Source organism: Pelodiscus sinensis, chromosome 3 (genome assembly GCF_049634645.1).
Source record: "Pelodiscus sinensis isolate JC-2024 chromosome 3, ASM4963464v1, whole genome shotgun sequence".
Taxonomy (NCBI): Eukaryota; Metazoa; Chordata; order Testudines; family Trionychidae; genus Pelodiscus; species Pelodiscus sinensis.
This window is the reverse complement of record NC_134713.1, coordinates 37,107,482-37,351,511: the sequence shown is the minus strand read 5'-3', so window position 1 is coordinate 37,351,511 and position 244,030 is coordinate 37,107,482. Positions and strand designations below refer to the sequence as shown.

The following is a 244,030-nucleotide window of genomic DNA, read 5'->3' as shown; positions in this document are numbered from 1 at the left end:
GACTAACAGATTTATTGGAGCATAAGCTTTCATGGGCAAAGACACACTCTGTCACATGCAGCTGACAAAGTGGGTCTTTGCCCACGAAAGCTTATGCTTCAATAAATCTGTTAGTCTATAAGGTGCCACAGGACTCCTCCTTGCTCTCTGAGAATGGTTATCCTGCCAGTTATGCACCCACTTTATAGTAGCCCCATCTAGGTTATATTTCCCTAATTTTTTGATAAGAAGATCATGCAAGATCATACCAAATGCCTTACTAAAGTCTAAATATACCACGTCCACTGCTTCTCCGTTATCCTTATCTCTCTTCTCCTTAGCTTTCCTTGATAGGATATCAATCAGACTGGTTTGACATGATTTGTTCTTTACAAATCCAGGCTGGTTGTTACTTATCACTTTATTATCTTCTAGATGTTTGCAGGTGAATTTCTTAATTACTAGCTCCATTATCTTCCCTGGCACACAAATTAAACTGACTGGTCTGTAGTTTCCTAGGGTGGTGTTATATCCCTTTTTATAGATAGGAACTGTATTTGCCCTTTTCCACTCTTCTGGAATCTCTCCTGTCTTCCATGATTTTTCAAAGATGATAACTAGAGTCAGATACCTTCTCTATCAGCTCCTTGAATATTCTAGGATGCATTTCATCAGGTGCAGGTGACTTGCAGACATCTAATTTTTCTAAGCGATTTTTAACTTTTAAACCTACTCCATTTCCACTAGCATTCACTATGTTACGCATCCCGTCACCATCAACCTTCTTGGTGAAAACTAAAACAAAGAAGTCATTAAGTACCTCTGCCATTTCCAAATTTCCTGTAATTGTTTCTCCCTCTTCACTGAGCAATGGACCAACCTGTCTTTGGTCTTCCTCTGGCTTCTAATATATTTGTAGAACGTCTTGTTACCCTTTAGGTCTCTAGCTAGACTGAGCTTATTTTGTGCTTTTGCCTTTCTAATCTTGCCCCTGCATACCTGTGTTGTTTGCTTATATTCATCCTTTGTAATTTGACTTAATTTCCACTTTTTATATGACTTTATTTTTAGGTCATATAAGCTCTCCTGGTTGATCCAAGGTAGTCTTCTGCCATATTTTCTATCTTTCCTATGCAGTGGAATAGTTTGCTTTTGGGCCCTTAATAATGTCCCTTTAAAAAACTGCCAACTCTCTTCAGTTGTTTCTCCTTTTAGTCTTGCTTCGGATGGGACCTTACCTACTACCTCTCTGAATTTACTAAAGTTTGCCTTCCTGAAATCCATTGACTCTATTTTGCTGTTCTCCCTTCTACAATTCCTTAGAATCATTAACTCTATGATTTCATGATCACTTTCACCCAAGCTGCCTTTCACTTCCAAATTTTCAACCAGTTCCTCCCTATTTGTTAAAATCAAATCAAGAACGGTTTCTCCCCAGTAGCTTTCTCAACCTTCTAAAATAAAAAAAAATTCTTCAATGAAGTCCAAGAACTTATTGGATAATCTGTGCCCTGGTGTGTTAGTTTCCCAATATATATCTGGATAGTTGAAATCCCCCATCACCACCTGTGCTTTGAATGATTTTGTTAGTTGTTTAAAAAAAAACCTCATCCACCTCTTCTCCCTGAGTAGGTGGTCTGTAGTAGATCACGAGCATGACATCACCCTTGCTTTTTACCCCTTTTAATCTAACCCAGAGACTCTCAGCTCATCTGTTTTCTACCTCCATTTCCTCCTCAGTCCAAATATATTCATTTTTAATATATAAGGCAACACCTCCTCCCTCTTTTCCCCGCCTATCGTTCCTGAGCATGTTATACCCTTCTACACCAATATTCCAATCATGAGTATTTTCCCACGAAGTCTCTCTGATACCAACTATGTCATGGTTGTGTGTATTTATTAGCAGGGCTCGCTGAACCGTGGCGAGCCCCGCTCGCCAGCCACACTGTCTGGCGATCTGCACATGCGCAGATCGTTCTGCGCATGCATAGATCACCCGAACCCAGTTCTTCTGGGTTGCAATCTACTCACCATGAGCCCTGTTTATTAATACTTCAAGTTCTTCCTGCTTATTCCCCATTCTTCTTGCATGTATATAGGCATCTAAGATACTGATTTGATTTTGCCCCCCAGTTCTGCCTTGTCTCTCCTTTATCTTTGCTATTATAACCCATGCTCCCACCCATTTCTGAGCTATCTCCCAGGTCTCCATGTTTTTCACTTACCTGCCCCCATCAAACCTATTTTAAAGCCCACCTCACAAGATTGCCCCCCCAATGGATCACTACCATGTCGCAGTTGAGGGGGCTTGTGTGTCTCAGTGACCCCTAGAGCTATGGCGGCAGGAGCCTAATGCTCCCGGCAGGATCATCCATGCCGGACTGGTCGAAAGGTAGAGACCAGACTAAGCGTAATTCACAGGTCCTCCAGGTTGGGGGTTCAGTTCAGGGCTAACAACCCTGACCTAGAAAAAAAATTGTTACGGAAACAGCAACGAAGAATTCTCCTACAGCTTTATGCGATGGCCTTCCTAAGTCTTCTCTGGGGACCTGTATGACCAACAGTAGTGAAAGTCATGAGGAAGCTACTGCCACAATGATGGACACCAAGACAAAGATCAGAATTAGATTCTGGAATGTACAAATCATGTGCGGTATTGGCAAGTTAGCACAAATAGTCCCCAAAATGAGACAATGCAATCTACACATCCTTGGTGTTAGTGAGAGTAGATGGACAGGATCGGGCAGACTGAAGATTTCTGCAGGAGAAACAGGGCTTTACTCCGGAAAATATGATGACCAGCATCATGAGGGAGTGGCCATCATCCTTAAGAGGGGATTGAGAAATTTTTGCTAGAGTGGAAACCAGTCAATAGCAGATTGATGAGGGTCAGATTGAAAGGAAGACAAGTGAACATCACCTTGATCGAGGTTTATGCTCCAATCAATGACAGTGGTGAAGAAATTAAAGACATCTTCTATGAGCAGCTTCAGGCAGAAGTGGAGTATACACCATACCATGATCTTACCATCATCATAGATAATCTGAATGCCAAAGTGGGAAATGACAACACACACTATGACAGGGCCATAGGCAGACATGGGTGTGGCACCATGAATGATAATGGGGAGAGACTAGTAGGGTTTTGTTCCATCAACAATCTGGTCATTGGAGGGACTCTCTTCCCACACCTCAATATTCACAAGCTGACTTGGTTCTCACCAAAAGGCAGAGACAAGAACCAGATCAACCATCTGATGATCAATGGTACATGGAGGTGCTGCTTGCAAGATGTGAAAGTGAGGAGAGGAGCAGACGTTGGTAGTGATCACCATTTAGTGATGGCACTTCTGAAACTTAAGCTGCGAAGAACAGGTATTAAGACATCCATACAAAGATGCTTCAATGTTGAAAAGCTATGAGATGTCACCAGAAAGACTGCCTTCACCATTCAACTGAGGAACAGATTCCAAGCTTTGCAAGTGTAACCCCCTTTTTCCTCCCCAGGTTACTCAGGAGCAGGTCACACTCACAGGTGTGCCTGGGGGCCTGATGATTTTAACATAAAAGGAGAACCTGAGTACCCCAGTGGTGGTGGTGTTTATCTGGGGAAAACCCTATTCACACCCTTGCTGTTGTCCCTTGCTCAAAAAGAACATACAATGGTGGTGCCTCCACCTGGCTGGCCCTGTACACACTTAATAGTGTGCCTTGGGAGCTTTCAGGAATAAAATTATTCCAGCAATAATCTGGATCTAACTCCAGAACAACAACTACAAATCATATACATCTAACAGATTACATTAGAATGAACAACCTTTGCTTAACAATTTAAAGAAACAGGATTTAACAGATTAACAGTGAATAACATTAACAAAGTACACAAAAATAATAGGAAACTTATCTATCTGGCATATGCACTGCCATCATTTATTCCACTCAGAACTCTCAGTACCATACACTTGCTTGTGTGGGTGCACTTGAAGATTTTGCAGCTGGAGTAGATGATTCTAGTCTCCTTCTATGTGCTGGATGCAGAGTAGCTTCTAGCCACAGGTAAACCCAAAGGGCAATCAGAAGTAGCCTGCTAGATTCCAGTCCCAAAGGCTCTTAGTCCAAGTCTGTAGCTGCAACTTACCAGCTCCTGGACTGGATCAAACTCATTCACAGCAGCCTGGCTCCTTTTTTCCCCAAAAACAAAGGGAAAAGTCCACAGACTGGTGAGCCTTTACACACACATAGAGAGACTCAGATCCCAAAAAACAAAAGTAAGTCCCTTCCTGGTTTCCTTAACGGCTCATGGGAATTGTAATCTCTGAGGCTAGATGGCAGCACACAGGATCTTCCCAGGAAATAAGCAGAGGCACCTTTAGTAAGGGGACTACACAAGATTTAAGGGATAACGTATCTACCAGCATCACAGATAAAATCAACATGGCATGGGAACAGATTGCATCAGTCTCCACAAAGAGCAGCGAGGCCTGTCTGGGTTTCAAGGATAGGAAGAAGAGGAAGGAGTGGATTAGAAAGCCATCAAAGAGAGACAGGACATAAAGAAGAGACTGGTAGACACCAAATCAGCCAGAATTCAAGAAAGATACAAGCAGAATTACAGAGGCAAATCAAAAAGTAAAGAGGTTAGTGAGGGGAGACAAACAAGCTTTCATGGAAAACCTTGCAACAAAAGATGCAGCTAATAGAGGGCAGCAAGGAAACATGTACAGAATCACCAAGCTTGTTTGAGGCAAGTATTGTGGCAGGACAAGTGCCCCCATTAAGGACAAAAAAGGGCAGTTTAACAAAGTGCCGAGTCGGCAAAACGTGGTAGCCATTTTTATGCAAATTAGGCATGGGATATTTAAATCCCTGCCTCATTTGCAGTGTTGACCTGCCTAATCTGCATCCCTCTGCCAACAGAGGGATACAGTCTAGACATACCCTTAAGAGTTTTTACACCAAATTCACATGTAGCGTGAGATACTGTGATCTGTCTTTTGAAGTCAAGACTGGGGTCAGACAGGGATGCATCATGTCTTCAACATGGTGATCAACTGGGTGATGTGGAGAACAATAGCAGATGCGTCAAGGGGTATCAGATGGACATCTTTTTCCACACTGGAAGACCTTGACTTTGTGGACAACCTTGCGTTGCTTTCCCATACCCATCAACACATGCAGGAAAAGACACAATGCCTATGCACTTTGGATGCCAGGTTGGACTAAGAATTAGCCAGAAGAAAACAGAGATTATGATTCTCAATGTAGATTCACCAGCACCAATCAAGATAGATGATGCAGACTTACCCAGCACGGACAGTTTTATGTACTTAGGCAGCAGCATCCACCATGATGGAGGCACCAAGAACGACAACCAGAGCAGACTAAGTAAGGCCAGAAATGTCCTCAGGAGTATGAACAATGTATGGAGATCTACACAGTACAGTGTCCACATCAAGATTAAGCTGTACCAGATCTGTGTCATATCAACACTACTATATGGTTCAGAGTCCTGCCTGCTGCCAGAAGTGACCGGCTGCCAGTGTCATCCCTGAGACAGAACCATCTCCTCCTCCACCAGTGATGTGTCTACAGTCTTTTGTAATGGGATAACTTCCTCAGCCTCCTTGTGGATTTCGATGCTCCGCAGCCTAGCAACCTGCTCCTGGAGCTCTCCTACCTGCTTCCTGAGAGATTCCACCAGCAAGCACCTTTCATGTTGTATGGTTTCCTCGGGCTGGATTCCAGTAAGTGGGAATTGCAAGCCACAATTCCTGCAAAACCACTTCAGGATCTGGGTAGAAGCATACCGTGGAATGAGGAGTAACGGTAGTTCGAACTAGGAAGCCTAGTTCGAACTACCTAGTTCGTGCCCCGTGTAGCCGCGCTGCACGGGGTTCGAACCAGCGGGGTTTTAAAAATGGCGGCTCCCCGCTTATGCAAATGAAGCCCGGGAAATTCAAATCCCGGGCTTCATTTGCAAGTGCGGTATGCCTACATTACCCTCCTAGTTCGAACTAGGAGGGTAGTGTAGAAATACCCCAGTAGTTCTTTATAACAGCCAGAACCCTCATATAGCCAAGAGTTGTCTTCCTAGAGCTGTCACCAACCAAGCCTCCCCCCAGACACATTCTCTTTCATATCTGATTCTTTCAAACAAGATCCACTCTGCAACCCAGCAACTGTAGGCAAAGAGGGACCCATTACATCTTCCTGTATTTGCGTAGCTTTTCTTCACTGCCTCCTACACTTCATCTGCCAATGTTTTCATCTACCCACTCTTCTAATTTCAATTCATTTTCTTTTCAACTGATTTCCTTTATCCCTGGAGGACTTTTCAGCAGATTTTTCCCTCAACACCCAACTGCTTTGCTTTCCCACAACATCCGCCGGTCACTTTCTCACACTTCACATAAAACTGTTCCTTTTTAGTCCCCCTCCCATATATACACTTCAGTTATATGTTTATATATATCTTCTCTAACCAAGCCTTCTCAGTAACTTGACCCATTATTTTCCCCACACAATAGTCTTTTAGTTGTTTTCTTCTTTAAGGGCTTGTGATTCTTCAAGGAAAAATATTTTTAATAAATTAATCTATAGTGCCCCTAAATATCCAAAGTAGTATATGGAAATTAAGCAGAAAGGCTTCTAGGCCCGAATGAGTGCGACAGCAGGTTCTGGCACTGGCACTCTCAAAACAGCCTCTGGGTATTCATGTTGTGTAAATGAACTGACCAGCTATCTATTTGTTTATCCTGCTCCTGAGTTTGAAAATACCAATGCCTGTTAGCATGCAGAAATATAAGAGCTAGAAAGGACAACAGATGTGCATATTTCATAGGCGAGCCATTATGCCTATAGCTGAAAGTTAAATTCCTGTTACTGACAGCCTCATGGCTAAACCACCTCTGCAAAACTGAAAATGTCAGGGTCCATTGGTCAACTTGTCCTTTTGAAGTATTACAGCAGCACTTTGTATTTGTCCATTAGGGACTGAAAGGACCAATTATTTTCAGATGTCTCTGTAGTTTATGGTGTTCAGAATATTATCCCCTGTGCACCCTCTACCTATCGCCGGTGTACTAGAAATATCAGAAATCCAACTTTAAATAACCCAGGAACAATTTGCACAAGGGCGAGCCCGAGTTGATCTGTAAATGTGTAACCCATCTGCCAGGATCTCAGCAACAAGAAGGGCTGAGACCACTATTCCCTGTAAGCTGTGTGCTTGGGTGGCCATGCAGGAGAGATTCAGGTGCCACACAGCTGATTAGCAGAGTGCCCACAGCGACGCACAGCTAGCAGCATGTATTTCTATTGATGGTGCACATCTGCACATGAAATGCATATAACAAAATTTATTTTGTACATAGATGGAAAAAAAATTAGAGGGAATGCTGGCATCCTCAGTATGATTGCTGGTCACAATTCCTTTAACACCTGGGTTTTATACATCAACAGATACCTGGAACTCCACTTGGAAGCCCACAGGCAGCCTAGGCAGCTTATCACAAAGCACTAATGCTACATGCGTTCAGGGTGAAATTCCACTGAACAAGTGGGAAGCTGCCTTCTGAATCAGCTTCAGCTCCCTGGTGGTCTCTAAGTGGAGGAGCTTGTGGAAAAGGAATAACAATCACCCCATGAATGAAATATGGACTTAAAGAGTTAATGTATTTTATGTAAGCTGCAATGACTTCTTTGAACAGCAGAGGACTCTTAGTTATCCCAATTTGTTCCTTGAAAGGCATCCAGAGAGAAGAACACTGGGCACAGTGAGGAAATTCAGCTTCAAGGCCTATCAAAGAGAAAGAGCCTTTTGTCAAGCTGAATAGCCGGAATACCACACACTCACTTTGACACACACAAAGACGGAAAAGGAGCACTTATCGCTTCTGTTTTTCACTTTTTTCATGGTCTTCAGCACAAAAATCTCTCACAAGCAAGTTGTCAGCAAGGAGAAAGCATTTGGTGTGTGGAATCTCAGTGAGAGGTTAGGGATATTATTCACAATTATAACACTGACATAAGAGAAATGCCTCTGAGAAAGACACAATAGAAGCGGGGGGAGGGAGAGATGCGAATAGAACAAGCAAATACTAAAGGAGCTAATTCATGTATTTATTACTAGAGACCTGCTTCCAGACCATTAATCCAGACAAAAAACAGTGTAACTCCTTTACAGTCATGGGGAAGCAATGGTGCAAATTTGGTATAACAAAATCAAATATGGGGCTGAGTCTTCTTTCACTTCCTCTCCTTTTACTCTGATTTGACCCTAGATTTCACTGGCATTACTCTGGATTTACACTCATTAAGTAAAGATATGTCTTCACTGAACATTTAATGCAGATAATTGGTACTTGGGTCTGAGAATCCTCATAGGAAAGTCCTACCACTTACTGTATCCTCACTGTTTCTGCACTTGCCTATGAGTTTCTGGGAGTTTGTGCTGAGTTGGTCTAGATTTCTTTACCAGTTAGTTACATCAGTTATAGCAAAATGTGCCTATCCTTTGTGGAGGTTGTAGGAAAGGCATTGACAAACTGTCAACATACAAGTAAGTTATGATTAGTATGGAGGGAGTGGCCACCAGGGCACCTTTGTTATTTCCTGGAAGCCTCTTCTTTCAAAAGAATACCCTCTTCTGCATCCACACACGTGTTTTTCCAAAAAAACTTTTTCCAAAAAAGGCTTCTTCCTCGTAAAAAGAGGTTTACCAATTTCAGAAAAATCCCTTTGTTCTTTCAACTTTCTGTTGAAAGAACACAATAGCAGTGTGGACATAAGTATAGTTTTTCCGGAAAAACGCTGCTGTGTAGACATAGCCTGAGTTCCCTGGAAGGGGTGGAGCCTCAGGTGGAAGGGGTTGGACTAAAGCAGCCAGCCCTCAGTGCCACTCAGACCATGTCACATGGATCTCTGGTGGTGATTTAAAGAGCCCAGGGCTGCAGGTCGCTGCCGCCCCTACAGTAGCAGCAGTGGCCTGGAGCCCCAGGCCCTTTTAAATTGCTGGGTCTTGGGAATGCCTCCTTAGCACTGTCAGCAGCTTTGTCGATAGGCTGAATGGACGTGGAATATGAAATAACCTCTCGCCCTTTGAGAAGAGCCCTCTAGAAGGTCAAGGATGAAGCAGATTGGTGGCATAGAGAGGTGCAGTCCATGTGGGTGCTGTCTGTGTTATTCCTGTTTTAGGGACAAATAAAGGACAGCAGCCTCTGGGTTGTCATTCGGACACCCAAGCTTCAGCTTCTAATCTAAATGTTGGGCTGCTCACACACAGGTATTGGGCAGATAGGACTGGTGGCTAGATCCAATGGTTGATCTTTATCTTAACTCAACACCATAGGGCTAAGCTTACAATTAGAGCCTTGTGTTTATACAAAAATGAGCCATGGATATCTGCATCCACAGATGTGGATACTTGTGGACATAAACTGGATATCTGCAGATCCACAGGGATGCCTGGTAGTGCACATCCACACATGCCTCAGAGTACATAACATTTCTTCTGCATATGGAAGAAAAAATTAAGGAAACATTTTTTACCAATGTGTACCAGCACCAGAAACCCTTCTAGTGGAGATTTAGCTTACACCAATAAGAATTCTTTTACGTGAATCCCAGTTCCCTGAACAAAATAAGCTATATCAGCAAAAAGACGCTTTGACCATAATAACTATATCCACACTAGGGCTTTTCTGGGCATAGCTCTGCTGGTAAGGGGAGTGATTTTTTTTCACACTGTGAATTGTCATAGCTATGCTGGCAAAACTGATTAACTGTATATAAGGCATCAGACTTTCCAGAATTGAAGATAAAAGAAAACTTTAGAGGAAAAAAAACATTTTGAAAAGATTTTACTTAATGCATTTCAGTGATTTTTTTTTTCCAGATCTGAAACCACAGAAGAAAAATGTTTTCCCTTGTTTTGATGTCACAAAACATTTTAAGAGAACAGTGCCAGGGATAGCTAACCAACATATGACCCACAAGCTGTTTGTTTTCAGACATGACTGCTGAATGCAGCTTTCAAGTACAACATGCAATGACCCTAAGGCATTCATCTAGTCTGCCAAGTCATTTCATTTCTCTATTTTACTTACTTTGTAAGAATTAGCCAATCAATATAGCAGCTAGAAGTACTGAAGGAGGAAACTGAACATCAAGAATGGGAACAGTCCTCTCTAAGACAACGCCTACACTGCAGGCTTCTTGTGCAAGAAGCTTTTTGCAGAAGAGATCTTCCCCAAAAACGTCTTGCGCAATAGTGTCCCATCTACAAAAGCGCATTGCAAAAGCGATACGCTTTCACACAAGAGAGCGTCCAGACTGCATGGATGCTCTCTTGGAAGAAAGCTCTGATTGTGGTTTACAGAATAGCCACCAGAGCACCTGTGCTTTTGTGGATTGACTCTTTTTGAGCAAAAACCCCGTTGCCCGTCCACATACACCTTTTTGCACAAGAACTCTTGTGCAAAAAGGAATTATTCCTCATAGAAAGAGTAATACCTACATCACAAAAACTCCTCCATTCTTTTGATTTACTGTAAATTTACTTGCGCTAAAACGCACTTGATGTGTGGACGCACCACGGTTTTTGGGCAAAACAGCCGTTTTTGCACAAAAACCCCGTAGTGTAGACGTAGCCTAAAGGTGTTCCCTTTGATGTTTATGTTCCACTACTGTTTCAACTACTGCAGTAGCAGATTCAGCTATTCCCCTCCCAGCACTCAAATACATGTAAATACTGACAGCATCACTTCATTTCTTCAGTCATCTAATTTATAGGCTGATAAGTTTATGTACATCTCTATTGCCTTTTCATAAAAAGTGTTTTGTTATTGCTTGCTTGGATGATAGAGATTTACAGCCCAAGAGGTATCAGTATGGCAATACCAACATTGATATCTGCTTTAATAATTAATTTAGCTTTTGAAATAAGAGACTGCAGGACAGGAATTCTAATTCTCTTATCAGTGATGGGATCATCTGCCAGAAGACCCATGGTTCTGTTGTTTTTTTCTGTTCTGGGAAATATTTGCTATTGTCCATCCTGCTCAATCAGTGCTGGTGTAGAGAAAGGACCCGCAACAACATACATATTAGGCACTGTTGTCTTGAGGAACTTTTCTGAGCCTGGTTAGAGAACCAGGCCTGTTGATGGGGGTGAGAAGAGGGCAAAGAGGGTAACTGCCCCAGGGTCTACTGATACCAAAGGGCTCAGAGCTCCCTGCAGCTAAAAGCCTGGGACCCTTCAAATTGTTGCTGGTGCACCATGTGGTACGTCTTGGGCAGTGCTGAGGGTTTCCCGAAGGAGGCATGGTGCTCTCCAGGAGGCGATGAGGGTTACCTTGCTCCAGCCGGAGCAGGACCCCCCTCATCTAGCTAGACTGGTGGCTCCACTGTAGAGAACACACTGCATAAAATGCCAGCAGCAGCTTGTAGGCCTACCTAACCACCAGTGTTGCCACAACTGGTTTAGCAGCAATAAAACAGACATTTTAGGAACAAAAATCTGACTATAGATGCAGCTTTTGTTTCCTGGGAGATCTGGAGTGTGTGTGGGTGGAGCAGTTTAATTTTTTGACACGTCATATTTTGCAGCATGACTCCACAAAAGAGTGAGAGGAGCTTCCTTGTTAGTGCACTTTTTGAAATAATTGAACATTAGTAATATATTTCTTCTTAAAAAATGCTGGTTTAGGAATACTCATCTTTATGAAGCTTGTGCTTTATAAATAATCAGAAGTGATGGGGACATTTTGAAAGTGAGGGGAAATTCAGAAGTTCTGTAGAAAATTAGTAGGTATCACACCTGCCTAACCTCAGACTTGGGGCTGGAGACTCAAAAAGGAGACAAGAAGGGAAACAAATATATAACAGAGAGGGTGAGGGGAAAATAAGGTTCTGTTTCCTCAATAGAATACACTTGGAAAACCACAATCAGGACTAGAGGCTTTTTTCTATTTTCAAGTTCAGAGTCTGATTCAAAACTGAAGATACTGCACCAATTCTATCCACAGTTCCCTGATTTTGTATCATTATGTAAGTGTAAATGAGAATAGCTCAATGGAAAGCTTAATAAGTCTATGATAAACACGGATTATAATCATATAATAAAACTGAGGTGTGGACTATTTGACATCTTTAAATAATCTTTTGCAGGCATATAGTTTGTTAATACATTTGGCTGAATGAGTTATATGGAAGTATAGGTACCTCTACAGTTGTGTCAAACTGGGTGTTGCAAAAGACTCAAAAAGGTAGACAATGAACATTCATACTAAGTAGTGAAATGCCATTTCTTCTTCTCCTAGGCTACGTCTAGACTGGCATGATTTTCCGCAAATGCTTTTAAAGGAAAAGTTTTCTGTTAAAAGCATTTACAGAAAAGAGCGTCTAGATTGGCATAGATGCTTTTCCACAAAAGCACTTTTTGCAGAAAAGCGTCCGTGCCAATCTAGACGCGCTTTTCTGCAAAAAAGCCCAGATCGCCATTTTCGCGATCGGGGCTTTTTTGCCCAAAACAAATCTGAGCTGTCAACACTGGCCTTTTTGCGCAAAAGCTTTGCGCAAAAGGACTTTTGCCCAAATGAGAGCAGCAGAGTATTTCCGCAAGAAGCACTGATTTCAGACATTAGGAAGTCAGTGTTCTTGAGGAAATTCAAGCAGCCAGTGTAGACAGCTTGCAAATTTTTCCGCAAAAGCAGTTGCTTTTGCGGAAAAACTTGCCAGTCTAGACACAGCCCAAGAGTATCCAGCATAACCCAGCCCAAGGAAAGAGAGAGGGTGCCAACTCACCATCATGACTCAGCTTTTTCCCCAAACCCTTATAAGCCCCTCTCTGAGTACAGGCTGAATGGTTGGAGGAGGCAAAACCATGGACACTCACTATACCCCCAGAAATTCCTGAGTTGTATGTGTTTGATAACTTACCTGATTCCCTCTCCACAGAAGTTGCATTGTGAAGAAGCTGGAGGGGAAGGGGGAGGTAGTGGAAGCTGAGAGTCCATATGGAGGCTTAAAGAATCCTCTGCCTCTTTAGAGCTCAGGTTTGAGGGTCAAATGCTGCCAAGAGAACAGATTTGCCACTTTCCAACATTGGTAATGCCAATAAAGGGAATTATATAGCTTTATATATTTTAGATCTGTGATAAGGGAAGCTGCTGTTGATTTGGCGTAAACTCTGACCAATGTAACAGTGAAGTGGATTTTTGGGGGGAAGAGGCAGGGGGTTGAAGGGGGGTATGGGGGAGAGGATTGGGTCTTTTACTAACTGAAATTGCTCTATCCCAATATACATTGCTATTTGAGTACCATTTTATTTGACATATTGTACAGTATCTTCTGTCCAATGATCCCACAGTATTGTACTAATGAGAGGACAAATTCATTAATAATACCTTTGTGAAACAGAGAAGTATTATCATCCAATTTTACAAAGGAATTGAGGCACAATGAAGTTAAGTGATCTGTCCCTCTCACATAGGAAATCTGTTCCTGGTTCTGCAACAGAACACACATTTCTTAAGCCACACAACCAACCTTTCTTTTTTAAAGTATTTCATATAGGAAAATATTGCTTATTTTGCTCAATAATTTCCATTATTTACCTATAGGTTTTAGATCTGGCAAATGTGTGTGTGGGAACAATAAAAATTGAAATAGCTATAGAGTATAAGGAAAACAGTTTGCAAACATTTCCCTTCAATAAAGCTCACTTTCAGTTTTTCTAAATTCTTCTGTTCCCTTTTTACCCCTATTACTCTTTGTTCCCCATTAACATCAGCCAAAACATGTGAAATATGTGCTCTGTGGTCTCTGTGCATCTGGATCTCTGTACACCAATCTGTGCAAGATAAACTAGCTCTGAGACTCTGGAGCAAGTTTTCAAAGAAAAACAACAAAGACTGGGCATAACTAGTCAAAGATCTTCTGAGCTGAATAGAAAGACCTGTCAAGACAACAATATATGAACTCAAGCAAACCTTCTCAGGTGGGGAGAATTTTCCACTTGCACATTTTCCGCTTACTTTTCACATGTGCAGATGACTGCAGCAATGAATCAAATCCAGAGTATATTATCGGCTGCTACTGACTAAGCTCCTGACCAGTGAGATAATGCTTCCTATAGTGTGTGGGAAAGAATCTAATACTATGACAGCATGTGTTCTTCCTTCCTTCCTTCCTTCCTTCCCTCCCTCCCTCCCCAGTAGCTTCCTGCATAGTCACTGCAGCCATCCTGTGGTCACCTTGCCTCTCTCGGCGAAGCCCCAGTGACCAAACTTTTTCATTAATAAAGGTATAGGTTCACTAAACGGCTTAATCAAAAAAAGATGTCAGTTGGCATTACTGTGAATCTGCATTATGACTATTCTGATTTCATTTCATGCTTTTTTCTAACAAGCACAGTAAACAGCTCGGCTGTGTCTACACTGCACCCCTTTTCCGGAAAACGGATGCAGATTAGACACATCTGAATAGCAAAATCCACGGGGTATTTAAATATCCCCCACGGCATTTGCATTTACATGGCTGCTGCTTTTTTCCGGCTTGGGGATAAGCTGGAGAAAAGCGCCAGTCTAGACGTGATTCTCTGGAAAATACGCCCTTTTCCGGAGGACCTCTTATTCCTACTTTCCAGTAGGAATAAGAGATCCTCCGGAAAAGTCCTTATTTTCCAGAGAATCAGTTCTAGACTGGCGCTTTTCTCCGGCTTATCCCCAAGCCGGAAAAAAGCGGCAGCCATGTAAATGCAAATGCCGCGGGGGATATTTAAATCCTCCACGGATTTTGCTATTCAGATGTGTCTAATCTGCATCCCTTTTCCGGAAAAGGGGTGCAGTGTAGATACAGCCCCTCTGTTTTTATTTAGCATACCCGTTGGCTGGAGGATAAGATATACCAATGCGCTTCTTCATCTCACCTAGAAAGTAAACTTTGTTTCTGTGTCTAGGTTAGCAGGATGCATATGTTCCTTTTCTTTCTTTTCTGCAAAGCAAAAAAGGACATGTGGACAAGGGGAAGAGAAAGTTCCCGGCCGAAAAGGAAAGTCACTGGATACTTATGTCACTGAGTCAGCAGAATCCCCTTCACCTTCTCAGTGACCTACTGGAAGAACTGTGCAGAAACAGAAATACAATCTTAATTTGTAAAGGAAAAGACAAACATCTTAAAAACACCTCTGAGGATGCCAGCCCATTGGATGACTTCATTGTAGCTGTTGGGCACTCAAAGGGCAAAGTTTTCATGGGGTGAGGGTGGATATAAAAATATACATATATAGTTCCCTCCTCCTTTCCATGGCCTTTTTGTCACGGTCAGGACTGTTCCCCACTCTGGCACTCCAAGTGCAGAAGATGGGGGCTCGCAGGAGACCTTAAATACCTTTCTTCTAGGCTTTGCTTACAAAAACTCCCCAGAGTCACAGATGCCCTGGCTCTGAGAAAAAAACAAAAGCTGCCACCATCAAGTGATTTAACCCTGAAAAAAAACAGGACAGAACACTTGAATTCCTTCCCTGGGTTACCCTAAGCTCTTTTGTCCCAAGAGAGCTTGAAAAAAAGAAAAGAGAAAACAAGTTGCAGTCTGGTAGCTGACTGCTCAGTCTTAGGCAGGCAGACACACACACAGACAGACCTCCTGTTGCTTTCCAGGACACAAGAATCAAAACATCGCCTTAAAAAAAAGTGATTTTATTAACAAAACAAAAAGACATACTTGAGAAAGCATACTTGATTGCTAGATGTTACAGAGCAACTGAGTAAAACAAATTAAACCACAGAGAACATCTCTTAGATAGTGAATGTGGGAGGGAAGGCATAGGTTCACACAGAGTTTAACCAAACAAACAAAACAAAGAAAAATACCCTGATCACGATTAAATACACTTTCTTCTTTTACTCACAATCCATGCTGATCTGTACTTCAAGGCCGAGTTCACTCCCATGTCCAATATTTCCTATAAGCATGGTAATTCTGAGTACTGCAGCTGCTCTCTCCAGCCCTTAATTTAGAATCACACAAAGAGAAACTGCTGTCGGTATATATTTACAATTTAAATTTCAGCACTGTATCCCACTGGTTCTTCTGGCTCCTTTCCAACAACACCTTTAGCTACCTGAGTTTAACTGTTTAGAAGGCTAACACACCTCCTATCCATCACAGTCACCAAAACCATTTCAAAGAACTTAAACTCAGTATATTTCATAGATAGTAATCCCACTCCAAATTGGCAAGCAGGTGACATTGTTGATCCACACCTCCCCTGAAAAGCTAAGAACAGTAATAACTGCAGCTTGTAGTCATCCATAATGTGCTAGAGTCTGTACAAGCCCTTTGGGCTATCATGATGAATATAAGAAACCTGGAAACCAACATGGTCATGTTTACAGTCCAATATGGCTATCATTGTCACATCCTATTTATAATATGCATTTGTAAACACAACAGTTTAACCTAGATGGTAAGCTCCATGGGGATAAGGGCCATCTTTTACTTCTTTGACTGTAGAGCACCCAGCATACTGGGGTCTTTGTAGACCCAGCCATAATGCAAAATAAATAATCAAGAATATATGTTGCTCCCTTGCTCCCCCTTGGGCTTTTTGTTTGTCTCTCTTTAGATAATAAACTCCTCAGGGAAAGGATTGTGCCTTCTTATATGCTTGAAATACACTCAACAGAGCACTAAAGCTGTCAGAAGTAAGTAATAATTTATTTCACTTGTAGCAAAGAAGCTGATCAATATTCCTCTTATTTGGGTTTTCAGCAAAGCTTCTCTCTCTTGAAGTGACTACAGCAGTGGTCCCCAACGCGGCGCCCACCGGGGCATTTGTGTGCGCCCGCCGACAACCTGGGCCGGCCCCGCCCACCCCGCCCCCGGCCCGCAGTGCACTGGAGGCGCCGGCCCCAGGCGCGCGACACACACCGGCGCCTGGTGCACGGCGCTCAGGCAGCCCCAGCCCCGGGACACATGCGGGCGCGTGGCACCGGTGCTGGTCCCAGGCGTGCGGCTCGGGCGGCGGCGCCGGCCCTGGGCCCATGGCATAAGGTGCTCAGGCGGCCCCGGCCCTGGGGCACATGCCGGTGCCGGGTGCAAGGGCATCCCCGCCCCTGGCGTGCCCCAGGACGCGCGGCCCCGCCCCCGGGTGCCCGGTGCGTGAGTGGTCCCACCCCCCAGGCGCCCGGCGCGTGAGTGGCCCCGCCCCTGGGAGCCTGGGAGCCTCTAAAGGTTGGGGACCACTGGACTACAGCGAAGTACACACTATGGCTACGTCTAGACTGGCATGATTTTCCGCAAATGCTTTTAATGGAAAAGTTTTTCTGTTAAAAGCATTTGCGGAAAAGAGTGTCTAGATTGGCATGGGCACTTTTCCGCAAAAGCACTTTTTGTGGAAAAGCGTCTGTGCCAAGCTAGACGCGTTTTTGCGCAAGAAAGCCCCAATCGCCATTTTCGCGATGGAGAGACTCATGGTCATGGCAAACAGTGAAAGCATGGGGGACAAACATTTGAGGGGGACTAAAAATGTATACTGTGCTTGGTACTACAGAGAACATACCTCTACATCAGGATCACACTGAAAGGGTGCATCTACACTGCACCATTATTTTGAAAAAACAATGAGAGTGCATACACAGCCATTCCATTATTTTGAAAAAAATTTGAAATAACGTACAGCTTATTTAGAAATCTGTAAGCCTCATTCTACAAGGAATAACACCTATTCCAAAATAGCTATTTTCAAATATGGCATATGTGGATGCCCCACTTCTGTTATTTCCAAATAGGGTTGCCAGATGGTTGAAACAAAAATACCGAACGCCACCTCCCCCCTCCAAAAAAAAACACCAGGAAAAAATTCTGTTGAAGGGGGAAAAAAAGGGGGAGAGGGGGAGACCAAAATTGTTCAGAAAGAAAAAGACTCCAAGACTTATTAAGCAAAAAAATTTTTAAAAATAAAACAGCATTAAAACAGCATGTCCCCTTTAAGAGTGAGTGCAGGGATAGGAACAGGGGTGCAGTTGAGCACTAAGCATTGCTTCCCCTTGATTGGCAGCCATTTTGTGCCGGCAGCCTTGCGGAACCAGGTAAGCATGGGGGTTGGGGTCGGCGGGCTGGGGGTGTTGGGAGCGGGGGGGGCCCTCAGGGTCGAGGGGGAGGCTGGGCACTGAGTGTTTGTAGGGTTGCATTTTCGTCTCTGGCCGGGAAAAAAATCAGAAAATACCAGACATTTTAGGTGTCCTGTATTCTCTGATTTTTTTTACCAGACAGGAGGCAAAAATACTGGACTGTCCGGGTGAATACCGGACACCTGGCAACCCTATTTCTAAATAGCCCCTCACCAGGGCCATTCTAAGTTATTCCTCTCCAGGGCCTCCTGGGGCTCTACATTGAGATAGCACATCTACATTAGGGAAGCCTGCCTTGGACTAATTTTGAGGCTTCCCTGCAATGCAGACATGCTATTTCTAAATAAGCTATTTTGGATTAACTATTCAGGAATAGCTTATTTCGAAATACGCGTGTAATGTAGACACACCTAAACACAATCTATGTGGCCTATGTGATAAGTACCTTCAGTACTTTTGGCTTTTTTCATCTGAGAATTAGCCATATTGTCTGTGGCTACAAACTACATTTGGAGCTAGTCATCACTAATTGGCTACAGACCCAGCTAAAATTTGACCCTATGAGCCTAATCAACCAGGGAAATGGGTGTACCCAATTTCCACTAAACTCAATGTGAGTCATATGCACACATCTCCTAGTATATATTCTTACCAATCCAGTTAGGTCCTTTTCTTTCTACATGTTTCTCTTCCAGCCTGAGAGTTACACCCAACTAAACATAGCTGTAAACAGTGGGCCCAATTCAGTGGTGAGGTGTCAGGAGTAAGGGAAAGGGCAAACTGCTTAATGCTAAGGTAGGTGTGAGGTCCATTAAGTATTTCAGATTTACACCAGAGAAAATGACAGCAGAATAAATGTAAGGGAATATAAACTGGTATAAGCTATCCTAATGGACAGATGAGGAAAAAGTTAGATGTACACCAAATTTGAGTCCATCTCATCTTGCCTATGAGTTTAGCTCCCTACATTTCTTTCACTCTGGCTGGCTTAGATTCAAATGAAGTGGACTCCCAATTTATTCATAAGAAAACCAGTAGCTGGAGGCCATGTAGTACATTTGTACTATGGGCTTGATTGGTTCTACATTGGTGCTAATCAGTGACTCCACTGAAGTCAAGCTGGTGTAAGTGGAGAATTAGGCCCCCTGTCACCCTTAGATTTGCCAAGTATCATGAGTCTGACATATCCAGAATATGCTCAGACAACCTTACCTGTAACCTTAGATACATTAATGTTACTTTCTTTATGGAAGCTTCCGGAAGTGGGAATTAACCACAATTTGTCTCCAGGTTTGGGGATAATATCACCTTTCTAAGCTAGCACCATTGCACCATACACAGCAGCCAATTAACAGGCCTTTTTAGAAGTAAAGTGGATTTCGGTCTTGTCATGCTACAAATTACAAAAAGGTAATGTCATCTTTCAGATGGACTGGCAACTGTTTTCAAAGCACAGTGAATTTTTTTCAGATTTTTTATAACACAATCATGAATGCCATTAAAATATATGCACAGACTACTTCTAATGTTAAGAATGCTGTATGTTAAGAATGCTGCCAACTCTGTTTACTGATTGTAAACAATATAGATTATTGTTTATAAAATAAATAAATTTAATAAAGAATAAATAAAGGACACAGACTACTCGCACTGCCCTGAAGGGAGCTTTTGCATGTATTTATTCCATTACAGCTTAAGTTGGAGAACATAAAAAGCTTTACAGTGATTTTGCCTAGATATTTAAAATTGAACTGTTAATAAATACATCAGTTACAAATGTAATCCACCTGAATTGTGCACAGTGTCTGAAGCATCTGCACTAGTTAGTCTGTGATAAATTACAGTATCAATGTGGTCAGTTTATAGTTTCACAAATTTGTCAAGGGTTTATTCACCACTAACAAACACTTAAAGAGCAAAGCATGAGGTTGCTGCAATAAATTAGCTCACCAAAAAATACTGCATTTGTTTGAAATGTGCTCCAGTTATGGAAAAATAGAAGTAGGAGAATGTATTTACTAAAATATTTTAAGAAGATTGGCCATGTATTCCGCAATGGCTAAAATACTACTTTTGGTTCCCCCATTATCCTTCCCCCCTCATTATTTTGTTTGCTTTGGCTAAATAAATGGTAGTTAAAATGAAATAGGAGAAAATGTGCATTTGTCTCTGCCTCTACTTGCTGTATAAATGCTGGTAACTTATGAAGCTGAGCGCACCTCTAAAATACAAAACAAAATACTGATTCCCGAGTCTGATCGATTTACTCTAGCAGCTCTTAGTAAGATACGTTCCTTAAGCCAGAAGGAATGATGTGACATCAGTGGGACTGAGATGTTTTCTGAGTGCAGAATATGACCCAAAAAGTCTGTGGGCTAAATTTTGTTCTTAGTCATACTGGTATAAATTTGTGGAATTATTCTACATGTACACTGATTTGACTGAAAGCAGAATTTGGTCCCTCTAGACGTACGTGCTATCCTAGCCTCCTGCCTTTGGTTATAATGCAACAGGATCTGCACACCCTTAAATTTAAAAAATTATGTTCTTAGAAATTTAGGGCTACATTTTGCTATCATACCACACATAAATGACCTTTCAATGTACTGTGAGTTCAGTGCACAGATAAAAGGCAGGATATTACCCCTTAAAGACAGATTAATTAAGGGACTCATATAGTTACTTTCATGGTACCATTAGAATAGAATATAAGTAAGAATTTCTCCTCTTTTCTTATGCTTTTATAACTGTACCAAAATCATGTCATTGAGAGAATCTCAACCTAAGAAAGAAATAACTCGCTATCCAACTTCTGGTGTTCATTCAAGTAACAAATGCTAGGTGTCACTATACAGACACAAAGCAAATCAACCCAGTGCCCAGTTTAAGCTCTATGCTTGTAAACTGCAAAGAATCTGTGGAGCAGTCACTGCTATCAATGTTGTAAAGAATGAAAGGCAATAAGCTACTGATGAACAACGGATATCCAAAGGTACTGAGAGCAACTACTTTGATACCTAACCAAACAGCACAGGAGATGTACAGCTTTCATGTGTATCATTTATTCTTTTAGCAGTTGAAATCCCATCAGCTATTTATTTACAAAGAATTTCACTGTGTATGGAATTCACATTAGCTTACTGCACAACAGTTTTTATTCATTGAACAGGTATGATGAGCGATGTTTCAGTATTGTTTAGCTTTAGCAGTTCATATGTTGAGCAAACAGGGTTATTCTTTTGACAATTATTCCTTTGAGTTGGTTTCAAGATATAAAGAGTTTTATAAACTGTGCTGTAGGATTTAAGGTTCTTTCTCATGTCATTATTTAGTAGATTTCCATCTGTTGATAACTTTGCGAGTAAGGCTTGTATTTTCATTTAATTTGGTACATTCATAATAATTTAGTTCTGAAGATATATTGGAAGGAAAACATCACAGCATGCTTCCTTAGGAAACAAGGGACAGAGAACCGGAAACCAGACAGAAATGTCTTTGTTACAAAAAAAAAAAAAAATCAATCATCTGGCTGTGATTATGCAAATAAGGTATAAAAGAAATTCTACTCATTAAGACCAGATTCTGCTCTCATTTTGCCAGGGTAAATGGTGAATGCACACTTTGGCCTAATACTATCATTCCCTGTTTGAATGAAATAGTAAAAATGTCTTCATGGTGTCTGTAGCACTATTGATTTGTGTGTGTGTGTGTGTGTGTGCGCGCGCGCACGTGCTATGATATAAGGTACATTTCAAACCTTGGTTGGATGTTTGTGGAATATTTTCATAAATTTAAGGTCACAGTAATTACCCAAAACTAACCAGGCAGCATTTTCATGAAATATCACTAAATTAAAATGCAAAAGGGAAAAAATTACACACCTTATTAGCTTCCTCACTAGAAATGTAGTATAAATACTGTCCTAGATAAGGTATTCAAATGCATAAACAATTGTATAATTGTAGTATGAGATAAAATGAACATTTCAATATGTGCATCTGGTTCTTGTACTGGTTCAGGCCCTATCTAGCATATACTTGCACCCTACTTAGCGTTAAGCATGTGCAGAAGTGTTTGCATTTACAGGAACTGAAGCATTACCTGTGCATATGAAAAATAATTCTAATGTACATAAATCATTTTTTCTTTAACCTCAAAGCTTTTCTTATAATTAGACGGCAGTATATATTTAGGAGCAAAATGCAAAATCTTATTTGTTGAGCTGAAGAATTAACCAATCTTTAAGTGTATCAGCAAGTAAAAGATCAATATCTAATATCTGCATGTATACACAACACAAATTCTAATCCATTCAACCAACTAGCATTCTGGTCAAGCTAAAATGTAAATAGTCCAGTCCTACAATCCTTGTTCACTCAAAACATCCACTGAATTCACTGGGGAAGAGATTATTTGACTAAAAATTCATGATTGCATCACTAGTTTCTAAATAGTGTGGAATCAGATCAACTGTGTAAAACATCAAACAAACCATGAACTCCCTGGATTCTGTCTGCCAAAATTATGTCTTATAGTAGAATCTACTACTTTTTTTAGAAGTAGCAATAAGATATAAGAATTTTACTGTTAGGACCCTGCTCAATAAGGTATTTTAATAAAACATAAAGATTCTTCTACTGCAGTTCTTTGATGTGATGTCTTTCTAGAATGAATACTTATAAACAATTCTTTTCCATAATCAAGTGACAATTCCAGACTGAATTAGCAATAGCAAAAACACCGCATTTATTTTTAGAAAATGGTTTCTTATTAATTTAAACAAATTTTCTGTATCCTTTTGTTGGATGTCTACATATAAAATATATGAAATAAATGCAAGTGCACTTTTTTAATACAACATGCTTGTCCAGAAGGTTTGCTCTTTTTTTCTGAATAACATGACAAAAAGTCTGCTTCAGCATCCCATGATATCAATTTTCTCCTCTTTATATGCTGCTCCATAAACAATTGTTCTCTAAAGATTCAGAATCCAAACAAAAGTATGTGGCATCAGTATGAACTATAATTCATCAGTAAGTTATTAATTATGACATTCATCTACCTGAAATAAATAGATCATTCTCTCAATTAAAAGATAAGGAAATGTCACCATCATTCTAATACATGAGTATAATCAGCCTGTGTAGCAAACTCTTTTTCTTGTTCTCCTGTGAGAGCCTTTTCTATGCTGGAATAGTCCCTTACCACAAGCTACTGGACATAAAATGAAATATGTAAACGGAATGAAGCCAGTTTCAAAGAATTCACATTTGGTTTAGGTTCACTGATTTTCATTGATTTGCACTTAAAGAACAGTAAACTACAAAATGTTTTCCCTAAAACTTAGTGGTACCCACAGTCATGTCAATCTGTCATGAACTGAACAGTTTTGCTTCCTGTTTAGTATAATTTAAAACTTCTCATAAAAAAGTAGAGCATTGTCTTTTCCACAAAGTTTCACTTCTTTCAGCCATGGAGTGTATGAAAACTTCAATTCTGCTGTACTATGGTAAATTGACTTTCCCCCTGTGTTCCAAATATGAACATGTGGCAGGCATTTAAAATTTAAATGCTTAAATACTTTAAAGCTGGTCTCTGTTAAATCATTCGTTGTGGTTGCAAATTCTTGGGGCAGCAGTGCTATGTCTTCTTTAAAGAGTCTATTGAACCAAAACCGAAAGGATGAAATTCAGATGATCTCCTTACACTTTTCTAACATATGAACTGTTAAGTTTAGCATCAAAAGTAAACTGAATTCTTTTAAATTATGTAGCCAGCAGCATTCACAACCGATATCCAGAAGAGAGAAGAAAATGAATGGCAGAAGCAGCAGCTCCTCGTGTATATGTACAAGAGCAACACTATTAAATATTCCATTACAAACCTCTGTTATCAGGGATTTATATAACTCCAGGGCAAAAGTTCTTTTCCAGATTGGGAACTGGCTCACATTATCCCAAAGATTATCCTATTTTAGCAGCTTTTCTTTAATTTGCTTGGCTGCTAACCAGTGCCAAGGAGTGAATTCTTCCCACATGAAGCACAGTAAAGATTAGAGTGGTTATAACCAGCAGTGGCTCTATATCAACATTTCAAGAGGGGCACCTCAGCTGGCTAATGCATGCATACCTTTTGAAGGTGCCCCTAGTCTGGGGCTGTAACTGTGGAGCAGGCTGCTCAGATAAAAGCAGGCCCAGCTCCCACCTATGGAGTGGTGTAGGCCTCTGGCTGGATGTGTGCCATGCAATGATGAAGGGGCCCTAGACCAGCTGATGGAGATGCCCCACTGGAACTGAACACAGCCCCTACCCACAGTTGAGCTGGCTGCCCCCCACACCAAGTCCACTCACAGCACAAGGGGGCTGTCTGGCTCTCCAGCTTTGTCAGGCTTCTCTGGTAGAGTGAGCACAAAAGGCAGGAGGACACCTTTGGCCTCAAAGGGGGCCTTGAGCAGCTCTGCATCGAAGCTACCTGGCAGTCCTCCATCAGCTTCCACCTCGCCATCCTGGGCTAGGTTGAAGCGCAAAGAGCCAGCCCGGTTAACACAGTAGATAGTGCTGCCCAGTGCGGCGCAGCGGAAGGGCTGCAGGGGGTTGCCGCTGGGCCGCAAAGAGGCACACTGGCTCCAGCGCTTGGCCACAGTGTTGTAGCGGAAGACCTCGACCCCACCAGCCTGGCCCTGCTCGCCACGTCCACTGTTCAGGTCAAAGCGGTAGATGAAGCTCTTGAAGGCCACCATGTCGGCAGAGCGGCGACGGCTGCTGTTGTAGGGGCATTCTTGCCACTCGTCCCGCCGAGGGTCGTACTTGAGCAGGCGGTAGAAGAGGGAGCCACCCGACACATAGATCTCCCCATTGCAGGTAGTGGCTTCATGTGCCACAGCGAAGGCACCCTTGGGCAGTGGGGCCACTGAGCTCCAGCGGTCAGCCCGCGGGTCGTACCTCTCCACCGTGAAGAGGCACTCGCCCCCGACAGCATAAAGGTAGCCGTCCAGGGCCAGCAGCTTGAGCTGTGAGCGGGGCTGGCCCAATGGCCGCACCTGGCTCCATGTGTCAGTGAGCGGGTTGTAGCAGAACACCTTGTCGGAGAGACGGGCGCGCTGCTCCCCCGATGATGACGTGATGCCTCCAGCCAAGAAGAGATAGTTGTAGAGGACGCACATGGCACAGCCCTTGGCATTGGCCTCTTCCGGCAGACGGGTCAGCACCCTCCACTCCTTGGCCGCCTCTTGGTAGCAGTAGATCAGGTAGCTGCTCTCCTCCAGCGACACCACGGAGGAGGGGCTCTGCGGCCGGCTGCTCTCCCGGCTCTGCGGCCGGCTGCTGCCCGCGCTCAGCCTCTCGAAGGCGTCGCTGACCTCGGCCACCAGCAGGCAGCGCTTGCCGGCCTCCAGGCGGCGCTGCAGGATGAGGTCCCGCTCGGCGCCGCTCAGGCGGCCGTAGACCGCGGGCTCCCGCAGCACCTGCAGGTAGTGGTCGCTCATGAAGCGGTAGGCGGCCTCCCGCAGCTCCGCCAGCCGCTGCTTCTTGGCCAGGCACAGCAGCTGGTAGCAGTTGTCGAGGCGCAGCTGGGCGCGCATGGCCTCGGCCGCGCAGTGCAGGGCGCAGGGCATCTGCAGCACGCGGGCGCCGCTCACCACCTCGGCCAGGTTGTCGTGGCGCACCTCGCCCATGCGGGCCGTGTAGACGTAGTCGATGAGCAGGCGCAGCGCCCCGTAGCTCACCCCCTTCACCCGCAGGATATCTCGCGACGAGCGCGCGCGGAAATAGTCGCTCTTGGCCGCCAGCACCGACTTGTGGGCGCGGATGTGCCGGCCGGACACTTCGATCACCAGGTCCGGCTCCTCCGAGAGCGGCGGCGGGCTCCTGGGCTGCGCTCCAGCCTGGGGGCAGTAAGTGCCAGGCGGCGGCCGGGCGATGTCGCCGCCTCCTCCCGCCTCCCCCTCCTCGGCCGTCGCGTTGTTAATCTCCCACTGGCTCTGCACTACCCGGCTGCAGGGGGAGGCGGCTCCGGGATCCTGCTGCGGGGCTTTGTCCCCCCCGGGCGAGCTGAAGCACAAGGAGGAGCTGAAACCGCAGGGAGCTTGCAACTGCAGCGCGGCGCTTTCCCCACCCCCGTTTTCCTCTTCCTCCGCTGCCGCGCTCCCTTCCCCGGAGCCGGGGGGCTGCTGGCTGCCGTTGCTGCTCTCCGCTTCCCCCGGAGCTTTTCCAGGGACCCCCGGCTGCTGCTCCGCCTCTCCGCAGAGCCGCGTGGGGCAGGTCTTTTTTGCCTCACCCATATTCCCATCACCTGGGTAAATGACACAGGATAGGACCGGGCTCTCCATGGCTCTAGTAGAGGTTGGACCTGGCTGATCTCCCCCCCACCCCAATAAAAAAACCACTCCCAGCTCCGCGGCACAGTCAGCCTCCTCTTCACCCCCCCCCCCTCTCCCTTTTTACTTTTTTTTTCTTAGTGGTTTAAGGTTGAACGTTACTGTGAATTTTTCTTGCTCAACTCTCCTTCTTGGCACATGGTCAATTTCCGCCTTATTTCCAACCGTGGACTCTTCTCACATGCTGACAGCAGAAAGGGGTGTGGCGGCAGCCCGTCCTTGCAGCTACTCGCTGCTGAACTTTTGAACTTGTCCAATTTCAACATTGTATAGATATCTATAACCATACTGTGTTTGCTACAGCTTGATTGCTCAGATTTTCGCTGGGTGGCATTGACCGATTAATTAATGAAGTATACAGCGTGGAATTGGGGGGTGGAGAGTCCTAGAACAATTTAATTTTTTATGAGCCATTTCTAGTTTTTTTCAGTGACATATGTTCCTTGACAAGTTACAAATCACTCAGTTGTTTGTAACAGTTTTGATTTACCTCAATGGTTGGTTTGCCTGCATGCTTCTCCCAAAATTATTTACACAGGTCAGTTTAACTAATTGCACTGATTTATTTCAGAGAAAAGATTATTTTTCTGGGACTTTCAGCTCTGAAATTGGCAACAAAAGGGTCAACTAAATATGCTGGTGTAAATACAACTATTGCCCCACATCTGAAGCTGTTGTGCTGGATGGCATCCGTTTGTGTTGTTTGTTCAACAGACTATGCTGAGGAAATGTGATCCTTTAAGATTAAAGTCTGAAATATAATGCTGGTAATAATGTATTCACTTTCAACAACTATTTTAGGGGAAGATACTAATTGCAGTTCTGAACATTTTAAAAACCAGTCAAGATTTCCTTGGAAATGATAGGCTCCTTGAGCTTCAGGAAAGTTTCTTCAGTTCACTGTTTCTCACAGGATCCTATGTATTTCCCATTCCTGTTTAAAAGAAAATGTAAAGAGTTGATCAGTTTTAAACAAAATAATTTTAAGTTTGTGGTTTTTATAAGAGTTTATTCCAGAGGAGTTTTGTACTAGTATAATCAAGATTCCTTTAATGATGGATACTGCATCCTGAAATTTAATTATGAAATTGACTAAAATGATGTTAATGCAAACCACAACCCTTACAAAATAAATACTGAAGAATGTTTGATACAGTTATGAAAACAAACAAAAAAACCCCAGTAAACTGGCAAATGTGTCACTGAGGGCACATCTACACAGCAGGGTTAAATTCGAAATAAGCTATGCAACTTGAGCTATGTCAATTGCGTGGCTTAAGTCAAAATAGCTTATTTCAACTTTGGGCACATCTACACAGCACTTACTTTGAAACAGAGCACTCTTCCCCCAACTTCCCTTACTCTTCATACAATGAGGATTATAGAAGTCAGAGTAAGAAGCCCATTATTTTGATTTTTTTTTTAAAATAACGGGCTTGCTGTGTAGATGCGCATTACATTATTTCGGAATAACTGACATTATTCCAAAATAACGCTGCTGTGTAGACATACCCTGACTGATGTGGTTTGCTGTATAGTCCCATACATGGGATGTAATACATGACATGATACAGTCTGGAAATGTTTAGGCCTCTTGCTCATAAGAAGTGATTACGGTCACAGTAAATAGGTCAGTACATGAAGTTTACAATAGGAAACTGGAGGTCTACAGGCTATGGTTGAAAGATTAGATTTCTGAAATAACCACCAAGATTTTTTAAAATCTTTCTGTTATATAAATGTATGATTTTAATAGCAGCTTGAGTTTTTTTAAAAGGACTTTCCTAGGTTTTATATTCCAATTACTAATAATTATCACATTCTCAATAAGCTGCCTGTATATAATATTATATGGAACTGCATAGTTTATAACCAACTATTCATTATAATTTCAATTTAACCACTTTCTGATTTCTGTATATATGCTCATTTCTGCCCAAAATGTTCCACATGGTTTCCTGACAGCAGATTATTTATTTATGGATTTGGTAAATTTTGAGGTAACTCAAAAAAGGCATTTTGGAAACAGGAGTTTGAAAACTATTTTAATGTTAGACAAATCTAACTTACTTTGACTTTCTTGAAAATGTCATAATTCAAATACCACTTTGCCCAGATACTCCAAGTATGAGGTTTATATCTGGCAAACCCAAACTGGGCTGGATAATGCTTGTTTACATGACTAGATTCATTCATTTTAATAAGACTATTTGTGTGAATAAAGACTATCATGATTAGAAGAGTTTGTAGCACTGGGCTTTCATTTTATTCCGGAAAATTAATATTGGGATTATTAAAAATGGGAAATTAATATTGTAATTATTTGCTGTGAATATTTGAACTTCTCAGAAGTCCATAAGGCTTTAATGTAACTTGTATGTTTTAATAAAATTTATAGCTTTCTAGTATGGATATTTTGAAGTCTGGTGTTGAACTGGCTAAGCTCATGGAATTTATGAATATAGACTGCACAGATTTCTTGAAGTTCAGAGTTCAACCAGATAGACTGGACTTTATTGCCTTCTGAAGCTCATCTAGGCAACTTGTCTCTGTAATTTCAATTAAAGAAGAGGATAAACAGTTGGCCAGCTTCTGCTGATCCTTAAGTCCCTGGGAATTGGAATTAAGTGGGTCTTTTCTTCTTCTCTCTCTACTCAGAAACACACTAGATGCTTCCCTTCTCTTCCCTTTAGAAGCAACAGATCCAATATATGTCTCGTCAATCTGGAGTGTAGTCCCAGATTTGCTCTAATACTCTTCACCCATTGAGAAATCTGGGGAGCAGCAGCCAATCTCAGCTGATCTGGACTGCTGCTGTTTCTCCTCAGCTGTCCCTTCACTGGAGAAGTGACATTGGTGAATAAATGTAAGACATGATGACACATTTGTAATTCATTGTGAGCAGGGCATTTGATAATATGCTTCTATATATTCTTCAATCTTCACAATATGAAATTCATTAAGTAGTTCTGCTTTCTAACCTGTCCCAGCATAGCCATGATACTAAATCATATTTCTGTTCTATACCTTTCACAAAGTCCTTACAACTGGCTTCATTCAAACAGTTTCTGTAACTGACACCTCCCAAATAGGCAAAGATCATATAGTGATTATACAGTTAAAAAACTCTGGAAAATATACTCTTGAAAAGTAAGGCAGTTTTGAGAGGCGGGGGAGCTCTGACAACAACATAACTGTCAATGGAGTACAATGAGTGATGTAAATACAGTAAAACTCCAATTGTCCGGCATCCAGTGGTCCAGCACTCCTGATAGTCCAGCACCAACTGGAACCCGGAAGTGCTCCAGCCAGCCGGACAATTGGAGCTCCTGTGAGCCCCATGTGCGCTCACTGGCTGGGAAAGAGAAGGGGAGGACAGGGGATTATACCCCTGTGACAGGTCTGCTAGGACCCGCACTGCGTCTAGCCGGGGGGTGGTCAGCGGGGAACAGAGCAGCAAGGGGTAAACCCGCCACTGTTTTGCAGGGAGGTGGGGGAAGCTCCGCACAGCCGCCTGCTACAGGCCACCTGGAGCTGCAAGCGACGGCGGAGGAGAGGGGGAAGAGGCGAGGCGAGGGGTGGCGCTGCAGGACCAACCCAGCAGCACCCCAGCTGCTCTGCCCCGCCGCTTCCCCAAGTCCGCCGCCGCCGCTTGCAGCTCCAGCTGGGCTGTCACTGGTGGCTGCGCGGGGCTTCCCCCGCCTCCTTGCAAAATGGCGGCAGGTTCACCCAGTGCGGGTCCCGGCAGACCTGTCACAGCCCTCCAGCCGGAGTACCTCCTGATGCTCCAGCATACCCAGTAATCCGGCACCCCCTGGATCCCAAAGGTGCCGGATTTTTGGAAGTCTACTGTACACGAGTAGAGTATTTTCCCCTGGATATGCCCTCCAAATACTGCCCCTTTATAGGTTCCTGCAGAGATCTGGGACACCAGCCCTTGTCTTGACAAGTCCGAGTGCACCATGGCGTAGGCAAGTACTATCGTCTCTTGAGCTGTTAAGGGTGAAATGGCCTTAACACCTTGCTGGGTCCTAGTACTGACTATGCCAATTGCCTTCAATCCCACAAACCACTTAGGACCCCAGACACTCTGTGCCTTTGTCACCCACTTCTCCTAACTTCCCATCCTTTACCTACATCCACCCTCAGCGGACAAACAGCTAAAGCTTGACCCTTAGCAGTGTCCTCATACTACTACTGCTTAGCAGATTCAATGCAACAGATCCCTTCCCACAGATTTACAGTCACAAGGTCTACTACTAGACATTGCAAGTAAAGAGAGGAAAAGTTAAAAGGCAGAACTAAAAGAATTAACATTGACTTCAAAGCAAGATTATGGGATGAATTTGAAACGTGACCCGATAATGGTTACAAACATCTATATATGGAAAAAATGTGTTTGTTTCATAATAATTCTAGTCCAGCCAGAAAAAATTATGACAGAGGTCTAATGCCACTTGCTGAGACAATTAAAAAGATGAAGAACCTTCAACCTTAAGGGTGCATCTACACTGCACTCTTATTTTGAGATAACTAATATTATTTCAAAATAACAATGCGAGCATCTAAACAGTCATTCTATTATTTCAAAATAATTTTGAAACAACAGATGGCTTATTCCAAAATCTGCAAACCTCATTCTATGAGGAATAACTCCTATTCTGAAATAGCTATTTTGAAATAAGGCGTATATGGATGCCCCACATCTGCTATTTCCAAATAGCCCCTCACCAGGGCCAATCTAAGTTATTCCTCCCCAGTACCTCCTGGGTCTCTAAATCGAGATAGCACATCTACATTAGGGAAGCCTGCCTCAGACTAATTTTGATGCTTCCCTGCAGTATAGACGTGCTATTTCGAAATAAGCTATTTTGGAATAACTATTCTAGAACAGCTTATTTTGAAATAAGTGTGCAGTATAGATGTACCCTAAGATGAACCCTAAATCTTTCACACAGATGCACATGTTTACCTGAAATATTCAGTTCACTGTTGAAACCTTGTTAAAGAAGCAGCACCTACAAAAGTGTTAGCAACCACTGTGGGAGTTTAAAAAACAAAAAAAAATCTTCACTCACCAAACTAAAAGGACTGGCATTTCCAACTTTTGGGAAAATACTATCTCTAGATGCATGTTATTGAACAAATATTAGTATATTAAAATTTGTACTGATTATGAGAAGGCTATAATGGATAATAATACGTTTTACATAATAGAGAAACTAAAATATTAATAGATTTTAGAGGGACTAGACAGATTAGTCTGATGACTGCTGTTGCGGTGGAAATCTGGCCTACTTAACAACAAAAATGGAATCACAGACAGGTAACAATGAAAAACAATTCAAAAAAGCTACAGGACCTTTCCCTTACTTAGTCAGCATGACTGATTTCAAAATCACAGGGGGCATCTCTACACTGGGAGTTATTTTGAAATAATATTTCAAAACAACAAGGTGAGTATCCACACTGCCAAGACTGTTATTTCGAAATAACGGGCTTGTTATTTCAAAATAATAATTCCTGCTTGTGAAGAGGAATAAGCTTATTTTGAAAGTTATTTTGGGAGTTATTTCAAAAAAACTTATTTTGAAATAACCTGGTAGTGCAGACATAGTCAGGCTGAGCATAGAACAGGAAGCTGAAAAGTGGCTGACAATGCAAAATTGTATTCCACCCTTGTCTTCTAGCATGTAAACTTGAAATCCAAATTTGTGTGTCAAATTGGAACTGATGAAGGAGGAATTTTCACAACAAAATTGTCAAGAATTATGGAAATAACAGAAGACAGCCGAGTTTGTAATTTTGTCAACTTTTAAAAGATCACCAAAGGGTCTCCTTCACAACCCCACTGTTCCCATGGCAGCAGAACCGCAGAGCAAAAGCAAAACCTCTCCTCCTACCCATGGGGAGAGCAAAGCCTGGGGCAGCCAAGGAGGAAAAGTAGAGCTCCTGGTGCACTGACCTTCCCAGTCAGGTCCCAAGGGTGCCAGCCCAGGTGGTTCAACCTGTAATAGGCTATAGAGACTAATCTAGAAATTACATTAAATGGACTCAAACAGTGTTTACTAGCTTAGATTTGGCCTAAGGTGATGTAATGCATGTTAATGGACACTGGAACTTGCCAAGAGCCATGAACTATAGACACATGTTTGGCAGTGACATACTTGTAACATCCTGGACATGCAGACTCACTAACAAACAGAGACAGCTTGATTAAAGAAACACTTGGACTACAAGAGGCAATTTTTAGATGGAAGGAGAGGTCTTGTTCCAAATAAGAGGGAAATGATAATATAGGTAATATTCCTAAACTATAAGAACATATTATATAGGTAATAACTGGTTTTTCATAGCATTCAACTAGATGCATGTTTCCAATTACCTTTTACTTTGTTTTCTCTATTTTTTGTGCAGTGCCAATAAACTTTGATTCGGATGATCTCTTACCTCAATATCCACTCTATGTGGGGATATATGGGCAGTGCGGAGGGAAAGAGGCCATCAGCTAGGGAGCTGGTTACATTTTTGTTTCACAAGCTGAATCAGCTTCAACCCATTCTCCAGAATAAATTAGAGCTGCCCTTGGGCTTCTTAAAATGCTCTATTTTACACGTGGCTTTCAACGGACCACACAGAGACCTGGCAGTGCATATATACTATCTTCCACACTCCAACAGCTCTTTAATGCCAGGGTGGTTGGCATAAGAGCTGACTAGGCCAGCTTTATATCATTAACAATCATCACTGGAGATACTTAAGAGCAGGGTATATAGGCATCTATTAGGAATGATCTGATGGTGCCTGGTCCTGCCATGAGGGCAGGGGATTCGACTTGATCACCTCTCAAGGTCCCTTCCAGTTCTAGCATTCTATGATGCTATGACTGCTGTCCTGTCCTGGTGGAATTCTCAGATTAGGACTGATTCTGGTCTCCTGAGCAACACAAAGATTTCTGAAAGGGATACAGCAGTTTGGAAAGTTTGAAAGTCACTGGTCTAGGGGAAAGAAGTTTGCAGATCTTTTTCTCTGAGGTGTTTTGCAGGAAAGCTAATGAAAGCCAACGTGGCCATAGAGAGAACAAAAGCATGCAGCTGTCCAGTCTTCCACAGAACTTGTGAGCTACGCTGACAACATCAATCAGGCATATAAATTCTGTGATCAACGTCTCACAAAAGTAATGGTCTCTGCAAATATGCTCCATGTTACTCCTAACTAGGAATGTGAATGACTAGTTGAGTAGTCGACTAGTCATTTCTGCCCTCTTCCCCTTCCCCCCACTCGCTGTCTCTATCAGAAAGAGGCAGCAAGGGGTGGGGGGGGGGGGAGGGACCAGAAATGACTAGTCAACTGGGGCAAATTGCATCGACCATTCAATTAATAAAAATGTAACATCCCTACTCCTAACCTCTCAGAGAAATTATAGTATTTGCAAACCTTTGTGTTTAGTCTAATTTATAAACCTCTAATTTATAACCCCTGAATTTTCCATTAAGACTTACTTTGCTGAATATTAAGGGGTGGCTTATAATGGAAATTCATTGCTTCACCATTACTTCAGAATCTGTTTAGTAGAGTTCATAGCATTGACTATCCTCTCAAATTGCTTATAAACCTTCTTTGTCATCTCTCCCAGAATTATATTTTCAGAGCTTTTCATATAAATGCATTCTTTCATTCAGTAACTTTTCCATACAATCTTAATAAAGAAAATAAACTGACATGAAAAAGTCTCCTCTGAGCAAAGACCATGTTTACCAATCGAAGCGCTTCCTCAGCAATTCAAGAGGAAAGGAAAGGGGTTATAGCAAAAACCTGCTCTTCTAACAGGAACATTATCAGAAACATGAACTATGGAATCACTAATAGGGCTTCATTATGAAAGGAAAAAAAGTACTGACTAGACATAATGGCCACGGAAAACACAGGCTTTCTTATGTACCGTGTTAATAGGGATGAAAATTCTTACAAGGAAGATATTTTATTGAGCTCTTTTTCATATACACTCTTCAAAAAATATGTAGGAAGAGCCCGCATCTTCTAAGAGCTCTCACACGATACAAGGAAATAATACACCCACACAACTGAAAAGCTAACAATTTTAAATGCAAATACTGTCTTAATATAATTTAAAAGAAAGAATGTCTAACACAAAGCATATGCAGAAACAGGATTTTATAAAAGACTACAGCCTCTGATGGGAAAGCCCTGGAAAGCCATTTGTGTCACAAGAGTAATATAGAGCAGGGCAAAAAGGCCGAACAATAGAACTGTGAATCTGTTATAGAGCCTTTTATTTGAAATGACCGTAAGCTCCAGAAGTAACTGTCTTGCAGTTGTAGATTTATGATAAGGTCACGATTACTTTTAACCATGTTTACACATGATTACTAAACATGATATGAAGCTGGATGTACTACAGTGAAGTTATAGGGTCACGGTGGATAACAGGGTGGGCAATAAGCAGCCCACAGGCTGGACACAGTTTGCCAGCATTAGCCTGTAGCGAGCCGCCATACACTTTATTTACCTGAGCATTCGCAGGTGCGGCCACTCCCAGCTCCCACTGGCCACACATCGCCACTCCCAGCCAATGGGAGCTGTGGGAATGATGCAGATTCTCAGGTAAATAAGGCATGTGATGTCCCAACGGGGATTAACCCTGCGGCTGACCCATGGGCCACTTATTGCCCACTCCTGCTGGATAAGCAACTCAACATGAGCACTCACTGCAATGCTGTGGCAAAAAGGGTTCATGTGACCCATGGATGTATAAACAGAATAGCAAGTATGAGTATGGAGATGATTTTACTTTTGCTCACAGCACTGGTGAGACAGATAATGGGCTATTGGAGATGGTGTAGAAAAGACACACAAAAATCATTTACGGTGCTGGAGAAATGCTTTATAGTGATAGATGTAAAGAGATCAATCTGTTAGGTTTATCAGAAAGCACACAGGTGACTTGATTACCTTGTACAAATAACTTCATGGGGAGAAAATACTAGGCATGAAGGCGCTCTTTAAGCAGCCTTACATAAACCAATGGCAGAAAGCTGAAGTCAGAACAAATTCAAATCAGAAACTAGGCACAAAGTTTTAACCACAAGGGAACAAATTACCAAGGGAAGTGGTGACTTCTCTATCTCTTGATGTCTTCAAATCAAAACTGGTCCTTTCTTGGAAAGTATGATTAGTGAGATATAAGCTATGAGGCTCATTCCAGGGGTAGTGGTGAGATTAAATGGCCTGTACTATCTAACTAGATGAGCTAATGGTCCCATCTAGTCTTAACCTCTATGAACCTACATAGATCAGACCAGTTTATGTTCAGCGTACATCAGTATGCTAGCTATGCTGTGTCATAGAATCATAGAATACTAGGACTGGAAGGGACATCAAGAGGTCATCAAGTCCAGACCCCTGCCCTCATGGCAGGACCAAATACTGTCTAGACCATCCCTTATAGACATTTATCTAACCTACTCTTAAATATCTCCAGAGATGGAGATTCCATAACCTCCCTGGACAATTTATTCCAGTGTTTAACTACCTTGACAGTTAGGAACTTTTTCCTAATGTCCAACCTAAACCTCCCTTGCTGCAGTTTAAGCCCATTGCTTCTTGTTCTATCCCCAGAGGCCAAGATGAACAAGTTTTCTCCCTCCTCCTTATGACACCCTTTTAGATACCTGAAAACCGCTATCATGTCCCCCCTCAATCTTCTCTTTTCTAAACTAAATAAACCCAATTCTTTCAGCCTTCCTTCATAGGTCATGTTCTCTAGACCTTTAATCATTCTTGTTGCTCTTCTCTGGACCCTCTTCAATTTCTCCATATCTTTCTTGAAATGTGGTGCTCAGAACTGGACACAGTATTCCAACTGAGGCCTAACTAGCGCAGAGTAAAGTGGAAGGATGTCTTCTCGTGTCTTGCTCACAACACACCTGCTAATGCATCCCAGAATCATGTTTGCTTTCTTTGCAACAGCATCACACTGCTGACTCATATTCAGCTTGTGGTCCACTATAACCCCTAGATTCCTTTCCACTGTACTCCTTTCTAGACAGTCGCTTCCCATTCTGTATGTGTCAGTACGTTAACTGACAGAACATTCAATGTTGGAGTTTTAAAGGTGAACACATAAAGGTGTGCACATAAAATCCTGGGTGGCACTATCCATTAATCAGCGTTAACACCTAACACAATTCCTTGCAACAGTATGAAGGTAAAACTTCACAGTTTAGACATGGTCTACGAGAGTCACTTTAATAAAGCTAAGATCACAATATAGCAAGAGCAGAATATTTCACTAAAACATGTGAAAGAGAAATCAAGAAAAATCAGCAGATTTCTTACAGCCTTCAAAAAAGAAAATTAATAGAGGTTCTGGAAAATCAAGTAAGAGCCAGAACTGGTTAAGCTACCTAAGTCTGTAGGAGGGACCACCCTTATTGTATTCTTCAAAAAGTAGGCTCCCTACATCCTTATTTAGCAGATGAGCCAGTGATATAAAAGAAATGATATGGCTGTATAGTTGGATTAAGGCAAGATTTTGCCTTTGGCATACCTAGAAAGAGTACAGATTGAAAAGGCGAGCAGAATCTAAGAACTCTGACAAAGCATAGGAAGAACTACGCTGTATATTTGTGTGACAGTAAATATCAAAGAGACAATCTGGGCAGTTGCTCAGAAAATAAGATATTCCCCAAGAAAATCTACAATATCTGATATCTACAATATCTTTCCTTTTAGTTTAAGAAACTTAAACAAAAAGGAAAGATTTTGTTCCTAGGATGAAAGACTATGAATGTGTAGTAAAGCAGTAAAGTAAAGAGTAAAATAAATACTCTTCCTAGCCAAACTCTGTGACTCAGAAAAAATAAATGACGCCAAACCAAGACAGAAATACAGAGACCTAGGGACTTGTATCTCTCTCTTTCTCTGAGATCATGAGTTCCTTCTCTATTTTTACATATATATTTTTGAAACACGAGGTTTCCAAGCTATCTTAACTGCAGTTAAAATGGTCTGTGGGTTCTAATTCCAGAATCCTACTGATATATCTCCTCCAAAGATGTTACTTCTGAAAAAAATTGTACTGAGTTAGATGGACACCTGAAAAACAAAGGTGTTTGTTAAATACGGTTGAGGGAAGGCTGAAAAGTAGGTTACAGGGGTGGGATATGAAAATGTCTGGTTTGGGTTTTTTATTTTTTGATTTAATGGCTAAGTTAAATTGTTACCTGTATAAGAAGGCTTTTTTCTGCTTGGTGGATTTTTTTAAGTAGTTATAAGTCTAATTCTTAGGATGTGTAGCTTGAATTGCATAGCTTATTTTGAGCTATGTGGCGCTGTATAGACGTACCCTAAGGAACCAACCTCACATTTGGAAAATTAAAGGGTCTTCTTACTATGTGTAGAAAAAAATTAGAGCCCCAGAGTTTTACGCATCCTGAGCTTTAGATATGCTAGCTCTGTATTTTAAATCTTGCTATGGGAAGGTATAGCCTCCCATCATGCACTGCATTTTGCACTACTATTGGCTTCATAGGTAGGCCAGGTACCATGGCATCTTATCTGTTTGTTCAGTACCTAACATACTAGTGTTTCTCAGTCCTAATTGGGTCCTATATGTGAAATATACCCAGCAAGAAAAAAAGTATAAAAATAAAAATTAAGAAATTTACCAATATGAAATGCTTGCTACAACCAGTCCATTTTTCTTGCCTTCTGAGCATAGGGCATTGCACTTTGTTTAGTTATGAATATATTAAACCAGTGATACTCAGACAGACTCATGTGCTACCAGTGCCTTTTCACGGGTCTTCTGTGGCTCTTTGCAGCACATGACAATAAAACAATTATTAATCGGAAGAAGCTATTAACTAAGCACGGTGCTTTTATTAACAACCAATTGTAATAGATAAAACAATATTTGGTCAGTCATTTTGCTGTGAGAATATTATAGGAGAGAGAGAGTAAATGATACAATGAATTTACACTCCTGTGTGATTCTTTGGGGGTACTCTTTGATTGACTCCTGAACCACTGAGGCCTATCACTGTATTCAACAAATTTTTAATTTTTTTTGAAAAGTTCACATTTTTTAAAGACATAAATGGGAAATACTGTATTTCTTAATGTACAAATGAAAATCAAACTGATAATTTGTTTCTGACATAGCACTTCCGTTACATTTTCTCAACAAACATAAGTGTCTTACTGAGCAGCAGGTGGTGATGGAGTCTGGATTTTTTTTTATTAATATTCTTTAATGTCTGAGACACTATTGGGTCATTTGTTTTGCTTGGATTTCTCTTTATGCTGACTTTGCAGCACTGTGTTTTTCTAAAGTGCTCTTCACTTTCTTTTGGCTGAACCTACAGGTGGTAAAAACAACAACTTGCCTAATGTGTACGCAACTTTTAAGAAAAATTAGTGCCAGAGCAGTATAACAGTTTATTGTTCTTGTCCACTACACTCCCCAGCTGCAGCGAGTATGTTCTGAAGACACTGGGCCAGATCCAAAGCTGCAGTAAAATGGCAATGCTCCATTGACTTCAGTGGAGTTATGCTGATTTACACCAGCTGAGGGTCAGGCCCATCACATCTTGTGCTAAGATGAGGACAAAAATCACATTTATTGACCTCAGAACAGCAACACATGGTAAAGTCAAAGATAGTGGCCAAATTCAATGGTGTCAGAGAAACCTGCAGACTGTTATCTCTGCTCTCAACAAGAGATGGGACTGTATTCAACAGCAACCATATAAGTGAAATTTAACAAAAATATGAGCTGAGTCCAACTGGCCAACACAACTGTAGGAGAGGGGGGAAAACATCACAAACATTATACTGAAAACTATGTTGTTCACATTACAGTGAAAGTTTAACACATATTAACACAACAATTGTAGGCAAGGTGAAGTGGTAAATAGAGTCTTCCATTAAAATGATATTTACAGGGCATGATTTTGTGAGTACTTGGGCCCAAATCCTCAAAGGTATTTCGGTGCTTAGAGTTACTTGCAGAAATATCTTGGAGGATCTGGACCTTGATGAGTATCATTCCCATGGACTTTAATAGACATTTTGTATGCTGGATATGGTTGTTCCAAAAAAGAGGAATTTTTGTCTGTAGTACTTCTTATTTTTCTTTTTAAATGCTTTTAATACCTGTTTAAATTTTGATTTACTGCTACTTATTTAACTGCTTACTTGATTTAAAAAAGTAACCCTCAGTTTTCATGCAAGGAGCCAGACTGACAGCACTGAAGACTCATGGATACAATTTAAAGGTCAGAAGAGATCAGTGTGATCATCTAATCCAGTAGTCACCAACCCATTGATCGTGATCGACTGGTCAATCCTGGAGCCTCATCCAGTCGATCACCATCTCTGGATCTCTAAAAGTCCAGCAGTGCAGCAGGGCTCAGATAGGCTGCCTATGTGATGTGGCCCCACAATGCTCCACAAGCAGATGGCTGCTGGCACATGTCTCCACACTCCTTAGGGGGCAGGAGACAGTGTCTCTGCAAGCTGCCCATCCCCACAAGCACTGCCCTCACAGCTGTGAAGACAGTGCTAGGGACTGGTGCAGGCAGTGGATGAAAATACCTTTCATCTGCCCCCGTTCACTCACCAATCCCCGTCTCTGGGAGTGGGTGTATGGATGTGGAGAGGAGGCATGAGCAGGCTTGGGGTGTGGGGTCCCAGTAGAAGGTGTGAGTGAAGGATCTGGAGGTGCAGGGTTTTGGCAGGACGGTGAGGGGACTGGGGCTGCAGGGTCTCAGGGTGGGGGATATGAATGAGCTGGCTGGAGGTACAGAGTCTTGGGCAAAGGCTATGCATCTTCAGGGGTCTGGGGTCTAGGCCGAGGCTGTGTATGACAGGGCTGGTGGTGAGGAGAGGGGGAGTGCATGCGGCTCCCACCCCCAGTGTACCAGGGAGGGGGGAGGCCAAGTGGCACACGGCTGCCAGCCTCCCTGCCCCATTCTCTCCTGCAAGGGAGGAGGCACATCGCTCCCAGCCCCCCCATGATGGGGGAAGATGCATAGCTCCCGCCCCGCAGTACCAGGAAGGGGGGGAGGGAGAGAGGAGGCAGAGTGGCTGAAGGTAGAGGGGGCAGCGGGACACAGCATGACATGATGACGTCACTCTGTCGTCCCACTGGAAAAAAAAACCATTATTTATAGCGAGAGATGTTTAACCAGTTAACATATTAAATGGAGGCAGGCACATTGGAGTGACCAGGCTGGGCACGCCGTGGATAGGGGCTGCTCCAGTAGGTCTGGAGTTCTGCCTGCCCACGGCAGGCTCCACAGGGCTGGAGCAGCCCCCGCCCACAGCAGGCTGCTCCAACCCACCAGTAAACTGTAACTGGTAAGCATCACCTAGTAAGGATCATCTGTACCAGATGATGCTTACCAGTTAACTTATTAAATGATTATTAACCATTCACATCCCTAATCAGAGCTATCCTGGTTTGGATCCAATCACACATAAAACCTATGGGCATATCTTCGCTATCCACTGGATTGATCACTGAATGCTCTCTCATCAACTCCGCTACTCCACCAAAATGAGACAAGTACAGGCAGTCCCCGGGTTACATGGATCCGACTTACATCGGATCCCTACTTACAAACAGGGTGAGGCAACCCCGCACTAGCTGCTTCCCCCCAGCAGACCAGGGAGACACAAAGCTAGCGCCCCCCCTCCCCCCCAGCAGACCAGGGAGACGCGGAGCGGCTTTTCTCAGCAGACACCTCAGCTTGAGAATAAAGGACTGAGGGAAGTGAGGTGTGGGAGAATAAAACTGAGCTCTGGAGAAATGTTTGGCTAGAGTTTCCCCTACAATATGTACCAGTTCCGACTTACATACAAATTCAACTTAAGAACAAACCTACAGTCCCTATCTTGTACGTAACCCGGGGACTGCCTGTATGTGGAGTCAATGGGAGAGTGTCAGCTGTCATTGTACTGCAGTGAAGATACCACCATAAGAAGATCTAAGTATGTCGACTTCAGCTATATTATTCATCTAGCTAAAGTTGTGTAACTTATGTTGATGACCCATGGTAATATAAACAAGGCCTATACACAAACTGTGGATACACAGCAATCACTCCCCTTTCTCACTCTATCACTTCTTTAAAGCAAAGGAAGTTATGGCTTTCAGACATTGCCCTATGAGAGACTTTGGCTAAATATCCCAAACGAACTCATGTACCTAGTGAATTTTGTAACACCCTAAGTAGAGAAGTCTATCCAGGCTGTAGGACTAAGACAGTGGTTCTTAGCAAGAGGGACATGTACCCTGAAGGATATGCAGAGTTCTTCCAGAGGGTACATGATCTCATCTATCTATTTGTCTACTTTTACAATCGGATACCTAAACAGCACTCTCAAAACTGGCACAAACCAAAATTTCATAAAGACAATTGTTTTATATTGCTCTATATATTATTTGCTGAAATGAAAGTAAAAGATTTCTATTCCAGTTGATTTATTTTATAATTATAGGACAAAAATAAGAAAGTCAGTCATTTACCAGTAACAGGGTGCTATGATGCTTTTGTATTTGTGTTTCTGATTTTATATGCAAGTTGTTTTTAAGTGAGATGACTTACATGAAAATCAAATCAGACTCCTAAAAGGGTTACAGTAGCCTGGAAAGGTTGAGAACCACTGGGCCAAAGTGTGAATATTCTGGTAGGTTCGGAACCAATTATGACTTTGAGCGACAAGAGTTATTGTTCAAAATAATTGTACTGCTTCATTCTCTTTTAATGCCAAAGGGTTGGTCCTCAGTTTTTAGTATCCTCCATATTAATACATATCACAAAAAGAGGAATTGTTTTGTTTTTTGTTGTGGGCAATGGGAGGAAAGCAATTGTCAATGCAATTTATTGAGCAACTTTATTTCAGACCTTTGCTAGAATTGCTTGTTTGAGAAGGCTGATATCCTGAAATGGTTCATAAGCCCCAAAGGTTCCAGAAGTCTTACCTATTTCAGCAAAATCATGTATCCAAATGCAAGATCTAGCAGTCAGCTACGTGGTGTGGATTTGAGACACTCTCTGGAGAATTTGGTGACCAGAAACTTAAAAACTAATCTGAAAATACATAGATTTGTATTTGTAAAAATAATATTATTTTCTCTGCCGCTAATCATCATGTTTGAATCAACATAAAAGAATAGAAGTGGTTTGCACAAAGTATGTGTGTATGTATGAGGGGAAGCTGCAGTAAATGGCATGTCACTTTGTTAAATGCTTGATAGATGCTCTCCCTTGGGCTAAAACTTCTAGCTTGTTTGGAATGTCACATCCAAAAAAACTAACATGTGACTGCCTTGTGTTTCTGACAGTGGCAAAATCTGTAATTCTACTGCAGGTTTTTTTTGCAGTTTGTGCAGTATTGATTATTTGCTTTGTACTATGTTACAAGCTTAACTGTGATCATTAGAATACAGGCAGTCCCCGGGTTACGTTCAAGATAGGGACTGTAGGTTTGTTCTTAAGTTGAATCTGTATGTAAGTCAGAACTGGCGTCCAGATTCAGCCGCTGCTGAAACTGACCGCCAGTTCTGACTTACATACAGATTCAACTTAAGAACCCCAAGCTTCCCCAAGTCAGCTGCTGCTGAAACTGATCAGCGCTGATTCCAGAAAGCCTGGGGCAGAGAAACTCTGCCTCGGGCTTCCTGTAGTCAGCGCTGGTCAGTTTCAGCAGCGGCTGACTTGGGGATGCCTGGGGCAGAGCAGCTGGGGTGCTGCTGGGTTGCTCCAGTAGCACCGCTCCTCGGCGCTACTGGAGCAACCCAGCAGCACCCCAGCTGCTCTGCCCCAGGCGTCCTGATTCAGCCACTGCTGAAACTGACCAGCAGTGGCTGAATCAGGACGCCTGGGGCAGAACAGCTGGGGTGCTGCCGGGTTGGTCCAGTAGTGCCCAGAGCGGCGCTGTAGGACCAATCGGCAGCGCCCCAGCTGCTCTGCTCCAGGGTCCAAAACAAAAGCCTGGTCTGCTGGGGGGGGGGCACACTAGCCGCCCACCCCCGCCCAGCAGACCAGGGACACCGGGAGCAGAGCCGCAGCAGGGTGCCGCGCCTCTGAGGCTTTGCTCTGGCAAAGTCTCAGAGGCGCGGGACCCCCCGTGGCTGCGGCTTCAGTCCCGGTGCCTGTGGTCTGCTGGGGACGGTCCCCAGCAGACCACAGGCACCGGGACTGAAGCGGCAGCAGCGGCGGGTTCCCGCGCTTCTGAGGCTTTGCTCTGGCAAAGCCTCAGAAGCGCGGGAACCCGCCCGGTGCCCCTGGTCTGCTGGAGACGGTCTCCAGCAGACCAGGGGCACCAGAGCAGCTTACGAACGCGGCTTTCTCGCCCCGGAGCTCGCAGGTAGCAATCCGCTACCTCGACCTCCGGGGCGAGAAAGCCCCGTTTGTAAGTGCGGATCTGACATAAGTCGGATCCGCATAAGTCGGGGACTGCTTGTATGATGATTTGGAATATATAATGTATAAAGAAGTGTGTATGTTGTGTAAGCTATTTGGACAAACACTTTTCTCCAATAGTTGTTTGGTTATTACCACATTACATAGACCCTATCCTGTATTCTTTACATAAGGAAAACTACCCGTAATATCCAAGGATCATTCCTGAGTAAAGTCTGAGAAAGGACTGTGCAGGATCATCCATTATGTCTACAAAAAATTGCTAAGATAACACATTCATAATTTTGCACACATGCATAGCCCCATTAATTTCAATAGGACTGAATTACTCACGTGTGTAAAGTTACACATTTGCTTATGTCTTTGTAGGAATAAAAAGTCTATTCTGAATTTGTCAGTCACAATAAGACATCTGTTAGATAAGAAAAGGTCTGCCCATAGACCAGTGATTCTCAAACTTTTTGGCCCGTGGTCCACCCAGCACAATGCAGACCTTTATGCGGATCACCAGTTGCTAATGAAAACTCACCATTAATTTTATAATTACACCCAAGCCATTTTGCTAGTGCTGCAGCTAGGGAGAAGGGTTTGATTTAACCAGTAAGAAAGGAAATATTAATTTAAATTATTAAACAGATTAAGCACTTTAACTTTCTTATCTTAGTTTACCAAACTTCATTTTAAATAAATGTAACCCCCAAGGAGATTACCTCGATTCCTGGAGTTCTGTCTGCTGGCAGCTCAGGGAGAGGCACACTGTCCCTGGTAAGGTTGGGGAGCCAAGGGAAACTCAGAGTCTGCCCGGCAACAAATAGGGAGTGAGATGCCCCTCCCAGGGAGTTCAGGGAAGGGGAGAAGCCATTGTTTTTTATGAATCAGTCTGGAGCCAGCCAGGGCAAGGGCAGGACTGGTTGTGTGGGGAGCTGGTAAGCCCCAGGCCTGAATATAGGGTTCCCCCTGAGAACTGGCTTCTAGGGACCTGAAAGCAAGATCCCTCAGCTGGGTTTTCCTTCTCCACTGATGATTCCCAGTTTGTAGAATTTGCTGGGAAACTTCCCCAGCCAGGCTGAGTTAGCCTTCCAGCTCCCTAGGTGAGACCAGTCATCACACGGGCAGCTCTGCTCTGCCTGCTAGTTCAGGGCTGCTGCCTTCTGTGTGTGTCTGGGCGCTGGGCTAGGAGACTACAGTTTGGATTTTAGTACAGTTGTGTAATCTGCACCTTGAGCCCTGCACCCCTTTGTGGTGAGGGGAAATCCTGGGACTGAAGCAGCCTAATTCCTGCTTGAAGAGGTTCCCTGCCAGCAGAAATCAGCACCTCTGCAGTGACTGAGGAGAGTCCAGAGTCATCTCTGAACCGGAGGATCATTCATGGAGTTTGTGAGTGCACCATCTTTTAGTTAGTCAGCGCGTTTGTTTTGGGGACCCTGTACTTCCTGAACTGTGTCCTCAAACCAGGGAGTAAGTGTTTAGGGATTTTATAACCTGCTGCATATTAAACCTGTGGAGGGATTTACCACCTTCTCCTGCTTGTGAGTCCTTTGGGCTGTACTGAACCCAGTCAGCCACACTGCTAAACCACTGCAGAGAAGAATTTTGTGGTCATTGGTCGTCAAGGGCCTCAACAAAGTACGCGTACCAACAGGACACTAATCTTACATTTGCTATATCAAGTCACGTGACTGGGGCAAGTCACAGGTATTAGCAGCATGGGCACCAGTGAACCTAAAAATAGTGTTTTATCCTGTTGTTATAATTGTTTCCTGTTTAATATAATTATTGTGTTGAATATATTGTGTGTGTTTGTGTTATTTTTTGAAGTCTCCAACTATCTGGCAAGTAAGTGGGGATTACCCTGTGGTTAGAATTTTCCTCCCAAACTGCCCTGGTGACTCCGCCAGGAAGGAGTGAGGGGGGGGAGGTGGCACCGCCAAATAAATTCATAGGAAAAAATAAAGAGGATACACCCTGCTGAGTGGGTGGCAGGATCCAGAAGAACCCAGACCTGTCCATCTAAACCTGTAGGCAGATTGGCATTAAAGAAGGTAATCAGGTGGAGAGGGGCGCTACATAAAGTAAAATATTAATTGATGTCCAACACAAAAGGTTTCAGCATTGTCTTTATTTATGGCAAGAATAGGGAATCTTTTTGTGGATCAGGGGCCAGTGACCCACAGAAAAATCAGTCAGGAATCACACAAGTGAGAAGCAAAAAACTCCTCCAAAACCCCCATTTTCCTTTCTTCTCCCTCTTTTCTCCCCCACCACTTGCTTCAACCTTGCAGGGGGGGGCAGTGCCAACTGTCTACTGCGGGGAGAAGGAGGAAGGGGGCTGAGCTTGTGCTGCAGACCACATTGCAAGGCATCCAGGGACCACTAGTGGTCTTCAGACCCCAGTTTGAGAACCACTGCCGTAGACCCATATAAAGGAAATATAGTTTTATATACATGTTAAATAAAGACCAGAGAACACAACTAGGCCAATAGTGAAAATCTGTCTCTTGCCATTGCCTCTTTAAATTAAGCACCAGAGCCAAATTCTGCTATCAGGTATGCACATGTCAGTGGGAGTTGTGCAAGGGCAGACGTTGCCTTGTAAGCAGCAGATTTTATTCAATTTTAATGATTATAGACATTTTCACATCTTTTTCATGCATCTGAAGCTGAAGGAAAGCAGTGTTTTCATTTCTAATGCTGGACTCTTCCGCACACCTGTTGTTCTGCTTGTGCCAAAGTTAAACACAGATCTTGTCATTACACTTGTTTGCAAATCATTTTAGAATTGACATTTTGATTTTCTGTTTCTAACTATCAGAGCTCAGAAAAATTGTACCACGGACTGTGAAAATAATTAGTTTTTCCAAAAAGAGAACTAAGGATGTTTGCTCTCTGATGAAGACAAATTATGATTAAAAAAAAATGATGCGGGGGACCCTAAAAATGGATGTTGAAGGTACTACAAGTTGAACCTCTTTGATCTGGGACTCTCTGGTCAGCCACATCCATGGTCCAGAAGGATGATGGATGTTGCCAGACCAGAGAATCCCTAGACCAGAAAGCTGGCAGCTGCAGCTGGCCAGGGAGCCAGGAGCCTTGTGCAACTTGAGGGAGGCAGAGCCTGGAGCTAGCCAGCAGCGGGACGCAGCTCCACAGGAAGCCCTGGCCCTGGGGCAGCAGAGATTGGTGGTAGTGGTGGTCCTGGGGCAGCAGAGCCCAGCATCCCAGGGCTGGCCATGGAGCCTGGCAGAGGGGAACCTGGAACCTGGCAGCAGTCCCAGGGAAGTGGAGGTTGGCGAAGGCAGCCTCAGAGCTAGCCACAGAGCACAGTGGCTGCTCCAGGACTGGCTGCAGGGCTTGGCAGTGGCAGCAGTCCAGGGCTGGCAATGGAGCCCAGTGCTGGCTGCAAAGCCTGGCAGCATCTGGCGGAGGTAAAGGAGCAGGAGGCCCAGTGGACCAAGGGCTTGGAGGCCAGGGGGCCAGGTGGGGAACATGGCTGGGTCCCCAGGAGAGGCCAGAGCCCATCAGCAGAGGGGCCATAATTGAATTCCTGTGGCTAGTTAAACTCCCTCCTTTGGGACCAGTCAGATCCCAAGAGTGCCATCCAGCCTGTATTTTTAAGAAAAAGACATGTGATGTTCTGTATGAGTAATGAAACTAAATAAAATGAAAAAGTGAGCTGATATTTTTAAATGAAACTTACCATGGAGTTAAGCATCATTTATAAATGATAAAAACTTCTGTTCATCGAAAAGAAATAATTTCCGTGACTACATTGCTGAAGAATCTCCATAGGCAAGGTTCAATTTTTTTATTTGATATAAGAAAAAAAACTAATTTGATGGTGCTTGCCTTGAAAAAAAAAAAACCTACTGCTTTCTATGGGAGTAGAACTGGCCCCAGTGATGGCTTCTTATCCGAATTCTTAAGAGCCAGCTACCGCTAATGAAATGCCTTCTTGTAAAAGACAAGCCTGGGTGCTTAAATTCACAACTTCGTTAGACACTAAAAATCATGGACTCAAACACACTGGGTTTAAGGTTCATTAAAATGACCTATAACCCACTAACCATCCTTTGTCCTGTGACTTCAGAGGTGTTAACTGCCCTCTTCAGCTTGAATGGTCTCTTAGGACATGTTAACTCCTTATGTCAGGAATAGGAAATTTATAGCCGCCTTGATTTGGCCTGTCAGGCTCAGGGCTCTCCCCCATGCAGCAGAGTGAGGAAGCACTGATGCTACAGCCCCACAGTGAGTCTCCAAGCCTCGGTGCCTCCCAGCATGACTGGAGCACAAACACTGGCTCCCCGCTGCAGAGGAAAGCAGCAGGGGCTGGAACTAAAGCCCCTGTATGACCGGCTCTGCCTAGAGTGGGAAGGAAGTGGCTCTGCATGCTGCCATCCCTCTTTCCCCTGGCTGGGGAAATGGCAACGCAGGGAACCTAACACTGGGGCCTGCAGGCTCCATTCCTGTCACTCCCATTATTCAGGAATCACGGCAAATGGGAACGGCAGGGGATGGTGCCTGCAAATGCAGAGCAATGCAAAGCCATCTGTGTCCCCCTCCCCTCCAGAAGCTGTCTCAGGTAAACACCCCAATCTCCTGCCTCCTTCGGCACTATCCTTCCCTCCCTCCCAGTCCCACACCCTACCTCCACCCAGACACCATACCCTCAGCTCCAATCCACTCCTGCATCCAGCTCCGACCCAGACCCTGCACCCACTGACCGTTCCTGCACCCTACCTCCCATCTAGACCCCCCCCCGTACCTACAGCCCCTTCTTGCATCTTACCTCCTGCCCAGACCCCGCACCCCTCCACCCATATCCAGCCTCCTGCCAAGACCCTGCCTACCACCCCAATCTCTGGCAGCCCCCTCTCACGCAATGGACCCCTCATTTTTTGCTTCACAAGGAGGGCCCCACAAAATCTACTAGAGTTAATCCAACACTGGGGGAAGCCATGAGCCTTGGCACCCCCCAGGGAAACTTGACACCCCAAGTTGCATGAGTGAGGTGAGTGTCTCTTTTTTTCTGTTTCTCTGAATTGTGGGTGACATCAGTGAGGGTTGTTGGGGGGGGGTTGCTTCTCACTTGTGTGGCCCCGAACTGATTTTCTGTTGGCCAATGACCCCCCCAACCTAAAAAAGGTTCCTCATACCTGTCTTATGCTAAACAATCTCTCAGACCTGAAGAAGAGTTCTGTGTAAGTCTGAAATCTTGTCTTTCTGACTCTTTCACTAACAAAAGTTGATCCAATAAAAGACGTTGCCTCACCTACCTTGTTCCTCCATTGCAACAGGACCGTTTAGCATGCTAGGGTACGTCTACACTTGCTCCCTAGTTCGAACTAGGGATGCAAATGTAGGCGACCGAAATTGCTAATGAAGCGGGGATTTAAATATCCTGTGCTTCATTAGTATCATCTCACCAGCACGTTACTCCTCTCAACAACTTTTTCGAAAATGAAAGTGAAAGTGCGTGCCGGGACGCATTAATTCGAACCAAACCCCTTGGTTCAAACTAACATTACTCTGAGTAAGGTTACTCCAAGTAATGTTAGTTCCAAACCCCTTGGTTCAAACTAACATTACTTGGAGTAACCTTACTCGGAGTAACGTTAGTTCGAACCAAGGGGTTTGGTTCGAACTAACACGTCCCGGCGCGCACTTTCACTTTCAAAACAGCTGTTGAGCAGAGTAACGTGCTGGTGAGATCATGCTAATGAAGCGTGGGATATTTAAATCCCTGCTTCATTTGCAATTTCGGTCGCCTATATTTGCATCCCTAGTTCAAACTCGGGAGCAAGTGTAAACATACCCCTACATACTCCACTGAGCATGCTTAGCAGCTTTAACGGATTTGGACTCTCTACTTTAACTGGATTCTTTTCTTTGAGGTAACCCTAGGACAGTTTCAAACACTATAATCTTACTTTATAATAGGGATTGCTAATGGCTTTCATTAAATAAGCCTGACAAATACTTATGACCTAATGTTTATGCAAGTTTTAAATCCATCTACATTAAAAGCTTTAAAGCTTTGGGGTTGTAGAAAAATGGTTATTTTAATTGTTTTTTTTATATGGGAAAGTCATGAGAAAAATGCACTGTCAGAAGAAAAGAGGTTGTTAAAGGAACCTATCTTTTTTCACAGTGCCAAGACCCAGTTTCACCAACTGAACTCATTAACTCACATGAGTGGAATCACTGCCTTCAGAGCCACTACTCAAAGAAGGAACATTTACTTACATAAGAGAGGGCTTACAAGATGGGATCCCACTATCCATGGTCTTATGAGAGCTTCCCATCCTTGGACATCACTAGTATTGGATAGCTGGAGATCCACATTGACAGTCGTTAGGATTTCTTAATTTAAGAATGAATAAATGCCCTCTGAGGCACACAGAGAAGGCAAAGGAAGAACTGGAAGAATCTTACTGTCAGGAAGAGGGATATGCTAGCCACCTAAACCATGTAATAAATGTCTTAATGTATAAATATCAATGTGAAGATTTGGTTACAGTACATTTCACATTTCTTTTGGGACATTGTCAATTAGTGAAACAGTAAGAGTACTTTAGTTCTGCAGGCAGATGAGACAGAGAAAAGAATACATTATACCAGTGGTGGGCAACCTGTTGCCCAATGGGGCTCCACCTGCAGCCACGGAGCCCTTGTCTGCCCCTTTTTCCCCCATGCACTTCTCACTCATCTGGGTCCTGGAGCCATCCACTTCCTACTCCTCGTACTCTCCCCCCCCCCCCCCCCGCGCACATTTTAGAAGGAGCCACTAATGTCCTTATTCTCATTAGGGATGTCAACAAGTAGTCGACTAGATGATTAACCAATAAGCTTATAGGTTTTTGCTTATCGGTTAATCTGCTTTTGCTTATCGGTTAATCTGCTTGACTATTCACATTTCCCTCTCCCCTTGCTGCCTCTGCATCAAGGGCAACAAGGGGAAGGAGAGCTTAAATACTGGTTCTCCCCCTCCCCTCCCAGCACAGAATCTGCAGTGCAGCCTGCCCCACACACATGCGCTGCTGTTGCTCTGGGGGATAGCTTGGACTTCCACAGACAGGGGCTGCTGCCACCCCGCACTGCTGCCTCTGGTTTTTACACTGGCTCTCCTTGTGGACCAGCTCCCGCCTGGCACCCTGCGCTGCTGCCTCTGATATAGAAGCAGCGTGGCAGTGGGCTCTTCGGGAATGAGCCACAGGCACACTGGCTGCCGTCCCTGTCCCCAGGGACTTTAGAATAGTGAACTAACCACTAAGAATTCATGCGCTTAGTTGACTATTCTGTTACCTGCTATCTAAGATCCCTAATTCTTATTCTGTCCCCACTCCTCCTCCCTCCCACAGCTGAAGCACCACAAATCAGCTGTTTGCAGCATTCCCACTCTGGAAGGGAGAGAAAGGAGCACGTAAATGAGGGGCTCTGATTCCCCAGGGCATGAGAGGTGGGGGGAAGAGGAGTAGACGGGGGAACACAGAGGTCACAGGTGGGACCACACTGGACCACAAGCTGCTGTGGCCCACTGAGGTGAAGGAGGGCCACTCATGCGGCCCATTCCTTATTCTTGTTTATACAATACAATGCACATTGATCTATATTATTGTTTTTGCATGCCACTGTGGGAAAGCTCTAGCAAATTAAGTTAAAATCATAACCCTTCCTATAATTTTAAAAACTCCTGATATTAATTTATAAGTTGGTAATGTTTATTGCTTTTTGTTCTGTTCTATAGGCTTCTAGGGTAAGATTTATAAAACACTATTGGTTTCACATTCATTAGGATTCTTGCCTTCCATGATGTTAAGTATCCGGTGTATGCATATGGAAGGCTTGTACCATTCATGCAATTTTAGTAGGTTGGTAAGTGTTTTATATAAAAAAAAATGAATGGTGGAATCTACTATTATGCTTCTGTTAAACAGCCTTAAACATGACTGAAAAGGTGTTGAGTCATTCAGGTTTCTAATAGGTCAGCACGACAAAAGGCAAAAAGGAAAAGTATGGAGGGGGGCATCTTACTGTATCTTACTATGTGAGAGCAGGAAAAGAGACAAGAAAATATGCCTGTGCATATGGGAGCATGCTCAGTGCTGCTGCGCCGTACTATACAGGGTAGGCAGTGAACTGGATTAATCAGGATTGACGGAAGAGAAAAGCATGATTAAAACTGACAAGAGTTCCAAATCTCCACTAATAAACCCCAGTTAGTTTGTTGTCGGGTGCTTAAAAAATCCCCACAAATGCAGGAACAAATTCACAAGGCTGTTTCTTAATGAAGTGTTGCGTTGTATTGGATTTTTTGGGCAAACTGTCCCAGGGGATCCTACACAGCAGATGTAGAGGACACTCAGTAGACAATTTGCTCCTACTTAGGAGCATTACAGCAAGGGCATCATTAGCACTTCGGGGGGGGGGGGGGAATGAAGTTTTCAAGCCTGAAGAAATCTGCTGGGGGGGGGGGATGAGAGAGAGGGGGAGACAGAGGTAGGGAGAGAAAACGGGCCCGGGGAGCCGCCAAACCCAACCGCACGGGGATCGATTTTCCTTCCTCGTTACAACCACCATTGGCTTTGCCGCGCCAGGAAGAGCCGCCAGGGCTCTGCACCTGACCGGGCCCGCTGCCACGGCCTGGGAGCGGGCTACCTTGGCATGGCGGGGCTAGCCCAGCGCTTACCTGGGGAGAGCGTCGCGTTAGCACCTCCAAGGTTGGCTCCGCGTGTCCAGCTGCAGCGGGGGCTCTGGTCGGGCTCAGCCCTGGCGGAGCGGCGGGACACGGCGCTTCCCGAGGCCCTTCGCGATGCGGGAAGACGCAGCCCCAAGCGCACCGCCGCCTCTCGTGGCTTTAGCGATCCGAGCCAGCCGGGGGCCAGGCCGTGGCCAGGGGCATCCCTTCCCCTCCCTGCGGTGTCACGCTCCGGCCGCGGCAGCAGGAGGGGGGCCGAATTTGCAAGCGCTGGGGCGGGGGGGAGCCTACAGACCGCTCTCGCCGGCGGTTCCTTAGCTCCGGTCCTAGCCGCTGGCAGGGCCGGGAGCGAAGCTGTGGCGGTGCCGCTCAGTCCCCGTGTGCACACGGGGGCTAGGCACGTACCCGCCCGGCTGGGGCTGCCTGCGCGCGCGGCACTGCCCGAGTGTGTGTGCGGGGCGGGAGCGCCGGGGTGCGATGCGCGCCATGCAAATGGCTGACCGGCCACCAGCCGGCATGATCGCTCCGCTCGCGGGAGGGCCAGATGTTTGGATGAGCGGGGCTGGGAATTCCTTTGTCTGCGCCCACCTACGCTCCCTGCGCTGCACACAAAGCGCAGCGCTGCTGCTGCCCCCGGCTTCGGGGCTCCGCTTCGGCGGATTTATCTTCTTTGGGCGCCTTTGTTCAGCTGCCTCGCTGGACAGGTCTGTCTTCCCCTGGAGCAATTAGGCTTTTGCTGACATTTTAGGGTCCCTCCTGCTAAATCATGGCTCATTCATCTTTCCTGGCCTCTAACCCCGGCATTGTCACCAATTTACATTTAAACCCTGATGGTTACCAGAGACTTCTGCCCTGCACGTATTTGTGCTCATTAGTGGTCAGAAAACAGGCTAACCTGTTGCTGCAGAGCGGGATGATTCACTGTCAACCTCTCTTTTGGAATCTAATCTTAATTGGTACTACTCAGTAAGACCACGTTGGAAAGGCACAGCTGCAATGCAGTAGCGTCTGAAACCGCTGGCCACCCTCATGCATCTAGCAAACCATTGTATTATCCCTTGATTTCCTTCTGGAGCAAGGATGCTGATCCTGAAAGTGCTGAGTGACCTTGCTTCATACATGGCTAAGTGTGCTTCCAGTAAGTTTGAACTGCTCTGCATTCATCCCAAAATACTTAATCCAGGTCTACTACACTACAGATAGGTTGACAAAAGACAGCTTAAGTCAACCTAACTCTGCTAGCATCTGCATTTAAAAGCAGCCCAAGAAACTCGCCCACTACACCAGCTTAATAACTCCACTTCCATGAGACATAGTGCTGAGATGGATATAATTAGCTCAACACTTTGTCAGTGTAGACTGTGTTGTTTACATAGATTCAGACTGTTGCTGCTTTTAAGTGGACTACAAGGCCCTCACTGACCATTCAATCTGTGCAAGTGCTCCCGGTGAGGATGCACTCTGTTAACACATGTAGCGTTTTGTGGACATGGTGTGTTACTATTTTAGGTCACATTACCATGGAGTCTGCACCACAGAGGGTTGACAGGAGAAACTCTCCCATCATCTTCCATTATTCATCTCATCTGGGGGAGGGTATAGAGGGGTCAACTGCAGAGCAATCTGCCATTGATTTGGCAGGTCTTAACTATGATTTAACAATATGGACTGTAGTGTAGAAATAGGCTTGGGTTGCCTTACTTTTGTAGTATAGACTTACCCGTAAGGATCCTCCAATATTCAAACAAATAAGTTACTATGGATCCTCAAATTTCCTCAATTATATTACCTTGAAGTATAAAAAATATTTTCATACAGGGCACCAATCTTGAAAACTTCCCTTAAAATTAGATTAGATATTCAGTACACGGGTGTACTCCTTGCAAAACTGCTTCTGAAAGAAAATGAAACATCTCCCATTTATCCAAAAGTAACAAGAGTCAAAGAGAGAGTGATGAGGGAATTAACAAAGGGCCTAATCCATTTACATTGTATCATCCAACAGAGCTGGATGCTATCTATGAAAGGTGTTTCTGAGATTACATGATGCAAACAGACACCTTTGTAGACAAAATATGGAATTTAGCTCTCTGCAGCTATACCAATGGGGAGTGAAAATGGCTTTCTGAAATCAAATGTGCCCCAGTTTAGACATCTCCATTTTTCATTTATTTTGATGTCAATACTTCTTCTATATCCTGACATGTATTTTATGTAAAAATAAGAAGAAACAACCTTTGGGTGGGTAGGTTGTGTCTGTGAACCCAAGCTGTCTACAGCATTGGAGAAATGTCTTAAAATCTGTGCCAAATATTGTCCGTAGATCTACCCTCTCCCAGGTAACATCCTCTCTTTTCTACAAAAGAAATAAATAGGAAAGTCTTCACGCTTCAAGATTTTTTGGGCTACTCCAACTTATGCCAGTTGAGAATGTATTTACTTAAGGATTCTGCAAAAATCTGTTGTTTTGGATTTTGCTTTGATTTAGATCTGGGACCGATTTTACACACTTCTCCAAAGTTAAAACTAGTAATCAGGGCTTCAGATCTGGCTCATCTTTAACTTTTTTCTGTTTCCTGCTAAAACCCACACAGAAGTACATAGCCGCAGCCTCCTCCTAATGAAGTTAATAATACTTACATAGATGGCACCCTACTGAAAGAGCTATCAAAATAGTGCACAGTGCTACAGTCAAGACTACAATTATTCTTTGTTTTCAGAAACCTTCTGCTCCTTTCATGATTTTAGAATAATACCATTATGTATCCTCCACAAGTGAAACTATCCTTTTCTGATTGCTTTCCCCACAACTGCCTAGGATACTTCTCCTTTCCCTGAATAGACCTTTCTGAGCTGAATTTAAAAGTTACTACATTCCCTTCACTTAAATCCTTCCTAAAGAGTCACTTCTTCTACAATGGCTACTTACTTATTCTATCTGTTGATATACTTGTTTTTAGCTCCATCACACTGCGCCATACGGTAGGTCAGGAGCAATATCCTCTTAGTTGTGTTGCCCAATCTTCCTTACCTCTCTACTCCCTGCTGTCTTTTACAACCTTTATTGTGCCATGTCTGATATTAGGCCCTAACCCAGAAAAGCACTCACATATGTGCATGCCTTTAAGCCCTTGAAATCAATGGCATGGCTTTTGTCCATGTTTAAAGCTATGCACATACTAAGTGCTTTGCTGGACTGGAACATTAGTTGTAGGCAGGGATCTTACTTTTCATTGGTGGTGGGGGACACCAAGCACACTTTTCAATGCTATTAAAATAAATAATTATATGTCACTAAAAATCTCCTGCAGTAACTTAACATTATAAACTATCATACGGTTACAGTTTTGTGCCAAATTCTGAATTTCCTGGGTTTTGCCTAATCCACATCCTTTACATTATTTAAGTGCAGGTACTCTGTTGTAATTTATTCCCAACTCACTAAAAGATGCTTCCATCTAACGTAAGCAGATGCATACACACTTGCCAAAAATAACTTGTCACTTGACATCATGTAGTAATCTCCTTCCTGATATTGTTCAATGGTATATATCTTACATTCAGACAGAAATCCAATAACTAATGCAAAAACTCGGACATTTGGAAGTTATTTTCTTTTTTATTAACCGTACCACACTTTTCCTGGGGTGTGGTCTCCCCTTCATATGCAACTCCCCTTCCCAGTAAGAGAGCTGTGTGACTGCACCAACCAGATCATATAAGATCCCGTTGGATCATTCTTTTCATGTAATTTTAAGTAATGCTTTGTTTACTGAGCTTCACTTCAGGTACAACAGTTATACCATGTCACTCTGCATATAGGTCTGAGCTACAATTCTCATAGACTTAAAGAAGCACATAGACTTTGTGCTGCTCCTCTGAACAGGGGAAAATGACACCCTAAATAAATTAGGTAATGGGCCCCAGTTCTGTTTTGTGAAAATCTACTCAGAGGGAGAGGCTGGCCCATTAACCAATCTATTTTTAATAGAACTGGGGGTGATGTTAAATATCTTGGGCAACCAGTGTATTGACACACTTCCAGGATCAGCATCCTTGCACCAGAAGGAAAATGAGGATGACACAGTTAGATTGATACATGCACTGGAAACTTCTCTCTGGGCCCATGAGGTACACAATTGCAGTTGCACTTTCCAAAAATGATTTTAGCACCAATTAAGGTTACCTAATCAAAAAGCAGTTGATGCCCCTTTTTAATTTTTGACCACTATACTCCAAGTGACAGTTGCCGAGTATCGCAAAGTTCATATGAAACACATGCATGTGATAGCTCTGTCATGTATTTATTTCCAGCCCTGCTCGGTCAAGTATTCAGACTTGAAACTGTGAGCCACCTTAAACTATTTTTGTGACTGCTCCCTTCTGAGTCTGTGTAGGAAAGGAGCAATCAGACAAGCAGCTGTAAAGGCAAGCAGAAGAGGAGGCAACAGTGATAATGGAGACGGTAGGTTAAGGACAAACTACTAGCTTTTGTCTCCACCAGACACCCAGTATTCCCACACTCCAGCACCCATTGATCCCAGACACACGACCACCTTCCAAACATTCATCCATCTACTTTGACCCCCTCCAGCATGCATCTAGCCATAGCTGCCAAGTTTTGTACAGTCTCATATCTAGACCCACCACTGACACCATTGACCACAAACTGACATTTATGCTCATGCAAATTAACTCATTACATAATTTGTATAATACGTCACACATGAAACACTGCAAAACTTGGCATCTGTGCCTGAGGACAATATGAAAGAGAACCAACTAACGTTGTACCCAGTTCTGCAAGTTACTAGCTGAGTGTCCTACACTCCCATGTAGCATCTCCCAGCAGCACCCATGCCCAGATCCTCACAAATATTTAAGCCACATAACTCTTATTGACATTAGTGCAAGTTAGGCACCTAAATACTTGGATCCTGTACATAGCCATATCATTCCCTGAAGAAATGAATGAGAGAATACAATGGGCTACAGGAAACCCTTATTGTCAGACATGTCCGATATAAAGACATATATCAGGTGAGAAATGGGAGAAAATGTGTTTGTCTCAGGGTGCTTTCTCAGGGAATCCAGAACTGTGAGTAATCTTGTCACTCCTCTGCCTCAGTGACAGAGAGATTGGCTGCTGCTAAATGGTGTGTCAGACAGTGCACACACTAGCCTTTTAGCTCAGCAGAGGATGCACACTTTATTCTGTAGCACTGCAAGGAACTCCTAGTAACTCCATGAATTAGCTTATTAATAAAGAACAGAGATTCAAGTGATATGAAGCAGGGATAATAGAAACGGAAATAAAATAAAATACAACAGTTCCTAGTGACTAAAACTTACAGGCTACAAATCTGGTCTAAAACAGTTTCTCGCCAAAACTCCTCTTAGCCTCAGAAGCCCCCAGGGTTAGGATCCAGATTAACAAGTACTGTTAACAAGTACACCTCTGTCTATTTGTGAAGTAAAACCTCAGACTTGTATTTCCTGGGATTCACTTGTGTAACAAATGACCAAAAGAATTCATACAAAAGTGCTACTAAGCAGAATACTTATAAGTTGTAACTGAATATTAGACATTTACCACTTATCAGACAGACTTACAGCAGTTGCAGGCTGTTGTTTTGTATGTCATGTACCTACAAGTACAACCTAAGTGAGCATGACAGCATTTGGTCCCTGTTCATACTTCATAATTCCGGAACTGACATATCTGAATCTAACACATTTTCCTTGAGTCAGAAATCAAAATAAAAGTTAAACTAAACAATCCTTCTCTTCATCCAATTTGAAATCTGTTGGCCCTTATCTGAAAAGCTCATAGTTGCTCTAACACAACACCATCCACAGTTTGATACTTTTCTCCATTACTGACCATCACAAGTGTAGTGTTGCCATGCATCAAGAATCAGTTTATTATATTTCTGTTGCACAGTTAACAATGCTAATCTAAATTAAAATCTTAAAGCTCTTTGCAAAACGCAGACACCCTCTACACAAATCATAGAGGTATGTGACATGGTTATGTTTCCAGGACTCTACATTTCATACCCACCTCAGTTGATCTGCTCTTTAGCTTTCTGTGTTGACTGATTTTCATGCAGTCATGTGACAGACCTAAATTATCAGAATGAAAAGAGAAGGGCTAGTGTTGTTTGAACTAGTGTTAGCATCTTGTGACAAATCTAACTATAGCATCTGGAAGAGAAATGTAACTGAAGAAAGATTTTTTCCAGTGTTCGGTTTCATATATTTTGTGAAGTAGATACCATGGAATGCTACAGACATGGCCATTAATATTCTTTAAGAAAATCATGCATGACATGAAACTTGATTGGCAGGGAGAATGATATAATTACCATATCTCATTGTAAAACACATGTAGAACATATTTTAATTAATAAAATTAAAATCTTTGAGGTATAAATTGCTAGATGAAAGATAAGTGGAGGATATTATTTCCAATTATTTCCAGCAGCACACAGTTCATCAAGGTTAGCCACTGGCAGGCCATGAGATCCTTAGTTTACCAAAGTATCCACAGGCGTGAAATCTTGCAGCTCTCAGTGCCAAAGACTCACCATTCCCAGCCAATGGGTGCTGCAGGAAGTGGCATGGGCCAGGCCATTACTTCCCACAGCTCCCATTGTCTGGGAATGCTGAACCACAACCACTGTGAGCTGTTGGGCTCTGTGCCTGTGGACACTCTGGTAAAAAACTGTCTGATGATCTACCAGCATCTAACCCTGATGCACCATGTGTGGTCCACAGGCAAAGGTTCCACACCCTGCTGTAGTAGTTGAATCAGGTAAAATAAATCTCTCAAATTAATCCAAACTTTATTTAAAAATTAAAAACAACCACCTGCCTGCCTTTCTTCCACATTTCAATATGAAATTATCCTTCCAGGATTCTTCCTAGATCATTCCTGGAATCCTTTTTCTAATTATTTCTCCTACAAACATTCCTAAGTATAATTTCCTTCTCCAAGAAAATCAAACTGCTTCTCTTAACAAGTTCAGAAACTGCCCCCTACAGTTAATGGTGAAGTTGTCAGACTTACCAGTCATGGTCAACACATGATGAAGAATCATGCTCACTGGTACACATCTTCCTGTGCCACAATCTAGAAACAAAAGTATTTAAAAAAAAAAAAATGAAAAAAATCACATTAGAACACATGATCGATCCCATCCATAGTCGGCCTTTCTCTTCTTTCCTCCCCCTCCCCCCCACCTCGGCGTAATGCTGCAAGCAACAAGGACACTGAGGGTACGTCTACACAGCAACATTATTAAGAAATATTTAGCATTATTTTGAAATAACTTAGTCCGCATCTACACAGCAGGCAGTTATTTAAAAATAATGTCAAAATGCTGTCAAGCTGGAGGACTTCTTACTCCGACTCCTATAACCCTCATTGTATAAGGAGTAAGGAAAGTCAGAGGAAGAGTGGTCTATTTAGAAATAAGTGCTGTGTAGACTAAGGATGTTAAGAACTAGTCGACTATCTGATAAGCAAATGCTTATTGAATAGGCAGTCAGCTAGTCGACCCCCCGCTTGCTGTCGCTATCAGATAGAGGCAGCAAAGGGAGGGAAAGACGGGATACTCCAAAGTGGCAGCCACTTTGAAATGCCAAGGTGGCATTCAAATGGGCAGCACCACACAGCTGATTCCCAGCTCAGCTGTGCAGTGCTGCTCCTTTGAAACACTGGAGTTTCAAAGTGGCAGTGCCGTGCAGAGCCCAAGGTCAGCTGGGGTCTCCCCAGCTGATCCTGTGCTCCACACGGCATTTCCATAGAACCTGGATCAACTGGGAAATACCCAGTTGACCCTGGGTTCTGGGGAAATGCCACACAGAATCCACGGTCAGCCGGGAAGTCCCCAGATAACCCTAGGCTCTGCATGGCATTTCAAATCGGCAGCATAGCATGGAGCCCGGGGTCAGCAGAGATCAGCTCAATTTGCATAGATTATTTTGAGTTAAGCCCTGCTGTGTAGACGCACCCTGAGAAGACAGAAGACTCCAATAGGGGAGACTTCCCCAAGTTTCAAAGGTGAAACTCGTGTAAATTACGGTATCCAATGGGGGTGAGAAAAACTGCTTAATCTAGACAAGGGGACTCAAGTCCCTGTCTGGAATGATCCATGGAAAGCAGAGTGAGTGAATTCACCCAGTGCGCTCTGTTCCTGCTACCATAGGGAGTGGCAGAGGGGAGGGGACATGACTTCTGCTGCTATGTCGTGCCAGCCTTCCCCTGTGATCCCTGAAGCCGCATCCTCAGGGACAAGGTGCCATGGATCCTGATTTAGATGTTACCCAGCCTAATAGAATTGGGAGTTTAGACTGTAAATAACACTGACTTTTTGTCTCGCTTATAATCACTTAAAATTTATCTTTTGCAGTTAGTAAACTTGTTTTATTGTTTGTCTTTACCAACGAGTTTCCCTGATGAATCTTCTCAGGGTTACACAGGTTGGCGTAAATCCATTTTCCACTGAAGAAGTGGTGAACCAATAAATAAAATTGCACTGCTCATCTGGAGTAGTGCAAGATGGTATGTTCCTCAGGCACCGTGCTGGGGAGGATTTGGCTGGTTCCTAGCTCTGTGATTCATGAGTGGCTCTGGGAGCATTCATGCAATCTAGCAAGTGTGATGTCCACATGCTTTTGTGCTGAGTGATAACAGCAGCTGAAGGGGTTTGCTGACTGCCACTAACAAAGCACTGTGAGAGACAGCACAGACTGGAGCCCTAAGGAGGCACAGTGGTTCCACAGTCCCAGGATGCACCCTGGAGATCCCACTACCGGGGGCATGTGGTATTGCATTCCAACCACCATATGTTACCTCTGGAAGATGGTGCACCAGGTAGCAGAAGAGGTATATCTGTCCTGGGGGCCCAGCCAGGCATGGAGAGCACCAGGCAGGAATGGTCAGGTTGGTTGGTCGATCAACAACCCCTCCATGTGAGAGAGCATCGACTCTCCCTCTGTGTGCGCGCGCACGCTCATTTTACAAGGAGTAAGGGAAGTCAGAGGAAGAGTGCTCTTTCTGGGACCTCCTGCTGTGCAGACAATGCCAAAAGCTGAAATAAGCTATTGGGACTTAAGCTACACAGTTGACATAATTCAAGTTGTGTAGCTTATTTCGGCTGTAGCATGGAGATATACCTATCTCATAGAACTGGAAGGGATCTTGAGAGGTCATCCAGTCCAGTCCTCTGTCCTCCCACCAGGACTAAGTACCATCTCTGACAGATTTTCCCCAGATCCCTAAACGGCTCCTTCAAGGATTGAGCTCTCAACCCTACATGTAGCAGGCCAATGCTCAAACCACTAAGATGTACCCTAATGCTTTACTTATACTACTGGGGTAAGTCAGCCTAAGTTGTTTTATTCCAGCTTTTACCTTTTCTGGATTTACTACTGGTATTTCTACAATTTTTATTTAGTAATGGACTAATACCATTGTTAGGATTGTTCCTAATATATTAAAAATGCTTACTTATTGTCCTTAACTATGCTGGCCATAGAAATTTTGCATATATTCCTTTGCTTCCCTTCTTGCTTCTACAATTCTTTGTAGAAGAACTTCTGATTTGTATGCATAATTATAAAATTCTCATTTCTGCCATTAATTGACTTCTGATTTGTATGCATAATTATAAAATTCTCATTTCTGCCATTAATTTTGAGTGTTTTATTTTACAGATGCCTACACTTCTTTTCTAAACAAGGTTCGTATTAAAAGCATTATGGTCTTCTTTTGGGTTTGTGGCTTTTAGGGCTTTTAGTCTGTATCCAACACCTGCATCTTTTCCGTCTCAAACCTTTCAGACATCTTGTATAAATTATTGATAATGTTCTTGTAGGGCTGCAGAATGAAAGCACCCTTTAAATGAATTATATCTACATAATATCTATATAATATCTATCTATCTATATATATCTATATCTATATATAAATATAAACATATCTATATAATTATGTAACCTCATGAATTGTGAACCATTTTTTTAGTAATGGAATTTTATGAATAAATAGTGTTAAACACTGCTGGATGAATGTGTGAGAAACCTGTTAATAATTGCCTTTGAAGAATCTGTTATTGTAACTTTTTTATATATTGTAACTAAAATCCCATTTTAAACTTTGTACTGCCTTAACTCTGTTTAAAGTTAGGTGTGAGTGTGTATAATATTTAAAAATGTGAATGTGGGTGGGTGTGCAATGGGATCAGTCCCCAATGCCAGCCTGTCTCAGGCTGTGTCTACACTGCAGTGCTATTTCAGGATATCAGAGGTATCCCAAAATAGCTATTCCGCATCTTCTGAGTGTGCCTGTTATTTCAAAATATAACGGGCTCGCTAGTCCGACATCCCTGTAAATCTCATGCCAGGAGGAGTAAAGGATTTTTCAGAATAGTGATTTATTTCAAAATAAGTACTGTGTAGACAATGCAACTTTTGAAATAAGCTATTTCAAAATTAACTCGAAATAAGCTACACAATTTGCATAGCTCACGTTGTGTACTTATTTCGAGCTCTGGGTGCAGTGTAGATGTACCCTACGTGACCAGCTGCCAGCACTACCTTAAGTGAGCCCTGCATTGTAAGCCACCCAAGAAAGAGAGACAAAAGCCCCATCAAGAAAAGAAGATTGAATTTGCTTCTGCCCTTAACTCATGGTCATACTGTGGCCTGGAGCAGTGGGACAAAACATGATCAATGGACTAAAACATGTAAAAAGATGGGTGCAATTGGGTCTTTCAGTTCTATTAGGAACTTCGGTGTGCACCAACACGATTCAGTGTGCACTGACATGACTCGGTTCCTCTCCTCATGTCTAAAACACCAGGCCCGTGCACTAGCATGAGTAACAGAGGCTAGTAATTATATCCCATCTGTAGAGCTGTGTGTATGAGCATGTGAGCATGTGTATGCGGGGTGAATAATTTTAGTAGCTAGGGCCAGTAATGGCATGTCTATACTGTACACTTATTTCGAAATAAGCGGTTTCAGAATAGAAATCCAAAATAGCTTATTTTGAAATAGTGTTTCTACGCAGCAAATGCCCATTGAAATACTACTGAGCTATTTTGAAATAGAGTGTCCATACTGACTTCAGCCAAAATTGCATTTAAAGCCTCCTGGAAGCATTTCAGGCAGGACATCAGGACAACACTCACTTCCAGGAGCTGCTTCCTCAGGCTATCTAAGGCTCATGCATAAAGGGACCCCCTGTACTGTCGTGTCTCAGGCTCCTCTCTTTTGCCTACCTCCTTGAGGGACAGCAGACCCATTTTTCTGCCTGCTCTGATTGTCCTTGCAGACACTACAGCACTCCAGCCATGGAGCCGGACCTGCCTCCAAACAGTCAATGGCTCTTAGACCCTCATGTCGCACCTCCTGCTACAGTTACTGCAGGCTTCCCTCACAGCAGGAGTGGCCACTGGGTAGTCCACAGCAGCGGTGTAAGCCATGCATGTGGTCCGTGTCTTCTGCAAGAGCTCCTGCCAGGTGGTGAAGTGGAGCTCCATGTCTGCCTTCAGAGACTGTGGCAGGGCACACAGGCAGGTGATGTGCTGAGCTCCCGATGAAGGTCTTCTTGGGATTGCCTTCACCTTCAGGTCACATGGGGTCTGGAGGCTGGCACAGGAATTCCTCACTCACAGCTGGTTCAGCTATAAAGAAAAGTGAGAACAGCAGTCATCCCAGGAGATAGGGTGATTGAAGCCCAGCTCTCATCTCTCAGTCAACATGGAAAGGTCTCGGTTCAGATGATTGTGATGTGCTTCGAGCAAGACCATCTGTGGTCTTTAGACAGTGGGCCCTTTCCTGCAGAAGCATGGATGTCCTGCGGGGATCCTCTGGGGGACACGCAGGCATGGGAAGGTGCAGGCCAGGCCAGGAGCCTGTGGGCAGGAGAGGGGCGACAGGATGGCTACGCTGGGTCTGGCAGAGGTGCTGTCAGGGAGAGGACTTGTACCCCTGCCCACTGGAGGGGGAGGGGTATGTGAGCAGCAGACACCACTTGCCAGGGAGAGTGTTGCTGGGGTCCCCTCCAACTTTCTCCCTCCCTCCTCCCCGTCCCAGCAAGCTCCCCTGGAAGGGGACTGGTGTCCTCCACCTCACCATGCTTGCCTGTGAGTGCATGCTTCCCTGGGAATGTGGGCATGCCCATGTGCCATGTGTGGCACTGCTGTGTGTGTGTCTGTGATCCCCATCCTTCCTAGTGGCTTGTGGTGGGAATGTGTCCCACTACAGGGCTGGGAGTAAGCAGGCCTCTCCAGAACCCCTGTGAGCAGGAGAGCAAGGTTCCTGAGTGGCTACCTCAGTACAGCTGTCTGCTCCAGACTGATGCTTCATGTGTAGCCACCTGCACAGGCTGCTGTGTGATTCCCAAGCTGGGTGAGGAGTGCGCTGCCCCTTGCCTCCCACCTCTTTCCCATGTGCGTGTCCAGGGAAAATAATGCATCTCACCAGATGGTCCTTCCCCAGCTTCGTCTGAGCCATGGGTGCCATCCTGGGATGGGCATACCAGCTCCAGGGACAGGGTGAGGTCCTGGTTAGCAGGCATGGTGTGTGCGCTGGCCACCTCCTCCTCATCGTCGTCCTCATCCTCCTCCTCCACAGCCACGCCCTCCGGAAGGCTGACAACAGGCATCTCCAGGCTGGATCCAATGATGAGGGGAGGGGAGACAACCTGTCCCCTTCCCATGATGCCATTCAGTTGGGTGAAGAAGCAGCAGGTCTGGGGTGCTGCTCCTGACCAGGAACTCCTTTCCCTGGTCTTGGAATAGGCCTGATGGAGCATCTTCACCTTCATTCTGACCTGGTCCAGAGTGCACTTGTGCTCTCTCTGGACCAGGCTGGCCATACACATGGGCATTTTGCTGTCTGACATGGAGATTGTGGATGGTGAACTGCTCCCCCCAGATCTTAGAGAGATCCAGGATCTCTGAGTTGGTCCATGAAGTTGCCCTACTATTTCGGCCCTGGCTTGGAATCTGGCTAAAGCTCGGTTGGCAGCCATGGGGGCATCAGATGGTGTGCTGGGGTCTTCCATGGCAGAGGTAGGGCAGAGCAGGGCACTACTTGTGTGCCACAGGAATAGCTGTGTACCACAAGCCCTTTCCCCTATGGCTGCAGCTTTAAGGGCTGCAGAGGAAGAGGAACGATAGAGTTCTAATGAGTGTGGACAGAGTGGCCACCAGGGCACCTGTGGAAAGCCCTGGAGGTCACTTATTTTGAAATCACTACAACGGTGCCTATTTCAAAACTGGTGTTATTTCGAAACAAGTGCTATTCCTCATAAAATGAGGGTTTCAGAAGTTGGAATAAGAAGTCCATTATTTTGAAATAACTCGCTTGCTGTGTAGACACTAACTTTGTTATTTCGAAATAACACTAGTTATTCCGAAATAATGCTTCTGTGTAGATGTGCCCTAAATGAATTCTGTATTCACAATAAATGTGGCATATTGTTTTACCTCCCAAACAAGAGTCTGCTAATTCTATTTCTCCAAGGCCATGTCTACACTACGGAGAAGATTGAAGTTCCCACAGTCGATCTTCTAGGGTACGATTTACCTAGTGAATACCCACTAATTTGAACTGAGAGGGTGCCCCATGGGCACTGGTATTTCTGCTCCTCGTGAAAAATAAGGGAAGCCAACCAGAGTGTTTGGTAGTTGGGAAGCTTCTGTCGACCTTCTGCTGTGTGGACAGTAATTTAAGATACATCTACTTCAGCTACATAATTAACATAGCTGAAGTTGCGTATCTTAAGTTGACCTTCCCCTTTAGTATAGACGTGCCCTTGAATGTAACATTCTCTCCACTGTTTATACAATCTTGTGCTGCTCAGTGTTTTTGTAATAGAATACTAGCATCTTAGCTCACTCTGCCAAGGAGATGGGAGACAGCTCATATCTCCTCCTTGGGAGATCTCTCCTGGATCTGACTCACAAAAGCATTCCTTCCCCAAGCATTTGCTTCCTGGACCCTTTCTAATTTCTAGGGTAATGTAGTAATTAGCCTTGTAGCTCTTTTCAACCTAACCCAAATTCGGCACAGCTTTGCTCTTGGGCTGATTTTATTGGTGATCTAGTGATCGGAGTGCTGGTACAGCAGCTGTTGCCCAGCACTCTGTCGCAGCATCTAATAAAATATTCTTAACCAATTCCCAATTATTACTCACATTTTTCTGATTAAATTCTTCCTCTCAGGTGTTTTGGCTCATAACTGTTGTCAGCTTTATAAAACTGGCCTTTTTAAAGCATCAGGTCTATTGATTACGGGTCTGGATTTGATTGTGTTTTCATATTATAAATGTGATTAAGCTTGTGATTATCACTTGTACCTAAATGATTATTCACTTTTAGTTCTGTGTTCATTTCCTCTTATCTGTCAAGACAAGAGCTAATATTGAATTTCTCTACGTTGGATACAACACTTTTTGAACTAGGAATAGGATTGCCAGATACTTTCACAAAAAATACCGAACATGGCAGAAAAAAAATTGATTGAGCAAAAAAGTCCCCTGTGATTATAAAGCTTACACACTTTATAGATAGGTCACCCTGTTTCTTAGTATGCTTTGGCGGTCTGCAGTAGATATCAACACCCCTCTCTCGTGCTTTATCTTTTAGGATATTGCCCACTAGCCATTCAAGATCATGAATTATCACTGACTCAGACACAAATAATGCCATTTTTTACATGGAGAGAACCACTCCTTTTCCAGGTTGGGAATTATCCCCCCAGGTTTCAGTTAGATTGAATATATGCTCATAAATGAGGAAGTCTAGTCCCACTCATTTGTTTTTGTGTCCACATTGTTGATTTCAAAATGGAGCCAGTTATTAACTTTAGATGCCTAGCCAGTACTGAGATGCCTTAATCTGAAACCTGAGTTTCATTACTGCCATTACAATATTTTGTATTTCTTCACCTGTTGGGTACCAACACACACACTAACTAGCTTCCAAATGACAAGACAGGAAGCGACAGGAAGATCTTGCTGGTGGCATAGATAGTTGTCTGGTTTCTAACCATCCCATTTAGAAAAATGTTATGTTCAGCAAACCTAAGTTAAAAGGGAACAGAAAAAAAATGAAGCTCCTGAATATCTTGCACTAGCTCTCTCACACCAAATAGCAAACAAACTGATCACAGATACACATTTCACTTTTGAAGGAGGCAGGATTAATCAATACAGCTGCTGAAAACTCCTAAATCTGGATGATGAAGTAATTTAATGCTAGCATTTTGTGCTATGGCATTAAGGTGCCCAGGTTTCTGACCAACCTCAGACCCTAGGCGATGTGCACTATCGAGTATTTGTAAGGTCCTGCTACTGTTTTGGAAACAGAATCTACGCAAACCTGGGAAGAAGAGGCACTTTTACAGCTGTTGAGGCAACTTGGTCTAGAGGACTAAGTGTGGGACTGGGAACAAGGCCTGAGTTTTAATATTCATTCACTGTTTGTGCAAGTTTTGGCCAAGAAATTTAAGCTCCTGGCAACTCAGGTTTTTCATCTATACAACAAGAATAATATTCACATACCTTCTTCACTGGGTATTACTACACAAATGCACTGAAGATGTAAAGCTCCATATAAACACTGAATAAATTCCACAAAGTCGCATACTGTGCTGCGGTACAAGATAATTCCTGTACAGCATTTGCATTAGCTATTTGTTTCAAATGTATGCATACTTCACAAACGGCCAAGTGCATTGCTCACAGTCAGGGCCAGATTTACATATCCATAGGGACAGCATCTTCAGAGACACCCTGCCTAAAGCCAACCACCCTCTCAATGCCCCTCCTCCATCTCAGAGCAGTTGGGCTCCAGGGAGGCAGGCACCAGAAGTGGATTAGTGGGAAAAACAGCCACCTTTTGCTCCCCAGAAGAGATGGGAGATGGAGAAAAACAGGAAAAGAAGTCTGCCCCCACCAACGATTGCTCCCCCACCTGCCAGGGCAGCTTTCTTAGGGAAATCTGCAGCTACCCCCCCAAGCAAGCTCCATGGGGACATCCTCCCATCTCCAGTTACAGGGAGGAGAGCCCCCCACCTCCCTCTGTCCCCATTGCTTGCTAAGCCATCCCAGGCTTTGCAGTCCTGTCAGCAGGCAGAGTTGGTACCTGGAACATGGAGCAGGGGTAAGCTGCCCTGGTAAGACTTCGGGGCTATGTCTAGACTGCAGGCTTCTTTCGAAAGAGGCTCTTTCGAAAGCATCTTTCGAAAGAGCCTCTTTCAAAAGATCGCGTCTAGACTGCAGGCGGATCTTTCGAAAGAGAAATCCGCTTTTTCGAAAGAGAGCACCCAGCGAGTCTGGATGCTCTCTTTCGAAGACGGCCTCTTTACATTGAAGAATGCCTTCTTTCGAAAGAGGAGCTTTCGAAAGAAGGCGTTCTTCCTCGTGAAATGAGGTTTACCGCCATCGAAAGAAAAGCCGCGTTCTTTCGAAATAATTTCAAAAGAACGCGGCTTGAGTCTGGACGCAGGGGAAGTTTTTTCGGGAAAAGGCTACTTTTCCCGAAAAAACTCCTGAGTCTGGACACGGCCCGGGTGATGCTGGCTCTGGCAAGTCTGGCTTCAATGCCCGCTGCAGCGACAGAAATTCCCCAGCCCCCCTCCCTTTCCAGCAGCTCCAAGTGGTTTAAGGCAGAAGGTCAGAGCCTGACAAAACAGAACAGACTGGGGAAACTTTTCCCCCCCCCACTCGATGGATTCAGAGCAGCTCCTGTTCCCAAAGCTCTTTGTAATCCAACTCCCATCCCCATTCTAAGAGGTGTCAAGACAAACAGAACTCAGCATCTGGCTTAGCAGTGTATGATAGGAGCTCTGGCGGGGTGCCCCTGTGCACACCTAGCTCTGAGAGGAGATGCCACTCTCTAGCATGCATGGCTACCAGTCCAGCACTCACTCTCACATGAGGGCTTCTACCTTATTGATCTCCCAGAGGCGAGACAGAAGGCCTTGGCCAGCTGTAGACTGAGAGGAGAGAGCATTGGGTGGGGGATTGGCTAGAGGGGTGGAGAGGAGCCAACGGGCAGTTGGGAGCTTCCCCCCTTTTTTTAATTTTACTTCCCCACCACACTACTGATTCATTGGTGCCCCTAAAATTCTGGCACTCATACACATATGCCTACTAGATCTAACTGGAAATCTGGCCCTGCTCATGGTAATATGCTCCTTTAGGAAGAGAAAAACAGATTGAACAGGAAGAAAGGAACAAAGACTTGTAAATAGGGCTCAGAAGATGTAGTTCCATTCTATGCTCTGCCACAAACTCCATGTGTGACCTTGGGCAAGTCATTTATTCTATCTCACAGTGTCACATCTATAAATTGCCTACCGTTGTAAACTCTTAGGGGCAGAGTCTGTCTTTTGCTATGAGTATCTATGATGTCTAGCACTACTGGGCCCTGATTTGTTTGGGGTGTCTGTTGTTCCTACTGTAACAATAGCAATGACAGAAAAATGTACCGCAAACTATCCATGGTACCCTACTTCCCTTGGAGAGTAAGGAAGGAAAAGAAAGGTTTTTTTTTAAAAAAAAGGCTCAGCAGTAATCACAGCTGCAAAGAGAGCAGCATAATAGTAATAAAAAGACAAGTTTTCATTGTACCAAAGAATCAATGGCTGATCGTATTATTTGCTTATGGTAAGTCAGACACAGCCAAAAGTCCTGGGTAGCACAAAGTTATGTATTCTAGATGCAAGCCTCATGACTGAATTGACTGAATCTAAGTATTATAAGCATAGATGCCTGTATTTATCCTTTAAGGCTGATTAACTGCAATAGAATTATCAGGCAACTGCTGAAAACTCATTTCCTGTGTTAATTTGAATTGACTTCCTTGCTGTGCTCATTTCCCTTATTAATGGATTTCACTTTTTATACATTGTCATGAATACTCTGCAGACTTGGACATTTTATTCCATGGGAATAGTGTGGTAGAAATTTCACTGTGGATCAGCACTAGGGTCCAGAGGCTCTATGCTAAGTTTTGAGAGCCCATGGCACCTGCAACAAATGGCACTCACAGAAAATGTATGTGGTAATGATTAGATCCCTAAAACTGGAGTAAATTCAAAAACATTCCTTTTTGGTCTTTTAGATATATGTCCTACTTTCCCCTCCATATAACCATTTGAAAAAATGTTCATTCTTCTTGATATATATTGCTGTATTCCACAAATTATAGCCATTAGTAGATCCATTGGTAGAATGATTAATAAAAAATATATTTTTGAAGCTTAATTTTTTATTCACAGTTTTTTAATTAAACATTTTGCTGAATTTACTCTGCACATAAATACAGTTATGGCTCATGTTATAACATAGATATTATTTGTTAGAAAACATAATATGAGATGTATGGTAGTGGTTACACTATTTCCCTTTTCCCTCTTACATTTTTTTTATATCAAAGTGACATTAAAACCAAATCTGACCAACCTCGTGATACGATCAAATGTATCTATCAAGTTTTTTTATTGACTGTAAAAGTACCTTTGGTTTGCATTTGATGTTAATGACATATCAGTTGGCAATATTATTACAAAGCAAATATTGGAAACAGGTTTTTTTTACTCACTAGAGCTTTGACTTATAGTTTTATAAAATGCTGTAAAATTTCTCTTAGCCTCATAGCTTCATAATACAATGTATAGTGCTTAGTTGACTTTCATAGGAGCAGGACTGTGCTGTGTTTGTACTGTTTATAAATGAAAGTACAATTTGGCTACAATATTGTCTTCTAAAACTTGAAGATATATAGTTGTGTAGTTCTACTAGCAGATCATGCAAATCTTTTGGAATTCCATTTCAACCTGTGGTGGACTAGTGGACTCAGCCCATTGTTGCTAACAATAAAGAGATGCATAAGAGTGGGTACAATCCTTCATGCATGCATGGCAATGGAATTCCAAATAGGGGAACCATGCAGAATTAGAACTGTCTTCTTCCCTTTGCAGAAAATTAGAACTTGCCTCTGCATTCAGTTCAGCACAAGTAGTCTTTTATGCCTGTGGACAATTCCACAGAAGTCAGTGGAGTTCTGTACTGGCATAAGGGTCTGCCTACAGACCTGACTGCTTGGTTAGATTAAGCACTTTATATCAGAGGTGATGGACTTCATTTGAAACATGTGAAAACCATTTTCCCCCCAAGGAGGAATAAAAATAGTCCAAAAGTATATGTTGTTTACTTGATTCTAGCCAATGCAAACATTTGGCATTTATTCTGGGTTTGAAAATGTTTTGCTCATATTTTGTGCTCTTACATGGTGTTGATGATTATGCACTGTAGAGTTTACCAAAACCAAATGAAGTTTGATAGTCAAATATTTACCTGGCCTCTTTTATGTTTTCTAGTATTCGAGCTATCCCCTAGCTAGTTAGAACTCAGTTCAGGAAAGAATTCATAATCAAGACACATATGCTTCAGTACAGTCCTTTTCTGAATTGGAGGCTTTGTTTCATTGTCACACATTATGGGAGGAAATAGCTACCCCTTTAAGTAATTTGACCTATAACACCCTAAAAGCTAATAAAATTCCCATTGCACTCTAACTTAATCAGGCAACATGCAATTTTACTTGTTAAATGAGCATATATGGCCAGATTCTCTCTTGTAATTTGGCACTTTAGCAATACCGGAGTGGCATAAATTGACTGGATCACTCCAGTTGAGAATTCCCATAGAATTGTTCTCTTCCACACTGGCTCTGGATGTGAAAAGGAGATGGACCAGGAGGGTCTTCCAGAAGGATGGATGGGCAGGTGGCCAAAGATCCAGACATTCTCAGTTGGTGGACAGTCCCTTGGGGTTAGTTACCAGCTGATGTAGTCTAGAGAAGCCACCAACTAGTATCTTTGAACCCTCCCTGCCCTGTCACCATCAGTAAAGATTGGGTGCAGCAGAGTCTCTGGCTCCATCTTTACGGTATTCATTTTAGAAAAGAAGCTATTCATCTGTCATTCTGGCAGGCTGAAAAGGGTGACTACTGCTGAGAAATGGTCCCTGCTGCTTGCAAATGGCCACTACAGCACACTTCTATCTACCAACATTACGTAGTAGATTTTAGCCTGTAGTCATGCGTAAAGCACACATTAATTGATTTCAGATGAATGCCTGCCTTAATATGTGCACTTCCTGTAGATATAGATATATCCAGAAGGTCTTATGCTCAGTATTGACTCCCTGCATTACTCATTGAATCACTATGTACTTCTCCACGTTAACTGCTTCCCTGCCAACACAAAATGCAAATTTTATGTATTGTTAAAAATGGCATGTAGATGTTCTACATATCCTTGGTACTAGAAGCACATCCCATTGCCAGCAACAGAATGCACTGCAAGCACTGGCACCAATAAGTTCATGAGAAAGCACATCTGTTTTGTATCTCCAACTTGTGTTTTCTGTTTGTTCCAAATGATCATGTGCAAGAGCCTCCACTATAGAGTAAAAGTAAGCAACATATATCTCACATCTTCCAATGCTCTTAACACACTGGTGTTTCCTGTAGCATTACTTTTAAATAACACTAAGGATTAGAAATTAACTGTGTGTTTTTGCTTTGAAAGATTAAAATAAACAGTCTATCTGACTGAGGGGTTTTATGTAAAAACTCACACTGTCTTGTGGAATTATATTATATAGTAATTGCTTAATTAACCTATTACCCTTTATTAGTACCTTTATTGCTCAAAATATTTTCTGCTTTGTTAAAATGTACAGTACATGCAAGTATCACTTTGGAAAAAGAGGTGACTAAAGGAAACAAAACAAAATAAACCAAAATACCAGCATGTGAAATGTTACGTCTTCCCTGCCTCTCCTAAGTGCTACAAATCATAATAATGACAGATATAAACTTGAATATAAATAGAGTTTCTAAAACCATTTAAAAGGGTCTGATATATCCCCAATATTTTAAGTAGCAGAGCCCTCAGAAGCAGCTCAGTATTTTCAATATCGTAATAGGATAGATTCCTTAACCTATTTAGAACATCCTATTGTGTAGCCCGTACCCAGGTGATCAATCCAACTGACTTAAACAGGACTGTTCACATGAGTAATGGCTGCAGTGCTGGGTCCTTAGAATTCACTGTAGTAAGATAACAACCCTTTAAAAGACAAAGCATAACAACAAATGTAGAGTTTAGGAATGAAATTCAATGACTTTGAAAAAGTCACCATTTAGCATGGTTTTAGTCACTTAGATGTTTAATAGTGGAATCTGCCAAACCATCACAGAAGACACCAGTTCATCCTGTCGCTGCTGCTTGGTCTTCTTGTTCACCCTTCTATGTCCTTGTCCTCCAGAGATGACTAATACTGAACTTGCTTTCATTTTCTTGGATCGCTGCTTTTTACTTTTAAGTGAGATGTTTTGATCCTTCAAAAGCTCATAAATGGAGCTGTCCTCTGGCCTACGTTCTAAGGAATTTGATCCATGAGACAGCGTCAGAGACCCAGATGAAGACGACATGTCACTTCTTTGTGCAATGGATCCTACTGAACTGCCTAGCCATACTGCAGTGTCGTGCATGTTATTTAGGGAACAGCTTGGTCCATCATTTTGCAGGGCATTTTTTTGGTCATCTTCTTTCAATTCAGAGTTAGAAGGGAGGCTGCTTCTGGATTTGCTTTTGTTTTTCTTGTTTACAGCTGTAGCTGTTACAAGGAATTTGACTGGGCCATTATGTGCATGATAGGATACCATTCCCCTTCCTGAAGCCAAAGGAAAAAAAATATTATGTAATATTAATCTCATTCATTTTGGGTCACTGCTTTACACCATAACTAGTTTAATCTCAGAACAAATTTCAATTAGACTTGCATAACCCTGTCAAAAGAAACACATCAGGTAACAACATATTTACTGAACTGAAACATGGAATAACGTACAAAAAAATTTACAGTACATCAAAGATGCATTAAGTCTGGATCAGAAATCTGCTAAAAGAAGGACAGAAAGAATAAGTTGACATTTCATTCATACTTTTTGTTCTCTGTTTTCACAACAGCAAAAGTAAAGAACTCTTCAGCTGACTTGTTTTAACTGGCAATGTCATAACCTTAACATTACACGCTTTCTCCAGAACTCCATAACAAAATAAAAGGTTTTCAGTTAATCCTACTGCACCCCTCTTGAATAGTATTAACACATCAATTCCAGTGCTCTCCACACTCACAGAGGAGGAGGTAGGACTTGCTCTTAAGCATTCATCTCTAGTTGCAGTGATGCATTCATAGGTACCAAAGATGTTATCAAAAGGAAATCACTAGGGTCAAATTCAGAAGATATTTAATAATGTGAAAATCTAAGGATCTTTCAATAGCACAGAGAGTGAAGAAGAGATGTAACAACATTCTGCCATACATACACCTAGGTGTAGGGATGTGGTTGTCAGATATGCCTGCATCTCAGACAAGATTACTGGCCTCAGAAAGAATCAGGCATGATTTGGAATGAGAGAATGTTGTGAAATACCCAAAGACAGATTCATATATAGTAAATCAAGGTTCCAAATATGCACAATTGGATGTACCTCATATCAGTAAACTGAAAGAGAAACAGCATATCTACACACATCATCTAATGGCTTGTCTGGACAAGGCACTTCAAGCAGATCAAACCAAGCTGATCCAGTTTGAAAATGGTTGTATGTACCTGATGCAGTCCATCACGATGCACTAACTCCAAATTTGCTGCAGATTGCATTTGTGTGGTCTATATTGTTCATGCAGGTGCAATTGCTGCACACCACTTTCTCCATGCTGCCAATGGCTATCCCATTGTGCTTTGTGGGTCAACATTTACTGACCTAGCTGTTCACTGATGTGCCTTGCCTATGTGTCATGGTCCCAGGACATTTCTTCTTTAAAAGCTCATGCAGAGCCAGGATTTGCCAATGTGCTCTGGCATATCCATTCCACCTATCCCCGTTATTAAGCAAATTAATATTCTTGCAATATAACTGTGATAGCTCTCCAGAAGCCAAAAATGCCTTGCACAGTTGCTTGGAGATTTGCTGAGACCCTGGATCTCATCACATTCTGGAGAGAAGCAACAGTGTGTGCAGCTTTTGTGGCCAGCCAGAAGAATAAAGATCTTTTAGTGGCACTTGCCAAGCAGATGTCAACAAGGTGTCATGACAGAGATGCCGATCAGTGCTAGATAAAGAGCAAGCTGCTCAGGAGTAAATACACTGTAAATTGGGACAAAAGGAGGCAATCTGGCCTGTTCATTTTATGATGAACTGGACAAAATCCTACATATAGTACAACCCTTTCAAGAAACCATGTGGCACCCAGGGGCACAATCTCCCCCACCTCAAGTATCACTAGAAAGGTCAATTAGAAGTTGAATGGGAAGATGCTGGAGAGGAGCTGTCTGCTGAGAACTAGGGTCTTTTTTAGATCCAGGGACTCTGATGCGGACTGACTGGAAAGCCAGCTGCAGTCATGCCCTGCTGAAGTGTACCCTGATGACTGCCATGCATAAACTGAGTTTGAATCTCAGCCAGAAACACAAGGCTAGAACTGAAGAGGCAGATCTGCTGGAGGAAACTTCAGCATGTAAGTACCTGTCTTTACATTTTATACTATTATTATTATAATGGTGCTAAGCTTCTGTACATTCTACCTTCTGTTCTGGATGCTCCATGGCTGCAATCATTGGAGTGGATGTGAGTTAGTGGCCCTTCTAGGTATCTAGCCATTAATCCCACCCTCTTTCCATTTGTCCATGCTGCCCATTTGCACCCCCCCGTACAAGTTTATAAAATGGTGTCTGCTCCAACCAGGCAATCAGCCTTTGTCTCATGCTAAAGCCACAGCTATAAACTATTTTCAGACCATGGCAGAGAGGGCACTTGCCCATTTGCCTGTTTACCTTTCCTCTTCCCTTCTCTGGCCTGCCTGGCAAATTCTCCGTCTCATTTCTGCCAGCCCAAAATGGTGCTGGCAGCATGCTGCAGAACCCACCTCATGCTCACTCCAAGCCTGTGGTACATTTACATGATAACATTCACTTGTTCAAAAAAGACAGTTACCTGTTCTGTAACTGGTGTTCTTCAAGATGTGTTGCTCATGTCCATTCAACATAGGTTTGTGTGCGTGACACATGCACCAGTGCTGGAAGTTTTCCCCTAAGCAGTAACCATAGGGGCCAGTGACCCAGAACCCCCAGGAGTGGTGTACATATACCATACAATATAGGACACTCCCCAGCCCCTCCCTCCTCAGTTCCTTCTTGCCAGAACTCTGACAGAGGGGAGGAAGGTGGGAAGTTAATGGACATAAGCAATACATCTCAAAGAACGGGAGTGAATGAAGTGAACTGGAGCCAATGGGAACCGTGAAGTGCCGTGGCTACAGAGCCTTTAGATAAACAAAGAGGAGAGGCCCGTTAACAGCCTTCTCAAAGTGGGCTGCAGGCCACTTTGAGAAACACTGACTTAGGGCTTGGCTACACAATAGGGTAATACATTCCACAGGATTATGATTTCTAGAGTGCACTAATGTGTTAGGTATTAATTAGCCCATGTAGAGCCTTCTGATCGTAGGTGCTGAGGTGTTGTTGCACCTGACTTAGTGTAGTTTCTACTATGTACAGGGTTTATAGCTTAGTTCAATGGCTCTCCGCATTCCTACTATACCAATTGTTCCAGCACCTTTGCTAGTAACAGCACTACGTTAAGGTATATTGAGGAACTCTTGAGTGTGCAATAGCACATGAATTAATGAATGAGAAATCACACTCCGTAAAGCACACTTCCACACAGACAAGCCCCCTTATCCAGTAAATGCAAAGGTGTAATGATGAATTATCACAATTGCTATTAGAGTCACACATATGAAATGATCCTATTATAAAAATCAGTGTTCTGAGATTCACATTCCCAATACCTAACTTGCAAACTATAAAAGTACGTCTTCTTCAAATTTAAAATATCTGGAGCTTCGGATTTTTTAAGGCCTGAAGAAAAAGTCTAAATCCAAAAAATAAATTTAAGAGTGTATAGCTCAGACAAAGTAACCAAAGTAGAAATGGAAGGCTAAGAGTTATTTTTTGTGGGTTTTTTTGGATTACATTAACTATGATCTCTATACAATCCATCTATTTTAAAGTTCCTTCTAAGCATCTTTTTGGATTTTTATTAAAATACTATTTTCTCTTGAATTATTGATACATAATTATTTTTCTGAATAGCAGTAAATCTTGTATTTATTTTGGTAAAGTTACAGAAGTTTTGATTAATGCAAAGTTTATTATGGAAACTAGAGAGAAGTTGCTTGGCTCATAACGTCGGCCTGTTTCCCTCTACAACTCAGAAATTCTGGTGGAGTTCTGAAATCAAAGTGTAGCTTCACACATTCCACATCCAACACTCTTTTTTGCTTTATTCTAATAGTTAAGAGCAGAACTAAAATGTTTGCAAAACGTTGGCAGAGTTCTGATGTTCCTATTTCAGAAATGAATAACTATCAAAATAAGGTCTGTTGTGTCTGCATCAGGCCCCCAAATGCTCTAGTTGTCAAAAGCTACCAATAAGTCACATTTTACATTTCAAAGCCTCAATATCATGAAGCGATCATGTCACAAAAATAACCAATCAGGGAAAACACTGAACGTTCAAAATCTCTTCCCCCCCCATTTAGAAATATCGCTTCTGACTCTCCTCCCCTACCCACATGCCAATTTATATTCTGATATAACATTTCCAAAAAACTATAGAGTACAGCAACATTTCTCTTTGCAGTATTGCAAGTCTTAGACAGAGAGGGATTTTGTCCCTCCATAATATATGACTTGAAGAGCTAACTTCCATGCCACTTTTTGCCTGGAAAGAACATGGATGCTGATTTAATAAAGCAAAAATAAGAGAAGATAATAGAAACAAATTATAGATACACTATAAACTAATTAGAACAACAAATTCTCAGAAAAAAGCTCACTCCATGTCTATACAATACACAAAATTTAAATATTACTTGATTTACAGAATAAATAATGCACTGAAGAGTCAGTCTTCAACACACCATCATACAAAATGTATAAAAAATTGTACTCACCAGTTACTTTTGGAATTCCTTGCAAACGAGGCACAGGTAGTGCTACTATAATACCCAGATTTGTTCCAACCAACAATAAACCATGGCATACCAGCAGACTGGTCACAGAAACACGTTGTTGTCCTGTGAAGTTCAGAGATCGCTGCATTATTTAACATACATAACCTTTGATGTGGAAAAGGAAATCAGCAGTAAACTGCATATAATAACATCGTTGTAGGTGCTGATTTGGCAAAAAGTTTAAGCAGAGGCTTAAATATTTTACTGAAGCAAGGCCTTGAAACTTTACCTGGATGCTATTTAACTTGTATGAAACAAAACTGTTTCTGAAATGCTATAATTCAACTTGTGTTTTCTCATAAAAGCTTACATTACAGGGGAATTAAAGTGATTATATATTCCTTTACAAACAGGTTATTTTTACACATTCTTCATAGCAATATTACAATACATAATACTATATAATACACAATAGAATTCTATAAAACTACAGTGTGACATTTTGTTCAAGCCTCAACACTGTCCATATTTAATGATCATAATTGCATTTTTTTCTACTTTTCTGTAACAGCTTGGTGAAGGGGGCAATTGCTCAAAAATCATCTTGGCCCTGGAGTGAGAGAAAAGGTAACTGAATGCACATGGACTTCAAAAAGTCTTTAACAACCTTCCTCATAAATGGAAACTAAGTGCTGTGACAAGAGGTGAAGTTCTGCCCTGAATGAGGAACTAGCTAAGAGACAGAAACAAAAAGTCAGACTAAACTATCGGCCTGGGTCAATTATTAGCTTGAGTAGTGATTTATATATTCAGTGAGATTCTGGAATAGTGGTGAAAAGGTGACAGCAAAATCTGCAGAGGACATGACATTTTTTTAGTAGTGTCCATTACATAAGAAGATTACGGACAACTCCAAAGACATCTAACAACATTAGGTGAATGGACAGCATGATAGCTGATGAAATTCAGTATTGACATGCATAAAATAATACACATGGAAAGAAATAATGTGAACTAATTATACACAATGCTGGGTACCATATTCTGTAACCACTTCACTGTGGCTAGTTACACAATGAAAACGGCTGCTCATTGTGGAGTCATGGTTAAAATAACAAAACTAGGTTACATATACAAAGGGATAGAACATAATTAGAATAGCAGGATAGCATTACATTACCTAATTTTACAGATAACAATGTAAAGCCTTTCTTCTATGGTGTCATTTTTTCAGTGTGCCCTTCCTTGCTGGCCCTCATAATTTGTATCTCTTTTGTAAAGTAACAATATAGATTTTTCAACAATCTAAAGTAAGAATGTGTGCCAGAAGAAAATGGCTTCAGATTTACTCATTACGGAATAAACAGGAAACAGAAGATTTTGATTAATTAACTGAAAGACTGGAGAATAAAACCCAAAGCACTGGAAAGAAAAAGACATGTTAGAATGTGTAAGGATGAAAGAGACAAAACAGTCACCAAGAAGCATGAGAGAAACAATAGGGTCTTATAAGATAACATCTAGCATCTCTAGTCAAACTACTTACCAATATAAATCAAGCATAATGAAAAAAAATCCATATTAGTTTCTCTCTTCCCCCCTCTCTCTCTGCTATAACAAACAATAAGTGATCTTAACATATAATTAAAATTCTATGTGTACAAGTAAATTATCATGTGTCTTGTGAAAACTTAATATTTTCTGCGGAAATATTAATGAGGAGATGTGTTAAGTTTCCAGAGGGGAGTATGCAAGTGTAATCCCTTCATAGCTTGATCAGAGGGAAAACATTGAAGAATTACCCTTAGAATCATAGGGTAGATAGCATTAAAATGATTGCAGCTGGATGAAATGGAGAATGGAAGAAGAAAAATCAATATATCCCAAAATGATGCCATAGGCTATAACTTTGATCTATTTGTGAAAGTGAACGCAAATAAAAATATATTAATAAACCATCACCTTTCCTTTTTTAAAGAAAACCTAATAAACGAAGAAAAGCAAGTGTTATACAGGGTGCCCATCAAACCAAACTCACATCTGCTAATTTCAGGTTGGTTTTGGTACTCAGATATTATGCAGATATTACTGTATACTAATTAAGATTTTCACAACTGCACAATTTCATCAGGCTCAGCTTGGGATGGGCACAAACAAAAATCTTTTCTAATTATCTCTGAACTTGAGAACATCTAAAAATTCACATCTGATTTCTGATTTCCAAATGTGGCAATTAGAATGACTAAAATTAACCAAATCCTTGATTCCAAACACTTCTCAATGTGGGTCTTTCTCAAGAACAGAAACTGAATTTTATGGCTTAGCTTATCTGTAATGCAATGAAACCAATGTTCTTCAATATATAACAATTTGGAGGCCAAGCCTACTGTTCCTAAGCACGTAAAACTTCAGTTTTAGCTATCTAAGCCCTGAAGCAATGGGGTCATCATATATCTAATACCTTACAGTACCTTTAGGATGTTCAACACTAGAAAAAAATATCAATGCCTTTCTTCACACTTTAGCTTTGAAGTAAATTCCAAATGGTAACTCACACCTGTGAAGTAACATTATTTCCATATGTGAAAATAGTATGTCACTTGGAAGCAACCTAAAGTCCTAAATATAGAGCAAACTTTATGCATGAACCACTAAAAGTGAGGTCAAAGGAAAAGTGCTTGCTTTGAAATCTTGGGAAAGCAGGAAACATCTGCATGTGAACACATATTTTTGACATAACTTATAGTAACATGTGATGATAAATAAAAGCCACTCATAAAAAGATGTTTGTAATCTTGCAATAGTGTGCAAATTTGTGACTTTTAAATGTAAACAAGCAATGGCTCCTGATCATTTGAATGTGTTCTATCAAAAAACAACTACAACAGCACCGACAACAAGATAGTCACCATGACAATCTTGGGGAGAAGTTGATAAATATAAAAGCTAAATATTATTATTACTGTTTTAAAAGAAATCAGATGAAATTGTTCTAATTTCAAATAACACTTGTACTAATTGTTAAAAGAGTTAATTTAAGCTCCTGATCCTGCAAAAATTTATGGACATGCTTAATTTTACACACTCTGAGCTGGCTCATTTATTCTTTTTTTTTTTTTTTCCCAGGATTCAAGCTTCAGTCTGGATCTTCGTCAAGTCTCAGTCTTTGACCCTGGTCCTGCAACTGCATATATGAAAGTGAAATTTTTGCCCCCTGAACAGAACCTTCTGCAGTCAGTTTTGTGCAAGGGTGTTCAGATTTTGCTGCAGGATCTGGCTCAATCTGCAAATTAATCTGGTTAAAACCCTACAGTGCATCTTATTTTACCAAGCTACCCTAACATCTCTCCCTCTTTCTACTCTTTTATAGGATGGCAACTTGATAAAAAACCTTTAACAATGGTGGGGGGCTATCGACCACAAATGAGTGTACTTTATTTTTAATATAGAGGAAATGAGAAAATCGGGGGTTTTTGGTCTCTCTTTCCCATCAGTTTCCAGGAAACACACTTGTAATGTTACAGCATAAAGAACGGAAATTACCCCTTTGTTAAATAGGTAACCTGTCATCATCCAGAAGTACAATGAAATCACATAGAATTTGCTGAGACCCTGAACTCACTCAAGGGGGGCAGACTATTGAACATTCTAAAAACACCTGAGAAACTGTTTTGTTTGAGAATATTTAAGCATCAATGTTCATAGCATCATAGACTCAGAGCTGGAAGAGACCTCAGGAGGTCATCAAGTCCAGTTCCCTGCCCAAGGCAGGACCAATCCCAACTATTTTCTTTACTGAAAAATAAAATGTGGGACCATGAAAAATACAAGCTATTTAATAAAAATGTAGCACAGTGGTTCCCAACATGGCGCCCGTGGGGCCATTTTTGTGCGCCCGCCAAGTGCTCGGAGCTGGCCTGGCCCTGGGCACGTGGTGCATGCACTGTGCCGGAGCCGGCCCTAGCGCATGGTAAGCGCCGGCCCCGGGAGCACCGCGAATTGACCGCTCGTACCCCGGGCGCGCGGCGCTTGGAGGGCGAGAGGGGGAGCGCCGGCCCCGGGTGCGCGCCGCTTGGCAGGGGAGCGCTGGCCCGGGCGCGCGGCGCTTGGGGGAGGAGGGAGCGCCGGCCCTGGGCGCGCGGCGCTTGTGGGGGGGGCGCCGGCCCCAGGAGCGCAGCGCTTGCGGGGGGGCCCCTCCCCCCAGCACACGGCTATGGGGGGGGCTGCCCGCCCCCTGGTGCCCGGCAGGCAAACGGCCATGCCCCCTGGCGCCCGGCAGGTGAACAGCCACGCCCCCTGGCGCCCGGCAGCCTCTAAAGGTTGGGGACCACTGATGTAGCATGTGTATAAAATGACTATTAATTAGTAATACTTAAAAAATCTTGGGAACAAGGAAGCATAGTATGAATTGCAACAGGGGTTGCAAAGTTGTCTATTTGAACTGTGGACCACATATATTGCGCAAAAGTTTGCCCTCCTAGGAAACATATATAACATATAGGCAAGAGGTGTGTGTTCATGTCATCCCTAGACACTTTACAACAACGGCTACTAGCCAACTTCTGTTGCCAGCTAAAGGGGTTGGTCCTTTGGCTATCATAGAAGTGGGCTGTTCTGAAACAAAGATCTTGGGTTCTATACTCCTTGTGTTTGCTGGTATATTGTAGTTAAAACAATTGCTGTTTTAAAACTTCACAGTATTCTAGAAATGGACAGTTCTCCCAGCTTCCTCTTTTCCCCACACCAGGTCCCCCTTTTGTCCCCTCACCCATTTCTTCTCCTGCAACCTAATTCACTCTGATATGTTCCATTACATCAAAAATACAGTCCAGCAGCAGAGAAAGGCATCCATCAGGAGGCCAGTTATGGTTCCCTGATTCCCAGAGGGTATGTCTATACTTGCTCCATAGTTTGGACTAGGGATGCACATGTAGCTGACCGAAATTGCTATTGAAGCAGGGATTTAACTATCCCATGCTTCATTAGCATAATCTCGCCCACACGTTATTTCGCTCGCCAGCTGATTTGAACCAGGAAGTGTGCTCTGGAACGTGTTAGTTCGAATCAAACCCCTTTGTTCAAACTAACGTTACTTCTCAAATTCCCGCTTCATTAGCAATTTCGGTCGGCTACATTTGCATCGCTAGTCCGAACTAGGGAGCAAGTGTAGATGTATCCAGAGTGAGTCTGTGTTGTACTAAGCCACCACATAAGTCAAAGTAACCTAGGAGCTGCTCTAATTTACGTCATCCGACTCCATGTTTAAACAACAGTACACCCACCCATTGACCACAGTTAGAGAGGAGCATGCTTGGACCACTTTCCCTCTGGAGCTGAGGCGTGGAGAAGCTGGTTCAACATCAGCTGAAACCTCTCCCATGACAGAGGAATTCTCAGCTGACCAATTCCTGTTCACTTTGTGTCATATGGTCTAAAGGGCCAAAATACAACCCAAATCGAGCCCATAACTGGCTGTATTCAGGAGCTTCCAAGCACATGGGAATAACTGCCTTCCACTACAGATCTCCTTTCGCCTGGCACTACCTCCCCAACCAGAAACAATCAGACGCCTTCCTGACTATGTACCAGATGGAGAAAACCACAACACTGTTATTGCTCCATGCTTGTTTGGAGCTATGTCTGCTTTTTTGTATTATTCAGCTATAATGACTTGCAATGTAACTCCTTTCCCCTGCAATATAACCTTTCCTGAGGTAGAACAGGAGCATTCTTTGTGGCAGGGAAGCCAGGCTGTGACAGTCAAGGCTGTGTTCACATGGCAATAAAGGTCTGAAAACGTAATGCTAAATTATTTTGTGTTGTGTTACTTCAGAGCCATATAATTCAGAGTGACCTTTCTCTCCTAGAGCAGTAGAGAGACAGACAAAAGGATTATAATTTTCCTCTCACTCACACTGGTTCTACAGTAAATGTAATTCCATTAATTGCTAGGGATATACTGAAGTAAAGAAGAACAGAATCACAGCAAATCCCCAGAGAGTCAGTTAAACCTTCGTGCACTGAGAATCTAATCCAAGGAGTCCGGATTCTTGAGAGACTTGTCATGACACTAGGTCTATTCTTCCTCTAGTAAACATTCTCCCCCATAGCCACATTAAGAACATTTTTAGACTAACTCCTTCCCCTGTTCTTCTCATCTCAGAGTTCAATAAATCTTGAGCTTTTACTCACTTTTCTTTTTGCATGTTAATGAGCCTCTGTCAAATAGCATACAATTAATTGGGTTGTTCCATTTAAAATACAAACTTTCCCTTGGAGCACACATCCTAGCCCTGGAGAGACAGAAAGAATCAAATGCCCACATACCCGTAAACATTTCACAGCACAACACATTACAATACAAGTCTTCTAACCATGCAGTCATTTAACTCCAACTCATTTTTAGCTCACAGTATGTTACACAGAATCTGATGTGGTCTTTGGCTGTTTTTGTTTCTAATTGCAAAAGGCTCCGAGCAAATTTATTATGCAAACCACCTACTTTCCTCTCTTTTAACCATTTTGGTTACAATGTTGTCAGATCATACACATAGATCCAAGAACTGCCACTGAATAATTGGAATGCGTTTTGTGTTTCAAATGGATGCTATTGTAGCATTTTTCCTGCACAACTTCCACTCTTAAAAAACTCTCTGGTTCACAGGAGAGGTTTTGGTAAGAGGGGAAAAAATCCCCATAAAGTTCTGAGAATTACACCAGAGGTTATAAAAATAGGCAACACTCTTTCACAGGAAAATGTTGGTCAATTACATCAATTACAACCCTCTTTTATTACCATGGCAATGGCAGCTGAAACTACATATTTTTAAGATGACTTTTTTTCCATTTCAGTCACAGAAAACAAGCATTTTCAACAATAAATTCAACACTTTCTTTGCACCACTGTAGGAAATATTAACTTAGTGTTAATCTTCTGTTTATACACTGATCCTCATTCCTTTGCACAGCTAGGACAAATTAAATGGAATGGCCCATTTAAACACAGAACAAAAATAAAATCCATTAGCCAGTTTTCAGTGTGGGAGTTGCATACAATTTTGAATAGACACTTCACTGAGCACTGTAAAAATGAAGAAATATTAATAAGACTATTTATAGTGTAGCTTTATTTTGAAACTAATGCAATATATAGTAGGCAGGATGAGACAGGTAGATAAGGAAAGCTTTTTTTAAAAAAATCTAAAATGTTAAACACTATTCTGATTAAGAAAAAATACTTTTAGTGCCAAAAAGCTGATCACTGTTCAAATCAAAGCAGTACTGTCCTTGCTGTCCCCCCACTCCATGCTGGGCTATGCTTCATTTGGGGGCACAAGGGTTCAAGTGAAGTGAATATCAGACTTATGTACATATACGGAGATTTGGAAAGAAAAAAATGAAACTATCTTTTAATACCATTGCAACACTTTGGGCTAGAAGAACTTTGACAAGGAGATGGACTGGAAATAAATGAACAACAGGCATCAGTCTAAATTCCACTGCAGGGAGGCATGCAGCCAGATTTCAGGCTAAATTCTGGTATTTTACTTCATCCAATAATTGTTTCCATACACTTAATAAAATGTGGATAATTGAGGATATGTCAATCTCCCTACAGAAGCTTCTCCTTCCTGACATAACCTGCATCATGGCCAATTCTGCCATTTTTTTCCCTCCTCAAGGCCAACTTCTCCTGAACAAACCCTTCGACGAGTCCCTTTTCTCTCACTGCTTTTCCCCCTCCTGAAACTTTCCAAGCTCCCAATGTCTTTCCTAAGTGTAAGTCCCTCCCTACTACTTTCTCCCACTTTCCCAAGAAACGACTCCCCCTTGACTCTTCTAAGTGTTGTCCATCACTTTGGAGTCAAACCTCCTCCTGCTCGCTTTCCAAACAGGAAGCAATGCTACTTACTGCAGATCATTTTCATCAGATAAAACTGTGGGTTTTACCGCTATGACAAAAATGAACCAGTTCCAGTTCAAGGCATTTTGTTTTAAAAATTGTTTCATTAGTGCACACCACATTACACTTTGTTTTAGTTACACATTTAAATTGTGGTTACAGAAGGCAGGAGATTGGAATATTAATTTAGGGTTGTTCAAATAAAAAAGTAAAACAGCAGTATGCACGTATTAATGTATGTAATATACTGAAATTAAGAATGTCTATACATTTTAGCTCAGTATTTTCCCAAGGAAGTTACACATATAATGATTCATATTTCTATTTTCAATATCATTTAAATATTACATGTACTGGAAAGCTATTATCAAATTGTTAAATATTTTCCAATAATTTTTAGGCATATATTCTAGTAATTATTTTATTTTCCCCATTTTATTTACCAGTGCCCAGTCCTAAACTATCTTTTTGCTAATAAATTACGAGCCCTAATTCCAAAGCCAGTTTCCCTCTTCTTCTTTTTTTATTTTTTCCAGAAATCCCAGAACACTTCAGGTTCGAAGCATGTTTATAGTCTATACAGAGGCTACATTTCTTATTCCTAACTCATTCAATCTCTGCTTTTCAACTATTCTTTTGCTATCATCTACAGACTTTACTGTTGATACAGCTGTATAGCTGTGAATGTGTGCACATGGTTTAACACATTAACTTAATCCAGTAGGGTAACAGAAAGAAACCTACATAAACAAAAGAACATTAGCAGAAAGGTCTTCAAAGGTCTTTTATTTTCTGTAGCAAAACAATTACATGTGTATTTAAAAAAATAAACTGAGTGGTTACTTGAATTGTTAAAGGGAAAAATATTTTTATTATGAATAATTATTTTCAGAATAGGATTAATTGCCAAAATAACCAAGACATATTAGGAAAAAATCTCTAATTAATTGCCCAAATTTGGAAAGAGACAAGACCCAGATACAGCGTGACGGACACACAAATTAGGGTGCCTGTGTGAAACTTGTGCATGTGCATACATATACTTTTAGGGTATGTCTACACTGCACGGTATCCCAAAATAGCTACCCTGCATCTACACAAGCCGCCTGTTATTTTGAAATATTTTTCAAAATAACAGGCATGCTATTTTGCCATCCCGGTAAACCTTGTTGCATGAGGGATAACGGATGGCTCAAAATAGTGTGTTATTTTGAAATTTGATGCTGTGTAGACACGCCAAATTTCAAAATAAGCTATTTCGAAACAGATTCGAAATAAGACACACAAATTGTGTATCTTATTTTGAGTTTAGGGTGCTGTATAGACGCACTCTTACATGGACTCTTTGAAATATGGGCAAAGCTATTCTAATTTGACTGTTTATCAGGTGGGCTATTTCAGCATTGATGTTACTTATATCCTGCTATAGGAGAAGACCAAACGTATGGTGACATATGTATCACTTATTGTGCTATCCACTGCTCTGGGGTTGCGACTGCTCTGGAGGATAGGGTCATAATTCAAAATGATCTGGACAAATTGGAGAAATGGTCTGATAAACAGGATGAAGTTTAATAAAGACAAATGTAAAGTGCTCCACTTAGGAAGAAACAATCAGTTTCACACATACAGAATGGGAAGCAACTGTCTAGGAAGGAGTACGGCAGAAAGGGATCTAGGAGTTATAGTGGACCACAAGCTGAATCTGTGTCAGCAGTGTGACGCTGTTACAAAAAAAGCAAACATGATTCTGGGATGCATTAACAGGTGTGTTGTGAACAAGACACGAGAAGTCATTCTTCCACTCTACTCTGCACTGGTTAGGCCTTAGTTGGAGTATTGTGTCCAGTTCTGGGCACCGCATTTCAAGAAAGATGTGGAGTAATTGGAGAGGGTTCAGAGAAGAGAAAGAAGAATGATTAAAGGTCTAGAGGACATGACCTATGAAGGAAGACTGAAAGAATTGGATATGTTTAGTTTAGAAAAGAGAAGACTGAGGGGGGACATGATAGCCGTTTTCAGGTATCTAAAAGGGTGTCATAAGGAGGAGGGAGAAAACTTGTTTGTCTTGGCCTCTGAGAACAAGAAGCAATGGGCTTAAACTGCAGAAAGGAAAGTTTAGATTGGACATTAGGAAAAAGTTCCTAACTGTCAAGGTAGTCAAACACTGGAATAAATTGCCCAGGGAGGTTATGGAATCCCCATCTGTGGAGATATTTAAGAGTAGGTTAGATAAATGTCTATCAGGGATGGTCCAGACAGTATTTGGTTCTGCCATGGGGGGCAGGGGACTGGACTCGATGACCTCTCAAGGTCCCTTCCAGTCCTAGGATTCTATGATTCAGTTCTAACAATAAAATTAATCCAGACTCTGAGGTGCAGTCAAACTCAGCACAGAAACCTTGTGGGGTAAGTCAAAGACGTCTGTAAGCCGCTCACCTTTGTAGTCCCCCAATTCCAAGGGCAAGTGAAGGCTGGTTCTGTTCCGGGTATATATGTGAGTAAACTTGGGACTGTTCTTGCCTGACAATTTATAACAGACACTGTGCCAGGCACCTGGCAGCCAATTGTTTTATGCCATCTTGGGTACTCTGCCTTTGGTGGTGGGGAGAGGGGAGCCCGGGCTTACCCTCACTCACGGGCCCCAGCCCAGGGCCCCAGCCCAGGGCCCTAAGGACAAGGACTTTCTCTGGTCCTGTCCAGCTGATGTGGCTTCCCGCCGAAACACGTCAGCCCGTGGGCTTTAATTCGTTGCCCTGCCCTGGGTGCTCTCTCCCCCCACTCTCTCTCTCCTTCAGCATTATCCCACCTGTCCCGTTTCACTGGCGGAATAGTTTCTGGCGAGTGGGAACTCCTTCTGCTCTCACCTGACTTCCTCCAGCTCCCTTGCCGCTCCCGCCTCCTCTGCCATCTTCCCCTGTGCAGCGACGCTGGCCATTTTAAACCACCTGCTGCCCTTCCCTGTCCCCTTGACATCACCCCGTCGTATCTCTAAGCCCCGCCCCTTTGGTGTGACCTCCCCTCCGGTGAGGTTCCGCTCTGTCTCCAACCCTCCTTCCTTCCCTCCCCATGGCTTGCGCTCTTCAGTGCCTTGAAGATGTGGGTTTGCCTCGTGGCATGGGAACAGCCCACGCAGAGCCGGTATCTAGCTCCTCGCGCCATGAACAGCGCAGTCACGGAGGGACCTAGAGTGCGGGGCAGCAGCACCCTGTCACAAGAAGGAATAAATAACGCTGCTTTATTCACTTTCTCTAAACCTGTCATGATTGTCTCTCTTAGCTGTCTTTTTTCTAAGCTGAAAAGTCCCAGTCTTTTTAGTATCTCCTCACATGGCAGCTGTTCCATACCCCTCATCATTTTTGTTGTCCTTCTCTTCCAATTCTAATCTGCTGGATCTAAGAGTGCTGGGGATGCAGCAGCATCCTCTGTCTTGAAGTGGTTTCCATCACATACAAGATTTATAGTTTGTTTCAATGGCTCTCAGTACCTCCAGTGCCTTGGATTTGAATATATCTTTTTTGAGATGGGGCAAGCAGAACTGTAGGCATTATTCAAAGCACAAGGACATCATGGATTTATACAGAGGCATTATGATATTTTCTGTCATACTGTCTATCACTTTCCTAATGATTCCTAAGATTCTGCTAGTTTTTCTTGTCTGCTGCTGCACATTGAACAGATGCTTTCAGAGACATTTCCACAATCAACACTGAATTTAATCTGCCATTTTGCTGCCCAGTCACTACATTTTGTGAGATCCCTTTGTAACTCTTCACAGTCTATTTTGAACTTAACTATCTTGAGTAGTTCTTCATCATCTACAAATTTTGCCACCTGGCTGCTTACCCTCACTCTTTCTCAGATTGTTTATGAATATGTTGAACAGCACTCATCCCAGTACAGACCCCTAGGGACACACTATTTCTTCTCTCCATTCTGAAAACTGATCTTTTATTTCTACCCTTTGTTATTTATCTTTTAATCCTTTCCTCTTATCCTGTGACCGTATACTTACTTAAGAGTCTTTGGTGAGGCACATTGTCAAAGGCTTTCTAAAAGTCCAAATATGCTATATCACTAGATCACCCTTGTCCATGTTCGTTGTTCCACTAAAAGAATTCTACAAGTTGGGCCTCCCTCATCTGGCACCCTTGGGACCTGACCAGTCCTGAACAAGGGGATTTGCTGGACAATGGGAGGCCCTTCCCAACATGATTGGTGCTGCCCTGCTGCCTGTCCCCCTCCCCCATGCTAGGGCTGCAGCCCGGCCCCACTGCTGTCTGCACAGCCATGGCCCCCGAGGCTGGAGCTCTGTTGCTACCATCAGAGCCGGAACTCTGCAGCTACCACTGTCGCCTCTGAGCTCCACAGCCGGAGTTTGCAGCTGCCGCTGCTGGCCCCTTGTTGCTGCCCATCCCCTGGGGCCGGAACTGCTTGCTGCTTCTCTGCCTGCCCCTCCGCCCCCCTCACACGGCTCCTCGCTGAGTTGCCGGAACCCCCTGCCGCTCCTGTCCCACAGCCTGACCTTCCTATGCCTGGGCTCTGTGGTCCAGGAATATCTGTGGTCCAGCCAGACCACGGATGTTGCTGGACCAGAGTCCTGGTTAAGGGAAACACAACCTGTAATAGGTTGGTGAGGCATGATTTCCTTTTACAAAAGCTGGACTGGCGCTTCCCAACAAAACATGTTCATCTATTCTTGAACTGTGCAACAAAACAAGACAAAAATGACAGCACCAAACTGGCCTCCTATATGTGATTTACTATTTTCTCTATGGTTTGTAATGGGAGTGGTAGATCTGGAGGGAACTCATTGCATAACCTGATCTGGAGAGCAGACAGGGAACTGAAGTGTATGACTCTATTTTAGATTCTTAATAGATAGTATGAGAGTTAACACAAAGACAGTCTCATGATCTGACAAACAGACTACACAGCAATTTAAGAGACTGAAGCAGCATATTTGATATCTAATATAGTTCAGGGTTCCAAGTTTAAGCCTGCATCTATGATACACCATAGCAGAACAACTGGGGAGTGACTCAGCCCAAATGAAAATATGACTGTAGAATGCAGTTACCTGACAACATATTGTGAATAGGAGTGGCAATGTTAATGTCCTGGAGGTGTTTCAGTGTCTCAGTGTGGAAGAGGCGGAGCGTCGATCCAGATGTGAAGGCAATCCAGATTCCCACTCCTGCAACAGCCATGTGCAAGATCACCATCCCTTCTTCTTGATGAGCTTCAAAATGGCTCTATAAAAAAAAAAGATCAAGACGACAAAGGATCTATAGTGTATGCACCAGTGCTAGAGCATTCATCTGTCCTTATGAACTTCATAAAGTAGGAAACATGCCTTTATTCTTTATGTAGAGCAGTGGTTCCTGACCTTTTTTAAACTGGGGATTGGCAAACCCATTCACAAACTTTTGGTGGACCAGTAATGTGGTATTTGCATATTTGCATATTCATTTCACAAATAATGAATATGAAAATAAAATGCTACCGGTCCACCCAAAAGCCCTGGCCTCTAGAGTCCCCCCAATGCCAGCTTTAACCCCTATGCTCCCATAAGAGCAAGTCCTGGTTCTGCTGAATATATGGTGTTAGTTTTAGCATCTAATCATGAAAATACGTAACAAAAAGTCCATGTAGCTTTTGTTGTAACAGAACATTCTGAACTCCCTCAACTAAAAATATTTGAGAAAAAGTCAGTCATTTCATCATGCAGAAAATTCATCTGAGTGTCCCCTATTTTAGAGGACACCCTATATAAGGTGAAAGAGGATGAAAATCCTAGAGGCTAAAATGACTTTTGATTTACAAACATTAACCCTGCGAGGATTCAATGGGAACTCAATTACTCCATTTTATTTTCTTTACCAAAAGATAAAATACCATTAATAATCTCAAGGATTTTTTTCTGGTCTTTACTGAATTCTGGGGTTTACTGAGTATTAAGTATAATGATGAGATTAAGTATAATTGATCTTTAAATGGTAAGCTATTTAAAGATCTAAGGACTTGCTCAATTACATACATTAATAGGAAAGACTAATGTAGTATTATCACTTTCTTTTTGATTAAGGTACGTTTGTCAGCTTTATACATGTTGGTAATTTATGAGCCTGGTCCTTTAACATGATGGCGGCTCTTGCCAGAGTGATAAATGTTATCATCTTCCTTTGCAGGCAATGCTCTGTCTAGCATGTTCACAGGAGTATGTAGAAAGCCCATGTCACTCAAACTGATCAGAATGCAGGAAAGCTACTTTAACTGAGATAATTTGTTTACTAGAAGAATGTAATTACTGTTCAAACTGTGCATGGCCACTTTAATCAAGAGTCACCTAGTGATTACTCTTGAAATGAGTAACCATTCTGTCCAATTACAAGAATTCTCCGCTTGCTCCAGACAGGTTTCCATTATAGGGCAGGACTCTATCTGTGTCCTGTCTTTAAGGCATGAGAAAGAACTCCCCTGTGTAACCAAAGCCCTTCAATCATTAAAACAAAGTTTGGCCATAATATCTGGACCTAGTTTCCTTTTCACCGTTATAAATTAATTGTCTTTCCAGGAACAGACTGTTGTTGTTATTCACATGTTGTGCCAGCAAGCTGCTTACTGGAGTGTACAGAGCTGTTCTTATAAGACAGAGAATCGCTCTAATGCATAAATGACAAATACCTCCCCTGGCATTCTGCCTCAAGGATTTGGGAGTAAATAATGCTCTACATCTCACAATACAAAGAGACACTCTTAATTTTATTCTCACATTTTGAAAATAAGCATTCCCTGTTTATGGTTCTTAACCAGATTGTATTACATTCTGGTCATTTAGTGTTAGCATCTAATCCAGACCTTTCTTAAAGACAACTCACAGCAGGCCAAATTCTTCTCTCAGTCTACCTTAGGTATTTTTATAGGCCCCACCACCTTGGTATCTGGGCATTCTGCCATATCAAATATTCTCATTATTCTCAATATTCCCTGTGAGGTAGGCACATTTTATTATACCGATTTTATAGATGGGGAACTGAACTACAGATAAAATATCTTGAGCTAAGTCACTCTAGCAGAACAGGAAATTGAAACTGGGTCTCCCAACTCCTCTACTAGAGTCCTAACCACTGGGTCATCCTTCTTTTCAGTTGCAGTCACGAACCCCAACAACTGTAACTCTACTTATGACAATAAAACTACTCCAGATCCACATAAGTGTAACAAGGCCACATATAATCTGTTTTCTCTTATTATTCCTATTTTCATGTTTGATGCTTGGTGAGTTTTGTGAGGGAGGTTTTTTAAAAGAAATTGTAATATTCCTCGAGCACATAGACTATAGGAAATGAATAGGAAAGACATCACTTTGGCATTAAGTTACTCTCACATTCTCAATTCTGGTGAGTCAAACAATATTACCTGTTGGTTTTACTAGTGACCACACTATAGAAGGCAAGTAGAGCATCTCTGTTGTATACATTTGTATCTACTATTTTACACTGACATTTTTATTCAAGTAGCATAGAAAAACTGGAATGGGAAAAACTTACATGGAAAACTTACTGAAATGGGAAAACTTACATTCATTATTAAGCTCTCTATCTTACCCCATCTCAGTGTTCCTTAAATAAAATACTCTATTTAAAAACACAAATGTGTAATTTGTCTAATAGAGCAAGAGTTGAAGACTTTTTTTGTCACATTGCAGGCAGAGCTCCTGGGAAAACTGCCCATCCTTCTTATCAGTGAATTTCCTAATATATCCCTAGTACATATAAAAATTCCATAGCAATTCTCTTCAAAATGATGTGCTTTTCCTTTATAACTAGCCAACTAGCCTGCCATAAGACGGGATTTTCAGGTCTCTCCTCCTGAGCCTCCAGTCTCTCTCTCTCTCTCTCTCCTCCTCCTCCTCCTGCTTCCCCCCCCCCCTCAGCTCTCCTCCACCTTCTGCCTCTCTCTCCACCTCTCTCTCTTTCTCTTCTCCCCCTCCTGACTCTCACTCTGTGTTTCTCTTCTCCTCTTCCTGCTGCATCTCTGTCACTCTCTCTCGCTGTCCTCTGCCTCCTCCGTTTTCCTCTCTGTCTCCTCCGCATCCTCTGTGTCTGCTCCACTTTCCTCCTTTTGAATCCAGCGCCCTTTCCTGACATCAGAGATGCATGCTCATCCAGGCCCTGCCCCCTGGCTGTTCCCTCTGGGCGGCGCTGTTGCCTCCCGCCGTGGCACTCAGCTGACCTCTGTGCTGCATGAGGAGTAAGGACCCCAAACGGCTGCTTGCGCCGCTTGGTCCCACGCGGCGGCCTGGCTGAATGGTGCAGAAGTCAGCCGAGTGCCACGGCAGGAGGCAGAGGGAACAGCCAGCGTTTCAGAGTCACAGACATTGGGCTACTATATATATATATATATATATATATATATATATATATATATATATTAAGTCCTCTTAGGGACTGATCAAAAACCCACCCACTTATTTCTAAACTTCTAGTTATGGATCAAGTAGGTATAAAATTGATACAAAATTTAAAAATGAACTATTTCTGCAGTGTTCTGCTCTAACCACAAGCAGGAAGATGATTCTATTAACACAACTGCAAACAGCTCACACAGGACTCTCTAACTCATCTGTTACCAGCTAATTCATTACACTACCACCTAGTGTGTCATTTCTGTTTGTACAGTTATCGGAGACATCTAGAAAAAAAATCAATTGCCATGTTCTCAGCCACATAGGGAGTGCACAAAAAGCCATTCTTCTCAACCAAACTGTCTTCTCATATAAAGTAGGAGCAGGAATGTACCAAAAACCTGGACTTTTTTTTTGGGGGGGGGGAGGCAGCAAATAAATCTTTTCACTGAAAATAACTGTGGGAATTTACATTGATTGCACTACCCATGTGATATACAGTCTTATCTTTAAATAATTTAGTTCATAGAACAAGCAGGGAAGCTTGTAAGTGACAAAATTCAAACCTATCCCCAGTGTTTATATAAACAATCACAAGTTCTCAATTTAGCATTTTACACTTCTCTTTCTTGAGTTTTCATAACCACATTCCTTCTCTGGCTTCCATTCAAAGCCTAGCTCCGCCGCGCCCCTCTCCCCCCTTCCTCCACCCAGGCTCTCTTGTTCCAACTCTATAGCAACAACAGAGCTTCAGAACACATTTTGGATGTCGGTCTTTCCAACAGTGGGGCCTAACATGGTCCACTATTGTTTTGACAGTGTATGGCATAGTTGAATTCTTTCTTTTCAGAGGTTGCCCACTTGCACACTGCAAACTCAGTTGTAATTCCAGGCCTACATAGCTGTGCCAAGAACTGAACCATGGTTTCTCAAGCATAGCAAGCTCCACATAATGGGTCTCTTTGTTCATGAAATAAAGTGACTGACTTTTGCAACTTTAAAAATAATCACAATATTTGGGCAACATAAACACAGGAAATTTCTGTTTGTTTAACACATTTCAAATTATTCCACTTAAATATTTCACACTAAAGTGGTTTGTCTATAATTAGCTAACTCTTGAAAAACAGGGTGGTTTTCTATATACATAGTGACTTTCAGCCTGCAAGATACTGTGATATTTTACAAATGAGGCCCCAATCCTGCTGGCATCTGCCTACACAGCACTCACCACAGGATCAGGGCCTAGACACAACAGCAATACTGAAACACTGTCACCTTTTGGTGGGAGATCTGCAGGCAAACAGGACCCAGGAAGCTAACTCTATTACATTGGTGGGAAGGAAAGTAATGGACAAGGGCAAAGACGAACCCCTACACATGGGTAAAAAATATCCTGGGATTTTTAATATTATGCAACAGCAGTTCCTTGCTTCCAGAAGTGCCCCTGGCCAAGGGGCTTAGGGCATGGTGTCATTTCCAAAAACACACTAAAACATTACAATTACAATTTTAGTTACATTAAAACAAACTGAATTTGAAGGAGCTCAATCCATACAGAAAAGGAAGTTAGAGAAAAAGAAAGCCATCAGAAATATATAAAGGACCAAGCGAGGTCATTTAAAAAACAGCATTAAAAAGGAAGGCTTAGAGAGGGTGGAGCAAGACAGATTTCAGAGCAGTTCCGCACACAGCAAAGGCATGGATTGATGGCTGAGACAACATCTGAAAACAAGATCTCAAGGCAGGCAGTGCCTAATCAGGAAGAGATGTGGGATAGGGGGTTGGCATTATCACTTCTACACACAGCAGGAGTTGGTCTCTGCCTTGGAGGAATGCATTACAATATATACCAGCTGAATGCGTCCCAGCTTCCTCATCCTCATCATCCTGCTAAAGCAGATGCTTTGCTGCAGGCTAGAGGATGCTCATTCCTCCTCCTTCTTCCCTCTCATTGAAGGGAATCACTCAGGGCATGTCTCAGAGAGAGACAAGGGAATTTACCAAAGCTGTTTACGAGCTTCAGCTATCCTTGGGCTTGTGCCTCCATAAAGCTTCCTGCTTATAGGGAGTTCATCTCAATCTCCCACCAATTTACCTTTTCCACAGGGAGCCATGCACACAAGCAAAAAATAAAATAAACAAAAACAAAAGGAAAAAAGAAAATGTAAAATAGATTTTTTTAAAAAATTTTATTCAGATCAAGCAAGCCATCCCAGAAAATGTGGCCATAGGAAGAAGAAAGTAAAAACAGAAAAATTACTATTCTCCTTCCCCTCCAAAACGGATGTTAAATTTAGATTAACCAACTAATCGAATAGTCAATGTAATTTACATTGACTATTTGATTAGTCAATACGACTGCCTCCGCCTTTGAAATGTAGCAAGAGCCCTGCCGGCTCTAGCTACATTTCAAAGGCGGAAGAGCCGCAAGGAGCACGGCCAGCAGGGGACTACTCAGCAGGGGACTAGTCAAGTAGTCCCCTGCTGACACTACGCTCCCTGCTTTTGAAATATACAAGAGCCCTTAAATTCAAACAGGGTTAAGTCCGTCCTTCCCCCTGCCAGAAAGATACTTTATGTTCCATGAATTTTACAGCTTGGAATTCTTTCAAAGATCATCTTTGAGTGCTGTGATGAGAGCCACAGTCTCCTGGTTTGTGGGATTTACTGTTAATTTTGTTTCACTGTTGATCATGTTTCTCCTTACTATTGTCTTTTTGGCATGCTTGTGAAGGGCTTGGAGGGTAGGGATGTAAGTGACTAGTTGACTATCTGATAAGCAAATGCTTATCGTATAGTCCACTCAACTAGTTGCTTCCAATCTCCCTTGATGCTTCTATCAGAGAAAGGCAGCAAGGGGGGGAGCAGGATACAGTGCTGAGGACGGCTGGCTTAAAAGCCAGTTCCCCCCAGCACCGTCTCCCTGGGGAGAAGGGTCAAGGCTGCAGAGGGGAACTGGCGGCGTTTCTGTCTTTGAAACCTAGCAAGAACAGGGCTCTTGTACATTTCAAAAGCAAAGTGCCGCGGGAAGCACGGGGGACTGTTCAAGTCCCCAGCTCACTCCTGGCGGTGCTTTGCTTTTGAAATGTAACAAGAGCAAAACAGACAATGGTAAGGAGAAACATGATCAACAGTGAAACAAAATTAACAGTAAATCCCACAAGCCAGGAGACTGTGGCTCTCATCACAGATGATCTTTGAAAGAATTCCAAGCTGTAAAATTCAAGGAACATAAAGTATCTTCCTGGCAGGTGGAAGGATGGACTTAACCCTGTTCAAATTTAAGCCAGGGGTGGGGAACCTAAGGCCCAGGGGTCCAATGTGGCCCCAAGCTTGCCTGGATCCAGCCCCCAAGGCTTGGAGATCTTCCCAGCATAGAGAACACAAAATCTTCTAGCATGGGCCACCCAAGGCTCTGGTGTGCGAGGGGAAAGTGAAAAATGCTTTTCTCCTTTTCAGTTAGGGGGGCCGCCTCAGTGAGAGTGTGGGAATTTTTTTGCTTTTCACTTGTGTGCAGCCTACAACTGACTTGTCTGTGGGTCAGCAGCTCCCTGACCCCCCCCCCCTCCCCCCCAAAAAAAAAGTTCTCTACCTCTGATTTAAGCCCTCTATGCTTAGGACACTAAAACATGCCCTCTGCTCCCCTCCCCCCATTAGAGTAGTGAAAGATCAGGAACAGGCACAGGATATAAACTCTTTGGCAGAGCAATCCTGAACAACTGCCTAGACACTCACAATTCCATCTGTCTTGAAACAAGGGAAAGCTGATTTCCTCAGAACTCAGCATTTTTCACTGGAATTTCAACCCCAGTTTTCCTTTCCCTATTCTGACTTAACAAGAAGCATGACAGCGTTGTTCCTCTTCAGCCAAATGCTCCTGCACTAGCATCTGTACCTGTACAGAGGATTAGCACTTTGGGACTGGGCTATTTGCAGTCTAACAGCTAGTCTAAGTGAACAGTCTAGAGTGAATACTCCTTCTAGTCACAACTCCACAAAATCACTGATATCATTATGGCTACATGAAAATCTTAAGAATTTGGCCCAAGCAGGTCTGTGAGAAGTATGTTAATGAGCCTACTGAGGCAGTGTACAGCTGGGTCCCAGAGTATGTGGGGATATAAACCTGCAACAAGGAAAAAGCAGTAGGGAGAAGGGAAGAAAGATATGGAAGAACATGTTGCCTGACTCCCTCCTTTCCCATGACAGCTCTCAGGATGTGAAAAAAGCTGAAACTGTGTCCAAAGACTTTTTGGCAGATAACGTCTGCATTTACTGTTGCCAATTTGAACTGATCACTTGAAGAGATCACTTCACATTGGTGCTTGGCCAATCAGCCTTGTGATGGAAACTCCCAAGATTCCCCAAGCATATTTGCTGTATCCGCTGGTCTGCCGCAATGAGACACAGAAAGGTTTTACTAGTGGCTGAGGAGAGAAGGCTGGAGGATTATGGATGTATGAAGCAGTCTCCACAAGGGAAAAAGCCACATCTCGCCACAGAGAAGCAGAACTATTGTGTCAGGTTCACCTGTCCAGTAGCTTTGCTTGAGCCAATGCTTAATAGCAGTGAGACAATAGTAGCAAGGACTGTGGCTTAGGCTAACCAACCTTGTAAGTAACCAGAGGGCAGGCCAACTGACTGAGGATAGGGGGTGGGTTGAAGAGAGCGCAGTTGTCCCAAAGCCCAGCAATTGCAAGGGGCCCAGGGCTCCCAGCCACTGCCACTGCTACTACAGCAGCAGCGGTGGCCAGAGCTCCAGCCCTTTAAATTTCTGCTAGAGCACTGTGCACTCTGTGCAGCTGAGGACGGGGGGAGAGGAGCACACCACGGTCTAGGCAGCATAGAGAGCTAGCTGCCCCCAACATCGCCCTTTCTGCAAGTGCGGAGCCAGCCCCGAGCACCTTGGCAAGGGCCCACATAGGCTGTCTGCTCTCTTGCCTGTGGGTCTCATAAACTCAAAGATTTTAAGGTCAGAAGGGACCTTTATGATCATCCTGCCTGAATATCCTGTACATTTTAGGCCACAGAACCTCACACACCTGCTCCTGAGTAAACCCCTAACCTTTGTCTGAGTTACTGAAGTCCTCAACACTTAATTGTAAGCCTTTAAGTCATAGAGAATCCACAATTTACCCTAGTTCAAACCAGCAAGTGACCTATGCCCCATGTTGCTGAGGCAGGCAGCCTTTCTTCCCCTGCAGGCTTAGACTAGGAAAAATCGCCCAGCCTGACACCTAGGAAAGTATTCTCTGTAGTAACTCTCAGCCCTCTTGAACTAAGGTCCAATCTCTGTCCCTTGGAGATATCTGCTATTAACAGTCATGGATGGACCATGAGCCATTACAGTCAGACAATCTCATCCCTTCCATAAACTTAAAAGCTCACTCATAAAACAAATTAGATTTTTTGCCCTTGGGAGGTAGTTCCAGAGCTTCATTCCTCTGATGATTAGACATTCATCTAATTTCAAACCTAAATTTATTGATGGCCAATTTATATCCCATTTGTTCTTATGCCAAAATTGGCCCTTAAATTAAATAACTCCTCTCCATCCCTGGAGTTTATCCTTCTGATGTATTTATAGAGAGCAAGCACATCTCACGCCTCCTTCATTTTGTTAGGATAAACAAGCCAAGCTTCTTATCTCATCTCATTAAGGGATAGGTCTCAGGCAGATAGTCTGAGCCACCACCTGTGCAGCTGCAGCTCCACCACTACTTTTAGTGCTCTTGCTTGAGCAGCATTAGCACATATATGTCCAACTAAGCCTGGAACCACACCTCCCCGCTGCTGTACATAGGTACCCGAAGGGCACGTCTACAGAGCAGGGCAAAAGTTGAATTAAGCTATGCAACTTCAGCTACATCAACTGCATAACTGCATAATCGCTTAATCTGGCTTTTGGGGCTTTCTACACAGCAGGAAGTCGAAGGCAGAACACCCTTCCTTCGACTTCCCTTACTCCTTGTAATGAGGGTTACAGCAGTTGCGGTAAGAAGTTCCCCATCTTGGTATTATTTTGAAATAATGGCTTGCTGTGGAGATGTGCATTTTGTTATTTTGAAATAATGTCAGTTATTCCAAAATAATGCTGCTGTGTAAACATACCCTAAGAGCCCTAGTCTCCAAATTAGTCCACAAGCCATGCTGATTTCCAGCAATCTTTCCTTCTTTCTGTGAGCTCCCTTTGCTCTGGATTTTAAAGCTAGCACTTACACAAAATACCTTAGTTTTCAGAAGTCACGTGACAATTTAAGGGGGTAAAAAAACAGACCAAAAATCCACACAAATTATATTGGCTATACATGCCAATATAAGAAAAGTTCAGAGCAGAGAAAGTGAAATCAAACCACAACAAAGTTAAACAGAGAAAGTGAAATCAAACCACAACAAAGTTAATCAACTCAAACCAACATTTTTTAGATTTCTTTCACATTTCTTAGCGCAGAGGTTCCCAACTGCCAGGCCACTGCCTGGTCAGGCAGCGAACTGCGGGCTGCTGGACTGTGGTGGCTGTAGGAGCTCAAGCTGGCTGTTCCTGGTAGCTCAGCTCTGGCAGCTGTGATAGCTCAGGAAGCGGCAGGAGGTGCCTCCTTCCCACCTCCCCACTCTGTGCTTGTGGGGGGAGGAGTGTGAAGGAGGGAGGCATGCATGCGTCCAACGGCCACTCGCTCTGCCCACACAGCTGCTTTTGCTGGCAGCGGCAGGAGGAGGTGGAGTAGGAAGCGCCTCCCTAGGGCTTGGCGCTTCTCCCCTCAGGGCTACCCTGCCTCCCGCAGATGCTTTTGCCAGCAGCAGCGCTGGGGCTAAAGTGCCTCCCTCCCCTCCCCCCCCATAATAGTGGCTGGGGCTCTGCATTCCCCCCCACTCATGCAGGGCACAAGACGTGCTTGGGGAGGGCGGAGGTATGAAAGAAGAGGGCCACTCTCCTTGTCCACACAGCAGTAATGGACACGCTCCCTAGGGGGGACAGCCTGCTCTGGGGATTATAGGGCATGTGGTGGGGTGGGGGCAAATGGGGAGATGGGTGAGGGCATGGTTGGGGAGTGTTGGCATGGATTGTAGGGGTCAGAGGTTAAAGGATCAAAAGGCATGGGGCATAGGAGTGGGAGTCAAAGGGTGTTAGGCACTGGGGAGCAAGGGGCTGGGTTGGGACTAGGCGGATGGCAACATTTTATTTGCATAATAAATATGCAAATAAAATGTTACCTGCTCACCAAACGTTTGTGAATGGGTTTCCTGGTCCTTGGCATAAAAAGGGTTGAGAACCACTGTCTTATAGTTCTCTGTGGATTTTATAGGTTCTCTAAATTAATTTTTAATGTGTAAAGGCTATCCATTGCTATTTAGAATAATGGTGTTTCATGGCACAATACAGAAATAATACTTGTAAAAGCATTTACCTCAACAGCATGGGTTTCAATATTGATTATAAAAATTTGTCCACCACACGCAGCCCAAATGGTGTCTTCCATCATGATCAGACTTCTAACGGGCAGAACCCCTAGTTTCACTACTTTCTGGGGTTCTGAATTCCAGGTTCCATCTTTACAAAGAAAAGAAGCAAGATGAAATGTTACATACAATAACATGTAATTTCACTTAAGAACAAACAGCTTGGAAAGCAGTATGCCTCCCCCAGCTTTGACTGAGCTATGAAAGCCTATAAAACAAAAGCAGCAACAGATAAACACACTGACTTACCATATGACTAGTGAGCAATCAGCTTGAAATGTGCAAAAGTACAAATGATCAGTTACAGGAAAGCATTTCCTTACATACAAGTAGCGTTTCTGCAAGCTAACTTGGGTTCTTGCTAACAACTATGTGATGTCTCTGGTCCAGCTATGGCCTTTGTTAGACATGTGTAAAATCGATGGGTTGTGCACAGGGTCATCCCTAGGGGAGTGTGGGCCTTGGGCAACTCCCCACTAGTGCCCCAAGTGCAGGACCCAAAGCAATCTCCCTGCTGCATGCCCTGCCCCCACCCTGCCTGTGCTCCATCCCGCCTCCACTTCACCCCTTCCCCAAGGCGTGCCCTTGCTCTGCGCTTGCCCTGCCACCTGGCCCCCTCCCTGAGCAACACGAGCTGAAGAATTACAGGGGATTGGCATGAGGCAAAAGCAAGGGGTGCTCCCCCACTCCTGTATTCACCACAGCAGTAGGAGCCAGAGTGGAGCACCACCCTGCTGCTCTCTCCCAGCACACTGCGCCATGGTTCTCTGCGACAGTGGGAAGCAGAGCATTTTTGGGCTGGGGCACTCTGCTTTCCACTGCCATAATGAAACGCAGCGCAGCCAGCCAGGAGAAGATGGTGCAGCAGAGCGGATCAGGTTTCCAGCTCCAACAGCTTCAGGCTCCAGCTACTGCCACCACGGTGAGTGCAGGAGAGAGAGGGAGCGACCCTTCTGCTGCTCCACACCAGACTCGCCTAATCCCCCTAGTCCCTCCTGTGCACAGGAAAATTGAGGTGGCCACCACAGGGCCCACAAAGATGCAGGCTCTAGGGCAGTTGCCCTGAACCATCTTATGGTCGGGATGGCTCTAGTTGTGCAGGCAGAACTCAGGGCACAGTTTCAAGACACTGGGGAGGCAGAAGTGTAACTGCGTATTCAGTCAGCCAGCAATATCTTTACAATTAGTGGTGATGTATGGACAAGGAAAAAACACAGCTGGACTTTCAGAATCTATTCTGAGTTTGCAGTGATGGCTGCCAGAAAAAACAACTATTTATCTGGTACGTAAGCAGATTTCATATGGATTCAATCAGATGCTATTAACATGGAACACCAAATCTCCATTTGCAAAGTGGCACTTTGCAGAGCAGAACCCAACTGCTTGTCTCATCTTACTTTCCACTAACTGCAGTCCAAATCTGAGAGTCCATTTATAAGAATTTCACACAACTACAGTTGCTCTCTTGGAAGGCGGAGCCCAGAGCTGGCTTATTACAAGATGACTTACGTGTCATGCTAGAAAGGCTCAAAGTCCAGATGTGTGAAGCTGTCAGTGACGTTATTACAGCTTCTACCACATTAAAGTATCTGCCTAGCAGAAACCTGATGGGATGAACTTTCTGCTACTAGTTCCTTAACTTTCAGAAATGCATTTTAAAAGAGATTAAAGATTAATTTCGTGCCATATCTTCTGTGTATAGTTCAGTTTTACTGAGAATTCATTCTGATGACACGCCATCTAGCAGCTGATTCAAACTGGATATAGATTGTACCTTAATGCATGTTGCAATATCAAGACTACAGTATTCTTGTGCTTCAGCCTGCATGCCACCACTTATCAGCATGGTCAAAGAGATGTCAAGCAGCAGTCTGAGGCAGGGATTGAAGATTAAAGAAATGATAGCAGGTTGCTTTGCCAGAGATTTTGCCTTTAGAAACATGGCCTTGCTTTGAATATTTTGTGCATGTTACTTTCAGGCCTATATTTTGAATCACATACAGAATTAATCATTTCAATACCTTTCACATACAATCGTTTATTTTTTATCATTAACACTCATTCAATATTAAATGCCCACAATACTGTCATTATAACAGTCTCCTATAACCACAGAATTGTAAAGCTGGAATGGACCTTGAGAGGTCATCTAGACCAGCCCTTTGCACCAAGACAAGGCCAAGTAAATCGAGACCATTCCTGATACATATTTATATGTTCATAAAAACATGTTCCACAATGTCCCATGAAAGCCTATTCCAGTGCTTAACTATCTTTGTAGTTACAAAGCATTTCCTAGTATTTACCTTGCTGCAAGTACTTCTTGTCTTTCCTTGAGTACCTACAGAGAACAAATGATGATGGATCTTTGCATAAAAGTCATTCATTTACTTGAATACTGTTATCAGATTCTCCCTGCCTACCTCAGTCTTCTTTTCTCAGGACTAAACAGGCCCATTTTTCAAAAAAATATTTCCTCATAGGTTGAATTTTCTAAACCTTTTATTGGGACAATGGCAGAGGCAGTGGCTCTGAGGAGTCTGTCTCAACTTCCTTCTGAACCTACTGAACTGGTCAAATGCTAACGGCCCCCTGAGCGTTAGCCCTTGCTCAAAGTTCTACAGGCCCTGAAGCTGAAGGGAGGAGGCCACAGCTCAATCGCTTTTAAGCAAAGGTTCCATACTACATCAGCACGGCTGCCATTGGCACAACCAGCAATTTGACTGTGTGGTTGCAATGTCACTGCAATGTGGTCTGTCTGATACATATAGACAGATGAGTAGATGGATCAAATTTCAGGGAGTGGTGTTGCAATCTGGCACAAGGGGTTGTAATTAGGATTTGTAAAATTTCGATTTATTGGCTAATTGAATAGTTGATGCAATTTGCATTGACTATTCGATTAGTTGATAAGGGCACCTCTGCCTTTGAAGTGTAGCAACAGCCCCAGGGATGTTGCTACATTTCAAAGGCGAAAGCGCTGTGGAGAGCACATGGCCAGCGGGGGACTCAATCAATCCCCTTCTAGCCCTGTGCTCCCTGTGGCGTTTCAAAGCGGCAGCGCCCCATGGAACCCGGGGTCAGATAGGGACTCTGAGTCCGCAGCTAACCTGGGCTTCATGCAGTGCTGCCACTTTGAGATGCCACGGGGAGCCTGGTGTCAGGCATTTCAAAGTGACAACATCGCATGGAGCCTAGAGTCAGCAGGGGAGTCCCCAGCTGACCCCAGGCTCCACGTGGTGCTGCCACTTCAAAGCACCTCCTCCTTCCCCCACTCTTGCTGCCTCTTTCTGATTGAGGCAGCGGGGTGGGTGAGCGACTAGTGAACTAGCATGTGACTATCCGATAAGCATTTGCTTATCGGATAGTTGACTAGTTGTTTACATCCCTAGTTGTAATGCCACTCAACTCTGGCCCAGCCACTCCTCTGTTCTGCTAGAGGGGCAGCTGAACCAAATGGTACTGTGGCCCAGTGAACAAGGCATCTGTTTTTGTACAGCAGAGTCAGTGAGAACTCTACTCCTGCTGTCAACAATTCAAGCATTGCATGGGTAAGAGAAGGAAAACTCACCATTCGAGGGAGACAGGATCCCAGTGGATGGGTGGGGACAGATAAGCAGGGGCCAGACCAGCAATTTTGGGGAATGGTGAGATATATTTTCCCCCATGTAATAATCTCAAGACATACTGTATTATTATATAGTTCAATTTTGCTCTCTGTTCTTGGTATGATACAACATCATTTTAAAAATTACATTCCCGATCAAAAATGTTCTTTTACAACTTGGCATTCATTCCACTCCTGGCCCAACAACTGAGCTGAACTTAACATGCATCTTTTTGTTTGGTAACTTCCTCTCTCTTGCTCAGCAGCACCACTGATTACTTCAATAATGCTGCCAGCACAACCTTGGCAATAGGATTTGTTAGTTTATTTGTGCACTCAAGCACAAAGATTTTTACATCACTTGGTACATGAACAGTGGCTAGTGATTTATTTCATTTCTTAATGATAAGATGAGGCATTTACAAACAAAATTATGTTTGCAAATAACAACACATTTCCCAGCATCTGGGGATAACTATTTTAGGTCTCAAACCTGGCTTCCTCTGAATATAAAGTGGATCTTTACATGCCTAGGAAAACCCCCTGCTGCACATACACGTGTGAGCACAGTAATAGTGTTTTCAAAATATGAACAAATATTGCATATCAAATGGCAGGATTCAGTCTCATATAAAAGTCAGAGTTTATCCTACTCCAACTTCTTTTAAGCCACCTACACAGGTGATACTGAAAATACTTGACTTGGGTGTGTAATTACGATTAGGTAACTATTCAATATTTGCAGTATTCAAGGTATTTCCTGTAGCATAGATAAGGACATACTGCCAACACAAGGAAAACAATATTTATCTTTTTCAGTGCCACTGCTAGTCCATCACCCTTATAGTTCACAGTATTTTGTTCAGTTCAGGTTTACATATTATAAGCAAATGTGGCTCCCATCACTTCCATTAGGAGATTAATTCACAGACAGAGATCTCACTGTCAGGAATTTTGTTATTAATTTAAATTGTCCCATTTCTAACTTCATCACATTACTCTTATTTATATTCCTCATTAACTCTGCAGGATAATATCTCATCCTACTTGGTGTTAGTCCTCTGCAAATGTTTACAGATTGTTATCATGGTGTTACTTGGTGATTGCTTAGCTAAACTGTTTCGCTATTTATCTATAAGTCAATATTTCTAGTCTCCCGATGATTGTTGCTATTGTTCTCTGAATTCCACAAAGTCAATGTTTTTCTGGCAAGGAAGTGCCTGAAACTGAACATAATATTCCAGATGCAACATACACAAATGCTATAAAGATGGAGTATTACTTTCCTGTCCTGAGGCATGATGCCTCTGGGAATAAAAACCAAGTGTGCACTGACCTTTCTGCTACCATCTTACCACTAACACATCTGCTTGGCAGTCACTCCCAAATCTTCATTTTCTAAGTTCCTGCTGCCTGCACGCTGTGAATATCTTCTGTTTTGCATAATTACCCTACAAGGCTACGTCTAGATTGCAAGCCTCTTTCAAAAGAGGCTTTTTCGAAAGATACTTTCAAAAAAAGCCTCTTTCGAAAAAGAGCATCTAGACTACAACCAGAACATTAGAAAAAGCAAGCCGCTTTTTCAAAAGAGAGCACCCGGGCAGTCTGGATGCTCTTTCAAAAAAGCACAGTTTGCATTACATAGCGCCTTTTTTCAGAAGAGCACTTTTGAAAAAAGACGTTCTTCCTCATAAAAATGAGGTTTTCCGCAGTCGAAAAAACTGCCGCTTTTTTACTTTACTTTCGAAAGAACGTGGCAGCAGTCTAGATGCAGGAGAAGTTTTTTTGAAAAAAGGCTACATTTTTCGAAAAAACCCTGTAGTCTAAACACACTCCAAATGTATTAGGTTTATTTTTTTCTCCCCAAGTTGAACCTTAGTATTATCTTCTAGCCTTGCCTCTACTTTCCTTTTGTATGACTTTTTCCCAATTGGTCTTTATAGCTCCTCTGAGTTTAGAGAACTGTTTCTTTAATGGATTCTTTTTCCTTCTCCCTGACAAGTCCTCAGTCCTGCAGCTGGATCTGTGTGAGTGACCTTTGCATTTACACCCTGTGGAGTCCTATTAGCTTATATCATACTGGGGTCAGACTTGACTTAATACAGATCTTAGCAGTATCCCACTACAAATTCCACCCTTCCCTTCAACTTCCTACTTGGCTATTTATTATGACCTTTTGCTTATGGTCCTTCAGTTCCTATCCTAGCCACTTGAGAATGTTCATACACAAGTGGATTTAGGATAAGTTTAAGACTGAGACTTTGTATCAAATGCTTTATCAAAATCAAAATATATATTTCATTTACTACTTTTCCTCCATCTTCTCTCATTTTGCTATTCTATCATGCCATCTGTTGTCACCACAGGTTGGTGCTATGCTACTTTACAGTGTTCTTTTAAAAACAACAAGAATTGTACAAAGCCAATAAATAACATAATAATAGAAATGAGATTAACAATTTTGCCCTTTCATTCAGATGAGAAAAACTAGAAAGGAGAATCAAGTTACCATAAATTTTAAAACAAAATGCAAAATACTTGCTAAGTGACTGGAGCATTTATCTCAAATATCCAAAGAATTCAAAGTAACATTTGTCAACTTGAAAATCAGGACACTCTACTAGATTTACTAATTACAATTACAATTAACATGTAGAAATATGGTAAATGAAAGAAGACAAACATTTCTCTTCCCTACCCCACCCCGCAGTACCAGTCTCCTGCCCAACCATTTCCAATTCCCGCCTCCTGACTCTTTGTTCAATCTGTCTCTCCCCTTCCCAACCTCCAGTCAACACTACTGGGTCCCTCTTTTGCTTCCCAGGTTTCTTGTCCACCACTCTTACACTCCTTGTCAAATCTCTGTGCCCAGCAAATCCCAGCTGACACCCCTATACCCTGGCTTTTCTTCAGATCTGTCTTCCCTCCTCCTCCCTCTATGGTTCCCAGTCTTAGGGTTTGTCTACACTACAAAGGTTTGTCAACAAAGCTAATGTCAACATGCAAAAAACTGACAAAAGCAAAGTTGCCAAACATGTTCACGCTTGCTCTGTTGACAGATTGTGTCCACATTGGGAGCTCTATCATTGACAGTATGTGCAATGCATTGTGGGTATCAGTATGCGCAATGCACTTGGTGACACCGTCTGTTGCTAGGTGGGTGAGAACGCGGGATGGAGTGCAGTGCATCTTGGGACTGTGTAAAATGTCCCATTAGACACTGCTTTGTGTCCCAGCCCTCCAGTGGTTTTCAGCTTCCTTTTGTGTCATTTTTCCAAATGCTGTGTACTCCAGCATCTGCAGTGAAAAGGGTGGAACTCTCACTTCTCTCCTATGCTCTGTGTGACATCACACATGGTACAGCAATTAATCGTAAAGTTACTGACAGAGGAAGACTTGTGGGCGCACAACTTTCTGTGTGATACGGACAACAGCAACTTAGTAGTGCTTTTGGCATTCTCAGAGCAGCTGTACAGTCGCTGTACAGTCGCTCTGGGACTAAGGAAACCAGCACGGGCTGGTGGGATTGCATTGTCATGCAGGTGTGGAATGAAGAGTGGCAGGTCAGAACATTAGGACATATAAAGCACCTTTACTGGAGCTGAGTGCTGAACTGGACCCTGGGCAGAATGAGAGTTGCCTTCACCATAGAAAAGCGTGTGGCAATTGCTGCCTGAATTCAGACAGGAGGAGTTGGGAGAGCTGCTATTAACATCAGAAAGGCTTTGAGGAAGCACTTTGACAATAAAAGGGCACTAACATATATCTCTTTTTGGGAGTTGCTTCCCTGTTGTAGCCCTTGTAACATCCCCCGTAACACACATCCATGCAAGAAAATGCCTGAACAGCCTGTACCAGGGACTGAAGTGATTTCTGTGTGTGTGTGTGTGTGTGTGTGTGTGTGTGTGTGTGTGTGTGTGTGTGTGTGTGTGTGTGTGTGTGTGTAACACAAAATAAAAAAAAACACTGTACCATTATAAAACTTTGCTTTTACTGATCAAGGTAAAGAACAGTGAAACACACCAAAGCACATGTTTGCTGGTAAGGGAACGGCTTGAAAAGGGCAAAACCTCACAACTGTCTGTAGCTCCAGCTATCATTGTCAAAGTTGAGAGGGGGTGGAGTAAAGGGGAAACTGAGGAGTCCCAGAAAGTGAAAAGGAATGTGTGGGCATAGAAAAGGGGTTGCTGGACAAATAATTGTGCATGTGATGTAGTAAAGGTCAGTCCTCCATCTCCTGACTCTGCAATTTGATCAGCTCTGTCTGCTCCTCCATGACAACTCATTGGCATCCTGAGCAAATGCTTGAATCTCTCTTCTGTCCTTCCTTTGGCTTCTCAGTGCTCCTCATCTCCTTGCCTCTGTGGAGGAGTGTTGGATCACCTCCCTAAGCATATACTCTCTGCTGCGTCTTGGTTTCTTTCTTAGCTGCCAGAGCAGTTGTGCTCGAGCGCGTGCCTTGAACTTCAAGGTCTTTACTGCAAAGCACAATGCACAAAAGAGAGATTTTTAAATTCCAGCTTGGCATGAAACATTTCACTTGCAACACCTTTTGCAACATACCAATCACTTTCTCACTGACTCTTGCCAGGCGCACATCTCTGCAAGCCGCCCAAGCTTGGGGAGTGTTGGGATTGAGGAGGTAGGGAGTGTGCATACGGACAAAAGAAAATACAGTCTGTACTTGTCGTGCAACTTTACAGGGAACTCATTCTAAAATCATCCCACACTTCTCTATAGGAAAGTATTGTTCTAGCAGACATCTCACTGCTGAGGGTAAGGAAAGAAACCAGGACTCAGCTTCTGAATGCCTGCAGCTTCTGCCCTCATCTGTATACAGCCCACTTTGGTCCCCGCACAAGAGGTTGCAAAGTGGCATGGGACAATGTCCTACAATGAAGGAAGGAACACAGCTGTACTACCATGGAACCTGCAGCAGGGGATTAAGAAGTACCTCCAGGAAACTTTCTAGAGTATCAGATTCCATTGAGATCTTGGTGTGTTCCTTCTTGGCCATACTGATTAGCTACACAGGGCAATGTCCAATTCATAGAAATACAGCCACACTCTCACTTTTCAATACTGTACTCCCATCTCTGCACTCCCCAAGCTATAGCCACTTACCCTACATCTCGTCTCCTGCTCCCTGGAAAGCAGTTGCTGTGAATGGCTATGCACCTCAGGCTATGCACCTCAGTTCCTGCCTGCCCACCCGACCTGGTGACCGGGCTGGGAGCCCCACATCTTTGTCAAGCTCAACCTCTTCATTTATAACTTCATCCTCCGGGATAGATCTTCTGTGCACTGCCTTCATGCCTCTTGACGGTGGAGGTGGGGGTCATCACCAAGGATAGTGTCCAGCTCATTACAGAAACAGCAGGTCTTAGGTACAGCATCGGAGCAACAGTTTGGCCTCCTGGCCTTATGGTACACCTGCCTCAGCTCCTTTATCTTCATTCTGCATTGCAGCATGTCCTGATCACAGCCCTTTTCACACAAGCCTTGAGAAATCTGTTCCAATTCCTAAGGGTTGCTTGCAGCTGGGACTGAACAGACTCCTCTTCCTATACACTGATCAGATCCAACAGCTCTGTGATGTCCAAGTAGGAGAGCATTTGGAGCAATAGCCAGCCATGATCACCTGGGAAGATGCCATGGGACCACTCCATGCTGAGCCAGCCAGCAGGCAAGGGAATTTAAAATTCTTGGGCCTCGCAAGGGGAAGAGGTGGATTGCTGATTTACCTGGCTGCAGGACTGTGGAGTTCAAACTGCTCAGCAGAAAGGCAGCATGGCATTGGTGGAATATTTCCTGGAGGGCAACAAAGATGTAAAAGCACCTTGTGGTGTCTGCTCTGCATGTTTTGTCAGCAATAAATGGAGTGGAAACAGAAAAAAATTATGTCTTATGGATTGGAAGTTTTTTGTCACTGAAACTGGGCATTTTTTGTGACAAAAGCCACATTGCAATGTGTAATCTCCCCCTGTTTTGTTATGGAAAGGCAGGTTTTGGTGACAAAACTTGGTAGAGTAGACAAAGCCTTATTGTCTTTGCCTAGCCAATCCCTGTCTCTACTCCCCAGACTCTTTATCTAATCTCCCTACACCTACTGGCTGCCAGTCCATGCAGCCCCATTTCTCTCTCTAGTTCTAAGTCCCAGACTCAGATAGAATCATAGAATACTAGAACTGGAAGATAGCCCCAACCTTCCCAATTTCCAGTCACCTCTTCCCCACTCCTCCAGACTCCAATTCTCTTCCTGTTTCCCCAGGCTCACTCTCTCAATCTACTTCTACTGTTCATTCTCCCAAGATCCAGCTCTTCTCCCCTATACATTTGAATCAGGAAGGTTTCTCCTCTAGCACGCTGACTCTAGCAAGGTGGGGGTCATTGAAAGCACAAGAAACACAGGCTTCCTGCTCTCAGTTTCACTGCCAGGACTCAGACCTAATATGGCCCAGAGCAGTCAGAAATTGCTATTGCATGGAAAGTCCTGCTTGGCTCCAGGCATGGATAGAAACTTAAGGGAACTGAACTGAGAAGCTCTGCCAAGTCTCTACTTAATATGTGATTTTTTTCAAAGACATAACTTTGTGGATTTTCATGAGGATAGCAAAAAGCACATCCCTGCCATAAACACCCATCCTCTGGACAGATTTCAAGCCTCTGCTCCTACGTGTGGAGAAGCTAAAGCTTTACAGAGAACGAGTCACAGATTTTTTTAGCCTGGGCAAAATGATGTATTTTTCCTTAACCTCATTCTCAACTATGAACTGTTTTGGCAACAAACAAACAAACCCTAAATCAAATACCCAGCTATAAGCAACTTAAAATAGCATCTTATAAAGGGAAGTATCAGGCCACCTTAATAACAAGTGGTACTACCAGCACTGCCGATTATAACAGCTTTCTGTAATGGGCAGATTCATTTTTCCCACAGTAACACTTCTCACATGTGAAAAAATAGGAGTGGACTGTTAGTATAATGTCTTTTTGTTTGTGTATCTGAGTCACAGAACATCAGGAAAATACATGAAGAGAACATTAGGAAAATAATGATTTTTTGAATTTGACTAGATTTCGAAGGCCGTGTCTACACAGCACCTGAAACTCAAAATAAAATTTGCAATTTGCAGTATGCAAATTGCATAGCTTATTTTGAATCTATTTCAAAATAGCTTATTTCATCATTTGGCGCTGTCTACACAGCATCAAATGTTGAAATAAAGCACTATTTTGAACCATCCCTTATTCCTCGTAGAATGAGGTTTACAGGATGGCGAAATAGCATGTCTACTATATTTCAAAATAGCGGATGTGTTCAAAAGATGCAGGGTAGCTATTTCAGGGATACTTCTGGTATCCCAAAATAACTGCTGTGTAGACATACCCCAAAAGACCATGTTCCTTTACTTTTGTTCATCTCCTACTGATCTTTAGAGGACTTAAAATGGGGAAGTAAAAACATTTTGACAAAACAGTTGTCTAGTAACATAAAACATTGTTGTCTTTATAGAAGTATGGCTGTGAAAATTCCCCTGTCCTCCTCACATGCATTCCCTTAATTTGCTAAGCGCACCTTTTACATTTCCCTTTATAACAGGGGTGGCCAACCGATTAAATGAAGAGAGCCGAAACAGTGGCGGAAAAAATGCAAAGAGCTGCAGCAGAATTTTTTTTGAGCAATTTTTGTTGAGAAAAAAAAAAGGGGACACTGCCCCTTTAAAAGAAAATATAAGACTTTTTGGCCATATCAGGCTCCCATTGGCGCCATTTTGAATCACCGCACAGGACGGCTCCCCTGCCCCGGTGAGCACAGGGAACCAGAGGCTAGGGACCGTTTCTAGGAGCACTGGGGTGGCTTCACGAGCCATGGGGGAGGTTTCACAAGCCGGACTTTAAGGGGGGGGGAAGAGTTCATAACCCAAGGGTTGGCCACCCCTGCACTTCTTGATCCTTTAGTCATTATTTGTCCCAAGCAATCAGTTGAACATGGGTCCAGTGTCCCTCCCATAAGGTTGGGGAGGGGCTTTTAGAAGGTGGGCGGGCTTTGCCCGCCCACCATCCCATGATTTCAAATAGGTGCTTTAAAAGAACAATTTGGGACAATTCCTGCCCACCCCGTTCCTGCAGCCACAGTGTGCTCTGGTTGCAGTGTGAGAGGTACAAGTCCTACAGATGCAAAGAATGGCAAGAACACAAATAGATATCTATATACACTTGGCAATCTTAAGCTGAGTTTGTGCTATACCATAGGAAAGCACTGGGAACAAGTGAGAATCATTTGTGGGCTGGAAGTAAAATGAGGCAGACCCAGTCGGTATGTGACTACACGCATCCACTGCACCTTCTGCTTTTTGTGGGAAGGAACAAGGGTGGAAACAGTGACAGCAGCTGTGAAGTGGCTATGCAGCCTGGAAGAAAAACCTTCCCTTCCTTGCCCCATGGAACTCTCCAGTGCATGGCTCACAATTTAAAATGTGCACTTCGATTAGCATTTACTCTGCACTGAATAAAAGCATGCAGGGAAGAATGCCTTACAGTGGAGCAAGAAGCTTTTATCTAGAAAGTATCCAATATTTCATTTTTCAATCTTACCTTCTTTTTAATCTGTACATATCAAATTATTAGCCCAATGAATGGATGTTTGTGACTGGAAAATGACACACAGTGCAGAACTAAAGGTGACATTTTGATTCAGTGCTGACAAATTACATAAAATACTTATTAGGACACATTCTTTGTGCCTCTCATTCCACAGCTCAGAACTGTCTGTCTGGTTAAATAGGTCAGTGCTTCATAACAACAGTCCTTCAGGGCTGACTGTCTGGATGAGCACAGTATCTTACAGAGGACCACAGTACCACACTATATGGAAAACTAATACTAATATAGGAACAAATGACTGGTAACATTTTTATTAGGTGTGAAAGGCTGTAATAACTGACGGGAGGCAAGCTGTAGAGGAAGGTACTGCAAAGATGAGTCAGAAGTGATTGCGTGTAGATTTTCTACGTCAAAGGTTCAGGTAACTTGAACACAATCCTTGCTAGATAAGATCTTTATGCTGTGAAGCACTGCTATCTAGTTAAAGGCTTGGTCCTCCCCTTAATTGCCTCTGCAGATATGGATCCCAGAGAATCGCCTACAAAGGGGTGCTACTCCTTTTTTTTGGTGGAGTGCATGGGGAGGCAGCTGTGTGAAGAAAATGACAGTCTCAAATCACTGCTCAAACCACGTTCTGAGGAGATTGTCAGTTCACTCCTTGTACCCGCCTTTACAGCCTTGTGCAGCAATTGGGATCTTCAGAACGTTAGGGGATGCACTTGAACATGATGAAAGCCAACCTATTGCTACATCAAGGACAGTTTCTTAATGTGGGAAACGCTACAGCAGAAATGCTACAGTGCCACAGCAGAAGGTGTTCTTCTATTGTTGTAGTAAATCCACCTCTCCAAGAGGTGGTTACTAGGGCAACAGAAAAATTATTCTATCTACCTGCCAGAATCACTAAGGCCAATGGATTCCTGGCAACAGATCTTCCCTGCCCTAGCATCCCTGAGCTGCCATTCCCGCAGCCAGGAGCAAGGGAGAACAGCAGCATGCAGAACTGTTTCCTTCCCCCACCACCATGCACAGCAGGCCATGCAGAGGGTTTAGTGCCAGCTCTCTCCTGCTTCCCACTGCAGCAGGAAGCCAGTGCTTCTGCCCAAGCCATGTAAATCAAGACAAGCCAGGGGGTCAGATGTGGCCTGTGGGCCATAGGTTCCCCATCCCTGATGTATAGTAATCTCTCTGGTCTGGGAACAGTCTTTATATGTATCTTACCTTAGCTAGTACAATAGGGTCTTGATCCTGACTGGGGCGTCTGACAGATACCATAATGTGCATAAGAACAATATTAAAACAACAGCAATAAATCAGGACTAACAGCCAAGCCCACACCACCCCTTGGAAAGAACAAAAGCCCTACGTCTGTAAAGAAAACATTCCAAAAATAAATGTTTGCAACAAAACGTAGTAACTTCAATTCAGAAGATTTTCAGGAAAAGAAAAATATGCTAGTGGAAATCTGCTTCTGCCAAAATATATTGACACAGGAGTTCCTCAGGATGTTATTACTCTACCTTCTGCTTTTGTGTAGATTGCAATGTTCCCATTAACCAGACCAGCAAACAAGTACTGTGACAGGTACGTTAGGCTCATGACAGTTGATTTTTCAGGGGTGAAGAAGTGCTGAAGTCGGACTTTCTTTGAGCCTTGATGACTCTTATAAATAGAAATACTACAAAAAAAAAGTCAAGAGAAAAAAGTGAGTATCTCTTGTTTGGTTCTTATTATAAAGGTCACAAAAGGCAATACAAGTATTAGAAGAAAATAAAGGTATTTTATTGTGCTAAAAAAGCAGTACATCTTGTCATTTTCATTATTACTTTAGGCCCAAGCAATAAATTCCTTGATTTAGGGAGATTTCACCTCATCTGGAGAGACTTTCCTTCTACCAAGATACTTTCCTTATCGGACCCATAGTGGTATCACTCAAGGGCCTGATTCAAAACCCAGTGAAGTCTTTTCATTGACTTCAATGAGCTTTGGATACAGTTCTACCTGACAGAAGGAAGAAGAATATAGTTCAGTACCAGAAATCTATTTACTTTAAAATTCTATGTCATGGCTCCTATATATGATTATGATGGGTATGCCAGAAATGATGTGTAAATAGGTAGCTCTAACATGAACATCAGTTTACACATTCAGGTAACTAGTATGATTATGCCATATTTCTTTTAAATTTAGAACATATACAGCATTATTTTTTTTTTGAAAGAGTAGTCCCTTATTTACAAGGACAGGAAGAACACACAATTTCTCATTACTATACTCTCAATAGATACAGCAACAATTCTTTACTGACCATACCAAAAATCTCACAGAAACCTATTTCTGTTTTCCTCTATTATACAGACATGACCTAGTGTAAGGACTCAGTTCATACAAGATCAACAATATCAACATGTTCTATCTTATTAGCAAGACAAATTTGTCAAATCCTTCATTGGAACAGGTAAATAATTCTTTGCTTGTTGTATTACTAACAGCATTTCATCATTTTCAAACTCTCCTGATTATTAAAATGATGGAATGATGGAATATACTTTAAAAATCTATACTTGCAACTTACAGAAATTACATTATTTACAGGAATTAACCCTTCTTCTACAGAGGTATTTGTTAGTTTCTCTGGTTTTTATCCCGTGTATGGTAAGTTTTTAAAAATGTTGTGTGGATGTTAATTTTTATTAAGTGTATGTTGTTGCTGGGGTAAAGGACAGTATTTTGAGATAACTAAAGAGTCCATTTACTCATAGCTGTGATTTTAATATAATTTTCTGAAGTACAGGTAGCAGTGGGTGAACAATCTTTATTGCAGAGTAATAAAAGAAATGAATAAGTAAATGATATGCAATAAACTGAAATTGACTATCACCTTCCTTCCTCCATGCCCAAGCAGACAGTAGGCACATTTGAGGTTTTTGAAACCACATTTTCAGACTCAAGAGCCACATTTAATTCTTTCGGTTTCTCCTCCTCTGGAATGTATACCATGCAGAGAATGCGTGATTCCACATTGAAGCACTCAATAACCTTGGGGCTGGAGTTTTGAAATGAGACAATTGCAATTTGGCCCATTTGATTAGTGCAACTGCCAATCTGAATTAGAGAGTGATGAGAAAAGAAGAGATTAACATCCTTCCATAGTAAGATCACAGTTAGCCATGATAAACACATGGCAAACTAATTAAAGACAGCTTCTCACATTTGAAGCGCTTTAAAGAGCTTTCATGTCTTAATTTAGCACACAAAGAAAGTTACAAGAAAATCATTAAACAGCAACTATAATGTATTTTAAACTAATGAAAAAGAACATGAAATTGGATTCCCGAGCACACTTGTATACACAGTTCTGACCTTTCTTTTTCAAAAGAAAGGTTGTTTACCCTTGGAGACATGTCTATATAAATAAGGCAATGTAATACAAATATAACACAAAATATTTGTGTGTTATAATGCTTCTGTAACTAATACGTTTCAGAAAACTGCAATAGTTTCACTATAAACTCGAGAGCTGGAAATTTAAGGCTAAATATATTCTGTAATTAGAGTGCCAAAAACAAGCACAGTCCTACAATAGAAAGGAGCTCCCCATATTCTTAACTATCCAATTCTATCCCTCTTGGTTCATGAGACAATGGACCTTAAACCCAAATATTGCTAGCTCTGCACTTCATATCAATGTGCATTAGAGAAGCAGGAAGGCTGAGAGATCTCCCCCTTCAGGACAAAGAAAGAAATGTGTATATAGGAATACTTTAAATATATATAAGAGAAGAAGAAAACATTCTGGTATGCCATAAAGATTTTATTGCCAAGAGTATGTGATGACTATATTCATAATTACAAAGTCACAAGTGAGTTACACAGATCATCTTAAATCAGACCTTTGAAAAAGACTATTTCTATCTTTTGCTTCTACTTCTACTACTGAATGGTCCCAAAATATCAGCCTCTAAAAAAAGAAAAATCACAACATGATTATGTATGGAAAAAACTATTAAAATTGGTAGAAGTTTCTAAAAAAATATCCATTAGCTATACTTTCTGGCTTGTAGAAATGTCTTTGTAATTGGGTTCATAGTATTATGTCTCTTTAGTTTTACATTTAGAGAATATAAAAAATAGCCCTAATGGGATTTCTTTTAGAATCCTTTACAAGTTCCTAAATTATGGAATGGATGATAGTGTGTTGTGGTCTCATATGAGGTTTTACTGAAACTCATTTGAGATCAGCTGCACGACTCACTTGTGGCTAGACTGAATACTTGGTAATTTCTACCAAATAATTTGTACACATGCACGCTTTCTCTCTCTCACACACACACGTAATAAACTTATAGAGACAAAACTACTGGAATTTTTGTAGAATTTAGTCACTCAGAATGTGCATGCAAATTAAAGCCATATATTGTGTTCTTATAGAAAAATAAGTAAGAAAGACTGAAAAAAATCACCCATCACTTGTTGTTTGAAGACCTAACTTACCCACAGGAAACCATGCTCCATGGAACAAGTATCTGGCTCAGTTTCACTACAGAAGTAAGGGTCAGGATTATAAGCAGCACATTCAATCTTGAAAAAAGAATGAAAAATGATTGGCATTTACAATGAAGCAGATGCAGCCATCTTTTCTGATGAAAGTCCCATTTAAACAAAGCATTTTAGCATATGTTTAAATGTATCCTAATTCAGCAAAGTACTTAAGTACCATACTAAATGCTTTGCAGAACTGGGAGCTTCATGAGACGTAATGGATTTACATCCTCAGTATAACATGTCTGGGATTAGTCAATAAAGGTTATATACACATTTAAAATGTGTTTAATTAATCCACACTAGCATTTCTACACATATCTTATTCAGTTAGGTAAAACTGTATTTTCTGATGTATGCTTTTAGATAGGTGGTTTCATCTAAAATGCTCACTAACTGTCTTCTCTCTAATAAAGAAAAAAGTTCTGGAATTTGCTGGTACAATAGGATGTGACAGAAAAACTTTAGATAAAACTGAAGAATTTAAAAATTAAGAAATAAGGCGATTTTTAAACTCATTGCTGCATAGCACTGTCTCCTCACAAAGGACAAGATTTTAAAACTGAGTGCATAAATTAAGCACCTAAAAATTCTACCTTAGATACGTATATAAATTGATTGATTTAAAAAAATACAGGGCACCCAGCAAGTCCCCTTAAGTCGATGGTGGTTGCTGGGTGTACAGCACTTCTGTAAATAAGGTCACTGATTCTAGATGCCCACATCAGGATTTATTAATTGTTTTCTCAAATGCAAGTTTTATTATCTGCCTTCTCCATCAAACCTACATCAGTTTGCATAGTGGCCCATTGAAAGAGTAAGAGGTGGCCACTGAAGGAACAAGAATAACAAGAACTCTCCTAGTCCAATTCAGCTCATTGCTCTCCAACACGTGGTGAAACTGCAAACACCAGGGAAGTGTATTGCAGGCTGTGATCGCCTCATCCATTGTTGGAGACAGAGAAAGCAGGTGAGGTTTGGACATCTCTTGGGCTGCTTGCTGCCTTTCTGTGTCATTATTCATAACTTGGTCAAACCTGATGAAGTTTTCTATAACTAAAATAGTGGTAAGTTTAGCTCCCAATAGGGCAAGATTATAAGATCAGGGCCTCTCATAGGAAATCTGCTTTAAAGCAGTAACAGCATCCATGTACTCTAAACCTGTACGTTTGGCATACTGAAAGATAAACAAGACCATCAGGTCCTCTGCACAGTGTGGCGTGAGGCTCCTGTGGCCTGCCCCTATACTGAGGCCCACAAAAAAACAGTAGAAGGAGCCTTTCCCACTGCACAGACACAGGAGATAGGAAGATAGCTCTGCCAAGTAGTGGCCAGGCCTCTCCACACTATTTTCAGGTGTGACAGCAGGGCCCCCATCTCTTGGGAGCAGTAGAGATGGTGGTAGGCGGGCCCCACCCCTGGGTGTTCTACACTCTCCTCCTGTCAGAGGTGCCAATTGTAGTGCCCCCTATTTTAGTATTAACGCCCTCCTTCAGATGCACAGAGAAAATGACATATCTCAGTACTATTGTTTCAGGCTGTCTGCAAACTCAGGCTTATGTCACTGTACTTATTGTAACAAGTTATACTTTCAAGTTTTCTTTGCAACTATAAGGACTACAGACTTTCTTATTTTTTAGGTACATTGAGATTCTATTGTATTCATACAATCTCAGCAGCTGGGACTTAATTTACATGTTAAAATTAAATTTGATTGGCAGTCAGTAGGCTCTGAGTAAAAAATTATTCAATCATCCATACTGCTGTCTAACTTCCAGCCCTGCAAACTCACCTGTGATGAAGAGTCAAGACTCCTTCCCCCCTCATACACCATAATAATGAAGATTTGCAGGATTAATTAAGCTTTCAGAAAACACCTACATGACTCTATTATGTTGCTACTGGTAGAATCCAGACAAGCCCATTGCATTCAACATGTTTGCACAGTTGTAGCTGACCGACTTTTATTAAACAGCTTTGCTGTTGCACAGAAAGAAATAATAACTTGATCACTCACTCTTGGTCATTTTTGCTTTGAAATGCAAATAGGAGTGAAAAGCAGCATACATTTATTTTTGTCACTAAAGTCAACAGCAGATGACTTTGTACAGAGTTCAGGCAAGACCCAGTAAGCACAACTACAATTTTGATGTCACTTTTAAAAACAAAACTGCACCTTCACCTAAGAACCATATTAGCAGAAGCAAGCCTGAGTCAAAACAAACAAATGTGCCGTGACTAAACAAAGTAAGTTGTGACTGTATGCTATATCCTAAGCAGTGAGCTCTCATGTATTTCTTAAGATATCAACACTATTCACCTTAAATTCCTGTTGTTTGGCCACTGTTACTGGCATGTGTCTAACAAGGAGAGGATGCTTCTCTTTTTTTATCTGATTCCCATCATCTTCTAAACAGAACCACCCCAGGAAGTTCTCCTCTGCTGTAATGACAAAAAGTAAAAATACTCTGCAGTGCTTTCACTTAATACTTGCTAACATCTCACTAAAAATATACATAAAACAAACTGTTCTAGTGGAATGCCAATCTTTTAATCCCTAGCAGAATAATATTTGTTATCCCATATGTATTTTGCGAGTAGAGAGCTATGTGACATCTGTAAAGTAATATATATTGACATTTAAATCTGGAATGAACAATGTACCGCTCTTAAATTTCATTCCATACAACACAAAATATAAGTCAGAAATCTCAGCCTGTTTGTTAATACATAATGAGCTTTGTTACTGTTGGATTTGATTAAGGGAGTCTTGCTGACTGTTATGAACTTGTAGATAAAATCCTAAAAAAAGGAAAAAGAAAAATTTTAAAATGTTATCAGATCTCTCTCAATTGCTGCCAAATCTGACAGCAGATTTCTGCCTTATCTCTGCCAGAATAAGATACTTATTATAATCACATGCTATTCCTATAACAACAGATCATTACATTCTAAGCCTATACTTTTGTGCATTCATAACTCCCCAAGATGTTGCTTTTGGCCTGGAATTTTCCATTCCCCATAGGTGAATTATTTTAAGGAATTTTAAAGAAAATTAGTTGAGATTTTTAAATTGTGTTACATTGAAAACAAACATAAACCCTTTAAAAAATTAACATTATTGTGCTTGGATAACATAGAAAGAGATTAGATTTGTAAATATCAAGAAATGAGGCCTCTACACAAGTGGTTTTCAACCTGTAGTCCTTGGACCTCTTTGGTCTGCAGATTATATCTAAGATTTCCAAAGGGGTTCACACCTTCATTCAAAATTGAAAAAAAGGTTGAAAACTTAATCTTTCCTTAGTGAGAGTTTCATCCAAATTAACTTACTGCAGAGAACTGTCTTTGAAAATAGTTGAAGATATGTGATTTGAATATAAACAATGATAAGTGTCAATGGTAATAAATGACAAGTCAAGCACCATCATTCATTCAGATTGCTGTTTTTGAACATACACCAAACTTGGGTCTCCAGAGGGAGCTTCATTTGAAGGGGCTGAATGCGCATACTTATATATCTATATCTATGTATATTATCTTAGGCTGAGGCTTGGAAGGATTAAGTTTTTATTGAAAAATGTTGGTAAAAATCAATGTCACCATAAACACACAAACTGATAAAAATTATTTCTATTGATAATAAAATTACAGATAGACTGCCTTATTAGAGTTCACTAATAACTCTAGTATATTAATAAGTAAATCAGGCTTTTAACTTTGTATTTTGTGCATGTGATATTTTAAAATTATTTTAAAAATTATAAAATATTAATGTTCTAAATCTCAATGTCTACTGTGATTAAACTATTAAAATCTGACACTCTCCATCCTCTAGTCCCATAATTACCCACAACTGTGAAATTTTAAAACACTAATAAAACACTTAAAATAATTATATACAATTGTGAAAATTTAAACTGAAAAAAAATGCTTAAAAATAAACATTGATATTATCCATCAAAAGTACATTAAAAGGTCTTTATGTTCAGGGGCAGTTGAGCACATGCCTTCTGAAAATCAGGCTGTCCAAAGGTGCCTTGATTCAGGCATCTAGAATCATTAGTCATCTTTGAAAATGTATTCCAGTGTATGGAAAACAGTTACAAAAATGCGACAGATTACATGCCAATATATCCTTTTAAATTGTTTATAAAAGGACACATTGGAATCTAATTATTTCAGGAATGTCAAAAGCATTCACCTTCATTGAGAATTAGATACGCTTCAAGTTTGATGTTTAAAAACACATTTATTTTTTGAGTTGTCCACATGCATATCTCGTCTCAAAAAAGATATCTTGGCATTGGAAAAAGTTCAGAAAAGGGCAACAAAAATGATTACGGGTTTGGAATGGCTTCCACATGAGGAAAGATTAATAAAATGTGGACTTTTAATCTTAGAAAAGAGGAGACAAAGGGGGATACGATAGAGGTCTATACATTCATGACTGGCATGGACAAAAATGAAAAAAGTAAAAGTTATTTACTTATTCCCATAACCCAAGAACTAGGGGTCACCAAATGAAATTAATGGGTAGCAGGTTTAAAACAAACAAACAAACAAACAAACAAACAAACAATCAGAAGTATTTCTTCACACAACACACAGTCAACCTGTAGAACTCCTTGCCAGAGGACATTGTGAAGACCAGAATTTTAATAGGGTTCAAAAAAGAATTACATAAATTCATAGAGGTGAATGCCTGGCTGCAAAGATGGTATCACGAGGGCTTCGGCTTCCTTGACCAGGGAATGCTGATCCCAGGAAGAAAGACTAGTAAGAAGAGATAGGATCCACTTATTGAGGAAAGGGAAGAGAGTATTCCGAAACCTAATGAAGAGGACTTTGAACTAGGGTCCATGGGGGCAGGTGCCCAAGCCAACATGTAAGTGAAAAACATGGAGATCTGGAAGACAGATCAGAAATTGGGGAGGGCATGGATTATAATAGCAAGGATAAAGAAGAGACAAGGCAAAACTGGGGGGGGGCAAAATTAATCAGTATCTTAGCTGTCTGTATACAAATACAAGAAGTGTAGGAAATAAGCAGGAAGAACTTGAAATGCTATTATAGGTATGACACAGTTGATATCACAGAGACTTGGTAAGATAATACACATGACTGGAATATAGGTATAGGAGGGTACAGCTTGCTTAGGAAGGATAGGTAGAGAAAAAGGAAAGGAGGTATTACTTTATATCAGGGATTGGCAAACTGGCTTGCGAACCAAATAGGGAGCCAGATATGGCTCTTCAGGGATCCCAGCTCAATCCCCGCAGTTCTCCCCACATCAGGGAGCCAGAGCTGTGCTACAGCCTTATGGAACCCAAGAAGATTGGAACACCAGTGCCGGCTCCTTGAGGAGGAGGAGAGCCAGGGGGAGAAAGCCTCAAGTCTCTCCCCCATCTCCAGCATGCAGGGAACAAGAGGAGTGAAAAGTGGCTCCGTGCACTGCCCTTTTTCTTCTCCCGTCATGTGGGAAACAAGTGGAAACAAAAATGGTTCCATGTGTGCTGCCATTTTCCTTTCTCCAGGAAACTTCCTGGAGGCTTCCCCTGCAAATCCTTCCTGAAGGATACATTCATATTTAATCCTTGTGTCAGCATAGCGGGAATGAATTAGATGACATGGCAAGGTGCCTTCCATCCCTACATTTGTATGAGTGTTTTCTTTATGTTCAGACAGATAAAACTGCTCCATTGATTTCGTTGAAACTTCCCAAACACAATTTAGTCTTAGGATAAAACTAAAAATGAGAAATTCCACTTTGAAAGGAATGGGTTTGAAAAAGTCTCGTGAACTGGTTTGGAAACACAGTTTTAGATTGCAATGGCTCTTCCAATCTTTCTGGCACATGGTTGCGTTGTTATTCACTATGCCACAGACTGGTTAGCATCTCAAGTTGGCAAAAATTATTTCAAACTCTATTAGCATACTGTGCTAATTACAGTTCTAAGTTATGAAAATCCCTTGCTCTCTTTTAAAGCATCTTTAATCTTTAGTGTTACACGCTTATTAATATATGCTGTATCTTGATACCCAACTTTTACAGTAAGTCTTTCCATAAATAAACACACATTATATTGGAAACTAAATACTATCTAGAGAAAGTGTTAATATTCTCTCAACTTGATACAGTACTTCTTTTAGCTTAAGGCAACTATGTCTTACCAAGAGCAAGCTTAGCCATTTGTAAATTGCTGATCCAAGATTGTTTGATAGCAGGAGTAAATGTATTGAATACTGCAGTAAAGAAAGTTGGCCGCCCAGACCTGTGAGACATTAAAAAAATAATAATCACTTTTCCGTCTCTAACATGAAATGAAGCTTCTTGTTCTAATAAGTATAGGACACAGGGCTAGGGAATGCTAAGGAACACAATGAACTCTTATTCCTTTCTCATGCTTATATGTACTTATAATGTTTTAGATTTAAAATTTCTACTGACTTGTCCTGCTTCCCTGGAAGCTGTAGTTGAATTCTGCAGCGATCTGCTGCTCTGATTTCATCTTCTTTTTTCAGTATAAGTTTTTGTAAACCTGATGTCCAGTCATGGGCCACTGATTGGTTTAAGTTCTGCAAGATTAAAAGAAAAAAGTGTACATGAACAACACAAACATTATTCCTCAAGCTACGTCTGCCACTGGACATGGATGAAATATACACTACAACAAATTATTCATGACACATTAACCTTTTTTTCTCTGTATAAATAATTTACACAGATTTGTTAATGCCATTCAAAAGGATTTGACAAATGTTTACTTCAACATGTTTTATCCAACTTTCAAAGGGTGTGCTGCATGGACAATTGGGTGAATATAGCAGAGCACATTCACAAACATCTGATGGAATATAAAGTATGACTTTGCTTTAGCTGTATTCAGTACCCTTTTATTACCTTTCAGTGGATATTTATATGAGCCAAGTTTTGTTTGGTAAACTTTTGGTAGGAAAAGAAAGAGTTCAATCCTTGTATAAATACCACATTTGCTCAAATATTCATATCAGAGGTATTTGTTTAACCATCTTGAGAGTTCTTTGTGCGGTTGGGAGTTGTCAAATTAGGTAGCAGAGACAACACCTTTTTGAGTTAGGTGATCAGTCACTTTGCAGGGTTAGATCTGATACCCTCAAAGCAATCATGAGAGTGATAAGTCCATACACTGAAGGAGGTTAATTTCAAATAGCCAAGAAATGTATATAAATCAGTTTCTATCACAAAGAGAGATTATTCGTCAAATAAATATGAACAGTTCTCCTTTACTACCTGCATGTATTGCTTAAGTATTCAATACTGACAACTGGTGCTCCTTTGATTGAATACATAGGTGGCATGACATTGTATGCTCCCAACTAGTTTACTGTCTGAATATTCACAACAGTGCACATGAAATTAACTTTCTATAAGTATTTTGCAATATTCACTTAAAAATAATTGTTTCCATGAAAATTCCTAATAGTACATTTGCAAGGTTGCCAACAATTTTATCACAAGTCCTGAAATATTTTATATTTTATTTAATGCTGCAATTCTGGAGACAAGGGATTATGTGAGAATCTCATTTTTCATTTAGTAAAATAATGAGTTTCTAGCCTCCATAGTTGCAGATAAAAGCCAGTAAAAGTGTCCCTAATACATTATTAAAGCTCAAAAACCAGAGGCTGAATTTAAAAAATCCTGTGTGTAAAATTTAATACTTTTTAAATCAACCTCCATATTTTGGAGGCCTGACTCGTAATTTTTAATATTAAGGGTTAGCAATAATAAAACTATTTGCTGGAATATATGGTGGAAAGAACACAAATGTAGTACACATCTTAAGCAAATTAATGTAAAAATACAAATGAATGCTCATGAATAATTTTACAGTATTCACCCAATTTTAACTATTGCATCATCACAAAAAAATCTGAGACTAGGGGTTAGGGGTGGGTGTTACTGTCCTTAGCTAAAGCAGCAGTGTAAAATAATCTTCCCACAACTACATAGCCTAATCCTAGAAAAGCATTTTTCTTAGGAATTGAGATGTAATTTAGTATCCAGATTAGTTTAGCACCAATTGGGCAAATGCACATACTTTTTTTTACTACCCACTCATAAAAACTACAAAGAAAAACATGATTAGAAAGTCAGCTGCAATCTATTTATAACTCTAAAGATTTAACAGTAAATTAATTAGTGAAATTAAAAATATTATATGGTCCTCAAGGAGAAGTAAAGAATGCTGTATAGAGCTCTCAGGAAGGACGGATTGATTCTACAGTTCTATGACAGGACGTATTTTTTGAAAATAAGTCAGGCTTTGGTTACCTGATAGTTTCCTTTAAGACTGCCTATAAGTTGACTTATTTGACTGACTACATTCAAATCATGTAAAAGGTTCTGCAAATCATGGTACAGTTGTCCTGGTCCCATATAAAGTTTATCTGAAATAGATAAAAATATGTGTTATATACAATAATAATATCCAATTCTGTAGCCAAGAAAAAACATCACTGAAAGATGAAGTTGAGAAGTTGATGGTATTTAATCCTGTATACAGGCAAGGCTAATTCGGGTGTATGAGCCTTCTCATACACAAAAAATAGACTAGTGTCCTCAGATGCAGACATAGAATCATAGAATACTGGAAGGGACATGAGAGGTCGAGTCCAGTCCCTTGCCCTCATGGCAGGACCAAATACTGTCTAGACCATCTCTGATAGACATTTAACTAACCCACTCTTAAATATCTCCAGAGATGGGGATTCCACAACCTCCCTGGGCAATTTATTCCAGTGGTTGACTACCCTGACCTAAACCTCCCTTGCTGCAGTTTAAGCCCATTGCTTCTTGTTCTATCCTCAGAGGCCAAGATGAACAAGTTTTCTCCCTTCTCATGACAACCTTTTAGATACCTGAAAATGGCTATCATGTCCCCCCTCAGTGTTCTCTTTTCTAAACTAAACAAACCCAATTCTTTCAGCCTTCCCTCTTAGGTCATGTTCTCTAGACCTTTAATCATTCTTGTTGCTCTTCTCTGGACCCTCTCTAATTTCTCCACATCCTTCCTGAAATGTGGTGCCCAGAACTGGACACAATACTCCAACTGAGGCCTAACCAAGGCAGAGTAGAGCGGAAGAATGACTTCTCGTGTCTTGCTCACAACACACCTGTTAATGCATCCCAGAATCACATTTGCTTTTTTTGCAACAGCATTACACTGCTGACTAATATTCAGCTTGTGGTTCACTATAAACCCCAGATCCCTTTCTGCCATCCTCCTTCCTAGACAGTTGCTTCCCATTCTGTATGTGTGAAACTGATTGTTTCTTCCTAAGTGGAGCAATTTACATTTGCCTTTATTAAACTTCATCCTGTTTACCTCAGACCATTTCTCCAATTTGTCCAGATCATTTTGAGTTATGACCCTATCCTCCAGAGCAGTCGTAACCCCTCCCAGCTTGCTATCATCTGCAAACTTAATAAGCGTACTTTCTGTGCCAATATCTAAATCGTTGATGAAGATATTGAACAGAGCTGGTCCCAAAACAGACCCCTGCGAAACCCCACTAGTTATACCTTCCCAGCAGGATTGTGAACCATTAATAACTACTCTCTGAGTACGGTTATCCAGCCAGTCATGCACCCACCTCATAGTAGCCCCATCTAAGTTGTATTTCCCTAGTTTATTGATAAGAATATCATGCGAGACCATATCAAACACCTTACTAAAGTCTAGATATACCACATCCACCGTTTGTCCCTTATCCACAAGGCTTGTTATCCTATCAAAGAAAGCTATCAGGTTGGTTTGACATGATTTATTCTTTACAAATCCATGCTGGCTGTTCCCTATCACCTTGCCACCTTCCAAGTATTTATAGATGATTTCCTTAATTACTTGCTCCATCATCTTTCCTGGCACAGAAGTTAAACTAACTGGTATGTAGTTTCCTGGGTTGTTCTTATTTCCCTTTTTATAAATGGGCACTATATTTGCCCTTTTCCTGTCTTCTGGAATCTTTCCTGTCTCCCATGATTTTCCAAAGATGATAGCTAGAGGCTCAGATACCTCCTCTATCCGCTCCTTGAGTATTCTAGGATGCATTCATCAGGCCCTGGTGACTTGCAGGCATCTAACTTTTCTAGGTGATTTTTAACTTGTTCTTTTTTATTTTATCTTCTAAACTTATCCCCTTCCCACTAGCATTCACTATGTTAGTCATTCCTTCAGACTTCTCGGTGAAGACCGAAACAAAGAAGTCAATAAGCATCTCTGCTAGTTCCAAGTTTTCTGTTACTGTTTCTCCCTCCTCACTGACCAGTGGACCTACACTGTCCTTGGCCTTCCTCTTGCTTCTAATGTATTTATAAAAAGTCTTCTTGTTTCCCTTTATTCCCATAGCCAGTTTGAGCTCATTTTGTGCCTTTGCCTTTCTAATCTTGCCCCTTGCATTCCTGAATTCCAAGGATGGAATTCACAACGGGGACTCAGATGCTCCAATACTTAGCCACCCAATGTCCATTCCAGACATGGCAAAACTGTCAAGGTATAAAAAATACCAAAACAAAACAAGCCAGAAGAAATATGTAGAGAACAATCACAGCCGCTCCAGTAACATCATCTTCTTAGTACTGTATATGCAACATGCCTTAGGCAACACATGACCAGGATTTATCACCGTATCAGCTATATGAATAGAACTGTTCTGAACAACTAGTTATACCATCCCTTTCTCTACAGTCCTTATGTGGCCCCAGGTATAATTATGTTATATAACATACATTTATTATCTACTTATTTAACCTTGCATGTTCTGTTTTATATGTTAAGGTGTCAGACAAGCCTCAAGTAGATGACTATGTACTTTATTATGCAATCAGTTTCTAAGCTGAATTCCAGCATTTGACTGATGGAACATACAGTGCTAAGCTAACACACTTTATAGTGTCAAAACATTTCAAATTATTTTCTTGCTTAATGATTTTCTGGTAACATGAACCAATTTATTAAAGATTTTTGTGTAATGCCTTTGAGTATCTGTTGGGAACTGTTGGATTTACCTTTATTTGCACAACTATTGAATGGATGTAACTTTCATCCAATTTTCTTTTCCCTGTGCCGCATGTTCATAAGCACAATGTAGCCTTTTTTAATCGCACACACAACTCAGTGTGTAAGAAAGAAGTTTCATTTATTATATAAAATGCAAAGAATTAATTCCCAAGTAGAAACCAAGAAGATCTGTATCTTATGTTACCTTTTTACAATTTGCTTTGTACATGAGAAAGAACTGAATTAATACATTTTGACTCCCACTAACTCTGCTTCCAGAAAAAGTAGCATTTGAAAATTCTCCATCTCCTTCTTTTGTCTTCCTATTCTCTGATGTTCTGGATAATTTATGTCCATAACAGCCATCATTTTTATTAAGGGCTAGTTTGCCATAATTATTCCTACATAGTTTTTTATTACTTTGTGAGTAGACCCACTGAAAAGTACTTTGCAATGTGAATAACAGACTGGCTAACTCTAAGCCCAAACAATGAGAATGTGCTGAACCCTGTATTGGTATGTCTACACTAGCCCCCTAGTTCAAACTAGGGAGGCTAATGTAGGCATTCGAAGTTGCAAAGGAAGCCCGGGATTTAAATATCCCGGGCTTTATTTGCATCTTCCCATCCGGGAGCCATTTTTAAATCCCCTTAGTCTGAACTAACTGCCCACGGCTACACGCGGCAGTCAAACGTTAACTCGAACTAAGTCCTTAGTTCAAGTTAACTGTTACATCTCATTCCACAAGGTGTAAAAATTAACTCGAACTAAGGACTAGAGTTAACATTTGACTGCCGCATGTAGCTGCGGGCAGTTAGTTCGGACAAAGGGGATTTAAAAATTGTGCCCGGACGTGAAGATGCAAATAAAGCCCAGGATATTTAAATCCTGGGCTTCATTTGCAACTTCAAATGCCTACATTAGCCTCCCTACTTCAAACTAGGGGGCTAGTGTAGACATACCCTATAAGACATGAAATAAGAAAAACCATAGAGCGCTTAGAATTTTGCCTGCTCCCAAGCACTCAGTAATTTAGGCAAAGAATTTGTGATGGATCACATTTACTTACTTGTCTTATTTCTAACCTTCTCCATTTCCCTAAGATTATGTATGTTTGTCACCTATTCTGCCCAAAAGCAAGGGATGGCCATAAACCAACACCCATGAAATTTGGTGAAGTTCGTTTCTGAACCTGAATATAGTCTAAACTTCATAGATAGATCTATGTAATAGATTGAGCCAGATCCAACTTTCTTCAAACTTCTGGGAGTTTCAAATCCAAATGCAAATCTAACCACTCAGGTTCAACTGCCTCTAGAAGGAACCAAATTAGTGGCCTGCAATCTCTATGGTTTGTTAATTCATTACACAATGGTTCTAAACATGATTGTGCTAAAAGCGACTCTTTACTATAGATCAAACCCATTGGCCCACACTAACACTTCTCTTATATTGATGATGCAATTGCAGACAAAGTTAATTTATAATAAATAATATTATGTAGAGATATTTTTGTAAGATTTTTTAAAGATATTTGTCTTCATTTGCCTAATATATGTAAATAGTGTAATAAAACATTAAAATGTAATTAAAAATAACATTATAGCAGCTAATTTAAGAGAACTATACAAGATTTGTTTCCAATATGTTCCTAATTATATTTAGTATAGTTAATAAATATACATGAGTTGATATCTAGTAACAATCTATTTGTGCTGATACTTAAAAGTATAGCTATTCAAAGCAAACATTTTATATTTAAAATGTAAATGTAAAACTGCATATGAAATTTGAAGTTTGTGGACCTCTCTCATTCATAATGCTGTAAATCTGATGCCATTTACTACAACTTCATGATGGAGGCGATAACTGATGAGTTGCAAATGACTATGCCTCTTCTTATCATGATAATGTTATTCTATTCTGTTCATATTCTTACATCACCCTAACTACTATAACTAATGAACATCTTCTAGAAGTGCAATTAACAGATGCAATTAGCATAAGCCACATGCCGTTTTCTTTTAGTCCGTGCTGTGAGGGTTGTTCATTTTATTTTTAGATGTCTACAGTGCTATGGTGTTTTATTTTATGATGGAAGGAAGCTCAGGGAATGGCCTCATGAACACAGGATGGGTGAGATTTGAAGCTGTTTTTAGATTCTCCAAGGCTACGTCTACACTGGCATGATTTTCCGGAAATGCTTTTAACGGAAAAGTTTTCTGTTAAAAGCATTTTCGGAAAAGAGCATCTAGATTGGCACGGACGCTTTTCCACAAAAGCACTTTTTGTGGAAAAGCGTCCGTGCCAATCTAGACGCGCTTTTGCGCAAAAAAGCCCCGATCGCCATTTTAGGCATCGGGGCTTTTTTGCACAAAACAGCACTGTGCTGTCTACACTGGCCCTCTTGCGCAAATGATTTGTGCAAGAGGGCTTTTGCCCGAACGGGAGTAGCATGGTATTTCTGCAAGAACACTGACGATCTTACATGAGATCGTCAGTGTTCTTGCGGAAATTCAAGCGGCCAGTGTAGACAGCTGGCAAGTTTTTCCGCAAAAGCAGATGATTTTGCGGAAAAACTTGCCAGTCTAGACACAGCCCAAAGGTGTTCTCCCCAGCCTTAGAGAGATTCCCTCCCTCCCCCCAGAAAGCTCCGTCTCCTACACTGATGAGCTTTACTCTTGGGGTGTGTCTAGACTACATGCCTCCTTCGACGGAGGCATGTAGATTAGCCAGATCGGAAGAGGGAAATGAAGCCGCGATTAAAATAATCGCGGCTTCATTTAAATTTAAATGGCTGCCCCGATCTGCCGATCAGCTGTTTGTCGGCAGATCGGGGGAGTCTGGACGCGATGCCCCGACAAAGAAGCCTTTCTTCATCGACACAGGTAAGCCTGGTTTCACGAGGCTTACCTGTGTCGATGAAGAAAGGCTTCTTTGTCGGGGCATCGCGTCCAGACTCCCCCGATCTGCCGACAAACAGCTGATCGGCAGATCGGGGCAGCCATTTAAATTTAAATGAAGCCACGATTATTTTAATCGCGGCTTCATTTCCCTCTTCCGATCTGGCTAATCTACATGCCTCCGTCGAAGGAGGCATGTAGTCTAGACACACCCTTGCAGTGAACAGCTCCATTGTGCCTAAGGGGCACAGCTGTTGACCAGAGTCCTCTTCCTGGAGAATGAGATCATCTTATAGATAGCTTAGTCCAAGATCACTGAACTCCTTGAAGAAAAGCACAGAGATCTTGCTTTTAACTCAATAATTGTCATCTCAGTCTATTATCATGCATGTTTCATAGGCTTTTAATACTACTTCAAAATAAAAGAATGTAATAAAAGTATCAAAACAAATCAATTAACTCAGGGTTTGAGAGTCCCTACTGCAGAACAATTAAATCAAAAGCATTTTAGGCTCATTAATTAAAGAGCAAAGGTTTTACAATAGAAAAAAGAAAAAGCCAATAGGAAAATGGTATGAGTGAGACACAAATGCTAGAAGGAAAGAAAACAAATCATAGCTTAAGAATATTTGTTTTTTTTCATCTGCTACAATTCCTAAGTACCTAGGATCACATTCAGAGGAAATTAATCTGCTGGTGTAAATTGTCATTACCTTTCTCCATGCTGAAAATGGATAATTCCTACCCTTTGTTTCCTATCTTTTAACCCACGAGAGAACCTTCCTTCCCTCTTATCCCATGCCAGCTTACTTGGCTCAAGAGCCTTAGGTGAGGGTCCTTGTTAAAGGCTTTCTGGAAATCTAAGCACGTTATATCCACTGGATTCCCCATGTTCACTTTTTCCCAATAAATTATGTTCCTCTATATGTTCGACAATTCTGTTCTTTATTATAGTTTTAACCAATTTACCTATTACAATCTCAAGCCCCTGCCTCAAAACAAATAATCTTATGCCAAAATAGTGGGCTGTAATTTACATGAACATTTACATCACAAGTAGAACCTCTATAGTCTGGCACCCTTGGGACCCGACCCATGCAGAACCAGAGAACTTGTCAGACCACAGGAGATCATATTGTCTAATAGCATTACCAACACTTCCACTGCTTACTGGGCTCTTAGAAGACATTTGGGGTAAATTATTGCTAAATAACAGCACAGACACAAAGAGCCAGGACTTGTAGCTGTAAACAGACTTTATGAGACCAAGGAAAATTTGGCCACACCCATGATAAGTGGGCATGCAACTAAGTAAAATCATGCCAGACCTCAGATGTTGCCAGACCAGAGAGTGCTGGACTAGAGAGGATCAACCTGTACCTCTGAATTTGATTTCACACAGGGTTAACCATAAGTTAAGATGCTTTGAAACAGGAATGACTTTGTGAGTACTAAGTGGTGGCTAAAGACATGTTAATTAACTCATGTTGGTTAACCTGCCCTCTAGCACAACTTATTTTCCCAGAGTAGACCAGGCCTAAATGGATATGTATTTCAAGCTGGAGATGTAACCTGCTCTAGCTTGGATTGAGCCAGCAAGCTAAAAACAGAGAGTAAACATGAGCAGCAGAAGGGACTAGCTGCCCTGAATAAATATCTGTGGTCTCCCACAAAATCATATTTGTGGCAGCTAACTCCTCCTACCACTCACACTGCGGAGGCCACACTTCAGTTTTTAGCACAGTAGCTCAATCAGATCTAATGTGGGTTCATTTCCTTGAGCTGGAATTTACTCTGCCAGCTCAACATGCAAGTGTACCCTATGAGCACAGAAGCGTAAAGGTTCTGCAAACAGCCTGGACATTGACGTGCGTTGGGAGAAAGATACAGCAGACTGTATTCAATACTCCTGTATATGGGCTACGGCAGCAAGTGCTTTTTACCCTACCTACAGAATAAGGGTAACATCTTTGCTTCATTTAAATCAGTGGCAGTTTTGTCATTGACTTCAACAAGCCAGAATTTGACCCTAAAGCTATGTCTGCACTTGGAGCTAAGAGTGTGATTCCCTGCTTAAGGACACATGCTCGCACTAGTTCTCATCTACCTACAGTATTGAAAAGAGAGTTTAGCTGCAGCAGCCGTGGCTATTTGCATGAGTTAGTGCTCATCAGAGACACTAGCGAGTAGTCAACCAGTTGACTACTGAGTGGAGTACCAACTACTTGTCCCCTCCCCTGCTGCCTCTATTAGAGGCAGCAGAAGGAAGACAGGGGAGGCTGCTGCGAAGCACCCTCTGCCCACAGTGGGCTGAGGCTTGCTGTGGGCAGAGGTTGCTGCAGCAGTAGCCCTTGTCCACACCAGTTGTGTCTGCTGCAAACAAGAGCCGGTGCCGGACAGAGCTGTCCATCACAAACAGGGGCAGCTGGATTCAGCGTGAACCAGGACCGAGCATTCCTGACTCGCACTGGTCCAGGATGCTGCGCGTCAGCATTTTAAATGTAGCGAGAGCCCCATTGTGGGTGGCTCCCAGAGCTGGCATGAGCTGGGACTCCTGATGCAGCTCTGCAGAGAGGCCCTTATCGACTAATCATGTAGTCAAGACAAATTGCATCAACTACACAATTAGCCAGATAATCGCAATTTAACATCCTTGCTGTATATTCAGAATAAGGATGTTAAGAGACGGATAACTGGGTAATCGTGTAATAGATACAATTTGTATCAACTACACGATTGGTCAATAAGGGAAGGCGCTCAGAAATTGCTAACCCTGCTGCAGCGCCGCACTTTAAATGTAGTAAGAGCCGGGTGCACATGCAGCCCGGCTCCTACAACATTTAAACTGCAGAGCCACAGGGGGAGTAGCTCTTGGACTTTGCGTAGCTCAGTCCCAGCCTGCGTTGTGTCCATCAGCCCCCTGTCCATGGGGGTCCACCCCCGCTGGGACCCCTCGTGGAAAGCAGCTGCTGCCAAAGCAGCTTTCCCTGATTCCCCCCCCCCCCCCCCACACACACACACAGCTGCCTCTATCGGGGATGCTGTCAGAGCAATCTCTGCCCACGGCAAGTGTGTGTGTGTGGGGGGGGGGAGTGGCACCACAGAGGTGGTGCTGGGGGGAACTGACTTTTTGGCCAGCTCACCCCAGCACCGGCTCCTGCTTCTCTCCCCACCTGTGCTGCCTCTGATACAGAGGCAATGAGGGGGAGGGGGAGGAATGTGAGTAGCCGACTAGACTACCCAATAAGCCTAGATTTATCACATAGTCAGCTAATCGACAACTGTTTTACAACCCCTCCCTCTATCACACTGGCACTGCTGCATTCTACGTGTAACACACTAGCTCTATCAGAGCTAACATGAGCATGTCTCCTCAAACTGGAGATTACAGCTTGTTTGCCCAAATCCTGAGTTTAACAGCAAAAAGATACACCACAATAACTTGTAATAATCAGTGACACACTCTGCTCTCCCAACTACCTGTTTGGTTCACTCTCTCTGGGGCACCTGGCATTGGTCACTGTTGGCAGACAGGATAATGGGCTGGATGGACCTTTGGTCTGACCCAGCACGGCCATTCTTATGTTCCTATCTTCTTAACTCCCTACCAAGTCTCTCAGGGATGGGGGCTTGTGGGAAGAGGTAGATTTGCCCCTGCACTGACCAGCGGTGGCAGGAAGTGGAGCAACGCAGCTGGGAGTCAGTGGAGTGGAGCGACCTGGGTTGTTCCTACTCCAGCCACCATCGGTGACTGTGACATTGGGCCTGGCCCCTTCTGCCAGCACCAGGCCCCCCTGCTAATCTCCTGGGCTGTGTCACACAGGAAATAGGTCTTGAAGGAAGGGATGTAGTGAGAGTAGGTGGGGTGGGAAAAAGTAGGGCATGGATGAGGCCTGGAGTGGAAGGGCAGGGGGGTTGCCTCAGCCCTTATACCTCTCTAGGGATGGCTCTGAAGATGAGGAGGAACATTTCTAAGGCAGTCACTATTTAATACTGGACCACTCTTTGTAGGTGCACAGTAAAATTTCTTGATGTTACTACCTTTCAGTTTTCCTTAAGATTAAAAAGTTTCTATAAGCTTAGAGGAAATGATTTTTTTATTTGCTCACATATGACATGAAAAAATAGATTTACAGATCCTACAGTGCACATTTATCATCTTCTATGACAGGGATAAACCATGCATGCAGATCATGCATCAAAATTGTGAAACGGTTACAAAGCAATGAAAAATAAGGTATTCAGAAGTTTAACAAAAAGAGAGGGGAGAGGCACTGAAGAAGCTCTTTGCCTGGGCTGCCCCTGACACTGCAGACCTTTCCCAATCACACAGCTGGCTTGTCTCAGTCAACTCTGTAGCTTCTACCCCCTAACATGCCTCATCTCTCCCAGCCCCACTACACTCACACACCAGGCAGCCAGCACACGGTTTCCTCCACTGAGCACAGCAGGCTGCTGCAGCTCCTTCCCTGTGATGGGTAGCACAGCAGACACTACATTAACATGCACTGACAGGCCAGCTGCTCCTGGGGGACTCCTCTGTCTGGCTTCCCTTTCTGCTGTTCCCCACAGCAACCGTGCAATACATTTTGTATTGTATGCTGTATCCTGGGGTGTTGCAAAGACTTCTGGATAATATGGACCTGAGCAGATCACCCCACCGTGCTATTCTTTTTTAAGACCTAATCTTTATTGACATTAGTGAGCAATTACTTGCATATATACTTAATTGACTTCTACTGTGAGTGGGAGTATTCACAATCTGGCCCTTAATCATTTCTGATACATTTATGCTACTTTCAAGAAAAATCAATGTATTGTTTTTATTTGAAAAAATCAAGAAGAATCAAATCTATTTGCATATCATTTTACACATTTCTAAGCTATATTCAGTATTCCCTGAATACTGTGAACATTTATACAAATATTTGTGTATCACATCTCACATTGGAGCCAAAGATTGTTAGTGAAAATACTCCTGGTTATGTCTTATATTGCAAAATAACAATTTCTGACAAGCTGCTATGTGAGTCTGATTACATTAATTACTTTAGTTTCGTGCACTCAGTACATAATCAGATATAATGACATGAAGTAAAAACACAAGAAGGAAAATAATGCTTAAGAAAAGCTGAACTTTATTATAAAAAATAAAGTGGCTTTTTTGAGAGGCAAAGAGCACCCACAGTTGCTTCAAAATCTGACCATAAAAATCCAATCTGAAACTGGATTTAATAAAAAATAGTCATCTGTTAAATACAAGAGACAAAATTAAAATGGGATATTTTCCTGACTATAATTATACTATTTTATTGCAATACAATACAAAATCAATTGTAAGTGTGAAGGTGATGCCAGCTTTAAATGATCCTGGAAAGTCTGTCAGGCCAAAAATTTGACATGCCAGATGTGGCTTGGATTGTGAAGGCAAGTGTACATATTATTGCTTCCTCCCACTGAGCCATCTGCTTGCAGCATATTGAAACTCACAAAAATCCAACACTATAAGAGTGAGGAAAATTAGAGAAGATATAAATGTGATTTTGAACATGGAAAATCAACTGAGGCCTGGGGAGAATTTGGGTTTTAAAGGGTTCTGATGTAGAGAAAATTACTCTCTTAGGCTGTGTCCAGACTCAGGGGTTTTTTCGAAAAAAATAGCCTTTTTTCGAAAAAACTTCACCTGCGTCTAGACTACAGCCACGTTCTTTCAAAATTAAATTGAAAGAACGCGGCTTTTCTTTCGATGGCGGTAAACCTCATTTCACGAGGAAGAACGCCTTTTTTCGAAAGTGCTCTTTCGAAAAAAGGCGTTCTTGAATGCCAACAGGGCTTTTTAGAAAGAGAGCATCCAGACTCACTAGCTGCTTTCTTTCGAAAAAGCGGCTTGCTTTTTCGAAAGTTCCGCTTGCAGTCTAGACGCTCTTTTTCGAAAGAGGCTTTTTTGAAAGTATCTTTCGAAAAAGCCTCTTTCGAAAGAGGCTTGCAGTCTAGATATAGCCTTAGGGAAAACTATTACTAAATCTAAACTAACATAGATTTTTGTACTCTAAAGGAATAACGCACACATAAACACTTGCCACAAAATTTGAATCCAGATTTCTGTTTAACCCAGTTCCAAAGGTGTTCTGATCCAGAACTGTAGTTCAACTCATGACAGACAATGGGGCTCGTAACAAAATTTAGATAAAGGTTTAGGCTTAGTTAGGGGATGCTCAGATCTCAGGTTTGAGTTAAGACGCTCCATCTTGGGAAAGATGCAGCAATGTTATGCTTACACTACTTGAATATACCTGGAAATATTTCATACTTTTCATTCTAAACTTTTTGTTTAATGAAAAATGGCCTTCCTGTGAACATTTTCAAAGCTAATGTGCAGTTTTTTTGGCTTTACATTTTTAATGACTGGCAGATTTAAGCAGGAAGCAGATGGGCCTAGGGGTCCTCAGTTCCATTTAAGGATGTCTGAGTAATCCTAGCATTGGGGAGGACTTGGATCTTGCTGCAGAGTTAGTGTTATGCCCTGAGAGACTGGCGTCTGTTCACTGCAGCCAATGAGTAGGAATTATCAAAGGAAAAAACTGAAACTGTTATGGTGAAGTCCCAAGGTTTTGGTCCTCAGACACTCGCACCCCACTGATACCTGGGCACAAAATCCTGCTTCTACAGGTGTTCCACAGGAAGGGAAGCAAGACATAGGAGAATAAATATAGCAGCTGCCGGGAATTCAGAAGATCTTGTGTATTAAAGATAGATACACCTCCACAATAAAGTAAAAGTCTGGTACAATTATTTACATGGAAGGGAATGGCAAAGAAAGACAAGACTTTTACCCAGTGATTTCAGATGCGTCAGCTATTTCTACTACTGATCATTAGGATTAGGGAAAGGAGTAATATGTAATATTTACATACATGTTGGTATATGTTTGGAAACAGACACTGGCACCCATTGTTAAGTGTTGTGTGTTCTTCATTTATAAAGGGAATGACCTACTTAACAACATTCCAATCACCTAAAAAAATTCCTGCCCTTCTCTCACTCCCTAAAGAGTCACCCTCATTCACTCTCTACTATTAAAATACACCCAAAAAGGTAGGTCAAAATAGTCAGCTGTGTCTCTCTAATTCCCTGGCTCTGAAAATTCATTATTAATGTTAAAGCCAGGGACAAAGCAAATGAGATTTTATTTTTAGGCATTGCACTAAAAAGTTCCTGAACATTCTCTTATGTAAGCAAAGTTCTTTACATCTGCACATCACAACAATAGTCATTGTATGTGTGTCTTTCAGTTTAGTAACACACAATGTTACTGTTTCCATGGATTTCTCTGTCGCTTGTGTGTTTTAAAAGCAACATTTTACCAGCTAAGTGGAATTTTATAATAACAAAATTACGCAACTACCTCCCTTCAATCTAAAACAAAGTTTACTTATGAAGTAGAATCTAACTAAGCTTCTAAACTATTAATATGGATTCAATTTGTATACAGTTCCTTTTGAAATAAAAGAAAATTTCTATAAACAATCAAATATAATTTCAGTTTACACTTCATGACATAGAACTAGATTTTCTATCATATCATATAAAAGGTCCCTTGTACTTAAATATGCTGTGCCAAATTAATCATCTCAGTAGATTTAAGCCAGGCGTGAATCTGAATCATTGTGGTTCAAATTCTCCCTACCTTCATGCCACAAAACTGAGATCTGAGTCAACATCTACAATTGGACTCTACAGTGAACAGGATGTCGTGCTGATTTAAAAATGTGTAATACATCTTTTTGGCTAAACAGTATGATCTGCACCAGCTGCGGCTTTGGAATGGTCTTCAAATACAACTCCAAATAGAGTACAGTGGAATATTCAGTCTAGGTGGCGCTGGTTTGGAAAGAAAAATGATTCAACCCTATTATGAGAAGCTGATGAAAATAGGTTCTTTTGGCCACCAACAAAACTTGGGATTCCAAAAGCACACAGTACTTCTGAATTGCGAATCTCTTGGCCAAAGATTGGGTAAACCCCTTGAACATCTGGGACAGAAGGAATCCCTATCATCCTACAACACAAAGAGCCTTCTCATTAAAATGGTATTGGATTACCCACTCTCAATCATACAAAATACCCTCTTCATCTTATATGGCCTAAAGCATCTCTCAATATTTATATATATATATTCTCACAACACCCATGAAATATGGAAATACTGTTATCCAGAAGCAGAGATGTCTATAGTCCCACAAGAAGTTTGTAGCAGAGCTAGGAAACTGAACATAAGCCACTCAAGTCTAGGGTTGCCCCAGCTGTCCAGTTTTCAAGAGGAACATTCATTTGAAAAGGGACCCTGGCAGCTTCAATCTCAAAGTCTGGTTGGCTGCACGCAGCAGAGCAGGCAAAGTACAGTGAAACCTTTGTTATCTGGCACTCTATTAACCAGAAAACATTGTTAACCGGCATTGACCCCAGCCACAATGCTGTCACACCTTCAGGCGCACAGGCCTGGCTTGGTTTATCATGATTGGCTTAATTTTTTTATTTAAGAAATACTAATCATTTTTAACTCAAAACAGAATTGTGAGTTCAACTGCCTCACACTACAAAACTACCAATATTAAAAACTTGAGCTTTACTATTATTGTCCATTGGTTTTTCCTAGGTTGATGGGACCCTCAGATAACCGGAATTTTTAGATAACTGGAACATCCTAATCCCAGAGTGTGCCAGATAATACAGGTTTTACTGAACCTGAACTGCTCTGTGTAGTTCCTGAGAAGCTGCCAGCATCTCTCTCAGTCTCCTAGGCATAGGAGCAGCCACAAAGGGTCCACACACTGCTCCTGTCCCAAGCGCCGACTCTTTCCAAACCAATGGGAACTGCACATAGCCAACGGGAGCTGTGGGGGCAGTGGCTGCAGGCAGAGAAAGCACACCAAACTGATAGGCCATAGACTCATATAATACTACAACTGAAAGCGACTTCAAAAGGTCATCAAGTCCAGTCCTGCTCTTGCAGAAGGCCCAAGCACCATCTAGATCAGAGATGGTAATAAAAAAACAGCAGCCACAGGTTTAGTCCCTGGCAGACTGCTGCCTCTATGTTTACCTGCGCCTCCACAGGTATTGGAGGATCGCTACCCTTGTTGGCTGCGAAACGCTGTCAGCCAGCAATTGGCAGGAGGTAGGGAGAGGGAATACAGAGGATTTGGGTGGTATCCTGTGGCAGGTAGTTGGGGGGAAAGAGGAAGTGGGGTGCCAGAGGCAGACTAACTAGGAGGTGCTTGCCTAGGTGGCTCCCAACCAGCACTCTCCAGGAACCTGAGACAGGATCCCTGTCGGAGTGCTGGGCTGCTCCACGTGGCTGTTTTCCATTAGAGAGAGGAAGGGAGTGAGTAAGGGCTGAGTGAGGAGGCTTCATTTGCTGCCTCGGTCTTCAGAAAAATTTCTCAGCTCCTGTAAGCCAGAAACTGGTCAATGGGAGCTGAGGAATTTTGCTACTGGGTGGGGACAGCGCACAAAGCTCTCCCCTCCATGCCCAGACAGCATAGCAATTAGCAGCCTGCTGTTTAAAGCAGCTTCAGCGGCTCTGTAGCAAGGGTGCCAGCAAGACGGCCGTGGGCCAGATCTGGCATCTTGGCAGGCTGGATCCGACCCGCTGGATGCCTCTTACAAGGAGCAGGGGTGGGTAAGAGGTCCCAAAACTGACCCCTGTGGAACCCCACTTGTTATGTCCTTCCAGCATGATTAGGAACCACTAATAACTACTCTCTGAGAATGGTTATCCAGCCAGTTATGCACCCATTTTATAGTAGCCCCAAGCCAAAGTTGAAGCCTCTTTTGTACCTTAGCCCTGCTACAACATAATGAAAATGAGCGTGTAATCAAGCGTGGGGGACAGCAACTGATGGAGGGAGGGGGGATGGAGGGAGTGGGGATAGGGCCCCAGAGAAGTGGCAGAGCAGCACTGTGGCCTTGTGGAATGGGAACGGGGGTGGTACAAGGATGTTGCGTTTTCTGCAACTAGAACGTTGGGAACCCTACCCAAGTCCCAAGCTAACGTCCTGACCTCCAGGGTTCTATGTGTGGCCCATGAGACATTTTGTTTACCATTGCCCATGTGCAGTTGTCAGTTTCTGCTTGTTTTCATCAGCATTTTTTCCCCCACTGGTATTACTAAAGTTCTATGCACGTAAAGCAAGAGTATGTGAGGTGAGGTGCATGCTGATAGCACACAACATTGTGAGACCAAGCACTTCCCCTGCATCCAATCTGAGCACTGCTACAGTTCCATCAGCATACCCCACAAATTCTAGGTATTTTACAGTTAGCAAAACAACCCTATTCCAGGAGACCATCTTGGTTATGACAATCTTGTTCCCACTGAGAGGAAGGAGGGCCACTCATGTGGCCCACTCACTATCATCCTAGGTTGCCCACTGCTAGCCTAATTCTTCATTGTCATGGAATATAAATGGGAACACTGGAGAGCTGTCTTCACATGCACAAGATGTGACAGAGCTTAACACTAGAGATAGACAGTGAACACAAAATTATCATTCAACCCAACAATCACTTGGGGCATGTCTAAAATGCCCTCATTTTTTTTGAGGAGTACAGGATCTTTCGAAAAAGGTTTTTTTCCCCCCAAAAGAACTCTGTGATGCATTTATGCAAATGAAGCACAGGATATTTAAATCCCTCCTTCATTTGCACTTTTGATCTGCCTAGTTTACATCACTTTTTCAAAAGAGAGATGTAGTTTAGACATAGCCTTGCTCTGACAAGTCACATTACTCATGTTCACTGCCCCATTACAATCAATGGGATTTCTTGCAGCTGTAAACGTGTGTGGTCGTGTTTGCAGCACTAGGTCCTTAGTGTGTGAGATTATGTAACAGCAACGAGGAAAGGCAGAGCTTTTTAAAAGGAAGTGAGAAGTCATTCATTCATTAGGAATGAGGTTTCAGGAATATAAAACATTCCACCATTTCTGAAATGCTAGAAATATTACTCAGAGAAACTGCGTTTTGCCAAATTGAATGAAGGAAAGTAGTGCACCGGTGAGAGTAAACAACTGGGAATTTCAATCTATACTGGTGAAGGTGGACCAAAATTCACCAATATTTCAGCCTGCAATGGTGGACACAGGTTTGTAATCACCACACACCAACTGGGGCCATGAGCAGAACAGCTGGAATTGTAGCTATGAGCAGAGCAAAATCCGGAGGACATTATTTTCTTAGGAGGAAGGAAAAGAGATGCTGCTGCTGCTGCAATAGGTCAGTTGTTGCTCCTAATTTTTCAGGATGCCAGGAGAAGCTGCAGGGCAGAATGGCCCAGGGCAGTGTTCCCTTTAAGCTGTGCCCTTGTGCATCCACCCCAGAGATATTCAAATGCTGTCCATTTGGTCAGCAGAGTGTTCACAGGTAGTTTTTTTTGTTTTTATTGGTGGTGCACATTCACACCTGCCTCAGTGCACATAAAAAATTATTCTGCATATGGATGAAAAAGATTAGACTGAGGGAACATTGCCAGGAGTCCCTGCCTTTTTAACAAAGTAATTTAGACCACATCACTATATCCACAAGTTTGCCACCATCCAGAAATATAAAGTATTTTTTACATCTTGCCTCATTTTTGCTGGACAGTCTATTACAGCTGTCCTACTTGAAGGAGTTGACAAGACAGGTATTCTGATTTTTTCATTTTTAATTTTTTCCCCTTTAGACTCACTGTTCAAAATCAGCCATTTCTACTGCAGCTCTCAGAGTTGTATTATTTTTGCTTTCAAAAGGAATCTTCCTGTCATGTCAGATGAAAATGCTACAAGGGGTTTTATATCCTCCAAGACACTAACAGAAAGAAAAATATCCAGTATAGCCAAACTCACACCCACATTTGTTTCCATGGTAACCCTCAGAGACATACATAAACCAACTGCAGAAAGCAGAAGGAAACCCAGTAGAGAGGAGTCACGCCTGCATTTTGACATGATCTTGCTATTTAACGTAACAACAAATACAAACAACAGAGATCTAAACCACAAACGGATGGTGGTGCAATATGAATATATCCTCAAAAATGTGCTCACCAAGAGAGAAAATATATAACTTAGCTGGGATTAAACTACAAGCCTCACCACCACATGTGTATCTGAAAAAATAAAATAGCACCGAATTTTCTCCAATAATACACAATAGCTAGAATATTTTCCTCATTGTATTAATATTTCTTGAGTGCTGACAGCGTGCTCAGCATTGTATGGGGACAACCCAGCGAGGTGGACATTTCCCTCTCTCTTTCAAAATCTCAGATAATTTTTAGCTGTGTGGCCAAAAATAAACTGTGCCGTTGCCTGGGTGATAGTCTACTGTATGTCATTAATGATCCAACTGGCCAGGAACAGCAAGCAAAACCATAGCTGGCAGCTCCATGCTTCCCACTCGAAAGGGACCTTATGACTCACTGTATTCCTTACCCATTTCTTCCTTTAGAGACAGTCGCTCTAGGTATTCCTACTCCAGGCTAATCTAACTTACACTGGGGCTGGCACAGATCTACCCTGAGTAAGGAGACCAAATGTCCATTCTTTAAAGGGACAGTCCTTTATTTAAGCCTCCCCTGCAAGTGTCTCTAGTTTTTTTTTTAAATGGGAAAATTGTCCCATATTTTCTGACTTTTCCCTCCCATCAGTACTGGTGGGCTCTACTCCTGGCTGGATCCTGTCCATCCACCAACAGTGAGCAGAAGCCTCCAGTGGCTGAGGATGGGTGTGAGGGTGCAAGACTGGTAGTCAGGCAAAGCTGCAATATGCAGGGCCAGTTGCTCCCCCTACTGGTCCATCCATGCAGTCCCTGCTGTGTGCCTCTTCTTGGACAGCAGGACCCAGCTCCCCTCCTCACCTTGTTTTTGGCCAGCATTGGCTCTGCTCTGAAAACTGTGGTGGTAGAATAGTGGTAGAAATTGCTTAAATTTAACACTCTACATGCAAATTTGAATAAAGACGCTAATTATCTTACCCATTACAAAGATAGCTTCCCCAATTATCACCTCTAATATCATTAGCTCACAGACATTTGCCTCCCTCCCTTCCCCCCCCCCCATCCCCCTTCTGTTCTGAATTTTGATTTGTCCTTTTCATATGTGTTCATTTTTTTAATTGTATCCTTTGGTATATATGGTTGTGACAATTTTCTTCCACTATTTGATCTGAGGAAGTGGGTCTGGCCCACGAAAGCTCATCACCTATTAAACCAACTTGTTAGTCTTTAAAGTGCTACACAGTCCTGTTTTTTGTGGTGGTAAGTGAGTGTGGGTAGCCACCTGGTGGCATCCAGTTATATGTCGGGAACTGGTAGGGAAGCAATTTCCAGTCTGTTCAAGTCGTGAACATGTAGGTTCCACTGCAGCCACTGGGGCAGGCAGTTAGCATCCTCTTCACACACTACGTCCTGGCCCCAGGAAGCATGGTGCTGCTCCATCCCCTACGCATCCTTCTCTGCTGAGCCATCTTTCTGGACAGGTTTTCTGAAGCTCTGCAGTCCGGTTCTCTGGGCCCTGGTGCACAGTGCATTCTTACAACTTAACCCCTTTCTGCCTGCACTATAGCTGAAGGACAGGACACGATTGGGTTATGGTGGTGACTAGCAGCAGCCGGGAGGTGTTAGGTGCTTTTTGACACTCAGCAGGTAGGAAGGGAAAAGCTGTTTCCTGAGGGAAGAAGAAGAGATGAACCCTGCAAAGACATAAGCCAGGTCAGCCTTTCCCTCCTTCCTTCCCTGCAGCTGAAAGCTGCTTCTTTCCCCTTTTCTCCCGCACAGTGCCAAAAGGCTGCTGCTGGTCACATATTGGCATGAAATCAGGGGGCTTGTGACCCTGTGTGCACCCCACACAGATGTTGCCTTAGGAAGATGTGGCACCAGGTACTGTGGATAGTGGAGAGCTCAAGAAGGGACGATTGGGTCAGCTGGTCACCACTCCCTATGTGAGAGCGATATATGGGGTGGCGGTGACCTCTTCCCATGTGTGTTTGTGTTGATATGTGTGTATGTGTCACCCCTTCCCTCTGTGAACCTGGAAGCCTTAAAAATAAGAAGGTAAAAATAATCCAGCTACTCAGTATTTCTTTTTAACAAAGGCTCAGTCAACTTGATCTTAATTTGAACATTCGTACTGCTTAGTTCTAATTAATTGCCATTCAGCTTGCTTGAATATGGATAATTTTACCATATTCAGCATAGGCAAATATGGTCTCCCTAACCCCCAAAATCAAACAGCTGTGACAAGCTCCCAAATAGCCTCTTTTTCTGCAGCACCAAGCAGTAATGTGACATTGCAGATTCAGCACCACAAAAGCAAGCAATCTGCCAGATTGGAATCCCAATTGCTAAAGGTCAAGTAAACCCGAGCCACATAAAATCTGACACTTGCTCATAAGTTCCCCTAAAGAGCAATGATTCTATACTGACAATATTGCTTGTGCCTCTACACATAGAGGGAAGAATGTGTAAGTTAAAGTAGCTTGCTCCCTTGTTAAATTGGTTATGCAGGGGACTATTTTGGATTTGGTCAATATAAGGGATTTAGCCCAGGACATTCATATCTTTTGGAAAGAGATCTATTCTGCATTAAGAGTACACCAAAAATCAGTAACTCCTAGCCACTGCATTCTGACCCATCCCGTTGTTTACGACAAGAGTGATGGGTGACATCTTTTTACTCTTATTGTACACTTTTCATTAAGTGAATGGGACCTATTTTTCACCTCTTTTATTAAATTAAACCCAAACAAGATTTCACTGAGTCCAATGTACAATCAACATCTTCAAAAAACCATTGAACCAAAAAATCTACTCACTCACAAAGATCATCCAAGAAACTCTGAGCATGAGTTGTTTAGCATATAACAAAACATAAAATACTAAAACAAAGAATTAATTCACAAAAGGCCTAGTACTTGGATACTCCTTAAAACAAATTGATTTTTTCCCACGGGCCGGATCAGTCATGCTGGAAGGGCATAACAAGTGGGTTCAGCAGGGATCAGTTTTGGGACCAATTCTGTTCAATACCTTCATCAACGATTTAGATAATGGCATACAGAATATGCTTATAAAATTTACAGATGATACCAAGCTGGGAGGGTTGCAAATGCTTTGGAGGATTGGGTTATAATTCAAAATGATCTGGACAAACTAGAGAAATGGTCTAAGGAAAATAGGATGAAGTTTAATAATGACAAATGCAAAGTACTCCACGTAGGAAGAATCAATCACTTTCACACACAGAAAATGGGAAGTAATTGTCTAGGAAGCAATCCTGCAGAAAGGGATGTAGAGGTCATAGTGGAACTCAAGCTAAATATGAGTAAAAAGTCTGACACTGTTGCAAATAAAAGCAAATATCATTCAGGGATGAATTAACAGGAATGTTGTGAGTAAAACACAAGAAGTAATTATTCTCCTCTACTTTGCGCAAATTAGGCCTCAACTGAAGTATTTATTGTTTCTAGTTGTGGGCACCCCATTTCAGGAAAGATATGGAGAATTGGAGAAGGTCCACAGTAGAGCATCAAAAATTATGAAAGGTTTAGAAAACACTACCTATGAGGAAGATTGAACAAATTCAGTTTGCTTAATCTGAAAAAGATAAGACTGAGAGGGGACATGATAGCAGCTTTCAAGTACCTAAAAGGGTATTACAGGGAGGAGGGAGAAAAATTATTCTCCTAACTTCTGATGATAGGACAAGCAGCAATGGGCTTAAATTGTAGCAAGGAAGGTTTAGGTTGGACATTAGGAGAAACTTAATTGTCAGGGTAGTTAAGCACTGGAATAAATTGCCTAGGAAGGCTGTGGAATCTCCAGCATTGGAGATACTTTAGAGCAAGTTAGATAAATACCTATCAAGGATGATCTAGACAGTGCTTGGGTCCTGCCATGAGGGCAGGGGATTGGAGTCACTGGCCTCTCGAGGTCCCTTCCAGTTCTAGGATTCTAGGATTCTTTCATGGTTTCTGATTATGTTTGATTAGCTTAATGGGGTGCTCATTCTTTGGGAAGGAAGGATAAGATGCTTATGAGGATTCCTATATTTATTTGCATCTCTTCTGCACTTCTAGTTTGTCTTTCTCCTTTTATCTCTTTCCTCTATCTGTGCTACTTCTTATACTCTTTCATGTAAAGTTACCCTGTTTGGATGGTGGGTAGGAGAATGAAGTAAACATAAGTAGAATTTAGCACTTACCTAATCAATGCCCCGCTAAGCTAAGCATGAGGCTTATAATCAGCAAAGTAGAACAGACCCTGAGCCTACAGGTATAACACAGGGAGTAACATTTTCAAAAGTGTCCAAGTCCCATTTTCAAAAGTGACACAGGCACTTAGGCCTATATCCTCAAAGATATTCAGGTACCTAATTCCACAGAAAATACAGTTAGGACTATAGGGGACTAAGTCCCATTTGGCTCCCAAGTAACTTAGGCACATTTGAAAATTTTACCTACAATCATTTAGGAGGAAGGATCAAGAGAATTCTGCTACCTTTGCACCAGGAAGGTGCTATCTATTTAAGATTTGTACCTCAGAACTGGGATCATTCTAGTGAATGGCATGAGGCAAAAGCCAAGAGAGTGACATTAAATAAGTGCATTGATTCTCTACTGAAACTGCTTTAAACCACAGCTCTTGAATAACTCAATAGGGAGCACTGCCAGCTAACAGCAAGGGGTTTGGATGCAAAAAGAAATGATCTTAAAAAAAATGCATCCAAGAAAACTACAGGACAAGCAAATCATTTATGGCATTCATAAAGATTTAACACCTGAAACCAGTTTACATGTTGTGCATCAGGCTGACCAATCCTTTGGACAGTTGGCACAGATAGGATGCACGCTAAACTGTTCAGAAGGGAAATAAACGCAAACTTCAGGGCAAGAGATCACTTTCTTAAATGAAGTTAGGAAGCAGATTCCCCTATAAGCGGATTATCCCATTATACCACAGTAAATCTTGCACCTTCCTCTGAAGTACCTGGCACTAGTTACTGTCAGCAACAGGCTACCAAGCTATATGGACTCCTAATGAAATCTTGCTCAGCAGGTAGGATTTCTGGGCTGCTCAAATAGGAACTCATGCAAATAAGCCCCTCCAAGAAGGCCCACGTGTATTCTCAGCCCTTTCTTTCACCCCTGCTAAGGTTATGGAGAATGTAGCAGTTAGTGCACATACAGGTTTACAGTAACATCTGTGTGTTACAATAACATCCAGCTAGGGCTGGCCCGAGCCATTCGTGCACCCTGGGCCCCAGGAGTGCGGCACATGCGTGGCCCCACCCCCAGGCGCGCAGCGCCCCCGCTCCTGGGTGTCTGGTGCATGCAAGGGAGCCCCACGCAGCACCCCATACAATGAGGCACCCTGGGCAGTAGCCCGGTCAGCCCGTAGCTTGGGCTGGCTCTGAATCCAGCAGTAGTGGGGGGTAAAGGGGAGGAGGAAGGGTTGTGGAGCCTGTCCCTTTCCAGAATAAACAGAACAATTTCCCCTTGTGGGAATGATCTCTGCAGGGATGTCAACTCTTTATCCCCCACTACCGAATGCTATGGACCCCGCTCACCGAATCTCTCTCCAGACAAGCTCTGGAATCTCTCTCCAGACAAGCTCTGTTTTGGAGATGCTGGTCAGGTGCTTCTTTGGGATACACAATGTCTCCTGACTGCCTGTTTGTTGCCCCAGATGAAGTACTCACTCATGCTCTGTGCCTCCCTTCTTTCCCAGCTTTTAAATAAGCCTCTGTCTCAGGACAGGGCAGGAACTGAATAGTTACAGAAATTTTTCACAATCACCTCTGGAGGGATTTTCTCCCCTACCAGCCATGATCTTCTTATAGCTCTGTACTCAGGGGGGTACCAAAGCTCTTAAAGGCCCTGAATCAGGGAGGCTGCAGGACAATCCAGAAAGTCTGATGTCTTGCATTTTACAATCATAATCAGCACAGAGAGGCACAAATAAAGGGGAGTAGTATAGTAAATCAAAAGCCTGATTAGAACTTCATGCATTTTTAGAATTTTTTTAAACTATTGTATATAATGCAAGAACACACACACACCACTTTTGTTTTTGCTTTCAATTACCCATGCAAATCTGAATCAGGGGCTTAATAAGAATGTACAATCCATCAATAATGTTGCCTGTCACTTACTTGGCTTAATGTTAATGACATTCTCGGCCAAGTGCTGAGGTGGGAATCTGCAGTTCTCTCCTTGGCCTTCACTGCTGCTGTATTCTATTACTTCCACTTGTCCTAGTGGCACACTCCATTTTAATAAATATCTTAGGCCAGCTGCCATGATGCCACTGCCTTCATATGAAGAGCTGGAAGATGCATAAATAGTTGATTTTATGAGCACATGTATGTTTTTCATGGTAGTGTCATTTTATACACACACGCTCACACCCCATGCAAGGCCTAGCTACATAAACGCAAGTCTGCTCTGGCAAGCCATCTAGAACACACACAATAGGGAGGGTCTCTAAATATATCACCCCAGGGATTACCTATCATTACCTCAAGCTCAGAAGACTAGTGAGAATGCCCTGCTTCCAGTGATCAAATAGCATTAGAGCCTCATCTGACCTCAGCTTGCATTGGCACAAAACTATGTCATTTAAGTTTTTCTTTCCTCTGAAGATGGAAAAAAAAACCCATTGTTCATAATTCAGAGAACTCGCCCATAATGATTGGCCAAACAAAATAGGACAGAGTCACAACTAAATACATGGAGCACAGCACAAAATGAAAAAAACATATACTCTAAAGATGTGCTACATGAGTAATAAGCAGTGCAAAGAGCAGAGATAAATAATGGCATTATTAAATTTCATAGGTGTTTGGGCACTTCAGAAAACACCTCCCACTAATGGAGAATTTCGGAAGTATTAATTAATCTCTGGTGAGGATTAATCTGGCCGTGGGACAAACCCAAATTTTAGTAATATGCCTTTTGTACTCTGAAATTTGTAACTTACGGGGAGTATCTGAAAAATCTACAATTTTCCACTTACCTTGACAATGCTCCACCAGTTCTCACTGACGTTTTATATTAAATAAACCTTTATTTTCCACGGGATGACAACTAAAAATGTCACACTATTTTAATATTCTAACTATAATCTGTAGTCAGTCACCTTTATCAAACTGACTATATTCCATAGGCATGAAATCCCAAACCGATGTCTAATTTGCATTTGTTGACATTTTTAAATAATCAGTACTACTTTAATATATCCTTAACATAAGAGTTCAAATTCATTATATTAGAGGCATCTGTCTGCGAATGCATTTGTTCAAGAACTCCTCCTAAACAGCAACAGCTAGGACCACCAAATTTGGTATGCAACTTCCTCTTATCCTAACTTAAAGCAAGGTCAGGGTTTGGTTGTGGCAGAAAAAGGAGATGTGCCCAGAATTCAATTGTTTTCCATAACAAGGGAGGGAGCTGTTTGGAGAAATATGATACTGCACAGTCACCACTAGGGGCAGCAAGTACAGGAGACAGCGGTACTGCAGAGTGACCACTTGGAAGGGAGTGGCCAGCTTTGGACAGGATTTGTCATCTTGCCATCCACTGGCCCAGTTAAATGGCCATCCCGCTCCCAAACCATTCACTCCGGTCCTTGTCTCCAGCACTGCAGCAGGGAGGAGGAGTTCCACTGGCTCCCCTCCCCCAAGCACCACTGGGGCAGGGCTACGCTGTCCATATCTCTCCCAGGAGCCACAGGCAGCCCCCCCCCAATACTGCTGGGCCACCAAGCAAGGCCATGCCAACAGGCCAGAGTGGCCTCCCTCCCCACAGTCCCCCTCTTACCACAAGGATGGGCCCGAGGAGCACTAGTGGAAGGCCTCTGACCTCCCCCAATCCCCGGCCAATCCCCCGGCTTTGGTTTGCACTGGGCCCTAGGAACACTAGCAGAGGAGGCCTGTGCAGCCCCTGGGCTGGACTAGTACTATATAATTTAGAAATGTGCATCTGTCAGTCTAGCTGTCTGTTCATGAGTCCATTTGTTCAAGAACGCCTCCTAAATAGAAAGAGCTAGGAGCACCACATTTGGTATGCAGCTTCCTCTTATAACTTAAAGCAAGGTCAGGATTTAGTTGTGCCAAGACAACAGGACGTGCCTGGAATTTGTTTTTTCTCATAAAATGGAAAGGGGGGGTAGGTAAGGTAGGAGAAAAGTTAAATTGTAGAATGACCACAGGGGGCAGCAATGGGCCAAAAATGGAAATTGGGACAGCTATAACGCCATTGGGCCAGCAGAGGGCAGGAGTGAAGAAAGGGACAGCTATCAACTATATATTTCAGAAACTTTGTCTGTTTGTGTGTCTGTGTGTCTATCCCCCAGCTGGGAGACATGCAGCCCTCTCATGGCTTTGCCTGCTGCAGTGGTCATGAACAGGCGCTTCCCAGTTGGCCCCAAGCTGCTGCAGTGAGAGAGGGCTGGGGCTGTCCTCTCTCCCTCAGATAGCCTGCATACTTAACCATGCATTCCCAGCTCCATCCCCAAACAATGATTTAAATGAAAAAAACCAAAACGTATTAGAGTTAAGGATCCAAGCAATGCCAGGTAAATAGTGCAGAAATACACTGAAGTCTGGTGATAGTAAAACTGCTTCACAGTGCCATTAAATGAAAACCTAGATTGTTTTAAAGTACTGGAATGTGTAAACTGCAATTCTGTTTAGTCTGAAGTTATTCTCAGGAATAAACCAATACTCTCCTATCAATGAATTCCACCTTATAGGGATTCCCCTCACAATTGGGGTAATCCTCAAGTTGCTTTTTTTTTTTTTTATTAAAGGACAACATATTTTCCATATCCTGGTCCAGATTCTGCTTTCTGCTTCCATAAATAGTAGGAAGAAAACACAGCAATATGCATGGGGTGTGTTTGAGCAAAAGGAGATTATCCTTGTCTCCTCTCACCTGCTGAATCCCATCAACAGATGTGCCAAAAAAATCATGGATGGGAGAGATTTGGCTAGAGAGGCAGAAAGCGGATTCTATCTGCACTGTAGTTCCTTTGCCAATCTTACAAAAAATAAGCAAGCAAGATTTTGTTGGACCTGTGCTGACAAGTTAGTCAATCATGAGGTGCAGGACTTCTGGACAGATGGCCCTGACCTCCAGCAAATCTGGAGAGATCTATAGGTTTTGTAGATCATCCTCTTTCCTGTTTTGCAATCTCACCCTCCACCGCAGTGGAATGAGATGAAGAAACTTATTGAGTGTTATTTCTCTGTGAGCTTGATTATGCATAAAGTTATGCACATGCAATGAAATTAGGACTGAAATGTACAAGAAGAATAAACCTGTTCTTCAAAGGCAAACTAATCCTTCTAGTCAGGTGCTATCAACATTAATTGGCACCATCTGTCAAGTGATTATTTTTTGGAAATGGAACAGATCGATCTGCATTTTAGCAGATGACAAAATGGAAACTATTTTCATCACAAGACTCCATGTCTCCATCCTCACAGTAGGAAGGTATTTTATCTAAGAGTAACCCTTAGAAAAACACATTACAAATTCACACTCTTTCACTTAAGAAGACAAAGGAATCAGCTCTTTAACATTGGGAATTGGGGGATCCTGTATTGTGATTTTGGTTAGCAATGTTTCTGGGAGCTGGTGGTGAGAATTTCATCTTCAATGAAGTCTAGTTTAGTGTTAGCCTCTAGAAAGCATTTTATCTTTATTTCTGATGTAACTGTTTCTGACTTCAATGCCTTATACTTGTACTCACTTAAAATCTCTCTCTCTGTAGTTAAAAAACCTGTGTTATTTTTAAATCAAAACTAAACCAGTTGTGTTTAAACTGAACTGTCTGGGTAACTCCAATCAAAAAACAAACAGTTAAATATTGATTCCTTACAAGGGCAATGAACCTCTAATATCTGAACTGTCCACTGTCTGCTGGACAATGCAGAACACATAGGGAAAAAATTAGAAATGGAAGAGTGTGTTGGGGTCACCCTGCAAGTTGGGGTCACACCCTAGAGTGTGACTGAAATATTGCTGGCTAGCTGCACACACAGTTACTTAGCATGATCTGCATGCTGTTTGGTTATTTGTCTGGGGCTCAGGTTGGTAGCTGCAGCAACAAATCGTAGTGACCCAACGAAGGTTACAGCGCAAATGGTAACACAATCTCAACAGTCAGGACTGAACCCCAGAATGTGACATACCCATTTTCCTTTGGTTCATTCATTTGGTCAGATCTCTATAACTGTAATTACAGAGTACAAGAGAGACATTAAAAGAAATGTTTGATTGAAGGCAAGCACAGTTGAAGCATAGAATTTAGAAATGGCCAAATAACAGATCAAGGAAAGAAGTTACCGAGAACAGCCTCACAGTTCTGATGTTAGGTGTGCAGCTAACTAAGGGCAGTCACGCTTTTGTTGGAATCAAGAGACTTATTTGTTGTAGCTAGACCTCAAGAAGACTGTGTGCGTCTCTTTCACCAACAGAAGTTGGTCCAACAAAAGATATTACCTCTCCTAGATTCTCTCTCTATATCAGTATGTAAGGCAAATTAGAAGATAGAAAAAGATATAATAAAATATAAGCTCTATCTCAGCCAGAACATATGGACTGGATGCAGGAATCATAAACAGAATTCTATGGCTAGTGTTTTGTAGGAGGTCAAACTAAATTATTCTAATGATCCTTTCTAGTTTTAAAATGTCTCCAGATCTGGACACCTCAAACCTGTAGAATGGTATGGATCCTGATCAGAATGCACAGCTTGCAGCTGGATCTATCTTTAAGAAATGCGGAAGGAGGTGGAAAACTCTATTGTTGGCATGAGTAAAGCCTTTACAAACACTTTATTATGGAAAAGGCGTGGGTGGGGAACGTCTGAGAACAAGTTCTATTCTGAACTGCTAGAGGAAAAAATAACCCTGTACATTTCAAGAAGACATCTTTTTCTGTGGTAACAAATCACCACAGTATTTGTGTACCAAATCAGACAACTTAGCAGGGTCCTAAGTGTCTATCCCACAGGAAAAGGAGTGTTGTTTGTGATTAATGTAACAGTCACCTTAATAGCAAACCCAAAACTGCCTCAAAATTAAGAAAACATTTTTCTCTCAGTGAATCATAAGAAAGGTGTGACTGAGGAGCTGAATAAAAGGGAAAGAACAACAATCACAATTTCTGGTTTATAGCATAATAGCTTGTGAATGTCTGAAGAGCAAGGTGTTATTAAAGGTCACTTTTCACTTGTTTATATCATTTAAGATAGCACTAGTAAGATTAAAATAAGCAAAATAGGTAAGAAATACTTTATGGTACAGGCAGTCCTCGACTTACGCGGATCCGACTTATGTCGGATCCGCACTTACGAACGGGACTTTCTCGCCCCGGAGCTCACAGGCAGCGGTCAGCCACCTCGACCTCAGGGGCGAGAAAAGCTGCTCCCAGTGCCCCTGGTCTACTGGGGACCGTCTCCAGCAGACCAGGGGCATCGGGAGCAAAGCCGCAGCCCCGGCGGGTTTGCTCGCGGTGCCCCTGGTCTGCTGGAGACGGTCCCCAGCAGACCAGGGGCACCGCGAGCAAACCTGCAGCAGCGGCGGGTTCCCGCACTTCTGAGGCTTTGCCACAGCAAAGCCTCAGAAGCGGGAGAAAGAAAGAATTTAGAAAAGATTTAGAAAGAAAGAAAGGGTCCGTCTGTATATTCTCTGTCAGCATACACCCATACAAAAAGGGAAAAAATTACAATACAACCAATATATTAAAATGTGTGAGACCTTTGCACACATGAAATTGATAGGCTAAGTACATGTTATATCCAGCAACAAAACATAAAGCACTATGCAAATGATATCTTTTTCTAAGCATCACAATTTTAATCCTTTAGTTTTAGGCTTCAGTGGTAAAAATGTGGCACAGATCATGTTAATGGGAGGCTTGTTATTGACTCCAATGATGCAACATTTCTTTCACTTTTTTAAATTTTTAAGCCGTAAACCCAAATTATAGTTGTGTGCGCGCACAAATGCACATAGGGAATCAACACCAGACTGAGCTCATATAAACTCACTTTCACCCATCACTTAAAGCAGGGACAGGCAAAATACAGAATGTGGGCCAAGCTGTCGGATCCAGCATGTGGCCCAGTGGGCGCATCAGCCAGGCTCCCCACATACCCACTTCTCTCACAGCCCCCACTCCCAGCACAATCTTCTAATTCCCATTGGCCGATTCTGACCAATGGAAGCTGCCAGTTTGAAGTACCTCTTTCCTCTTCCCCCACAGGCCTGCAGTGTTCAGAGCAGCACACATGGCCCCTGCAGATGGCTGCTCTGAGCACATGTGGGGGACAGGACAGGCAGGGAACGCGGCTGAGAGACCTGCTGGGATGCTAGCTGGGGGATGCCCAGGGAAGCACCTCCAAGCCTCAGCCTGCCTCTGGCACCCCAGTTTCTCCTTCCCCCAACCCTCTGTCCCCCTGAACCTCTACCACACATAACCCAAAACTCTGTCCCACTTCGGCACTCCTACCCCACGGATCCCAAACCCTCTGCATCCCTGTTCCTGCACCTATCCCCCCTCCCAGACCCTGCACTCCCTCTTGCACCTGTTCTCCACGTCCGAATCCTCTCCTTCACCCACACCCTCTCCCAGACCCTCTACCCCAACTCACAGCCCAAACTCATGCACCCTCCCTGTACCCTTTCCGCAGATCACAATCCCCTCCCAGACCCTGCACTCCCTCCTATACCCCCGCTCCAGGTCAGGATTCTCTCCTGCACTCATATCCCCTTCCAGATCTTGCACCCCCTCCTGCACCACAGACTCTTGCACCAGATCACAACCCCCTCCTACATCCAAACTCCCTGCCAGATCCCACACCCCATACTGCTCCCCAGTTCCATACCCCAAGCTCCCTTCTGCACCCAACCTCCATTTCAGACCCCACACCTCCTCCCCACACCTGCACCCAACCTCCATTTCAGACCCCACACCTTCCATTAATATCATGGAAAAGTGCAGCCCTTGACCACGTACCAAATTCTTGGACTGCCGCCCTGCCCCCCGCCATCAAAAATGATTACTCATCCCGATCTAAAGGCATGTCTGCACTACCCGCCAGATCAATCAGCAGTAATCAATCCAGCGGGGATCAATTTATTGCATCTAGTACAGGTGCGACAAATTAATCGTTGAGCGTTCTCCTGTCGACTCTGTTACTTCACCAGAACAAGAAGCAGAGGCAGACTTGATGAGAGAGTGTCTGCCATCAACTCTCTATAGTGAAGACACTGAGGTAAGTAGATCTAAGTACATTGACATAAGCTACATTATTCACATACCTGATGCTGCGTGACTTAGACTGATGGACCATGGTAGTGTAGATCAGGACTAAGTCAAGATCAAGGCTCAGATTTTCAGAGTAGAGGAGTTAGTGCACTAAGACACTCTGTCATCAAATCTTCACTACAGGCCAACTCGCACCAATAACTGAATGTATTGATTCTATCTGTGTACTTTTTTCTAGGGGTTATCTTAGTTCTTTCTAATGCAATCAGGAGATAAGAATTATAACAAAAGTACTGGCACATTTACAATTGCAATGTATAGAAACTAGTATCTATGGTTAAAGTCCATTCATCCTTTGGTCAAGTTTCCAAGTGATAAGTTCAAACAGTGTGAAGTGAGCCTTACCGTGAGCTCACTGTTGCACACATCAATACATCATTCAGCATGAAGAGTCGTCGTTCTTTGGTTTTGACAATTTCTCCTTTCTCGCTGTAAACTGTTTCTATCATATCATCCGTACGTATTAGGTATCTGTTTCCACTGCTAAGTAACTGGAGTTTTAAAATGATCAACATATTAATAACATAGACATCACCCACTGCAAGAATAGAAGCAAATCTGATAGGATGCTTTATTCTATTCTGTTTTAAAAGTGTTTATAGATGGATTTAAGGACATGGATTCATTGTCTCAAACTCTTAAAGCCTGATTCCCATTTACATGAAGTCCCCTTTTCACCACTCTGGCAGAAAATGGGAACTGGGTACTTGCTCAATTCCTTGCTCTTTACTCCTCCCTTCTAGTCACATTTGCTCACCCCAAGGGGCAAGAAGGAACAGGAGGAGGCAGGGTAATGGCTAGTCTCACTGCCTCCACTAGGCTACAGAGCTGACTAGCAGTTGAGGAAAGCACCAATACACATGCTCCCACTGAATATCACAAAGCTGTAATGTACAATAGCACAATGTCACTTGGAACTCCCACTGAGGTGGTATTTCTCCGCATAGCCCTGCTCTCCCCTGTCCCCAAAGCATGCAATTTATCTCTGGGTTTAACTCTTTTAACTACATATTGATGATCATCATGTTGCTGTTTAGAAAAGCTACAGTGCAGTATACAAGATATATACATAGGCCAGGTCTACACTAAGGGAGAAAGTCGACCTAAAATACGCAACTCCAGCTATGTGAGTAGCGTATCCGTGGCGACTATACTTTGGGAGGTCAGATGGAAAAAATTCTCCATCAACGTCCCTTAGTCCTCAAACCTGGTGGAGTACTGGAGTCAATGGAATACTGGAGTCAATTTAGTGGGTCCTTATTAGACCCGCTAAATCAAACCCCAAGAGATCAATCTCCATAGTGAGTAAAGACATGCCCATAGGAGGAAAGGTTTAAAAACGTAGGTTAATCCTTTACCTCCGCAATATCTGGAACCAATGGTCCAGACGCAGCCCTGCCAATGCTGTCAGGACACAACTCAATTTTTAACCACCTGGCTATACAGGTAAATAAAATACATCCATGCTTATCCCAATATTCTGATAAATGTACCACTTTAAAAAAAAAGTCTTAATTATGCAAAAGGCATAGAAATGCATATGCTTTGGGGGACTATTTCCCCTCCAGAAAACTGAGATGACTTTCTACACTATTTGAGAAAAATATGAGGTGCAGTCCACATTTTTATCTTCAGAATAGATCTAGGTGCTCACCAACCTATAGAGATGTACTAAAGAGAATAAATCTGAATAAGCAGTAATTTAGGTATGTGAGGCCACATTTTCCAGAAAGAACAGAGGCATCTATGATGCACAGTAACACAGGCATCATACAGTAATTCATGGGCGATAGAGTTATTAGCCAATTCACAGGGGCGAACATAGGGCAGGGCAAACGGGGCGGCCGCCCCGGGCCCTGCGCTTAAAAAAGCCCCGCGAATGTGCTGTAGCGCCACCGCGCATGCGCATGGCGTCACGGCGCATGCGCCAAGGCAAAGGGGGGGGCCCGCAGAGTTATGCTGCCCGGGCCCCGCAAAACAGTCATCTGCCCCTGCCAATTCATACATAAATATAACAAAAGCCAAAATGGTTGTTCCGGTCTCCGTTCCTTTTAACTATATCTCACCATTCTCATTAAGCTATTTCTATGTTACCATCCAAATAATTCAATAGTACAGGCAGACACTTAAAATAAGAAAGCTATTGGATGCATCTGTCAGTACATCTGAAACTGCTTTGCCTGATTGAAATATTATAGGGAAGAACCAAGTCTTTACATTCTTTTCACTGCCTATAGGGCAAAATCGTGGATCCTGGCATGAAGGTAGATTAATATGTTCTTGCACAGAGGGTCTATGTGAAGGTATGAAGTGGGATAAGGAATTAGCATTCTCCCTTTATCTGGTCATAGAACACCAGTGAGCTGCAAGTACTTCTGCTAGGCTGTAGAATTTGACACACAATCCTGTACCCACAGCAGCCGGTGGTTTTGGCCAGTGGGCCTATATTTTCATGGTGGTATCTTACATTTTCCAACCATTCTGTCTTCCAAATCTGCCTATGCTTTAAATAGAACAACCACACAAAGGAATGCAGACTGGGTTGCCACTCAACTAGCTACCCAAAAGAAGGTGATATGAAATCAGCAATGTATTAGCTCCCACAGCATAAATGTTCTTCTGTCCCAACCTTGTTCAAATAACGTTCATTCATGGCTTTTGCGATTTGCTTTATTTCACAGCGCTGATCTGCATCTCTTTTCCTTTCATTTAATTTCTCTGCCAACGTTTCAAGTTCTGTAAGAGCCATCTGTAGTGGAAGCCTGTCAGGATGTCCTTTTATAGTATTTTTCAACATATCCTAAAAAAAAGGAGCACAGATATAATTTATGAGGTATAAGTTAAAGACAGTACATAGTATTGTAAACTTCTGTCTAAAGTTAAGGCATTGCTGCTTGAAACTGAAAATTACTTAAGAATAAGCTCAATGCCATTAATTACTAATGACACAATAGAGCATGTTGGAATCTTCAGCTAATTGGATCATTGATTGGCTGAGTATTCTAAAGGTTCTTTAAAAATATCTTGACCTGAAAAATAAACAGCTTATTTTCAGAAAGTATGTAAGGAAAAGGGAGTTTAAACTGAAGAAAAGTACAAAAGACACAAACGACATTAAAGAAACAGTTTGAAAATTAACATGCATTTAAATATGCAAATACCTGTATCCAATGACCCTGAGAAAATTTCCCAACCTTTAATTTAACGTAATGTCACACTAAAAATATCTCTCATCATTATCATTATTATTTATTAAATGCTAATAATGTGCTCAGTACTGTAGGAAATACAACAGAAGAAACAGTGCCTGCTCCTTGGATCTTGAAATAATTTATAAATATTTCCATATTTGAGGCACAAACTGAAACCATTTGAGCATGATGATTCCATTTGCCAACAATTATCTGGCATGCCTGTGTACACACTATTATTTCTTATCAAATTGCCCATTTCCTCTGCTGCATTTGTAATGCTACCCTGTCTACACACTTGTGAACTACTTCCCTCAGCTATCCTTAGTCTTCATTCAACCCTTGCACATAGTATACCATCCCCAAATCAGTCTTCTTCCATGACACACAGAAGCAATTATCCAACTGATAATGACTTGTGGGACAGAATTGGAGCTGCTCTGTAATAATTTAATAATACTGCATGTTGACTCAGTTATTGGGATGATCAATGTACAATTATGTTTGCTAAGGGATTGTAAGGAGAAACAAAGAGGAAGAAAACAGGAAGTCTGAGGTTATGCCACTTCCCTGAAATCACCTAAGGCTTGTTAAGAGACAGTGCCAGGCTACCAAAAAGCCTGGGAGTCAAAAAGATCGAAAGAATTCCAGTAGTCAACGAAGAAATACCTTCTCAAAAAGCTTTGAGGTGTTCACAGGATACAGGCAAGTACAAAGGCATCGGCTGTGAAGATGCTATGCCTGTGTATAGTGCCATCAGAAGATGACAAACATTTGGGTGAGACAGATATGCTGTGGATGATTATTTTAAAATACTTTTAGTCTAAATTCTTTGTTCCTGCAGCAAAATAAACAACACTCTCGACAAGGATGTCTGATCGGTTGTTACATTCTCCACAGTACGATTGTCCCTTATCTGAAAGTAGTATTCTGCTCTTTAAAATGAGAACAGCTACATATAAATATGAGATAATTGGTTTTGAATCAGGGATACCTAAAGAAATATTTATTGACCCACAGAAATAAAGTACCATGCTCTAGCAACATTTTCCCACAGTCGATCCATTAAATAGGTCAAATAGCCAAATTATGAATTTCTAGAGTTGAACAATATTTTTCAGATAATTTTTTTTTGCTTACAAATAGAATTTAAGATTGACCCAAAATACTGGAGAATGTGTGTCAGCTTTCCCAAACTGTCAAGGTTAAAAAAACAAAAACAAAAAGGAAAGAATCTCCTCCCCCCCCCCCCACTTCTCCCCAAAAAAAGGAAGCCAAAAAGTTTCATTTTAACATTTTCAAAACAAATTCTGATTTGAAATGACTTTTTATTCTGATTTTTCATCTCACTTTTATTTTAACAATTTAAATACAAAAAATCCCGAAAAACATTTTGGATTGAAGAAGTTTTGTTAAGGTGATTCAAGGTGATTTTTTCTAAAACTTTTTTGTCTTTCTGAAAAGTTACCAACAAAAAAATTACTTCCAAGCTGACTTGAAGCAAACAAAGAAAAGTACTTTCAAAGATTTTATTACAAATTTTTCACTTATTTGATCCCAAAACTCTACAACAGTTCTCATGTAAATATATTACTGCCGTACAACATAGATACCACAAAATCAACAAAAAGGATGAATAGTAAGAACGAATAAAAAAAGGGGCATTTATTAGCTAAGCCTCATTGGTGAACATTATTTACCTGAAGCAGAAGAATGAACTGGGGAAAGCGCTGTATGGGTTTCATCATTAAACCATAGAGTGTAATTCTATCAGGGCTCAACTCCTGGCATTGCTGAAATGAGAAAGTCACTGAATTTGCTTGTGTTAGTAGATTTCTATCATTACCTTTCAGAAAATGAACATTTTCTGCCAAGATTTCTTTTTGCCAACATTTGTTTATATCAACAACATTGTAACAGGAATACAACAAAATTTCACAGCCTAATTTAGAAGTATTAGTTAGGCTTCTGAGGGCTACGACTACACAGTCATGCGTAACTTGATATAAGCTACTGAATTTGAACTATGCTAATTACAGAGCTTATTTCAAGATAGCTTATTTTGAAATTTGGCTCTGTCTATACAGTGCCAAAATTTAGAAACAGAGCACTATTCTGGTCTCTTCCTTATTCCTCATGCAATGAGGTTTACAGGAAGTTGGAATAAGACAACCATTATTTCGAATTTATTTCAAAATAACAGGCGTATTGTTAAGATATGCGCAACGCCATTTTGGGATAACGGATCTTATCTCAAAATAGTGCCACTGCACAAACATACTCCGAGACAAATCTTACTGTGAAAAATTGCCATGCTCGAAAATGTAAAGAAAGAAAACTTCTTCCTCAAAAACTAGAGAAGGGTCAAATCCCAACAATATAAAAGTAGTGGAAATGGGAAACTAAATTCTGTGTGAAATGAACACAGCTCTACTTGAAAAAACTTAAAAAATTATTGGTCCCATAGCACCTTAGAGACTAACAAAAATATAGATAGTATCATGAGCTTTTGAGGGCACAACCCACTTCTTCAGATGAAATGTCTCTAATTGGTTAGACAACGGATTTAAGCGTGCGCTAATTTTAAGCATTCAAGTATTCCCATTGACTTGTTAAATGCCTTACATTAACTATGTGAGGGTATGTCTACACTACAAAGTTAGTTCGAACTAACGGACGTTAGTTCGAACTAACTTTAATAGGTGCTACACTAGCGCTCCGCTAGTTCGAATTTGAATCAAACTAGCGGAGCGCTTAGTTCGAACTAAGGGCTGTGTAGCCCTTTAGTTCGAACTAGTGGGAGGCTAGCCCTCACCAGGTTTCCCTGGTGGCCACTCTGGCCAACACCAGGGAAACTCTATGCCCCCCTCCCGGCCCCGGACCCCTTAAAGGGGCACGGGCTGGCTACGGTGCCCGTGCCAGGTGCAAGCCTGCCAGCACCCAGCTAGCAGACCCTGCACCTGGCACGGCACAGAGCCACCCACCCGATGTCCCCCAGCCCACCCCCTCTTGCCGGGACCAGGCTGGCGGCTCCCGGGAGCTTGCCCTGGACCGCAAAAGGCGGGCACCTTCCTGGGCTAGTGCGGACATCGTGGACCTCGTCCACGATCTCCGCACTAGGCAGAGGAAAGTGGCCGGCTAGGGCAGGAGAGCTGCCAGCCTGGCCACCCAGGAGCAGGTGTGCATGAAAATCAAGGGGGTCCACTGAGACCCCTGACCCTGAGCCCTGAGCTTACAATGGCCATCCTGGGTCAGACCAAAGGTCCATCTAGCCCAGTAGCCTGTCTGCCGACAGCAGCCAACCCTAGGGACCCTGGAGGGGATGGACCGAAGACAGTGACCAAGCCATTTGTCTCGTGCCATCCCTCTCCAGCCTTCCACAAACTTTGGGCAGGGACACCACTCCTACCCCCTGGCTAATACCACTCCATGGACCCAACCTCCATGACTTGATCTCACTTCCCTTTCAACTCTGTTCTAGTTGTAGCCTTCACAGCCTCCTGCAGCAAGGAGTTCCGCAGGTTAACTATTTGCTTTGGGAAGAACAACAACTTTCTCTTACTAGTTTGAAGCCTGCTACCCATTCCTTTCCTTTGGTGTCCTCTAGTCCTTCTTTATGGGAACTCAGGAAGAACTTTTCTGAATGCACCCTCTCCACCCAACCCCTGCTTTTAGAGACCTCTAGCCTGTCCCCCCTCCGTCTCCTCTTTTCTAAGCTGAACAGTCCCAGTCTCTGTAGCCTTTCTTCATCTGGGACCTGTTCCCAACCCCTGATCATGTTAGTTGCCCTCCCTTCTCCCAGCCTTTCTCTTCCCCTCTCCCACCTCCTTTTCCCAGTCTCCCCCAGTTTTGTTCAATAAAGACAGAGTCAATGTTGGAAGAAACGTTATCTTTATTTTGTACATCAATAAGAAGGGGGGCTAGGGAAGGGTAAGTGGAAGGAGGTGAGGGAGGAATGGGGTACGAGCCCCCGATGGGGAGGACTGGGCTGGCTCTGCGGGCTTCTGGGGGTGGAAGCTCTCCTGCAGCCCCCCAATTACCCCCTCTCCCCAGATGGCAGCCTGCGGCAAGTGCAGCCAGGCTGATGGCCGAGTGGTGTGATGTGCCCAGTGTGGGTACTCCGGGCACTCCAAGCCAGAACTTCTTTGCAAGCGGGGCACCCCTTAGAACTGTGTGTCCGGGGTGGGGGTCGGGACCCTTTAAGCGCAGCCCTCGGCTAGCCTGAGACAGCATCTCCATGCTCTAAGTCCTCCTTTTATGCCCTGCCGGCACTGCTTCCGGCCATCCTTAAGCCCTGTTCAGAGTCCACTCAATGTGGACTTGCTAGTTCGAATTAGCAAAACGCTAATTCGAACTAGTTTTTAGTTCTAGACGCGTTAGTTCGAACTAGCGCTGTAGTGTAGACGTACCCTGAGTATGTGCTTTATTGGGTCAGGATCTTCTACTGTAGTTGCTCTGTGTTGTGGGTGCTGGGGTAAAACCCTACCAAATGATGCAATTCTACATTTGTATATTTATTAATGTGTGTTGGTATTTTAAAAGAGACCATCTAGGAAAAATCCTTGTAATTTTAAGGCTATGAAAACACAATGCAAACACAATGCAAAGTCCATAGTTACCTGTATATAACATCAAAGTTCCCCACAGGAAAGGACTAAAAAGAGATTTATCATTTTGTTTGTTCTCTACAAATTCAGGAGGAGAACTTTGGAATATTTTAGGAAGATACTTAATTACAGCTTGACGACAAATAAAGGTTTTTTTTCAAAATGCTGATATTTTTGAACAGTGTGTAGTTGGTCCAAAGCCAGGGGAAAAATCATAAGAACATAAGAATAGCCATACTGCATCAGACCAATGATCCATGTAGCCTAGTATCCTGTCTTTTTGCAGTGGACAATGCCAGATGCTTCAGGGGAAATGAACAGAACATCACCAAATAATCCATCCCGTCACCCGTTGTCAGCTTCTGGCAAATATTTATTTGCATTTGGAAATGCTAATATATGTTGAGCAGCTCAAGTGCTGCTGACATTGGTGCACATCACTACAATACTAACCTGCAACTATTCATGCGACTCCCTTGCTCTCACTCTCTAAAACCCTCAATTTTGCCTGAACAGATTATGGTCCTGAGTCTGCTGTCCTAACTCAGGTAAACATCCCATGTCAACAGGGAAACATGCATGTCAACAGGGCAGGGTTGGGCAGAAGTAAACACACATGCATAGCTGACAGAGAGAAGCAGGGAGAGATCAGGGTCTTGGAAGAGATGTCTCATATGCACAGTGCCTTCCGTGTTTCCTTTTTGCGCAAAACCTCCCTCTTGCACGAGAGCCATTCTTCCCCATTTTTTCAGGAAAAATGGCTCTCACGCAATAGGGGAGTTTTGCGCAAAAAGGAGCCGTCTAACACAGCTCCTTTTTGCGCAAAAATGGCCCCATATTAATTATGCAAATGAAGCATGGCAATATGCTAATCTGTGCTTCATTTGCATAGGCTTCTGTGCAAGAAGGAAGCAGTATAGACGTAGCCCAAGTGTCCGGCTTTTTTATATTTTGACTATTAAGTCACATAGTTAACTTCTGATGCATGCAACAGGGAAAGAGAATCTCATGAAGTGATGTCTAAGAGAAGGGAAAAGTAGCCTTTTTAAATAAGGGGCTGTTGAGATTATTGAGTAAATTCTGATGCACTGATGATTATGAGTCGATAACAATCACTAATAAAAATGGAACGATTCCAAAAGCAAGTTTGTATTGAGACAATGATGTCCTCAGATACAGGCATGTTAGCCTCTGCTATTATTTTTAATGGATGCCGCAGTTACAAAAACAAGACTACGGTAGCTCTGCATAGACCCTGTGGCATCTGCTAAAGTGGTCCACAATCTGCCTCTTGGGGTTTTTTTTTTAAACAAATACATTAAAGATGTGCAAAGTTTATCTTTGTGTATCTCCTGTACAGGTGGTCAGATTTAACATTTAAAAGCAGAATGGGATGTGTGCTAAATCCCTAATCAAACACTCGATATTTAACATCCCTAATCTGCACAAAATACCCCTTGGAGCTAAAATCATGTTATCCTTCTTCTCTACTAGAACTGTGGGTGAATTTTGTTCCCTTTAAATTTCATCAGAATGTACATATCATATGGCCAAATTTTTCCCTAAAGTATCTTGTGCTATCCCAGTTTTTTCAGCTTTCTTTCAAGCCAAAGTGCACTCACCTTCAAAAAATCTAAAAAGGCAGGTTTCGTGGCACATGTTTTCTTGAGAATCCCCACTGCTGTGCTGAAGTTATTTACATACTCACTGTATGCATCTAGTACCATGGATTTAGAAAACTGAAATACAGACAAGATAAACCTCGGTCATCAACAGGAAATCCAGCTCAAGACAGGTCCCTTTTTATTTCTGACAGCTAAATACCTGGTACTGTGAGGATCTGAGTGTTCCGCTCAGGAGCTGCTAAATACCTTCAACTTCTATTGAGACGATATGTGGGACCAACCAGTTAACGCATGATAATCTACAACTTGTAAATGCACTGAATGCAGAGTTAAGGTTGTACATTTGCAAAACTTGTGAATTATAAAAGTAAAGTTTAGTAGTCACTTCAGCTCAGTCTCTTTAAACATATGGGACCAGATTCTGGTCACCTGCCAGTACAAAGGGGAAGCACAGCTGGCCAGAAAGGCAAGTGGTAGATTCCTCTATTGTACCAGGGTGTCTTAGAGCACTATGTATTACTGCAGTCACCTCTCCTATATACAGGAGGGGACATGTAGGGAGACTGGACTGCAGGCAAGAGGAGTGGAGCTACCATGCACTGAACTCCAACTGGTGGAATAGTCTCTTAGGCAGTCCCATAGGCTGCACCAGAAGTTGGTTCAGCACCTTGTTGGGCTAAGGATAGAGGAACTACTTTCCTGCCTATCTACACCCCCTTTTCTGCTCCAAGCTTGACTCTGACAGACAGGCCATGGCGGGGTGGGCAATAATTTTTAATTGAAGGCCACGCCAAGATTTTGGAAAGTGGTCAAGGGCCACACTTCTATATGGGAGGTGGGGGGAGCAGAATCTAGAACGGAGGTTGGGTGCAGAAGGGAGCTAGGGATAAGGGTGCAGGAGAGCGTGTGAGGTCTTAGAGGGAGTTTAGGTGAAGAAAAGAGTTGTGACCTGGGGTAGGGGTTTCGGATGCTGAGTCTGGGAGGGAGTAGGGGTGCAAGGGTGAATTTTTTTTTCCTGGGAGAGGCTGTAGCAGGGGGTTCAGGGTCTGGGAGGGAATTGTGACCTGGGCTCATGTGCAGAGAATTTGGGTGGTGACCTAGGGCAGGAGGGGATGGTGACCTGGGGCAGAGAGTTAGGAAGTGGCAGGAGCTGAGGTGCCAGAGACAGGCTCTAGCCGGGAGTCACTTACCTTAGGCAGTTACCAGCCAGCGTTCAACAGGGTCTCTGAAGCAGGCTCCCTCCTGCAACAGCCCCAAGCACATGGGTTCCTTCTGTGTGCCACTCAAGACTGCGTGTCCCTGGGAGGGGGCAAGAGACTTCGCATGCGCTCCCCCATCCCCAGGACAATCATTGCAGAAGGGAACGGAGACTGGGGGTGAGGGAGCATGTGACCTTTCTTGCCCCCCACCATGGTCACACGGCACTTAGAGAAAACCCTAATGGGAGGGGTGGCGAGGAGATTTCATGCATCCCTCTGCCCCCAGTATAATCTTTGCAGCTGGGGTGAAGGAGTGCACAAAGTCTCTTGACCCCACCAAAGTCACACCCTGCCTTGAGGGAACCACGAGTTGTTCTGAACAGCTGACAGTTCCCTCTATGCACTACCTGCTCCTGGCAGGGTGAGAGGAAAGAGGGAGGAGACTTTGCACACTTCCCTGCCCCCAGACCAACCATCACAGTGGGGCACAGGGAGTGTGTGAACTCCCTTGTCCCCACCTCCCCTGCCAGGGCAGGTCACGGGCTAAATAAAATGACTTGGCGAGCCATATCCATCCCACGGGCTGTATTGTGCCCACCCCAGGCCACGGTCTGCAGTATTTTTAGCTATAGGCAAATCTTCAAAGTGCTACTTGATGCTCCCTGTTCTTCAGAGGTGTGAAGCACCTGCAGCTCAGGTTGCTTTAGGTGGATTTGTGCACGACCAACATTTCTGTAAACAAAGCCCCTTATTAGATACCTAAATGGAAATTTAGGTGACTAACAAGAGACACACACATTTGAAAATGTTGGCCAAAGCTGTTTCACTTGCAGCCAACCAAATGGAAGTATTGGTGTCAGTGTAGTTGTCCTAACGGATACATGTGCTATTACAGCAATCACCAGCAGTAGGGAACATAGGAAACTAAGAGGGCATCCATATTAGACGGGGAATTACATAGATTTTTTTTTTAAAATGTTGAATATTTTTCAGACCTCTGTTCATAAATATTTACTTACTGAAGCGACAAAGACATCACCAATCATTTCAACAGAATCCCACTCAGAGACACGGCTGGCCAATGCTATCTGAAACATTGAATGGCACTGAAGAATCTCCTTAATACGATAAAAGACCATTTTGAGTTTTCTTTCACTCAGCAGCTTTGGTTCCATTTCTGAGAGAGGCTTCTCATATTGCTGAATAAAGAAAACAGATTCATTCAAACAACCTGAAAAGGAATTAGAGTTTTACATCACAAAGTAAAACCTAATCCAAATCCCACCTTATAGTCAAAAGATAACATATTCGGTCTGATGGCCCTCTAATAGCACGCATGTGAGTCACAGTATAATCAATGAATAATTATTTCAGGATTTGGGTCCTTTCTAAATTGTAAAAAGTAAACATTATTTAGATACCTCCAAAATTCTTTTGAGAGCGTCCTCATATTTCTTCTCACTGTCAACCACGGAGCCCAGAATATATCTTCTCACAACCTGTTCAACGTGATAAAAGTTAAACTTTCAAATGTAAAGTTGCTGATATTTTCCTCATTTCTGTGACTTGGTGAAAATAATGTTTTACTACTGACAGAAATGTATATACACTATGTAATTTGTTTATTAAATTCTTTGTTTGTTTGTTTACTAGTCTGAGTAAACTAACCTACAAGGGGGGGAAAAGAGTTTGTCCAGTTGTCTCTATATCTAAAATGGAAAAAGAGTTAAGAGTATTAAGCAAAAATCACAGATCCATATTAAATGTTAACCATAAAGTTCTTACACTGATAAATTGACCCTTGTATTATATGTCAAACTAAAGTATTCCTGACACTGGAACTATAATAAAATAAATGTTATATCTCTTCAGAAATTCATGAAAATTACTTTTACTCTATCTTTTTAAATGATTCATGAAATACTATAAAATAGTAGTTGTCATATGAAGTTTCTTATTTGCCTATTTCGTTTTAAAAGTTCACTTTTAAAATATGGACTCTTATATCCCACCAACAAGTTTTAGGATACAATTAGCTATGGGCCCGGATGATGATAGAATATTAGCAACTTGATACACAGATGCAATATAGTGGGTTAGTTTTTAAAACCAAGCTTCACGTGTCATGTTTCATTGTTTTACATCTTCATAACATATTAACACAGATTTTGAGAAAATAATCCAGTGATAAACTCTTGAAGGATTTATAAACAATAATAGTGAGAAAGTATTGGCATAGGGTCAGTGTTTTGTTCCCATTACCTTGACTGTCTTACTTTACATAAAGAAAAACATTCTTGTTCATTCTCATACAGCATAACAGGATTGTAATAGGTTCATGATATATTAATTTACATTTAATTTTTCTCCAAAGCATGTTGTTTTGTGACTTTAATTCTATAATAATTTTCTGACATGTATCAGATCCAACGATACATAAAATAAAGTACACAAAGTTGGTGATTACATGCCATTGTAATAGCCTAACACAGATAGATATGGAGGAGACACTAAGGCCAGGCCTACTCTAAAGGGAAAGGTGGAATAAAGATACACAACTCCAGCTCCGTTAATTACATAGCTGGAGTCAACATACCTTGATTAGTTTCACACCATTCTCTTGGCTTCCTCTACTTCTCACAGGAGCAGGAGTATCGGCTGCCGACAGGGGTGTCCTCTGAATTCGATTTCGGGAGTCTTAACTAGACCCCTAAATCGAACTCCAGAAGTTCAATTGTGGGAGTGTTGATCTTGTGCTGAGTGAAGATATGGCCTAAGGCCCTGTTACATACTTGGTGAAATATTACAAGTCTGCTACACTCAGATTTTTGTTGGTATGGGTAGATGGGAAAAATAATAGTTATGTTCCAGCATTTTTATTCCTAAACATATAACATTTATAACAGAGATTATGATTGCAGAACTAAAATGATTGTTTCAATTATCCAGTACTTTCAGACTCACAGTATGACGCAATATACAAATAAAAATTCAAACAGGACCTGGATTTTTAAACAAAAACTGTTATGCCACCTTGTGGTTGACAGCAGCATATTCAGGGGAAAAAAAGCCTAAAAGACCAAATTGTATGTACTTGTTGCATTGCCAAGTACACACACAATATTTTATTTTTCATTAAAAAAGAAATACCATACCAATGTGCATGTGTGAAGCAAGCATATGGATTTTTATGCTCAATACACAAATAATTTAATATTCTTATCCCGTAGCCATTAAAAAGCAAAGGAACAAACAAACACCAGCCCTAGCTCCTCATCACTAAAACATTCTTCCAATGTTTTTCCCATAATCTTTTTTATTAAGAGACTATTCACCTGCATGAAGACTCTTGTCATGTGAGGTCTGCACAGGCTGGGACATAACTATTCATAGGATATATTCATGCATGTTATTGTTGAATCATACTTCTTACAATGCCCATAATAATCATAACCTCCAGGCACCCATACTATTCTCATGTACCCATCAAAAAGGGGAGAATGTCAGAAACAGAATGGTTTTCTTTAAATTGGATGTCAATACTTCTTCTCTATACACTGTTCTCCAGTGCGCAGTCCCCAGAAGAGTGGGAATTTTAATTCTCCTCTCCTCACAGAGGGAGCCCAGCATAAATGGATTGCAGGCTCACCAGTTTTTCATCACTTCTGGTATTATATGTGTGTTTCTGTCTGCTTCCATGTTCCTCAAGTCATTCACCAAACTTTCTCTGTCAGCAGAGTCTGCATCCAGTATGAACTTATTTTTCCAGATTTAATCTGAGCTCTGCACCTTGAACTAACAAAAAGCTGTTTCTCAACAATCATTTGTGCACTACCTGGGAACAAACTAGGGAGGTGTCCCTGGCACTAAGGCCAGATCCCAAGTACATAGGGATTGCCTTTGACACCTTCCCACTACATAGCAAAAACCTTCTTTTACCTGCCACAGGTAAAAATGGTGAACAAATGTTACATTGCACATCAAATACACTTATCAGATGATACTTATTATTACATATGGATGTATAAATATTTAACATTACTCAAGTAACAATGATTATAATCAGAAGACTTTTTTAATATTATGGGGCATTGAGAGATATTTTCTGCACTTTAAAGGAGCATGGGTAACATCTCTCAAGCCTTTAGACCTATTTAAGGACATCTGCTGTATTTCACCAAAAGTAACATCACTTTCCACTTTACGTTTAATTTACAAAAAGCAAAATCATGGACATATTTTTGCATCCCTGCCTAAGCTTATATCTAGTGAGGTGGTGTGCATGCCTACCAGTGAAGCTACTTAATCTCTATGGTTAACCTCACAGACTATCTATTCTAAAATGTGGATATGGATCCAAAAGAAATGTGACTCAGAGATGGAACTGTACAGATCTGAAGGGGGGAGAAAGTAGGCAGGCAGATCAGTTTCCAAAGGTCTAAGAATAAAGAGAGAGGTGACTTTTCCTTGCATTACTGAATTTCATTTCAATCTGGTACGTCACTATTCACCTGAAGAATGTTTGCATTATTGGCCCATTAATTTTCTTACGTTATACAGTAAAACCTGTGTTATCTGGCACACTTGGGGAATAGGGTGTTCCGGTTATCTAAGGATCCCATCAACCTAGGAAAAACCAATGGACAATAATAGTAAAACTCAAGTTTTTAATATTGGTAGTTTTGGCAATTGGTCTCACATTTCTATTTTGAGCTAAAGATGATTAGTACTTCTTAAATAAAAAAATGTTACGCCAATCATGGTAAACCAAGCCAAAACTGTGTGCCTGAAGATATGACAGTATTGTGGCTGGGGGCAATGCCGGTTAACGAAGTTTTCTGGTTAACAGAGTGCCAGATAACAAAGGTTTCACTGTATTAGGTTTATTTTCTACCTCTACATTTTAAAAAGGTGATGGACAACTGTATGCAGCACACAGCCCTTCAGCACATGTGGTTCATTGCTCCCAGCCAATGGGAGCTGCAGAAAATGGCAGCCAGCATGCTCCTGTGGCCGTGCCACTTCCTCAGCTTCCACTGGCTGGGGACGATGAACCACGGCCACTGGGAGCCGTGGGAGGTTGTACCTATGGACACAAAGGGTGTGTCTAGACTAACCCTCTCTGTTAACAGACAGATGTAGATTAGGCACATTGAAATTGCTAATGAAGCAGGAATTTAAATATCCTGTGCCTCATTAGCATAAACATGGCCATCACTTTTTTTCAAACGGATTTTTTTCAAAAAAACAGCAGTCTAGATGCGGATCTGTCAAAAATAAAGCCTTTCAACAGATCCTGTAAACCTCATTTTTGAGGAATACGGGAGCCGTCAAAAAAGGCTTTATTTTTGACAGATCTGCATCTAGACTGCTGGTTTTTTTTTAAAAACTCCATTTAAAAAAAAAGTGGAGGCCATGTTTATGCTAATGAGGCACAGAATATTTAAATCCCTGCTTCATTAGCAATTTTGATGTGCCTAATCTACATCTCTCTGTTGACAGAGAGGTTTAGTCTAGACACACTCTTAATGTAAACAAATTTAAAAAAGCAGAAGACTGGCTCTTGCACAAGAGGGGGGTTTTGCGCAAAAAGGAACAGTGTAGACAGCTCTTTTTGTGCAAAAGCCTCTTGCACAAAAACTGAGCCTCATTAATTATGCAAATGAGGCACAGCGATATTCCGCGCTTCACCTCATTTGCATATTTTTTGCGCAAGAGGGGGCAGTGTAGATGGAGCCATAGTGTATTTATAAAAAGGTGATAATTCACACCATTAAAAATTCTGAACAGATTCATTTCGCAAACCTCAAATAGCTGATTTAATTTCAAGTAAATTTAAGTAATTATTAAAATTTAAACCACTCCTCTGAAATACAAATTAGCAACTTTCCCTCTGGACTAAAGGGAGATTTTTCTTGTTAATTTGATTTCTGTTCTTCAGCTACCTAAACCTAGACTGAAGTACAGAGAAACAGACAGACAGTGACAGCCAAGTCAGGAAGAAGGAAGGTCTTGTGGTTAAGGGATAGAATCCAGTAAACCTTGGTTCTAGTCCAAGTTCTGCTACAGATTTCCTGTATGACTTTGGGGGAGGTATTTAGGCTTGGTTTTCTAAATCAGGTGAAGACCCTTGCAAGCTACAAGTCTGTCTAGTGTATATGCACAATTATCCCACCACAATCAGGTTTTGTCCATGCAAATGCCCTATGGGTCATTTACTGTATGTTTCCATAATATTTAAACCCACAGAAATTAATACCTGTTGTTGTGATAATCCTTCAGGCATAGGAGTCATAATTGCTTCTGTATGCATACAGTCCACATCAATAAATAAATTCAGCTCCTCTTCTTCCAGAGAGCAAGCTTTATGATCTACAAATAATTAAAAATAGCAAAAAGTCAATTTTTATATACCTATAGACAGAAAATCCAGAATCATATGTACTGTCATCATACTGGGACAACGACAATCTTGTCTGTACCAAAGCATATTAATGATTTCTGCCATTATTAGTCTATCACCAGCATAGTTCCATCAGTGTCAGAAACAGCAGGAGCTATGCAGAGAATAACTGCTGGTGTTTTCACCAACTGCTGGTGCTGGTGAATTAATGGTATAGCAAGGGTGGGAGAGTTCCCAAGTAACCTCAGCCCATATCCTCAGCAAAATTTCTGTGTGTTTTGCTTTATATCAATTTGTCCTTCCTAGCCAAGAACAAAGTACATGACAGCAAGGGACAAAGCAGTCTTACTCAAGGGGATGTATCTGTTAAACGTACTTCCACAGGAGATTCGGTGATCTATAATTTGTCCATCTTTAAGAAATGCTTCAAATTCTTTCTCTTCAAAAATATTTTCTACCATAGAAAGAATGACACTCACAACATTCACACACCCAACTAAACTCCACCCCCAAAACAAAATAAACAAACCTGTAGCAAACAAGAAAATCAACTAACCAAAAAAAATGATGCCAGGTAGTCCACTAGAGACTTTACAATTGCTATCCATGTTATGTAGAAAACACTCAAATATTACAGTGGTGTAATGCACACAGACAAATAAATATGAGAGAAGTTGTGCTTCAGGAAGTATAGTGTAAAGAGCATGAGCAGATGACTTTGAAAAAGCTAAGGAAGGACTTCTCCTAGCTTGCAAAGTCTATGTGCATCATCTGATAGAGTCTGTGAAACTAACCAGTTTCCCTCAGAAAGGAAACTGGCTGAGAGGTCAGTCCATCCAGAAACATACATGGTCGTCTTCTGGGGTACATAGCCACTAGATAGTTAAATGCTAGCTCCATGGCAGATTAAGCAATGAACCTGAGGGTGAAGGTCAAACTCCAAATCCATCTGTGTCACATGAATGAATTAGAATAAATTATGAGCAGGGAAGTTGTATAAAAAAACTTCCCAAATCTCCATGTTTCTAGGGGTTTTCAAGATCCTCAGGATTACCGACATTTTTGGCAGTTCCATAACCACAGATCTATCAGAGCCCTGTTTATGAGACAATGTAATTCTGCTCTCATGTGTCCAGTAACATAAGTAACATGCTAAGACAATCACCTAAGTGAACTTTATAGGGGACCAAAAATTCCACACCTACCTTGGGTAATAAAGGATTTGGTTCTGATGAACGAACGACCTTTCTTCACAGCTGCTTTAGTCTTTTCATAGCCATCTTTGGTACCTTCCCTAGCAGCCCTCATAAGCTTTTGCATCTGCAAGACAGCAAAAGACATATTCTACATACTCAGTGAATAATAAGAGTAGAATTCAACATATTGTAGCAGCAATCTTCTTAAACGATAACAATGAGTAGTCCTGTAGTACCTTAGAGAGAGAAAAAGAGAATGAGAGAATCATGAACTTTTGTGGGAAAAACCCATTTCCTCAAAACTAATGAAGTTGATTTTGCCCACGAAAGCTCATGATAATACACACACACACACACACACACACACACACACACACACACACACACACACACACACACACTGCTTTTTTTGTTAAAAAAGAAAAAAGTTTCTGGTACTAGGCTTGCCAGACGATTTTGTTGAGGAAAAAAAAACATGTAGGAGGTCGGGGCTGAAATGCTTCCTTCTGGCATGGGGTGAGTGCTCCCAGGGCTATCTGGGGGTGGTGCTGGAGAAAAGCGGCAAGTGCTCCTAAAAAATGGTGATGGTACACTGTACCATGCCATCACAAAAAAAAAGCACTGTGTGTGTGTGTGTGTGTGTATATATATCTCAATATAGATACACACACATATACATATACATATATATATATATATTTGTTAGTCTCTAAGGTGCTACAGGATTATTCATTCTTTTTAAGTTACAGACTAACATGGTTACCCCTCTGAGATTTCTTAGATGATGTCATATGTAAAAAAAGAACATTGTCAAGTAGTTTAGGCCCAAAATCTAATGCACAGTCAAATGACTATAATCTTATGGAAGAAAAACGATTCCAGGTGTTATGGATATATAGGTGTATTTTAAAATATATTAATTAATTGAGGTGCGACTTCAAATCTGAATACTGGTCTCTCTTGTCCTTTGTGCTTTAAAAAAAAATCTACACCTGGAAGAAACCTGTTTTGCAATCCAAGAGGAATTTTAGAGGAACCACTGAATTTGCACAATTTGAGCTCCAGAAATGTCCAGCATTCAGCCAGGCAGATATGTACTAAAAATAGTTCTCAAAATGACACTGCTATGAAGCTGAAATGTGGCCCAAGTTCAACCTCCAATACAAGTTACTAACCCTATCCAAAACTAAAAATAATCTGAACACTGGTTCTTTGTCCCATTTATGATCAATTAGATTTTTAAATAAGAATTGTATTGCACGGACATTTAAATCACAACACATCAGTGTCTATATTATTTCATTTTAAGCACATATGAAAAAAGTGTTACGATTACTAGCCAGAGAAGCAATTTTCCTCCAGACATAAATCTCCTTTCAAAAAACTGCTCTCCCTTTCCTGAATGCAGCCTCAGCAAAAATGAACGCTACTCCCACAACTGTGCTGATATTTTCAATTATACCAGGACACACACAAAAGTATCTTGCTGTGACAGGGCACTTTCAATATATGAGCCAAAGTCGAAAAACAAACTTCTTCATTTCAGCTCCATTCTGTATAAAGGATGAAGGTCCCCAATCCTGCAATCTGAGCCATGTGGGATGACTCCTCTGCCCGCATAGAGCTCATGGACTTTAACAAGACTCTACAAGGGCACAGGTGATCTGCACACGTGGATCAGGTTGCAAGATCAGGGCCTCAATGATTAAGGAAAGTCAGAGTTCTAGCTGATCTTGTAAAAGTATTACAAATAGAGAGTAACTACTGTAAAAGTCCTTGACAATGTTCTTGTACAACAAACTGTACAATATCCAGAACATTTGGAAATAATTTTAAATAAGTTACTGTTCCATTTTTGATATTCAACTTGCTGTTTAATAAAGGAAAGATAACATTGTCTGCACTTGATGAACAATAATTTTAACACGTAGCTTGTTACAAAAATTAACTACACTACCTTCAGCTCATGTTTTTGCTTTAGTTGCTGAATCTCTACTGCTCCCACAGTGTTTGCCATCAAATCTTTCATCTTTTTCTCATAGTGCTCCTTTAAACGGGTTAGGTCATGAGAAAGCTACAGTGTATAAAAAAATACAATCTTTTCAAAAAGCCTGTAGTGCAAACTTAACTCTAAAGTACTTGAGAGGTATCATGCATGCGATTCTCTGCCTAGAAGTGTCCAGTCAATAGACAGAATATAAACAATTAGGGGTGCTCGACCTTTGTTTATGGTGTCCTATACATTGCTGCACTTACTGAATATGTCTATACAGAGATGAAAACTTATGGCTGGCCTGGGCCAACTACTTGGATCTGCATGGCACAGGCTCCAGGGCTCAGTTTGGAAAATTCCTAGGTATGCCTTTGGGCTCAGTCTGAAGCCCAAGTTCTGGGATCCTGACTCAGGGCCAGCCACTGCCCTGCCATGAATCTTTTACTGCGGTGTAGATGTACCCACTCATGCTTAGAGTGAGGCCTTCATGATCCACTGACAAGTGCTATGCATTATGAAGGAAGAGGAAGCTTCCCTCAATCCAAAAAGAATAGGAGGTGTGCTAAGATCATTTAAATTTCAAGTTATATTGTGCATTTCTTGCTATTAGAATTAATCCAGAACATCACTCCATAGTGCCAAGTATGACTTCTAGCATTTATATTTCTGAATATTCTCAAGAATGGGGAGCTGAAAGAAAAACTGTCAAAATAGGCCAAAGTATCTGCAGAACTTCTGAACATCTTTGAAACTGGAGGTTCATTGCACCGGTGAGTTAGGTAAGCGTAGGCTAGTAGGGAAAGATTTATAATTAACTAGTTAGAGCACAGGAGTAGGAATCAGGAAATCTGTATCCTACTCATAGCTTTATTCCAGATTCACTCCGGCCTGGGGAAGTCAGATAATCACTCTGTGCATGAATTGAAATAAAGGGGCAATACCAGTCAAGGACTATTGTGAGACTTATTCATTAATTAATGTTTGTGAAGCACTCTGAGAACCTCAGGTGAAAGTACAAAGACAAAAATATTTGAAAATAAAAAAAATCCAATGTAAAAGTTCCCATCTTGACATCGATAGCATTGTTCGCCAACAAATCGAGGCAATGGAAACAAAACATCCACCAAGCTGAAAACAAAGGGCCAGATTCTGCCCTCAGGTACACCCTTATCAGTTAAGATGTAATTAATACCATTGCTAGCACTCTTACCTTACACCAGTATAAATGAGAGCAGAATCTGATTTACTGACAAGAGGGAATTTCATTTTGCAAACATGCCAACATGTATTTTGCTGGAGCCCCACTAACATGTACAAACAAAACTGCTCTTCAGAAATCTTAAACCTTTTAATATGCTCAGTCCTAAACGAACAGCCAGCCTATTCCCCTGTTGGGATACAAGAGTCACCAGATGCATTAGGAGACCTATCAAAGCAGGATTCCCCTTGCAGATTTTAGCACTATTTCATATGAGGTTTGTGAGGAGGGGGAAAGCAATTACATTTGGCGAGGAATGTGAATAGGAAATGAGAGGTGAGGAGCTTTTAACCACAATGCTAACTCTAAGCACTTAAGGATTTATATTTACAAAGTATTAACCATTTAAAGAATCTTTGCCTTTCCCTGCTCTCCTCCAAGCCCTCTTTCTGGTTCCCTCCATTCCCTACTTTGACTCCTGAAACCTGTCTATGGCTTCCAATCTCCTGCATCTCCTTCATTCCCCATTCTGCCTTCCATCCGTATATTCTGAGCAGTCACTCCTCCTCTCCTGGAATCTCTCACAGCTCCCTTCACTCACTCCACAGTATGACCTTTCCAGACCAATGGCCATTTTCTCTCACACTCCTGCTCCTGCAACATTTCTTTGCTTCTGGCAGTCTTTTCCCCCCACTCACTCCAATCCCTATCTGGAGTCTATGGAAGGTTCATGTTAATTACAAGCATTTAAAAATTATTGTAAACCTTGCCCCTTTGTACACATGTAAAGAGTCTCACTGTGTCCCAGGATGTCACCATAAGGAACAAAATGAGGTGGGAATGGAAGAAACAAAACAAGCTGCCACTTTAGGTACACTATGTGAAGACCATTTCTCAGCTGCATCCTAATATATTCAGAATCAGAATATATCAGAATATACAGCTTTCTTCAGCCAGGTCCAGAATTACCCCACAAACATCAGGTACAGAAGCATAAGCTTGTTTGAGCCAGGGGGAAAAAAGTACTTAATTAACAAAGTCTCTTTTAAACAGATACAGTGTTTCAGTCATTCCTCCGTCCCACCCCACTTCCTGATCCTGATTGGATGGGACATAGGGCAACAGATGGAGCAGTGAGGTCAGAAATCTGTGGAAGCAAAATGTGGATTCTGTGGAATCTATTTTACACAGGTTCTTTTATAAAACTTGTATAACATTTTCTCTTCTAAGTGTTCTCTCCAATGTGAATTTCTTTTCTTAACTTTATAGCCACTTCAATACTTTTATGTTTGAAAGTGCTATATTATTGCTTTTGCAATCCCAGGAAGAGGAAATGTAAGAAAATAAGCAGTGTAAAGGCAGAGGGAAATATAATTATTTAAACATAAGGTAAAAAACCTTGAGTAGGGTAGGGCGAAAGACCAAAACAAAAAACAAAAAAACACCCAAAACAGAGGAAAGGAGAGATATAATCTGTAATTCAAATACAGATTTGTTTTATAGGCTACATTTTAGGTCTTAATTCCTTCCCTGATTCTGTGTTCCTCTGCAAATCTGCAGAAACAAGGGTATGTCTACACTACCACCCTAGTTCGAACTAGGGTGGTTAATGTAGTCATACGAACTTGCAAATGAAGCCCGGGATTTGAATTTCCCGGGCTTCATTTGCATGTTGCTGGGCGTCGCCATTTTTAAATGTCCGCTAGTGCGGACTCCGTGCCCGCGGCTACACGCGGCACGAATTAGATAGTTCGGAATAGGAAGCCTAGTCCAAACTATCTAGTTCGTGCTGCGTGTAGCCGCAGGCACGGAGTCCGCATTAGCGGACATTTAAAAATGGCGGCGCCTGGCAACATGCAAATGAAGCCCGAGAAATTCAAATCCCAGGCTTCATTTGCAAGTTCGTATGACTACATTAACCACCCTAGTTCGAACTAGGGTGGTAGTGTAGACATACCCCAACTGACTCCACAACACCCAGTCCTAACCATCTTGGCATAGGTGGCTGGAGCATCAGCCATTCTAACAAATTCCAGATCTTAAATGACATCTATATGATCACTAGCAGCTGACAGAACCTAAAGCAGTAAAAAAGTTTAAAATACTCTAGGTACTGAACCAATCCATGGTTGCCTCCAGAAGCAGTAGAGCACAAAGGTGCCAGGCCAGATAATCAGGCACCATACTGCTTGTATACAGACCATCCACCTTTACCCATCAGTCTTTGGGTGAGTCTCTCTAACCCCCATACATATCACACATTTCTTTTCAGCCACAACAACTGTTTTTTCAAAGCTAAATCATAACTGAGGAATACAAATCAAAGGGGACATATTTACAAACTGACCAGTCTGTGAATTCTGCAAAACCCTCCTGTGGATCCCAAAGCCTCAAAATCCATGGGTCACCCAGTTCTACTCTTCACAATATTTCCCATAGTCATTTGCCATTTACACTATGTCACTCACAGCTGTGGAAACGGAAAAGGTCAAGAACAGCTCACAGGAAACAACCAGCCTATTTTCATTGCACAGATCTGTCTCCCTTTTACATGTGCACTAGCTTTTTCCTTTTATGTTTTGCTTTCAGTCGTCATTCTCTCACTAGTTATTAGCTCATTTGCAAAGATGCTCTGTATACATGGAAGATAGGTTCATGAAAAGGTATGGGCACAAGTGGGCAAGGCAAATGTTGAGCAATCAGGATAATTAGAAAATCTGAATAAGGAAAAGGCGGCTATAAGTTACATACATGTCTTTTGTGGCTGCCTCTCAAAAAGGAGCTGGGAATTCCATTTTTGCACTCTGAGTCACTTTGTTCTTCATAGCTTTCAAACTCACTTGAGCTCCATCCATATTCTAGAGAGCTGTTTCCACCTTCATCTCCATTTTCAACATCATCATAAATCATTTCCTCTGCATGCATTAATACCAACACACAACAGAAAATACATTTTACTTAAGCTTCAAAGAAGTTCCAATGTATTTTAATTCCAAAGCGCTTGTTCACTATGGGATGTAGTCTGCCCTTTGCTACAATACATAGGTGGGATGAGGTAGGAAGCCTTTTCTCAGCTTTCAAGCTTCCACATAGAAGCATTAATGTGGAGCACCACATTAACATGTGTGGATAACGTTGTGATGCTCACACCATCCCCTCATAAGTAGAGTGGCCTCTTCAAAGAGAGGTGTTCCAATGTATTTGTTCATCTATACTATAATGATTTGCTGGTGTTAGCACAGGATTTGCCTTTATATGTTCTATTTTATATACAGTAGATTTTGGTGCAAATCCTGCTCAAGTTCAGTGGGATGTCAACACTGTCATGGTGAGCAAGGAATTCACCGTTGATGCATCTTGCTACCACACATAACTCACTTTAGGAACCTTTTCACGATTAACACACACAACAGATGCTGAAGTATGATATATGTTTGGCAGGACATATTAAAAAGTTACTACTTCTAGTAAAATGGATTAGACCAAAGAATAGCAAGAACTACACTCCAAAACTGTTGTATTTTATGATGCATTTTCATCCTTCCAACATAAGCATACTCAGCAGTCATGAATGTGTCACCTCAAATACTAGAGCATTACCTTGTGTATAAATGACATAAAAAGCTCAAAACTTCATTATTTTTGTATGTTTTACACCCAAAAATTTCATTGCCCGCCCAGCTACGATTAAGTTGTTTAAACAAATGTGTTGAAATAGTAGAAAAAATTGTGTGTGTCTGAAAACTGTAGGTACTGAGAATAGTTTTTTTTTTAAAGTGATACTTTATAAAAAAAAAAAAAAAAAAAAGGTTGAGAAACACTGATCCATTACACATTGATCCTAAAATGCAATGAAAAAATTTAACTCTCAATTAACCATGAGAAAGCAATCATTTGCTTCCATAATTATATATTATATCATTTGTACCATAACAATTGACATAGGCAGGCACATCCATTATAAATTCTTATTTTCAGGGAGATTACTATTAGTAGCTGTTTTGCAGTAACTCTCAGCCCACCTGACCAGCACTTTAGAGATAAAATTTGGTTTATGCAAAAGGAAGACACAGGATTTAGGCTATAAGTAAATTACAAATTGTTTCAAAGAAAATTGACTTAATTTTGCACACTTCAATAGCCCGATATTTATTAAATTCAAAAATTAAAATTTGACAATGTTGCAATATTAATTAATATTACTTAATGCAGTCAGCATTAACAAAAAGTGAACTCCTTAATATGCTGAAACTCTACTTTTGAATCTAGTTGTCCCCCCCCCCCCCCTAAATACAAAGCTCTTTGCCTGATACCTTTCAATGGCATTCCAGCAAAACAGAGAATTTAACAAAAAATCATTATAATAGTAGCAGACTCTAAAATTCTCGGTCATACAGAGTTAAATAGGTCTTTGTCTGATTTAGGGCCCAGTCCTGTAAACGATCTATATGTGGAGCTCCCACTGACTCCAATTAGAGATTTGCACAATAAAACACTTATGAGAGGGGGCAAAAGGCCCCAGTTCTACTATGGCAGCAGCGCGGATGGACCCTTCCCCTCTTTCCCCCCACACAAGATAAACTAGACTGAATTCAGTAGATCTGTCTTACTAGTCTAATGGGAACCACAATGGGGTGATAATGAGACAGAGACCATGTCCACCTGTTAAAACTCTCATAGGCTGAGGATTATAAAGGTGCAAATATTACTACAAACAGCCCACAGTCTATATGCCTAATATTTAGATCTTTAAATGTGGTGTGATTATTTTAAAATTTCCTTGTAAATTCAAGAAATTAATCCATCCAATTGGATAAACAGGCATTCCTAGCCTGTTCTCAATTTAAAAAGAAACAAATTCTCAAATGTTAATTGCAAAATCCCATTGTGTATATACCAACATTGTCAATAAAATAACTCTCCCCTATGGAAAGTTTAGACTTTTCAGCTAAAAATAGAAAACAGAAATTTTTCTGCTGAAAATTTTTCATTTAAAAGAAAAGATTTAGATTCAGAAACTCATGGGAGTTGTAGTTCAGGTCCCTAGTGCTTCATTCTCTTATATGGTGGGACTCAGAGACTGAACTACCTGTTGGTTTCCTCTCTTATGAAACCACCATGAGAGTCCTTGATTCTGATGTACAGTAGGAGATGTAGACGAGATGGAGACTTCCCAGGAAAGAGGGCACCTGAGAAACGTGTGATTTTGCAGATCACATTGTTTATTATCTTCTAAAAGAACTGAACCCAGCATTCCACTGCTCACAGTTTTCAAGGTGAAAACCAATGGTGCCAAGATTTCATCGAAGTCTACTCTTGTCCTTCCAATCATAGCCATACAGTAAAGGAGTTAAATGAGCCTGGAGTTAAGAGAAAAACTTTCCTACAGCACATTTCTTAGGTGGCTTTCCTTGACTGGTTGCTGCATAGCAGCAGGGTAGTAGAATGCTGGCTACAAAGAGCTTATTACAGGAGTTCTTCTCCTGATTTATTATGTTACGGTTGGTCACAGAGCAGATTTAGTTTGAGATATGGCTGCTGGCTAACTTTACTGATTTCATAGCCAGTCAATCCACATAAGGGTTACTAGAGATTAAGATATCAGAAGGCTCCACCACATTTAAACATCAGGCACTGTTTTACCTCAGCACGTGCTGTTCTACCTCAGCATGTTCAGTAAAGTTCACCCAAGAAGATCCCCACAAGCCTTGTTGTTTTGAAGACACTCTTTTATGACAGTTCTAATTTTTTAATAACAATGCCCAAGGGAAAGACTGGCTGAGGCAGAGAGCTCAGTGTTCACAATGGTCTCTTCTGGCATTAGAATCCATGAATGAAGCCATTGAACAAGATGACAGAAGAGGCCTTGGGAGACAAATTTTGACCAGAGTAGTCTCTAATTATGAATTCCTAGAACTTGATTTGTGACAGTGTTAACGGCATTCACATGCAGTTTTGGGTGTACTCTATTTAACTTAAAGACCTAAATAATCATAGATCACATTGTAGTCACAAGTGTATGTTAAAATAAAACCTGTGATTGTATTAAATCATCATCTAACTTTCTACATAAGCTCAAACCTGGTTCAGTATCTGAATCTTCCTTTGGCACATCATCATAAATCACTTCCTCTGGGTCTAATAACAAAACAGAAACAGTTGAAAAAACTTTTTAGATTTTACTCATGACAACAAAGATTTGGGGGTCTTATTAGCAAGTGTCTATATAATAGCGATACACCCTATTTTCTCATAACATAGAAATAGCAACTGTCTAGGAAGGAGCATGGCGGAAAGGGATCTAGGGATCATAGTGGACCACAAGTTGAATATGAGTCAAAAGTGTGACGCTGTTGCAAAAAAAGCAAATATGATTCTAGGTTGTATCAACAGGTGTGTTGTAAGCAAAACTCGTGAAGTCATTCTGCCGCTCTACTCTGCACTAGTTAGGCCTCAGCTGGAGTACTGTGTCCAGTTCTGGGCACCACATTTCAAGAAAGATGTGGAGAAATTGGAAAGGGTACAGAGAAGAGCGATAAGAATGATTAAAGGTTTAGAGAACATGACCTATGAAGCCAGGCTTCATGAACTGGGCTTGTTTAGTTTGGAAAAAAGAAGATTAAGGGGGGACATGATAGCGGTTTTCAAATATCTAAAAGGGTGTCACAAGGAGGAAGGCGAAAATTTGTTCCTCTTGGTTTCTGAGGACAGGACAAGGAGTAATGGGCTTAAAGTGCAGCAGGGGAGGTTTAGATTGGACATTAGGAAAAAATTCCTAACTGTCAGGGTGGTCAAATATTGGAATAAATTGCCAAGGGAGGTGGTGGAATCTCCCTCTCTGGAGATATTTAAGAACAGGTTAGATAGACATCTGTCAGGGATGGTGTAGACGGAGCTTGGTCCTGCCTTGAGGGCGGGGGGCTGGACTCGATGACCTCTCGAGGTCCCTTCCAGTCCTATTATTCTATGATTCTATGATTCTATGATTTTCTAAGCTTTTGTGTATTTCTTTCCTTTCTTCACTTCCTCTTGACATCACCATGCTAAAGTGTACCCCCTACCCTCCATGCCAGATGTATTCAATTCTTTGTCTCATTCAGTGCTACATCTTCCTTCTTACTTTCTTTTGTTCCAACCCCACCCTAACACACTGCAGCTAGTTCTGAAGCTGCCAGACATAACTGTGTACAGCTTGGCCACCCACAGGAACTCACAGTACTGCCTGGAATCTGACTCCATCTGAGGGGAGGGTTGGCAGGATGGATGCTCCCTGAGAATCTTCATCAACAGCAAGGTAGCAAAAGTGACAGACCTGGCATGTATGTGCTCCCCTAGTCTGCCATGAATTTCTCTGACTCACATAAAAAAAAAAACAGGGCAAAATAAAGTCTTTCGTTAAGCAGTCTAGGCAGGATTACAGGCCCTGAAAAAAAATCAAGAAATTTCTTGGTTTCCTGGGACAGAGTCATTCTGCCCCCAAATATGGACACTAACTCCATCTAGCACACACACTATTTATCAAGACTTATTTTCACAATTTTTCATCATTTTTAACCTTTCGGGAGTTTGAAACTGAAATTGGTTTCCTTGGTCAAATGTTTTCTCCTCCTTTGTGCAAGCCAATTGGATTGTTACTACACGGCTATCATGAAGTCTAACCTGCTGGGCCTCACTGTCAAGAATCCCCTGATATAACTACTTAGGACCCAGACCCTGTCTGCAAGTAATTTAGTGATCATGCTGGTAAACTAAAAAATAGGTTGAGATGATGAAGTAAATTCCCTGCACCCCTCAATTTCTCCATGAGGGACATTTCCAAACCACTGGGAACCATCTCTCTGTCCTATCTGAACTATGTAGTACAGCTCTGGCAGGAAGAATTCTTCTTTAAGCTACCCAGCCTAAGAGACATAGATTCACTCAGGAAGCTAAAGCCTGTTTCCCACATTTGGGATTCATATAGCCTGTCCAGAGTTCTTCATTCCCATCCATCCCACAATGAAGCCAATTGCCATATGTGGCAAACAGACCTGGGCAGTTGTGTAATGCCAGTTTCAGTCTCAAGCAACTCAATCAAGGTACGAATACTCTCCTTTAAGGCAGGCTATGGGTTCCATGACTGCCACTGTTGAAACATAACAGGCCTGCAGCCAAAGAAGTGACTGGAGACTTAATGGAATCATCAGAGGTCAAAAGCAAATTTCCCCACTATAAATCCATCACCTGGGGCCAAAATATTCCTCCATGGCACATGACTCCACTTACTTCAATAAGCACTTCATGTGAGCAGAATTTGGTCTTTATACTAAAAACAGAGAAGCATGTTTTAATTGTTATTATTTAGCTCTGGAACATGTTTGAAAATGCAGGAAAAGATAATGCAGATGTTCCCAGGCAAAAAGCTGTGACTGATGATGACACTGACACAGTGACACTGCTGTGGCTGATTGACACTTACTTTCCATCCATGAGGTATTTGCAGGATCAGCAACCCATTTGGCTAAAGCATCTTCTTCTTTACTGACCTGGTTATCTTCACTTGAAAAAAATCCCACAAAATAAATGCATTAAAAATAATGTGATGTTAGTTTTAAACCATGTGAATAAGTAGCTAAGTTCTACTCATCTTTTTTCTCTCATTCTGAAATTAAAAGGCACTAGAAAACTGTTGGTAGTTCAGACTTAATATGTAAGTTTTATGTTTTTGTTTTTAAGTTCCAAGTGACTTAATATGGAATTAAGATATTAACTTTAGTGCACTGTTAATTTTAAATAAATAAATAAATCATTTATTCTTCATTTTCTAAACAAATTCCTTGTGTTTTGTGCACTTTCCCTGTAAGGCAGAAAATGAAACCTCTCTCTTTCACAGATGTCAAAGAGCCACTTGTAATGGGTTTGTATGTAAAATTGCAATCAGTGCTGATGCTGGTACACAGATTTGGCACCACAAAGCAAATGAAAGCTGAAGTTGTTAAAAAAAAACAAGCAATGCTAACATTAGGCAAGAAAAAATAGAACTAAGAATATAAAAGTAACCAACACAAACTATCTCATGAATTAAGAATTTGCAGATAAATAAATGCTGTGCAACTGCCTATTACCTATTTGGGGGATCCTCAGAGCTCAAAGAATTGCAATTGCCATCTTCAGTTACTGACAGTATGCCCACTAAAAAGAGTAGAAGAAAACAGATTTACCAGAACGCTAGGAGCAAAAAAATTATTTGAATTCAAATATTAGCTTTTAACTTGATTAATAGTAGCAATACTATTAGTTATTTATTATCTGTTCTTATCAAATGTCCTTTAGCTACAGATCTCAATGTGGTTTATGAACACATTTTAACAATAATTAAGATTATTGAGTTTATTATATTCATTTTGCCAATGGGGATACTAAAGCACAGGGGCTCAGCAAGTCAGTGGCAAAGTTGTTAAATGAACTCAGAACTCATGACCAGGGATGAATAACTGTTTTTTCAGTTTGTTAGCAGTTAAAGTAACCTTAAAAATTAGTTCTCAGCAAACCAAGATTGAACATTCAGAAAAATGTCAGTGAACTTGAAAATAATTAACAAGTTTGCTTTGAGTCAAAAAAATGTTTCATTCAACCCAAAATGAACGACTTTGTTTTGATTTAGGACATTTTTTCATAAACGCATGGAAGAGGTGGAGGTGATGCCCACTTATAACTTTTAGTTCAGTTTCCTGGGATGAAGTTGATCAGGTTCAGTCCTCCCCACCTCTCCCACCTGAGGTGGAGAAGAGATGTGAACTTTGGTCTCCCACTTTGCAGGTAAGTGCCTTAACCTATAAAATAATCTGTTATGGGTTTGTCTTTCTCAATCTCTTCTGGTGAAGCTATTCCACTTTGTACCAAATATCTGACAGAGAGAAAGTAAGAATGATTGTGGTGGTCAGGGCACTTACCTGGGAGTCGCAATTTCATGTCTCCACTGACTAAAGGTTGACTACCACTGGGTTAAACTAAATGACAAAAGAAACTGACTCTATAGAAAGGTTTGGTTTTTTTTTTTTAAACGTGTTTGCTCACTGGCTTTGAAGTGGACTGATCACCCCTGAACAGTGTTTCCTTTCAGATGGCCTGTTCCCAATGATACAGAGTTCTTTATGGATTTCTTTCTCTTTAATAAACAAAAATCCTTCCCAGATGATTTAGAGGAAAATTCTGCTTTGTTGTCAGCGATGGGAGTCTCTTTTCAATTGTTAAGAGTTTCCCACAGATTTCAATGAAGAGTACAATATAAAAATTGAGAGGACTATATGGTTTGCTGAAATTAGACTGCATCACTAAAGTAAATTCAAGAGATATTGTACCTTCTTCGTCCACAGATACGCTGCGTATTATGACAGGACTAGAGTATGCCGGCAGCATCAGAGGTAAATTGGATGGTACTGCATAGCCACAAGGCACGGGAACAGAATATCCACCAGACAAGTCAGGGCTTTCACTTTCATCTTGAAGATTGGGTTCTGGTGATGAGGAAGGATCTTTTTCTTGGATTGGTGAAATATTTATGACTGAATATGGATTTACTTTTGTCGGAGCACCCTCTGCACTAGATTCTGTTTGTATTGTCTCAGTTCTGCATATGTTGTCATCTGCTTGACAAATAAAAGACACAGACATTTTCATTTATCACAACTGTTTGTGTGCAAAATTATACTGCATTAAATAGTCACTCTAGTACTTCTATATTGAAGTGGTAGAAGCCATATAAGTGACTCCGAAATTTTAAAATATTTTAAGTATTTATCCTCACAACACCCTGGTGAGTTGTGACCAGGCTATTATCCCCAATTTATAGATATGAACTGACACATTGGGGATGGGGGAGGATGTCCCTTGTGACTTTTAGCTCACTGGTTAAGGTACTCACCTGGGATGTAAGAGACTCCTGGTTCAAATTCTCCCTCCACCATATGAGGAAAATAGATCTGAATAGATTTCTGTCACCTCTCATATGAGTGCCCTAGCCATGGGATAGTTTGATGCAGAGCTCCCTCAGCTTCTTCTCTTGAAGTTGTTCCACTCTTCATAAATAATGAAAGAGTGACTGGAGCAGGGAGAATGGGATCCTGATTCGTCCACCTCTTAGGTGAATGATTCTAAGGGGTGGGTGGGGTGAGCAAAAGGGCCTCCACAGGCCAGATCCCGCACATGGAGGCCCTGCCGCTCCCCTGTCCCCAGGCCAATTAGGGCCTGGAGACTGGGGGAAAGGGCACAAAGTTTCCTCCGCCCTGCCAGGAGCGCGCAGCACTTAGAAGCACCGCACACTCCTGGCAGGGTGGAAGGAGACTTCATGCACTTCCCCACCCGCAAGCCGTGACTGGCCTGCAGTGGAGGGAGCATGTGAAGTTTCCTCCCACTGCTAGGGGCATGGGTGCCTAGGGGGAACTGGAGTGAGGGGGGGCAAAGACTTCGCATGCTCTTCCACCCCAAACCAATCATGGTCTGTGGGTGGGGAAGCAGGAAAGTATATTGGTCCCGCCCCTTCCTGTGCAGCCCCAAGCCATTTAAAAAATTTCTGAAGTGGCTCCAGGCAAAATATTATTGCCCACCCCTGCTCTATAGCCTGGGGGGTTAAATCATACCTATATATGGATGGTCATGGGGAAATGCACTTAACAGAGGTCCACAGGTCCTAACAGTCAATGAAAGAAGGCTTGTTTTCACATATGGGACAAAAGCACGCTCTAGTTATTTTTAAGGACACATCCACTCAGTGCCACCAAACACGTTACCCAAGCTAAGTGAAACCCCCCTTCTACTACAGTTTCATCTTCACAGCCCAGGTCATCAGATCTGGGCCCGTGGGGTTCATGCTACTTCTCAAAAAATAGCCATGTAAACAGCATTTTGAAGTTGTGGTTTTCACTGGAACTCTGGCTCTGAAGATACCCCACTCTCCAGCCTTCAGAGAACTGCAACACACTGTCTGCACAGCCATTGTTAAAGTGCAAATATAAGCCCCACTGGGAGACTCACTTCCATGGATGCACCTACGAGGCTTCCCGAGGGACATCCAGAGATAATCATTATCACTAAGAGAACATAAAGGCCCTATCAGCACAGTAGATGCCTGCACAACATAGGGACGAGAAGACCAATGTCTGGTTTAGGTGCAGCAGGGAATAAGAATTCAGTTAGGGATAATAACTACCCATTCTCATTGTTAAGTCCACAGGTAAGTAAGGAATTTGGGGTAAATTAAATCATTTTCACAGTGCATCTATGGAAATATTTTTTGACTTACAGCATGAAAAATGTCTGATGAATATGGAGCTTGATCTTTACTTGAGAAATAGTGCCATAGCCTATTGGCCACAGAAAGGCTTACCTGTGCAGTTAGTGTCTTCATGTTCTACATGAATCCCAGAGTCTGAAGCAGGTAGCGCAAGTGCTTGTCTGTCTGCTTCTGGTATTTCATCACCGCTATCAAAATCAAATAGTTCTCCTTCTTCCTCCTCTTCATCGTTGCCTTTTGATTCATTTTCTAGAACTGAGCAGAGAGGAAGCATTTTTTTATTAATGAGATGAATAAGCGTTCACTGTTTTGAATGAGGGCTACACAATGAGATCCTAGAATTTTAGGCTCTCTAGAACAACACAGTGCTCAGTAATAGATTTCTAAGACTATAACAGTCTTAGTAATTTTAAAATGCATACCATAATATCTATATAATACAGCATGTCTCTATTTTTAATTGAGACCATCTTAAACAGAACACCTGTTATGAATAAACTTCAACAGCTTCCTTTGAAATCTTTAGAAAAGTTCCAATCTGAAATCTACACTTTTAACCCCTCTTTCCCTTTCCTTATTGATTCCTAACCCCAATGCCAGAAAGGGATTATTGTGATAATTTAATCTGGCCTCCTGCATAACACAGACAATGGAACTCTCCCAAAATAATTCATAGAGCACAGCTTGCAGGAAACACCTAATATAATTTTAAAAATTATTAGCGATGGAAAAGTCCACCATGACCCTCAGTAAATTCTCCCAATGATTAATTCCTCAAAACCACTTAAAATGTATGCCTTACTTCCAATCTAAATTTGTCTAGTTTCTACATTGTGTTATATCTTTCTCTTCTAGAATAAAATAGCCCATTATTAAATATTTGTATCCCCAAAAGTGAAAACTAGGTCAGATTACAAAGGATGAACATAAACAAATAACACAAATATATAGGAACAAAATGAGAAAGGTCAACGCATAAAACAAGCTTAAACTAGCTAGAGACATAAATGGCAAAAAGAAAACAGTCTACAAATACATTAGAAGAGTAAGGACAAGGTAGGCTCATTGCTAAATGAAGAGGGGGAAAAATAACTGAAAAATGTAGAAATGGGAGAGGTGCTTAACAAGGCCAATTGTTAAGAGGAACAAGAGCTGCTAAGAGAACAGGAGCTGCTCCCGTGTCCAGAGGTTGGGGAGCACTATGGGAGCAAGAGCAGCTTGACTGGGGAAGGGAGAGATACAGGGCAGGGATTATACAGAAGGGGAGGGGGAGTTACAATGGCAGCTCACCTACCCCATAGGGCAGGAAGTGGGGAAGGCAGAGGTGACTGGTGGTAGCACACTTGGGGGCACTAGCTCCTATGCCCCTGAAAAAATGTCTAAAGTTGCTAAATAGGGTACCCCACATGCTCCCTGCCTCTGTGGGTGCTCCTCCCTCTGTAAGCACCAGTTGCCCTGGGGGCAGGGGAGGGCTGCCCCACTCAGCAGTCAGAAGGGAATTCTTTCTGTGAATTTTTTTTACTGTTGTAGATATCTGCAAACTCTGGTCTGTTACAGACTAGTAACAATTAATTTGCATATTCGTTATTTTCATATATTTATGATCAATATGCAAATATGCTAATGCAATGTTACCAGTCCACCAAAAGTTTGTGAATGGGTTTGCCAGTCTGCAGCACAAAAAGGGTTGGGAACCACTGGCATAGAGAGTACACTTATAAAGTTTGCAGAGGATACCAAGCTGGGTGGGGTTGCAAGTGCTTTGGAGAACAGGATTATAATTCATAATGATCTGGACACATTGGAAAAATGGTCTGAGGTAAACAGAATGAAATTCAACTAAGACAAATGCAAAGTACTCTACTGAGGAAGGAGCAATCAGTTGCACAAATACAAAATGGGAAATGGCTACCTAGGCAAAAGGACTGCAGAAAGGAATCTGGGTGTCACATTCAAGCTCAATATGAGTCAACAGTGCAACACTGCTACCTTCTTTTTTTCCCCTAGGTATACAGATTTGCATTTAACCATATTAAAACACATATTGTTTATTGTATCCATTTTACCAAGTGATCCAGATCTCTCAGGATCAGTCACCTATTCTCTTCATTATTTACACTTCCCCAATTTTGTGTCATCTACAAACTTTATCAGTGATGATCTTATATTTTAAGGACATTGGTAAAATGCTAAATAGCATGCAGAGACTCCATTCAAAACACATTCATCAATAATGATTCCCTATTTACATTTCTAATCCATTTAATGTGTACCATGTTATTTTTAGATATGCCCACTCAAACTTTGGTTTCTCTGCTGAGACTTCCAATACCATTTAGTACCCATGTGATAGCAGAAACTCTCTTCAGGGACCATCAAATACCTATCAGACAGTACTGAGTAATGCTCTGTGCCAACTTGATCTGGCTTTGAGTGAGTGACCTAGGATGAAATGCTCTCTATTCTGTTAGCAAGCCCACAGGACAACAGCACCTAACTTTAAAACTCATGACCTTTGTAAAAGTAACAGCTAAATCAATTACATTACTCCTCTTGTGACCCACCAAACTGGAAGAGCTCCTTGAGTCTCCCCAGGAAAACCTGATAGGAGAGATGCAGAAGGATGTGTTCCCCCCACATAGACCCTTCAACCTTTTTGGCAGAGACTGGTCTCAAAAGTTTTATAGGGTAGGAACTGGGATCCAGCTGCTGGTTGTGTCACTATTCTTGTGTGACCACATCATCATGGACACCGCATTACAATTTAAATCTGCCACAGTAAAGCCCCTACTCTTCAAAGAACTGAGGCAATGGCAGCTCCTGCTCCTACTAGAGCCATAGTACCAGGACAATGGTGGGCATAGCGGAAGCAGAATGAAGACGCCTGCTAAAGCAGTGGTATCTTTTCCAACAATTTCTCTTTTCTAGGGGTCACCAGGACATAAAAGGGTAGAGGCACACCTTACCCTTTCCACTCTGTGCCTGCCATAAAACCCTAGCCCAACTGCCAGAAACCACCATGAAATGGATAGAATTACTAGTGGACTCGTCTGCCCTATTCCCACAAACCCTCTCCCTTCTCCCAGAGGCTTTTCCACAGGAGGTTTCATTCCATAACATATTTTAAAGGACATAGTTTTCAATAGCATATTAAGTGTTCAAGAGAAGTAAAATTCACTATTTTTTCTTCAGGTAATACAAGGTAAAAGCAAACTGCTGTAGGGCTTATTAAATCTTCCAAGTTTTGATGATTTTATCAGTATCTTCACCAGCTAGGACATGCTCAGTATCCTTATAATAAAACCCCCCCACAGTTCACAGCGCTTAACTGTTTAGATTGTCATGGTTAAAAGCATTCTTGCAAGACCTTCAGTTTCTTCAGGATGACAGAGCATATTTTATTACTATATAACAACAACAAGACCTTTCATACAGTCCTTCTCGGGGGGGGGGGGGGTTATCTTTTTTTAAAGGAACAGAGATGTTTTAGGAGCTTGCTTACGTATTTTGTGGTTGAGACAACAGGACACAATTTCACGCCATTTTATTCATGTGCTTTATATATTTGTATTTGTGCACAACAGGATTTTTTCCTCTCAAATTTATAAAATTCTATGATGCTGATCGAGCATCTACTGCAGACAACAGAAAGGCTTCTGCTGACCTCAGTGAGCTTTAGATTAGGCCTAGGTGACCAGTTTTGAGTTACCAGATGGGAGGAGGATCATGGCCTTCAGTTTTTTCAGATTCTTTACTTGCTGTGAGAAAGATCAAATCTCAACTCTTGTGCAAAGTCTGAGTATTCTTGTTTGGTGTGTGTATGAAGTTGGTATGTAAGTGGATAAGTGCAGCTGATAATATACATAGCTGCCTGTGCTGCTGCTATCCATCAAACTTCTTACCAAGCTATGCATGTAACAGCAGGTCCTGATGATCTTACTCTGATTCTTGTCTAGCTTGCATCTTGTGTAGCCATTTATATCTGAATAAAGTGGTGTAAACCACTAGCAGAAGTGTGAGTGAATCAGGCCCATAAAGTGAAATTTAGGGCCCTGGAATAACATGTTTGTTGTGACCCTCCCTTCCTATTTCGTTATTTACACAGACATTATGCATGTTTTGAAAGAGCCTGCGCTCAAGGCCATGGTATCACTGGGCCACCTTGCCATCCTACAGTGGAGAATTCTGATTTGGTATAAATGGTTACAAAACGGACCCAGACAGTGGAAAATGTGGCCTAATGGAAAGGAAAAGAGAAGTGGAAAAAAAAAAGACAGAAAACAGATTTAAGACTAGATTTATTCATCAGGAAACAACAGGTCTATTCCATCACACCAGCTTTACACTGTTGTAGTTTGGATGTGAATGTAGCCCAGACAAGAAAGGCCACCTCCATAAAATGTATCTCGGACATTGTAAAGTGGAAGGAGCAAAAGGGTGAATAGCTGATCAGTCAATGCAAGGTATGAAAGCAAGATTATGATCCAGAGAAGAATTTTCAAACGAGCCTCAGTAAGCAAAAAGTACAAGTCTCATTGATTTTCAACAGGACTTGTGCTTCTCACTTTCTGAAGCACTTCTGAAAAGTCCAGTTTTTTTACTCCACTCTCTGTTTTTTTATAAAATATTAAATTTCCCCTCAAGTAGGGATGTTAAAATTAGGTTAATTAATTAATCGAATAGTTGATGGAATTTCCATTGACTATTCAATTAGTCGATAAGGGCGCTTCCGCTTTGAAATGTAGCGAGAGCCACCCAGCTGTTGCTACATTTCAAAGGAGGAAGTGCTGCACCGCGCTCCGCCTTTGAAATGTACAAGAGCGCCAACAGGGACTCTTGTGCATTTCAAAGTTGGAATGCCACCGATGCGCCCCTGCCCCCTCCCACAGAGCTGGAGCTGGGGGAAACTGGCTTTTAAGGCAGCTCCCACCAGCACCCTCTCCGTTTCCCCCTCTCCTCTTGCTGCCTCTTTCTGATAGAGGCAGCAAGGGCAGGGCGGGGGAAGCAACTAGTTGACTAGTGCTTATCAGATAGTCAACTAGTCGATTAGTCACTTACATTCCTACCCTCAATGCATTATTGAAATGACCTCTGCACAGAACTTGAAGAGCTCAGTCAGCAGAAGCGCTCCCACGCACACCAGTCTAGTGATTAAAGGAAGAGGGGAATAAAGAAAGAGAACACTCTGTATCATATTACACATATTTTACCAACGGATCTGTAGACTAGAGATTCCCCTTCAGGACATTTTAGTCTTTTGGCACTGCCATGTTCCTTCCTTTCCTCTGTACAAACATGAATAGCTTTAAACCTTAACATGTAATGATCCCCTGAATCTAATAGTTAAAATGTTACTCCTTTAAGTCTTAAGCTTGAGGGCACATTGTTTCACTTGAAACATAAAAACCCATATTATAAACACAACATATAAACCCATAATTATATTTATACAGAAACTACATCTAAACTTTATTTGGTTTTAAAAATAAGTATTCTTTTAATCAAATTGAAACCATTATAACTATTTAAGAAAAAAATATGTCTGGTTGTGTGCTTTTCAGCCAAGCAAAGGGCATTCCCTAGCAATTGTCAAACAGACTAAGGACCAACTTCTGTGGTGAGGGAGAGAAACTTAGGAGTTCATAGAGACCTGAAGAAGAGCTCTGTGTAAGCCTGAAAGCTGGTCACTCACACCAATAGAAGTTGGTCCAATAAAAGATATAACCTCACCCACTTTGCATTTCTAATATCTTGGGACTAACATGGCTATAACAATGTGTATACCAGAAAGACAGCAAGAGAACCTTTTAGCTTATACAGGTTTCAACCATTTCAAGGGAGTTACCCAGCAGCTCTCAAATCTTGTTGGTCCCCTTCTGATAACAAAATTACTAAACACAGGCAGGGGAAGGGGGAGTTGAGGGGGAAGAAAGAACTGAAGCAGAGCTGATATGTGCCTGCCCTGATAACCTCATTAAAACAGGGTTGTGACTCAGTTTGAGAACTGCTGGTTTATGCAGTGCAGAGGAAAAGAGTCATAGTTAATGTGCTGGACTGGGACTCAGGAGATCCAAGTTTGACCTTGAGCAAGTCACTTAAATTCCTTTTGTCACTGTTCTTCATCTGCACAATGAAAGTGGTAGTACTTCCTGTGGGTCTCTTTTCTGCAGGTCATAAGCTCCTTGGAGCACAACAGGGTCCTTGTCTTGGCGAAGGCTTCTAGATGCTACGGCATAAAACACATAACAGCAACAGTAAAAGGAAAAGACGACTCAGGCCCAGGCTATTCCATCATGTACTTATCCTTTCCTTTTGTTACATGCAGTAACAAGACCCAAAATTAGTTCTCAATCTTTAGCAAATCAATTTTTCAAACTTCAAATATGGATTTCTGTTTATTAAGCAGGAAGAATTTGCTCAAGTAGATCCTGCCCATTTAATTATTTTATACTTTTATTAGGGGAATTGTATTGCTTACACTTGCTTAGACACTCAAGCAATGTAGAAAGCCAACATACCGGTTTATAAATAGATCAGTTAGGCCATGCCTACACTAGGAAACTATTCTGAAATAACTAAATTCTACTTCATAGCGTCCGATTTTAAACAAATTGAAATAGCATGTCCCCTCTATGAGGAAGCCTAAAAATTAATCTGGTACAGGCTCCATTAGTACGGATGTGCTACCTCGACTTACAGCCCTAAGAAGCACTGAGGAGTAATTAGTTTGAATCTCTGGGGAGTAGTTATTTTGAAATAACGGCACTGGAGCATCCACACTACCACTATTTTGAAATAACTATTTCAAAATTGGTGTTAGTCCTCGAGAAAAGCGGGATTTCTAAATAAGCAACCCACTATTTTGAAATAATGGGCTTAGGAGTGTAGGCACCCTGCTTATAAATTCAACCTTTTCAAGGGGGATTACTTTGAAATAAAGCCCTTATTTAGACTAGGGCTTAGAAATAAACCCAAGCAAGCCCTGGATCTGAATCGTTTCAAAGGTAAAGCAAGTTCAGATACAATATGTAGCCTGCATGAAAGCTCACGCTAACTCTCCAGCCACAAGACACTCCCACGCTTCAAACTAGTTCATCTTAAAGTCCAGACTTTGCACCTGAAGCCTATTTCTTTTTAATGCAGCCTATAGAAGGGACACCATCATGTTAAAGAAAGTGGTAATTTGAAATAAAGGGAAATTACCCCCATGCCCTGTTTCACAGTGGAAGATTTACAACCAAGGGTTGTACTGCAGCTGCTTTCTCTAAGGATTTCCACCTAAAGAAACAAAGCTTATGGCCAAATAAATGTGTTAGTCTTTAAGATGCCACAGGAGGACCCCTCAATGTTTTGGCTGAAACAGACTAACTTGGCTATCCCTCTGAAATTTGTTAAAGCTGAGGATCCAAAGCACCCTTCCACTGGAGGAATGAACTGGCTCGGAAAAAACTCTCAGCTACCCTGGTCTCGCCTATCATGCCAGAAGTGCCCATTTTGTGTGCTGCAATAATTCCCTACAGACATATGAACAGGCATATAATTTATTTCTGCCACTAGGATGTACTGCAAGGGTTTATGAAGGCAGACACCAGATTAAATTTTGAATCAAATCTGACCAGACAGTACTGTCTCTTTCAAACTCAGTGCATTTCAGAAAGCCTTAGCTCCTGAGAGCATGTGATGAGGTAAGACATTCAGCATTCTGTTAAAGAAAGTAGCTTTCTAGCTTTTGTGGTTTCAGAAAAGATCTAGAAAATGTGGCTCCAGCAGCTAAATAACCACAAGGCAAATAAAGACCCAAAATGTTTTTTTTTAATGTAATGATTCTTAAGCCAATTTCATGATGATCTAGAACCTCATTCATAATTTTGGAATTCACAGTGTTGTTAATATGGCATCAATATAAAATGTCCTAAGTGACAAACATCACCTTAGATTATAAATCGGTTTGGAACAAACCTAATTTTATGTATACCTCATTCATTTTTCTCATCTTGAACAAAAACAGATTAATAATTTACATTTCAGCTATCACCATCCTACAGTTAAAAAACACAGCCAGGGAGTATTTATTTCTTTAAAAACTATTTCCATTTGTAGTTTGAACATATTATGAACACATTTCTATTTGTGTGATACAGAAACTTGTTTTGTTTCCAAACATGTTCCGAAATTGAGCTTTGTCTCTTTGCAAGTTAGATTTATGTATGAATGTATAATTTACAGGATAAATGAATATAATTGATAACATGACACACAAAATAATTATGGACAGTTTTGTGCAATATATTATTTAATGAAGTTACTTAGAACAGGCCTCAGGGAAAAAACAGAGAATGTTTATACAGGCAGTCCCCGAGTTACGCGGATCCGACTTATGTCGGATCCGCAGTTACGAACGGGGCCGTTCCTCTCCCTGGTCTCCAGCAGACCAGGGAGAGGAAGCAAAGCGGCGGAACACGTGGGCAGCGGACAGGGCTGTCCGCTGCCCACGCGCTCCGAGGCTTGGCTCTGCCTTGCCTCCCCCCCCTCCGTCCCCCTGGTCTGCAGACCAGGCGGACGGGGGGGGGGGGGGGAGGCAAGGCAGAGCCAAGCCGCGGAGCGCCCGGCCAGCTGACAGCCCAGATGCGTCTGGGCTGTCAGCTGTCCGCGTGTTCCGTGGCTTTGCTCCCCGTCCCCCTGGTCTGCAGACCAGGGGGACGGGGAACAAAGCAGAGCAAAGCCACGGAGCCCGAGGGCAGCAGGACAGCCACAGCGCGTCTGGGCTGTCCCGCTGCCCCCGTGCTCCATGGCTTTGCTCCGGACACCTGTGGTACAGCAGCTGGGGCGCTGCCAGTTGGTCCCGTAGCACCGCTCTGGCCGCCACTGGACCAACCGGGCAGCACCCCAGCTGTTCTGCCCCAGGCGTCCTGATTCAGCCACTGCTGGTCAGATTCAGCAGCGGCTGAATCAGGACGCCTGGGGCAGAGCAGCTTGGGTGCTGCTGGGTTGGTCCAGTAGCGCCGAGGAGCGGCGGCGCTACTGGACCAACCCAGCAGCACCCCAGCTGCTCTGCCCCAGGCGTCCCCAAGTCAGCCGCTGCTGAAACTGACCAGTGGCTGACTACAAGAAGCCTCTGCCCCGGGCTTCCTGGAATCAGCCGCTGATCAGTTTCAGCAGCAGCTGACTTGGGGATGCCTGGGGTTCTTAAGTTGAATCTGGACGCCAGTTCCGACTTACATACAGATTCAACTTAAGAACAAACCTACAGTCCCTATCTTGTACGTAACCCGGGGACTGCCTGTACAGACTAGGTTGTGAGTAGCTAAACTTAACATGCACTGTAACGGTCTCTTTCTGGCTGTGCTGCCACTTACAAAGTTGTGCATTCAGTTATTCTGAATTTCCTTAAACTACATATAAGAAATATAAAAATAATAAAGAATGTAAAGTAAATACAGATTCTTTTTTGGGGGGAGGAAGGGGCAGGAAGACAGAAAAAGTACAGGGAGAACAGGTGGTAATGTTTTCACAGGAGATTTTTATGATGGTTATTTTATAAGACTTCAAAATTACTCGTCACTATGAAGTTTGTGCACCTTGCTGTCCTATTCAAACACACGATCTTATTATTGTCACCCTTGTCCTTCCTCCACATTTCCCTTCTACTGCTCCTTATCTTTAATTATTATAGCTTAAATAAAAAGAATCAGATAAGCTTTTCAAGTCCCTCTGTGGTTGTACAGCACTTATTACAATGAGGCCCAATTCCCACTGAGTATTTTGTGTTCTATAGTAGAAATTTGCACCTACTTAGATATAAACCAGGGCTGGGCAATATACGGCTTGGGGGCCAGATCCAGCCCACGAAGCCGCCAGATCCAGTCCATGGACTACCCTGTTGGGACCCTGAGGCACACAGCTGTTGTGGGTTTAAAGCACAGTCGGCCACTCTGTTCAGGGGGGAGGAGCTTCATGTGATCTCTGCCCCCAGTATAATCCTCAGCTCCTATTGGCCAGAAACAACTGGCCAACAGGAACTGAGAGATTGGCCTGGGGGATGAGGTCAGCACAAGCCTCTTCCTCCTCCCGGAGCTGAGAGCCACGTGGAGGGAACAGCCTGCAACCCTAAGCGATCTGGGGCTGCAGCAGACAGGGAACTCAGCCTGCCTTGGGGTGCTGCAGAGCTGCTGGCTTAGGTAAGCATCACCTAGCCAGAGCCTGCCTGTGGCACCTCAGCCAATCTTACACCCCAACTCCCTCCCCGAGGTCACCATCCAAACCCTCTGCACCCCCCTGCTCCAGGTCACAACACCCTGCCAGGTCCTGTATCACCTCCTAATACCCCCCTCCCGCAGACCAGAATCCTCTCCTGCACTCAAAGACCCTCTCAGACCCAGCACCCAATCCAAGTCACAGCCCTCTCCTTCACCCAAACCCTCTCTCAGGCCTCACATCGTGTCCTGCACCCCAGTCCCTTACCCCATACACACTTCTGCACCCAACCTCCTCCACAGAAAAGTGCAGCCCCTGACCACTTTCCAAAATCTTGGAGTGGCTCTCCACCAGAAATTATTGCCCACCCCGATATAAACAAACTGTAATCCAGTCAGTGAGACTACATTGTCAACAATGAATGACACGCTGTAGATTGCCTAGTACATAATGAGAATGATAGCGAACAAAATGGTGGTATAGTGATAACCATCATGTATGGATGGATCAGAAAATAGATGCAAATGGATTACTAAGACAAAGAAGCATAATTTGGACCTATTTGGCATGTAGTGGCAGCACAAAATGAATAATTGTATTTAGTCTTCTTACACACCCAACTCCCACAGAAAAAAAAGTATTTTTTTAAAAAAAAGGAAAGGAAAAATTCATCCATGTGGGGTGGGATAGGCAGTTTTACTTGCACTGCTTTTCTACTGCTGAATCTAGCTTAGAGATGGCCATGTTCTTCATGTTTTCTTCCGCAAAAGCCTTTTGGATTGGTCAAATATTTGAAATGCTATTGTCAACAAGTTTCCTGCAAATCAAGTTCTTTAAATATTTTCATGATTTACTTATAAATACCTAAGAACAACCAAAAGTTGAATAACCAACTACTGTACATTAATATGTCCCCTGGACAGGTATGCATTCAGCCACCATAAAAGCTGTCAAAAATTGTGATTATTCTCCAATTCACCAAGCTGAATCAAAGGAAACCAGCAGGAATCATGATCCCAATGCATATTACTTAGCCATGGGACTATGCAAGAGATGACTTAACTGGTACAGCCCTGTGCTGATATAAAATTTGTATCCTCGTCCACAAAAATGAGCCACAATATGCGCATCCAGGATGTGGACACCCATAGATATAAAGCGGCTATCTGCAAATGTCCTCAGTTCCAGACACAAACATTTGTATATACATCCATAGCCCAAAAATATGAGCAGGAGACACCTGCATCCACATCTGCAGATGTGAATACCCATGGATATAAAGTGGATTTGCAGAGCTCTAATTAGCCCTCTTCTAAGAGTGGGCAGTGAAAGTGTTTACTGACTTACTGGCTTCTTGAATAGGGTTGACAGATGGTTTCAACAAAAATACCGAACAGCTTCCCCCTTCCTGCCCCTCTCCCCAGCAAAAAAAAAAAAAAAAAAAACCACACCAGGGAGAAATTCTATTGAGGAGAGGGAAGGGGGGGGGGGGGAGAGACAAAAAAAAAGGACCCCAACAGTTAAGCAAAAATATAATATAAAAATAAAATATGATAAAATAAACAGCATTAAATTAGGAAGAGGAGAGATTGAGCACTAAGACCCAGGTGAGGCATTGCTTCCCCTTGCTCCGGTCTTGAGGTTTTTTGCCACCGGCCAACTTTTTCTTTTAGTCGAGCCACAAGGGAGCTTCCCTGCGGAACCAGGTAAGCAGGGGGGCTGAGGCCGGGGGAATCCGGGGGCTGGGCCCAGTTGCCAAGTGTGTTTAGGGTTGCCAAGTGTCCAGTATTTTCACCTCCTGGCAGGAATAAAAACCCAGAAAATACCGGACATTTCAAGTATCTGGTATTTTCCTAATTTTTTTACCAGACAGGAGGCGAAAATACCGGACACCTGGCAACCCTATTCTCGAAACCAGCTTAGTTCTTGTGTGTGTGTGTGTGTGTGTGTGTGTGTGTGTGTGTGTGTGTGTGTGTGAGAGAGAGAGAGAAAGAGAGAGAGAGAGAGAGAGGAGGTGCTTTTTATGTAAATGTGGACCACAAGGGAGAAAATGCACTCCTCATGGTCCCCCAAGTAAGCAGGAATTCAGCCCCAGCCTTCCCCCAGCCAGCCAGAGCATGGGGGAGGAAGGCTTGGGGAGCACACCACAGCTGCCTTCCCCTGGCTAGCCGGAGCTTGCTTACTTGGGGGACCTTGGGGAAAAGTTTTCACGCGCTTTGCTTCCCCTCCCCCCATGTATGGGCCTGTGTCTGCAGTGGTAGAGAGGGGCACAAAAAAATGGTACTGGCCCAAATCAAGTAGCTTTGGTCAAAGATAGCTCTCAGCTACATAGGAAGTAGTTTCACTCAAGTAATAGAGTAGAATTTTGACCAATGTTGCCTCTCTCCATCCCCTTCTCTGTGTGTGGAAATAGAGTACAGGAGTGGGGGGAGGGACACCCTGATATCAGCGCCTCCCCCCCTTCTTACCCTCACGCCCTGCAGAGCAAACAAGAGGCTCCTAGAAGGGCAGCTTCAAGGCAGAGAACAGAAGCAGCATGACACTGGGTGGAGAGGCAACTGAACTGCCAGCATTTGATAGCTTCTTTGCCAAATCAGTCAGAATCACCTGTCAGAGGCTCCAAGATCTACCAGTAGATCCTGATCTACCAGTTGGTGACAACTAACTTAGGGTATGTCTACACTACCCTCCTAGTTCGAACTAGGAGGGTAATGTAGGCATACCGCACTTGCAAATGAAGCCCGGGATTTGAATTTCCCGGGCTTCATTTGCATAAGCGGGGAGCCGCCATTTTTAAAACCCCGCTGGTTCGAACCCCGTGCAGCGCGGCTACACGGGGCTCGAACTAGGTAGTTCGAACTAGGATTCCTATTCCGAACTACCGGTACACCTCGTAGTTTAAACTGGGTTTAAACTGCAACAAGGGAGGTTTAGGTTGGACATTAGAAAAAAGTTCCTAACTGTCAGGGTAGTCAAACACTGGAATAAATTGCCCAGCGAGGTTGTGGAATCTCCATCTGTGGAGATATTTAAGAGTAGGTTAGATCTCTATGAGGGATCATCTAGACAGTATTTGGTCCTGCCAGGAGGGCAGGGGACTGGACTCGATGACCTCTCGGAGTCCCTTCCAGTCCTAGTATTCTATGATTCTATGATCCTGAAGGGTCTGTCTGCTCATCATGGCTGGGGAAGCTGGTCAGGAGGAAAGACACTGGAGGGGAGCTTCTCAGGATCAGTGGAAGGAAAAAGAGAGAGAGTCCTACATGTGCGCCTTCTCTTTATATAGTGTCTGAATGGTTCCTGTGACTCATTCACCTTGTCATCAGGGAGCATGCCCAGACTTCCCTTTATCCAGCAGAGAGCATGCCCATACTGTGATGACTCATTGCCATGTGGTCCATTTTTCCAAGCCTTCTTCAAACACACTCACACTCTCTCTCCATTCACTCAGGCTGTGTCCAGACTCAGGGTTTTTTTCAAAAAAAGTAGCCTTTTTTCGAAAAAACTTCACCTGCGTCTAGACTACAGCTGCGTTCTTTCAAAATTAAATCGAAAGAACGCGGCTTTTCTTTCGACAGCGGTAAACCTCATTTCACGAGGAAGAATGCCTTTTTTCAAAAGTGCTCTTTCGAAAAAAGGCGTTCTTGAATGCCAACAGGGCTTTTTAGAAAGAGAGGTTCCAGACTCACTCACTGCTTTCTTTCGAAAAAGCGGCTTGCTTTTTCGAAAGTTCCGCTTGCAGTCTAGACGCTCTTTTTCAAAAGAGGCTTTTTCGAAGTATCTTTCGAAAAAGCCTCTTTCGAAAGAGGCTTGCAGTCTAGACATAGCCTCAGGGGAGAATGCATCTTAGGGAAAGTTACAAGCAAGGTGGCTGCATGTTACAAAGATTACAAAGTTGCGGTTTACAGTAAATTTGAGAGTTACACAGATTACAAGGATCATAAATTGCAGTTTAAAATCTTAGACCTCACAGTTTGGTGTAGCTTTAGAAAATCCATGTATATAAATCTAGTGAGCTCAGGCAGAAGCTTTTTTATGCAACTCAGCCCATGTTCTATTTTTTCAAAAAACTGATTTGTGCCCTTTGCTACTTTCCCAGGAGCAGCACCAGGGCTGACAGCACCAGACAGATTTAAACCTGGAACCTCTGAAGCAGAGTATATGCACCTCTACCCTCTGAGCTAAAAGCCAGCTGGCTCCCAGCCCATGCTGTAGACGTCTCTTGGTCCTAACTGTTGCTGTGGTCCAGGTACCAATTGCATTGCTCAGTAACCACACTAGGGCTGTGTCTAGACTACATGCCTCTGTCGGCAGAGGCATGTAGATTAGACAGATCAGCAAAGGCAAATGAAGCCGCGATTTAAATGATCGCGGCTTCATTTACATTTACATCCATATCCCCCAACACCATCAACTCCTGTGTTTTGAATAATTTTGTCTTATTTTTAAAAAGCCTCATCCACATATTCTTCCTGGTTAGGTGATCTAGAACAGATACCTACCATGACATCATAAGATCATACATACTGGGTCAGATCAAAGGTCTATCTAATTCCCACATCCTATCTTCCAACAGTGGCCAGTTACAGGTACCCCAAAGGATAATCAAGTGATCCAGCCTATGCCGCCTAGTCCCAACTTCTGATAAACAGAAGTTAGGGACTCCAGTCATGTGCATCCTGGTAAATAATCATTGATGGACCTATCCTCCATGAATTTATCCAGTTCTTTTTTAAACACTCTTATTGTCTTGACCGTCACAATACCCTCTGGCAAAGAGTTTCACAAGTTGGCTGTGCTTTGTGTGAAAAAAATACTTCCTTCTGTTTGTTTTAAACTTGCTTCCTGTGACGGGGTGTACCAGCCCTGCACTGGATCTGAAGCACTCAACCGGGGCTATCTGGCTGAGAGAGCCCCACCCCCATTCCTCTGCTGGGCATGTTCGAGCTGGAGGACCAGTATAAGGGCCAGTGGAGCAGCTCAGTCAAGGCTGACCACCACAGAGGAAAGAGCTGCTGCAGGAGCTCTGGAAGAAGAGTGGCAGACAGATGGAGCCATGAAAGTCAGCCAGAGGAAAATGGCGGGAGAAGCCCTGAGACCAGAGAGGAAGCCAACACCAGGGAGGCTGGTAGGAAGTAGCCCAGGGCAGGGAGGAATACCCCAAGAGCTCAGTGTGTTGCAGGCAAATTTCTCACTAAAAGAGTGGGATAAACTCACCACTGATAGGGCCCTGGAGTGGGACCTGGTGGAGAGGGAGGGCCCAGGTCCCCATACACCACCCCATTAACTCTGAAAGGGGCCTTGGGGGGGCACTACTGCTGTGACTATGGACTCTGGCCACTAGGCATTACTGCCCTATGAACCAGGGGTTGCTATTGACTGGGGCCATCAGACATTACTGCCTTGTGAACAGGGAGGTTGCTACAGATGTTGGCCTCTACACTGGCCTCTTGTATGGGAGAAAGGAAAGTAAGAGGTCTGGGGACACTATGATACTCATGGGACAAACTCGCACTGAGGGGCCTGAAAGGCTTAAAGCTCTGCCCCAGAGGGGGCTGGGCATAGAGACCCCATGATACTGCCCATTAAATTTCATTTGGTAATGCCTAGATGTTGTGTTATGGGAAGGAGTAAACAGCACTTCCTTCTCTACACCAGTCATTAAATAGACCTCAATCCTATCCCCCCTTAATTGTCTCTTTTCCAAGCTAAAATATCCCAGTCTTATCAATCTCTCCTCATATGGAAGCCATTCAAGATGTGGATGTATAGTAGATTTATACAGAGGCAATATGATATTTTCTTCTCTGATTATCGATCCCTTTCCTAATGATTTCCAACATTGTTGGCTTTTTTGACTGCTGCTGCACATTGAGTGAACATTTTCAGAAAACTATCCAAATGACTCCAAGATCTTTCTTGATTGATAACAGGTAATTTAGAGCCCATCATTTCGTATAGTTGGGATTATATTTTCCAATGTGCATTACATTGCCTTTATCAACGTAACATTAAATTTAATTATCAACATTAAATTGCATCTACCAGATGCCTACTCACTCAGTTTTAAGACACTTTTATAACTCTGCTTGGGACTTAATTTACATATGACACAAAACTACTCAAAATAGTTATGCCACCTTACAATTAGTAATGCTACAGTTTCACATTTGACTTCCTTCAAAACATTTGGGTGAATACTATCTGGTCCTCATGACTTAAGTGTTTAATTTGTCAGTCACTCTTGGTTTTTTTTTACCCTTTTATACTTACCCAGAGATTTTCAACACTTATCTCAACCTCAGAACAAGCAGAAATATACTAGCAGAAATACCCAGCGTTGCCTGGGGAAAATATAGTAAAAGGTGTGATGAATGAACTACATCAATGACATTAACATAGCATATTTCATTGGAAATACTTTTCTCTTATATATTACTTTAAGAAATTAACATAGCTAGTGATGTGCTTACAAAACGCATTTACATTTAACTCATTTCTTGATAACAAAAGGTGTGGTGAATGAACTACGTAAATTATGTTAACCTAACATATTTTATTGGAAATACTTTTTCTTTTATCACAGGGAAAGGATGTGGTAGTTGCGGTTTGTGACACGTATAACAGAAGAGTCCAGCAAATACCTATGATCAGGCGCTACTAAAAGCTAATTAGTGGCCCAACTGGGGCTCTGGGGGACCCAATTTCAATATATAACCAATCCAGTTATTTAAGGTAGGAAATCAGTAGTGTCCGTTCAAAATTTGGTGTTTCTAGCTCTTACTGTTTAAGAGATCTTTCAGGACAAACAAACAAACTTTCAGAAATATTTATAAGTTAGTACAAACTATACTCTTTTTTCCCTGCCTGTCCTTCCAGAACATACTGTATGCATCTATACCAATTCTCCAGTCATGTGAATTACCCCCCCCCCCAAGTTTCTGTGATACCAATTATGTTGTAACTGTGATACTCGCTAGTATTTCTACTTCCTCATGTCGATTCCCCATTCTTCTTGCATGAGTATACAGACATCTAAGTTGCTTATTAAATTTCCTCTTTATACACCTCATCTTTGTCCATGATGTGGGCTGCCCATGCTCCTCCCAGATTCCAGTCCTACACCCAGATAAGTATGTTTTGGACTTACCTGTGGACTTTTGTCTCCTTGCCTAGTCAAACCCAATTTAAAGCCCGCCTCACTTTAGCCAGTCTGCATCAGAAGATGCTCTTCCTCTTACTTCACAAGTGGACCGCATCAATGCTCAGCAGTCCCTCTCAGAACAGGGCGTCATGGTGAAGCCCTGAAATCTTCCTGGCAAAAGCATCCATACAGTGATGTATTTAACTCCAGTATGTTTCTGTATCTGCCTGGGATCCTATCCTTGATGGGAAGGATTAATGAGAATACCTCCTACATCTTCATCACCTTCATCCTCACTCCCAGAGCCCTGTCATCACTTCTGATCTGTTCAGGGTCATGATTGTATCATTAGTGGATAGTGGATGAGCAGCATGGGGGTTGTAATCCGAGCCGAAAGATCCCCGGTAACCCTTCCATACAGAGGCCTGGCAGATAGCACACCTCCTAGGATGCCAAATCAGGCCTGCAGCTATAGGCCTTCTTCCCCCTTAGAAGGGAGTCACTTCTCAATACCTCTTACATATACGTAGAAAGAGGAGTCTAGGCACACCAGCAAGATACCAGTCAAATCCTCCGTCAGAGGTAATAAAGTCTGCCCTCAGATGACAAAGCTTTATCTGAAGGTTGGCCTGCAGCACGGAGATATAAAGCGAGGAGGAGCAGTTAAATCAGTGTGGCTTCAACCCGAGCCTCCTCCCATCAGCAACAGCAGCACTACAGTTTGAATTAAACAGTGCAGGCAGACACATTTGTATAGCTTCCCTGGAGCTTGTTAAATTCAATGGATACTAGGAAAGCTGATTTGTGGACATAACATCCCTCACAAGCTTTCCAGGCACCTGAACTGCATTCTTTAGTGCAGGCAGGGGTCTGTGCTGTCTTACTATTACCCCTGAGAACCACGGTCTGTCTGGAACTTCAAGGCCACTGACTCCCTCCCAGTAGCCACCTTTTCACAACAACAACTTTCTAGGAACCAAGCGCTTGTCCTATCCTAACCCTTTCAGCACTCCCCAGGTCTCTTCATAAATCAATCCCGAAATATGCTTCACTCCCCACATTGAGCCAAGATATGAACAGCAGGCTTGGTGATCCCTTGGATGTTATCCCGAAGCACTTTACTGTGATGCGTAGCACCTCCTTTCCCCAGCCCTTTACCACCCCTCTCGCGACCAGACATAGCGAGAATACACGTGCCACAGTACAGTAATATCAACTTTCATTCATCACTTTTGATTAAACAACATTTTTGGTTACCACCCATTACTTTTTACAACCACTACATGATAGATTATTCAGACTTTTTACAAGGCCTGTGTGACGGACCCAGCGTGGTCCGCACTTACCCCCGAGGGGGGATTGCCCCCCCCCGACACCAGGCGGGCGGGCAGGCGGCCCGGGAGACAGGGACAACCCCGGGCGGGCAGAAGCCCGACGCAGGGAATAGCTCCCTGCTGTGTTCCGCGGAATGCGGGGCCAGCAGCGCCCATGGCAAGCCGGCAGGGAACCCAAGCGGCACTCTGGACGAACGGGGCCGCGCGGGGGCGGGGTGTCGAGCCCCGGCTCGCACAGCAGGAAGTGTGAGGACACCCGGGGGGGCAGGGCCGACGTGCCAGGCGTCCTTGACCGGGCAGTTTGAAAAGCCACTGGGCAGGACGGCTAGAGGTGGCCCCAGGAGGAGCCGACAATGACGACCCAGCAGACAGGCAGAGACACCCTCCCCCCCCCCCGTTGGAGGACGGGCGGACTGAGGCCAAAACTGCCAGGACAGCAGCAGGACGGGGCACGCCGTCGGGACGAACGGGAGCGGGGAGTGGAAGGAGCCCGGGGCAGGGCCCTTTTGGCGCCCGTGGGCAGGTGCATTACGGGGATAGACCCCACCAGTCATGGGAGGGACGCCTTCATTGTTCCCCCAATAAGGGCCCCAGGCTGGGACCCGGTGGAGAGGGTGGGTCCGGGTCCCCCACACCCCAACCCTCTGCATCCAGCCCCAATCCACCCACACGCTCCGTCAAGAGCAGCTGCAACTCGGCGGAGGACGAGTAACTGAAACCGCGCATTAGGAAGCAAAATCCCCTTTTCCCCGCGCCCGACGAGGACCTTACTCCGGATAGGCTGCTGGGTTCCCCCCCCCCCTTCCCATACCTTCTACCTTATTGCTGGACTAGGACCCAGGGCAGGGAGTTCGCTGAACCCCGGTTCGGACCCCCGGCCGGGTGATCACACTCAGCCCTCAGGACATAAACCGGGAATTATAGACGGCGGGTCCGCTGAACCCCCCTACCCTGTTGGGAGGGGGCGCTCGCACCTGTGTAAAGCCGTCACAGCCTGGCCTTGCTTTCTGCTTTAGCTGTGGAACAACAGACTTTGCCAACATTATCTACAGAGGAAGCCCAAAAAATTTGACTTTGACTGGAATACGATACAACGTACCCAAGGAATTCTCTCTTTCCAAATGCTAACCATGGACTTTAGCAATGTGACAGCCATATCCAACTATGAGGCACCAAAAGATATCTACAGAATACAAGGTTTCCTAGGCTTTGCTAACTTCTGTAGGAAGTTCATTAAGAGATTTTCCAGCCTCTGACTATCCCATCAATAACCGTCCCTCCAAGAAACATGAACCCTCTGACTAGTTCCACTGATCATGTTACACAGATCTGGTGTGGCTTTGCTGGGAGAAGCAATGAGTGGTAAGGCAATGAATGTGCAACCATGCTAATCTTCACTGCCTAAGCCATTCTTTCTATAAGAAAGGAGCACACTAAAGCTGTAAGTGTGTTACGGTCCTGTGACTGCACTAACAGTGCATTGCTACTTTGAAGTCTGTGAAGGAAGATTATCTTTCCTCTTTTAAATAAGGCCATCTGTATATTCCAGATGTGACACACTGTATTAAAAAAAACTTCCTGGAAATAGATTCTTAAACTAGCTGAAGCCTTTTAAACATGCTCAAAGCAACAGTCAAATGAAACTGCATATAACAGAAGTGATAAAGTAGTGTTCTTTCTTCTCAGAGCATTTATCCCTTAGTAGTCTTCTATTAAAAATAAAAACAACTCTTGAAGAAATGCTAGGCTATTGTTATCTGAGACATAATATCACCATTCTTAGCATTTTTATTTCAATGTGTTTGGGTAATTCTCTTTTTTACCAGTGGATGCTGCAGCTCTGTTTCACTCCAACAAGCCTATGCCATTGGGTATTTATGCAAACTCAGGAAATTTTATTTCAAGGCGTTTAGTCCTTTTGCTAAGTCTTTGAATTCCTGAAGCTTTATACCAAATCCTCCCGTGGCTTTAAAGCTGACATACAAATTGCAGATTCTCCTTTCTCAAATCATTTGTATTTGAATGTGCTGAGCCTATCTGAGGGAAGGATAAAAACCCACTTCATTTATACTTTTAACACTGAATGAACTTTTTGCTTCAACAAGCTCTTTCTGCATGGTCAGAGTAACTAGTCTTAAAATGAAAGAATATTAACTCTTTAGTTCATTATAAAAAGTAAATGTGTTTGCTCTCTGGACTCTTAACATTTGTTCCTTTCTTCAGCAGACTGTATCCTTATCAATAAACAATAAAAATTTGGTCTTAGATTCTGTGAGTCTTCAGCTTTAACCTCACTTGGGCTCAGGTGGTCAGACTCAGGTAGTGGGGCTCTGGCTTCAGACGGTGACTAGACCCTGATTTTGGCCTTTTCCCTCCATTGCTGTTTTGTGAAATGTGCTTAATTTTATTGTGACATTATTGTATCCATATTTATTGATCAATTAGTGTTTCTCAAACATCAACAAACAGAAAAGTTTTAAGTTGTAAACTTCAGTAGCAAAGCTTACCCTGCAAATAATTATAAAGCAATTCCCAATGTTTGGAGGGTGTCAGAATGTGAGAAATGTAGATTTGTTCTTCAGTAATATCATCTTTCTTATGCAATTTTTTTCCAGTCAGGAAAAATCCTTCCTATAAGTCTGGTATTAATAATTATTAAGGTTCTACTGCACTTCAATTTGGCTGTTGGAGTCTTAACATTCTCTCATGAATACCAAAATAAATATAATAAACAAATGTCACTTTATAAACATATTGCCTCTTCATTTTAAAAACTAATTATAATTCTCCCCTCTCCAGGCCAGACACAAATTCATCTTCTTTTCCCCTAATATTAATGTCCATCAAGCATCCTTTTGTCTCATGAAGATAATTAACTTTCAATTGAGATCTCTAGGACTTGTCCCAGCATAGTTAGTTCACATAAAGTTCAGTCAGGCAACAGTAGCACATGATGGAGCAGCAGGAAGATTTACTCAGATTAAACATATCAATTAGAAATTATTTAGAAGATATATCTGGAAGCAACAAAATGGACAAGCTAGCCTGTTTTATTGCAATAATGAATGGTCTATATCTGACAAGTTTCCAAGTCACAAATGAGTGTCAGGTTTGCTGGCTTCTTTCAAAGGAAGGAAGGAAGGATAAAACTGTGTGAGAGAGGGGGTTGTAAATATTACATTTAGAAATAAACCTTTACTTAGCAAATTCCTTTCTTTGTCTTTCTGAACAGGATTGGTTAGAAGAAACAGATATGATTGGGGTGACATGAATTTGCAAATGTATTGCTACCATCTAAATATTGTTAAATAATGGATTCTAACTTTACTCATCTCAATAAAACAAATAAATCTGTTAATGTGATCCTTTTAAGTTTTTCTATCTTAAATAGGATTCAGACATCAACAAGCTGCAAACAACTTCCAGAACAAAAGGACTATTCATAACAACAATTCATATTCTGTTCTCATGATTCTCAAATCGTGGCACAATTTTTTACCATCATTTGTAACTGTCTGCTGAAAACAGGCACCTCTTACAATGCAGCATAGCCAAAGACCAACTCTGTATGACTGCAGTTTAATTTAAGCAATGATCTTATTACAAACCGCAAAGTAAAAAGGGTGTAGGATGAGGAATACCCTTTTCAACAGAGTTGTAACAAACAAACAGTTACAAAATATATGGCATGAGGGCAACTAGACTTAAGTCCTTGTAAAGTTCAATTTGAAGAAAACACAGCTTCACGGAGAAATACCGTATGCAGAAATCACCAGTCCATCCGTTTCTATGGCTGCAAGCCTTTCCTTCCAGGCCTGGCAATTACTGCAGTGTCTGCATTCCAAAACATATCTTTTCACTGTCCAGATGGGTGTGGAGCACATATTTTGCTACAGTAATCAATAAGAAACAACAGTAACCATGCATTCGAAGGCCATGTACATTCCTTCTTACTGCTTAATCTTTTGTTGTTGTTGGTTTTGTTGGCTTTTCTTTGTTGTAGGAGAGACCAGGAATCCCCTAGTAATTTTTATTTCTCAAAAAAGTCAATATATACTAAAAGTAATGTCAAACCACTTGTGTATGCATGCATGTGCACACGAGGCATGAATGCAGTGAATATAGGCTGGCAGCATCACAACTCACAAGTGCCAGGGTTCTTTTGGTTTTGCCTCTTGTATTTTTCTTAAAATAAAGCAGTGCATTTCTTTCTTTTTCAATCTTTTCCTGCTAATACATTTGCCAACTGATTATAAATAAAACACAGATACTGGGGAATTCCTGATGCTTGTACCTGACAGGAAAATCAGTTTTAAAAGTCAAGTCAGTTGAGAGAGGCAAGGGAGCATAACAACAACTATTTTCAAATTTTCTATAGTGCCTCTGTTTGCTCCATCGTATTTATTTGGATTAAACGTGTCACCATAAAATTAAATTGTTACACAAATGGAATGTCAGTATTATACACACATGTGAAATCCAGCAGCATATGTTAGCCACAGTTAGTTAAGCTGTACCAGCACAAACAGGAGTGGGGGTGGGGGTAATGTAGAAGCATATGCCCCACTCTCGTTCCTCCTGGAATTTTAAATTTGCCCATAATACCCCTCAATTGGGACAGAGTTACTGCCCACTCTGCATAAGGGCTTCTCCTCATGTTACATTAATCCACACATGAAGTATTTAAATTCTAATATACTGTATCTAGTGATACTAGTGTATCACCTACTAACTGGCCTACCACCTGGCATCCAGTAAAAGCTCCTGCAGCATGGATTAATCTAGTCGTCTTTCAAACAATAATACAACATTAATATGTACTAAGAAAGTTGTAGTGTGGGGTCCAAACAAGCCAGTTAGTGCATGACACACTAGTGCACCCTTGAATGTACACCCCTCTGGTGCAGACTAATGCACCATGCAGACAAGCCCTAAATTACAATAATCATCCTTAGTATGGATAAAACAGCTATTCAAGCTTTATGATAACCCCCATGAAGAAGATGGGGACAATATCACTAACCTATTTCACATGTGAGATGCTGAGAGAGAGAGAGACAGAGAAGGTGAAGTTATTTCTCCAGGGCTGCATAGAAAGTCAGGGGCAGGGCCAGGAATAGAATTCAAGAAACCCAATTCCCAGCCTTGCACTATATATCATGCTGCCTCACATCAAGAGGAAAGAGCCCAGATAACTTTGAAATCTCAAGCTGCATTTTTGGAGGTGGCAGACAGAGTTGTTGAGTAATAGCTTTTGGTTTAATGAGGTTTGGGTTTTTTTCCCCCCATCTTCTAACTATTTGGCCCTAAACTATAGTTCAGCACTTTAAAATTCTGAGTGCATTCTCTGAGAAAGAATAATGTAGTAGAAGTCACTGGAGTCAATGTGGTGCCACCCTTGCTCAGTGTCCGAGAAATATGGTAATCTGTTGAATGCCTCTAACTCCCTTTGTGATGTTGCTGTGTGTCTGGGTCTATCCAGATTCAGAGGGGTTTAGACAAAATAGATATAATGCCAACAGGCATAACCAAACCTGTGAGCCTCTACCACACAAGTTAAAAACCAACATGGCTCTCAGTAGAGCAGACTCATTTCTTCTCTCTATAAGTGATCTCAGTGCCACTAGGTGGGACAGTACACCACACCCAGAAGGAATGTGGATTACATACAGGTCTTACCTCCACCTCTCAGCCATAGGAGTTTGAGCAGAAGACTTAGCCAACTCCCCAGCTAACCAACACAGGAAAGGGGAGACACATCCAGTTTACTAAGCATGGATTTCGGTTCCTCCCCATTCATCTTCTTAGCAAGTGAAGCTCTTGAGAGCTCACCTTCTTGCTCTGCACCCCATAATAGTCAAGAAATGCTGTTCTAATAGCTGCCGTGTGAACAGCAGAGCAAATGTGTATTTTGATGAGACAGAGCAAAAACATAGGAAACTTAGTATGGAACAAGAGGGTAGGAGGAGGAAAAACACCCTAAGGATCCTAGTACAGAAAAGGGGAAGAAACGGAGGTGGGAAAATAAGGTCAACATTTTACAATGGTTATTAGTGTTAAAAATTACAAGGTTTTGTTCACTGAGGAATATGCGTGAGCACAGGCTTTGCCATTCTGCACCACAACTATGGTTCACCTAGCCTGGTATCCTGACTGCCTAGGATAGGGGGAGGGGGGGAAAAATCATATGCTTCAGTTAGGTACCTGCATCTTCATTTACACACCTTAAGTGAGAGATGTGAGCATTCACAACTGCCAAATATATTCTATGGGAACTGCAGTTCCTCAGTAGAAAGATCCCTTGGGCCCAGTCACATGTGAAACTATCACCTTTCAACACACGTATTCTTTCCTGTCCGGCACAGGTCACTGTATTTCCTTAGCAATGTTGATGTCTGAGTTCTGGGAATGGAAATACTGGCGGGCACATTTGCGTAATTATTGCAATCTCCTGTTATACTCAACATCATGGAAGCTTTCCTTTAATCCAAATTCCAGATAACATGCAGTTTTTTCAAGCGAAAAAAAAAAAATCAGTGAATTCAAATCTGATTGTTCATTAAAGGTGTTCACATCCTGGAACTCATAGAAATCACCACGTTAATTAAAAAGATACGCTAGATTTAGGAATCTTTATACTACAAGCTCTTCAGAGCAGAGGTTTGTGTTCATCAGCAACAGTTTCAGTAGAAGTAGGGTCCAGAAAAACATCTGGGTACACAACAAATAAGTCTGATCTCAATCAAAGGAACTAAAAATCTGCTGTTATCCCTCTAAAACGTGATGTCAGAAGTTAGGCCCTGACTCAAAGCACTCCAGCACATGCTTATCTTTAAGTAAAAAGTAGTTCCATTGGCACACACATTTAAACAACACATGGATTAAAATGCTTTGATAATTGTAGCCTTAGTTGCCACAGCTACAATTACCTTGCCAGTGTTCTTTGTTCAGCAGCAGCCTCGGCCCATATGCAAAACAGGCCTTTCCCTTGCTAATGTACATTCTTTAGAGATGGGTAGTCTGAGAAAGGATTTTTTTCATCCTTTGATAATAATTGGATATCCTGCCAATGCTCATAAATCAGCACTAAAAACAAAACTGAGTCACATCCAGTGCAATAATTGTGAGGACTCATGGAGAAGGAAAGCATTTTGGAAAGATCTAAACCCTCAAGCTTCAGGACATAAGTCAACCTTAAAATAGTGAGGACAGAAGAAATCATTCCCTATGATCATGCTATTCCATAAATGCCCACTGCCGAGTTTTTTCACTTTCCTCTAAAGCATCTGGTATGCAATCTGGTCACAGATAGGATACCAGACTAAATGGAGCACTGCTCTGCTCCAGAATGTCAGTTCCTATGTTCCTACCTAGTCATCACTCAACAAAAACCAAGAAGAAAGTTATTTTTAATGTTTACTTTCAGCTACTTGAAAATGTTTATAGATTCCCAAATTCCAAGGTCAGAAGGCATCATTGTGATCTTTTAGTCTGACTTTCCGTATAACACAGGCCATCCAATTTCTTCAAAATAATTCCTATAGCACAGCTTTTAGAAAACCATCCAATTTTGATTTCAAAATTGTCAGTCATGGAGAACCTATAGGGGTGGAGAATCTTCTCAACTGGTATTAATGAAATTTACTATAAACGAAATGAAGATGATAATAAATGAAATTTTACTGTAACATAATATATGAGAAAGATTTAGACAGACAGAATAGTTAAGTATCTCAGGGAAGAAACAAGATGGCGCTCCTAACCAGAGAAACAATGTAGAAAGAAACTCTTCTAGTTGTCCTATCAAGATGTGAATGGTGCCTAATGGACAAAGGTGCCTACATAACTTACTATGCTCACCATACATCCACAAATAAAACAGAACAAACTTAAAGGTGAATTTTCTCTCCAGCACAGTAAACAGATCAATGGGAAAGGGAGGTAAATGTAGGTTTGTATGTACTGTAAGATCAACTTTGAGCTCTCATGAGTCTGCCTTTTAGATCAGAATAAATCAAAGCAGTCAGAGGCCTGCAAGAGCTACCTACCAGCTGCTCCACAATCTGGAGACCCAACATTTTCCATAGAGATCCATGTCACAGTGGACATCCTCATCTCTCCTATTCCTTGCTCTGCTTGTGCTTGCTCTGTGCATTCCTTGCTCTGCCTGTATATGCCCCTTGTGCCAAGTCTTGTGGGAGGGCAAATATAGTCCCTGCACCAAGGGAAGTCTCCCTCAGCCTTCATTAGGCCCATTACAGATACTCATAAGAACACAAAAATCATACAGCAGCCAGGTTGAAGGACGGAATCTATCATCAAGATATTGGAGGTAGGAAACTTGTCGTACTGCATGTTTTAAAGAGCTATGTAGGGTGAAGATGCTATGTAAATAATTTCCATTATTACATCTAATAATAAATACAAACAGTTTATATCCAAATCAAACCAGCACTGACACATTTCTTAGTACATAATAATTGTGTATCAGTTTAACCATCCTTTAAAACCTCATATTGGAGACAGTAACTAGCAGAGCTCAGAAATCAGATCAATGGATGAGGAAATTCATAGCAATGGAGAGACTGTTAAAAATGAAGCTTTATGCTTGATTCCATGCTCACAGAAATCATTGGAAAGAATCTCTGACACAATGCACCAACAATTAAGCCTTAAATATACATAACCCCTGAAGAACACCGAGGAGGATAAAATGTGGCCCTAAAGATAATACAAACAAGTAGAATAGAAACACCTGGGGAAAAAAAAGATCAAATTGATTAAAGATTTTGGGAATGGTTGGTGGAGAGGGGATACATCTGTTACAGTAATTAAGAAGATGGAATATTCCAGTTACCTTCCGGTGGTGGGGGAGGAAAATCCTCTGCCTCCATACCACTGTGACTTCTGTTCCTTTAACAGCCCTGTAAGAAAGCACATTTTTAAAGGTAAACATTGTTTCTAGATTTACTGAGGCCTTTTCTTTTATTTGGCAGAATCTCATACTGTAGTCATCAAGTACAATGGTTAAGGTCTTGAGACAAAAGAGAAGGATTGGGAACCCTATTTTCAAAAGGCTTTGGAGCCTGATTTTCTTGCTCAGCATTCACAAGTCGGGTTCAATTTTCTGAGTTCATCTCATTTGGACATAAGAACGTAACAATGGCCATACTGGGTCAGACCAAAGGTCCATCTAGCCCAGTATCCGGTCTGACAACAGTGGCCAATACCAGATGCCTCAGAGGGAAAGGCCACAACAAGTAATCCTTATATGATCCCTCCCCTATCATCCACCTCCAGAGAAACAGAGGCTAGGGCCATTTCTACTAATCCTGGCTAATAGCCATTGATGGACCTAACCTCCATGAATCTATCTAGCTCCTTTTTGAACCCTGTTAAAGTTCTAGCCTTCACCGCACCCTCTAGCAAGGAGTTCCACAGGTTGACTGTGCACTGAGTGAAGAAAAACTTCCTTTTGTTTGTTTTAAACCTGCTACCTATTAATTTCATTTGGTAACCCCTAGTTCTTTACTTATTCCCACAATATAAGAACTTTTTCTTATTCACTTGTGCCACCTGTGCAGCTTTGCTCCTGTCTCCCTGGTCTGCTGGGGGGGTCCAGCAAGGCCGCTGGACCCCCCCCCCCCCAGCAGACCAGGGACACCCGAGCAAAGCCGCCGCCTGGGCGGCTTTGCTCGTTTGCCCGGGAGCAAAGCCGCCCAGGCAGAGGGACCCCTGCCACCTGGGCGGCTTTATCTCCTGTCCCCCTGGTCTGCTGGGGGGCTCCAGCAAAGCCGCTGGACCCCCCCAGCAGACCAGGGGGACAGGAGCAAAGCCGCCCAGGCGGCGGGGGTCCCGCTGCCTGGGCGGCTTTGCTCCCAGGCAAACGAGCAAAGCCGCCCAGGCAGCGGCTTTGCTCAGGTGTCCCTGGTCTGCTGGGGGGGGTCTAGCGGCTTTGCTGGACTCCCCCAGCAGACCAGGGGCACAGGAGCAAAGCCGCCCAGGCGGCGGGGGTCCCGCTGCCTGGGCGGCTTTGCTCCCAGGCAAACGAGCAAAGCCGCCCAGGCAGCGGCTTTGCTCAGGTGTCCCTGGTCTGCTGGGGGGGTCCAGCGGCTTTGCTGGACCCCCCCAGCAGACCAGGGAGACCGGGAGAAGCTTTTCTCGCCCCGGAGGACACGGGCGGCGGGTCGCCGCCTGTGAGCTCCGGGGCAAGAAAAGCCCCGTTCGTAAGGGCGGATCCGACATAAGTCGGATCCGCGTAAGTTGGAGACTGCCTGTATATAGTTGGGATTATTTTTTCCAATGTGCATTACTTTACATTTATCAACATGAAATTTTATTTGCCATTTTGTTGCCCAATCACTTAGTTTGCTGAGATCTTTTTAAAGCTCTTCACAGTCTGCTTTGGTCTTAACTATCTTAAGCAGTTTGGTATCATCTGCAAATTTTGTCACCTCACTGTTTACCCCCTTCTTTAGATCATTTATAAATAAGTTGAATAGGACTGGTCCCAGGACAGACCCTTGGGGGAACCCACGAATTACCTCTCTCCACTAGGAAAACTTTCCTTTTATTCCTACCCTTGTTTCCTGTCTTTTAATCAGTTATCAATCCATGAAAGGGCCTTCCCTCTTATCCCATGATAACTTTACTTAAGGTCCCTCACCAAAGGCTCTCTGGAAATCTAAATAACCTACATACACTGGATCTCCCTTGTCCACATGTTTGTTGACCCCCTCAAAAAACTCTAGAAGATTAGTAAGGTATGATTTCCCTTTACAGAAACCATGTTGACTTTCTCTCAACAAATTATATTCATCCATGTGTCTGACAATTTTATTCTTTACTATAGTTTCTACTTATTTACCCAGTACTGATGTCAGACTTACTGGTCTGAAATTTCCAGGCTCACCTCTAAAGCCCTTTTTAAATATTAGCGTGATGTTAGTATCTTCCAGTCATAAGGTGCGGAAGCTGACTTAAAGTTTAAGTTAGGGTAGGACACCTAAATGGGAGCCAAGTATTCAAATATGACCAGTACTCCCATTGTACACTTACATTCTTTTGATAAACTGAGTATAATTCAGTGCCTACATGCTTTGAAAATTTGCCCTCTTCCCCTCTCCCTCCTCCCCCACCTCCAACTGTGGGTGCTGAGCCCTTTTCTAAAATCCTTTTTCCTGTGTCACTCAGGGTCAGGAATTCTAGAATACTCACTGGTCATGAAAATGCATTTTCCATTTGACAGTTAGCATCCAGAAGCCACCAGTCCTCACACCAGGGAGTTAACTTTCTTGTTAGCAAGCAACCCACTGATGTATCTTTTTCCTTGCAACAAATAATTAACTTATGATGACCATGCAGTAATAATTTACAGCACCAGATAAGGCTGCTTTTGTTCACCTTGAAAAGTAACAGCCATTGTATTTGATCACTATGACTGTCTTTCCCAAGTTTTTGTTTAAGTACTGTGACAGATTTGGTCCTGTCGACTTATAGGGAAGACCGGGGGCTGGGGGGGGGGGAGGAGAGGGAGCAGATTCTGTTTAAAAAAAGTTCAAACCCCTTCTTCCCCCCCAAAAAAAACAACAACCTTTGATACTCAACTTTTCTGGAAAGCTTGAAAATACTGATTAAGCCCCAGCCTAACCTCTACTTATCTTTAGGAAAGGAGTAGAACAAGAAATGTGTCTGGACATCTCATTACCTCTCTGACCCTCTAAAATCAGCTTAATCACCCACCCCTCGTCTCTTTTTTTTTTTTTTTTTTTTTTTTTAAACTGGTCTCATTTATTTTTAAGGCCAATACATAGACTTAAATACAATGTCCAACAGAACTACTGCAGCCATAGGACAGTAATGTGCGCTTCCATTCACAAAACCGCTGAGATCATCCTAGTCTCCATGGTAGAAGAGAATTTCTCAGCTTAGAAGAAATGCCTTTATTCGTACACATCCTTCTTATCTGCAATATAATCTACAATCTCTTGTGGACACATTAGCTTTTCTGCTTCTGCATCAGGAATTTCAAACCCAAATTCATCTTCCATGGCCATGATGATCTCCACTTGGTCTAAACTGTCCAAGCCCAGGTCTTTCATGAAGTGGGAAGTTACTGAGAGCTTGTCTGGATCGACCTTATCGTACAGTTTCAAGACGTACAGGACACGCTCCTGGATGCTCCCCAGCGTAAGGGGCGGCAGGTCTGAATAAAGGCGGCATGAGTGCAGGGTGCCGGAGGCCTGGGGGCCCGGCGGGGGCGCGGCGCGGGCCGGGCGGCGGCAGAGGGCGCTGAGCGCGGCGCGGCGGGGCCCGCGGGCGGGGGCAGGCAGGGCGCGAGGCGGCGGGCGCAGGCCGAGAGGACACGGGCCGCCATGGCGTCCCCTGCTACCCCTCGTCTCTTGCACAGGCCAGCCACTATGGATTCTGGTAAGCCTAATGCTCTCAATGGCTTTTTTACTCATAACAAGATTCTCTGGCTCATCCCAACATTTAAATGCAGAGAGCGAGCCATGGAAGAAAAAATTCCAGAATATGAGAACTCCTTTCCTCCCTGCCCACAACATTATTATTCTTTATTATATTACAATACCTACAGAGCCATGTGGGATTCATTGTCCTACACATTATGGCAAAAGACAGTTCTGTCCTAGAGACTAAACAAACAGTCAAAGGGAAAGAGGGGAACAGAAGCAAAAAGGGGTGAAGTGACTTTGATAAGACTACACAGCAAGACAGTGGCAGAATCAGGATGGAAACCCAGATTTCCTGTGTTCCTTTCCACTCTCACCAGTCCTGGGACTGGATTTCACAGGATTTCGGCTCGTACCATCCCACAATGCAAGGTGTTGGAAATAGGGATGTGCATGGTTGACTGGCAAGCATCACCCTCAATGGGTGACGCTTACTGGTTATAGTTAACTGGCAGGGGACAGAGTAGCCCCCCACTCAATGCAGGCCTGGCAGTGCTTGTCCACAACAGGGGGACTGCTCCAGCCCAGCCATGACAGTCATAAAGAACCACTCCATCCCAGCTGGGCTAGAGTGTCCCTTCATCCACCCCCATTCAAGCAGTTAAACATCATGTTTAACCAGTTAACTGATTAAGCAGGATTTTACATCAATAGTTAGAAAGTCTTCAGAGTCTATAAAAGTATGAAAAGTCAAAAGGTCTTGTCTCTGTGAAATCACACCCCTACAGTATGCTTATCAAAGAGCACTAACATGTTGCACATTACTTGGTCCATGTGGCTCTAACTGGTATGTACAAAACATTCCTGAGTGCACTTGCCATACTGTTACAGATTTAGGAGGCAGGCTGTTGGCAGCCCCAAAGTATTCAGGTAACTCAGATAAGCATTCACATTTTCACATTCATCAAACATTCTTCTCAGTAATACTGGGTAAAACAGAAAGCAACTAACTCTCAATCAAGTCAGCAGAGATATTTAGGAAGTAATTTTGTGCCTAAAGCTGAAAATATCTGACATCCATACACAACACAACATCTATTTATTGAGGAACGGTGATTTCCCTTAAAATAAAGGAAAACATTTCCTCACTTTGTGTCTCCCCAAAACTCTTACTCCCATATATTTCTGTGGAACAGAAGGCATGCTTTATTTATAAAACTTTCAAATGGTGTCATCAGGAATGCATTTTTCGCACCAAAATTACCATGTGAAATAAAGGATGTATTGTTACTCAACAGGGTTATTTTTCCATTTCTTTTTACGCTTGAGTAGTAACTGGAACTCACATTTCCAAAGATTAAACATGTAATAACTAATTATATCCTGAAGGTAAATCCTGTGTGTCTGGATATTTTTTGTCAGATATCCTAAAGCTCTCCAATGGATTATATTACGTTCTTGTTCATACGCAGTATGCATACAGCTTAATTCCAGTAGTTACAATCACTTACATTATTTCAGAAACAGCCAAATATTAGTAAACATGTGAAGAACTAAACAGAAAATTTTTAATACCACTGCCTTTTTGATATTTCTCATGAGCAATTATAGTAGTCTCTGTTTATCAAAGAAAAACGATAGGTATTGGTAATATCCTGGGACCAGTAGTTAATTTAAGTACTTATATAGCCCCACATTACCTTGATACCCGAGTACCTCACAATCTTTAATCCCTTAACACATGTCTGTGAGGCAGGGAAGTGCTTCATGGAGGAGAGACTGTATTTTGGATCAAATGACTCCCTGGGGGGAGAGGGGAGGGAAACCACACACACACTTTCCTCTGCACCTATGTTAGGCCAAACCACCTACCATCATATAATACCCTTTAGGGTCCCACACATGGCAAGCTTTAAAAAAAAATAAAAGAACTAAGGACAGAAAACTTTCTTAGCTCTTGACATCTCAGCACAATGAGAGCTCAAAAGAGAGTTCTCTGTCAATGCAAGCAGAGTCGTCTGACAGGAAATGGAGCCAGGGACTACTAAAATGGTTTAACACAGTAAGATGTCCTTGAAGATCATTCTTGCTGCCTCCTACCACAAGGCAATAAGATGGTGATTCCAACCCCAATTCAATTTAAAGCATTAGGCTTTGATCATGAAAGACATATGGCCTAATTTTAAAGGTGCTGAGGCCCCTCAGATGTCAAGGTCTTATCAATATAGTACTGATTAGCTAACCTTTGTGAAAATGTCCAAGTTCCTAGTACTGACAGGACTCAAATTGATACCATGTCATGAAGTAGCATTTTCTACTATAACAAAAACCTTGCCATTTCAAGTCTTGGCCAAAGGACACTAAAAGAAAGTCAGCTTTAGCTTTCTGTGGACCAATTTCCTCCAGTGACTATGTCAAAATTATCACTGGGGGTTCCTCACAGTATTGAATAATACAACTTAATGAACAAGTTTATTTTAATCCTTGAGAAAACTCTCTAATTTTGGCATAACCTTGGCAGTGAAAGGATAAATGTGCCACTGTTTTTCAGCTAGAAGTATGCAAATCAGGCCCTGAAAGAGTTTCCAACACAGGAAAAATCGCTCTATGTTGACTCTGAGCAAATACATGAGAGTGCTTCATAAAAAGATATTACTAGTACAACAAAAGATGCAGCTCCTGTTTCCCTTGCCCACAAGGGTCTCCAAAACTGTGAAGGGCAACTAGACACTCAACTACAGGACTGTCTTCTGCATAGGCCATACATAACACACAAAACCACCACGTTTTCATCTTCACCAAGAGGACCATTTCTATAACTAGATGACTGCGCAGATCATATTATACATAACAGTTCTTTAAAACATAAGAGGGTGAATCACTTAGGGTTGCCAGATGGTTTCAACAAAAAAACCAGACACACTTGACATTATATCACAATCTACATTACATCTTATTTAGAAAATACTAGATATATTTTTTCAATTTGTTTCCCAAACAGAAAGCTCAAATTCTGGACTGTCTGGTTTAAAACCAGACACCTGGCAACCCTACCAGTCACAGATTCTCTCTAAGACGCAGCAGGTATGAGCTAGTAAGCATATCCTAACTCATGAAAGAAGAGGGAAGCAGAAAATGGATTTCCAAGCAAGCCTGGAGACAGAGTTAAGTATGTGATTGATACAATGACTTCTGTGAAGCAGCCTGTAAGCCTATAAAAAACGTTGTGGGGAGGGGGTGGGAAGGGAAGAATCTGCCCACACCAAGTATGTGGATGTCAAAAACACCATTGTGCCCCACTCCAGCTATTGAACATGGCCGGGTTAATGACTAATTGTAAGCCTTGTTCACCCAACTATAGAACTCTCTCTGAGACATAAATCTTGCTGTATAGTATTTGGGATTTTTTTTGGTTTTGTTTCATTGTATTTTTTAATATCTCTAAATTGAAATTACTGCCAAGAGAAAATAAAAATTCCAAGCAGAGTTTGTTCTCTATGAAAGGCCATAATTAGGAATTGCAGAGTCTGTGCATGTTAAAAAGATGGTATGTGTAAGAACTCAAGCAGGCATTCAGACTGAGGCAGCTTTTTTCAGCTCGGGAGCCCTATTGCAAGAGTATATGAAGAATGAATCAAAGTTTTCATTTTAATTGTTTTATTTAGATTTAAATTTAACAAATATTTACCATATTAAGAGGAAACACCAAGGATTAAAAAATAAAAACATATTAAAAAATTCAGGAATAGACCAAAATCCTTATAAGAAAAGTTCCTAAAAATCACCAGAAGGGGCATGAATTGAAAGAAAATATTTCTTTAGCAACACACACACAGAGCTAATGTAGCCAAGGTCCTATCCTATTTTCATTAAAATCAAAGGGAGTTTTAATATTTACGCTAATCATAGTGAGCAACCTTTTTTTCGAAGATAAATTATATATTAAAGTATCTATCAGAAAACCCCTAAGAAACTTATTGTGCCACCTTTGTGCTAACACTAAGTAGCTCCTTGCCCTTGGATAAATCATGGTATTGCAAGCCCTGAGCAACGAGCAGTGCAGATTTGTTCTGCTCAAGAAGTGAACTGAGAACCAAACTGTGGCTCAGATTCACAGTAGGGCTATTATCTGTCGTTATCTGTAACTGCCCTATTCTTGTTGCAGGTTATCTTCCCTAGTAATTCAGCTCATGTGATGGCCCATATATTGGGGGGGGGGGGGGGGAGTAGATCCAAAGCTCCATCCACTCCCTGCTAACCTGTCTATGAGAGATGGGATGAAAGAAAATATGGTAACATCAGAGAAAATTGAAAGTCTTCTACTGTAACTGATGACAAGTATCAGAGGGGAAGCCATGTTAGTTTGAATCTGCAAAAATAAATAGAAGTCCTGTGGCACTTTAAAGATGAACAGATTTTTTGGAGCACATCTGATGAAGTGGGTCTTTACCCACAGAAGCTTATGCTCCAATAAATCTGTTAGTCTATAAGGTGCCACAGGACTTCTCATTATTTTTACTTTAACTGGAAAATTTCAGCTTAACTTTTTTTTTCCTTCGAACAGTCTTTCTAAAATAGATTAGAGAATAGAAGCCAGGGTGAAAGTTTCACCTTGAACTTGGAACCTTATAGCACACATTCAGAGTTTAGCTCTGAGTAACAAGTATAGTACAATAAGTCACTGAAGCAGATTTTCCAAAAATAGGACTCCTGTTCACTATCACTTCAGTAGAACAAATTCTTCTGGTCTGATTAACTATTTGCCCACGCACATGACATTCAGCTTTCATGGTAAAGCAGCTAATGTGTAGAACATGAATCAATGCTGTGCAGTTATGCATCGCTTTCCAGTTTTGCTGATTCACAGAATTAAACATCCATGTTCTTATATGGGACTAAGAATGTCAGCCTAAACATTTCACATTTCCCCAGTTAATATCATTCATGTTCTTTAATTAAAAAAATACTATCTCATGTTTATGCATCCCTCAGGTTCAAGAGATTTTTGCTATAAACTAACTAAAGCATTTCCCTTCCTTATCATATATGGAGAGCATATATTACCACCATCTATGTTGGTACATGAGCGTGTGTCTAGACTACAGGGTTTTTTCGAAAAAAAAAGTGGTCTTTTTCCAAAAAAACTTCCCCTATGTCTAGACTGCTGCCACATTCTTTCAAAAGTAAATCGAAAGAATGTGGCAGTTTTTTTGACCGCAGAAAACCTCATTTTACGAGCAAAAATGCCTTTTTTGAAAGTGCTCTTTCGAAAAAAGGCGCTATGTAATGCAAACTGTGCTTTTTCAAAAGAAAGCATCCAGACTGCCTCGGTGCTCTCTTTCAAAAAAGCAGCTTGCTTTTTTGAAAGTACTGTTAATAGTATAGATCTTCTTTTTCGAAAGAGGCTTTTTCGAAAGATACTTTCAAAAAGGCCTCTTTTGAAAGAGGCTTGCAGTCTAGACTTAGCCTTAGTGATTTTAAGCTGTGATCTGTGAACCACTGTTGGTATTCCAGACATTAGCTGATGGTCCACAAAAAAATGGCTTTTCTCCATTTTATGCCCTCTAAATTACAAGAAGATATAGTTAGGCTACATTTAGCACTTTCTCAATACTAGTTTTCCATAAAAGCAATTATTGTATTTTTAACAGGGAAGATCTGGGAACAGGAATAGAAGAGAAAGACATCCACATGACAATCTGTCTATGAGGTCCACACTAAGAAAAAAAAATTGAGAAACCCTATACTACATCCATAACTTTGATCTTATTAAAATAATATGTTGAATATCTAGTACAAACCTTATTAACAAACAGCAGTAAAACAAATATACATTGGGGTCTGATACAGTATGTAACCTCTATTTAGTTTAACTGAAAGGTCTTTGAGATGTGTGTGAATACAGATAGGGATCACGCATGTACATGGGCTCCAGGCACCTGAGTCCAGAAATTCTTCACAGCAGTGTTTGTTGCCCGGTGTGGTGAAATGCTTCAGACCTAACCAATTTACACCCCTCACACTGCAACACCTGCCTAGAGACATCACAGGGCCGGGCCCCTGACCTGACCCCCAGTTCAAGGGATCCTCTTGAGGGAGGGGCCTAGCACCAAAATCCCACTGGTGCACAGGAGGCTACAGAGCCTCTCTAGGGAGCGCTGGTTCCGGTTCAGTCCCAGGGCAGGGGGCACAGGCTGGCTCATGGAGGTATTGATGAGCTCAGGGGACCCATCTCTTCTAGGGGGCACCAGCCCCTATCTACCTCCATGCAGACAGTATAGAATCATAGAACACTTAGAGCTGAAAGGGACCTCAAGAGAGCATCGAGTCCAGTCTCCTTCCCTCATGGCAGGACCAAGCACCCACAGCTACTCAACACATGGCCTGTTGGCCCACGGCTGGTTTGTTTGTGGCCCGCAGTGCGGTTTGAGTTTATGTGGGGATCAACACGCAGCCGGTGGGTGGGAGCCAAAACGAAAAAGTAGTCAGTGTAATGGTCCTCTGTTGAGATGCATTTTAGTAGTTAAATTCTTGGACTGTCATTGCACCAAGGGGGGGGGAGGAGGGTCGCAAATTTTTCCTTTGCCCCTGAGCGCATAACACCCTCACGACGCCTCTGACCAGGAGAGCATTTTTGTTTGTATGGAATAAGTTGTAAAACTCCCATGAGGAAAAAACTCTGCTATTTTGTAGCATTCTATGATGCATCCCAAAACCCACTGAGAACACTTCTGCGAAGATACAGCTTGCCCACGCACCCTTTCTGCTATGGCAGCAGAGTCGGAGATTCTTTAATGGGCTTTGTTTTTTGCAGGTAGAATGCACACCTGACATCAAGTGAGTGAAGTCTCTGGTCTTGGAAAAAAGCATGGAGTTTTGGCAAAAACAGGGGCAAGTGTATTCATAGAATCACAGAATAATAGAACAAGGGACCTCAAGAGGTCATGAAGTCCAGTTCCCTGCTCTTACAGCAGAACCAAGCACCATCACCCCAACAGATTTTTATCTAATCTGCTTTTAAATATCTCTAATGATGAAGATTCCACAACCTCCCTAGGCAATTTATTCCAGGACTTAACCACTATGATAGGAATTTTTTTTAAATGTCCAACCTAAATCTCCCTTGCTGCAATTTAAGCCCATTGCTTCTAATCCTAGCATCAGAGGATATGGAGAATCATTTTTCTCCCTTCCCCTTGTAACACCCTTTTAGGTACTTGAAAGCTGTTATCTCCCCTCTGCCATCTTTTCTCCAAACTAAACAAAATTCTTTCAGTCTTCCCTCACAGGTAATGTTTTCTAGACCTTTCATCGTTTTTGTTCTTCTCTAGACCCTCTCCTGTTTCTCCACATCTTTCCTGAAATGTGATGCCCAGAACTGGACACAATACTGCCGATGAAGCCTAATCCATGCAGAGTAGAGCAGAAGAATCACTTCTTGTGTCTTGCTCGAAAGATGGAGCTGGGAGTTCTGACAGTGCTGAATATTTGCAAGTGATATAGGGGCTGCAGCAGAGCCAAAATTCACAACAGGAGCATCGGATATATTGATATTATACAACATTAGTACTTGATAATGCAGAGATAAATACCATCAACATCTTAAGATCAGCAACAAACTGAAGAGAGGAGATTCAAAGTGAGCATTTACAACATTGTGAATTCTTATATGAAAAACAGATTTTAAAATGGATTTAAGGCTGAAACAGATATCAGTAATGTAAGGGGAAACCCCAACATTTAAAAAGAACATTTCAGTTTTAAAAGTCTAATCTTAGAAAGTCAGGAAACTGAAAACTAAGGTTAGACATAAAATAAAAGTGTGGACGTATGGAAATACAGATATAAAACAGCCAAAACAACTTTAATGCTGTCCCTATATCCTTATCATAATGCATGCCATCCTTATAGCATAAGCACATTTCTATGATAACTATTTAAACTACTGGGCCTGCACTTCAGCTGGTATTAACTGAAGTAAAATAGGGCTACACTGATTTACATCACCTAAAGATTTGGCCTCCTTCCTATTCTATCAAGTTCTATCAAGGAACTGCAGAGGAACCAAGGAGCCATTTAAGAAGTGAAAGGTAACTTGGAATTCAGTTACAGATGCTTTTTAAAAGACATACTGTATACGGTGCACACGCACATGAAAGAATGTCCACAGATATTTTCTTACAGAGAAAAGCATGTGCCGTACTGCTGTGCTAACCTCAACTTTAAAATATTAGACTAGACCACCAAAATATCAAATTTCAAGTAGGTGTCTAAAGAACTGCTGTCCTTGACTAGCTACACATGTAAATAATTCATGGGCTACTGAACCTGGAGGTGAAATGTGATGAGATGCATTAAACTGAACAATGCTTGAAGTCATATAATCTAAGCTAAGATCAAACAGATCACCCAAGTGAAAAGAATGAAGGGCTCGATATGGTGGAGAGAGCAGCTGAATGACCACAACTCTCATAGACTTGGCTGACTGCAATGGCAATTGTAGGTTCTCAGCACCTCTTAGGATCAGGAAAGAAATATGTAAACGACATGTCAAAAAAGAAAAACAAAGAGCTATGATTTTACTGCTGAAAGCATGGTTCATCAGGGTTTAGTAAAGATGAGCAAGGCTTCTGGGAAATCACCCCATTTTTTTTTACAAAAATAAGTTCTTCATTTTTATATTTTCCTATCCCATTAATAAAACTTATTTACACCGGGGGGAAGGGGGGAAATCACATGTATTGTAACGGTAAAATTAAGAAGCATCAAATTTAAAACAAGTAAAAGGAAATATGTCTTTACACCAAGCTTCATTCGCCTCTGGAGCTTCCTGCCACAAGATACTGAGGACAAAATCTTAGTAGGAGTCAGAAGTAGTACTAAATATAAGTAGTCACAATTGTATTGAAGTAAATTTAGGAAGGATACAAAAATTCATGCCTCAGGACCCAAGCTAAGTACTCACTGATCAGGGTAGGAAGATCTTTTTTCATGTTCAAGTTATTCCCTAAGGCTATGTCTACACTGGCAGCTTCTTGCGCAAGAACAGCTGTTCTTGCGCAAAAGCTTACCTGCTGTCTACACTGCATGAGCGTTCTTGCACAAGTACATTTACAGTATAGTGTGGTAAAACAGGGCTTCTTCCTGAAGAGTTATTCCTCTCCCCATGAGGAATAAGCTCTCTTGCACAAGAAGCCCCTATGGTTAAAATGGCCATCAGAGCTTTCTTGCACAAGAGAGCATCCACACTGCCATGGATGCTCTTGCGCAAAAGCACATGGCAGTGTGGACATGCTCTTCCGCAAGAGTTCTTGCGCAAGAAGCCACCAGTGTAGTCGTAGCCTAATTGTCTATTCTCAAGCATGTGGTACTGGCCACGGCTGAAGACACCATATCAAATTAGATCAGTGGTCACCAACCAGTAGATCGGGATCTACTGGTTGATCTTGGAGCCTCTGACGGACAAACCAGTCAGGATCCTCTAAGAGGCTATCCAGTGCTAGCACTTCAGCTGCCCCTCCCATCACTGCTGTGCATCTCTTTCCCCTGGAGCTTCCCCGCCCCGGGAGCTTCCTGCTTGCTGTGCAGAGCAGGGAAGGGAGAGGAGAAGGTGCTGATTTCAGAGTGACCCCCCTCTATATTCTATCTCCACAGAACGGGGGAGAGGGGCACACAGGGGCGCACAGGGCTTGGGATGGAGAGAGTTTGCTGGCTGCTTTTGAGTGGTGCAGGGGTGAGCCTGCCTTAGCCCCACCACACCACCACCCAGGCGCCACCTGAGATAAACAGTGTCCAGCTAGAGTCAGCTCCGAACCCCTAACCTAGTCATCAATCTCCTCCTGCACCCCAAGCTCCTGCCCTAGCCTTGAGCCCCTTAGATCCAAACTCCCTGACAGAACCTGCACCCTGAACTCCCTCCTGTACCCCAACTCCCTGCCCCAGACTCAGCTCAGAGTCCCCTCCCACTCCAAATCCCTTAGGTCAAGACCAGAGCCTGTGTCCCAACCCTCTGCCCCTGCCTGGGGAAAGGGAGAGAGAATGGGTGGTGGAGGGAGGGAGGATGGAGTAAGCAGCGGTAGGGCCTCAGAGAAGGGACACAAAGGAGGCAGGGCAAGGATATCTGGGTTTGAGGTAGATCCAGGATTGCACTTAAATTCAAAAAGCGATCTTGTGCTTAAAAAGGTTGGAGACCGCTGGATTAGATGGACCATAGTCTGATTGTATAGAGCAAGGCATCTTCTATACAAGCACATGTTTTGAGATCACAAACACTATGAAGCTGCTTCTATAGATAAATATTTCAATTACAAAGAAATCATGGATCATACTGATTATATACTGCAATGATTATCAGCCAGGGGCACACTCCTTGGGGAACTCAGAGGTCTTTCAGCAGGTACATCAATTCATCTACATAATTGCCTAACTTTAGAACAGGTTACATAAGTACTTAACAGAGTTTGTACTAACTAAATTACATACAGACACTGACTTGTTTTTACTGCTCTATCCAATATACCCAAAAATGTAAGTTTATGTATTTATATTCCAACTGATTTTATAATTACAGGCAGTCCCCGAGTTACGCGGATCCGACTTACGTCAGATCCGCAGTTACGAACGGGGTTTGCTGCCCGTCTTCCTGGTCTGCTGGAGACCAGCAGACCAGGGAGACGGGAAGCAAAGCCTCTGAGGACGCCAGCAGCGGGACAGCCGCGGCGCGTCTGGGCTGTCCCCTGCCCGCGGCTTTGCTCCACTTTGCTCCTCGTCTCCCTGGTCTGTTGGTCTCCAGCAGACCAGGGAGACGGGGAACAAAGCCAGGGAGCACGTGGGCAGCGGACAGCCCAGACGCGCTGCGGCTGTCCCGCTGCCGGCGTGCTCCGCGGCTTTGCTCCCCATCTCCCTGGTCTGCTGGTCTCCAGCAGACCAGCAAGACGTGGAGCAAAGCCGCGGAGGACCCGGGCAGCGGGACCACGGTGCGTCTCGGTCCCCCGCCCGCATCTTCCTGGTCTGCTGGAGTGGGGGGGGGAGCGCAGCTAGTACGCCCTCCCCCAGCAGTCCAGGCTTTTCTCCGGACGCCTGTGGTGGAGCAGCTGGGGCGCTGCCAGTTGGTCCCGCAGCGCCGCTCTGGGCGCTACTGGACCAATCCGGCAGCACCCCAGCTGCTCTGTCCCAGGTGTCCTGATTCAGCTGCTGCTGGTCAGTTTCAGCAGTGGCTGAATCAGGACGCCTGGGGCAGAGCAGCTGGGGTGCTGGTGAATTGGTCCAGTAGCGCCAAGGAGCGGCGCTACTGGAGCAACTCAGCAGCACCCTAGCTGCTCTGCCCCAGGCGTCCCCAAGTCAGCCGCTGCTGAAACTGACCAGCGCTGACTACAGGAAGCCCGAGGCAGAGTTGCTCTACCCCGGGCTTCCTGGAATCAGCCGCTGATCAGTTTCAGCAGCAGCTGACTTGGGGACGCCTGGGGTTCTTAAGTTGAATCTGTATGTAAGTCGGAACTGGCATCCAGATTCAGCCTGTTGAAACTGATCAGAGGCTGATTCCAGGAAGCCCGGGGCAGAGCAACTCTGCCTCGGGCTTCCTGTAGTCAGCCGCTGGTCAGTTTCAGCAGCGGTTGAATCTGGACGCCAGTTCCAACTTACATACAGATTCAACTTAAGAACAAACCTACAGTCCCTATCTTGTACGTAACCCGGGGACTGCCTGTATATCGTAAAAATGAGAACAAAAGCAATTTTTCAGTAATAGTGTGCTGTAACACTTTGTTGTTTTGTGTCTGATTTTGCAAGCAAGTAGTTTAAGTACAGTGAAAGTTGGGGGTACGCAAGACAAATCAGGCTCCTGAAAGGTGTACAATACGGAGAAAGGTTGAGAACCACTGATCTATTGTGTACTGCAGTGTTGTAGCCATATTGGTTCCAAGATATAAGAGAGTATTACTTGATGGACCCTGTATATGGAAAGAATCGTTTGACATTTCTATAATTACACATATTTTTCATTTGTTTTACATTACTTCATATATTTTAATTGCCTAACAAAAAGCCAATGTTGGACAAGCACACAGTTAAATAAAAGTGAGCCTAAAGTGACAGGAAGTCCTTGATATGTTGTTTGTTTGTTTTGCTTTGCTTTTTAATAATCACTGCCATATCACACAGAGAACACATACTCTGAAAATCGTACAAAATCCAAAGCTGGAGAATATATATTTTCTGCTAATAATTCTAAACAGGCACATTTAACTACATCTCAAACATTTACTACCTTACAGCTAAAAACAGAGAAAAAAAAGTTCCTTTTGTGTTCTTATCATACATCAGAAGTATCACTAGTCTAGAATCATGGCTCACTTATTTTTACAATCGATCATGCTTATGCTGCTAAAACATGTCCTCATAAACACAAACACAAGAAAACAGCACCACAAATGTTTTCACCTACTCCTTCAAATGCAGTGATCATTTTAGGAAGTACCTTGATCCAAGTTATCCACAACCCAGAAAAATCTGTAATTACTTCTCTGTTATATTTTTATGCCACAAATAAATCGGGGCATACATTAATTCTAGCTCATTGGAAATTTTAAACAGAATATAAGAAATTCAAATAAACTACAATTTTAGGGATATAAAAACTCCCTTTGGCCCAATCTGCTTGACCTTTTAAAAATGTACAACAGAAAAAAGGTGCCTAATCAAAAAAGTTTAACTTCAGAATGGAGAAAAATCTCAGATGAAGGTAGGGATGTGAAGGACTAGTTGACTATCCAATAAGCAAATTCTTATCAGATACTTGACAGGCTCTCATGACCCCCTTGCTCTCTATTAGATAGAGGCAGCAAGTGGGGAGGGGGGAGGAGAAGAGTGGGTACTTCAAAGCATCAGCACCGCTTGAAGCCTGGGGCCAGACCCCCCAGCTCCAAACGGTGCTGCTGCTTTGAAACTTGGCGGGCAGCCTGGGGCCAACTAGGGTGTTCCCAGGCTGCAAGCAGCATTTCAAAGCAGCAGCTGATCCTAGAGTCCCCAGCTGATCCTTGGCTCCACTAAGGATGTTAGGTATCGAGTAATTTATTAGTCGAGTAGTCAATGTCAATGCCTTTCCATCGACTAGTCGATAAGCACTTCCGCATTCCTCCTTCCGCTGGGGCTCTTGTACATTTCAAAGGAGGAATGCAGAACTCCGCATGCAGCCTGGGGTCAACGGGAAGTCTCACTGATTCTGGGCTGCACGCAGGATTGCCAGCTTTGAAATATACAAGAGTTCCCAGTGGGGACTCTTGTGCATTTCAAAGCGGAAGCGCCCGCATGGAGCCTTGGATCAGCAGGGGACTCAGAGTCCCCCATGAACTCCAAGCTCCATTCTACGCTGCTGCTTTGAAATGCCATGCAGAGCCTGGGGTCGCCCCAGCATTTCAAAGGGTCAGCACTGCACAGGGCTGACCCCGAGATCCATGCAGCGTTGCTCCTTAAAGGGATCATCTGTGTAGCACTGCCCTTTTGAAACGCCACCTCAGTGTTTCAAAGCAGCAGCACCGCACGGAGCTTGGTATGGGTTTCGTGTGGTGCTGCTACTTTGAAGTGTCTCCTCTCCCCCCCCCCACCCTTTGTTGCCTCTATCTGATAGAAGCAGTGGGGGGGGGGGAATCTACTAGTCAACTAGTCCTTAGCATCCTTAGACTCCATGTGATGCTGCCACTTCGAAATGCTACAAGGAGCTCGACACAGGGCTCCTCACAGCATTTCAAAGCGGCAGCACCGCACAGAGCCCAAGGTCAGTGGGGGAGTCCCTAGCTGATTCTGGCTCCACATGGCGCTTTCACCTTTTGAAGTGTAGCAACAGCCCTAAGGCATCGACTAGTCAATTAGTCAATACTTAATATAGTTAGTTGAACGATGTGGGGTGTTATGAACAGCCACCAGTCAATCATTCTACAGCTCACATGCACTTTCTCTGGCAGGCATGATACCAGGGAAAGTTTATTAAAAGAAAAAAAATCTTCAACCTGATTTCAGATGGGCTGAGTTTTTTATTTCTACAGAAAAGAAGTGATAATTCTTCTCTGACAGCTTAATTTAGCAAGGTATCCCCAGCACACCAATGTCAGAGGCAGATGGTTATGACTTCCTAGGACTTAAATATACAAAACATCCTGCACCTAGAGGACTTGTCATGTCATGTTTTATTACAGAACTGATGAGTGAAGAATAGCAAGATGCACTTTGTTTTTAGTTCGGTGCGCTTGTGTGTGCCCATCCTGAAGGCAACTCAGCCCTACAGCTACTTCCAACCCAAAAGAGGCAACCCAGGCTCACAACCCGTGATTTAAGACACTAACTTGTCCATGAAGCAATGCAAGGGAAAGGCTTCGATGACCGCAACTGTTTCCACGCAAGGGCAGAGAGCACAGATGTAGCTGGAGAGGGGGAGGGACCTTAAACATTCATCTTCAATGGGATGCCATCCTGCTTGCTGCAAAATAAGTTAGTTTCCCCGCTCAGACACGTCACTAAACTTTCTCTCCGTATTCCTCCCCCTATCTTACCCTTGGACACATAGCGCGCTGCTTCTCCCAAGATGCCCACCCGCAGTAGGAGACTTGGTCCCAGCCAGCACTCACCATCCGACCTGCGTTGAGAGCTGCCGCTTAATCTGAAATTCACAAGGCCCCTTTCACCTTCGGCGGCGCCGCTGCCTCCTGACCGCCGCAGCCGCAGGCTCAATGGTCTCTCTCGCCCTTTTTACACTATATCGAATTTCTTACCACGCAGCACGCCCCATCCCCGTGTGGAACACTGGGACTAACCTCCCTCCCATTGGAGGGACCGGGAGCGCCTCCGCCGCCCGTTGGTTCCTTCTCCTGCCAATCGCTGCGCCGCAGCTGGAATGGGCGGGGCGGGCTACGGAGCTGCCTGGGACCTTCCTTTCTCGCTCCCTCCGCAAACGCGCAGTCCCCGCATTCCTCCAGCGGCACGTGACCCACCGACTTGCTCCTCTGTGCACAGCTGGGCCGGGCGGGAGCTGTCAGCATCCCTCGGGCCGCTCCTCCGCCCGCTGCTGGCCGGGGAGAGCGCATCAGCCGCAGACCCGGCAAGCCTCCGCCATTCCGCACCTTGAGTGTTAAAGATCCTGCGGTGCAAATCGCGGACATGTCACCCTCACCCTCCAGTAGCTTCCCAGCCAGAGAGGGTTTCAGTTATTTGGGGAAACCACACAGGGATGCAGCCTGCGGGGTTTGGCTGGCTCCAGCGTCAGATTGCTGTTAGGCCAGAATCTGCGATTTTGACCAGTTGTTTTCAAGGATAAGAAGAACATCAGAATGGGCATACTGGGTCAGACCAGAGGTCCATCTACTCCAGTATCCTGTCTTCCGACTGTGGCCAATGTCAGGTGCCCCCAGAGGGAATGAACAGAACTGGTAATTATCATGTGATCATCCCCTGTCGCCCATTCCCAGCTTCTGACCAACAGAGGACAGCGGCATCATTCCTACCCATCCTGGCTAATTGCCACTGATGGACCTAATCTCCATGAATTTAACTAGTTCTTTTTTGAACCCTGTTAAAGTCCTGACCTTTACAACATCCTCTGGCAAGGAGTTCCACAGGTTGACTGTGTGTTGCATGAAGAAATACTTCCTTTTGTTCATTTTAAACCTGCAACCTTCTTTGTCAACTTCTATGGCAAAGGCAGCTGTCGAGTTCCCCCTGAGATGTGACACATATTCCACCTAGTAACCTGCCTAGGCTCAGCAGAGTGTTAGAGAAGACTCCCTACAGCATTGCACTAAATAGACCCATAGAGACCCAGAAGGGTCATTAGTTAATTAGCACATTTATAACTAGGGACAGTTATGATCTTCAACCACCACTACCTTGATTCTCGTTACAGACAGGCTGGTCCCATGGCAAAGTGGCAGCCCATCCCTCATGATTTAAAAAAGCAACAGCGGAAGTCATGGATGCTCCATTTGTTTACGGTATGGTCGCTCACACATGACTTTGCAAGGCTGCAAGCTGTGAAACAAAACTTGACCCATTCCCACTTGCCCCACAGTCAGGCACTTAACATCCATACCTGCACAAAGCTGGTGGCCTCTATAGTAGTGACTTAGAAGGAGATAAAGAGCTGTCCAGGGGAGGAAGTACATGCTGCCTGGTCCTTCCCACACCCCTCCTCCTGGGGTCCATTGGGCTCCAGTCCACTTATACAGCAGAGAGAAAAGGAGATAGAAAGTGGAATAGAATTGTGTGTCATTCTGACTGCCCATTAAGGCAATGAACCTGCTTGGATGTCACTAAAGACCTGACTGGAAGTCAGCGGAGACACTTCCATTATGTCCATCAACACTGGATCATGCCCTCAGGACAGACTTGTAAGACAAGTGTAAGTGAAGGCATCATTTGGTCTCTAGAATTTTTTCTGATATTGATGCATAAGATGTAGACTGAGTGTGGAGCTTGGCTTTCAAAATCCAGGCTGAGCTCAGAGAGCTTCTTGCATTAGTAAAAAGACCCAATGTGTACGCTGAATGCTGTATGCTGAACATATTTGATACAAAAATCCTTGTGATACAACAAAACGTAACACCACAGAGTCATTTTTTTTAGTTACTTTTCAAAGAATCATTCTTTAAACAAAATGCGAAAACTTCACAATATTTCTACTGAGGCTCATTTGTTGCTCCAGTTCTGATTTCAGTTTTTTAAACATCCAACACCTTGCTCCTTTCAGGTGCTGCTTAGTACCCTCTAGACGTTAGTGTCCAAACAACCCTTCCTTTTCTTACTACAGGCAGTCCCCGGGTTACGTACAAGATAGGGACTGTAGGTTTGTTCTTAAGTTGAATTTGTATGTAAGTCGGAACTGGTACATATTGTAGGGGAAACTCTAGCCAAACATTTCTCCAGAACTCAGTTTTATTCTCCCACACCTCACTTCCCTCAGTCCTTTATTCTCAAGCTGAGGTGTCTGCTGAGAAAAGCCGCTCCGTGTCTCCCTGGTCTGCTGGGGGGGGGGGGGGGGGGGGGCGCTAGCTTCGTGTCTCCATGGTCTCCTGGGGGGAAGCAGCTAGTGCGGGGTTGCCTCACCCCGTTTGTAAGTAGGGATCTGATGTAAGTCAGATCCATGTAACCCGGGGACTGCTTGTACTGATATTCTCCCTCTTTGTCAAACAGTCCAGTTTTGTGCTGCCTTCCCTCCATGTTGACAAGAAAAAAAAGCAGAAATGACCATGAGGTACTTTGCAGCATTTCTAATTTGTGATATTTTGATTTCTTGACAGCATGGTATAGAGAAAACTCCCCATACTGGATCTTGGCTGAAAATTTAGAGCCAAATGCTACCCTGGATCTACTTTGTCTAATCTATCACAGTAGCTAAAAAGGCCCCTTTTCACCAGACACCTAAAGCTTACATTCTTCGCAGTTATCAGTAGTTTAGGTTACCTCAAATTTTGGTTCCCCAAATTAACACACATTAAAAGGAACCATATTTCCAGATATGCGAACAACCCATCTTTCTGAAAATCAGGCCTTGTAGGGTGTCTCAAGCTAGAATCCAAAATCACAAGCTTTTTTTGAAAAGGCAGGGACAACTGCATGTGGAATGGTGGCAGTTGTGTCAGATTTACTCTTGCTTCAAAGTGAGTTTTGTGTGTGCACAGCACAGGCCAAAATTTAGCCTTTAATGGGAGTTTTCCTGGTGAGAGACCTAAAGCTCTAAACTGAAGTGTATGCATGAACTTCTAAATGTGTTAGCTACTATCCATGTGCATGCCACTAACTGCTCTCTACTGGACAGAATGTGAGGCTTGCTGAAATGTCTCGGGAATAGCTACTAAGAAGCTGAGTTAGTCTCAGACTATGTCTACACTACAGAGGTATCCCGGAAAAACTCTGCCACATCCAGGGAATGTGTTCGCATTTTCGGATCAGTTTCTGAAAAAGTGGGTGCGTTCTTTCGGAAGCCCTGTATTCCCCATTTTATGAGGAATAAGGGCTCTTCCGAAAGGCAGGTTTTTTTCCCCATATTTGGCCCTGTGTAGATGGGCCAAATGTCAGAAAACCTCTTTCAAAAAAAAAAAAAAAGAAACGGAAAAAGGTACGCAAATTGTGGTGTCTAATACGCATACCTTTTCCCGAAAAAGAACTGCAGTGTAGGCATAGGCTCAGAGGAGTAGTCATGTTAGTCTGTAACTTTAAAAAACAGCTATTAGTAGCAACAAGTAGTTCTGTGGCACCTTAGAGACTAACATACATATGTATGGTATCATGAGCTTTCGTGGTCAAAACCCACTTCTTCAGATGAAATGATCTTAAGTGGAAAAAATGGGGACTCTCAGAAAGTTAGTCTGTAATTTTAAAAATGACTGTTCATTGTTGCTGAAAAGTGTTTATCATAAAAAGGCTGATAGCTAACCCCCATCCCAAACCTAAATCCCTACCAATACAAGACATTCCACTGTACATATCTCTGGAGAAGATGAGAGAAGAAACAAGTTCCTAGTTAAATCTACCATATTACTGATGCACAATGGCTCTGACGACTTCAAAGCCCTGTGTCACTATGGCTTAAAATCATCTGCTGAATCTCTAGTTCACACATACGTCCTCTTCCCCTCACTTCAGTGAGAGCTCCAGTAGCTGTGTAAATCAGTGCTGAGATTTAAGTGCCATGGAAGTATCTTTAACTTATGTACAATATTTTTTACATTTTTAAACAGATAGGAGAAAGTGTGCTGCTTATTTGCTTGCACCGCTACTTGTTTCTGCTGTCTCATGTACATTACTACAAAATACTCCTGCAGATTTCTATTCCTGAGCTATGAGTAGAGTATGATTTACTGCGGGGCTACTCAACTTTGGAAGCCCCGGGAGCCACAATGATACTCTTAGTACAAGCTGAGGTCCGCAACTTAAGTGTGGTTGCATAAACATGCAAATATATGCAATTAGCTTCTTTGACACTGACAGGCATGAATACAAAGATTAAGGCAAGACTACAAAACACGCAGGCCCCATTTAAGTCAGTTCTGCTGATATTAATAAAATGCAATAGTGACCCGATTCCCACCCATATGACAGCACTTTTAATGAGCAATGACAGTCCAGGAATTTAACTACTAAAATGCATATTAACAGAAGACCATTATATTGACTCACCATTATGAAGCGTATTCCCAGTGGAGACCATGTTCAAAGAATCCCACCCAAGGGCCAGTTGAGTAGCCCTGATTTCCTGGACCTGGCCCTCATGGTAGCTGCTTTCCACTGGTTTGCTGCTGTTATGCAGCTGCTCATCCATGCTGGCCACAGAGCACGCAGCAACCTGTGCATGTGCCAAGGACTTGTACAATGGAAGTGAAGCTTGGCTCTGGAAATCCTCTCCTGTAGCATCAGCCCTTAGGGGCTGTTACAGACAGCGATGTAAAACCACATTTAATTAGTTAATGTTTAACCACTAAAACGGGTGGGTGGGGAGCTGAAGCATCACAAGCCAGCCAGGCAGGAGCACCTCCACCCATGCTGCTCCAGCTAGGCCAGGCCTATGGCACCACACCTCAGGTAGACAATGAGCTGCTCTAGCTCAACTAGGCAGGAGCACCCCTCCACCCATAGTGTGGCAGGTCCGGTTGTGCTGGAGTAGTCCCCTGCTCATGTGGGGTAGGAGGCTGCTTCAGCCTAAGCAGGCCACCAGTTAGCCAGTGACCATCACCAGATAACACACCTTTTTGGATGATGCTTAGCGGTTAACCATTGATATCCCTACTTACAGATGGTGCAAAACAGCTCAACTTTGAGGTTGATGCTCAGAAGACACTGCAAACGAACCCCTGAGAAGCTGAATACATTGAAAGCCCTGAACAGATACAAAATTGATATCTGCATCCACAGATACAGATGCAGACTCCCATAGATACAAAGCAAATATCCACAGATATGCAGTTCTAGATACAAAATTTGCATCTACATCTGCATCTGCAAATTGAGCTGTGGATATCCACATTTGGAGCAGATATAGATACCCACAGATATCTATGGATTTATAGGGCTCTAGATATATAATCAGCTTTTCTCCTCAGCTGTATGTCCTACTGAGCAGCTCATCTGATGAAAGGATCTAGGCCACTGTAGCTATTCTGGAGTCACTTTAATTTTAAGATACAAAAGAAAATAAACTCATTGAAAAAGCTCCAAAATGTCAATTTGTTTAGCAATGTATTCTCTGCAATTGCTGTCAATTTTAATTTAATCTTTTCCAATATTTTGTTTATAGTTTTTTTCTGTATAATAGTTACTTTCTCTTAACATAATAATTATCTTTAAAGGAATCACATAGAATCTGTATGGTCCAGGTGTGAAAAATGTAAGTTAAACCATTGCAACACTAGCTTGTAGTGCTTATTCTTTTGAGTAGTATATTAAACAGTTTGTGCATTCACTTTGGATTGAGCATGTCACATATGTGCATTTTCCTGTAATTAAACTGAAGACCCTTATTATATATTTGTTGTAATGTGCTAAAAAAATACTCCTGAAAGGTGAGGGCTTTGGAAACATGTGCTATCTTGTATATCCATATAAAAATACTGCCACCTTGTGGGGAAAAGTAATAGAGAGATAGCTGTGTTAGTCTGATTTAGG

General features: G+C 42.4%; 3 protein-coding genes across 8 annotated transcripts; all 3 read right to left on the bottom strand.

The window, feature by feature from the left end:
- Nucleotides 1-19,767: 19,767 nt before the first annotated feature.
- Nucleotides 19,768-26,523, bottom strand: KBTBD11 (kelch repeat and BTB domain containing 11). Its single transcript, XM_075923596.1, has one exon. It carries the CDS (start codon nucleotides 26,440-26,442, stop codon nucleotides 24,463-24,465), a length of 1,980 nt encoding a protein of 659 aa, XP_075779711.1. The 5' UTR covers nucleotides 26,443-26,523; the 3' UTR covers nucleotides 19,768-24,462.
- Nucleotides 26,524-70,917: 44,394 nt separating this feature from the next.
- Nucleotides 70,918-238,189, bottom strand: ARHGEF10 (Rho guanine nucleotide exchange factor 10). 6 transcript variants are annotated; one of them, XM_075923594.1, is made up of 30 exons: nucleotides 238,006-238,189; nucleotides 219,832-219,898; nucleotides 214,732-214,864; nucleotides 192,396-192,557; nucleotides 190,372-190,659; nucleotides 189,136-189,202; nucleotides 188,490-188,569; nucleotides 186,113-186,169; nucleotides 182,783-182,946; nucleotides 178,798-178,914; nucleotides 176,850-176,964; nucleotides 175,501-175,613; nucleotides 170,663-170,740; nucleotides 170,261-170,440; nucleotides 168,040-168,156; nucleotides 163,511-163,603; nucleotides 161,249-161,419; nucleotides 158,965-159,110; nucleotides 151,434-151,606; nucleotides 127,611-127,726; nucleotides 125,745-125,872; nucleotides 125,468-125,568; nucleotides 121,614-121,735; nucleotides 119,246-119,332; nucleotides 117,633-117,856; nucleotides 116,272-116,429; nucleotides 102,486-102,628; nucleotides 91,747-91,921; nucleotides 78,764-78,886; nucleotides 70,918-74,413 (listed from the first exon to the last, which is right to left on the bottom strand). In XM_075923594.1, exons 3-30 carry the CDS (start codon nucleotides 214,856-214,858, stop codon nucleotides 73,899-73,901), a joined length of 4,140 nt encoding a protein of 1,379 aa, XP_075779709.1. In that variant the 5' UTR covers nucleotides 214,859-214,864; nucleotides 219,832-219,898; nucleotides 238,006-238,189; the 3' UTR covers nucleotides 70,918-73,898. The 6 variants fall into 6 exon arrangements, with proteins under 6 accessions (XP_075779709.1, XP_075779706.1, XP_075779708.1 ...); XM_075923591.1 differs by lacking the exon at nucleotides 238,006-238,189 and adding an exon at nucleotides 237,724-237,746; XM_075923593.1 differs by lacking the exon at nucleotides 238,006-238,189 and adding an exon at nucleotides 237,724-237,746 and having other exon boundaries at nucleotides 190,372-190,656.
- LOC142827790 (acyl carrier protein, mitochondrial-like) lies at nucleotides 222,754-223,365 on the bottom strand. The gene is given in 2 exon segments (XM_075923590.1): nucleotides 222,754-223,290; nucleotides 223,293-223,365. Coding segments are annotated over 2 exon segments (432 nt in total). The 5' UTR covers nucleotides 223,351-223,365; the 3' UTR covers nucleotides 222,754-222,916.
- Nucleotides 238,190-244,030: the final 5,841 nt, after the last annotated feature.

Bases quoted from the DNA above. Each gene is read 5' to 3' on its own strand.
- KBTBD11 (XM_075923596.1), bottom strand. From the start codon at position 26,442: ATGGAGAGCCCGGTCCTATCCTGTGTCATTTACCCAGGTGATGGGAAT.
- ARHGEF10 (XM_075923591.1), bottom strand. The intron at 192,558-214,731 runs GTATTTCTCCGT...CTCTCTGCTCAG, and splicing joins ACTGGTGATTTCTGCATACG to TTCTAGAAAATGAATCAAAA. The intron at 159,111-161,248 runs GTTGGGACAGAA...TTAAAACTCCAG, and splicing joins ATGAACGTTATTTGAACAAG to TTACTTAGCAGTGGAAACAG.